At 41.4% G+C, this 233,477-nt stretch overlaps 1 protein-coding gene across 6 annotated transcripts; it reads right to left on the bottom strand.

Annotated features, from left to right (window-relative positions):
* Nucleotides 1-33,035: 33,035 nt before the first annotated feature.
* On the bottom strand, nt 33,036-188,174 carry FER (FER tyrosine kinase). Of its 6 annotated transcripts, XR_014556076.1 has the most exons (21): nt 187,524-187,667; nt 178,592-178,687; nt 177,278-177,544; nt 173,844-174,017; nt 173,317-173,416; nt 164,042-164,225; nt 161,182-161,319; nt 157,973-158,092; nt 155,919-156,041; nt 154,757-154,946; nt 129,156-129,260; nt 124,610-124,813; nt 119,753-119,875; nt 99,406-99,462; nt 92,850-92,965; nt 90,171-90,265; nt 85,768-85,882; nt 70,057-70,180; nt 51,649-51,803; nt 43,916-44,038; nt 33,036-40,671 (listed from the first exon to the last, which is right to left on the bottom strand). XR_014556076.1 is itself a non-coding variant. In XM_083702297.1 (20 exons), the coding sequence occupies exons 3-20, from the start codon at nt 177,482-177,484 to the stop codon at nt 40,526-40,528; spliced, it is 2,484 nt and encodes an 827-aa protein (XP_083558423.1). In that variant the 5' UTR covers nt 177,485-177,544; nt 178,592-178,687; nt 187,524-188,174; the 3' UTR covers nt 33,036-40,525. The 6 variants fall into 6 exon arrangements, 4 of the variants coding, with proteins under 4 accessions (XP_083558423.1, XP_083558424.1, XP_083558425.1 ...); XM_083702297.1 differs by lacking the exon at nt 85,768-85,882 and having other exon boundaries at nt 187,524-188,174; XM_083702298.1 differs by lacking the exon at nt 85,768-85,882 and having other exon boundaries at nt 129,168-129,260; nt 187,524-187,698.
* Nucleotides 188,175-233,477: the final 45,303 nt, after the last annotated feature.

Below are 233,477 nucleotides of genomic sequence, written 5' to 3' on the forward strand. Positions count from 1 at the left end.
ATGGTTGCATACCACCCCAATCCCCAAGTGATGTGAGATTCCAGAGGTTCCAGGCACTGAGACGCAGTAGAGACTGTGGTGTCTTTCGGATATATGGTTTATTTACACGTGTATACAACCTGAGACTGTGATGGAGAGACTGAGACTGTGATGGAGAGGTTCACAGCATCAACACCCCAAAATGGTCTTGTTTCTCCCTTAGCCACAACCTTGGATTCAAACAGAAATCAAACATTGCACTGACTCTCTATCCAGCTTGCTTCTTTGCTTCTAGGTCACACCACAGCACCTCAGCTCTAAACTCTGTCTTCATCCTTCTAACTAACTGCAAGCTGGGGTAAACTGCATTCGCCCCATTTGCCATCTCAGGGAACCAGGCAGAGGGTCTTCTCGGTAGTGGCACCCTCCCTGTGGAATGCCCTCCCACCCTCCCACAACTACCAGACTTTTAGAAGACATCTGAAGGCAGCCCTATTTAGGGAAGCTTTTAATGTTTGATGTATTATGGTATTTTAATAATTGTTTGGAAGCTGCCCAGAGTGGCTGGGGAAGCCCAGCCAGATGGGCGGCGTATAAATAAATAAATAAATTATTATTATTATTATTAATACTTCCTTTGTTTCCCATAATGGCTCATCACCCAGGCAATTACCTCAGCACAGGAAGTTTCCTGGCTTGTATTTTAACACTTGCTGGATCCAGGAGTTAGAAACATCTCGCATATAGCCTGCTTCCTCCCTCCCAACTCATGGTAGTATATTTGTTTGGGGTGTGTGTGAATCCCACTATGTTCAATAGCACTTATTCCATGGTAAGTGTGCATGGGATTGGAGCCAGTCCTATTACACTTTCCTGGGAGTAAGCACCACTAATCACATTGGGGCTTATTATTGAGCATACATGTGGAACTTCCTTATGAGTAAGCATGCACAGGATTGGGCTGCGAGGTAGTCTCTCTACCTGTTTCAGATTAAGTCTTACTGGGTTTACTGAGGCTCATTTCTGACTTACATCTTGCCTCAGGTTATTAAGTCTTTCTAAAGTAGGGCACTAATGAAACAAAATGGCCAATGTTCTGTCTGATAATATTGTCAGGAAAGGAACTCCCTGCAGCAGATGGCATTAAGAAAATATTCATCCTTATATACACGTTATGCAAGGGAATACATTCAGAAGTTTCCAAACTTTGTAACAGAAGGAGAATGAGGAAATATTTTATAGAGAACATTTGCTTTAATGGCATCTAAATTCTGTGGGACATCATGACAAACCACTCTTAACTTGGAACTGGCTTAGAGGCGCTGTTAACATTGTTCCAATTGATTTCCATTATGTCTGCAACTCTTTCTCTGATTGCAGAGCAGCTGCAATAGGTCTTGCCTTTGCCTTAAAAAAGCAAGCATTACCCTTCAAAATGGACATCTCCACTGGCATATAAATTTTGGCAGATGCGGCTGTGCAGCAGCCCCTATCTTTTCCTGTTGTAGAAGGGCATCGGCATTTCGAAAATATAAACCTTTGTTGTTCTGCCTATATTTTTTGCTTGTCCTACTTTTGGGGCTAGATCCAAGTTGTTTGCAATGAATGTTACGATAGAAAGATGGAGTTATTGGGCAAGCTGACTGCACCCTCCCCCCTTTCTTGGTTAATTAGAAATGGTAAGCATGGTTGCAGCCATTTTTCCAAGTGGGGTCAAACAAACACACACCCCTAGCATCAGAGAACAGGCCTACCACTTCTGCTAGATTTGTAGACTGAGCAACAGTGATTTGTGGGTAGACCTAGACCCTGAGAAACTAGTATTCCAGGTCTACCTCTCCATTGCAGGTTCACCCGCTTTTTCTCTATTGTATGGATAGGGAACCTGATGCCTTTCAGATGTTGCTGTACTACAACTCCCATCTTCCATGGCCATTGGTAGGTGAGGCTAATAAGAGTTGAAGTTCAACAGTATTTGGAGAGCCACAGATTCCCCGTCGCTGATCTAGAGATAGACCTGGTATCCAGATGATATATTTACACTGAGTCCCTCAATTGCTTAATTCATTGCACTACTTCTACAACCAGCTTCACGGCAAGCCCCACCTCCTTCACTGCATTTCCCTTTAAAAAAAACACATACACATCCAGCATAAATAACACTGGACTACACTTCTGTGTTGGTCCACACTGCTCTCACTTCCTTCTCTCCCCAGCAAAATGGATATAAGAACAATGGATTACTTTGCAGGGCTGCAAAACCCTGCACATTCTGCTTCATATCTGAAGTTCTACAAGGGCTTCTTTTATTTCTTTTTTCAATGAAAGCAGGAATCCTGGCAATATGTCTCATGGTGAGGTGATAATGCCCCTCTTCCCTCTTTGCATATGCTCATGAAACAGAGCTACAATCAATTAATAATGTAATGACCTATTCCGTCTTACAAGTTCTCCAAGGTTCATGGAACTAACACAGACGAACAGTGGAAGACGAACCAAGGAAGAAATCAGGACCATCCACAAAAGCTAGATAACAACAGGTTGCCATGTGCCTTCATAAGGTGTATCTCTTAATGGTGAAGCATTGAAATCATAGAATCATAGAGTTGGAAGAGACCACAAGGGCCATTGAGTCCAACCCCCTGCCAAGCAAATGAAATGAAAGGTTCCCTCTTGGACATGCCATAGATTTACACACCAAGCCACAACGTACTCTCCTTACTCCATGTTTTGGAGTAAAGGTAAAGGTACCCCTGCCCGTACGGGCCAGTCTTTACAGACTCTAGGGTTGTGCGCCCATCTCACTTAAGAGGCCGAGGGCGAGCGCTGTCCGGAGACACTTCCGGGTCACGTGGCCAGCATGACAAGGCTGCATCTGGCGAGCCAGCGCAGCACACGGAAACTCCGTTTACCTTCCCGCCAGTAAGCGGTCCCTATTTATCTACTTGCACTTTGACATGCTTTCGAACTGCTAGGTTGGCAGGCGCTGGGACCGAGCAATGGGAGTGCACCCCACCGCGGGGATTCGAACCGCCGACCTTTCGATTGGCAAGCCCTAGGCGCTGAGGTTTTACCCACAGCGCCACCCACATCCCGTATTTTGGAGTAGCTGCTGGCAAATATACAACAAACATTGTCCCATTTGTTTGGGCCCAAAGTCCACCCTGATGAGGAGGAGTATCCCATTCTCGACTTCATATCTATATCATACACAAGATACTTTCACACATTAAGGTAACAATCCACCTGTAGAAATTTCTCATTCCTTGCCTCTAATCAAATGCGCAGTAGCTGAGCAAGAGCGCATTAAGACTTGTGTGCAAATCCTATCTTCAGCATTATTAGTGGACTGTGTGACTTTAGCACATTTGAAAAAAAGGAATATAATAATGTTGCATGCCATCCCAACCTCTGAGCAGTATGAGATTCCAGGGGTTCCAGGCGTGTTTGTGTTTCCTTTGGAATGCGGTACAGCAGAGACTGTGGTGTCTTTATGATGTATGGCTTATTTATGCATATATACAACCTGAGCCTACAATGGAAGGGATCACAGCATTAACACCCCAAGAGGGTCATAGCCACAACCTTGGATGCGAGCAGAAATCAGGCATGTCTCTCCCCCACAAGCTCCAGCCTGATTCTTCCTCTCGCTTCTACCTTTACGCATACACAACTCAACTCTGGCCTTTGTCTTTTCTAACTAGCTACCAGTGAGTTGAGAGAGGAGAGGCCACCCATTTCCTGTCTGGCACAGAGCCACTTCCTTTGTTACCTTCCCAACCCATTATTTAGAAGGCTTATGATCAAGAAGCTTGTCTGGCTAGTCCAACAGTTTGAATCCTTCCTTAGATTTTAACACTTGATGGAATTAGAAAGGGTTTCGGCATACAGCCTACTTGCCCCAACTCATAACGATCATTAAACAGCAAGAAAGGTTTTCTTCTGATTTCAGTTCGGTCATTCTCCAAGGCACTCCAAATCAAGATGTTCTGGTAGGAAAGAGTCTGTTCTGAATGGTGACATATATACAGATGGGTATTTGCCTCCCTGATGGCGATTGGTAGGTAAAGCTTAAGAGAGTGTTCAAACAGGAGGTTAATTATCTGGCTAGGATTGATTCACTTATCACCTGCCCATTCCACTGTCTGAACATTAGAAAGGAGTAAAAGAGTGTGAAAGTATTTGATAGCAGGGAAATGTCAAAAGGGGAATATATATATATATATATATATCCCCCATCATATAAGCGACAATACAATTTCTTCCTGATCTGAGGCAATTTGGGAGCACTTGTGTGCCATTTTAGAAAAGATGATTGGATACGACTACAGCCCACTCATTCTCACACAGTGTGAGAGAGAGATAGGCATAAATAATGTACCCATCCTTCTCAAAGTATGAAATCTAATTGTCTCTCTCTCAGCAAGCACACACTTCCACTTTTATTTTCATTATCTCTTATAATGAGTATCGCATCACCTGCCTATACCCAGAACGTTACATTTATCCTGGTAAGGTTTTTGTATCGTATGTCATAAAACTAAATAACGTTGCCAAAAGAACTTGTTCAGGTTTTTTTTTTTATTATAAAAAAAGATATAAATAAATACAAAAAAAAAAAACCATTGCTTTTCACTGCTTGAGTGCACTGTAATTCCTGTTGGGTGTCTGATTTTTTTCCACTGCTTATTATTAAACATGCAGTCAGACTAATACATTGCTTTTACATTTTTAATAAGCATTCATATGGGCTGTTGGATTAAATTCACCAAGTTGAAACAGTGATTATTCAAACCTGCAAAGAGAGGAGAATATGGCATCCCCTCCCCCGGGACTCAACCACTTCAGGCTGCAGGTAGAGCACAGTACTCAAGAGGTACTTCTTCTCCATTTTCGAACCAGCTTTCCAGTTTAGGAGATTGTCATACAGGAAGAACTTGGCTTCTGGCCTAATTTTGCCCTGCATTAGGACTTACTTGGCAGATTTGTCTCTTTCAGGTCAAGACACAGAGAGAGAAAATGCACACTGTCTTTATCTCTACACATTTGGCAGACAACTCCATCAGCAAAGGAGGGAAACCATTAAGATGAATCTTGTTTCATTATGGCTAGAAATGATGGGGGGGGAGGTGACAAAACCCACTGGTATTTTGCTGGCGTTTTCCAGACATAGTGTTGTGTTAAGGTGGATGAGCTTCCAGATTTCCACTGAGTTACATTTGTGCATTTTGGTTATGAAAGGACAGAGCAACAAGCATGTGTCCAGCAAACACAGATGTCTGCTTTTAGGAGAGGAGAATTAAGCATTGTAAAATGAAGCTGGAAAGTACAAATGAGAGGGTCTGGGTAATGTATAAATGATGGCAGTGGTATTTTGCTTTCTGCTTCCTCTCACTTCGAAACTGAACAACAAAAGCAGCAGCAGTTAATACAGGTCTATTTGGATCTAATGCATGAGCCTGGGCATAGATTGGCAGGACCAGAAACTATTTAAATGCACACACAGTTCTGGCACCACATATCAGATGAGCTATACTGAAAACAACAGAAAAACCGTAAGGATGTTTTTAAGAAACCAGATTAATTTGGGTTGCACTGTTTATCTCAAGGGTTGGGGAAGCTGTGGCCTGCCAGATGTTTCTAGAATATAACTCCCATCAACCATGACCACTAGCCACCATGAGACACAGTTTTTATTGTTTTCCCAAACCCTGTTCTATCCAAACAGCATGTTTGAATAACTTGATGCCTTTCTTCTGTGGAGCGTGGAATACGTTCCTATTGGAAGCAATGACTGAAATCTACAATCTCATCCCATGTATGTGGATGTGAAGATTTTTCAACTTTGTGTAGAAGTCAACAGAGCAAGCCAAACTCCAGCTAGCCAGTGGTGGGGCATGATGGAGTGGCAGACCCACCAACACATCTGGAGCCCAAGAGACAGGAGTGGGGCTGGCTTGGGTTCCAGGAGATTCTGGGCCAGCTCAGACCCACCCCCAGAACATCCCAACTGAGAAGTTCTGGGTGGAGAGAGATTCTCCCACTGCAGGACAGGCAGCTGGGGGTTGGGACTGTGCCATTAGTTGCAAGATTCTCCCCCACAAGTCCACTCCAGACACACAACCACACAATTATTTCAAACACAACAAATCTGTCAACCAGAAGAACGTGTGTAGTACGTCGTGTATATCGTGATCTGTTTTCGGATTGGATGTTTTTCTTCTTAACACCATGCAATTATTCCAAGCGCAGGCAAGTTATTTGCTTGTTATTTGCAGCTGAAGTTGTTCTCTCCCTCCCCCACCCCAGTTCTCTGAATGAAAGTGGCAATAGCTACTCTCGAGAGCAATCCGATTAAATGTTCACTTAATGTAGTTGGTTCTTGGTAAAGCACCTCTTGGAAAACAGCCTGCATTTTGTGCTGTAGTACAATGTACATCGTTTAGACAGTTTGCCACTCGGTGTGTACAATACAGACATGTGCCTTGCTGAGTTCTGAAAGATTAAGGTTAGCAACTGCAGGGAAATAGCTTCGCAGGGCAGGAGCAATTTGATACTGAATGCTGGAGCAGAAGAATGGCTATAGTGGAAGAATGCATGGAGTTTGGCAATTTATTGGTGAGAGATATGACTTACTTCGCTGCGAGACCACATTCACCCGGTGCCATACCAGCTGCACTGGCTCCCGGTGGAGTACAGGATCAGGTTTAAGGTGCTGGTTTTAACCTTTAAAGCCCTATACGGCCTAGGACCCTCATACCTATGGGACCGCCTCTCCTGGTATGCCCCACAGAGAAACTTACGGTCTTCAAATAAAAACATCTTGAAGGTCCCAGGCCACAGAGAAGTTAGGCTGGCCTCAACTAGAGCCAGGGCTTTTTCGGCTGTGGCTCCGATCTGGTGGAACACTCTGTCACTAGAGACTAGGGCCCTGCGGGACTTGACATCTTTCCGCAGGACCTGCAAGACAGAGCTGTTCCACCAGGCCTTTGGCCAGGGCACAGCCTGACTCCCTCCCTCGGCAATCTTCGTGGAGCTCTGGCACAATGGTTGCCAGTGGCTTGATTTGAATCAATTTTATAATGAATGATTTTAGAGTGTTGTTTGTGCTGTACTTTTGTACTGTTTTATTGTTGTTAGCCACCCTGAGCCCGACTTCGGCTGGGGAGGGCGGGATATAAATAAAATTTATTATTATTATTATTATTATTATTATTATTATTATTATTATTATACTTCCACCTGGGTTTTAAAGGCACTAGTGATAGCATAACTACCATCATCACTACCCCAAAAACCTCTGGTAAAACATTGTAAGAGTGGGCTAGCATCAGGATGGAACCTCAGTCCCTTATTTACACACACCCCCTTCAGTTTTCACAACTTAGAATTATAGAATCTTAAAAGTTGGAAACCTCCCATGAAGCAGAACCCACAACCTCCTGAGGACATATGTTTCACTGACGAACTGCTCTTACTTGGAAATCCCACACAGGTCTAATAGTTTTGCATTCTTATCAGAGCCATATCACAAACTTTTTTTGTTTGTCTTAAATGGCACCCTCAGTTTCACCAAAGTAGTTTGCTAACGAGAGGGAAACAAGGCTGCCTGAGAATTATGCACCTCAAATTCCTTGAGCAAAAGTACATTGAAGGTGTATCCACAACAGACTTATCACCTCACTGCTGGCCATAGTATTGCTGATATAACAAGTCAGGACTGTATACACATCCAAACAACACCCCTGTCTTCATACAGCTTGTATTGGTGATATTTGTCCATATATCTCAGAACTTTTATTTATAGGTCTGGCTTAGCTGTCGTTGAATACCCTTGAGCAAGGCACTATCAGCAAAAAATTGAATCAACAAGAGACACCTCAGAGTTGACGCGAGGTTGAATGAGGGAAAGAGAATTAACTCAGGCTGCAGAAATTTGAAATAACAATAATCCTACCTTTTTTATGGGCATTTCCCCGTAATCGCTGATAACACAGTATTTTGCATTTGTCATTTCACTTGCCAAGGAAGATTACAGAAATGAAATGCGCCATTCCCTCCCCCCCCCCCAATTGATTATGGGTTCAGGCAGTGGCATTGCTAAGTAATTAGCGGACACAAGCCATGGGCCCACGATACAAATTTGCTTAACATTTCCATATGCAAATATAGATTTATAGATACAAATTCTGAACAAATGTGGGTGGCTCCATGCCCAGCAGTTCGGCGGAGGCAGTAAGCAAAGTTTGCCTTTTTAAAAAAAAAGAAAAGGAAGAAAAAGGAAGGAGCAAGTGATATAGGTACTAGGCTCAGGGATGTAACATTGAAGGCTGGTCTGTTAGGGCAACTGGACCATTAACCTCAGTCTACCTTTCTACTATCGGGATGCAGGTGGCGCTGTGGGTTAAAGCCTCAGCGCCTAGGACTTGCCGATCGAAAGGTCGGCGGTTCGAATCCCTGCGGCGGGGTGCGCTCCCGCTGCTCGGTCCCAGCTCCTGCCCACCTAGCAGTTCGAAAGCACCTCCGGGTGCAAGTAGATGAATAGGGACCGCTTTCTAGCGGGAAGGTAAACGGCGTTTCCGTGTGCGGCTCTGGCTCACCAGAGCAGCGATGTCACGCTGGCCACGTGACCCGGAAGTGTCTCCGGACAGCGCTGGCCCCTGGCCTCTTAAGTGAGATGGGCGCACAACCCCAGAGTCTGTCAAGACTGGCCCGTACGGGCAGGGGTACCTTTACCTTTACTACCTTTCTACTTGCAAACCGTTTAGGGGGTGGCACTGCCTGTTGCATTCCTCCTCTATAAACCCACTGCTGCCCTAAGCAGGAAGAAGGATGAGGACACAGCTAGAATTTTTTGGCTCTGCCTCTCAGTGGCTCTGGTTCACCCCCTACTGGACCCCTGTCTCCTGCCCTCCCAGTCCCAATGGGTACCTGTCACCAGTAGGTCAGACCCCCTGGGCCACTCCTTAACAACTAACTTTAGTAGTTCAGGTTCAAAGCGATCTTTTATCCTTTTTTTCTCTCCCCAGGTTGCCATTAAACAAAAAATAAAATAAAAACCCCCTATCCTTCCTTCCTTCCTCATCTTTCGGTTCATTTTACTAACAGCACGCATGAAGTATGGAATATCTGCAGCTTTGGTTCCTCATAAATGAAGCATTACCATTTCCCCCCTTCCAACCAAAGGCTAAATTCCCTTTAACCTCACTGTGCCATTTCGTGTTATTTCCACAAGAACTGAAAAAGGCAAAACTGATTCCAACGTTCCGTTCAGTTGTCAGATCTTCCATTCTAAGGCTATATTTCACTTTATGCAGGAGGAGGGGGGAGGTTACCACAAAAAAGAGTCATAACGAACATTGATACATTTTGTGTTTCATCTATAAATCACTTCCCTGTCCTCTTTAACTTACCTTGCTCTTCTCCGTTTCTCTTTGCCTGAAATTGGCTTCAGATTCTAAATATATATAATACTGGCAGAGGTTTAAGCAAATTATTTTTGGTATCACCATGTTTTTCTGAACCAATGTGACTTAAAAAAAAAATAAATGTTTGCAGCTCCTCTATGACTTCTCAGACCCAACAAACTTTGCAATCTGTACTCAACTCCACAGTGACACATCTTGCTATAATTTGTTCCTATAGGCACCTAGAAGGAAACAATAAAACTACCTCTTTCAAGCCATTTTGATCAAGTGCAGTGAAATATGATCTAAAACTACTGTAGGCTTTAAAAAACACCATTGTGGTTGATGCAGAATTTGATCAAAGATATGTGTCAACACATTGCAAGGAACCAAGTTTGTGATTAAAGGGCAGCTAATTGGCTCCATATTTGTTAAAGATAGCAAGCCAGCCACTGACTGACTTGACAAAAACAGAGAGTCAATGCTTTGATTAGCCAAGACCTCTCTGCATCAATATTCTAATTGCCACTTTCAAATACTAATTTTCACCTTGGGTGTTTTATAAGGTTTCACATCATGCTTTAGAAAATGATAGGAGGAGGGAATAAATGGATAGCAAGTTCCCCCTTTTGTCAGTGAAATCGAAGAGGTGTGGCATTTTCCCGATGGAGGTCTTGTGTGTCAACATAAGAATTATGAGTAACAAAAGTATTTGGAACATGTTTTAAATGCCAACCTGCAACAATGACGAAAGATGTAGGCTGGTATTTGGATTGAGGGGAGAAATAACTTTTTCAGCAAAGGATGTGTGAAAAACTAGTAAATAATTGGGGGAGAGGAGTTGTCGATTTAAGCACCATTAAGAAGTATTTCACTTGCGCATTCCAATATGGGCAAAAACCTGTTTGTCTGGATCATGGATAGGCAAACTAAGGCCCGGGGGCCAGATCCGGCCCAATCACCTTCTAAAACCGGCCCACGGACGGTCCAGGAATCAGCGTGTTTTTACATGAGTAGAATGTGTCCTTTTATTTAAAATGCATCTCTTTGTTATTTGTGGAGCATAGAAATTCACATTTTTTTCCAAAATATAGTCCGGCCCTCCACAAGGTCTGAGGGACAGTGGACTGGCCGCCTGCTGAAAAAGTTTGCTGACCCCTGGTGGATGCTAATTGGCCCAATCCTGAATTGTAAGCAGCTTGATTCTGCAATGTGACCAGTGGAGGGTGGCAAAGACATTGAGGGAATTAAAGTTCAAGCACTATGAGGAAAGGTTGAAATTAGTGGGTTATCATAAATTATTACAGTTCAGGTATCTTTAGCCTGGGGTTATAGGATCACCCTCTTCAACTATGTGATGGGCCATGAGCAGTTCTGGAGCGCAGATTCCAAAAATCCCTAATGTCCACTTAAATGTCCCTATGAACCTGGAGAGGTAGAACCAATTGCCCTTTTTCTCATGATAGACGTAAGACTTTCACTGAATGCTTTCTATGGAAATTCCAAGGATGAACAAATTTGTTTGATGATTAATCCATATTCGTATATTATCTTTTGTATGTTTAAAGGTAGGGTTGTGATTTCCCCCCCTTGATTTTATTGTTTTATCTTTTGTAAATTGCTTTGAGGGTTGTTGTTTTTAAAAAATAGCCAAGCAGTGTATAAATTTTATGAAAACAAATACATAAATAAATGCATTTAATGCTCCCCCCCCCTTTCAGATCAGATCATATTAATCTCTTCTAGGGTGGCTAAATATTGTGCTGCTGCATGTAAAACTCACCAGGAATTAATTTTAGCAAATTTATTATTTCATGTTCTATGTCTGGCATTTTAGAGTATGGTAAAGTTCTAAGTATTTCTGTTGCTATTGTTTTCTGTTGTTTTGCAATTATGTTATATATATTTGTGCAACATTTTTTTCCTGAATATTGGCCACTGGCCATAATAAAGAGATTGATAGATGGAGCAAATTAGTTTTTGGTTGCTCCAGAGAGCAGAACCCGAACCTATGGATCCAAATGAAAGACAAAGAATTTAGAGCAAATGCTAGGAAGACCTAACAAGCTGTTTGGCAGTGGAGCAGAGGTGGACTCTCCTTTGTTTGACATTTTAAGCAGAGGCTGAACCTATCAGGAATGCTGTAATAATTGGTTTCCTGCATCAGTGGTAGATGACTTTTGATGGTCTTTCCAACTCTGTGATTTGATAGCATCTTTTTCTGTGAGAAGATATACCTGGGATGATGAAACTAGTGCCAAGGGGGAGCTTGACCACTACCGTATTTTTCACTCCATAAGACGCCCCAGACCATAAGATGCACCTAGTTTCTGGAGGAGGAAAACAAGAAAAAAAATATTCTGAATCCCAGAAGCCAGAACAGCAAGAGGGATCGTTGTGCAGCGAAAGCAATGATCCCTCTTGCTGTTCTGGCTTCTGGGATAGCCGCGCAGCCTGCATTCGCTCCATAAGACGCACACACATTTCCCTTTACTTTTTAGGAGGGAAAAAGTGAGTCTTATAGAGCGAAAAATACGGTACTTGGTGACTCCAAGCAGACTGGGACCCCTCTACATTTTATCACCTTTTCCGAAAGTGAATGTGAGAGATCCCAGTGCAGCTGAGCTGGGCACTGCCCAGCTGTTCCTGAAATCTTAGCCTAACTCTCAAGTGGGAAGCTATTTGCTTCTCCAGTGTCCCAATCAGCATCACATCTGCGATCAGTTCATTGATTGAAGATAAAGTGCACCAGAAACTGAGATGCTGTTAGTCATTTCAGATTGCCTTGGGATGATTGAGGGCGTCTTTGCTGCCGAATATCTCCTGTTTTGCAGGCCAGCAGGATGAGTCTTCATTTCAGCAGATCATTGGTTCTGATTAATGGCAAAATTGTCCACATTCTTAGGGTAAAGCTGACAAAGGCAATTTGGAAAGAGCAGCAAGGAAACAAGCAATTGAGCCATTCGATGCGGCAAGTTCCCGAACTGCCGTCACAAAACAGCTGGGCTAAAAGAAGGAGCCCAAGTTCAATTTAACATTTGAGACATATGTCAGCGTGTGTGATGTAAATGCAGGAAGGAAGGCTCTTTTACCATTCTGCAACAGTCAAGGATCAATGTCAAACAGGAGCTGAGAACATTCATCACGAGTCCAAGAAACCAGCAGCTCTTCATTAGGAAGAATAGAGTACAGCAGTAACTCCTATAAATGGTTGCAGCTGTAACACTTGCTAATGGGAAGTAGAGGAAAGGGGGAACACTGAACGCAACCCTGTCCCATTGTGAAAAACACAGAAACGCATTTAGAGGGGACCCACTGGCCATTTACAGCACTGCATGCAAGATTTCAAATTTCTTGAGGATTCCATGGAAAGAAAGAGGAAATTAAAATAGGTTTTATTAAACCTAGACTGGTGGTGGCCTCGCTGAAATCTCAGGCAGACTCAGAGGCCAAACAAGCTTTGCTCAGCTCAGCTGCTTTACACAACAAGAAACTGACCAGATACTGGGGGCGGCAGCAGAAACCTACCTCTCCATTCAGCCTAGTGGCATAGTTACCCATTAAAATACAACCTGGCAATATTATGTGGAGATCCAAAATACTGGGCTTTGTGTTCAGAGCCAATGGTTCTGACATGATAATATCACTGACTACCAATATTTAAGACCAAACAACAACAACAACAACAACAACAAAAACACCCCCCGGGCATTTTTCTCCATTGCACCCCACTTGTGAACTTCCCAAGGCAGCCAGGGAGTGAATGTTGCATGGAAACAATGGGCAAGATCACGTTTGGTTCAATCAAGTGAAGCCTTATCTGAAAGCTACTGAGCCATTTTTTGAAAAAATCTCTGGGTCCGAAATACAGTACCTGAAGCTGCTCTGTGTTTGTTTTTCACAAGCTGCAAAGATCATCTCCTAAGACTATGTCAACCTTACCAATAAGGCCCATAATTTCCCCACAAACAAGGTTGATGCGATGGTACCATTTTGGTAGCACCCTATGTACAACAGGCTACAAAGCATGTTTGAACGAAACCTAATGGGGAAATGCATAGATTTTTTCCATCCTCACCTGTATTTCTTGACCTGGCTCAAAGAGGCTGCTATATGACCTGACCTCCTCATCATTTGGTAAACCACTTCATGTCTGAAGTATTATGTCTGAGCTGACAGAAAATAATAGGAACACCTTGTGATGACTCAGTTAGATTTGAAAAGCAATGAACCTACATGTGTGAACAGGTCCATCAATGGATGGCGTTCTCTTTCACTTAGTAGCAAAGGGACAGCTCAGTGGTAGAGCACAAACATGGCATTAAAAAGGTTCCAGGTTCAATTTCTGGCATTTCCAGGTTAAAGGATGAGGTATCAGGTGATGGGAAAGAACTACAGCTAAGAGTTTCAGTCCAACAACATCTGGATGCCATCGCATTAGCCACTCTTGATATAGCATACGAATATATGTGTCACCTGTGAGATCCACACACACATGAGACAAACATAGCACAAGGATGGCTAGCAGTAAAACTGAGAGGTTTGAGTACAAGAATTCAGAAAAAGCATGATACTCTTAGTGATGAAATAGAAAGAGATTGAAAATGACTGATTAAAAATTGAATAGAAATTTCCAGCACAACTCATTTTGCAGTTTAAGCAACATATGCAAATTTTAATGCCTGAAGCAATTAATTATTAAAAAACACACCCAGACAATTAAATCTGACTTGCTTCTTCATTAAGATTTGAAAAGATGTGAAAGATGGACAGGAATTTTTTAATTTCTTGATGAGTTAAGCTCTTACAGGAATTTACACAGAATTTTTTTTACTGTCAGTTTGTTCCCCATTTCCTAATTGGTCCACTCCAAATATCACTAGAGGTGTCTATCAGATTAGTGTGAAGTCATGGTTTGCTCTCTAGCAAACTGAACTGTACTTGTAATCCTTACCAAGATTGATTACAAGTTAATTTGTCATTTCTGTGCATGTTCAGCATCACTAAACATAAATTTTATGTACTTTGTACTTTATATGGCAGGGACATGTAATGGGTAGCTGTTTGTGTAGAAGCAATTCCAGCGCTACCTTTGCTTCCAAACTACTGCTGAGGATTTCCCACCCCATCTTTTAGGGTTTCTCTTGGTCCTTCCCATCCCTTTACTTCCTTAGTCAACAGGTCACACAGCAAGGTCTGTAGGGAAATGTAGTTTACAGACTCATTACAACAGTCAAAACATAAATTTTTAGAGAGAGCAAAAATAATAAAAGATGAGTGATGAAAGCTTAAAGAAACAACAGTAGCAGCCCTTCAGCATTCACAGTATGGAGGTGTCTGTTGGTCACTTACTATTTGGATGTAAATGGACACCAACTGTTTGAGAACACCCTTCAACTCTCCAACCCCTAAAAACACCCCTGGCACATACAATTTGTCAAGGATCTCTCTCTTAATTATAGCCCTGCGAAAGTTTGGGCTGGCTTATTAATAAGAAAAATTACATTACCTTACTCTTGCCCTTTGACTGAATACTGAGTGCAAGGATTGTGTTGCATTGTGAAATAATCTTCACTAATGCATAATTAATACACAATGATTTAATTTGACAGCTTTGACTCCACTCCCTCTCCACCGATGAGCCAAAATTTACATTTTTATTAGAAAAGCACGGATTCCATTCTGGAAAAAGGCAGTTGGAAATTTTCCATTGATATTTGTTTGCTTATTTGAGAGCCCATTCCACCAGATAGGCTAGCTTCCAATTCTTTCTGAAAGGAAGAGGGATTGCTTGTCTGGAGGGTGAGAATGTGAAGGACTTTTGCAGTCTTTCAGAACTTTTCTGATTCATGAGGGTATTATACGAAAAAAGAGAATCAGGAGCACAGTTGACTAATACCATCCATAGTTTTTTACAAGCAACCAAGATTACTTGTGACAGTCAATGTGGCAACAAGTCAGGGATTTCCTGCATGTGTGTTTTCCCCCCAAAATAGTGTAGAACACCCTTTTTCACAAAAGAAGATAACTCCATGACACAGAAGAAGTTTTGGCTTTGCTTGTACTATACATATTACATAACAGTATGACTGACAAGCAGAAATTACAGTCATATTTGCAGAATTGAAAGAATTCCAAAATTTATTTTAAGAAAACTTAGTATAAATACTAAGAGTTTAATGAAAGCTTAGATATCGGATGAAGAGTTTACAGAGCTCTAAGAGGACAGGGAAGAAAGACACTCCATTCCACTTGCTCCAATTTTCTATATCTTTTTCCCTTTCAGTCAACAATATCACCCTAATAATAATCCCAAAGCTCATATTTTACAAATTAAAACATTGGTTTTTAATTTTATTTGAAACAGTGTGTTCTGAAGCTTTCAATGCAGACACAGTGTCCAGATTCACACGGAACACTAACCCAAAACATAACTTGGTGCACTCATGCAAGCAACTAAGGGGGTTCCCAGACCCAAGGTTGCAGTCACTGCACGCCTCCCCTGGTTCTACTGCTGCCTTGCTAACTGGGGCTAAGGCATAAATCACATGTGCTCCTTTGCACTTTCTCCCAGGTGGGCCCAGGATCACTCAGAGAGCTTTAGACACTGATGCAGCTCCATTTAAAACATCTAAACTTGAGACGGGACTCCATTTGCTATGATATGCTTCCATACTGGTGTTTTACCGGTTTTAGGTTACTACTACTACTACTACTACTACTACTACTTTTTAAATTATTAATACCCCGCCATCTGACTGGGTTTCCCTAGCCACTCAGGGCAGCTCCTAACAGAATATTAACAACATGATAAAACATCAAACATTAAAAACATTCCTAAAGAGGGCTGCCTTGAGATGTCTTCTAAAAGTCGGATGTTTATTTCCTTGACATCTGGTGGGAGGGCGTTCCACAGGGTGGGCACCACTTCCGAGAAGGCCCTCTGCCTGGTTCCCTGTAACCTTACTTCTTGCAGGGAGGAAATCGCCAGAAGGCCCTTGGCACTGGACCTCAGTGTCTGGGCAGAACAATGGGGGTGGAGACACTCCTTCTGGTATACTGGGCTGAGGCCGTTGAGGGCTTTAAAGGTCAGGACCAACACTTTGATTTGTGTTGCATTTTTTTTGTTTTAATTCTACTGTTTTCTATATTGTACACTCCTTAGCTGCTTTTAAAAATATTAAGCGGCTTGTAAAGGCTTTAAAAGGAATAAACTGGTTTGCCAAAGAATTAATGAGGAGCATTGATCGGCTTCATCAGGACAAGGGGATAAGAACCAGTGGTTCACAAGCTTTCCTCTTCTCTACTCTGAAAAGCAGCCATTGTCCCTGAAATAAGCTAAAATGGGCTGGCTTCTACTTCTAGCAGCTTTTAGTCTGTGGAATAATCCACATCCTTTCTGCAAATAATTTAGCTTTCCCCAAGGAAAGCCTGATAGTTTCTGATCCCTTTCCCTCATAGCAATGCTTCACACACACACAAATAACAAATTTATATCCACAACAAAACCATTGCTTCTCGATTTAATTTTAAGAGCAGGTCACAGCAACTCCTGGTTATTTTTCTATTTCCCCTTTTTGCAGTGCATCATCAGTTTTCAAGCACAGCAAAGGAATACGACTTGCAAATGTGCTACTATAAAACACAAATTGGCCTTCCCTGGAAAATAATCTCACAGCCATAAAGGAAAGCTACAATAATTGTCTGATCACCGCGTACCGAATGTCACAGCTATATAAACAACACGATGCTCTTTTCAAACCTAGATTATGTAGCATTCCTTCAGAGGAAAACATGGCAAGATCTGTCTTGTGGCCAGTGAGACTGCAATCATACATCTTGGGCGGCAGCGGGGAGGGGGGATATTAGGGGGCTTAAAGGGGAGAAAAGGAGTACAGAATCCTGGCAAAACAAAAAAGAAGAACAAAGCTGTTGCAATGGAGCCAATGTAATCTATTTTAAGAACAAACCCTGCCTGTCTAAATCAAACTTGTCTGGGAAAATCCAAAGGCACCTTGGGGTTTTCTGATACATTCTAATGGGAAAGCTAGATGTTAATAAATTGTTATGTATTTACAAAACAGAATACAACAGCTGATGGGAATTGTAGTCTACGGACGGCACCAGGGTGGCAAAGGCTGGTGGTCAAGCAAATGAAAATCCAGTCAGACCAGATTCTACCTTTCTTCTTCAAACACTTTCCCCAAAAAGATAAATTTTCCCACAAAAAAACTTTGGGTTAAAGCTTCCCTCCTCATTGCCTACTGAAATTAGAGCTGCACCAAACAGTTGCCTCTTCACTTCTGAGGTAAAATCCTGTACTTCGGGGGAACAGAAATGTGTCCCCCAAACCCCACTGTTGTATGAATACCTGCTTGTTGACATTCCTGCCCACTGCCACGATTTCAGTATTTATTTCAGCAAATTGCAGTATTTCCACTGCAGTGTATCTTACCTGAGTCTTCTGCTGAGAGGGTCAGGGGTAGGAGGAACTGAAGTGAGCGTGAAAGACAGAAATCCCTTCTTTAGCTTGGTCTTACTTCATGCACTGAATTTATTTATCTATTCAATTTTATTTTTAAAGGTATTTAAAGTGCAGCCATGGGCTTCTCCAAGCAGCTGGGAGCTTGCTTTGGCCTCACAGGAGGCCTGAGAGAGCAATTTAAGGAGCACACCTGTGGCCTGTAATACTAATGACCTGGTAGGACTGCTGCAAGCTTCTTTCTCTCAGCACAGCCTTGGTACCTACAATAAAGCAGCAAACTACACAGCTGGGTAATGTTATATATCTCTGAGCCCCACCAACATGTGTGGGGAGGAACAGTGGACAACAACAAAGGGGGTGTTTCAAACTACTGATTCTATGCCCTAACCTTCAACAGAGACCTAATACATCCAGACAACTGTGGGGTTGTTGTTGTAAATCACTGGCATCCAGGTCAGCACTTCCATGAGCTAAACCAAAATGTCAGCTCTGAGACCTCCATCAACTTGCCTCACGGTCCACAAGTACTGCCACCGCCGCCGTTGCTGCTCCCCCCAGAGGAAGTCCAGTCAGGGTCTCTGCCCTCCGCTTCCCTCTGCCCAGTCTCCCTCTGAGGAAGGGCCAAAGGGGGTCTGTCCACAGAGCGAGGCGTCTCGGCCAAGAGCTTGCCTGCACCACCCCCACTTTCCTGCAGCTGCTAAAAATTGTGCTCAAACCAGCTTTTACAAAAGCCATACAGTGGTACCTTGGGTTACATACGCTTCAGGTTACATATGCTTCAGGTTACAGACTCCACTAACCCAGAAATATTACCTCAGGTTAAGAACTTTGCTTCAGGATGAGAACAGAAATCGTGCTCCAGCGGCGCGGCAGCAGCAGGAGGCCCCATTAGCTAAAGTGGTGCTTCAGGTTAAGAACAGTTTCAGGTGAAGAACGGACCTCTGGAAGGAATTAAGTACTTAACCCGAGGTACCACTGTATTTTGGTTGACTGTGATGCGCGAACCAGACCAGTCGCTGGGTTGTGTTGTGTGCGACAAGGCCAAGCAGCGATCTCCCTCATAGGAACCAACTCTTAGAGGCTGAGGGTTTATGCCTCCCCTAAAATATTTGAGGGGGCTCAAATATCAATAAACAGGCATTACCATTCAAATGGTGTGCATGCGCAGCATCATGTGATTGATTATGTGGGTTGGGATTTACCTGTCCCCCCCCCCAATATTTTATTAAAGTTGGCACCCCTGATCTCCCAGGTCTTATTCTGACTCTCTTAACTGCTTCCCCACTCTGGTTCCAGGGCCAATTCTCTTGTTAGGTCTTCAGACACAGAGACTAAAGCGTTTTAGCAGACGTGAAAAATATTTTTGAAGGTAAATGTTGGTTTTGTTAATTGGCCAAGGACATCTTCCTGCAGGAGTCAAACAATATTGGATGATGGTAACTAACACTCTCGATGTCGTCCAATTACCGTTGACACTTCCTCTGTTATTAGGCTTGTTAGAGACATTGAAAAGCACAGTCAACCTGGAAGACTTCACACACAGATGCTCTTTTGCCGTTTCCAGGGCCGCTGTTTTTGCTGAACACAGTGCCTAAGGTTAATAAAAATTAGTGCTTAAATAAGATGTGGATTCTTATATAGTGCCTGAGTAAGATATAGAATTAATTACATTAATTACTTATCAGTGTACCACTAAGCCATCTGCAACATATGGATGCCGCTTATTTGCTGTACGATGCACTGTCCTTATGCGCCAATATGTGCTCCTGCTGACCATTTCCATAAATTACTATTTTGATATCATATGGCTCCTAGTTTGATGATGACAATGGTTCAGTGAGCCAGGCTGTTAACCAGAAGGTTGGTGGTTCAAGCCCACCCAGGGATTGCTGTGGGCAGGATTCCTGCACTGCAGAGGGTTGGACTAGATGACCCTTAGGCACCTTTCCAACTCTGCAATTCGAACAATGTTCAAATGACTTTTATGGAATTGTGCTGCTGCCTGGAATTCTCCATTTTTGCAAGCAATTTTCTCTGACAGAATGCATTTTGTATGTTATTTTCATATTTATGTACACACACAGAGAGACACACACAGATTTGGAGAAGTGTGAATTTTGAAGGATGGCTGTATAGTTTTGGAAAGCGCCAATTAGGTAATTGTTATGTACTGGGCTTGGATCTTAGAACAACAGGCAGGTAGGATCCTGGAAGGCAGCAACCTGATTGGTCTGCAGGAGCCGCCCAATCCTGCTCCAGGAGGAAGTATATCAGCAACCTGATTGGCCTGCAAGAGCAGCCCAATCAGGCTCCAGGAGAGGAGTTGAATCAGCCAATCACGTGGGACCCATTGTGTAAATAATGTATTTACCAGGTTTTTTTTGGTAAAAGACACTCACTCACTGTTTACCATGAGCTGAAATAAAGAGCATGAAATCAGCACTCAACTCTGAGTATATTTCAGTAATAATAATAATAAAAAAATAACAATAATAATAATAATACAGTGGTACCTCGGGTTACAGACGCTTCAGGTTACAGACTCCGCTAACCCAGAAATAGTACCTCAGGTTAAGAACTTTGCTTTAGGATGAGAACAGAAACTGTGTGGCGGTGGCGGCAGCGGGAGGCCCCTTTAGCTAAAGTGGTGCTTCAGGTTAAGAACAGTTTCAGGTTAAGAACGGACCTCCAGAACGAATTAAGTTCTTAACCCGAGGTACCACTGTATTTGTATCCCACCTATCTGACTAGGTTGCCCCAGCCACTCGGGTGGAAAAGAGGTTTACACATGCAAATAAATTAAATGCCAATAATGAGCCCAGGGCACACTCTCCCCTGCAAAAACGAACAAATAGTCCACTTGGTACTGCTAAAATCACTAAATAGCTTTTTTTTTGGGGGGGGGGAGACATGTGAAATGGACCGACAGCTGAAATAGCTTCAAAAGACAAGTCAGCCTGGTATTTGTTTCTCTCAATGTCAGCATCACCCACCTCTCCAGGCAGGGTGTCAAAAAATGCAAAAGCTCTGGTTTCTTGCAGCCCATCTTTGCCTCAGTAGCTTAAAGAAGAGAAATACAGGGCACTGCGTCTGGAGCCCTAGTATGCTCCTCAGCCTGCAAGACCAACCACTGCCTTTATTTGCCTGAGGACAGCAGAGCACTTTCCGCATGCTGCTTGGAAACACAAATACCTTCTGCTATATATGGGGAGGCCTATGCTAACGTCAGTTTCAAGTCCCTCGGCCACAGGAAATCTATTGTGAAGCCATTATATTTTGTGCTGCAAGACTCTGAGTGTTGAATTGCTGCTGTCAGCCCTGTAGCTTGCAAGGATCTGTTGCCTTGAGGCAAACGCTGTCACTGTGCACCCCAACCCCCCGACAGGCACATGCCTACTCATCGACTAGCTCCAGCTACTTCCCGCTGGGGAGCGCGACCCTTTCAGAAGCAGCTCTGTTGATGTTGTTACGACTCTCGTGTGCAAAGCAGCCACACAGAGATGCCTTTGATTGTGTCTGTCATTTTAAGAGATGGGGCCGATTTCCTGCACAGCTTTAAACGGCTCATGTCTTGCTCCTATTACTTTCTTGGGGTATGCAAGGCACAAGAGGTTCCAGCGAAGCAAGCAAGCAGCTGATATTCAAACACCTGGAGTGGGTGAGATGATGGCAACAGGAGGTTGAATGCTGGTGTACCAGGGCGGTCGCAGTTTTGGAATCTGAATGAGTAGTTAACCCAAACCTGTTTTGTTTTTGTTTTTAAAGCCTTACATAAATGGTTTTGCAGGACTTTCCCCCCTCCACCACTGGCTAAAGTTCACAGAGCAATAAAACACCAAGGGTGTGGAATCCAATGAAGACTGCACCGCCCTACCAATATTGTTGTTGTTGTCGTTTAGTCGTGTCCGACTCTTCGTGACCCCATGGACCAGAGCACACCAGGCACTCCTGTCTTCCACTGCCTCCCGCAGTTTGGTCAGACTCATGTTTGTAGCTTCGAGAACACTGTCCAACCATCTTGTCCTCTGTCGTCCCCTTCTCCTTGTGCCCTCCATCTTTCCCAACAACAGGGTCTTTTCTAGGGAGTCTTCTCTTCTCATGAGGTGGCCAAAGTATTGGAGCCTCAGCTTCATGATCTGTCCTTCCAGTGAGCACTCAGGGCTGATTTCCTTCAGAATGAATACGTTTGATCTTCTTGCAGTCCATGGGACTCTCAAGAATCTCCTCCAGCACCATAAATCAAAAGCATCAATTCTTTGGCGATCAGCCTTCTTTATGGTCCAGCTCTCAAATATATATATGGGGGGGGGGGGGAAATACCACAGGACACTGGTCTTTAACTGATAGGTTGGGACCCCCTGGTGGGTCAGGACCTGATTCAAGGTGGGTCACAACAGAAGCACTAAACACCATGCAAATAAATGGCAATATATTAGGAAATGGGTCCCCCAATGCATATTTGGGTTAAAAGTGGGCCCTGAGTCTGAAAAGGTTGAAGTCTACTGTGACAGGACATGTGTTATGCCAATCTGTTAACACTTGGATGGTCAAAAAGCACCCCAATGGCAGAAATCAATAGATTTCTGGGGCTATATTCCCACCCCCAGGCCTTTTTTGATTTTGGACACCTAAATCTGTACTGCTGGATAAGTGCAGGCAGATAGCGATCCAATTCTAACATTTAAACACTCCAGATATATGAAGAACATGATACATTGACGGAGTCCAAATTTTACCAGCCCTTACAGTGTGTTGAGTCCCACTGCCTGGAAGTTAACTCCCCCAGGAGAATGCCAAGGATAGCAGGCTTAGCAAAGAAACAGAGGCTGGATCTACACTGACCTGTTTCACGATATTAGATATATCGTTCTAAAATGTCACAGGGCATGGTGAATTAAAAGCGTTTCATACCTTGTTTTCTTCGTAAAAATGCTGTTTCTTTACTGCCAGTTCCTGGTTGCTCTGCAGCTCCCTCTGGTGTCACAGATTAATAATGCATTATTACCGCTAAAAGCAGAACATAATGTGTCCATCCACAATCCTTAAACCTACCTTAATGTTATAAACCATGAGTGTAGATCTGCCCAGAGACAAGACTAAAACATTTGTATTACTAGTAGGCATTACCCTGCAATGCATGTAGAGTTAGGAGGAGCTAGACGGCACACTGGACCTAAGATCAGTGTGCTATGGGGATGCTATAGTGTTCTGCCTCTTGAAGAGATGACACAACACACTTTGTTTACACACAACGGATTGGCAGTTTGAATGTAGTCAGTAGAATAGAAAAGTCTGGTGCCTGTGGACTGTTGTTGTTTCAGGCTAACTGGTAATAATAATAATAATAATAATACAGTGGTACCTCAGGTTACATATGCTTCAGGTTACATATGCTTCAGGTTACAGACTCCGCTAACCCAGAAATAGTGCTTCAGGTTAAGAACTTTGCTTCAGAATGAGAACAGAAATCGTGCTCCAGCAGTGTGGCAACAGCAGGAGGCCCCATTAGCTAAAGTGGTGCTTCAGGTTAAGAACAGTTTCAGGTTAAGAACAGACCTCTGGAACGAATTAAGTACTTAACCTGAGGTACCACTGTAATAATAATAATAATAATAATAATAATAATAATAATAATAATAATATAATACTGTAATGGTAAATAATTTATTATTGGTACCTCACCCATCTGGCTAGGTTGCTCCAGCCACTCTGGGTGGCTTCCAACGTATACAAAACATAATAAAACAGTATACATTAAAAGGCTTTCCTATATAGGCCCGCCTTCAGATGTCTTCTAAAGGCATGTGGTTACTAATCTCCTTGACATCTGATGGGAAGGTGTTCCACAGGGCGGGCGCCAGAACTGAGAAGGCCCCCTGCCTGGTTCTCTGTAACTTTGCTTCTCGTAGTCAGAGAACCACCAGAAGGCCCTCGGAGCTGGATCTCTGTGTTCGGGCTGAACGATGGGGGTGGAAATGCTCCTTCAGGTATAATGGGCTGAGGCCATTTAGGGCTTTAAAGGTCAGTGCCTGCCAACACTTTGAATTGTGCTTGGAAACATTGGGAGTCAATGTAGGTCTTTCAGGACCGGTGTTATATGGTACCGCTGGCCGCTCCCAAGAAGCAACGAAGTTCAGCTTTCAAAGGGATGCCCTAGCTCTGAAATGGGGAACCTCAGACCTGAGAATTGGATGTGGGTCTCCAGGCCTCCCTACCCAGGCCTAGCTGAAGCTCCTCTCCTGAAGCCACACCTCTCACCGCCCCTGCTTTGTGTCCTCTTTAAGTGTTTAGGTCTGGCTGGAACACGTCCTTGAACTTGGATAATGTCTCTTGCTTGCTTGGATGAATGGAGGATGGAGATGGTTGCCTTAGTCTATGTACAAACTAGCCTATGGCACAACAACAGAACCCGTTGTTGTTGCTTCTTCTTGGTTCTGCCTGTTACCGGGATGTCCCCTCAGGCTGAAATACCCCCCATCTAAGCTGTAGCTTTGGGAGAACATCTGCTATCCTTAACGCTAGTACAGTTGTCCAGAACGTTTTTCACCTCCTCTTTGCTCAGCTTGCATCCAGATTATCACAGTTGCCCTGTAAGTTTCCAGCACATTCCTTTTATGTGAAAAGCAGCCCTGTTGTTGGGGACGGGTGGGGAGGGGAGAGAAGGATGCTCTGGAACGTCCTACTGCTCAAGAAGCGGGGGAGTGTGAAACGCTGTCAAAAAAGAGGATAAAATTGGTTGGTCTTGGCAACCCATAGCGGACGAACTGAGCCGTTTTGCTCGTCTGGAGCTCTGCGCCTTGCATTCATTTGGAAGCTAAACAAAATTCGGCTGTGCTAGACAAGGCATGGCTTGGTTTGTCACCGAGCCTCAGCTTTGGTTGGCTCTGTTAATGCAAAGACATTGCTTTTAATACAGGGAAGGCTGTAGATTTCCCCCTTACAGGCTTCGTACAAGCAGTGGGGTGCGAGGATTAACTGATCTCACAATTAGAGCAGCACCAACGGCAGCCCTTGTAATCTCCGCTTGACTGAATGTCACACATAAATAATGTATGCGCATTTCCCTGCTCGTGTGTCATTTGCAGCCCGAGAGTAAGGGAAAAAAGGCATTCAGGACATTTCTTTCAGCGGTTTTCTTTTTTATCCTTTCAATCAGGACAATGCGGCAGCATTCCAGCAGGCTTAACAATAACCAGGGGCGTCTATATTTGGACCTTTGGCTTAATTCAGGCAGGGAGCGAGAGGGTGAGAACAAATTAGCACTTCAGAGTCTCTGCCAGCTTGGGTTTTATGAGATCGACTTACCTTCAGGGATTTCACGTAATATCCTTATGACTGTCGGAATAATAAGCTGACGGACGTGGCTGACTTCTCTGTATCATTCTGCACAGCGATGCCAGTTCAGGAGACCCAATAATTGGCTCCCTTCTTATATGGGACGCTTGTCAGAATGCATTTGTTGTTCCAGGAATCTAATCTAAATAGCTTTATGAAGAGTGAATCCGCCTGGATCCGAGGGACAGGAGCATAGACACAAGTTCAATGGAACTTATTTTCTCTCCTGGAAAGGCTGCCAAATCTATTTCTTTTAAACCAAAAGTGGAAATGAAACACCTTGACTAGTACAAATTACAATTCAAACTGATTGTTCAAGACTATCAAAAGGAATCTTCTATCTCGAATTCCAGCTTTCGCAGCCCCATGAGAAAATGAAACTATGAGTGACAGCCACTCTAGAGAGGGCCAAGTACTTCTAATGGCATTACTTTCCCATAGAATTTTATGTTCTCAGGCATGATCACTGATAAAAAAACAACCAACCCAACTTCCAGGAACTGTGTACATAGACTTGCCTTAAGCAGAATAAAGTCAGTATAATTCTTCTGCACCCTCCCTTTTTTTAAAGCAGAAAGGCATCATAAGTGACCCAAAGAATGTAAGAAGAGCCCCTTTGGATCAGATCAAAGGCCAACATGCTGTTCCCCACAGTGGCCAATCGGACATCATAGGAAGTCCACAAGCAGGACATGAAGGCAACGGCCCTCTCCTGCTCATGACCCCCAGCAGCTGATATTTGCATGCATGCTGTCTTGGATCCTGGATGGAATACACAGCCAACATCACACTTCAGGTTAAAGGAGACCTCGGACAAAGTTACCTGCCCTAAATAGAGGTTGCTTGGGGACTTCCTAATATTGATGTTGCCTTCTGCCTTCCAGTTCATAAACTGGCTGTATAAGATAAGCATTTTTTACTTGAGAGCAAAGTTGGTTGCTCATCACTTGAACGTTTCTATCATGAAAACCTAAAGATCAGAACTCACAAGAGACAAGAGTGCTGGATATCCTTTTCAAACACACCCTGAAACATTTATTTCCCTTGGAAGGTATGTGATGGCTTTGCTTAAGCTTGCAATTATTTGAAATATGTATTAATCATTGGCATATCTTATTAACCTCAGTTAACACCAGCTTCTCCATCAACCTACGCTTGCTCAGGTGACCTTTATTTAAAAACCAGTTTATTATTCCAGAAGCTCTCTCATTCCTAGAACATGATGGACATGCCTTCCTATCAACATTGTCATATTGGTGAATCTTTTTCTTGTTGATATTTTGATCTGCCACATCTGATCGAGCCTGGCAAAGTTATATCCAAAATGGAATAGCCTTGGCACATATGATGGAGTTAGACTAGCTGACAAGGAAGCAAGCTACAAAATAAGTGGAGAAAAACCCTTTGTCAGAAGCCCAGTGAGATGGACAACCACTTTGGGCAATCGCATAATTCCCACCCATTCCTCCAACATCTCCCACCTTAAAAAGGAGTGCTTAGAGCAGTGAAGGATAAAAAAATTAGGGGTGTCTAATTTCTCTGAAGGGGTGGTCTTAATTTACTTACCTGGTTGCAAGTCAGTAGTCTTTCTTTACTGTGTAGAAACAAGTTTGTGGGGGGTAGGGAAACTATACAGATAAGACCAGATCAGAGAATCTCTATGGCTTATTGCAATGGACAAGGCTTCTTAAGTGCTTACGCTATTAAGGCAAAAAGCCTGCATAACACATGCCCCATCTTTCTAGCCCTGTAACGTCTCACAACTTTTATTGTTTTTGCCATGTCCTTTGGTGATGAAGTTGTGCCACACTAGGAAGCATTAAGTGAGTTCTTCCAAAATTTGCTTGAGGTTATCTCTTGGAGAGAGATTATGGACCCTGCTGATTCTATATGGGATCCTTTCCACGATCTTGGCAGAAATACCATTTTCTTAACTTGACTTTCCAAAGAGCTGTGCCCTAAAGGTAATAAGACAGAACATCGTGTTATGCTCTTTCACTTTAATACACTGCAAGGGAAACATAATTTCAGTTCTGTGGTGCCTGTCATATTTCTGTAGATTTAGTAAATGGCATTGCTCTGATAACTCTACAGACACTCAAGAATATAAACCATACATCTGGTAATCTGTAAAGTCAAGGTTTCTGATCTACTTTTTCCTTGTCAGTTTATCACAAGGATGGGGGAGGTTGTTTAATTTTTTAAAGCTTTCTTGAGCTGATGTAGTAATTTGTCACACACAAAGTGTCGCGATTAACATCAAGGTGACAGACCATTTATTTTAAATACTCTTTGAACCCCAAATTCAATAGAAGGAAAAACAACATTGTTTTTCTCTTCAAAACACAACAAGCCTGACCTTTACTGTGTTTTGACATGCACTTTAATTCCTGACAGTTAAATTTAAGGACAAGGAAACTACTGCTTTCACACAAGTGACTGATCAATAATTCATAAAATTCCGCAAAGGAAGCACACAAAAGGGTTAAATAGCTGTGTTGACTTTTTTCCCCATTTTTTTGCAAGTTTGAAGATGAAAAGGTCACTTTTGTCATTTTACCACCCCCTCTCTCTGTGTGTGAAGGGAAACCAGGTTTGGCTTTTATGTAACTCAGAGAAACAGCTCAAATTATGTTGCCAATGAACACCCAACATAAGCCCCATCCTAAGAAGACAAGGTTGCCCAGATGTCTCCTAGGGCCTAAACTTGCTGTTAAAAAAAAAGAAGTCTTTGTGTGTTTGTCTGAAATGCAAATAGAAGCTTCTGGGGGTATTCGAGAGATCATGGCCACACCATAGCTTTTAAAGGACATGACTCCCTCTGAATAATCCTGGGACCTGTAGTTTACTCCTCACAGCTACAATTGCCAAGACCATTAACAAACAAATAAATCCCCAGGATTTATTGGGGAGACTCAGGCGCTTTAAATACTTGGATTACAGGAGGTAGGGAGGGGCACTTCCTTTCTTGCTGCAGTCTGGAGAGTCAAACCTTTCCTATACCTGTGTTAGTTACATCTGGTATGGTCCTTTCCCCTGGAAAAAAGGACCCCTGACAGTTAAGTCCAGTCGCAGACAACTCTGGGGTTGCGGTGCTCATCTTGCTTTACTGGCCAAGGGAGCTGACGTTTGTCCGCAGACAGTTTTTCCAGGTCATGTAGCCAGCATGACTAAGCTGCTTCTGGCGAAACCAGAGCAGTGCACGGGAACACTGTTTACCTTCCCGCCGGAGCGGTACCTATTTATCTACTTGCACTTTGATGTGCTTCCGAACTGCTAAGTATGCAGGAGCTGGGACTGAACAACGGGAGCTCACCCTGCCATGGAGATTTGAACCGCCAATCTTCCAATTGGCAAGCCCTTCTGAGTGGTTTACACCACAGCGCCACCTGTGTCCAAAGGGTGAACTGCTACAATGCCAGTATGATTTCTTAAGAGAGCATGCTTTGCTTATATTTTTGTTTTAGATTTAACTTCTCAAAAATAAGTGCAGGCATAATTTACTCATTTCTCGTGCACCACCTTACTCCATTTTATAGGGAAATCCCTATAAAGGTTAATAAATTCAGATTCTCATTCAGATTCAGAACTCATTCAGATTCTGGAAGTGGGGACAAGAAGTGTATGACCATAATTATAGGATCTATAGAAACAGCTTGGCCTCCGATGATACAGACTGAGGGGGTTTAAAACACCCCATACCAATTACTTACCCAACCTGGCTTTAATAATGGATTTCTTCAAATAACTCCTAAGCTTCACACAGATTGCTTTTCTAACCAAGGGTCTTTGCAATGACCGGGTTCATAGATAACGTTTTCAGTTAATTAGCCAGAAGACACAAGGCTGTTTCCTATTGGGGTAATTTATCACTATCACTCGACATTTCCTAGGAGGCCAATTCACAAACACTGATGTAGTCCTCTTGGCTTAATAGGACGACCTTACAACAGGGCAGGTGATTTATAACTGGTGTTCCTTGGCTCTTTAAACAGAGCCTGTGGATGAAATATCAACGCAAGGGCTTCCTCTCCAATTTCTATGCAAATATCTGATTTCGTTGCTAGCTGCATGGAGGTTCCATTTTGGCTGCATCGTGGATGTCTCTTCCAATTGCTACTTGTCCATGAAGAATGGTATGGAAGGGTGAGCAGCAGGCGTGTCCATCAAGCATGTAGGCTGCAAAGGGCAGGAAGTAACTCTTCAATTAAATGCTTTTGGGCGTGCTTTATGAGTTTATCCACCTGAGGTATCCCTGTATTTGCTTTTCTTTTCTTGTTCTTACCACTGGAGGAGCAATAGGCTTCTTTGAAGAGATCAGGTGCCCAACTCCCACATTCTCCCTACCAGCATTGATTTCACAGGGCTTATGAACGGCATGCTTAGATGACTTGATCTGGAGTCTAATTGGTTGCAACAGGGTGTCAGTGATGACACAAGCTGAATCTGTGTAGCAGATCACTGCCCTCATCCATGTTTCCCTTTGATAAATCTTCAGCATGGAATGCCAGCTCTCTGACTCTCCAAATATCTGTGTTATCTGAACCGCACTTCTATCTGATTCAGTCCACATGTCGGACACAGTGTTTATTACAATAAGGTTACCAGATTTTTTTCAATGAATCCGGGGACACTTTTCAACTTCAATGGATTTTGTATGGGGGCTGATTTGTAAATCCGGGGACTGTCACCGGGAAACAGGGACATCTGATAACCTCATATTACAAGTTCTCCATATCTTCAAGCTTTGGGTGTCTGCTTAGGACACCATAGAGAAGTTTTAAAATGCTGCCGCTGCACTAAACAATCATAACACATTCCGCATGGGGATTTTAAATTTCTCCAAGTTATGAACTACTGTCATTTCCACTATTTCCATCTTCTTTTTCCTTCTGCTGCCACCACAGCTAATTAGCAGGGACTTCTTGGCAAGCTCTACTTCTCCTGACCTTTAGAGGTTGTAGGGTTTGAAAGAGAGAAGTTGTCCCCAGTTTTTCACAACTTTGCCCATTATTATCCAACAGCAACGTCAAAACGGTCTGCTTAAAAAATCTTCCTATTAGAGATTTTCTCAGCTGGCTGAACCGCTAGTCTGCTCTAGCTCCAACTCAACATCCATTCAAGACTTAACTCCGTCAACTTAAGGGTCAGGGAAGTGGACCAGGAAAGGACAGGGGTGACCCAGTGCCTGGGAAGGCTCATAGGCAGCACTTTGGAGAGAGCCAGCAACTATGAATGAAGGGCATCTAGGAGATAAGGTCAGAAGTGAGGGAAAGGGTCAGCAATGCAAGACAGACTGGAGCTCAGATAAACCTTAGACACTGAAGCTTTGTTAAAACATGGTATTAAAAACAGAGTAAAACGACATTTCAAAAATAAGGTCGGTCCCAAAAATATACATCTCAAGTGTGAAAAGCCAGGGTGAAGAGCTGCACCTTCAGCATTTTCCAAAAGATGTATAATGAAGGTGCCAGATCTAATTCTGTAAGAAGGGAATTCCACAACTTAGGGGATACCACAGATAAATCCCTCTCCTGGGCCGTTACAAGCTTCTGAGGGTGGAAGAACAACCAAGAGGGCGCCTTCTGCTGATCTTAGCACCTGAGAGGGTCTAAAAGGAAGAAGGTGGTCTTTCAGGTGTTTGGGGGTATGCTCAGTGGTGCTCACTTCTCACTTCACTCGAGATCCTCATTTAAATTAAGCAAAAGGAATTCTAAGCACTTTCCTCATTTTATGAGCTTCCCATATTCAGTATGAAATAAAGGAATAGCATTGAGATTGAACTTCAGAGTGCCCCAAGTGCTTCTCTCACCTTTATACCAACCTTGGCAGCCAAGTAAATTACTCTAAATGAAACAGAAGGATGAAGGATGAAGCTAAGAGATAAAAAGTTGGCCACACCTTAGGGGGTTCATTGCTGAGGTTAAAATCTGAATTGGAGCCATCCTTGAAGTCTTTTTCATCTTTAATATAGGGAAAGTCCTTTATTCATCTTTTCCTGATCTCAGCCATATTTGAAAAGCAGCAAAAATCCATTAACAGCCCCCCCCCCCAGGCATAGCTTCTTACTAAGAATTTCCTTTCCATCTTCCAATCAAAACTTCAAAACTTCATGGCTTACATCTCAAACCCTTTAGCCATTTCACTCCACCAACACCATGCAACCAAGTCATTAAGGTTTATTTACACAATGTAAGGGCCAATCAGCAAGAAGTAGGTGAAGGAAGCAAAACATGCAGGGGTTAAAAGCTACAGTCCCCAGATCAAACATTTCACATCTACCACTAGCCTAGACACATAATAAAATCCACCTTAATTTTTGCTTCAAACACCTAAGTTGGATGAAGATCAAAGGATTTTAAAAGCCTCATTAGTCTAATAGAAACATTATGTACTTCATGTTTCAGAGATTGTGATGTGCAACCAAGTACCCGGGAACCAAAAAAGGGATTTCCACCCATCATCTATCACCCACAGAAGAAGCTGGAGTTGAAAAGTTGTCTCCTAATATTGTTCTTCATTGTTTCATCCATCTCTAGCGTTTTACCCTCGAAACTATATATATTTTTTAAATCAACAAACTTCCAGCCCTGAAAATCCCTTGGGATTTTATATAATTGGCTAAACTGACAGCAAGCATTAGAGTCAGAATAAGACTTCAAGCAGAAAGAAAGCAATGTGGGCCAAGACAGTCTCAAATATTTAAAAGACGCTGGGGAGCTATGGAATGTCAAATTTCCGAGACCTCTGTCACAAGAAAACAAAAACCCTTCTTCTGAGCGGGGCTTTTAACCAGGATTCAAGTTTACGAAACAAGAGCTGAGCCAAACCTGAGACCTTATAGAATATAAAACATTTCCCAATGTTGAATAAGTAAATATTTTAGCATAGAAAATGCAAGACTGACCTTCCTTCGTGGACGAACATTTGCAAAGGTACTGCAGCATAGTGTCCTCAATCTGCTTTTGATGAAACACGTGGAAACACTTTTTAAAATAAAAAAGGTAAGAGTTTTCTCCATAACGTTGCTTCTCTTTTTATCCTTACCATGGCATGTTATAACTAAAGTCAGTGTGTGGTTTAAAAATGAAGAGATGAGCTGTCACTGGATATGATGGTATTGTTGTGGCTGGAATTTAATCCCGACTGGCATAGCATCTACCTGCTATGTTGCTATACAGGTCAGTGTGCTGAGGTTCTGTCTGACTCCTGCCCTGACCCTTTTTCCATTGAGATTCCAGAAAGGAGTGACTACGGTACTGACCTGTAAGAAAACCCTATAGTCTCTCAGGTGAGCCCAAGAATTTTAGGGGGAAAGAACAAGGTCTGCAATCTACAGGCTACTCATCCCCAGGTTTATTGTACTGGAGGTTTCAAATTTGGTCACACTATAGATTTATAAAAGCAATATAATACCATTCATTTTATTCTTAGCCTCTTTCCTAATACAGTCGTACCCTGGAAGTCGAATGGAATCCGTTCTGGAAGTCCATTCAACTTCCAAAACATTTGGAAATCAAGGCGTGGCTTGCAATTGGCCACAACCCGCGGAACCCACATCAGATGTTCAGGTTCCAAAAGAACGTTTGCAAACTGGAACACTTGGTTCGGGAGCCAAAATGTTCAACTCGCAAGGCGTTCGACTTCCGAGGTACGACTGTACTCAAACGTAATATTTGTTTTCTCATAATTCCTCCCCCCTCCCCAACAGCAAATTCTGAGAACTGGGTGAGTAGCATTTTGTATATAATGTACAATTTATCTAAATGAGGAAGAGAAAAGTGTAAAATTAACCCCTGAGCATCAAACAAAATTTGAGACACATCCAATACAAATATTGTACATTTATTGAAAGAATACAGTAAAAAAAAAAGGTCTTGCTGACCTGTTAGTGGTAATTGGTCCAAAGAGAAAGAGGCCATTCAAAACTATTTGCAGATATTCTAAGAACACAGAAGATCCCTTTTTTTTATATAAACAAAACAGGCTAGGAAAGTGAAATAAGGTTAACTTCAGTTCAAATAGGAATATAAAAAAGGCAAATAAATAAAAGATAAAATGTAGATCTGTTAAAATTACAAAGAACAGGTAACTAATAAGTATACATAAGCTATCATTTTGACTCTTGTTAAAAGCCAGGAAAGCTTCCCTTTCCTCCCTTTTTTGTAAAGCACCTGTACTTTTTGGGAAGATGCAACCCTTTCCAGTGTTATGTATTATCAATGTGTTTCACAAATATATTATTTTTAGACAACAAAAGAGCATAAAAGGTGCTTTACCTGATATTAAACCTGCTGGTGCATATATTGGCACTAACTAAAAAAAAAAAAAAAAAAAAAGGAGAGAAAAAGACTCAAAGCCACACCAAAATACATATATGTAAAAAGCTGTAAACAATTGCAGCGTCTACTCAATATATCTAAAATTCTTCTATTCTGGTTTGACAATGAGCCCCTATGACCTTACTCAACTTCATGGGAACAGCTAAAAAATTAGTAAACCTAGTTCTGGGCTGTCAAATCAACCATGGGGGGGGGGGGCGGGACGGGGGTGGAATCCTCCTTGCCTAGTCATGTGACCTTGCAATTGCTTTAGCATCAAAGAGAGAAAGGACTCAGATCTAATAAGCACAGGCATGAGTCACCAATCTTTGTGAAAGAAAGTTATGGTGAAAGAAAGTCTGCTGCAGATGGCACAGAGTTAAACCAGTAAAATGTTCCTGGTATTCCCCTAAGACCAGCCGTGGGATAACAAACGGGCAGGATTTGACTGTACATAAAAATCTTTATTATCCTGCTTGTCTATACAGCTGGAAGCCTGTTTCTTTCTTTCTTTCTTTTCTGCCTTGTACTTCTATGAATACTCCCCTCCCCCCAAAAAGAATAATTTCCTGTGCTATTCCTTGATACATTTGAGATCACCTACACTGATATGTTTCTTCTGGCTCTTACATTTCTCACTTTGAAGATGTACCTTCCTTCTGTAAACTAATCACAGCATTGGCCTCCTTTTCTTGCTTTAGAAAGTTGTTTTTCTTACACACAGCTCCCCTTGGTTTGGATTGTTAATGGCATTGCTAGAGGGCTTCTCCGTCTGCCCTTGATGTACTCGGTGCCCTATTTCTGCAGAACGAGGAAGTCTGTATTTTGCAATCAGAGCTAAAATAACACCAAAAGATACAAACCTGCCAGTAATTACAGGAGTTCGGCTGATCCCCACTTCCTAGTGATAAACTTATCACATGGTTTAGCTGTCTTGCACATTTTATCCACCCTTTTTATCAAATTGTATTTTATTGCAGGTTCTGCAGAACACACATAGTTGATTGTATGATGCAAGGCCCCAAAGTTCTATTTAAAGAAACAGTTACCTTAGTTGGACAATTCCTGTGCATAAGGGAATCTATTGAAAACCTAAGATTAACTGTTGAGGGCATAGAAGGGTAGCTGCACATCATATTTTCATCAAGTTATGCAGTTTGCTTCCAATATTATTTTGCGTGCAGATTCTATATTTATTTATGCATTTCCCATAAACAATCCAGAATATTTAGGTTAAGGGTCTTTAATATATGTATCCAGATTATGTATCTGGAAATACAAGCCAGGATTAAAAAACAAACAAACCTACAAGAACAGTTCCATTCGCTTAATGGATCTTGTGCTTATCAAACTGCAGCTTCCCCTGAACAAACAAACTACTTGTCAAAATGAAAGTTTTGACAGCAAATTGCAATACAATCTGGGGCTCTTAACTGAACAACGAAGTAGCCTGACTCAGTGTCCACAAGCCCCTTGGGCTGTGCCTCAAAGCTGATCTTCAAATCCCAAGATTCAGGAAGCTAGTGTCAAACCAAAACATTATATTTCCTGGAGACCATATATAAAAGGCTTAAAAAAACTTTGCTGACTCCTTTGACGTAACCTTTTCTACTTTCACATCATGTGGCCTGACCTACCTCAAGTGACTATCTGCAGAAATCAATCCCAAAATTCCTACAGGAATAAGCTATATTTTGAATGAAGATGCAAGGGGTGATGGGAGAGGATTCCATAGCATTCTGGATTCTGCACCAAGGTTAATGGTTTGGAGTTAATAACAATCAATCACTATTGAAGGAGGTTTCACACATAAGATTTTAATGAAAAAGTTTAGGGCCTCTTCACACATTTTAAAGATGGAATGGGTAGCATCCAAAGGCTTCCTTCCTTCAGAGGAAAATGCCTTCCATTGGAAAAAGGGAAACTTTGGATGCAATCCAGCGTGTGTATGATGGCAGTAGGTTTACAAACCCATGAAAGCTAAAGCTGGGACTGGCTGTACCTTTCTTCCAAGCGCACATATGCAACATATGAAGCAGGCCTGTTATTGTCACACACAAAAATGGGGGAAGAAGGAATGGCTTCAGAAAGACTGCTGCCTGAAGCAAGTACATTTTGCATGCCAGCAAGACGGTAGTTTTCTGCATATAACGCAGCAAATACTTTTGATCCAAGATGAACATTTTGGAACAAGCACCCTAAAAAGTGAACATGTTGTTCATTCTTATTGTATCAATTGCTGCATGATGAGTTTTAAAAATGTAAGGTCTTTTAAAGCCGTCTAGATCTCCTTTACTTTTGCTTGCTTTCTTGTTGATAACTTTCTTCAGAACACAAGAAAAGTTCTTTTGCTTACAAATGCTGCCTAACATGTTGCTGGCTGTAAAGGGAAGGAGGGATGTAACTTTTAGCTATGTACACTCTGACCTTCTGCAGATTTTTCAGTGTTTCAAGATCTAACGTTTTAACATCTGAGGAGAGAAAAGAGCCACGTCTGGGCAAGAGTTCAACCAGTTTCTGCCTTAGGTTTCAAGAAAACAGGCGCTGGTGGACGTGCATGCAGATAGCTGATCTCAGAAGAAAAGTAACACAAGGCCACAAAGAAAAACCCAAACTTATCAGAACAAATATTTTCTAAAACTAAGAAGTGGCAAACTGTAAAAGTATGGTTTTGTGCTTCAGGGTTTGTTGGCCTTCTTGCGCTCAAAAAGGATCTCTGGTCCATTTAAGTATTCAGAGTGAAGTCAGATTTCGGTATCTCTCTTTGTTCATTTGACTGAGAAAAGGAATATAATTATTGTGGTTAGTAGAGAATCTGATTTTGTTATTCAAGGGCCAGATTGCTGTATGACAAAACCCCAAAGTCCTGTTTTCTCATTCAATTTAAGAAAACAAACTAGTAAGAACTAAAGCTATATGCTACATTAATAGTATGCTTAGAAAAGAGTATTTAGGGACTGGCCATAGTTCTCTAAAATATTTTTTTTTTAAAAAAAAACCCTTCCTCGATTTGGATCGGGACCATGGCACAGGGGAAAGGACGAGTTAATCCTGCTTTTGATCACACCATTTTCTTGTTGAAAGTGCACCCTACCCCACTCAGCTTCTGTAGGGATGAGAGAAGAATTAACTCTTCTCCCAGAGTCCCAATCCAGATCAGGGTCCCCATTAAGTGCTTTTTGTAAAGAAAGAGGCATGGGAAGTCAAAACACCTTACATTGCACCTATTCAGATGATTTGGCCATGAGGAAGAGCCATCACAAGCGATATGAAAGAAAGCTATGTCTCTGATGAAAGCCCTTGCATACCTCCATGTTTTCATCCAGCTAAAAGGGGTGGGGTTAAAAGTTCTTCCTGGTAATTTTTTGAAAGCAAAATGAACTACAAAAAATGTTAGCCAGCAGCTTAAATATATAAAAACAGCAATGATAACAGTCTGTGCTTTTTATTACTTTCTTTCTGTAACTTACTGCCAACACAATGCCAACCTAGGTCACCAGCCAATATGGTCAGTTGATAACCCAGAAGATAAAAACAGAAACACAATAAAACAACTGAAGTGTTTTTTCTTCTTCCTTACAGCTGTTTTCTAACCAAACAAGCCAGTGGCTTATTGCATAAACAGTGCTGTTTGGCAACATTGTTCTATTATCTGCTTCAATATTTATAAAAGCAAAGAGTTGGCATTTGCTGCATCTATAAATAACTTCATACATCAAATGAAAGGCTTCAAATATTTGGGGACTATGGTACATTGGAAAATTACTGTAAGAGTGAGGACAGTTAAAGGTTCCCTCACTGTGTTTTTGAATAGAGATCTTTGTAATATTGCACATTTCAGTAAATGTAAGAAGCCTTTGATTCTCCTAATAGCAATTTATTTGTTTGTTCAAGATTCTAGTTCCATTCAGAATTTGCACGATAAACTCCTTTTTAAAAATCATATTTATTGAAAATGAAAAGTGACTGTGGCAAAGAGGCTCAAATTGCCAAGTTCCAAATTGCACTTTGTGCTGTATCTTTTTAAAGGCTTTTATGTTTATTTGTGAAATGCTAACGTGGAAGCAAACTTGCTTCCTAGAAAAACACAATTACAGCACTTACAAAGGCCATTAATGTACACTGCTATGGAACGATATAAATGACAATATCTATTTCATATTGCAAATTCCCAAGAAAGAGGGTTGGTGTGTGTGTGTGTGATTCTAATCTTGTTCTAAGAGACTAGTTATATAAATCCTGTAACAACAATTTTATAAATAATGCAAAGTTTTTTACTTCATTAAGAAAGCAGCTTCAAATGCAGTTTCCCCAGCTTTAATAAACTTCACTGAGCAGGGGTGCATTAGACAGTCTCGTTCTTTTGACCAAATCCTTGCAACTAATAGTTTATGTCTGCATGCATCTGGAATGAATTTAACTTCCTAACATACATAATTCCAACAGGCATTGGCAGGTGTCTTTTTCTAAGAGAGTGATTCACAAGATGGTGTGAAGAAAACTGCCAGTACACTACACTTACTTTCTTTTTTTATCAGTCAACCAACAATATCCCATAAGTTAGTGATCTTCAGTTGACCCCTGATTTTAGGACAGCCAGAACAAATTCTAAATGCTACTGGTATCCCATGTTTGGAAAATGGTTTTCAATTTGAGCAGCAGTCTGACATGAATTGCAAATCTGCTTACATAAATGAAATATAAATAGTGTTTATCCTTTACATCTGTACAAGAACAGGACAGAAAGTCCTGCTAATTGAATTAAGACAAAGAGCTGTCCTTTTCATTGCTGAAAGACAAGAGTACATTCAGAAGACTTTAAAGAAATGGTATAGTCTCTCGTATATAAAAATATTAACACTTAAGACAAAAATTAAGAACACAGTGAATAAAAGAAGGTACATTCTTGCCCTTAAGTGAATGCATAGATGAAGACCTAAAGCTAGGCGATTGGTGGTGTTTTCTCCCATGTGGTGATAGCATTCAGACCTTGTGCATTTTAGATAACAATGCCAATGAATTAAGGCACACTGTTGTGGATCCCTTTAGGGTCACCATAATGAACTAATACAGTATTTCCTATTTGTGTTGAACAAAGATCAGCACATGCCCACTGCTAAATAAAGAAACTGCCAGGCTAAGCTATGCAACACTATATTTTCTTCCCACCCCCTCTCCTTGTCCATTAGATTCTGAACTCATTGACCAGTCCTGGTGTGGTAAGGTGTAATAAGGCAAGAATCACCTGGAAACCCCTGTGTTAGACTGCTAACAATTCCATCTACAATGGACTCCACTGTTTAATCCAACAATTAAAGTTCTCATCATGTTAATGACATCAACTTTTTCTATACTACAAGTATACTTTACCTTGCCCAACATCACCACTCTGTACTATCACAAAAAAACACACACACAGAAAAGCAAATGTGTTCTGGCCAGCAGGGTCAGCCAAACAGGTAACATGTAAAGCAGTCAAAGACTTCACCTACATCTTGGTCCTACTGTACAAAAGAATGCCGTTTTGAGGCTCAAAACGCTTTTAAATTTCCTCATCTCCATTCTCCTGGGCTGGAAAAGATCAATGTGCCGACACACTGTGGCCATCATTTTGCTGCCTCTTCAGCACAAGTTGAAACTCCTGCAACAAGACTCATCAACTGAAGATCCAAGAGGTCAGGATCATATCATCAACTTACACAATAGCCCAGAAAGGGTCTAACTGTAGGAGACCTTGGGAATAATATGTTGATGCTCACTTGTCATTTTGGAGTTTGCAATTTGTCAACTGAACAAACCCAGCAGAATCTGAGCATAATTAGGGAAATGCAGTTCCACAACTTAATGTTTCGACTTTGTAGCTTGTTCAGTGTGCCAGATACTATATACAGAAGATAACATTTCCTTGTTAGTTTCCCCGCCATTAGGACCCCACCCCCTGCTCCATGCTACTGAAAAATACATTCCCCCTTTGGAAAGTGTACATGAAATACATTTCTTCCTTTTTTCTTTGCTTTCAGCTGCATATTGAACAGGAACATCAATTCACAAATCTCCCAAACATCAATTGAGTAAGTCACTTCCCCTTCCCCATTCAAATTCAGTGTTACTGGTTACCTTCATTATATGCCACTCTCCTTCTCAAACATGTTTCTTGCAGACAGCACTTCTGAATGCACACATTCAAGAACAACTATGCACTGCTGCAGCTCATCCTTCTGAAAAACAGATCATCTACAGTGTTTTCCTGATAGATGCATAAGGCTCACATCTGGATTTATTCTGTGCCCCCCATAACAGCCAGACCATATAGACCATATAGATTTGCGCTTTTGTGAATTGTGCCTACTTTTTCTTGGTTTAAAAAATTGGGAGGGGTATAGGGAATATTTACTGTCATGAAATATCTGCTAGAAATATATGCATGCAGTTCCATTCTGTAACCAAACTGTTCAAATAAGATCTTTTAGAGTAAGAATACACATAAATCCAAGGCTGTGTTAGCTGGTATTTTTGTTTGTTTTCAGAGCATTAAATTGTATATTCTTTTAAACGGAGGTAACAAAAATGTGCCTGCCTTCGTGCATAAACCACCTGGCACGCACTGTGTGGACTTGGAATCAAAGCAGAGGTAAAGCCCAGAAAAAAAAGATTAGGGAGTTATCTCGCTAATAGAAAGCAGCCAGAGTTCTTTTTAAAAAACACAAAACCTATACACATACTATATGTTGTCTATTTACATATAACCTAAATGACAGCATCACTGTGATCAGATATAAAGCATTTGGCAGAGCGCTCTCTCTCTCTCTCTCTTTAACATAGATATCTTTGACATTTTCAGCCTGACACACTTGGATACAAACCGTTTTTTTGTTTTTAAAAAAGAATTCTAGAAGAATATTGAAAGAAATGTATAAAAGTGTAGTGTTCATGACATAAAATATTACTTTTCTGGGAAAAGAGAAAAGAGTCCTCTAGTTTTGAGTCCTGTTAACTTCTCATGAGGCCACTTTCTTTTTCAATGCAGAGAGCTCTTTGTGAATTTCGCTGAATTTCGGTCTCATTTCAGGATTGTAATCCCAACACCGTTGCATTATTTTATAGATTTCCTCTGGGCACTTCTGAGGTGCTGACATTCGATAGCCTACCATATTAAGAAAAACATGGAAAAAAGATGACTGTTGAGAAGTGAAAGGGGGGGGGAAAAACCGACAATTAAAAATTCAGTGACCAACCAAACTTCCTCAGAGTTGATTCACGAAGAATATTTGGGTGCTGGATTTGAATACATTTAAATAATTTTCACACCACACCAGTCTGCAAGACTGGAATATGAATGGCACAAAAACCTGATTGAGAAAAATGTTCCATTGTCTGGGCATGTAGATCATTTTGTTGCACCAAATATTGGCTCCATGTTCTTAAATCCATGGGGCAAGACCCACAAAATGGAGGATTAATAAAATCAATAGATGGTTTTGTGGCACCTTAAAGACTAAGGGTTGTATTTAATGTAGTAATTAGTAGTGCTTTGTGTAAGCAAAGTGACTTTCACTTCGCCAGAAGGGTTTCCCCTGCCCCCTGTTCATCCCTCAATCTATTCTAGGTTTCTCTCCAACTTTCTGAAGCAGATTTGGAGATGGTGAAAGTCCTGTTTTGCAAGCGGAAGTCATTCTTCTCACACATTTATTTAGTTGAATACTGCCCTAATGGTGTGCATTGTCATTTCTGAAAACTGGCTCATAAAATATGTATCACCAGGGGTGATGTGGACCCCTCCGACTTGGGGGCAGTTTGCAAATTTATTTAACAAAACAACCTTATGGTTGGCACATTCCCATTAATTATGAGTTTATTTGGCAACATTCATGATTATTTGATGTTTGGTACAAATATGAACCTTGCATTTCACTATGAAATATATTCTATGCCTCTCATTCTTTTTTAAGCTTTCTATTACAGTGGTACCTTGGTTCTCAAACTTAATCCGTTCCGGAAGTCTGTTCCAAAACCAAAGCGTTCCAAAACCAAGGCACGCTTTCCCATAGAAAGTAATGCAAAATGGATTAATCTGTTCCAGACTTTTAAAAACAACCCCTAAAACAGCAATTTAGCATGAATTTTACTACCTAACGCAACCATTGATCCATAAAATGAAAGCAATAAACAGTATACTGCAGTCACACAATCAATCAATCAATCAATCAATCAGTAGTTAAACTAGGTTCCACACAGTCACAAAAAAAAAAAAAGAACCGCAAAAACAAAAATGCAAAATAAATAGCAAAAACAGACAGACCTCAGCTCAACACTCAAAATGGAAATGTGGCACTCGTGTGTATTGACTGCTCTGCTTATTAGTCTTTAAGGTGCCACAAAAATGTTTTCTGCTTTTCCTGGAACAGACTAACCTGGCTACCCCTCTGGATTAAAATTAATGTTTAAGGTAAAGGTAAAGGTACCGCTGCCCGTACGGGCCAGTCTTGACAGACTCTGGGGTTGTGCGCCCGTCTCACTTAAGAGGCCAGGGGCCAGTGCTGTCCGGAGACACTTCCGGGTCACGTGGCCAGCGTGACATCGCTGCTCTGGCGAGCCAGAGCCGCACACGGAAACGCCGTTTACCTTCCCGCTGGTAAGCGGTCCCTATTTATCTACTTGCACCCGGAGGTGCTTTCGAACTGCTAGGTTGGCAGGCGCTGGGACCGAGCAGCGGGAGCGCACCCCGCCACAGGGATTCGAACCGCCGACCTTTCGATCGGCAAGTCCTAGGCGCTGAGGCTTTAACCCACAGCGCCACCTGCGTCCCCTAAAAATTAATGTTTACCTTAGTGTTAACTGCAATTTTGGGTCCTTTTGCTGCTTCTTGATACAGGTTTTAACTTCTGATATCATTATCTTTACATTGTGAGTGCCTGCCTTTCCCTTGGGGATTTATTTTGAAGTTTTACTGATTTCACCTGAACAACTCCCAGGAAAGTATGCATAGGACTACAGCCTTAATCATACCTTCACCTTTCCTGATGTTTCCTTATGCTTCCTGCTCTTTCTTTCTTCTAGCTTCAACCATTTCTAATCAGGTTTCTCTCTCCTACCCAATCTCATTCTGAATTTGACTCTTCTTGCACACAGCAAATTGTTTTCTTTCCTCAATCAGTTTACAGCACCTTTCCCCTGCTGCTCAAACATGAAAAATCTTCCTAGGAGGCAGAGTCACTGGTTACTCTAAACTAACTATGACTGGCAAAGCTGGAAGGAACAGGCTGCATGTTCTATTATCTCGAAGATAGGAAACTGCTTCAAAAATCTATGGGCATATTGTTGATTTTTGCAATGCAGATCTTAAGGAAAGGATTAGTAACGTGTTGGTGAGTTCTACCACAAAAGGACGGTTCTTTTAATGAGGCCCAAGAAGTAGCAACTTGATGGAGATAAGGTGGAACTAGAATTCCCAATGCCTGAGGAACAAGGCCCATGCTGGTGAGTGTCCCTCTGCCAAACTAAGCAAGATACATTTATCCCTTTCATATCAGGTCATATAGACCTTTAATGAAGAAAATGCTAAAGGAGATTTTAATCAGTTATAACTAACTTTATTACAGAGCATTCTGTTCAGGTAGTCTTGTGTGCCTTGGGCCAAATTCATACATGCTATTACCATCACGGAAACCGCTATCATGATGAAATCCTAGGTCACAGGAGAATGCAACTGAATTCTGGATCCAAATGAACAGAGCCAACTAAATGGATCCTTCCCACCCTTTCAGGTGAACAATTTGCATTCCACTAAATGTGTGTGTGAATAAGATGTTAAGTTAAGCCACATATCATTCTACGCTATTCCCACTTTGTATTTTAATTACTCTCCCCTCATTTTTCTGACCTGACCTACACAATATTTGAATGACATTGGCCCAGTTGGAGACATCCCTAAGGATCCTTTGCCTTCGATTTTATTTAAAGGTATTAAGGAAAAGGACCACGGTCTTGAGGCAACTGAAAATCCAATAAATTTATTGCAACATAGCTTTCTTGAGCCAGCAGCCAGCTCCTCATACATTTCCTATATTGAAACCAGCTCCTGGATAGTTCTCATGGCATAAAGTTTTTAATTATCAGACTTTTAATTATTAGTCACTGGCCACCCATTTTTGCAAAACAGAAATCAAAGACCAAAATAATCAGCTAACACAAAACCTTCTGTAATGTTTCAATAATGTTATTTCTCATGATGATCTATCCCTACTTGGAAACTTCGTAGTTAGATTGGAATTTCTTCACATCAGAGACCTTTGCCCTGAGTCTGATACATCCAAGGTGCACAAAGCATTATAAAGAATTCTTAGTCTTCAAAGGAATTAATCATAAATGGTGTGACATGCAGCAATTACCTTTCTCCACTTGTTCCCGTGCTTGCTGATTAGTCATTCCTGGGTATGGACAGACACCTAAACTGAAGGTCTCCCAAAGGAAAATTCCATAACTCCACACATCACTTTCAGAAGTGTATCGCCCTACCAGAAAAATAAAAATAGAGAGCGGATAGGCAATAAGCAGATGGTACAGTAATTCTGCCAATACATGAAATACTTACATTTGAAGCTGTGGTAAGTTTACAGTAGTTCACAGTTGTGCCAAAATAAAAAACAAGGAAATAGATGACACTAGGGAGCCTGGTCAGTTCCTTTGCATCTATTTTGCAATCTCATGACTGGGCACATCCTTGCAAATTATGCTATGTGTATGTGTGTTCTCTACTTGGGGAATCAGATACTAAATACAAGACATTAAAACATCCCTTTGTTGCCAGGCATAGGCAAATTCCAGAGGTTTTGGGACTACAACTCCCATCATCCCTAGCTAACAGGACCAGTAGTCAGGGATGATGGGAGTTGTAGTCCCAAAACATCTGGAGGGCCGAGTTTGCCTATGCCTGCTTTGTTGCTTTTTGTTGATGTGTACAATTAAAAAAAAAAAACTCTCCGGAAACCAGCGATTGTATTTTTTCAAAGTAGGGATGGAATACTGCCCTGCAACATTCTCATGACGAATTATCCAACACTTGGATAGTCTTATTTAGATTTTCCTTCAGAGTAAGTGTATTCTTGTATCTGGGACATGGTCTTTCCTTGAGCGTCAGGCTCAAGGTTTCAGAAATACCACGAAAGCTAGCAGGTGCACATGGCCCTGGCATGTTCCTTTCATGGAGAAAAAACCTTGGGCTTGTCCACCCCTTACACAGAATATTTAGCGGGACACAAGTTCTCCGTATACTACTGTGAATGCAGAGAACCTACTTGTGAGAGTGGGTACCCAATGCTGCTATCAAGGACCTTTTCTGGGGTCAGTTTCACCTTATGCAATAAGTTGATAAGCACAAGATGCTGCCAGCAATGCATTCAACCATGAGTCCCCTTGCCCCCTGTCCCTCTTGGCTTATCAAATCTAGCAAAGGGGGGGGGGTCCCTGATTGGATCCAGAGTGTGGTTAACACTTTGCTGCAAGAGGGGTGGTTGGTCCCTGCTGCACTGAAAGAGGCAGTGGTACAACTAGCTCCTAATGAACCTGGCTCTGGACCCACCCGGATTGCAACAGCTATCAGCCTGTCGCCAATACCCACTTTTGGGGGAAGGTGGTGTCCACAAAATTTAGAAGCTAGAGGACTTAATGTATTGCCATTAATAGCAACTGATCATGCTTACACAAGAAGCACAGCGTTTTTCTCTCTCTTATTCCATTTTTTTTTTTAAAGAGTTATGTGAAATATATTTCCAGAACTGGTTTTGTTGGCATTTTGAATAATCTCCAGAGAGGTATATATCCTCAGCACTGCAGAGCAAAGCAGCCAATGTGGTACACACCAGATATTAATTAATTAATTAATTAATTAATTAACTCCTTAATGCCAATATAGGCTTCCAAGGAATTTACAAGTTTAAAAACTAATTACACAGGCATTAAAATATAAGCACCCATAATTAAAACACACAGTTAAAGTACACACTAAAACAATCCCATTAAAACATTAAAGTTTAAACCGTAAGTAAAATATGCAGTAAAATGATTCCATTAAAACAACACGATAATTAAGAAGGGGGATCTAGGTTCAGAGATCAGTGAACTGCCAGTTTAAACAGATGTATCGTCAAAAGCCAGCACAATGCCAATAAGGATAGGTCTTCTCGTACTTCAGCAAGGGGTACGTTCCGTAGTGAAAAGACAAACATCATTCCTCAAGCTTTTAATTATTAGGCTACGCCAAGACTAACCAGGTTTCATTTGTTGAGCTTACTCCAAGCATCCCTGATCATTGACTGTGCTGACTGGGGCTTATGGAAAGTAGTAGCTATGCTACCCCTGCACCAGAGAATCAGCACTTTAATGTTATGTATTATTTTTTTACATTTCTATGCCATCCTTCACCTGAACATCACAGGGCAGTTTACAATATGAAAACACAGAAATACATACCACAGTAACAAACAAAAACAACGCCCCCCTCCCCTGGCAGTTTAAAAGGCCATAGTTTGCTGAATTAGCCATATGCTTGGGAAAAGAGGAATATTTTTGCCAGGCTCCTAAAGATATGTAACAAAGGCTCCAGGCGAGCCTTTCTGGCGAGAGCATTCTGCAAGCAGGGAGCCACCACAGAAAATGACCATTTTTATGTTGTCTCATGGAGGAGGCACATGAAGAAGGGCCTCCAATGAGGCAGGGGAAGAGGAGGTTATTGGTTTGGTTTTTTCTTGTTTTTATTATGTAATTTGGGTTTTAATCTTATATTTTCATGCTGTGACCTGCCCTTAGATCTTCAGATGAAGGGAGGTATAAAAATTTAATAAATAAATAAGACAAAAAAGATGATTGCAGGTCCAGGTAAGTTTATGTGGGAAGAGGCGGTCCCTGAGGTACTGCGGTCAGTTGTGAAGACCCTCCCAATGACAAGTGAAGGGATCATCATCCATGTGCTCCACAATGAAACCAGCTGATTCATTGAAATCAATCAATTTGCACATCACTACATCAAAATCAAATCAGATACAAGGTACTACCCACAGTTGCCCCCATAAATCCTATACTGCGGTTAAATGATACGCATTTATTTAGGGCCAGCATTCTGAGATGATTTGGGGGTTTCACCATCTCTATAGTGCACCACAGAGCCCTTTATACTTCCATAGCAGACATTATGGCATCACCTGTATCTTTGAGTCATCTGCCTGCATATGCTATGGGTGCTTCAGAGGAATTTATTTGATTGCCACCTTCATATCTCCGCAGAACAGGATGGGACTGTATTGATTAGAGCCCTGGCTTTAAGTTCAAAGTCTAGAGATGAAGCATCCAGCTGCGTTGGAAAACACTATTAGATACCAGCTGTGAAAAGGTCAAAATTCCTGTACACCTATTTTGATTCCCTACAGAACCTTCCATGAGGGAGTTTGCCCATAGCTGTCAACTTTCAGATTTGAAAATAAGGGATCAGCAGCCTCGAAAATAAGGGATCAGGAGCCTCAAAAATAAGGGATCAGCAGCCTCACCTGTCCCAGGGACAGTCTACAGGATATCTAACAATCCAGGATAGCAGCGGGAAGCAGCGGGAAATGGCGCTGGAATAAGGGAATTTCCCACAAAAAAAGGGAAAGTTGACAGCTAGGAGTTTGCCTTCTAAGTCAGCCAGCTTGTCCTCTTCTTCCACAGCAGCGGTACCTTTGAAACCAGTCACATAAGCAATGGAAGAGTGGCAGGTGCAGTGAACAACCAAGAGACTACCTATGTAACCAGTGCCGGATTTACGTGTAAGCTAAACAAGCTATAGTTTAGGGGCCCACTCTCTAGCCCCCCCCCCAATTTCACTATAAATATACTTCTTCTTAATTGTATTTCAGTTCAACAATTACTTTGATAAAATACTTGTTTTGTTATGTGCAAATGGCTTTAGATACCTATTAGGTCCATAAATTACCATATAGCATATATTCAACACACAGAAAAGTGACAATTTGTTGTTGACAACAGACAGCTGGACATATAAAGGGCCCCTTCAGTAGTTTAGTGCCTCATCAAACCTAAATCCGGCCCTGTATGTAACATGAGTAGTAGATGCAAGATTTTTCCACCAGGAGCACTTCAATCTTACCCATGGCTGCTCCAAGGGCAATGTACTTATGCTGTTCATGGAACCAACTACACTTTGTTGTGTGATGTTTTGTTTGGCCTTGGGGAGGGCGTGTCTGAAAAAGCAAGTTCACATGTCCTTAAAGATTCTTGATGATGGGAACCTCATCTTCTCTTTCACAAATTGTAGGTACCTCACAGGTTGACGTATGATCGCAACTAGGAATGTTCATCAGGTTTTGTATTCTTTCCAAATGAGGAGGGGGAGTGGTTTTTTCAGAATTTACAAGGCATAACTGGATCCGATTTCCTGCTGAAAAATGTTGGAGGGTATGCAATCTTTTCCACTTTAGAGTTTTAAAATCTCCCTTGTCACCCCTGCCTCTAAGTACTGAAGTTTTTTTCCAGTGGCACACTATTTCCAGCTGCTAAATATTTAATATTTTAAAGACGAGGTATGTTGCTCATTACCAGCCTAAATGAAATACATATAAATGTTACTGACAGCTGGGGTTATGCTAACTGTTCTGACCTCAGAAAGTTCTGTTTGCATTTAAAACTAAATATCATTTCATGCTGTTTTAAATTAGGCTACCAGGTTGATAAAGAGCAATTATGGACATTCGCTGTGCTGCGGATAGTGTGATTGTTCTTGTAAGTCTGCATATATTCTCCTTTTAAAGCTTGGCATCTACTAATTTAACACCTTCCATTAAAAACATTTGGGGACACTAGTTGTAAGTAATACATTTCTTAGGTAAGTGTTAGTTATCTGGACTCAATTACCTTTCTCAGCGAGGCCCCCAAGGCATGGCAATAATATGCTTGCATGGTATGCATTAGTGATATAGGAAATTGATAAAGCTATGCTAGAACCATGAGAATATACAGTGGTACCTTGGGTTAAGTACTTAATTCGTTCTGGAGGTCTGTTCTTAACCTGAAACTGTTCTTAACCTGAAACACCACTTTAGCTAATGGGGCCTCCTGCTGCCGCCGCGCTGCCGGAGCACAATTTCTGTTCTCATCCTGAAGCAAAGTTCTTAACCCGAGGTACTATTTCTGGGTTAGCGGAGTCTGTAACCTGAAGTGTATGTAACCCAAAGCATATGTAACCCGAGGTACCACTGTAATGAACAAAGTTATACAAATGTTCCGAGAAAACTAAGACTCACAAAAGCACTGTAGTTTGGACCAGGGATATAATATTGTTTAGAACATCTCAAAAACAACTCTAAGTATTTGGGTCCATGGCTTCAGCTTTGAAATCCCTCAAAATGCAACATCATGTAAATGCGGATCCCTACATTTAATACTTTGAACTGCTTCCCATAGTACAGTTTTACTCCAAGTATTGCTCCTGCAAGTCAGTCATGTGAGTAAAAACATAACATTGGAAATGTGTTACACATAGTTATAACTTGCAAAGAAATGTGTATTTAAATCATTCCCTAATTAGATTTTATGAAAGCACACTTGAAAGCGCACACTTGTAAAAACTGTAAAGGCATTTAATGTAGAAAAATGGATCTGAGTCCCCTGAACTCTTAACCATAGTTAAGAAATTAGGATTGTCCCATTGACTTATACACACTTTGAACACTTACGAATTCTCTTCCTTCCTTCCCCATTCAGAATTAACCAGCTTCAAATCCTTGTTTCAAAGTCTGGTTTAAGGTTCACCATGGTTTAACACTAACTTCAGTGCAAATACAACTAGGGATAGCACACAAAACTGAATAGGAGAACTCCTAATATTGCCCCCTGCCCTGCTTCATCATGAAACTACACACTTCCAAAGCACAATCTATTTCAGGTCGAAGTAAAGGATGTGCATGTATCCCTAGACATAACTCAATACCATGGTTAACACTGAAATGCAAATTGCTCACAGTACAGAATATTTTGTCTGTACACAGTAAAATTCAAATATCTCTTTTGGTCTATGAGCGTGGATAAGAAAATGCATATTTCTTGTTGATAGAGACTCTTTGCCCTTGACAGCTGTCTGACAGGTTCAATGGGAACAGCTTTCTATGGCACAGAGAGACACCAACATTTAACTTTGTTGTTTCTTAAAATCTAAACTCTTTCTCTCCAAAAAGAAAATTGAGTTCTCCTACAAGTTTAATGGAAAGCAACTAAATGGTACAAACTTGTTCCTATGCAGAGGAACACCCTAAAATAAACCATTATTTGGTAACTATTAATCAGTTCTTTATTACCCCATTCACAATACTAAACACACATGCTGTTTCTTCTTTTCCTACTTATTAAGAGTGCCCTATTCCTCCATTCTCACTAAGAGCACTTTGGCTTATTCTATTTTTGTGGCCAACTGATCTCGTTATAGGCAATTTTCCTCTTTATAAATAGTGCCTTTATTTATTTTGAAAAACAACAACAGCAGGAAGGTCCATAAGAGTGCTGCATAAGTAACTCTAAAAGGTTTTTGTGGGGGGCGATTTCGGTTTTTTTCATCTCCTATGACAATTCATGAACTGCTAACACAAGGAGTAAGGTAAAGGTAAAGGGACCCTGAACATTAGGTCCAGTTGCGGACGACTCTGGGGTTGCGGCACTCATCTTGCTGAAGGAGCCAAAGTACAGCTTCCGGGTCATGTGGCCAGCATGACTAAGCCGCTTCTGGCGAACCAGAGCAGCACACGGAAACGCCGTTTACCTTCCTGCTGGAGCGGTACCTATTTAACTACTTGCACTTTGATGTGCTTTCGAACTGCTAGGTTGGCAGGAGCAGGGACCGAGCAACGGGAGCTCAGCCCGTTGCGGGGATTCGAACCGCTGACCTTCTGATCGGCAAGTCCAAGGCTCTGTGGTTTAACCCACAGTGCCACCTGTGTAGTAGGTTCCAGAATAAAAGTCTGAAAAATCCATTGCTAATTTCCTACTCATTTCTATTTACTTTTATTCTACGTATGTTCTCATTTAGTTAAAGTTTATCTAATCAGGATAAATTACAAGGAAATCTACTACAAAGCTCTAGCCAAAAAGCCATAGTGTTATGGCTATACCTGCATTTAATCAGTTTATTTAAAAGATAAATATACCCTATTTTTCAGTTGATAATCTCCTAGAGCTGCTAATGTTAAAATGTTGATTTATTTTTTAAAAAATGCAATAGTATCACATAAAAACAGAACAGTAATCAAAGATAAAACTATACATGATATCTACATCAAAGATTTGAACACACCCACCAAACATCTAGGGGTCCAAACAAATATAAAATACATCAGAGTCAGTCTCTGCTGAGAAAGCCTGGGGGTAGCATTTTATAGTCAGGGTATAACAACTGAAAAGGCCCTATTGTGCTCCTAAACTGCCTCACCTCCAAAGATAAACTACAGAAGGCCCTCGGAGGCAGATTATAGTAGCCAAGGAGGCTTGTGTGGAAGCAGCTCGTACGGAAGTTTAAAATATGGTAATTATTAGAGATGTTAAATTATTTTGATGAAGCATTCCTTTAAGGGAAAGAGTTGATATCTAATTGCAGTGGAGTAGTGGTGTGTCTGTGCGTGCGCAAGGGGGCATAGTCCAGGGGCATTTTTTGAGGGGGTGCAACCAGGCAACCCCACGATAGGCTCCCTCACTGAGGGAAGCAGTGCCCTGGCCCAGCCTTTGGGAATGGAGTAGCAGGGGCTCCTTCTCCTTAGGGCCGCCCTTGGGTTGGCCAAGAGGGAGGGGAGGGTACAGTCATCAGCTGGCTGCAGCTCCACTCGTAAACCAGGTCTGACCCGGACACTTCACCGCCCTCTCCTCTGCTGGGCTCCGGTGCTTGAGTGCACCCACAGGTGTGCCCTGCCCCCCAGTGTGGTCCCCGCCCTGGGCAGCGACAGGAGATGCGGTTTAATTGTGGTGTCCTAGTTTTTGAGAGAAAGGGAAATCTTAAAATATCTTCTTACAAATATTTGTACATCTCCTTTATATTTTCAGACATCACACAGCATATTTTGGACCAAAACTATTAGCAACAGTATTCCCTTACCATAGTTTAAAGCCTCTGGAGCAGTCCATTTGATGGGAATCTGTTTTAATCCTGAAGATGAATATACTCCATCATCTTCTTGACGAGACATTCCAAAGTCGCTAATTTTCAGGACATTGTTTTCGCCTACAAGGCAGTTCCTTGCAGCAAGGTCCCTGTGTGGAAAAAGATGCAGCCTTTATAAATACAATGCAAAACGATAGCGTACTTTTATATTCAAAACCTAAATCTGCTTGTGCAAGAATGTTTCCTCCCATCCCTTCTGTTCTGGGGAAAAACTTCATCCACCACTGGGAATGTAAGATCACAAAGCATAATGGCTCCTGAAAAATAAAATATTTTTACTGAAATAGTAAAATAAGTGCATGCAAGGCAACAGAGCACTGTGACCATGCTGCCCTTGAGGGTTATTATTTCCAGCAGAGTGCAGGCCAGTAAATGAGATTTGATGTGGGAAGATAGCATAGCTTGAAGTCAAAGTCTTGTTCTTGGAACTGCCAAGAGTAGAGAAGAGGCAGGGGAATCATATATGATTTAGGCTCACACATGCTCCCCATCATACCAACTGACTGCCAATGAGAAACAAACTCCAAAGCCAACCACCCCCCCTGCAATAGTCCCAATGTAGCTTCTGATTTAAAGATGGTGTCCTTAGCCTCTCCTTAAGTTTTTACGGGTTTTGGTAAAGGCTAGAGCCATGGAAAGAACAAAAATTAACCATTTATTAGCAAATAGCTCACAAAGTATTTTAAATAAATTTGTTTCAACAAATAACACGTGTCAGTTCAAGTCCATTCAAAAATATACCAAGTTGAGTCTATATAAATTGATGGATTTCCTTCTCAGTCGTTTGACCCCCACAACAATTCTTAGGTGGTACCTTAGGCTGAGAGGTAGTGACTGGGTTCAAGGTAATCCAATGAGCTTCACAGCTGCATGGAGAATTGAACCCAGACCTGCTGGTTTAACAGCAGGAGGGAAACACAGGGAGAACATAACCCATATCTCCAAGTGAAACAAACAGACATGACTTGGCTCAATTCAATTCAATGGGCTTGTCTATTTGCAAGAGCAGGAAATCAATGGTTTCAATCACAATCACAATACTGACACCAAACTCAAGGTTACAATTCTGCACCTTGCTATTCACACATGAATTGCATTTCACCTTCTTCCAGGAGCTGAAAGGACTTGTTTCTTCTTCCGTTATAATAACAACCAGTGCTATTTTTCGAGAAAAAGAGGTGGTGGAACTCACCATGAATGCCTCTCGTTCTCTTATAATGGTAAGGGCATCTACCTGAGAGCTGCCAGAACTGAGTCCCAGTGAGTTCTGGCTGGAAAAAAGCCCTGATCACAACCCTGCTCTTTAGTGATAGAACATTGGCACAAGGTTACCCAGCGAGCTTCATGGCTGACTAAGGGTATAAAAAAATTATTATTTTTTTACTTTGATACCTGTTTTTCTAACTTATAGGATCTCTCTATGAGCCAATTAGAGTGACAAATAAGAGGAAACTCTACACTCTGATGTATATTATAGTTGTAATTTTAGTAGCAGCATATAATATATACGTGCGTGAAATTTCTCTGTAAATTTATTACTCTAGTCTGCCATCACCCTTAGGTCATCTCTATAAGCAGCATAGACCTTTACCAAGGTCTGCTTTATTTTAGTTTTTCTTTGTGTGAGCATACTTAACTCTTCACATGTTCATGCAAATAACTGATAGCTGAATGTGTGACAGAGAAGAGAGAGAAAACAAATAGAACGTTGTGGCACTTAGCAGCACCATTATTTAGTTAATTATTTCTAAAATGTGTATTTTGTCTTTTGGTGGCCAATTGGCATTCCCAGGGAGACTTACAAAAGAGTAAGAAGAAACATATTGCAAAATAAATAAAACCTCACAGGATAAAAACCCAATCTAGTGAAAACTCGCAACAGCTTAAAAGAATTAAAAACTTGCTCCTTGGATTTGTGGCCAGGTCTGCAGTAGAAGTATTTTCACATCAGAGCCTCACGTGCTCAAATCCTTTATCATTTCAAGGCTGCTCTCACAGTTTCAAATGCCTTTGAGGACTGTGCTAGTGAAAAGGGAACTAAAATTTAAAAATGAAGGCAAAAAGGCTCAGTATAAAGCCATCCTGCAACAGCGAGACTCTTTTCGGCCCACTCTTAAAGGTATTATAAAAGAGCTTATATTTCCATTTGTTTATGAGCACAGCTGTCCAAAGGAAAAAATAACATTAAACTATTTTGAACACAGGAATTTAATGTAGAGAATTACAGTTGTAGCATTAGTAGTCATTCCTGAGAAAAGGATTTATGAAGAGTTTGTCATTTGCTTTTAGCACAGACAGATAATTTGCTAGCAGGCAGGTTGCTATGCATAAGTAATGAATTGTGTCTTTGAGGATTATTAAGATTTCTTTAAGGATTATTAAGATTATAAATTATACAGGCTTTTAAATGGAATGTTATTTATATGCAAGCTGGGTACAAGCCACAGACCTATTTCTGTTGTGCTTTCTTGGGTGTAAAACTGATGTTGTTCTACTGAAAGGCAATAAGAGTCATACTGGTTTAAGTATTGGCACGAAATTACCATCAGGGCAACGGATATGAACATCTTGAATAAATGAATTATTGAACATTAGAATGCAATATCGTGGTTACTATGGATTTGCAAATCACTCAAAGGAAGACTTCTTGACAAACCCAACAACCAGAAAAAGCAGACACAAGAATGTGAAAATTGCAGTCTCTGTGCAAAGTCACCATGCATGCATGACAATATCCATACTGAGTGACTGCCCCTCTCAAATGACTGTATAATGTGTATACAAGTTCCACTTCAAGCAGGGATGATGGGCATTAGAGAATCTATACCATCCAAGGCAAGTTCTCAAGCACTGTCAGTGGCATTAACCTATTTGGGCAAAAGTAGGACATGCCGGATAGGGACGCGGGTGGCGCTGTGGGTTAAACCATAGAGCCTAGGACTTGCCGATCAGAAGGTCGGCGGTTCGAATCTCCGCGATAGGGTGAGCTCCCGTTGCTTGGTCCCTGCTCCTGCCAACCTCGCTGTTCGAAAGCATGTCAAAGTGCAAGTAGATAAATAGGTACCGCTCCGGCGGGAAAGTAAACGGAGTTTCCGTGCGCTGCTCTGGTTCGCCAGAAGCTGTACACCGGCTCCCTCGGCCAATAAAGCGACATGAGCGCCGCAACCCCAGAGTCGGCCACGACTGGACCTAATGGTCAGGGGTCCTTTTACCTTTTAGGACATGCCGGCAGTAATAGCAACTGGTTGCATCATGGGCTGTGAATCTGCATGGATGCTCACATTGCCTAGACTGGGACATATTGAGGCAGGAAGTATATTTTTCCATGGTCAATTTCCGCAGTTCCCAGGATAGAGGTATTGGTTTTGGGGGGGGGCACACACTCTGAGAACTGTAGCTCTGTGAAGGGGATTGGGCTCTCTCAACTGCTCTCAGCACCTTTAACAAGTTACAATTGCCAAAATTTCTGGGGAGACGCTATAGAGTGTTTAAGTGGCATAAGAGGGTTTAAAATGTCTGGATGTGGCCCCAGTCTGGTGCAGTGGTTAGAGTGTTGGACTAAGACTGGGGAGACATAGGTTCAAATTCCTGCTCAACTATGCAGCTCTCTCAGTCTCAGCTAGCCTCACAGGGTTGTTGTGAGGTTAAAATCATAGAACTGTAGAGCTGGAAGAGTCCTGGGGTGTCACTGAATCCAACATCTTGCAACGTAGGAATCTTTCTGCCCAATGCGGGACTCGAACCCACAATTGTGAGATCAAGCGTCTCATGTTCTATGGACTGAGTTATGTGGCGGACAGAGAACTGTGAATGTCACACTGAACTCCTTAGAGAAGACAGACTAAAATTGTAGCCAAATAAATCAATTTTTTTATGACTAATAGATAATGCAGTTAGACTAATAATGTCAGTAAAGTATTCAAAAATATATTCTTATACATTGGCAGACCTGTTAAGAATGAGGCAGTCACTTGGGAGAATATATCCTAAAGTTATTTTCAAGTTGTTTTGATGGATTTTGTATCATTCCCATTTCAATCTATAATGTGATTTTCTTTGTTTTTACACACAAACACACACGGTGTGATATCACTGCTGACTTTACAATAAATTTCTTCTGCCCTTATGATTGTTTCAATGTGCTGGATCGAAACATGAGACTATGTTATGAATAAAGACCTTTTTCCTATAATTCATTTATGTCTCGAAACAAAGGTCTGCAATTCAATTTCTTTTCTGTCTCAACGTATTTCTTTTCTGCAGTTTAAAAAACATGCCTTAGCTTTGTCCAATTTCAATAATTCAGCACTGTGTTTGATAAGATTTTATTTTTAGCTGTATTATATGAAGATCCAATCTCAGATATGGCATATTTCCTTCCCTGTGGTGATGCAAGCTGAGGACTTTGTTTACCTGGCAAGTTCATAACCAGACAGTCCTTGAATCTAAAGTCTTGAATACTCATTAGCACTTATTTCATGTTTAGGTTCATGATCCATGTCTGCTATTCATGAAATGTTGCTTCATATGCCAAACCGCTGATGATGCATACTGATCTGAGAAGACCACTTGATGAAGTACTCTTAGCAATAAGTTCATTATATAACTTCCTACATGCAAAATGGGGGGTGGGGGTGGGGTTGTTTGTCATTCTTTTTGTGAAAATCTCCGAATGATATTCTGAGCGATCTTTTCTCTGTATAGCATTTCTGGTCAAACCAAGGGGAGCGATTAGACGGGGTAAAGATGCAGGCTTGGCTATTGTTCCACACAAGTCTATTACTTGGAAGTAAGCTGCTATTACTACCTTAATAGAATGTGAGTTAGTAAGGGTTGCTCTCAAATGTAACATTTTGTCAGAGTCCAAAAATTGCCCTTCGAATTGTGGGACCATCTAATCCCTTTCAGAATACTATGAGAAGCCTGATCTGAGTTACCAGGCTTCAAGGTCTTTTTTGCTGGGTCGCATTGTATAGTCAGAAGTAAGGGGGAGTGGTCACTTTCTGTACGGAGTCCAAGAGAAAAGAAGTTAACATCAGTGTAGATTTAGAGAAAAGGATACAATAATCAACTACACTATGACCCCTTGACAAGATAAACGTGAATTTATCGTCACCAGGAAAGTTTTCAGTCCGTTTAAGATAACTGCTTTATGGGCAATACAAAATTCCATAAGTTTTAACCCTGCTCTGTTAGTTAATCTAGCCTTAGAGGAGCAGGGAACAGACAGCAGGGTAGGTATTCTATCTATTCCTTCAAAGCCCAATTGGGATACAGTATTTTGGTTGTTGGCCCCAATTCATGCATTTAAATCACCCAAAATAATAAATTGGGCAGGTGGAATTTTTTGGATACAGTGAACATATCATCTGACAACATGTCCCAATTAGCAGTTAGAATTTCGTGCATTAAGTACTCCAGTGCTAGAAGCTCCATACAATAAGAAATGAGATATTCAAATTATAAACTACCACTTTTTTTGATAGGCAAAAGTGGTGCCAGTTGGTAATACTTTATTATAATCTATTATACAACCCACTTTGTGGTGGTTCTGGTCCTATTTGGATGGACATTTTCAGAGGATGATGCTTGGGGAATGTTCTTCAGCTCCTTGGAGTCTTCAATGTAAGGTTCTTCAAGGTTCTGTTCTGCCACCTATGCTGTTTAACATCTACATGAAACGACTGAGTGGGGTTATCCAGAGGTTTGGAGTACGTTGTCAGCAATATGCTGATGACACACAGCTCTGCTTGTCCTTTACACCTGCAGGTGGACCATTGTCTTGCCTCGGTAATGGACTCGATGAGAGCCAACAAACTGAAACTTAATCCAGATAAAACCTGAGGCACTGTTAGTGGGTGGTCCCCTAGACTGGATGGCTAGGAGATTGTCTGCTCTTGACGGGGTTACACTTCATCTGAAGGGGCAGGTGCACAGCTCAGGGATACTTCTGGATCCATTGAATAGACAGCAGTAGTTAGGCTATCCCTGTTCTGATAGGGGTGGAAGGCAGTCTGCACCACTGAGGTCACTTGAGCCTCCAGAGAAAGCAAAGCATTTGGCAGCAATGTCATTCACCGGGACAAGATGGTTTGAGTTTATTATACAGATTCTGGCCGGACTACACTGGCTGCCAATTAGTTTCCAGGTCCAATTCAAAGTGCTGTTTTTGACATATACAGCCTGGAACAGCTTAGGACTGCAACGCCTCCGTGATCATCCTCTGAGCCCCTTCTTCATGTGCCTCCTCCCTGAGAGGTTCAGAGGGTGGCAACACAAAAATGGGCCTTTTCTGCAGTGGCTCCCCACTTGTAGAATGCTCTCCCCAGGGAGCCTCGTCTACCATCTTCCTTACATAACTATAGGCACCAGGCAAAAATATTCTTCTGCTCCCAAGCCTTTGGCTAATTAAGCAAGTTACGGACTTTTAAACTGTGAGGGAGGTTATTGTTTTTGCTTGTTATTATGGTATGGTTTTGTTTTTTTAAAAAATTGTAAACCACCCTGTGATCTTCAGATGAAGGGCAGTAGAGAAATGTAATAAATCGTCATCGTTATCATCTGAGGGCACGACATTGTGTAATGAGAGAGTAAAAACTCACCCCAAAATGATTCTTTTCTCCCTATTCCTATGTACAAGACAGCCCTTTGTGCCAAGGTTCAAAATTTTGTGCTCAGTCTTTTGTTTTGTTCCCAAGTAAACTGAAAAATCACTGCCATTCATATAGAAAATCCAAACATTAGCTTAACACTGCTTACTGTTTTGGTAAAAACTGAATGGAAAGTCTGTTCCAGTGACAAAACAAACAATCATTTTTCCAACACAATCGCTTTGTTAGAGAAGGTCAGATATTCAGTTTAATATCAAGAGGGAAAAATGGCTATCAGCACCCACATTCTCAAAACGTGAGAACAATGTGTTTTCATTCAAAGGTAATTTCCACCTAAGGTGAAGCATTTTTAGAGTCCCACTCTGAGTCTACTATACTGTGATAATATGAAAGTTTTAACATCTGCCAGAATGCAATTTGGAAAAGTATGAAGGTCAAAGGAGCTTGATGAAAGCACCTAAAAAGAGCTCACAGACTCAAAACAATCCTAACATAAGTTGGTCGTATCCTTTTTCTATCTCAATGATGTGTGATGGCAGGGATAAAATAGCAAAGTTAGATGTAATAGTTGGGCTTGTTGCAGTTGCAAAAGATTACTGCACGTTGGGAGGAATGAGTAATCAGAGTAAGAGAAGCCCCCTAAAGAAAAAAGGCCCTAAACTGTAAGCGTTTCGAATGTCCTTATGATTTTTACCACAATGTTGGCAAAAAAATTATCTTTGAACACTTTTATTGCATCCTGATTAGGCTTGAGTTGGCGTGATGAGAATTTTCTTTTAGAAGGCTACTACAGATTTTAAAGAACAAATTCTATACCCAAGAGCGATAAAGTATTGTGCAGATGGTGGAAAGGTTAATGGAAGTATTACAAAAATTAATCAATACCATGAAAGACTAAGTTCCAAATCACAATCAAAGTCCAGCCTCAGTTCAGAACATGAAAAGATAGGGATCAGGGTTATGTAAGGATAGGTTAATCAAATAGATGCAGTATTGACAACTTGGGTAGAACATCTTATTTCATGGAAACAAATATAATAGCTGGGGTGGTTCTCTACAAGAAAAAAACAACCCTTGCATATGCTTTGTAGAACAGCTGCTAGTCGCTGGCATACCACATAGCTAATGGTACTACCTATCATTTTATCACTTAAACAGCTGCTTGAAGATGCTTCAAGTTCATTATTTCACTTAAACCACTCCTCTTCTAAGAAGCTCAGAGCAGAGGAGATGCAAAAGTAAGCCGTTCTGTGTACCTTAGGTTCAGCAGTGAAATTCCAGAATGCTGTTTGAGACCATTTTCCAGGCCAGCCTTCACCACCTCAGTGCTTTACAGCTGTTTTGAACTACAACTCCCAGCAGCATGGGGCTGTTGGAAGCTGTAGTTGAAAACATGATGAAGGCTGTTCTAGGCTGTAGAAATGAAGGGAAAACTCAACGAAGGAAGAACAAACTATAGGAAGTTCCGCATTAATGAAACTATCTGAAGGTATAGCTTTGCTAAGATTAACCATACATGGAAAACATCTTTGGGTAGGAAAATTATGGAGTGAAAGGGATCTACAGGTACCTCGGATTACATATGCTTCAGGTTACATACGCTTCAGGTTACATACGCTTCAGGTTACAGTCTCCGCTAACCCAGAAATAGTACCTCAGGTTAAGAACTTTGCTTCAGGATGAGAACAGAAATCGTGCTCTGGCGGCGCGGCGGCCGCAGTACGCCCCATTAGCTAAAGTGGTGCTTCAGGTTAAGAACAGTTTCAATTAGAGTATGTACTGCAGCAAAGAAAAACAAAGGAAAATGTATTTTACTAGAATGTGCTATTTCTAAGTATACTTATCACACTGCTAACAACATTATTCCCATTTCATTTCTATTTTTCAGTTAGGACAAAACATGCCTAATATGCCATAGTACTTTGAAACATTAATTCCTTTGGTGTCCTGTTGGCCCATTTTTTAAAATGTTAGCTTTTTAAGAACATTTGTCTGGAAGAGTCAGAGTTATGCCAACATTTTGGCCAGAATTTAGAGTATGCTTTATAGAGACTAAGCAGCCTTTGTTCTTTGAACGCAGAAAACATTGTTCAAGTCAATAGGTTTGGGTTACACCCAGTCTGCAATTCTATGCAAAGCATTCTTTCAATAGCTTGTCTTGCTGTACTAATATAAATTGGTTAACTTTGATATTTATACACAAATGTGTTGGTTGCTGTTTTATAAAATGTATCAAAAGGAACGAGCTAATTAATTCTTACAGGTTAGGCTTAACTTGCCAATATATATCCTACCTACAAGATCAATAATGGCTAAATGTGGTCTTCCACATCTGAACCCACAGATTCTTTTGCATATCAAAAATTACGTTAGTCTCCTTAAGACAGAAGTGGTTGGATCCAGACTTTAAATAAGCAGAGTTCCACTACTGGGGCATTCCCACAGGCACTTGGGGGGTGACTGGGTGGGTGGAAGACACATTTTCCAGATACCTCCTTCTACGTGTACTCCACCAGCTGCTCCCAGAAAGTTAGGGAACAGTCCAGGGCAGCAAGGGAGACTGCACTGCAGTTCCTGCAAATGGAAGGGGCCTTTTGTTTGTGGAAAGGCATGCTTGGGATCTAATAATATTAACCATTTCCAAAATTAAAATTTGAAGCGTATTATTGCTGAAGAAACTAGGTATCATTTCAGCCAATGAAATATTCAGAAGAAGGGGAAACATGCTGATGCTTCGAAAGAATTGAAAAGGATTTTTTAAAATATTGCAGGAAAGCAACTATTCATGATAAGATACCCTAAGGCCAGGGTAAAAGACAAATTACCCTGGTTATAAATTAAATTTTTAAAAAACTCTAACATATGCAACACTGTTCATCAATTGGTCAATCTTCTTAGAAATGTAGCTTAATCTCCTTCATGGGAGACTAGCCCACCTCTGATCTCTTTCCATCCAAGTATAAACCTGCAAGGGAAATATGATCCCTAGCCTCACATACTTTCTAACCAGCGCAATTCCCTGAACAGCAACTGTAAATATTTGGGTATGAGTATGTTACTCTAGAGCAAACAAAATAACCATAGTCTAGACTTCATATCCAATATTTGCTATCCCACAACTTGGCTTACAGGAGAAAGATTACAACATTCTTTTCTTATCTTTCAATCACATTTCCTTGTTATTTTCGCCCCTCTAGCAAGACAGGCTGCTTTATTTCTCTCTTGATAAGTTCATTCTAAAACCATCAGCTTCTTTGAGGTCAATAATAAGTGTTCTCATCCTAGCAGACTAATTGTTCAACAGGGTGAAATGCACATTTTATGCAGCCAATCAATATTATACCTTTTAACATAAGCATTTCTTTCTAATTCCCAATTTGTTCTCTTTTTGTAGATTATTTCTTCATCAGCACCGCATCATGCTGTGTGACACAAGCACAGTGCAAGCTCTCATTCAAACAAAGGAATTTGGGCTAGAGTGTGTATTTAACACACAAGCACACCCCTCTATTCTAAATAAATGTTTTGCATAAGTGTTAATCTGTTTATGCAAAGGGTATGCACAAGGAAAAGCACTGCTCCACATGCAGGTGCTTATCTTTGGATCCCAGCCATGGTGTCAGGCTGAGAAGCACTCGGCATGTAATTTGAAAGCCAGGTAATGCACTGAAACTGAACAGACACCTGCAGGAGCAGACAGGGTGGGAAGACATATGGACAAAGTAGATACAAGGTAAGGAGGCAGGCAGGATCTGCAGTCATAGCTAGAGAGTTGAGAATTGCTCAGACCAAAGAGTCAGATGAAGATTCTGGGGATTTATTGGCTAAGCTCAAACCGCATTGGCCAATTACATCACCAGGAAAACTGCTGAGTCAGCCTGGGCATATAAAAATAAAAAGGCTGCAAAATTCCATTTGATTGCACCTCAAAGCAACAAACAGCAGTTACAGGTATAGAAACTCCCTCACCTGATAAACTGCCACAGCAATGTCAGGAAGGAGTCAGAATATTGCTGCAAGAATTTTAGGCTCCAAATCCCAAAGTTAAGAGTAGATAAAGATAATGTTTTTATTTCAGAGAAATTATTAACATCTCATCTCATTGCCATCTCATTGCCACCATGGAATTGAGGTACTTGTAACCTTTTGGACAAAAAACAACAACTCCAAAGCTAATATTTTGACGTCCTCATTTCCTTCAAACAGGTTAGATAGAAATTCTAGTACAGAATAGTTTTCTGTACGGAAAATTAAGCCACAGGAGGTGGCACCCGAGAGGAAGAGCTGACAATGTCTTCGTCGCAGTTGTAACAAAAAGGACATTAAGTATGAAAATGCAGAAAATAATTAATTCTCCAAAATGGCTAAATGTCAAACAGAGAAATGTAAAGGTTAATTTTCCTAAGGAAATACACTGGCAGATAACACAAACCTTTTCCAGTTCTAACACATTATCTTATGAGGGCGCAACCAAAAGGAAACAAAACCCACAAATTAATTTAATTGATTGAAATTATCATATACAAGCCTTTCCCAAGCTTAGTTAATGTATATTCACCATGTTTTTAGACAATGAAAAATAAAGAAGGAACACGGGAAAGATTTGTTAAAGAGTAGCATTACAGGAATAGGACCATTCATAAACCACTATCAAAGTCTAGGGTCAATAAGGTATTCAATAAGATTTACTTCAATTCCATTTAGCAGATTAGCGAGCTAACACAGAAGTATTCTCAGACAGACCCTCTTGGAAGCTTTTTCAAAGAAGATTATTGAGTGAGGTATGAAAGAGTGTCATCACAAGTGGTATACACAACCAAAATATCAATTCAGGAATTACCTTTGCTGGACTGAATGGCATCAACATGTCTTTGATTACAGAGGATGGAATGTGAAGAACTGAACATGAACTACATCCTCTTCATTTATTAACTAATTCAATAATACACTGTTTTTATCAAGTTGTCTTTTGGGGTAGAAGAAACAAATTTAATTCCTGCTCATTGTTTAAGACAGACTATGATTATTTTATAAAACAGGAAATGTTCAGTTAGTTTGGTTGGTTTCCCAAAATGTTTTCAGTAGAAACCTCAATTATTAACTAACTAACTAACTAACTAACTAACTAACTAACTAACTACATACCATCTGAAGATCACAGGATAAGATTACAGTATAAAAACACAAAAGACACTACATAACAACAACAAATATCCCTGACATATTTAAAACGCCATAGATTGTTCAATTGGGCAAGTGGAATGTTTTCACCTGGCGCCTAGACATACGTAATGACAGTGCCAATGAACCTCACTGGGGAAAACATTTCACAAAAGGGGAAGCCACCACAGCGAAGGTCCGTTCTCATGTTGCCATCCTCCAGACCTCTTGCGGACTAGACACACAAAAAGGTTCTCAGATGAATGCAGGGTCTGGGTTGGTCTATATGGGGAGAGGTGGTCCTTGAGGTACTGCGGTCCTGAGCTGTTTAAGACTTTATAAGTCAAACCAGCACTTTGAATTGGGGCCAGAAACTAATTGGCAAGGCAGTGCAGTAGGGCCAGGATAAGCATTATATGCTCAAACCAGCTTGTCCTGATGAACAACCTGACCACTGAATTCTGCACCAGCTGAAGTTTCCAAACCATCTTCAGAGGCAGCCCCACTGCCTTAAAGTATCCCTGGGTGTGCAAGAGTAACAGCTCTGTTGAAATACCTGAAAAGCCAAATTCCCTTCTGAAATAGTTTAAGAAGATAGTGCTAAGGTATGCCAGGATAAAGCGGGTAAGCAACCCTTGGGGTGATGGGACCACAACTAAAAGGTGGCATCAGTGTGGGAGAAAGTGATGCAACAAAAACAGAAATGTACCACTTTGTCACAAATCCCTTGATGGGGACGGGGAGAATGCCTCAACGCTATGGTTGGAATGAGGTTTTTTTTAAATAAGACCTTACAGTGCTAAGTCAGGCTATTAAAAAAAATCAAATAACAGCTTTATGAAATCGAAGAGTCTAGACAAAATGTCTCATAATAGATTCTCTTCCATGAGCCGCGACATTTATAATAATGCAAAGGAAGTAAATCTTCTATCACACACCTAGAGACTCTATCCATCTCTTGTTCTCTGACCTTTAAAATGTGATTATATATAGAAATATATCTCATTATTCAGACCCACTTTAGTCATTCTGATAAACATTTTGAACAGGAGTGAAAGAAAATAATACGCATAGGCAAGCATTCACCTTTACTTGAACTGTGTGCTTGTCTTTAGTCTAAGAAACTATCATCCCTAAGGCAAAATGCAGTGTAATTATTTTGTATATAAGTAATCATCCTGCATCAGTAACAATTATCTTGAAATATGGTGTCAACCTGCCATCGAGGCCCCTGCCATGAATACAAACCACACACCAAGTCCATTATTTCTATAAGAAACAAATATCAATCTTTTAAAACAAGCTAGTGTAAAAGGAATGTTTATGTCTAATCAATTCCATGTTTGCCCTTATTGCTGGCAGCTTGATCCAATGGATCTGCTTAAGCTGCCACAACTTAAAAACTGTGGTTTGTGCAATATTAGAAGGGCTGGGGGTGGGGGTTTCTCCCTTCCCCTCCCCCAACACAGATTAACTGGTGCTCAAGAAATGACTGCAAGCCCCATGCAATATGTACTTCAAGGTGAAAATCAAGTGCTAAAAGGCGGCTGCATTGCAGAGTTTGTGCCTTAAGTGGGTGGAGTTGAGAGGGGAATGATTGCAGCTGCAAAGAAATAATGATAAATTTATTCTATGAATCTTGCCTAACGTGGAGACAAGTAGCTAACAAAACAAAGAAACAAAAAACAAAAAATAGGATTTCTACATTGGGAAGAAGATTCATAAGACCTCATATTGTATGTAGTCAAGAGGACCTGGGGACCTTATTGCTCTCCCAAGATACTATGGGAAGAGCATGAGGGTCTAAAGCTGTGGTTCCCAACATGGGTCACATGCCCCATGGGGGGGGCAATTTGATTTTTAAGGGGGACAATTCCAATTCAAGAATGAGTTACTAACAGTGAATGGCCTTTTAGGCTTACTCCATGTGAATAGGAGTTCACTTTTTAAATAATAAGAATTATATGTTACGGGGGGTGGGGGCATCAGGATTTTAGATATCCTTAGGTGGGTTGGGAACCACTGGTCTAAAGTATTGTGGGCTCTCACAAGAAGGCCCTGTAGGCAGAATTGATATAAGACTCCAAAAGAACTGAATGAAATATGCAGATTAATGTATTATAGGTAGCCATGCATTTCCCTGGTACAGTGGTACCTCGGGTTAAGTACTTAATTTGTTCCGGAGGTCCGTACTTAACCTGAAACTGTTCTTAACCTGAAGCACCACTTTAGCTAATGGGGCCTCCTGCTGCTGCCACGCCGCCAGAGCACGATTTCTGTTCTCATCCTGAAGCAAAGTTCTTAACCTGAAGCACTATTTCTGGGTTAGCGGAGTCTGTAACCTGAAGCGTATGTAACCCAAGGTTATATAAACATTTTTTTGTATAAACATTTTTTTGCTAGGAGGTTGATGCAGAGGGGATTCCAGCGAAAGAGACCATAAGTACCCTGTCTCTCCCATCATTACACCATGCCTATTGTCCATATGCTCATAGCTGTGCCATGACTTAAGAGCAGGTCACAGTGGACCAACCTAAATCAGGCCTGATCCCTGCAGTACCAGTAGTGTTGGGATTGGGTCCAAGAGCAACCACAAGTTCGCTTCCTATTAACTGAACTTTCTCTGAATTCAGTTTAATAAATCTGAGTTTGACAATATGGGAATAGTTACTACTGCACTTAGTCTGAAAAATAAAATATGATTTAACAATGCACATTGTTACATAATGCACGATGGCAAGTAATTTTTTTTAAAAGTTATATTTATGTACCCAACATGTTTTCATTCAGCCATGGATCTACATTATGGCTCTTCTGCAGCCAAAGGGGTTTTTAATGACTCAAATTGCAAATATGATAATAGCAAATCTGCCTGTTCATGCAATTTATGTACGAAATGATTCCCTATATTCAAAGGAGAAGGAAGGGGAGGGGAGGGGAAATATTACTCTAGAGAATTAAAATTGCTCATTAATGATCAGATGTTATTCTGCTACCTCAATGTCTTAAATGGTGGGGAACTAAGCACTACTGGAACTGAAAACTCTATCACATAAAATTTACATAAATAAAGGGCGGGGGGGAGACAAAGAGAGAGTTGAGGTAGAAGGGAAGGAGAGCAAGAAATTAAGTGGTATGTTTAGTTTATTGAGAGGCAAAACAAATGCTTTGCTTCAAAGTTATGTTAAACTGCATGTTAAAAATGAATCTGCCCAGGCAACTTATTATAACACAACTCTTTCTCCAAGACATAAAAAAGGCCACAATATTGCAATGTCAATGTGATGAATAACTATGGATCCATAACAAATGAAATGAAACAGGATAATGTTCACCTGTCTGTGACCCTTGGTGGATAACACTGCTGTCAAAATAACACTCTATGTGATGTGCTTCAAAGCACAAGAGACAGCTTGAAAACTAATAACTCAAATAAAAAATGCCCAAGAGCACTGTGGAATCTTCCACATACTCTGGTTCAACTCCAGTTATGTCTTGAAGGCCTGTCTGTAGTTTTGAAGGTACATTTAGATGAAACTGTGTGAATGAGACCCCAGAAGCCTTTGGGGAAATATAAGCAATCTAGACATGATCTCCTGTGCTATGTCTGTACTGGGTAAATGTGAATAGAGAAGCCAGGTAATCTGCAGTCTGTAAAGATCAGGGATATATATGTTATATTTCACTCTTTAGGTACACAAAGATACCCAGAATCATCAATGAACTGGTAACTGTACTAAAAAGCTGTAATCGTTTTCAAAACTTGGGAGCAAAATGTGCACTAGGAAGTGACTCTAGATGGAGCTATCCATTGCACCAAAAAACTAACAACATTATCTGAATCCTTTCTAACTTGGAAGACATTCTTCTTGCACTGTGTGCTCAAAACAGAACACACAGTCCTTCAAATAAAACTGACGTATACTGCATCAACTACCCATTCTAGGTACACATAGATTGCATGTATGTAAATAAGGTGGAACCTCAAGTTGTAGATGTAATCCGTCCCGGAGGCATGTCTACAACTTGAAGCGTTCGCATCCAGAAGTGCCACGGCTGCGTATGTGGCTCGATTTAGCACTTCTGTGCATGCAGAGAAACCTGGAAGTAAGTGCCTGGTACTTCCAGGTTGCTGCGGGATGCAACTTGAAAAGACGTAACCTGAAGCGGACGCAACATGAGGTATGACTGTAAAGACTGGGAGCATCTTCACAAATGAGGACAGTTACCTTGCTTATCAGTTATATTAGCAATCTCCCATTAATTATATTAATTCCATTTGGGATTAACTGAAGATATGAGCTCCTCAAATCATTTTCTAAAATATTATTTGCACCTCTGTCTTGATGACTGTATGAATATGCTCCAACTTGACCAGAAATCATGATTTCAGCCTAGTAGCCTTTCTCCCCATTTCTATATATACAAATAAGTGTGTGTCTGGAGGAAAGGCACTTTGAATAAAGAGGGCATCCTTGAAGTGATTGCTTTAGTCTGCTGCAGCAAAAAAAAGGGGGGGAATCTTTTGGCACCTTCAGACTAAAAGGTGATATTTGGCATCACCATTTGGTATCCTGCCCCAAAATACTGCCCCACCAACATATCAGAAGTTCTGCAGCTAGCATGAAAGGAACCCCATCTCCCCCACCCTCCACTCCCCACCCCTTGGCCTCAAACTCCACCCCACATCTCTATTCCAAACCCACCCGCTATCCTCCAACTATCTCCTGTTCCTAAAAGACCTCAAGTCTCGGTAAAAAAGAAAAAAGAAAAGAAAGAAAGTGTTGTGCACAATGTAGCAGGCGGTGAAATAAGAAAACGCTCACCAGTCCATGCAGAGAAGTGGATAGCCAGTGCTGTTAGCTAATGTTGCTGCTCCTCTTCTACGTGGCCATGGGTGCACAAGCATGATGTCGCCTTTGTGCCAGCCTGCATGGCATGACTGAGCATGTGCGGCCAATTTCCTGTGTACACCTGTTGGGCTCTCAGTTCCACCTCCCTATGCTGCACACTGTGAGGAAATGCATGGCAGCTGACAGGCAGCACTGCACTCGACCCAGGTGACTCCTTCAGTGGACCAACTCAGAGACATGGGTATGGGCTAACCAGGCAGCAGAAGTGGCAAGCACCAGGGGGAAAGCACACCCACCCACCCATCTTCTGAGGGTGATGCCAGGGTCCAAACCTGCACCACACGATCTGTGGCTAGAGATACTACTGCCATCAATTAAAGCACCAACTATTTTAAATGTGATTTTTGTGGATGAAAGCTACCTACTTCATTTGACTGGCGTTTTCACACACAAAAAAAGGGACCAGCGTCCTGAACAACAGAACAAGAACAAATCTTCTATTCATTTGAATCTATGGTTGTGGCAGTCTAAGAACTGAATTAGGGTGCTAATGTGAATCTGAAAACTATCATGAATACCTATTATTTGGGGGTGGGTGGGTTAATTTTTAAAACAGTTCCAGAATATTTTGTGGAAGGGCTGTTTATTGTTCATAGTCAGAAGATCAGTAGCTCACAGCATAGAGCACATGCTTTTTTAAAAAAATTATTCCAATCTTTTAATTTTTTAAAATTTATTTTATGTCGTTTCGACTACGGCAGACCAACACGGCTACCTACCTGTAATTAAAATTCCATGTCAAACATCAAATTACAGAAGTCTTTGCAGGGAGGGACAATTATGAACAAAACAACAGTAACCTTCTAGAATGCAGCAAATAGGATAGGATTCTCTTTTTAGGAAAGAAGGTTTAAGTTGCCCTAGGAACTGCAGAACTGAAGGGAGGCACATTCTGCAATATACTTCCCAGAAAAAAATATCATGGAAAGGGTAAGTCGAGACTGACCCCAACTATAGGTTATAAAAGTCACAGTTGTGTGTGTGTGGGGGGGGTGCTTTCTCCCTCTTTACCAGAAAAAGCCACCTCCACCAGTGGTACCAAACAGAGGCACACTTTGGCCGCATTCACTGGCCAGAGGATTGCTGTGTTGTAGGTTTTGTTGTTGTTTTGCAGTCTTGAAGATCAATCATTTGAAAGGGAGGCTACAAACAAATAAAATCCAATTGTCTGCCATATTCAGGTCTGAGCACTGGTGTTTCTCAAGAGAAACAATGAACAACTTTACTTGAGGCAGGGTTTTAATTTATTAAGTCAATGACCCACAGTCTCTTACCATACGTTAAACTATGTTCTTAAGATAGCATTTCACGTGAAGCACAGCTTGTCCTCACTGACAAGGAAATATGCAAATTATATATTCAACTCAGATGCCACACTAAACTAAATTTATGAGCCTGAGTTCTGAAGGATGCATAATAAAAGCAGATAATCAACAATAATAAACAATGGGTTGCTTGATGTATGTACCTATGGTTTATGTTCTAAACTATGGTCAGCACAAAGTATGATTTGGTGTGCTGTCACAACTGTGCTATACATATTTATTATTCCACAACTGAACCCAGCCATCCATTTATGTTACTACTTAAATATTCACACACTTGTTTAGATATTCGACTGATCAAACTGTAAGGCAGAACATCTGAATTGATCTTACCTGTGTATACAGTTTTTGGATTCGAGATACGCCATCCCAGCAGCAACATCTAATGAAAATTTCACAAGCTGCTTGGTTTTTAGCTCATCCTTCTTCTTTCTTAAAAAGGAGAGGAAATCACCTCCTAGAGAAAGAGACAGATGGACAATGAGACATGACAGGGATGATATTCCCATTTATCTCTCATTAGCAATGCCTGGCTGAACAGAAGGTATTACACTTCAGCTGTGTTTTTCAACCAATTTGTCTGAGGCTAGGGTAAAAAACAACCTGAAAATGCAAAGAGCATATTATTGCCAATATACAGCTTCCTTAAACTGCCCTAAATATTACTCTGCCAGAAGGCTAAAATGGCACATTGTAGAGCAACACTTCAGCAGCAGTATATCTGGGTAGAATGTTTGATCTCACATCTCCTGTACATAAATGCAATGTATAACTTGAAAAGGAGAGTGCTATTTGCTGGGGATGATGAAAAAGAGGTGCGGTCAACACCTGGTCACTTAAATGAAAATATGGCAGGGTGGATGGGAAAGGTTGGATCCAGAGTTGCATTTAGTAGAGTTCTACTGGTACCGGGGAAACGGAGTGGGATATTATTTTTGCCAATTCTTCCTTCTCCACTATAGTCCTCCACCATCTTCTCCAGGGTGTTGGGTACAAGGTGTTCTTGAAAAGCATGAGAGCTGGTGCTGGGAGGTTGCGGGAGGAAGGGGACATTGGCAAAATGCTATCTTTTTCCTTCCTCCAAAGAGGAGCCTCTACTGGATCCCTGATCCCTCTTCTCTCAGAGGGGCAAGTCTGGATGCATCCTATGAATGTGACAATAGGCTATTTTGCATAAGGGGTGGTTTCATAATGTGTAATAATTAGGAAGCCTGGGAACACAGGAAGCTGCCTTATACAGAGTCGGCCTTTGGTTCACCTAGGTCAGGGCTGCCCAACAGGTCGATCATGATCTACCAGTTGCTCAACAACTTTGGGTCTTTCTCCCCAGAAAAAACTCAACAACTTTGGTCAATCCAATGGGTAGATCACTTCCAGTTTTTTTTTTTTTTATAGTGGGAGTAGATCACAGTCTCTTGGAAGCTGGACTTCCCTGATCTAGATCAAGGTTTCAAGCAGGAATCTTTCCTAGCAATGTTTGGAGACGGCAGGGATTGACTAGGACCTTTTGCATGCAAACTGTGTGCAGTGTGACATGCACTGGCCCTTTACAGGATAAACCCCACCCCCCAAAGCCCCATACAACTTGCTTTGTTTCCTTAAGTGGTCTTTGTTTCTTAAATAGCAGCCTGCCAAGGCTCCTTGCAAACATGTTTGGATATAGAAGGGATTCTCAAAAGCAGTTTGTGATAGGGTATTGAGGCTGTTCAAAGAAAAATGTCAAAAATCCCACTGGGTGTGCTCAAACCCTACAAGGTCTCTAAAGTAGTTCTTTGGATCCTAGCCAGGGTATCCACTTGCATTTTTATACTGCTCCACCCCAAAGGCTCACTTAGAACTGAGCGAGCAAAGCAGAGACAAGAATAACCCCAAAAGACTGAATGAACATTATCTTGAAGAACCAAGATCACAATGTAACTCGTAACTTAACAGGCAGTTGTAAAAATAACGGCACAGACTTTCACATCTTAAAGCACACGGACTGTTGTTTGTGATACCGGCCCAGCCGTTATTCTATTCGACGCTTGATTAATTTCAGTGAATCTCTGTCGGGTGAGTTTCGTAGTTTTACATAGAAGTATTCCAATTCCAGATCAGATTTCGGGTGTACTTACATTACAAGAAATAAAGTATGAAATTATTAAGAGATGGGTTTATTAACAGCAGACTCAATCTTCTAATGCTATAGCCCTCAGATAAGCTGCTGTATTTGTGAGAGGGATTAGCATCTTAATTGACAATTCCTGAGTTTGTGTGGGTTTTTTGTTTGTTTTTTACCATGTCTTCCAAGGTTCTGGGCTTCTTTAGATAGAAGGACTCAAGAGGTGATGGCTTAATTGCATGTTCTTTAATTAAAGCTTTATAGAAAAACAAGCCAGCCTGCTTAACCCTCTGATTGTTCGCTCACCTATATTGTCTTCTGACAACAGCATGTTATCCATTTTTTCCTCTGGTAATAGTGTTTTCACAATTCTGAATCATACTTTACTCAAATCTTAACACATTATGGCATTTCATAAAAGCCTGAGAGTAGGTGAATAAAATTCAAACTGTCGTGGCATGAGTCAAACCTATCCCCCCCAAAAAAAGACACTTATACAGAACCTTCAGTGCATAATTATGTTGCACTAAAACAGATATGAAAAGAATTGTTTTATAGCTACACAAGCTACATCTACATAAAACATTATGTGCTTCAGCAGCTTTAAACATTGTGAGAGGCAAACCCCCTAAAAATGAGGCATTTGTGGGGTTATGAGATTGTAAAACAGATGACAGCCAAATGGCATTTGTTGTTTTTTGATGGTAGTGTAGAGAAATGGTCTTCTTCAGAAGTATCAACAACACTACCCACAAGAGTTTCCCCACCTAATGATAATGTGGCACAGTACCATGTAAATAGCTTCTGCTAATAAATACAGTTACCACATCCCACTTTTGTGCTGTAAGATGTTCAGAGAAGACCGTTACTAGCTTTAGTGTCTGCTGAATGGGCAAGCACAGCAGGTTTAATGTGCCAGCCTTCATGTCGTATTTGCAAACATCTGTGTAATGCAGAGTGGGTCTGCCAACAGGCCTAGTGCCTGAAGCCAGCTACCCGTAGGGCACATCCTTTGGGACCCTGCCATCTTCCATTCTGTGGACATGACCAAGCCAGTGTAGACGTCATTGAGACAGAAGTACGAACATGCTGGGGCTGTGGGCTTGGAAGAGCACATCTTTGTTTAAGACTCTGCCCTGCCATGAGATGCCCAAAAAATCTTCCAGATGCAACGCATATAGAAGGCATTGAAGCATCGATACTGGTGGGTGCAAGTTGCCCACAACTCACTTCCATAAAGCAATGTGCTCGAAATGCAAGCCTGGTAGGCCTTCAGTTTGATATTGGTTGTTAGCGTCACATAGTCCCATACCCTTTTTATTTTTTAGGATTTTTAGTATTCCGGATACAGTGGAGATAACCATGCAAGGAAAAATATTCTGCATGAAAATTGATTTATTATAAATAGATGGTTTTAATTTGGGGAACATGTAAGACGATACTCATTATTTTCTTAGCTTCTGCAATTAATGTACATATAATTGTACCTCCCCCCCCCCTTTCACATTATTCTATAATGCACGGGGGGAGGAGCATTACTTTTTCTTTTTTTAAAGCACATATTGAAAATAAAAAAGAAATTATCAAGAATGAAGTATAGGAAAGATAGTGTCTAGCTATAATTGCTAAAGTAAACAGAAAAGGACCCTTTTCAAATATTATGTTACTGAAGTAAAATTTAGCAAGGTAAGTATGAGAAATATTTGTGGTTGCTGCTGTTTGTTAATTCTAACAGTTTCAGGGTTTTATTTTGAAATAGTTGTCACTTGGCAGGTAGCTGAGACACCCATATCCCTGATAAGCTCTTGGAGGAGATGGAGTCAGGTCTGTGAAGTTTTAACAGGGCAGGGGATGAGAGGAGGTCTATTGGTCACAAGCTGTTACCTACCTGCTCAGTGGGACAAAGCATAACCAATTAAAGCTTTCCAGAACCTACTCTGCTTTCTCCAGTGGGAGAAGATGAGAGTACCTCCTTAAAGGACATACAAGGATGCTTGGCACTCTGTTCTCTAAGGGAACACAGAGGCTCTGGGAGCTTCTGAAAAGCTCAGTGATATATTTGCCCCACAAAATAAATCTTCTGTAGCTTTGCCAGGTCAGGAGCATCCCTGACCCTGAGACCTAGGGGCAGCACCAGGCATGCATGCACACTCATAACACCTTTTTCCCTATTGAGTCCAGCCCAGCTCTTTTTCTTCCTCTCTGCTCCTTCCAACAACTGAGCCCTGGAGACAGAACTGTGACTGGGAGAGGGGGCGGAGGGCAGAGAATATATGCAATAATATGCAGCCAGCTCCTGCCAGGCTGAAGCTTGCAAGCTGCACACATACTCTTCTTAATGAAAACATTTTTTAAAAGGTGTTCTTGCCCACCTGGAGATTCAAGCCCTCCTGCTGTCACCTACTGTAGGCAGGCAAATCTGGAGACTGCAGATCGGGCCCTGGCAGTCTGGTAACCCTAATTAACAACTTTTCAAAAACAAAGAGTTCTATGGTACCTTAAAGACCTATAAGTTTAATAGTATATAAGATTTGATGCATGCATTTGAAGAAGCAGACTCTGCAATGTGTTGGGCTGTAACAAATTGCTGTGTCTCTTCTTCTTGCAACAGACTAATATGGCTACCACCCTGTAAATCTATTTTTTAGTAACTTCACTAAATCAGGAATGTACACAAGACATGGCTATGAGTAGTGTTTCAGTACTTACAATTATAACACTATAATTATAAGGAGGTAACAAAGCCAGATCCTTAGTCTATTAAAAATTACTATTATAATAAGGGAGAGAAGCAGACAATGCTAGATGCATAGCCATTAAAACCAACTGTGCTTCCTCTATCTTCCCATTTATTTTGAAAGGTATCTGTATCCAGTTGTTTATTCCATTTCAAAACACTTTTCAGCAGAGACTACAATTTATTTGTTCAATACCACAGCTAGAATATTTGAGGGAACAAAAATGAAAGAATAAAATGCAAATCTTGTTACGTTCAACTTTCCCCCAATCCCTTTAGGAAACCATAGGTTAAGATTAGTTTCTAACAAACTATGACTTATCAAGAGAGATGTTTTCCCCAAAACACATAGCTTGCTTTAAAACAAGTGTCTTGTTTCAATAAAATAAAAATAAAATCAGCTGCAAAGTAGAAACAGAGCCAAATCCCCAGAACAGACAACCGTAGAAAATTACATTTCGAGGGAAAGGTGGGCAAAGCACTAGAGGGGTTGAATATTATGGTTTAAAGTGGAGTCAAGTGTTTTAATTAAAACTGAACACTATTCCTGCAAACAGTGTCAAGCTAAAAGAGGATAAATTTCAACGAAGTGTGAACACAAGTCAGGGACGAGAAGTCTTGTTATGAAAGCTCCAGAGTCATCAGGGATCTCAAAACAACTGGTATGTTCTTGCTTTAAAAGAGATGGAAAGAGATTTTACTTTAACGGTGAGGAAGCAAGGCATTTCATTTATTTAAAATATTTATACTCCACTTCCTTACCAATTAAATGAAGTTAAAACCAAAATCTAGCTAAAATATGTCTGTTTGGGAAAATGTTCATATACCGTAACAAACAGGCAGACCCCACTCCTCCTGAACTCCATATTTCCATCTGAAAAGCCTTCACAGCCATAATCTCCTAAGCAAGATGACATGTCATCACTGTGTTGTATTTTCTCTTCTGAGCAGATAAAGTGATGTCTCTTTCCATCCAGCAGAGAATCAAGAGAAGGGTGATGTGATTCACACCCCCCCCCCCATCTTAATAGGCCAACAATTCCCCTGTGTATGTCTCTCAGATGTCCAGGAGTGTGGGGTGGGAAGCATTCTCGCCTGATTGGCTGGTTCCAACTCCTCTCCCCTTCATATCCTCTTGCTGGCACCCAACAGAGATATATCAGTATTTTGGTAATACCTCGTCTTTGGCTTGATAGCCCAGAGTAATTCTGTCTTCTACTAACTGAACACAGGCTTAGCCTGAAAATGATGTTCTAATATGTGCTGAAGTGGCTACTTTAGGATTTCTGTTTAGTAAGTGCTATAGTCAGTCATTTCATTTTATGGCCCCATATTCAATCCCTGGGAATTTCAGGATGGACTGGGAATGTCATGAATGAATTAACCCTGGAGAAACACTGTTGGCCAGTGTAGACAACATTGAGCTACATGGACCAATTGCCTGACTCAGTACGGCAGTTTCCTATGTCGCTGCTGTTATATATTTATTTATACCTCACCTGTTTCCCTGATGGGACTCAAGGCAGATTACATATAAAAATGAGAACCACCAAAAACATAGGAAAAAAGGAGAAAAAAGATGGATGCCCCATCCATCTCTTTCTGTGTGCTTAGTTAACCCTTTAATACATAAGGAACTGCTTAAGATTTCTAAACAATTCCCAGAAGTCAGGGAAACACAAGCACCTCTGAGCATACACCAATTGGGTTTTGTTAAGAGTGGCACGGTGCCTTAAAGACGAGTGATCAGTAAGTAAGGTGTGCCCCTCTTTAGAATATTGAGTACAATGTTGATTGTTGTGCATGTCTCGTAGATTTCTGTTGCCTGAAAAGACTGCAGCAGGAGTGGAAAGCCTAACAAAAAATTGCTCCCCATGGTTGCAACTTGTCCCGGGGTCAATTGCTCTGTACAATTTCTGCATCCTCAGCCAAGGACAATCATGCAAGTGGCCAGCTAAACTATCTGCATAGGTAAAGGAAAAGGACGCAGGTGGAGCTGTGGTCTAAACCACTGAGCCTTTTGGGCTTGCTGATCGGAAGGTCAGTGGTTTGAATCCCCGTGACGGGGTGAGCTCCCGTTGCTCGGTCCCAGCTCTTGCCAACCTAGCAGTTTGAAAGCATGCCAGTGCAAGTAGATAAATAGGTACTGCTGTGACAGGAAGGTAAACGGCGTTTCCGTGTACTCTGGCACTCATCACGGTCCTCCGTGTGCCAGTAGCAGTTTAGTCATGCTGGCCACATGACCCAGAAAACTGTCTGTGGACAAATGCCAGCTCCCTCGGCCTGAAAGTGAGATGAGCGCCGCAACCCCATAGTCACCTTTGACTGGACTTAACTGTCCAGGGGTCCTTTACATTTACTTGCATACTCTTCTTTTAAATTACACTCAAAACAATAAAATTTAACTGAAAAGGGGGGTAGGGAGAATAGCCACTGTAACATTAGCTGAGAATCCTCTTTTTAAACTATTTCACAGGAACACAGGGTTCAACAAGCACATATAAATCAAGTTTTCTTTTACATTTATGAACACAGCTGAAGACAATGATTTGCACCAAAACAGCACAGCAAACTGTTTACACACATTTGGCTCTCCCCCCCCCCCCCTACACTGTCAACATTGCAAACTCTGCTGCTTGTATGGAAAGGACTATCAGCTGGAGACTTCTAAAAAAATGCCAGCGTAAGGGGAAAATTCTTACTGTGTGAACTTTATAACGGCTGATAAAGAATTTAGCATTACAAAAAATATTTTTGTCAGTAATTCATAATAAAGAAACCACATTTCTGCCACATTTTCTGATACAGGAGGGAAGGAAATACTTTCCTTAATGCAGAGTTAACTGCTCCTAGGAATGTACTGATACCAGACTAGGAGGAAATCCACATGTACAGATGGCCAACACCAGCTGGACATGAATGGCTCTCCATGTCAATGTGCCATAAGATCAATTTACTGTTGTTGTGAGAGAGACAGTGAGCTGTGCGTGCCCATGAAATCAGTACTTCTTCCCTTGGGCTCTTATCGCCCTAAAGCAGTGGGGCTCCCAACTGGTGGTTCATGGACCCCAGGAGATCCACATAACCCACCCAGGGGGCCCATGGCACCATTCACATAACAAAAACTACCATAGAGATATCAAAAGTAGGGGGTTCATGGCTTGACTTTAGAAAAACAGAGAGTCTGCAGTACTTAGCTAATTGGGAACCACTGGCCTAAAGGAACAGTGCAAAGAATCAGTTACTATGGTCATTTTATTTGCAGGTGAAAGAACAGATCTACAACTTGCCTGAGCTCCTGGATTCAGGCATGGTAGTATCAGCAAAAAAAGCAGCCATCGAATGTATTCTTATTGTGACATGAACAGCAGCTTCCTGACCAATTGCAGCTGTTTCTGGGTCCAGGTGAAGCAACAGTGGAGAATCACTGATGAGAAAGACTGTATAGAAATCTACCATGGTAACATAGCTACCAGCCCAATAATGCTCTTTGTCTGGCTTTATAACCAAAAGGCAGAGGACCTGTATCAGAAGAGGAGCATGGAGGTGCTGGTGGGGCAGAGAAATCAGGAAAGCAGATGAGATAATTTTCTAGGTTGAATTTATTAAATTAATGGAGCAGAATTTTCTCTCTATCATATGTAGCCTTATTGCATCACATTGTAGATGCTTCACTATTTCATTTCAGGCCATCCTTCACTTTGCAGCATAAATGCCTCAAGAAAATACTGTTTTATAGGATGCACAGAAAATGTTTTATTCTTAAGCGTTGATATAGGGGGCAATCTAAAAAAGTAAAGAAATAGTTTATCAGGGTTCCTTCTATGTTTACTTTATTATCTTAAAACATGATTTCATTTATATTAGGATATGCGAAATGTTATTTGTTCTATTCAGTCATGATGTGGCATTATTTATGGATGTAAACAGGTAATTTACATGACTAAAGTGCCAAGTATAAGACATAGTGCCAATTCCTTTTAGACTCTTATAATGTTCATGTCTAGGATATGAATTAACACTTAATTGCCAACCCTTTAACAAACAAGGGATTATTCCACTGCTAAATTCACACATTTATAGCATTTGTAGAAAAATCCCAGTAATTCATCTTCATAAGGCACAGACCACATAAATACTTCAAAGCTATGCTAAGAGGATTTCACTCCAGCTCTTTCAGTTCATATCTCTAGCTGTTCAAATTTCTTTACCTCCTTTTGAAAAACAAGCCTTCATATTGCCATCATGTTACATTTATTTGGAATACATGTTGTGAAGATACCATTTACAATATAACAGCAAGCAGTAAGGATTTGAAATAGCCCATTTATACAGAATAACAATCTATATTGTTTCTGAAATACGGCTAAGTAACTTGATAACAAGAAACTAATAACATCTATTGCAAACTGGATTCAATGGCTTGCATCCTATCTCCCATGCGCAGAGCTCTATTCACGGAAAGGGCTGTGTTGCCTTCCCCTTCCCACAGCAGGCCCCTGAAAAATCTGTTTCCAATGCTTGGTGGTCTGTTGGCAACAGAATGTGTTTGCATGTGAGGAGGGATGCAGAAGGAAAGGGATTCAACAAAAAGAAAAGGGGGCATCCCTGCATGAGAGGTTTATTTATGTTTGCACAGGGGATCTCTGGATGCAAGGAAAGTATTCTAGACCTCACTTGCTCCATGGAATCTCATTGGATTTTCAGGCAAAGTCTTGCTCAAAATAAGTGTGATCTTACCCAAAATCAGCACTGCCGCTGGTGGTGCTTCTCCACCACTGGCAGAGGTGAAAGGGAAGGGGCACCTGCAGGAGAACTATGGGGGGGGCTCACCCTGACCTACAAGCTGGGCCGGCTCTGCCTTTAACTGTCACCAATGGGTCTTACACATGTAATGATGGTGACTTGTCACAAATCTAAAGCTAGTCCCAAACGGGTGGAGCCTTAGAGGTAGACCGAGAGCAGTAACTTAAACCGGTTCATTCCTCTTCTCAACCTTTGTTGGAGCAAATTGCTCACTTGGAGCTATCTGTGGTCCCACAACTTCTAACCAGCTTTGCCTCTTTCTCTGTGGGATCTGGCATTGGATTGGAACATAACAGTAGATTATATGTGCAAAAGAGTCAAAGAATTAACCCTGACATCCTTCTCCCCACTACAAAAACCTTTAATTAGAACTGAGCGTATGCATATTATATGAACTATGCCTACTGGCCCTTCAAGGGATATGCCTGATTCTCTTTAAAGGAGTAAACATGCTCCATCACTCAGGCAGCAACCTAAAAAATATAGTGTTAAAACTTCTCATTTTAAAAACTAATTCTGGCCTTTAAGGTCTGCTAACGAATACAAATGTTATTGTTTCTCAAAACTCAACATTTACTGAAGGTATCAGTTAAACTAAAGAAAACAGACAGGCTATTGTTTGCTTCCAATGTAAGTGTTGAGTAACCTTTACCAAGTGAGAACTCCTAAGCAGAACAAGATTAAACTGTATTGTTAAGCTGTGCCTAATGAATTTATCGATTACAGTGAATACTGCTTTTTCAGCACTATTGAAATTACTAAGAATTCTCTTACTTTATGAGCAGAACCTTCTATTAAGGAGTTTCACTCATTCAAAGTGTTTCTAGTTTTCTGGGGGGAAAGAGCCTACAAAGTAATTTAGAATGCCCTCCGTGTTGATAATCATTTTTACATTTACCTTCAACAAAGGGGGGTAGAAATCAATTTTTAAAGTTACATAACACTGAAAAGCATGCTGTATTGCAGTGTTATTTAAGTATAATTTCCCAGCTAATTATAAAAAAACTAAGTACATGCCACATCATACCCAAAACAATCAAGTTTAGACGTGATGAAAAAAATAGCTTTCCTCCAAATGGCATGTTTTATTCCTCTAGTATTGATCGAATTTCTGCTCCAAAGTTAGCCTTAATATAAATTTGCCATTTGGCAAAATTCTGTTTGCACAAACATAAGGGAATGCAACAAAAGGTCTTCAAAACTCACAAACTCACTGTTAAAGAACACACACGCAGTAGAGCATTTTGAATTTTACAGATTTTTAGGGAACACAGCTGTCTGTCCAGAGGAAGATAAGCATAAAGTAATTTAAGGCAATGTTAAGTAGAAAATATGAAGGAAATCTGTTTAACGATTTTGCAAAAGAAAACAGGAGTAAAAAAAGTAGGATAATCTTTATATGCCAGTACTTTGAATGCATTTTGGAGTTTTAAAAAAATGACTGGCTTGGTCAAACATGTTGAGTTGCCGGGGGGAAACGACTGGAAATTAGGTTTAAATCTGTTAGGTATGTGTTGTTGTTTGATCTGTGGACTAATGGTGTTGTCTTGCTGAAAGTCACAAGCATAAGAAAAGCCCTGCTAGATCAGGCCAAAGGCCCATCTAGTCCAGTAACCTGTTCTCACAGTGACCATACAGAAGCCTAGCTTTGCACTAACTGCTAATATTACCTTGTTTTGGAATTTACTGTATGTTGTTTTGGTCACATAGCCTATATGCTAAAACAAATATACCAAACTTCCCTGTTTGTGTGTAAAATCTTTAACTTGTACTGAAAAATGTCAACCAGCTCTGGTTTAACCCCAAGGTACAGGTTAATTAAAACTGAAGGTCCCACTGAGCTATCGTCTAAGAAACAGTATGGAGGATGACTCTAGGAAAGAGGACATGTTTTTTCATTGGGAAAAAGGATGTTCTACGATGAAATCTCAGTAAAGGTGTGAAAGCTCACAACCAAAGATCAGGTGTGGGGAAAACATAACAAAAACACTGATTACTTCCAACTCCACGTATTGACGCTTATCATTGTGATTCTTGTACTGCAACATAGACGAATGACAAAATCAGCATTTTCAAATCATTTTTCTAAGGCTCTTGGAAGCTTTTCAGGGGTCTCTCAATGAAAATATCACTAATGGCAGATGAGTTTTACCTAAAAGACAGGATGATCACTACTCATCTTCCAATTCAAGGGAGAGTGTTGGATGTGATCTTAGCAATGTTCCTGGTTGATGTGGGTCAACGGAAGACCTAAAAGACCTAGTGTGTATCCTGCATGAACTGGGTGTGCACAAGACCCAGAAAGTGCATGACATTCAGAGGCTTCTTCAGCAGGCAAGTCAATGGAGAAAGTGATTTCAAAAAGCAGAGAATTTGAAAAGCACTAAGGGATGCGGGTGGCGCTGTGGGTTAAACCACAGAGCCTAGGACTTGCTGATCAGAAGGTCGGCGGTTTGAATCCCCGCGACGGGGTGAGCTCCGGTTGTTCGGTCCCTGCTCCTGCCAACCTAGCGGTTCAAAAGCATGTCAAAGTGCAAGTAGATAAATAGGTACCACTCCAGCGGGAAGGTAAACAGCGTTTTCGTGCGCTGCTCTGGTTCGCCAGAAGCGGCTTAGTCATGCTGGCCACATAACCCGAAAGCTGTACGCTGGGCTCCCTCGGCCAATAAAGCAAGATGAGCGCCGCAACCCCAGAGTCGGTCACGACTAGACCTAATGGTCAGGGGTCCCTTTACCTTTACCTAAGTTATGGAGATAAAATGTAGTTGCCTAAAAATCTGAGTATTTAGAATACATAATTGTGTGCTGTCTTTGGAGCCTAATCTTAATAAAACAGCCCTTATTTTGCCATGTAAACTATGATATAGCAGCATAATAAATTGCAATGAGAGTCACATCTCATTTTATGCAGTTATCACACACAGTAACATTGCATTGACCTATCCAAGAGTCAAGTGTGCTGTATTCCCATTCTTTTGAAATCCCAGGTACATGGCAAGCCCACAGCAAGTGACCATATTAAGGAATAAATCAGATATCATATCACGAGAAAGACAAGATCTAAGCAGCCAATGGGGCAAAGCTACCATCCATAAGATTATAACTGTCTGTCCTTAAAGACAGGATTGCTTCTGAATAAAACTGTAGAAAATCAAATGAACATTGTTCTAAAAGCTATATCCCATTGATTGGAACTGGCCAGGTTTCTATAAAACACATGATAGCTACTCCTAAGTATTCCATAATCAACACTTTCTGAACAGAAGAACATCTTAATATTGTTCCAACTAAGCATTCCATTTTCCTGAGAACACTTCCCACGTTTCATTCTGCTTGATGGGTTAAGTGTGTCTTTTCAACATTCTGACAAATGGTACAATGATTCATGGAATTTTACTCTGCCTAGCTAGAACAGATAACTGTGTATTTGAAACAAATAACGTGCTAAAAATGCTCCAGAGTCCTCTTCTCATGTACTGCCTGACCAGTAGTTTTCTTTGACAAAGCACAAAGAAAATCTCTCTCAGCAGGATCATACATTTCTTTCCAGACAGGAATATGAAATTCTACTGCTCTCTAGTCTCCAAGTGCTGAAATTGTGACTCGGCTACATACCTGAGGGGGTGGGGAAATTATTTGTGTTGCCATTTGTGTCTTTTGTCTTTGTGTGAGGGTATTTTTGTCCTTCACATAATAAGTATTGCTTAGTTAGCTAAAGCAGGCCTGAGAAATGTGGCATTTTAGTGCCTTATTATTGCAGAGCTACAGAACATTGCAAAAACATTTTCAAATGTTATTTTCAGTGCCAACTCATACGGCAACCTCCTTTCTAAGAAAAACGAGTGAGTCGATGCATGCAACAGCCAGTACCATTTGTCTGTCAGAGCAATAACATCTATATTTTAGTGCCCCTGTATTCCCTTAATAGGCTTGTAGGCTCTGGCATCACTTGCAGGGAAATGACACCCAATGGAACATCTCTCTCCATTTTGCTCTGTGAACTATGACTCAAGACAGAAATAGGGAATTGAATCAGCCCCTGGATTACTGTATTTACTCTTAATGAATTATTATTATTATTTTTAAAAAACCAACAACTCTGAGATCTTTCTCTTGGGAGAAAGTCATTTTAAACTCTAAATCTCCGTCAGCAACTCCACTTAGCTGCGATATTAACTTAGCTCATGAGGACAACAGTCCAGCAGCTAGCCTGTGATACCCAAGGTGTTTGGGTTTTTCGCTTTTTGTTATTTTTGCACCTCATAACTGAAATGGTAAACAAAGTTATCCTCTTATTGCTTCACAGAAGAGAGCCTGAATTCAGTGTGCATGTGGGTGAGACAGAGAAATATTAGACCATTAGCTTCGATATCTAGAGGGCTGGATAGGCACTAATCAATTTCCACCACAGGTATCCGAGCAAGAATGCACAGAGAATAAAGGCTGCTGGGGAATTTTCTCTCTCCTCACCAAATACTTAATACTCCCTGCTGCTTCTTTCCTCACTTGTCCAAAATATAAAGAATGCCACTAACATGGAATCCAACAGCGGTGTTATAGAAATCTGGTAAAGCAGTAACTTCTTCTACCCTCATCATTTGTGTATTGAAAACCTCAAAGCCATTGCTATTAACATAATGACATTTTCCAAAGCAGCTGGGTCTGGAGGCAATCTGCTGCAGACAGAAGGGAGGAATGATAGGAGAAAAGGCAGTATCCAAGTTCAACAGTATCATGAGCCTGAAGAGGTTCAAAAATGACTTGAGTAGCTCTAAGCAACCCAAGCGTAGTTTGTCTACACAAGGATATATTTTAACTAATGTGTCTGGATCTTGAGAAGACTGCAGGTACAGACTCTAGCTAAGGCTGCTGAAGCAAGTACCGGTAATTTGCAATGTTTATGTGAACCCAGAAAGGGGAAGCGGGTCTTATCACTATATTCTCTTTCACTTTCATGCACCCAAAGAAGTACAACTGCACAATGGGCAGCCTTACTTGGTGAAAACTATTGCAAAGTGCTATCACTACCATGAGTCAAATAGCAACACTGTTGAGAAGCTGAGTCGTCCGAGTCTAATACTCTGAGAATATAGTTACAGGTAGGTAGCCATTTTGGTCTGCCGTAATCGAAACAAAATAAAAAAAATCCTTCCAGTAGCACCTTAGAGACCAACTAAGTTTGTTATTGGTATGAGCATTCATTTGCATGCACACTTCTTCAGATACACTGAAATAGAAGTCACCAGACCCTTATATATAGTGAGAGGGTGGGGAGGGATATTACTCAGAAGGGTGGTGGGAATGGGTGATTGGCTGATAGGTGTGGTAAACCTGTTGACGACTTTTAATGACTGCAATTTGTCTTACAGGAAAAAGCAAGGGGTAAGATGGCTGCCTTCTACCACCCATTAGTCCATGTGGCTCAGTATTGTAAATAGCTTTATCATGTATAATGAGAAAAGAATCTAATGTCTTTATTCAGACCAGGTTTCTCCATGGTTTTAAGTTTGGTAATAGGTTGCAATTCAGCAACTTCTCTTTCCAGTCTATTTCTGAAATTCTTTTGTAATAAGACAGCTACTTTGAGATCTTGTATAGATTGTCCTGGGAGACTGAAGTGTTCTCTTACTGGTTTCTCTGTCTTGTGAGAAGACAGAGGGTGAGCAAGATGATCAAGGATATGGAAACCAAGCCTTATGAGCAATGGTTGAGGGAGTTGGGTATGCTTAACCTGGACTAATAGGCAAAGAATGGTGTACGTGGGTTGGCCCAATATTGGCACCACCAAGACAGGTAGCAATCTCATCACTGAACTGGTGATGCTGATCTATTTCTAATGAGAGAGAGAGAAAGAGAAAGTGAAAGAGAGAGAGAGAGAGAGAGAGAGAGAGAGAGAGAGAGAGGAAGGAAGGAAGTAAATTTTATGGTAACTCCAGCACGTTTCTGTGTAAAATATTTCCCATCTGTTTCTCTTGGGAAATATTTTACATAAAACCCACAGTGAGAATGCACTCCAGCAGAAACTGTCACTGACCCCTCAATGACTGAAGGCACAAGACAATTACAATCCTCTCTTCTGCAAGATTGCTGGGAAGCCACCTTGTTCTGGGTGTTATGTAACACTAGGCACTTTTTAGGCATAATTGAACAATTCTGTATACCCATTTCATACTACATTAAAACACTTTTATCAGAACACTTGATAGAACACTTGGCTTCCACATTGCTTGCAAGCTCAAAGTTTATAGGGATCTGGCCAAAATCTAGCACCTCTGCCCAATAATACACCCCAAAAAACTATTTCAGCTCAGTTCAACTACCAAGACTCCAAATAGTGTGGAATATATGAGCACAGATATGAGCACACATAAGCTGAAAGGCTTTAGTTTAAGGCACTTGCCTGTGAGTCTGCAAGTTTCCTTCCAGAAGTTGGCTAAACTGCAGTGATGACACGGAAGATATGAGGAGGGTTGAGGAAGCACAGAGATGTGGAAGTTGGAACTGGGAGAAAAAGGCTGGAGTGAAGGTCCAGTGTAATTGATATGAGGACAAAAAGGAGAGAGGTGTGAGAAGCAGAAGGGGGCTAGAAAACAAGTGATGGAAGTATGAGGCAGCAGAAGCGGTGATGGAGAACACGGTACTGAGACAAATGGGGACCTCTGCATGCGTATGTAAAAAGGGGAAGGTTCCCCAACCACTGTTTCAACTGCTATGATGTCAAAATGTTCTAGGGCTTGTAGCAACTCTTGATAGGAAGGCCAGGAGGGCTGCTTGAACATAATGGTGGCTACCATCATTAGGTGACAAACTGGAAGAGGAGCTCAGCAAACATAGAAAAGCTGCCTTCTACCACCCATTAGTCCATGTGGCTCAGTATTGTATACACTGATCAACAGAGTCTCTCCAGGGATTCAGACCGGGGGTATTCCTAGACCTACCTGGGGGCATTCACCTCTTCCTAAACCTGTGGCATGGGTGCCAAGACAGAAGAATTACATTTGGAATAAAGTTTTCTCTCCCTTGTTTGCTGCAGAAACTGCTAGTACTATGATTCCATTAGTTCTGGCTTTGTATATTTTTAGAAAGGAAAAGAAACAAGAAGCAGCTCTCAAATTGGAGAAGGTATTTTTTTCTTTTAGTTCAGCCTTTTTTACTGTATAGCCTCACACGAAAAATAAGTAGTGGTATAATATACAATAGCCTAGCCAGAGGAGAACGATAAAAATGTCAACAGTTTCTTATGGAGTATGCTAACAGGCTTTGAACTTATGCAGTGTGCAAACTGAAATATCTGGCTCCCATTTCAAACAATTAATGATTATTCACCATGATAATAAGTGGTCAGCTGATGCTCTCCCATCCTCATTTGTTTTGGAATATTAGGCACCAAATGAAACATTAGAGCAACCAAACAAAGCATTATGGAATACTATTTTAAAGTATCCACAAATGGCTAATGCTCTATCAGCAATATTTTGATGGATGAAATCAAAAGGAATAAGCTTTGAAATATTAAAGCTATAAAAAGCACACTGGCATCAATTTTGCAGCTATATGCTGACACTAAAAAACAAACCAGTGATTCAGTAGGGGCTGCATCTATATTAAACCATATGAAAACCATACACATTTAAAAGCTACAAATTAAAAACAGTATTATGTGATTGGTTCCCAGCTAACGGGCACAGAAGGCAGAAAAATGGTTTCAAAATACATACCCTAAAATATTTCATTAAGGGGATCCCCACTTCTTCATCCTTTCAAGAATACTTTTTTTCTGCCCAGTTCACCTTAAATTTAGTACTTCTTTGAGCACATTACAATAAAGAAAAAACATTGAAATTGTGTCATGAGTCCCCCAACTCAGACAGATACCTCAGCTGTATTTATGACCTTATAGGACTCCTCTGCTTGTGGCAGTTCCTTGCCACTGCAACTCCTGACAGATCATCTGAATCACTCGCTATGAGCAGAACTTTGCTTGGCATCTTTCAAACCACATTTATGATTGCTGCCATGGGCCAAATGGCAGCTTCTACTTACAGAAAAAAAGGCTGAGAATATCTATTTGCCACCAATAAGAGAAGGGAGTGGGCAAGGAGAAGCATGTGCCACAAACAAAGCAGCCATGTGCTCATAATCCTAAACAGAGTTGAGGGCAGAAACAATTGAAGTCACACTGGCTGAGAAGTGTCGTGTTTAGAGAAACATGGCTGCTGAGTTATCATTTCAGCTACATAGGACTGAAACCTGAGCAACTGCTTCCTGACCCCCATCCCTCGCCATGCTCGTGTCCTCTGTATGTGGAAGCAATTACAGTCCTGGGAGTTGCTGCTTTCTGGTTAACTCTCCAGTTCCAGGTTCTATCTGATTTCCTGGATGCAAGTGCATGTTTTCCTTCTGTGCCCTGTTGTCACCTTGATTCCTGAGACTCTTCCTCAGGCCTCCCTGCTCCCAACCTCGGCTTGTTCTATTTTAACTCTGATCCTGCTGCCTGCCTCTTGGTTTTAACACTTTTTACCAGTCTCCATCCCACCCTTCTGCAACATTTTTTTGACCTTCAGATATTTTGGACTAGAACTCCCATCACCCCAGACGATTGCCAAAGCCAGCTGGAACTCTTGGGGATTGTAGTCCAAAACATCTTAAGGTTGGGGAATGTTGGGTTTCAGTACGCGAAATCCAGCCCTGCCTCCTGCTTTTTGGGTCCAACTGTTGCACCCTTAAGAAAGTCAAGTCACAATGCTGCAGTGACAGCAGAAGCCATGCCTGGCACAATTCCCTTCTCAAGGCTCTAGACCAAGCAACCACTTCCCTTGCCCTCCATGTTTCTTAAGCAAATTACCTAGCACTCACTCTCACATCATTCAGTTCCTTCACACCATGCTGCCCATGCGGCCCAAAGACTAGGATGCGGTTTCTTTTTCCTATTCTCATTACTGTAGCTCCCTTTTGCCTCAGTTGCTTTATTCCTCTGCCCTTCCCAGCCCAAATCCAACTATGCATCCTTCCTCTAGCCTCCTTTTCTCTGAGCTTCTCCTTGGCTTCTCTGCACACTGGGGCGTTTTCCATTCCACAGCCAGCCCCTGCCAAAGCATTTAATCCAGCCTAATTGAAAACTTTTCTTAACAGGAGCTGGACTGCAAGATGAACATTCCATGTCACCATACCACCTTAGCCAATCAAAGGCAGATGCTTCATTGCCATAGGAATAATATCATATAAATTGGAAGTGACAAGGTGGCTAGCTCTCATGCTGCCCTCCAGGCTTCTGCGCGTTCTTCAGATCTTTTTACCAGACTATTTACACTAGTGGGATGAGATAAAAATACAAATAGTTGTCATTAAGGTCTAACATCTTGCTGCTCTTGGTGGAGGGCAGCCTTTTCTCTTTTAATGCTGCATTCTTAGAGGAGAAATGAAGGAGCCAGCTGCAAGCCATGCAGCCTGGTGAGAAGTCCAGCCCCAGACATGCCAGACTGTTATATAAACTGGGCTGTTGAGGCAAGACTTGCAACTACTGTAGTAGCAAACACTGGGTTAACTTTTTCTCTTTTTTCACAAACCATTCATTCTTATTGTGCCTTTGTATTTAAAAGTATCATTCATAATAGTACAGAATCTGAGTACTTGACTTTGTCCTATTTGAATTTGCTTGATATGTTTTGTTATGAACTCCTTGTTTATGATGCTGTATTTTGGTATTGATCATGAGCTGTTTGGTCATGGTACACCATGGAGAACAAAACATAAAAACTAATTAACCCTTTAAAAAAAGTCAACTCAAGATTGATACATCCAAATTGTATAAACCAGGAACCCAGGGCCTCTGGATGATGTTGGACAAAATTTCCCATCATCCCTGACCATTGGCCATGCTGGCTGGGCCTGATAGGAGTTGAGAGTCCAGCAACATCTGAAGGCCCATGAGTTCCTCACCTTTGGTATAAACACTTAGCCCGTGTTATAATTCCACCCTTGTTTTGCACTCAGGAACCATATGGAATATTAATCTTGTGAGTGATATGGCAACAGCATATTCTCCACAGTTCTCTCTCCAAAAATATATTTTTGTTAGCAAAAGGGGCACGAGGTTCAGCAAAGATTATGAGACAGAAAGCAACTGACCTTGCTTCCAATGACAACACCTCCTCACCTGTAACTCAAAGTGAGGGGGGAAACTTTGAAGAAAAAAATAGACTAGTTAAACTAGTGAACACTATTCGTGCACCAAAAGCATTGAAAATACATGCAAACCCAGGGATGGGGATGTAGCCCAGGTGCTGCTCGACTACAACTCCCAATATCCTTGACCATTAACCTTCTTGCTTGGGACTGATGGGAGCTGGAGTCCAGGAACAGCTCAGGGAACACAGGTTCAGTATGTAGCCTAACCCTAATTGAGAACTTCCCTGTTCCTTTTAAGTGAAAGTGAGGTACTGAATTACTGATTAATTTAATATTATAGAATAAGACTTTTACTTTTTGCTCTTCACATATGTATTCAGTATGTGGAATGAACATGGAATAGCAGATTGCACATGTTCCCATGATTCATACTGATTTACAATGGGATGTGCCTACGAGTTATGACTTTGATACTGTCTCCACCTGCTGGTAAAAACAAAATTATTCTTTGATTCTGAAATAGTGTGCGGATATCAGAGACCTTTCTGTCTCTAAAGAGCAGATTATTTAAACTGAGAAGATGCAGAGGAAGGACAATGAGTATATCCAAACAAATGGGGAACATTAGAAACCTGGGTACTACAAGAATGCTATAAGAATAAATGAACACATTACCTGGAACAAGCTCCATAACGATATATATAGGTTGCCTTTGAGTGCAAACTCCTATAAGCTTTACCACATTCGGATGGTCATACTGTTTGAGTATTCTGAAAAAGGGGTACAAAGGTTTTATCATGTCATTGTATCAACTTGATTTCAGTTATGTAGGAAAAAAGTTACTGAGCACCTACATGACTAAAATAAACTCAGATGAGTTTCAGTAAACACGAAAAGAATCACATTGTACAACTGAAACCACCTCTCACTAAGAAAGATGATAAAACTAAAGCTCTTATCAGTGACAACACACATGAACGGGGATCATGAGCATGTATTCATTTACTTTATCCAATACGTTTCACATAAAGAATCCCAGGGTAACTTAAAAAAAAATTAAACACAACCATAGCACAATTTAAGCAAACAGGAAAATACACATCATAAATATTTATACAGGTTCACTCATATCATCTAGAACCAAACACAACCAGCTTTCTAGAACGTGCAGGGAAGTCTACTTGAGTGCCAAACTCTCTCCACTGCACACATCTGCCCTGAACATATGGGAAGCTGTAAGGGGCAGTGTGACAAAGGGGTGGGGCTAAAGTTGAGACTCTATAGTCCCCGTTAGACTTAAGTTACCCCACCATGCAAGTGATAGGTCTAGAATGCCATTTATTTTGATCAACATCTACCAGACGTAAGTATGTACAATTAAAAATAGACAGAAAGCAAATATTCAATACTTCAGAATAGGCAGAAAATCCTGGAAGACATTCGAACATTTCCATGAAGACAAATGGCATGTGATCACTTTCCAGCTGCAATCAACACCTGTGCCTTCTACCATCTTAATCATTTTAAAGATGTGAACAGAGAAGTTACACTGATTCATTTTCAACTTAAGCTCCAAAGAGATGTTCTCATTAACAAATTAACAAGCCGTGTCATGATCTAGCTCCTCATATTCTAGTTCTGGAAAGCCCAGGTGTACAGTTATGCCCCCCCCCTCCCCAATGCTAGGAGAGCTCATGATTGCAAGAGCCAGGAGAACAGGGCTTCAAGCTGGTATTAGAAAGCAGCAATTTACTACCTGAAGATTGCTCGAAACCTTTTGAGTCAATCGTCATCAGGATATAGCACGACAGTTTGTACAAGTTACCAAATGGCTACTCTTTTTTTGCACTACCTTAATGCTTGCCTTCTCCCTTGCTCTTTGAAGTTCTGGTATTGTTCCTCCGCCTTTTCCGTAAGACCCAAGGCTACACACACTACTCAAGCACCTCTTGATACTTCCCATACCTCATGGACAAGTAAATCCACTAGTAGTACAGAGATTTATTTCCCAATCGATCCCACCCCTCCTCTGCTTGGGAGTGCTGCCACTAGCATAGCACATCTACATAGCAACTCTACAATTCTACGATTCTGTCCTCTACAGAGCTCTCCTCCTCTAATAGACCCCCCACCCAGTCACACACTTGTTCTTACCATGAAGTCTAAGTGCATGCAATCTACACAGAAAGAGCTGGGCTGCTGGATTCCTGGGTGGAGGGCTGAGGACTTTTGCCTTGCCAAGATACAAAAACATTGGGGCTCTATGCATACAGCGGCCAAGAGGGGCACTGAGTTAGATGTCCATGGCTGTTCCTCCTTGACTCCCAATGTACTTGAGATCACATGGAACCTTTATACCAGGGATGGGGAACCTGTGGCTCTCCAAGCATTGTCGAATTCTCATCCTCCCTACTGATGTGCTGGGCGGAGCTGTAGTCCAACAACATCTGGAGGGCTGCAGGTTCACCATCCCGTCCTTTATACCATGCCTTCCACATTTGATTTGGCAGGGAGGGAATGTAACTGAAATCACTAAAGATCTGAAGAAAAAGATCAAGACTGTGAGGAATAGGCAGACCTCAACCAACTGCTTCTCCCACAGGCAAGGCTCAGCTCAAATTCACATTTTATCCTGTCAGTAGCCTTGGGAGGTTTGTTCTGCAAAACTGTGCAAGGATATGAAACCCAAGTCTCCCAAACAGCTGCCTAAGTATTATACCGCAACTGTGGAAACTGTGGCTGAGTTTAAACCTAGAGAAACATTAAAGGCTGTATAATATTTCAGCCAAGTACTGTTTTGAGATAGTTTTCTAGGTGGTTTATCCTTAAAGAAGAGGAAAAAAAACCACAAAAACACAAAAAACTTTAAGATGCCAATTGAGCCTCAGTAAATAATTCATAATGAATAATTACTATAGTTCCAGGTTTCTTAGCAAAAAAGAAAAGAGAAAGAGAAAGAGAAAAGAAAAAGAAAAACCTATTCCATGTAGTCCAAGTTGTTTGTAAGGGTAAAAGAGTTTATTGATGTCACTTACTACAATATTGCCCCAGTAAAATAATCTAACCTGGAATGTTTTCCATTGTATGCATATTACACAATATGGAATTTCTATCAACAGTTGATGGTTATTTTCACCTTTGATATATCAGATTGCATATGACATTTTACTTCTTCCAGGGAGAATTAATTCAGGGAGGGCCTCCACCACCACTGCTAATTTGAAATATATTTTGAAGTGGAAAGTATTGATTAGTCTCAGACAATCTAGGAACTGTTCCCTGTTTTAGAACTGCATTAAATTTAGGTATGCAATGGATCCCAAGTGCACATTTATTCACATTTATACCACTCACCTGGCCTCTGATAAAAACTTTATTTTCAGCTCCTGGGGAAGGTCTTCTTTACATGTCTTTACAGCAACTGGAGTTTTATCTTTCAATATTCCCTTATATACTTCACCAAAATTACCCTGAAATTGCAGATATTACAAACTGTCAGTAAACAAACTTAATGGCATTCCTCAGCAAAATAAAGTTCCACTGTGCAGGAAATATCACAGCTGTGTCAGTTAACAATATGCTTATATAAGCTCACACATGGGTTAAGTAAATAGATACTTCCCTTTTTAACTTATGGGAAGAAATGTTACTTTAACGTTTTTGAAAAGCCTATGAAATCAAGCTCAAGGCTTTAGTCAAACACTGCCTTTATATAATGAATGTTTAATGCCTTATAGACTGAACACCCCATTAATTTTGTACTTCGCTCCATCCAGTCATCTACCATGGAAAAAGCAACTTAGCAATGTTTCACAAAAGATTTTGACACAAGAGTGGGAGAAGTACTCTTCATTAAGGCAGTCTCTTCCCCCACTGCACCTGCTTATCTGCCTTGCAATGCCCTCTCTTCCCTTCCCATCATCACTTTTCCTTCTCTGTAGGAAGCTAAGCATAGCAGCCAGCCCAAACTCCTTTTCATGACTTCAGAGGGGGAAGTATATGACTAGCCCCAGTCATCTAGCTTCTGTTTATTGGAAGAAAAAACATTTTCTCTTAATGGTGGGAGAAAATAGAGGAACCCAGCCTGTTAGGGGATCCTAGTGCTCCTCTTTGCTTTCCCTCTTCCCATCAGGGTCTCCTCTGTTTAGACTTCAGCTGCTTTCAGATCATCAGTTTTGTAGGTGGGATTCAAGCACATGCCGGCATGTTCATGTGTGCACACTTGTGGAACAAACCCACTTCCATCTACCCCCCCCCCAACCCACTCAGAATTTCTCCTAAACATAATGAGAAAAGGCAATGTAATGTGTGAATAACTGCGTGATGCAACATCAAATAACCTCCCTACAAACTTGCTGCAAGGAGTTCAAGATGAACTCTCAATAAATAGGATGCCTAGAAGGAGGTTTTGCGCAAGGGTTGTGATTTACTGGGACAGAGTGTGTTTGGAGCCATCAGGGGTGAGCTTTCCCATATGCTCTTGTGTACAAACCCTCATAAGGAGCTGCTGCTTAGAAGGCGGCTGCCTAAGGAGTAGGGACCCTCTCAAGGAAAGTTGCTTTGCTTTCTTTGACATTTTGGGGAAACTCCATTTTGCTTTAAGGCAGATGAAAGGATGTGTTTGGATTGGGGGGGGGGGATGTAAATATGCCACTAAGATATTGTCTTAAACTTTTGTAAATTGTGTTTTATTGTGTGGGTTTTGCATTTTCTTTTTCTCCTTGGGGGTCTTTTTCACTGAAAAGTGCCACAGAGAATTAAAACATAACACATAAAGGGTTGTAAGTGGCATACTGCTACCACTAAAATGAATGGCAAGGCAGGGGCTGAGAAGTCTAAAATGCCCCTCTCTTTGTTGGTGGCAAGTGGGATGGGGAATCTGCTACCAAGTAAAAATTAAGGCAGAAGGTGTGCCCAGATTTCTTATAATTTAGCAAAATGCTGAAATTAAGGTTACTTAATAGTTTGTACCAAATGGAACATAATTATTGTCCATCTGTCATTTCCCTTGGCTGATGCTTCTTGGACAGTTATATCTTTTTGCAAAATAGCCAGGGGGTAGAGGGGATGACATCTTAAGAGCTATCAGCTTAGCTGTCAGTTGCTCTTCATCCAATACCTACACATTTCACTTTATACTTGGGTGTAGCTGATGGTCCTACAGGAAGGAAGGAATAGGACTTACAAAAATAACTGGATTTCTAAGTTGTTCAGGAAGTTTGGTAGACCTGCTTCTATTGACATTTGCCACAGGATATGGAATAATTAGGTAGAGGAGCTGAAATAACACAACTTGAAGTAATTTAATCACACTGTGAAATCACTTTAATCTAAGCCGTTCTAGCCTTGAGGTACATGATCTAGTTTCATCCAAGACTGAGGAGGCAGTATTTTGAGGGAAAAAACATGGTGGTATGGATTATTTTAAGTTTCCTCTTTTTAACAACTTAGGCCCAGTACTCAAGGGACCTGAGTGACCTGGGAGCTACAGAAATGCCTCTCCTTCCAGCACTGTGAGAATGTAAGAAGCCCTGGATCCCAGCAGGAGCTTACAGGTCAGGTCCTGCTATGGTGGCCATGTGTCCTACTTCATACAGGACGATCATCTATTTGAATGGATGTCAGGGGACAGTCCTCTGTTTGGGAAGGACCTTTTTCTGCCTCCCCACTTTCAGCTACTCTCTGAAGACTGGAGAAGAGACTCTCTTAAGAATATTAAGGAGGAGGGTGAGGGTGAGGGGAATGACTAGACCATGTAAAAACGAACATAATATTTTAGCTGCAGTTCATTCATTTTCAGCTTTGTACTCCTGTTATTTAAAAAGCATGCCTAGACATTCCATTGTTGTGCCCCCAACTAAGGTGCCATTTAGCTCCTAGCTTTCATATCTCAGTTTCTAACACTGTTCACAACAAGTGGAGAGGAAATGACTGTTTCAGCTGGCATTTCTAGCAGGCCGATATAGTATGAGGTTGTTTCTTGTTTTCTATATTGTGCTGTTTTATTTTAGGGTTGTTGTTTTTTAGAAAAAGTTTTCATTCTATTTTAGCTATGGCATTTGGGTGTTCCTTGTAACAGAGATGCTCAACTATAAAAATGGAAAAAAATGTAAGTCATCCCTTAACTCAGATGAAATAAGCTTCCTAAGGCCACATCCAGAGAAGTATAATGAGGTGGTCTTGGGCTCACATGTTCTGTTGTCTGATCATCCCAAGTGGAGAAACCAAGAGATCCCATATTTATGTAGCTGTAAGGTAAAGGTAAAGAGACCCCTGACCATTAGGCACAGTCATGGCCGACTCTGGGGTTGCGGCGCTCATCTCACTTTATTGGCCGAGGGAGCCGGCATACAGCCAGCATGACTAAGCTGCTTCTGGCGAACCAGAGCAGCGCACGGAAATGCCGTTTACCTTCCCGCCGGAGCGGTACCTATTTATCTACTTGCACTATGACATGCTTTCGAGCTGCTAGGTTGGCAAGAGCCAGGGACCGAACAACAGGAGCTCACCCCGTCGCGGGGATTTGGACCGCCGACCTTCTGATTGGCAAGTCCTAGGCTCTGTGGTTTAACCCACAGCGCCACCCGCGTCCCTTAGTGCTTTTCAAATTCTCTGCTTTTTGAAATTACTTTCTCCATTGACTTTCCTGCTGAAGAAGCCTCTGAATGTCATGCACTTTCTGGGTCTTGTGCACACCCAGTTCATGCAGGATGCACACCAGGTCTTTTAGGTCTTCTGTTGACCCACATCAACCAGGAACATTGCTAAGATCACATCCAACACTCCCCCTTGAATTGGAAGATGAGTAGTGTTCATCCTGTCTTTTAGGGGAAACTCATCTGCCATTAGTGATATTTTCGTTGAGAGACACCTGAAAAGCTTCCAAGGAGCCTTAGAAAAATGATTTGAAAATGCTGATTTTGTCATTCGTATACATTGCAGTACAAGAATCACAATGATAAGCATCAATATGTGGAGTTGGAAGTAATCCGTGTTTTTGTCATGTTCTCCCCACACCTGATCTTTGGTTGTGAGCTTTCACACCTTTACTGAGATTGCATCGTAGAACATCCTTTTTCCCAATTAAAAAATGTGTCCTCGCAGGGATTCAAACCGCCGACCTTCTGATTGACAAGTCCTAGGCTCTTTGGTTTAACCCACAGTGCCACCCGTGTCCCTATGTAACTGTGGGATCACACAATTGAGTTTCCCCTGCATTATGGGAAGGCTGGCCCTACCATGCAGTAAGGGCAAAGTGATTTCAGCTGACACTGTGCCAAGGTTGTGGTGGTGAGGAACAGATGAAAGCTGTAAATGGAATCTAACAAGGTTGGTGGTGGTGGTGGTGGTGGAGGGAAACATCATTTGGCCTTAAGTCCACAAAAAGTCTTAGGTTGGCACTGATTGAGAGCAAAGGGAGATATGCAAAAGAGGAGGCATACTCCCACTATTTCTCCAAATACAATCCATGGGCATAAATGAGAGGATCCTTACTTTACCTTACCTAGTCAACACAGACATTAATAACTCGGATGAGTAAGTAGAAATTATGCTCAACAGATCTCCATATGATGTCCAAACAAACCTGAAAACATCCTACACATGGAAAAGCCTCCCACTGTCTTGTGTGAGAGAAAAGTACAATGGGAAGCTGCTGTGCATGCAGTGTGCTCCCAGCATTTGGCTCACACACAAAAGAGTGCAGGGAGTTCACAGGCAAGGCTCTGTGTTGTAGCTGTACAGCACAACCCAAAGAAAATTAGGCATCTCTAATTACCATTCACATTCATGGGATATAAGCTTACAGTTATGCACTTAAGTCCCATTTATTTTAATAGGATTTATGTGCATCTAACATTCTCTGAATTTCACCCACAATATTTACAGTGTGTTTCAAAACTGAAGACAAAGGAATGGGCTGGTTCATTTCATTACCCGCAATGCTCAATACGGAGGTTCCACATTCCCCATATCACACACCTGGGTTGAATGCACATGCAAAGCCCTACTCTGTATATGCAATATGCCCAGAGAGGCATTGTCCAAGCACTTGGAGCTTACACTAATACAGAGTATACAAGAGATTCTGATAGCTACTGCCCAGCATCCAAACACTGTGACTGGGGGCTGGAGAGACACATCCTCCTCGGACCATGTCAAACTGGCGACTGCAAGAAGGGTTGTAGCTGCTTCCTTAACTTAGACAAGTCTGCAGGTAATTGAGCAAAGATAGGTTGGCAAATCTGCACAGTAGCAAAACATATTTTTAGTAATGTTTTCTTTTGAAATGTTTTTTTGAAAATGTTTTAACTTTGCTGTGTTAAATGTACATTCTCTAGTTGACTGCATTTGTAATGTTTTATTTTGAAATCTTTAAATGTATTAAAGATAAAGGGACCTCTGACCATTAGGTCCAGTCGTGCCGACTCTGGGGTTGCGGTACTCATCTCACTCTATTGGCCTACTTGCACTTTGACATGCTTTCGAACTGCTAGGTTGGCAGGAGCAGGGACTGAGCAACGGGAGCTCATTGGGTCGCAGGGATTCGAACCGCCGACCTTCTGATCGGCAAGCCCTAGGCTCTGTAGTTTAACCAACAGCGCCACCCGCGTCCCTTAAATGTATTAGTTTCCTGTTAATTATGTTGCTTTGAATGTATAGTTTATATTTGACTTTCTTCCATAATGTTTTATTCAGGATTGTTTTAGCTGATGTTTTAATGTGTTGTAAACAGCTTGGGGACTTTGTTCTTAAAAATAAAGTGGTATAGAAATGAATTATTATTATTATTATTATTATTATTATTATTATTATTATTCTGTGCTAATTACTGGACACTACGTGAGTTCCTCCCCCTAAATTCTCCTTTGTCCTGCAGCTTCCAGCAAGTAGGTTTGCCCCTTCATTGTTTTGATACTGGCAAGAGCATGCTCTGCCTGGTGGGCTTGAAGGTTTATAAGCAGAAGTTAAATGGCCATCTGTCATGTATGATTTAGTTGCGATTCACGTATTGCAGGAGGCTGGACTAGATTATCCAACTCTACGATTCTATGATGGTATGAATTTCAGAAAACAAAAACCACAGAAGGGGGTGAGTGAGGGGAAAACATGTGCTAAAAGCTAAAAAGCAAATAGCAATGGTGAAAAAGGAAATTATGTAAAGATATGAAACTAACAATGCACAGCAGGTTGGGAAGCTGTTTACTTAAAAATGATTTCACCAAAATTAACTGCTCTAGTTTACTGATCTGATTAATATACCATATTTTTCCATCTATAAGATGCCCCCTATTTGGGGGGGGGGGCTCCAAATTAAGAAAATGGGGAGGATTGCCCGGAGTTGTTGAGTTTTTTTGGGGGTGGGGGGAATTGCCAGAAATTGCTGACAATCGTACGCATCGCCGAGGACACGCAGCCACCAAATCACCAGCAGCCCTTCCAGCAGCCACCAATCACCCACACTATCACCACTTACAATCTCCTCCTCGTGGCTGCGACCAATCGCCCAGCTCCCTTCTGCACTGCCCAAGTATAAGACAAGGGCTAATTTTAAAGCTAAGCTAATTTTTAAAATTAAAAACCCTCATCTTATAGACAGAAAGTACGGTAATATTTGCATTACAAAACAAAGCTATTTTAAAATTATTGATAACTTAGGACATATTTTTTACTCAAGTTAAGTACTTTTCTATCCTGCTCATGCTTAAACCTCTCTCACTGAAGTAGGTCTTAAAATCTGCTTAAATTTGGCTGGGTCTATTATATGACAATTTTTAAAAAAATTGCAATTCTGCTACAAAGCAATGTTATTATATACTGGGTGGTGGAAGAAGCCCACCATCCTCAATATCACAAGTATACTCCAAGGCTAAGGTGTACTTTTCCTCATTAAGAACAGATGTTTACTTACTTTCCCCAGTAATTCTCCCAGTGTGACATCTTCATGATTGAGAATCCATTTTTTATCCTGCAGCAAGAAATACAAACCAGTGTTTAGTCTACAAAATACTGCATTCCTATAAAACCTCTGTGAGCTAGCAGGAATAGACCTAAAGGGATGATTCAGTGAGACTATTCAATCAGCAGCATGCTAAGAACATAATCTCAAGAGTAAGCTGCTACTACACAATAGGATGTTAAAAGCATGCCACAGCAAATTTCTATCCAAAAATTAAGGCTTAGGTGTGATATCATAACATACAAAATTGCATGCTCTCCTTTATTAAATTCAGGGTAACTCTACCACTGTTTTTAAAAAAGAAAAAGTTATGTAAAGGAACTTTATGGCAAAGAATATATTTTAAAAAATCAAACGCTGGTCAACCTAAAAATGACCTTTCTCTGGCACATTCAGAAAACTGGTTCTTTTTTCTACAGATGAAGAAACTGAGGGTTAGCATCTGCTAAACATACATGAAGCAAGTTCCAGTAATATCCATTAAAAAAAAAAAACCATCAATGGCAAGAGTTCACACTAATGATCACATGCAAACATTCTATTATGGAATATGCATTACATGACAGTAGTGGCTGTTAGCCATTCAAGCACATAAATTTCATCTGGCACAAATCTCTTTACTTCCAACGTTTTCCTATTGGTCATTATTACCTTTCCATGTAAATATCTATTTAACAGCTGGACACACATGAACAAAAATTCAAGATACAGTATGACACACAAACACATTTTGGAAGCATCTCTTCACTAGGCTCATAGGGGGAAATGAGGTTTGGAGAGAGAGAGAGAGAGAGAGAGAGAGAGAGAGAGAGAGAAACGTGAAGAACACTGAATGAGTTTTGCTGGTTATGTTTGAAACCTCATTTATAAAACTAATCATATCAATTAATTTGAGCAATTCTCTATTAAAGAGGATACGGTAATATTTATTTTGACAAATATAATTTTAGATATCTATTGTTGAGACATATATTTGCTATTAATAAATGATATTTGTATTTTGAATCACTAAGCATCTTTTGACAAGTTTGCTTATTCCTTAGGAAATTATTCGTTTCTCATTTATTTGAACCTAACAGTTTCATTTCCAAGATGGCTCATTCTTCTGATGCCCAGAAGCGGATGTTAGAAGCCAAAGACCTTTATACAATCAAATTAAGTTGGGAAATGCAATTCATACTAATTCACAATTTGCTGTTGATAGTCAGTAGAAGATATGGGGAGCATTACACTGTTAATTCTGCTGTCTCTCTCATAACATTAAGTACTCCTAGGCCACTAGTTCCTGATTAGGGGCACTACTTAAAGTTGTCCCAAGCCTATTTAGCAGAAAGGTTTCAGAAGATGGTACTAGGAGACCATGTAGCCTCGTGGGAATTATTCCAGGATGTTACAGGATTATGTCTTGTCCCCCATGATGTTTAGCATGTACATGAACCTGTTGAGTGAAACTGTGGAGGAATTTGAGGTGCAATCAGTGATCCCCGGGAATGTGAACAAAATCCCCTTGTCAAATTGAGAAATGAAATTCATGGACTCTTAAAAATCCTTTTCCAGCAGAAGATAAGTGTTTAAAGCCCTGAAGACCTTTGGAAGCTGTAAGTGATTCAAAATGTAATCGTAACAGCCCAGATTCTGGTACAGCCTAGCTTCTGGGTCACATTACTCCTGCTTCAAAATAAGTTCACTGGTTTCCAGTTTGCTTTCAGACTCAATTCATAAGAAGGTTATAGGCCCCTTTCATTTAAAGCTTCAGATATCAACCTGAACAAAAAGTGTTAGAATGAACTTTAGATGCAATCCCAACTCATCCCATTCAACCTTCAGAAGCATGTCAGTAGACAACTTTTCCCAAGGGAATGATTCTTAAAGAGCTGCCATTCTGCATCAAGTGTCTCAACAGAAATGTTACACCAAGGAGAGGCTAACTGCTTTTAATTAAATACTTCAGAGAGAATGAGTTACCATAAGAATTAGAGCATTCACCCTCCCTACATAGCAATTTTGTTTCAAAGTCACTCAGAACCAGGAAGGAAGAGAAATAAGACAGCATTGAGCAGGACAGAAAAGCTAAGAGAGTTGAGAACTTGTAAGTAGAAAGACTGCTGTCGACTTTGGTCAAACTGATTCTGCAGGTTTAAGTAGTATTTCAAGCAGTACCTGCAAAAAAGTAGGAACTACAGTGGTACCTTGCGTTAAGTACTTAATTTGTTCCGGAGATCCGTTCTTAACCTGAAACTGTTCTTAACCTGAAGCACCACTTTAGCTAATGGGGCCTCCTGTTGCCGCCACGCCGCCAGAGCACAATTTCTGTTCTCATCCTGAAGCAAAGTTCTTAACCCGAGGTAATATTTCTGGGTTAGCGGAGTATGTAACCTGAAGTGTATGTAACCCGAGGTACCACTGTAATTTCCAAGAGCATGACCAGCCCTGATGCAACAGATACGTGCATAACTGTTGCTGGCATCAACTAACATTAATATTGTTGAGAACTACATTTCCTGACTCCACAAGTTCACAAGATTTTTTTTAAAAAAATTAAAAAATGAATTGTGGGCTTATTTGTTTGTTTGTTTGTTGCATTATTATAATGCAGCCCCTTTAAAATGAAGAACAGTGCTTCCTAGGTCAAAGGTAAAAAGCTTCTCTCTCAAACGCAGCAGTTTTTAATGGTATCTTTAGTAGGTATGGGATATGTAAGGTAAAGGTAAAGGGACCCCTGACTGTTAGGTCCAGTTGCGGACGACTCTGGGGTTGCAGCGCTCATCTCACTTTATTGGCCGAGGGAGCCAGCGTACAGCTTCCGGGTCATGTAGCCAGCATGACTAAGCTGCTCCGGCGAACCAGAGCAGCGCATGTACAAATGGGATTAAAGAAAAAGTACAATGAAAAAGAAAATACAATGGGATATGTACTTTCCCATTAATTGCTATGTAGCATTTTCAAAAGTGGTGCATGGGAGCCCCCTCCCCCAAATGAATAGCACCTATTTCTGTCGTAATGTACTCCTATTTCAAGGACACCAATGGTAGAGCATCTTCAATGTTCCATGTTCAATCCCTGGTGTCTCCAGGTGGGGACAGGAGAAAGATTCCTTACTGAGCTAGATGTATCAACAGTCTGACTCAGAATAAGGCAGCTTCCTCTGCTTGCCGGTGCGGTAATGAGGCCAGACCCCATCACGTATACTTTTCCTTACAGCAGTCACTCTGTATTCTTTTTTGCTCCATCAAACTGACTAGAACTCTATAAAGTCAAGAAAGAATCAAAGTAACCTCCTTGAAAAAGTAACAGGAACATTTTCTTTGAAGTATTAACCTGATGATCTCTTAGATTGGCAATAAAAATTGCAAAGAAGCGAGGATGTACTGAAATGAAAATAAATGGATTTTCATATATTTCCATGTTTTAAGCCACTGGTGAATGACTTTTTTAAAAATACTGACAACATGGCATTTCAAAGACTTGTTTATGAAGAATGTATCTGATATATAATCCTTCAGAGGAATAATTAAACAAAATGGCACTATAAACTGCAATCAAATCAGCTGTCAGAAAGTGTTACCACTATTTATATTAGCACATTAATCATTACCTGTGTTTTTCTTCCCTTTTGTAAGCCTTTCAGTCAAGACTGCTTTATTATACAAGCTTTGCACATTTGTTTCAGTCAAAATTTTCAACCCCAGCAAATATCTCCATGCTAAAGGATTATTCAGAATTTCATCTGCTTCCACAGTAATGTTCTCATGTGTGCTTAAAAAAACTCACTCTATTGACTTGTATATGCAAATTTTGCTGCCTTGTTAAAGTCGGTTTCACAAGTCCTCAGTAAGTGAATGCTATTTAAATGGTCTATAAATTAATTCCATTATCCATGAGTTGTCTTGAATAGGAAGCCCACGTAGGCATTCTATTTTATATGCATGGGTTGATTTTAGGCCCACAAAATTACAGGGTAGACTTGTTTTTTTTTCCCTTTAAAAGTACATCTGCTTTTCTAAGACCGCATAATAATATCCCTTCTTTCACTATAACGACTAGAAATTAATCAGAATAACTTCAAAGTCTAAATACAAGGCTCTTCTTTCGGTCTGTCTCTCCACTTTGATCCCATAAACCAACTTGGCCAAGTTTGTATTAAGATGTTTAGTGCGGCCACAAGGCATTATTTAAATCCCAGAACTGAGTACAATCTTGAGCATGTATTGGTGCCACTGCTCTCATTCAGCAGCTTCAAGCTGACAGAGAAGCACAAATAATTGTCCATCATTAGTCAGACAACCTCTATTTGGTTGGTGACAACTTCTTATTGTGGGGAAATGTACAGGCAGTTATGAGAAAGTGGTCATTAGGAGGCCAAAAGGAGAATAGCCAATTGACAAGGTGGGCTGGGTTGACAAATAAAAAAAGTTAGTGATGGGTCAGAATTATGCCACTGGAGAATTAAAGAAAAGGGGGAAAGGTGAGGGTGGCAAGCTGAGAATGAAATGCTGGAAACAGATATGGGCTTTGAAATGGGCAATTCATCCATTTTTCATTATAAGAGGAATATAGACTATCTTTCCCAGCTGTCTCCACCTGCTCCCTGGCTTTTGGAATATGGGCACTGCCCTTTTTAATAATTCCCTGCTGATTTATCAGGCAGAACCCCACCAACTCTCAGCATAAAGAAAGAGGAGAAGGGCTAGCATAGGTGTTGCCTGAAAGTGCTTTAGGAGAAAGATTTGTGACCAAAGGTGGAGGAGAGAGGACTGACGTACAGGAAGGAAAAATGAAAGGCAGAAGCGGTAGGACAGCTGTAACAGTCAAGACAGGAAGTGACAAGGAGTTTTTAGTGGTAAGGCAGAAATGGATGGGCTGCTGCAACACTTTTAGGGAAAGGTAACATGAGGTTTGTGTGTTTGTTTAACTGGTCAACAAGGTGGATATGGAGAGTAATCAAGAATGAGGTAGCCTACATTCACTGATGAAAATTTCAATTGTGGACATTTAGAATTGGCAATGCTGACAAGCAGGACAACACACACCAGACAATTGGGACAAAGAGTTCAGGAAGAGATAAACAACCTTTTGCTCTGTTCAGCCACATGAGCTCTGCACTACTCTGGAAGATTCTCCCTCCCCATAGTGGTCGCTGCCAAGCCACGTAGTTCGGGAAGATCCTCTTGTGCTCACAGGAGAAGCTTTTGTGGGTTGCAGAGGGAAGCAATGAAGGGGAAGGAATTGGGAAAGTCTCCTTCTGCAAGCTTTCTTCCATTGCTTTTAAGATCGTGCATTGACATAATTAGCTAAGAATCCCTCTCTCCAACCCAGGCCAGTGACTCTCAATAGGAGTAATACTTGTGGTAACAACTAGTAGAGATCAAACCTCAAAATACAGCTTGTTATTCTGAAAGTTCCCGCCCAGTTCCCTTCTAGCATTCAGCCATCTCAGTCATTCTCTCAGCTCTCCCTACAACCTAGACATTTGCAGCTGTTCTTCCCCAGATCAGTCACCAACTTCCTATATTTCTCTAAATATAAGGACTCTAATCAATAAAGAACATTCAGTCTCATTCATTCAAACCTACAGCGGGAATGTCAACACCAGTACTGTGATCCAATAAGTTGCTAATGGGTCAACTTGACTTTCTGATCTTCAGTTTTGAGATTCTGCTTTAACAGAGTATTGTACTTTTTTAAAAATGTTAATTCACTATGGTTTCAAAACTGATAGGTTTGTTTGTTTGTTTACAGCCAAATTGAGAGGGGAGGGGGAAGAGACCACAGAAGCCTTTCTTCCAATAAATGAACACTTTCCTCTAAATAATGACTTCATACTGCATTACAGAATCTGCACAACTGAAAAGAAAGGAGAAAGAATAAGGATATCAGAAGGCAACATGTATAGCTTCTTCTTTTTCTAGTTATCTCTTCCCCTTCACAAAAGGTAATTTAAAAATGGCTGCAGAGAAATATATTGAAAATAGGTTTTTGCTTCCACCTTCCACTGAAAATAATTTACTGTAAGGCCAGCAAAAAAAATCACATAATGAAAGAAAAAAGAAAAGTCAATCTTCCATTTTCAATATTGGAAACAATTACACCTAATGCTTTTTTATGGACATCAAAACCATCACAGCACATCATTATTCATCGAAAGTAGGTATTCAAATATCATTTGTCAAAAGTTGCTGAAGCAGAGGAAGAAATGAGGGTAAATAACAGATGCGTACCTGTTGATACAATCTGTGACGATGGAAATGAGAAATGATCTTGTTAGGAAAACTATATTTGATGCCACCTACAGTAGTATCTCTAAGAGGGCACATGAATTTCATGAATCAAAAGCTCAATGTCTGAGGTTTCTCCGATGAAGTGCAAAAATAAAGGTAGATAGCAGGAAATGTATTTCATAAAAATGTATGTGTTATGAAGAGAGATTCAGAAAAGAAAATCTTTCAAGGACTCTCAACAATTCATGGCACTGAAAAAACTGCTTCAGGGACAGCTCTGCATCATCATCATCATCATCATCAAGCATCTACTGCCATTATCTTTGTCTATTGCAGAAGGAATATGAAAATTAAGGTGCACGCGATACCTTTACAGTGGCATGCATTAATTATTTCCATCTAAGCATTATTTTGTAAAGAGCATTGTGAACCCCAACTTCTAATAGACCAAAGTACAAGTCAGGTTTTAGGGTTCTGCCCACAATGCCCCAACTATACAAGTAACTGGCACCAAAATATGAAGTCTAGGGTGCTTGGCATTGTTGCACCCTCATTTCAGTTGCTGAGGCTGGTATAGATATGTCCTAGTAGACAAGAGTTTTTGTTGCTATCAAAGGGTTAAAGGGTAGCAGAAACGCTCTAATCACTGAGCAGCTGGAGGTCATTAGGCTTCCAGGAACATGAGTTTGTATAAATAGTCTCCTGTGTGTTTGTTCTTCCCTCCTTCTCCCCTTTTTGGGTGTGTTTGCTGAGATGTGTGGTTCTTCGCCAGGGTTGTTTTTGTAAATAAACCTTATCTTTGAGTTACAAACCGCATGCTCCAAGACTCCTCTTTGAAAAGATACTGCCTCTCCTGCCCTTCTTCAACTGCTGTGCGAAATACTCTGCTGTAGTGGGACTTGTGACGATGGAAGCGCACTGGGCATTTACATTAAACTAATTAAAGTTTAATGGGACAGGTTATGGCTGTTTGTACGTCAAGAAGGAGCTAAGGAGTGCAGTTCAGAGTGATTTATGAAAGGACTGGAGCGAAGTCAGAAGCGGTTGCCGACAACGAAAGCCTTCAAAGCAGCTTGAGTCCTGCAACGTGCCTAGAAAAAGTTTTAAACAGGCACTGCGCAGTTTGTACTCGCTGGAAGACGTCTTATTCCTCAAGGAGCCACCTCAGCAGCTGGGAGACGGTCTACAGGTGTGTGAGTATCGTTCCTAAGCCCCAGGGAGGATGGCAGAGTCCCAGGAAAGTTTTACTGTCCCGTTTACGCGACTCAATGGGAAAAATTGGCAAGATTGGAAGGCTAGAGTGAGGGTTTGGTTGCAAGCAAAAGAGTTGTGGAGTTGTACTGAAGCACCGCCTTTACAGGCAGCTGCAGACGCGTCTGCAGAAGACAAAGCAACAGCAGCAGCTTCACAGAAACGTGACAGGAAAGCCCAAGGTCTACTAGTTTTGGCAGTGGGACCAGAGCAAATGCCTTATGTTTCTGAGTTAAAGAACACGCATGAGGTCTGGACGGTTCTGCAGCGGCTAAATTCCAGAAACACTGCGGGGGCCAAGATCCATGCTACAAGATGTTTGTTTGATTTACGTCTCCAACCGGGAGCGTGTGTGAAAGAACATATTGCCAAAATGGTGTCTGCCTTTAATCAACTAAGACAGCTGGGCATTCCTTTCTCTATGGAGCAGCAGTCATACATATTGTTGTCTTCTCTTGATAAAAGCTATGAGACTCTAGCTCTAACTTTGGAAGCTATGCCTTCAACTGAATTAACCCTTGAATACATTTCATCTCGGCTTGCAGATGAACAGGATAAAAGGCAAAGAGAAAGAGGTTTGTCTTCAAAGGGGAGTTATGCTGTGCCTAAGAGTGTTGATGCTGAGTTTGAGCACACAGTAAATGCTTTTGCAGCTAGACACTGTTTTCGCTGTGGTTCCCCTTCCCATCTAATTAGGAATTGCACACGTGAACCTGGTCAAGACAGCACCAAGGCCGTTACCCCTAGTTACCAGACAAGGAGTTCCAGGGGACGTCGAAGAAGAGGAGGAGGTCGTGGCTACTCCCACAGCACACAGCACATGGCTTCAGTAATGGCGTTGATGCAAGGGCGTGGCCAAGGCAGCAATCTACGCTGGTTGATCGACAGTGGTGCATCTCACCACCTGGTGGCGCCATCTAGTGTCCGTTTGCAGAATTGCAGACATTTGCAAACCCTTAAAGTTGTGACAATGGCAGATTCAACTAAACGTTCCTTAGAGACCGTAGGCACAGTGTTCTTGAAATGTTTGCAAACAGAAATTGATGCCTACGTGCTAAAGGGATTGAAGGGGTGTATTTTGTCTGTGTCAGAACTTGATAGAAATGGGTTTAAAACTGTGTTTGAAAATGGGGTTTGCACTATTTCAAAGAATAACGTATCTCTTTTGCAGGTGGAATGCAGAGATGGGTTATATTATTTTGAGACAAGTCCAGATGAAGTTGAACAGGTTCATGCTGGTTGTGTGAACACGCCTACCCATAATTCTTGTGTCCATTTATGGCACCGCCGTCTGGGACATATTAATTTTCAGTATGTTAAAAGGCAACCTGAATTATCAGAAGGGTGCAAAATGAACAAATGTACTAAGTATTTGGATTGTACTGCATGCAAAAGGGCGAAGGTTCATAGATGCAGCTATCCCAGTTCAGATAGGAAATCTGACAAAGTATTCCAACTTGTGCATATGGACCTATGTGGCCCAATGCCTGTTGCTAGCATGGGAGGTTCGAGGTATGCACTGTGTCTCTCGGATGACAAAACAAAGGTTACATGGTTTTTTCCTCTCAAAACAAAAGCAGATACTGCAGAAACAGTTATAAATTGGGTTCATGCAGTGGAACTTGAATTCGGTACTAGAGTACTTGCTTTTCAGACAGACAGAGGGTCAGAATTTACCGGGTCAGTGTTGCAGAATTTCTTTAAGAAAAAGGGAATTAAGCATCGTCTGTCTACACCTTATTCCCCCCAAGAAGGAGGCGTGGCTGAACGTAAAAACAGGGTTCTGCAAGAGTTGGCAAACTCTATGTTGTTTGATGCTAAACTCCCTCAAAGTTACTGGGCGGAAGCTTGGCAGGCGGCTACTCATATTCTGAACCGAGTATATAATTCAGTAATTGCCACTACCCCATATTTTGCTTTATATGGGAAGAAGCCCAAAATTAATTACTTTTGGGTGTTTGGATGTCCAGCCTATGTACTTATCCCAAAAGCGTTAAGGAAAAAGGGAGGTCCAAGGGCTAGGAAACTCATCTTTTGTGGGTACGAACCACACGCCAAATCTTGGAGGTTCGTGAACCCAAATGGGGATACTACAAGAGTGGTCCTCAGTAGGAGCGCTGAATTTTGTGAGCAATCCGGATGGACTCACTTACATGCTAACCCTGACATTTTGAGAGATGATTTAGGCATTTATGCTGAGAATGAAAGTCCAGAGAGTAGTGAGCCAGAAGGGGATGGTGCACATGGTTCAGATGCAGATTCTGACCAGGCACAAGGTTCTTCTCCTAAAGTAGAAAAGCCAAAATCTAGGGGTGTTCCAACATCGCCAGTCGGTAGGCCTAGCAGACAGCAAAAGCGAAGCAGGTCGCCTGCAACACCAAGCCAAGGGAGGTATCTAAACGGAGGTCTTTATCCCTAGGGGCGCGTCCAGATATAAAGTCTGAGACAGATTCTGACAGCCAACGGTCAGAGGGGGCACAAGAGGAACAATTGCGCAGGTCAAATCGTGCCACAAAGGGCAAGCCGCCAGAGCGGTTTAAGGTGACAAGTGTATACGTAAATATGGCACAGTGTGAGCCAGATAGCTATATGGAAGTACAACAGCTTCCAAGCTCAGAAGCCGTAAAGTGGCAGGAAGCAATGGAAAAGGAGATGGCTTCAATGAAGTCTCTCAGTGTGTTTACAAGTACAGAGCTTCCGAAAGGGCAACAAGCTGTAGGTTGTCGATGGGTATATCGTTTAAAGCCCACAACTACTGAAGAGTTGCAATATAAAGCCCGACTAGTTGCAAAAGGGTTTTCGCAGCGCAAAGGTTTCACTATTCTCAAATCTATGCCCCTACTTCAAGATCAGAGTCATTAAGAATGCTTTTAGCCTCTTCAGCTAAGAAGGGAAATAAGCTGTTTCATTTTGATGTCAATGTGGCTTATTTAAATGCAGACTTACAGGAGGAAGTCTAAATGACACAACCACCAGGTTTTGAAGGAGACAAGCCAAACCAGGTCTGGCGCCTACACAAATCCATTTATGGGTTGAAACAGTCCGCCCGTAATTGGAATTCCTGTTTAAACGATGCTCTAGAGAGCATGGGGTTCAGAAAGAGCGCAGCAGATGCGTGTCTTTATCTAAAAGGCTCGGGATGTGAACAAGAAGCAGTCTTGATATTTGTTGACGATTTATTATACAGTGGAAAGGATGATAAACTTGCACAACAATTTGCCACAAAGCTTGGAGAAAGGTTTCAGATAAAATCACTAGGCAATGTATCTGTTTATCTAGGAGTTAAAATTCAGCAAGATGAAAATGGGAACTATTGGCTCAGCCAAGAAGCTAAGATCCAGCAGTTGCTGGAAAGGTTTAAAATGGACAACTGTGCTGGCGTTAAAACCCCAATGGAGTTAAGTTACACAAAGGATGCTCAAACTGAGCAACAGGCAGAGTTCAGTAATCCCGGGGTTTACCAGTCAGCGATAGGCAGTCTACTCCACATTGCACAGTGGACTCGGCCCGATATAACATATGCTGTCAACATGCTGTGTAGACAAGCTGAAAAACCATCAATGCATGCTTGGCAAGGAGTAAAAAGAGTTTTAAGGTATCTCCAAACTACCAAAAGGTTTCGCTTAAAACTATCAGCAGAGGGCAGCACACAACTTGAATGTTGGGCCGACAGCAGTTGGGCAGATGCTGGACCAGATCGAAAATCAGTGTCAGGAATGGCGATAAAATTTGGAAATGCACTAATTGGTTGGAGATCAAGAAAGCAGTCACTTATAGCTTTAAGTTCAACTGAATCTGAGTTCAATGCATTATCAGATGTATGTAGAGAACTGGAATTTTATAAGCAACTGGTACAAGAATTGTTTGGAGAATGTTCCCTACCTATCAGAGTGTGGGAAGACAATCAACCTTGTATTAAACTAGCTAAATCAGGTCAATTCAAGGCCCACACAAAACACTTGGATATCCGTTATCAAAATGTATGCCAAAGTGTAAAACAAGGTTTAATTGAACTAAAGTATTGTCCAAGCCAAGAAAACCTTGCAGACGGTTTTACGAAAGCTTTGGGTCCGCAATCTCATAAATGTTTCTGTTCAGGTTTAAATTTGAATTAAGGTCGGTACAACTCAGTGTTATGAGCGAGAGGGGGTGTTGCTATCAAAGGGTTAAAGGGTAGCAGAAACGCTCTAATCACTGAGCAGCTGGAGGTCATTAGGCTTCCAGGAACATGAGTTTGTATAAATAGTCTCCTGTGTGTTTGTTCTTCCCTCCTTCTCCCCTTTTTGGGCGTGTTTGCTGAGATGTGTGGTTCTTCGCCAGGGTTGTTTTTGTTTTTGTAAATAAACCTTATCTTTGAGTTACAAACCGCATGCTCCAAGACTCCTCTTTGAAAAGATACTGCCTCTCCTGCCCTTCTTCAACTGCTGTGCGAAATACTCTGCTGTAGTGGGACTTGTGACGATGGAAGCGCACTGGGCATTTACATTAAACTAATTAAAGTTTAATGGGACAGTTTTTATGGTGCGATGATATCTTGGCCACATTGTGCCATGTCCAAGTTCAGATATCAAGTAGCTTTTAATCAGGTACAGCATGAAACTGCCTTCTGTCAGCAATCAGGACCCACTAGTTTCCAAGGAAGAGGACAGGCAGACTGTTGTCTCCATTAAGCAAGGTAAGAGCATGCCAGTTTTAATGTTTCCTCCCAGAAAAGAAGAACAGCTGGCTAGGTGTGCGGAAAAAGGTTTGTCAAGCTTTCAGAAAATATGGGCAGGTAAGCAACCCATGCCTAAGAACTCTTGAGTAAAAGACCACAAACTAGATACTTCAAACTGAGCTGGGGAAACCTATGAGTACCATACAACAGGGAAGCATACAAAAATACAATATTCCTTTTCTTAGCCTTGGTGTTTTCAAGCTGAAATCAAGGGCTGGATAAATAATTGCTTAGTAAATGCGACATTAAGGTCTCCCACTTCACTTGTTACCTTCTACCAACTGTGAGGGACTACAAGTACCTGATGTCCAACAGTTCACTAAGGATAGAATCCCAGGACCAAAATAGCACCCGCATAAACCCTTTCTTTCGTTTCCTTCCTAATAACACATATACAGATTCGAAATAGATGAACGCAATGCTTTCTATTTCATAGGAAAGACATTTCATTTGATTCTTTTCTCAGACCCTGGAAACTCCTCTTGAAACAAACGTAATCATTTATTTCACTATATTTCATTTTAAGTTTCCAAGTAAAAGTGCCCAACTGTTCAGCTCCATTGTATAATCAATGGGAACATAGCAGCAGGCTAATAACAAAGGCTATTGCAGAACAGTATCTTTGACAGGTTAAAAAGAAGGCAGTTTTAAGTGAAAAGTTCAAAAGCAAACACTTCACCTTGCTGGCTCTATTGTTTCCATTACATTATGCTACATTCTATATTGAAACGGCACAGGATAGAACACAGTCAAGTTCTTTTTTTAAAAAAGCACACTTGCCAATCTATTGTCAAGCCCTTATTAGGGGGCTCAAGGCACTGAAGCTGGTTCCTGATGCAGGACTACCAATATCAAACGTTCCACATTGTACTAGGTAGGCCTACAAATATTTCATAGGCTCTCTTATTCTTTTTGTTACATTTGTATATAAAAATAAAAGAGTGTTCCCTCTCTCTATCCCCTTCCTACAATCATCACAATTTCTTACCTATAACTACAGTTCTCCATCTTCTGCACATACAGACATTTGGGTGTGCACAGCACAGACCTGAATGTGGAACAGTTCTGTAGAAAAGCAGACACTATATATTTGCCCTCTTGGCTGACAAGCTTTCTATAAGCGCCAGATAGAAAGCACTCCCACAAGGAGAATTTTCTAGTCTATCTGTTCACAAAATATTTCTGTGAATGAAGTGTGTCCCTTCTTTCTTCTGGCTATTTGGGGGGGGGGGGGCATTTCTAAGAAAACTCTGGCACTTGGAAGATTTAGGGAAGAGAACAGGGAAAAAAGATTTTATTTTACAACAGTTAACTATATCTATGTTGAAATTGGTGGATGCCACAGGCTTCTAAACAAGATGGCAAATGTACAGCTTATATTTACTTTGGTTCCTTAAACTAATTGCAGAGATGTTATGGCTTAGGTCTTAATACTTGGGTTCTGAAACAAGTTGGTACTTTCTGTCAATTTCCCAACCTCCTATAAATCTCACTCCTGTAATGTAAACAAGATATTCCACAGACATTTTGATGTCGTCAACAAATTTCAAAATAAAAATGTTTGGTACTGCCACCAAAAATTATGTGTATATTAATCTAATTGAAAAACTATTCCATGAATCTGATTTCTTTTCCTAGATCTTAGTTTTGTGAACATTAAAGATGAAGATATCTAAATTTATTTTGAAATGTATAAAGGTATTATCTTTAAAAAGTATCCAGGATAATTTAATATCACCAGCACTTTAAGGTCAAATTAGAAAGCCCAAACACCAGTTGTGCTGAAACAGACTTTTTATTATTTAAAACTATTAGCATATACACTCTGGGGCTAAACGGTTGCACCAGTAACAAATTGAGCAAGCAATGTTGCCTCCGAAGACTACAAATAAAAAAATACTTGTGCATCTTGTTAAATGTCCTTGTCCCTGCAGATTTAGACTAGGCAGAGCATATTGTAAGACTGTTATTTGGGGCATAATTATAAAAGTTAGCTGCAAAGGGTAAAAAGTAAGAGAAGGTCAAACTAATTAAGCAATAGGTTTTTGGTTTGCTTGCTAAATAGTATTATTTCTGATGCTCCTGTTTGACTTTCACTTACCAAATGGTTTATTATATGCATAAAAAGAAGAATCATAGAACTGTAGAATTGTAATGTACCCAAGGGTCATCTAGTCCAACCCCCCTGCAATGCAGAAACCACAACTAAAGAATCCCTGACATATGGCAATCCACCCTCTGTTTAAAAACCTCCACTGAGGTTTAAATCCCAGTTACTGCTTTATAGCTCTATAGATAAAAATGAAGAAGGTCGCTGGCAAATTCACATGAATTTCAAACGGTATGTTAACACAGAAATAATCTTTCCTGTTCTATATGTCATATGCAGCAACCTTCTCCCCAAAGCAAATACGTCTGGAAATTCTTTAATGTCCCATAACAGCATGGCCACAATATAGTAGCTTGATTATTCCTGTTGGGAATGTAAGGCAGGATACAATTAAAACAAATAATTATTATAACTGGAAGAAGTTACAGAAGAACAAATTCTCTTGAAACTTGCACATTCAACCATCTCAATCACATTTTATTAGCAATTTATTAGCACTTTGGGGTGTGCTGTAAAGTATATTTTTCCTTAATGATCGGTATATACTGATCATATTGGTCCTATGGTTATTATTACTATATCTTTATCTAACTCACAGGTTACTGTTTTCTCAAAACCAAACAAGGCATTCTGGCTGAGTAACCTTTGTAATGATTAAATACATGAACTTATACTTCTCAAATGGTTGCAAGGCTGCACTGCCTTTAGCTAAACAATCTGTGATCTTTCTCCAGCTGTGTCTATGGGGATTTTACTTTACTCAAGGAACAGTGATTTTCAAAAAGGCAGGGTGCATAAGAGAAAAAGAAAGAAGTATTGAATACTTGAGCACAGAAAGCAAACAAGTGACATACTGTACAGAGTTATTTTTGACACACACACACACACCTATCTATCAAATGATTTTCAGTTTTATACACTTCAATAATTTCAAAACTTGACTTCCTTCCCCCTCTTTCTGTGGTTCCTTAAATTTATTTTTAATATTTTCTGCATATCCAAATTAACTTAATTTGTTCATTTATTCATCTACTTTAAATATATACTCTTATAAAACTGCAGGTTATTACAATAATCCTGCCAATGTTCTTATCTGATTACAGTTTGTTTGTAAATGTTCAATAAACAATTTCCATTCTTTTATAAAAGTTTGTTATCTTGATTTCTTATTTTTCTGGTAAGTTTCACCATTTCTGCATATTCCATAAGTTTTTGTATCCATTCTTCTTTTGCTGGGACGACTTCTTTCCATTTTTGGGCAAGTAACATTCTTGCCACTGTAGTCACATACATGAATAAATTTCTATACAGTTTGGGTAGTCCTGTCCCTATAATTCCCAAAATTATAATTATAATACACCAAAATACTTCCTTTTATATGGAAAGCAACAGTTTGGACAAATCTCTTCGCAGGGTGCTAGTTACACATAAGTATACACCCAACCTGTAAACTGAAGCTTTAGGTTGGTACTTTGATAGTAATAAAAATACTAAAAGGAAAATGAGGGAAAGTGTCAAGAATGGAGAGGCTGGCTCATATGGGAAGAATGCAGTTTTTCAGATAACCTGATCCCAAGTCCAGAGGGCTTTGTAAATAATAACCAGCGTTTCGATTTGTGCTCAGAAGGCGATCAGCAGCCAGCGAAGCTGTTAAAACATGGTGGTCACTGGCCCCTTGCAACATCCTAAACCAGCTAAAGCGACCCTACAAAAAGTGTGTCTCAAAAGTCCAAATGGAATGTTAACTAAGGCATGCGTCACCACAGTCAATCCGACATCTCTAGGACTGAGGACAGTTGGTAGAATAGCCTTAAGTTGTACAAAAGTACTCCAGTGCAGCACCAACACAAGGTTAAGGTCAAATCCTGGACTGTACCGAGACCGCAAACCAAAGCCTTCAAGGAGCATGCAACCCCATTCAAGCCAAGCCATATCCCTTTTTCCTGGACAGACTTTCTCCTGACACCTCTATCTTGTACAGATTAAACTTCAGTTAGTATGGACATCTAACCAGAGAGGGCAATGGAAAAAATCTGAAAAAAAACTTATTAGAGTTGCTTCCCTGCTCCCCCCCCCCCCCGATATGCGCGCTGGTTCATTTCACTTTATCAGCTGTTCTGCAGAGGACCACCGGAGAGTGCAAGCTTCAGTCTGTAGGAATCAGCATAAACAGTGCCTTTACTCCATTCAGCTTTCAGGAATAATGTGATACGTGTGGTATGGAAGCAGACAAGCTAAATTTGATATACTGTACTGGAAAATTAGGTGAGAGAGAGCCTGCAACGAAGGTGCATATGAATGCAGACATGAGTTAAAAGTTTCTCTGTGCAGCATCTGGAATGGAATCCCATGAAGTTTCATGTGCAAGCTTTGGAATATCTTCTCCTAGAGAGAAACCCGTTGCCCCTCTTTATGATTTCCCACCATCTCACTTTTTTATCAGCAGTCTTCTAGCGTACCAAGCTAAACATTATTTTATTGCAATGGTGTTGCAAAATCTGGGAGGCAGCTTTTGAAATTTGGCTTACTTTTTATGCAGGACAAGAGTGAGCATTGTGGAATAGTGGAACCCTTTTATAAATATTTAGATTATTCAATATAATCGCCAACCTTACACTCTATTTTCACTTTTCATAATTTTAGAGGATGTAAATTTTTGCTTATATAATTTCCTGCTATATAAGAAATAAATAAAACAATCCCTTTAAGGACACTAAGTTTCATTATATGTATTATTTTCCTTACACTCTCTTACTGGTATCTTGATAATATATGGTTATTTTTCACATTTTCTATTTTGGGGGTTTAATTATCTGCATCATCATCAAGAACATTGACAATATCTCTATGAATATTTATGTGGTAGCTTTTGTATAAGGATTGAAAATTAGACTGGCTTTGTACGTCTTCATATTATACCACATTTTGTTTTTCGAACAAATAAACAAAAGTAAATACTTTTATTTATTTGCTGGGTAATACATCTGGTTGACCACTGTGACAATAGGATGCAAGACTATATGGGCCACTGGCCTGATCCAACCCGCTCTTATGTTCTTACAACTTTATGCTGGTTTCTAGGGTGCTGTATTCGTGTCTTTTAATTTTTAAATTGTTTTGGGGGTGTTTTTGTTTTTAGAATTGGTTATAATACCCAAGCATCACTGCTGTTTTGAAATGTACATTTGGGTATATATATAGAGAGAGAGAGAAGTAAAATAAACATGCACTGCAGTGCTGCCAGCAAACTGTGCTGAGCTTGTATATCAGATTAAAAATATGGGTTTCATAAAACAATTCTTCATGAAATAACCCCAGTATTTCCCAAGATTCAAGCCATTTGCTCATAAACTGTTGAAGAGTCCAAAGGTCTGTCTGTCCTTTTAAAGCCTTCTCTACTAAAGTCAATTAAAATAGTTATACAGTGGTGCCTCGCAAGACGAAATTAATCCGTTCCGCGAGTCTCTTCGTCTTGCGGTTTTTTCGTCTTGCGAAGCACGGCTATTAGCGGCTTAGCGGCTATTAGCGGCTATTAGCGGCTATTAACGGCTTAGCGGCTTTAAGAAAAAGGAAACAAACTCGCAAGAACTCGCAAGACGTTTCGTCTTGCGAAGCAAGCCCATAGGGAAATTCGTCTTGCGGAACGACTCAAAAAACGGAAAACTCTTTCGTCTTGTGCGTTTTTCGTCTTGCGAGGCATTCGTCTTGCGAGGTACCACTGTAATGATGTGAACAGAAGGAATATATGACTGTTGGAGAGATGCTTTTCTAAAATGAAATGAAATAAAATTAGGCACCTATATACATTAGGTATGGCAAAGGGTGGGAACCTTCACAGTCTGTATCCAGCTACAACTGATGTGACACTGGCTGAACTGATACTACCCTTGCTGGTACCTTTCCCGGGAAAATCAGAGGCTCACTATGTCAGGTTCCTATTGGAAGACCGGACAAATGCTAGAACATTAGCAGTGGCAAAGTTTTTATTGGTGGTTGCAAGAACCAATGATCCCTATATTCCGAACAAAATGCTTGTTTAACCTGGAGGTAGGCTGTATGAATTGTGTATTGCTTTGTAACGATTTGTTGGGTCTCTGGACTGTAATAAAGATTGATGATGATGATGATGTGACAGCTACAACGGTTCTTGTACCAGGAAGGCCTGACCACAGCAGTTCAGGTACTAATGACTGAAACCTGGATTGTTGTGATGCACTGTGTGTGCAGCTTCTCGAGCTTGATCAAAAATGGTGGTTAGTGCAGAATGCTACAGAACATTTGCCGACAGGAGTGAGGCTCTGTCTGCATGTAACACCTCAGCTTAGAGTGGCACTAGCTACCCATTTGCCAGCAGGCCAAACTCAAGGTGTTACAATCAATATATAAAATCCTTATCAGCTTGGGACCAGTTTAGCCTTCAAGTACTTTATTACGGTCATAGACCAGCATAAACAAAACATATACATAAGTAGCATAACAGTATGAATCCAGGCGAATAATTATTAAATAAATAGGAGCTAGAACCAAACGTAGGTTTAAACATATACATAGAATACTTAATTAAGGATAGATAATGGGTGAATAAAAATTTGTAAGAAAGATTAAAAGATCAGTTAACACAGCTATATGGGGTGGGCTTCAGATATGGGCCTTCAGTTTAGGATTGAATTGTAGCATAGATCATTCTTCGTCAAATATCTATCATGGCAGCGCAATATCTGGTGACTGAATATGTGACCTCTGGGCTCTCTTCCTGTGAACCAGACCAAGTTTTATTGCGGCAAAAGCCAGTGACACTTGCGGGATCCCCTTACCCCACTTGACTGCTTCAATCTGTGCAACTGATACTGATACAGCTGACTTATAATATTCGCTCTGCACCTGTAAGAAACTGCTATTTTAGTGTGGCAACACTGACACATTGAAACTCCCTACCTACTGACCAGTGTCAGAAACTAAGATATGAAAGCTAGAAGCTAAATGGCACTTTAAATGGTTATGGGTGCAACAACGGAATGTCTAGGAGCGCTTTCTTATAACAAGAATACAAAGCTGAAAATGAATGAACTGCAGCTAAAATGTTATGTTCATTTTTTGCATGGTCCCTTCTTCACCCCCCTTAATATTCCTCAGAGGATCTCTCCTCCAGTCTTCAGAGTAGCTGGAAGTGGGGAGGCAGAAAAAGGTCCTCCTTTCCTTCCACTCTGCAGTTTTAATCTGAAATCTTAGGTGCAGTACTGCACCCAGAACTCAGAAACTACTCACGCTAATGAAATGCGCCTAGAACAATGGGAGTTTCAAACACGGCTACTGACATCAGGCAGGTGCCTGTACTCTTTTCAGTGGCTGTTTAAAACATCTTTCTTTATGCAAGCTCATCCTGATATGTTGAAGTTTGATGTGCTTTATCTCATTTTAGTGACCATTGGTTTTAATAATCCTTTGGAATATTTTGAATAACTGTTTTACCAATCATTTTAAAGTTTTGTTTCTTATTTTTGTAAACAGCTTAGAAGTTTTCTTACAATCAAGTGGAATTTAAATTAAGAAACTCAGATTGGAAAGTAGGCATGTGGATTAGATCACACTTCTATGGACTTTTCCTACCATGGTCCACTCCTACTTATGAGGCCATAATTGTTTTGTTTGTGTACTACATTTTAAAAGTGTGGATTTTTTAAAGGATTTTGCCTAAAAATATGTAGTCACATTTGATGGAGAAAACTTCACCATCTACTCATGTTTTCAGAATGCTGACACTGAAGTTCTAATTCAAATCGGAACTGCAAGGTGATTTATTCAGATGAACACAAGTTTTAAGATACTGCAGTATTACAGAAAGTAATGAATTAGTTATCTATTAAACCAATTGGGAGTGAAATTCACCTACCATAAAACACTGAGATGTCATATTGAGAATTGCATGAAATTTGGGAGGAAAGTGCAAAAAACCCCATACAAAATTGAGTATTATTTATTATTAAAATAATTTTATACACATACCTTAACAACAGGATTCAGCAGAACGACACCTGATTTCTTTGTAATCACCTGTTTCGTTGTGTAATGATGTTCTATAAGCTGAGGAATAGTTGAAAACCCAGTCCCTTCAAATCGATACTGATTCTATAACAAAAAGAAATGAAGAGGAAATACAAAATTTTAACAGAACTAACTTTTACAAGGGATAAGGAAATGTCTGCCTTTTCCATTGTTGTTGGGTGGATGGTATTTCAAGGTGCTCTGAAACAGAGTAAAGGGTTCAGACCCATGAAGTTGAACATGTGTAATTTCTGAATTACAAAAGCACAGTGTAACAGGAGTTAAACTAAATTTCAGTTCTACTGGCATCAAAATAAGAATATGAATAAAGGAGAATTATTTTCACTAAATAAACTTAGTTATATTTACATACTTCTGCTCTATTTTAAGACAAATACCTACAGTGGCTGATAATTGAGGCCAAATTGTAAATCGAGTACAGTTTAAAAGATGAGACAATGTTTACATTTACCCAGTTTGAATACACATATCCTAGCTTGCTAAACCATAGTTTAGCAGCTGAGAGTGAGCATCAAGACAATATACATCTCTGCTCATTCCTTCCCTGTACATTCTCCAAAACAAGGAACTATGGTTTAATGTCAATTTACTAAGCAGGATCTTAAAGCGCCATATTCATATAAGAAAGCTGATTTCCAACTTACTAAACTATGGTTCAGCAAACCAAGAAATGTTTAAAACTGGGCCCATGTAAATATATTTTCTGTAACAAAGATTAGTGGAAACTATATACTGGTAACTTATTTAGATCCATCGTATTTGAATAACTTGAAATATAATCCCTTATGAATGGAAAGCAACGTCATTGTTAAATCATGTTCAATAGTCAAAAACTACCAAACGGAGCAAGAAATAATGGTCCCAAATTATTAGTTCTTTAAAACCAACTTTCTCGTTTCCAAATAAAATGCATCTCTTCTAGTATTGTGCTATCCAACAGGATGTCAATGAATAATGTCTACATGTGGAGTTTAGTGAACTGCGTATATAATCAAAGAGGACATTTTTGGCTTTAATCTTTTTCACCAACCCGAGCAAAAAGGACTAGCAAGGTATTTAATAGTTTGCTATCCCTGGAAACACACTGGCGATTTCACAGGGAACTAGAAGATCAAAACACATAGGAAGGCTTCTCTTGTCACCAAAAATGAAAATCAAAATTTGGAGGATGTCTCTCACAGTTGTTTTCAGAAGTCTCTGCATACAATATAAATTATGAAAGAAAACTGTATAAAAGGCCTCAAACAAGGAAAGTACATCATTATACATAATATGCTTTCAGTAGTGTTTCCCACCAAGAAGTATTGCTTTTAACTGTTGTTGAAACAGTATGGTCTACTAACAGTTTTGAACTGGCTCAGCCAAATTCTTTCATTAATGCAAGTCTTTGAGACTAATGCTGAACACTGGTAAAAGCAGCTTCACTCCTTTGCTCTGCACACAGACATCCCTAATACAAACTGATTGCACAAAAAACCATCACGGTGACACACTCTACTATCACAGTACTTTCCATGAGTTTTTCGAGGCACAGGAAGATGAAAATTAGCCCTTTCTGTTAGTGATAAATTAACTCTTTCTTTTAGTGACATATCCCCAGATGTACACAGTTATAATCCTACTATGGAAAAGACCAAATTCTTGAGATATCAAAATATTATCCTTCCCTGGTTGTGCTGCAGCCTGCGGAAGTCTATCTACCAAAAACTGGGGAGGGCATTTTCTGTTGTAGCATCATCTCACCACTAGAAATAAGGAAAGGACCAATTCTGCTGAGTTTCCAGCTCCAGAATTGGTCACCCAAGCTGGTTATTGATACCAATGTCATAGAATATTGTGTGGCTACTATGGTTGTTGCTATTTCAACTGTTTTTATTGGATTTTAATGGGCTGCTTTTTAATGTATTGATAATGTATGTGTTGCAATCCCCCTGGGATTTTAATGAAGAGCTGTGTCAAAATGTTTTAAATAAATAGAATACTCCATACCATTTTCAACTATTCATTCAAACAGGGACAGGTTTTGCATATTGCTTTATACAAAGGTACCATGAGTAGCGACAGCAAGAGACTTGTGATGTGGTCTTCCACAACTTTTATGAAAGTTAAATAGCATTTGATTCAGATTGTGACTGTGGTGTTGCAGGAGGGAAAGGTTTAATCCAGCATGGATAACAGTCAGGGTGATGGGAGTTAGTCTAAATCATCTGGAGGGCAGCAGGTTGCACAAAATTAGTTGGGCCCTTCCCCTATTCCATTTTCCCCAATGAAAATTGTGCTCTGAATGGGGCTAAATAACCACACAGCATTTCCATGAAGGAGCGTCTCCACCCCCATCGTTCTACCCGGACACTGAGGTCCAGCTCCGAGGGCCTTCTGATGGTTCCCTCACTGCGAGAAGCCAAGTTACAGGGAACCAGGCAGAGGGCCTTCTTGGTAGTGGCGCCCTCCCTGTGGAATGCCCTCCCATCAGATGTCAAAGAGAACAACAACTACCAGACTTTTAAAAGACATCTGAAGGCAGCCCTGTTTAGGGAAGCTTTTAATGTTTGATGTATTACAGTATTTTAATATTTTTCTGGAAGCCGCCCAGAGCAGCTGGGGAAGCCCAGCCAGATGGGCGGGGTATAAATAAATAAATTGTTGTTGTTGTTATTCCATGTCCCTTCCCTCAAAAGCAAACAAGAACTTGGGAAAGTGATTTTTAACAGGAAAACAGCACAGGGGGTTGGGAGTGGTTTAATCCCTCCCATCCGTGCAAGAACCACATGCTGTTCTGAAAAACCGATTTCACTTTTACTTAAATAGTGAGATATCCAGTCATAGACCTTCCACCATCTTTGGCTTGGCCCCCTTTTTTGGAGTAAATACCACCCCATGGTTCTGTGCTCACAATTAGTGGTGGCGATTAAAATTCCAACTTTGCCCATAACCCAGCATGATAATAGCAGAAAGTTGCATCCTTTCATTTTCCATCTTCTGAGGGGAGCATACTATGTGATTTTGAGTGTGTGTCCTTAGACTACGGAAAACAGTTGCCATATCCCACACCGATATTCTCAAAATGAAAACATACTTAGCCCCCTCATGCTTTTTCATATGATACAGATTTTCAAGCTGTTATCAGCTCCTCCAGTTTGACTTGATCAGTTTTAAAATACCTACTGAGCCCCCCCCCCCCAAAAAAAATTGCACGCAACACTTCTGAAGCCTAACTATGAACCATTAGAGCGGCACTATTCATTTCCACATCTTGCAGAAAAAGGTTTTGTTTTGTTGTTAATACAACCCAAAAGGGCATTTGCAAGTCTTTCTCCAACTCTAACACACCTGTTTACAATTACAGCCCACGTTAGCTCTAAAAATAATCTCTGTAATCAGCACGACAGTATGCAGCACAGTTATCTGCAGCAACTTAACACACTCTCTTGGCTTCTAGCAGCTCCTGAGGAGTTGAGTCATATAATTACTTTATAGGGCTGAAAACATTCCAGCAATACTTTACGGAAGTGTGATGAAAATATGGGTCCACGTAAGGGCAACTATGATCTTTATCTGAAGTCCTGTAAGCCTACACATAAATGGAAAAGGGGCAAGTCAAAGGATATGGAACAATCACTGCAATACTCATACTCTAAGGGCAGCCAAACCATGGCTCACCCTTGCCTTTAAAAATACTTGGATCACCTGCTTGATAACGTAGAATGTGCAGAAAACACCGCATCAATTCTTGGTGTTCTCTTGTTTTCCTCAAGACAAGAAAACAAACTTAATTATATCATTTCCCCTTCCTTTAAGGAGGAGGAGTGGGAATGAAAGAGAACATGTATAATATATCATTGTCACAAAGATGGAGCAAAACTGTTTTCTATTGCTCCAGAGGGCAGGAACTAAACCACAAAAAGACTTTGGGCTAAACATTAGGAAGAGTGCGAGCTATTCAGTGGTAGAACAATGGTGTACTCTTCTTCCTGGACATCCTGTAATAGTGAGCTAGCAGGAAGTTTCACTAAATGACACATGATGATCCCCTCAGCTCTATGAGACAGTTCGGAACTTCTTTCGAAGTTTCTCTGAAAGTGACAATAATGTGCAAATTGCAGCAAACCTTGCCCATGCCCCTTCCTAGTCTCAGGTTCCCTCTTATCTGAATGAGGATTGTCAGATCTAGTAATTACCCACTTATTTTGTTCAGAGACAGTGTACTTCCAAATGTAAGATGCTGGGGGGGGGGGGGGACCAAGAACACAAGGATGTTATCTGCTCACAAGGTTTTACAAAGGCTGACTACAGTTGGAAACTGAATGTTGGACTAGGCAGAGGTCTTAGGTCTGATCCAACAAGTCAGCTCTAATGGTTTGCGTGGTGGTGTTTTTAAAAAGCAGATTTCAGCCGACACTGCTTTCATATCCTCAAGGGGCACCGATAAACATCTCTCCAGGAGCCTTGAAAATAACAGTGCTCTATACAGGACTTTTTAAAAAATCTAAAACAAAATGCACTGTTTCTGATACCTACTAAAAACTTCTTTTGCTTAGAAATATCTACTCAGAGACATAATTTTATCACACATTTGTTTTTAAAAGTTTATTTTTTCTATATGTTGTTTATTTTTTATTATATCTGCTTGTTTTTAATGTATGTTGATTTTATTCCTATTTTTGATGAATATTTTATGTTATTAAGAAGCATTATCAATCTTCTAAAATATAAATAAATAAATTTCACACCAAAGAACCATTAAAAAAAAAAACAGGCTGTGCCACTGAAAAGAAAAAAAAATCACCACAAACCTACATCAGCATATTGTATGATGAAGTGTCTCCGTTGCGCATCTGAAAACACAGAAAGGACGTATTCACCAGGCTTGCCATGACTCTCTCGCACCAAGAAGTCTCCTTGCTGCTTTAATAACTCTTGAGCTTCTATTCTTGGGATTGCACCATGATACCAATCTTGGTCTGCCAGAGGTTTCTCGCTGGTTGATATTACATCAAAGAACTTGTGGGAAAATATGAAAAAAGAATGAAGGTTAGTAAATATAGGTTGTGTACATTATTGCTTTCATTTAAATTGCAGTAGATAATAAATAATTCAGAACTGCTCTGAAAACTGTACATTTATTAGTGAGTGAACTAAAGTGGGCATAGCTAACCAGCTATAGAACCAAGCAAGTTGTTGTTGTTGTTGTTGTTGTTGTTGTTGTTGTTGTTGTTGCCAAGTACTTACTTTCAATGTAACAAGCAGAGCCATGCATCAGAGAAAAGTTGAGAAAAACAAATGAAAAAAACATCAAGTAGTGCAAATCATATAAATGCTATTTAAAATTAAAAAACAGTGTTTTACTGAGGGCTGTTGAAACGTTCTTACAGTGAAACATTTCCTCCCTTTCTGATGCATTTGATTTCTTTCTTTCTTTTAGGATAGGGTCAATTGTCTAATAATTAGTGCTTCCTGTTTCCTAGCCACAGCAAAACACTTAGCTCTCCACATCCAAAAGCTCCAAGCAAATAAGCCATTGACATTCTAAAAAATTCAAAAGCAATTACCACAAACCCATCATATTTCCTAATGCCTTAAACAGGTTATCTATCTATTCCCATAAAAACTTGCCCAGTTATTAAAATCTTAAGACATCATCTCTGAGACAGTCCAACTGAGGGTAAGGACTTTTTGTTGATGGCACCTCATCAACAGAAATTCTTCCCTATATCCATTTAGCTGGTATCTGCCTTAATGGTTTTAGGTAACAGATTAAAACATTTCCATTTACCCAGGCATTGACAGCTTCAAATTTTAATTGTGCTTCCGTGTTCCCCCCCCCCCCCCGTTTGCTCATATGTATTGTTACTATTCTCTTCTATCCTGCCAGCTTTATTTATAAGATTCTTTTAATTACGTTGCAGATCATCCTGAGAAACACTTTGAAAAGAATTAATCACAGCATAAACACATAGCTACCCCTCTGAAATTTTTTAAGTCTGTTTAAACAAAAACTACAAAGAGTCTTTTGGCACTCTTAACTACCAACATATTTATTATTACATATGCCTTCATGGACTGGACTATAGACCACTTCATCAAATGAAAGAAGCATTAGCCTTGTGTTTTTGTGTCAAGCCACTAAGATGTGTCTTACTCTTCAAGGCAAGGCAAACATTTATCACCATCACCATGTGAGAAGCCGATTCTTATTTGATCAGATCAAACAAAATCTTTCTGGCTATGACAGTCAGCGAAACCCTATTGAGACATTATTCCCTCCTTGAAATTAAGACTACATGGAAAGTGTTGGGGCATATTTGTTGGTCATGCTCTGGCTGTTGTACATGCTACTCGTCCCACTTCCATGCTGTCCATGTGTTGGGGGCTCATCTGTAAAGAGGAAGCCTCTTGGCCACATGTAGGCTTCCCCTCTGCTTAGGTACCCTTTTGAGCAGTATCCCTTACTGGGACCCTCCTCTACTGCATGGACAGGAGGGGTGGAGACAGCAGGGAACAAGTCTAAAGGTGCAGGGCTAGCTCATGCAGCCCTGTTCTTATCCAATGGTACCTAACTTGCATGGGGAACGATGCCCAAATAGGGCTTGAATCTTAGAAGGAAACCAATCCATAAAACCCAACATATTTTGAATCATTCCCCCCGAAGTTTAAGTAGGATACATCTGATTCAGATTAGTGAACAGGAAGTACCAAGATCCCAGTGTTCACAAAAACCAGCATCTCTGATGTGAATTGTATGAATGCTTCAGGTTACTTATTTTCCCTTTCCAAGCCCGGCATGTAAACAGGAACTAAACCTGCATGTAAACAGGAACTAAAGCTCTACCACGCACGCAGCTATAGTCTTTTCCCCTAAACGGAGTACAGAGCATTGGCATGAAAACTTCCTTGTATCAGGTGAGACTATTTGTCCATCTGGCTCAGTACTGTCCGGCAGTACCTTTGCATGGTCCCAGCTGGAGTCCTTTCCGATTAGCGGCTTAGTCATGCTGGCCACATGATCCAGAAGCTGTACGCTGGCTCCCTTGGCCAATAAAGCGAGATGAGCACCGCAACCCCAGAGTCGGACCACGACTAATGGTTAGGGGTCCCTTTACTTTTTGCAGCTCTTAGCTGGAAATGTCAGAGATTGATGCAAAGCATGCACTCTACCAATGTGCTATGGTCCCTCCTATTAGAAATGTCACAACTGAACATGAAAAATGCTGAGCAGTTTCATAGTGAGATATATAGCCTGTCTATGAGGGGCTAAAACATATTAAGAAAGAGAGAAAAGTATTAAAATGCTTCTTTCCCTCTTCATATAAGATGAGGGGCAAGAATACAATATCGAGTTTTCTCAAAGGAATTACCACCTTGTAGCCTTGTAACCAGTTGATAAAACAAAGTGAAATGCAGTGAACTGGCTTCCCCCTGCTGCTGATTACTCAGTTGTCTCAACATATTTGTCTTGCTCATATCCAAAAGCAGTTTTGTTTTGAGTCATTTTTTGGGGAGGGGGTTCTTTTCAAATTAGCCATTCTAACACAAAACACTTTACTATGAAAGGAAAGCCCTGCTCTCCATTGTCCGTTTTTGTACAAAGATACTCAAATGCTTCCTTAGATATCTCAAATGACTTACCGTATTTTTCGCTCCATAGGACGCACTTTTTTCCTCCTATAAAGTAAGGGGAAATGTGAGTGTGTCTTATGGAGTGAATGGCACTGCGCAGAGAGGTAGAGCTGACCAGCGCCCCTTCAGCCATGCGCCTGCCTGGATGCCAGAGGAGGGACAGAAGGGACTCCTTTTGCCCCTCCTCCAGCTTCGCTTGAAGGGGCGCTGCGTAGTTCTCCCTCTCTGCGCAGCGCCCCTTCAGCGACGTACCTGCCCTGGCTTCTGCCCTGAAGAGGCTTGATGCGGTTATCCCAGAAGCCAGAACAGCCACACGGTATCCCAGAAGCCAGATCCCTCTTGCTGTTCTGGCTTCTGGGATTCAAAATATTTTTTTCTTGTTTTCCTCCCCCCCCAAACTAGGTGTGTCTTATCATCTGGTGTGTCCTATAGAGCGAAAAATACGGTAAATCCAGGAAAAAAAATTATGTCATTTGGTGAACAAACTACAAAAACCACAGCATAAAATGACTTGTCTTTTCAGTAATTGGACTGAGCAAGAGGGATCAGCCAGGTAAATTCTGTTGTTATCAGTTATGCATATTCAAGTAGATGAGTTTTCACTGTTTTGGAAGATGCATATTTTTAAAAGCTCAATCCCAACAGGGATTTTGCCCTACTGCATCAGAAGCTTTCTTCTTATTCCACCTTGGCCTTTTGTTGTACTCCAAACCATATTCCTCTCTTCCAATAATTACAAATAAACCTCTGCCTGAGCAATGGGCCACATTAATGCCTCCTGTACTTTCAAATGCTTGATCCAAATATCAAGGATAAGAGCAGCAAAGAGTACCAGCTCAGCAGCGAAATTCCCCATGAAGGTTATTCCAGTACAGTACAGAAGTACTCAACAAATGCTCTACCCACATCGCTGCATGACAGGCTCTCTGCTGAATAGCCACCATCACATAAATGTTCTACCTGCCATACCTAATAGCAGAACTGACAGGTAGTGGCAACCTGTATCTGCAGAATAAGTTCCTCAACTGAAAGCCGCAATAAAGCGACATATCTAATTAATTAGGAGCTGCCAAAGAACTCAAAACAGGAAGATTGCACATAACTTATTTTTAAAATCCAGTAACTTTAAAACACTTCCACATTTCTAGAACAGTACATGACAGCCAGTACAGTGCAGTTGGAGTATCAGGAAGCCCAAGTACAAATCCTCTCTTTACCTACTTTTTTGACGACCTTGAGCAAGTCACTAACTCTCTTTCAGTCTAACCTGCCTCATAGATTTGTTGAGAGGATAAATGGGGTGGAGAAACATGAATACTATTTCTGAGGAAGGATGATGACCACAATAAATCAGAAAATGCTTTGGCTACTTCACCATGCTAACTGTCTCATATTAAGACAGGGATGGGGAACCTGTGGTCCTCCAGATATTGCAGGACTCCAACTCCCATCATTTCTGACAATTTGCCACACTGGCTGGGGCAACAACATCTAGAAGGCCACAGGTTTGCAGCTGGTGTGTTATGGAATGGCCAGGCCTTTTCCTAGAGTTGCTGGAATTCACATTGTTTTGGCTTATACGGCTGTACCTTTTTCTTCAATGCTACTACCAGCTAGACAACCAACCACTTTACATGTTCATATTCTTGCAGCAACTACCAGAATGTTATGCACATAGTATAAATAAGTTATTTTCCTAAGGAAAAAGAATGTGAGAATACAGTACCTGTGGACTTACCGATGAAGAGCCCAACATAGACTTTGGAGATCTTATCATTCCAGCAATGGAGTGCCGAATGGTATCAAACCGGGAAACTTTATCTTTCTTATCCTAAAAAGCAAGGAGGAGAAAAGCAGACCATTAGAAATTAAATCAGCTATCCTTTGTAGATTAAGTATTCAGTGCTAGGTGGGGTTCCTGCTTTATCAATAGCACTGGGTAAAATAAATTAGGAAACTTTGGCAACTTCAATAAAAACTCCCTGCCTGTTTAAGCCATAAACTTTAATACTTTTTCACAGTTTAAAAAGCAGCATGAATAGTCAGCAAGTATAAAATCTAACACAATTAAATCGTGTTTCCCCTATTTCTATTAAGAGTCACAAGATGCACTCAGTTCCTTGAGTGTATGGCACTGGATGGCACAGCAAATAATTTACTGTCATTCTCATAGGAATGTCTGCACCCCATTAAATTTTCACAGAAGGTTTTGCTTTCTTCTTGTCCGCCATAAATAGATGAAGAGCAAGGTATCTTCTGTGCCAGCATCACATCTGTGGAACTTCCTCGGAGCAGAGGGAGCTATAATTTAGTGAACTTGTAGAGCAGTGTGAATCTGGAATTGTTAAATGATGTGCTGTTTTACAATAATTTTACTGTCATTATTGGCTTTGCAGAAGTGTAACTATGCACCTTGGGCCCTTAATTTGGACAAAGGCAGTTCTACAGTCTTCTGTTTAAACAGCCACTAACATTGGTAGAATTTAAAAGGAGATCAGACACATTCATGGAGAAAGGGATTACTGAAGACAACTAGTCTTGAGAACTGGGTACTATCTCCAGAAACAGGGAGCGCTGTTGTGCTTATTCTGCATTATGGCCTTGCAGGGGCATCTGGTCGGTTACTGTGAGAACATAATGCTGGACTGGGTAAATCTGACACAGTAGGGTTTTCTTACGTGATTATCATATTTGCCATCCTGTATTAAGGGCTCCAATTCATCTTGCTTGTTTTCCCACACACTGTGCATTGGTTTAGAAGCAACTGAAACCATGAGTATTCCCTCCAGCTGCTCCCTTCATGTAGTTTCCAGCCCTTTAGCAGGTTTCTGGAACACCACCTCACTTTCCTATGCATCAGTGAAGCTATTATTCCCCAACACGAGGTGTTCTTCTGTCATCTGTAATAGTCTCCTTCCCCCATAGCATTTAGTTTAAAGCTCTCCTGATCAAGTTCATGAGACTCTTAGCAAACACATTCTTGCTAACTGCTATGAGGTGCAGCCCATCTCTTGCCCAAAGGGCTTCCTCAAGGAAGCAGAGACAGTAGTTCGAAAAGCCAAACCCTTTCTTTCTCTTCCTGGGCTCTGACCTTCAACAGGAAGGAGTGATGAAAAAACTACCTGTACCCTGAGGCTTGTCAGCTTCCTGCCCAGAGTATCATAGTCCCTAGTGATGTTAAATTCTCGTGAATAATCTTTTGGAGAATATTCTCGATTAATGAGAATATTAGAGAATTTTCATTTAAAATAAGACAATATTAATTTTAATGCAATGAAAATGATATAATTAGTTAAAATACATCTTTATTCATGGGTAAACTTGTTCAGATGGCAATTAAAAACTGTACAGAAAACTCTTTCTTATTGGTCAGCAGATCAGCACTGTTGACATATAGGGAAATTTGTTGTTTAGTAAAGGAACCACAGTGAAAATATATAAGCACAAGCCTACTTGTCACTTGCAAGTATCAAATTAAAAAGTAAAACATGTTTTATAGTTAAAGTTAAACCATTCTAAGGTGATGGCACCAGTAATTGTCATGTTAAGGTTTGGTATAAGGAAACTCAGTAGTTAAATCATATTTTATTCTTCCATTAGAATATGTACATGTTATAGGACAAGTCAAAAAATACAATTGCCATGTTAAGGTTTGATACAAGTAAATTCAGTAATAGGCTATCTTGTGCTTCTAATAGCTCTAACACTTAATAACTGTTTTGGTGACTAAAGTACAGCTTAATAAACAAAACTATATGCATACATATAAAAAAGAAGCCACTAACATTAAATATATTATCATTATATGATAATATATTTCAGGATGTCAGTTTCTGGTAAATGGCACCTTGTACTATTGAATGGCACTGCAAAAACCAGTTACTGGCACTAAATAAAAATATAGAAACATCAACTTTTTAAATCAAGGCCACCCCACATGCTGTTACACATAATTGTATAGGCCTAGGTACTTTAAGTGTATAAAGCACTAAAGCTACTTTCTGTAAAAAAAATAAATAAATCACACTGTATGGCCAAGGTTATAGAACTACTAAGAATAAGGACACATCAAAATAGAAAGAAGGCTATTACATATGGTTGAAATACATATGAATTCAAATGTTCATCAAATTAAATGAATAGCATAAAAAAACAGTTTTCTGTAGCTCACATTTCAGAACTGCCAATGTGAGTGACACATTACTTACACTGGCAATATCACAGCTTGACTTATTATTTACAGTCATACCTCAGGTTGAGAATGTGATCCATGCGGGAGGCAAGTTCGCAACCCGCAGCGCCGCGTCTGCGCACACGCATGACACAATTTGGCACTTCTGCGTATGCGTGTGATGTCATTTTGCGCTGCTGCGCATGCACGAGCGCCGAAACCCGGAAGTAACCCGTTCTGGTACTTCCGGGTTTGGCATGGTCCACAACCCGAAAATGCACAACCCACAGTGTTTGTAACCTGAGGTATGACTGTACTAGTTTTTTTAATGTGGGTTATAAAACTGGTTCTTACATTAGAATTTACACTTTGTGGAGAATTTTCAAGCAGAGAATATTCTCCAGAGAATATTCTCACCTTAAATCACTATATATGCCTAAGGCAGTGTCTGGCAGTACCATTTGCACCCACATAAATCAGAAGGAAGGGGTTGTGGTCAGTGAATCTTTGCACCTGGAAGACAGCACACTTCCTGGAACATCCTGTTTTGTCCACCGACTGCTGCCACACACTATGCATGGAGTCACCTACCACAACCACAAGTTTCTTCCTCCTCTGAGGAGTGGCAGGAATCATTCTGTACACTGTACCTTGTACAGCCACCTTGGTGTGTTCTGAGGTCTGCAACTGCTTTACTTGCTCCTCTGGCCCAGAATCAGAAAATAGTTTCCAAGCAGGGTAGGCCTTTGGGACCTCTAATCTGGGCCTATTTCTTCCAATCCCTGCATTCATGCCAATATAAAACGATTCTTCCCTTATTGTCTGTTGGAGAGTATGTTACAAAGGTAGGAGTCCTACAGCTTGTTTTGTCAAGAGACACTGGTCGCCTAAAAGTTCCCACAATGAAGCACAGGATATTATCAGAGATGACAACAGCAGATGCAGAAATTAAATTCTGCATCCAAGTAATGTTGAGGCATCATCCAACTCATACCTGTTACTTCTGCAACCAAAATTCTCACAAAATAAAATGTCTTCCTCCTTTTAAGCAGTATCATGTCTACACAACATGTCATATCAATTTTAAATTACAATCTGTCCAATAATAAAAACAGGCTGCTCTGAGTCCACTGGTGGGTCGATTTTATATCAATGGATTAAATGGCTACTTTAAAAACCGCTCACTGCATTACCATGGATACGGTGCCTAATTTTGCCTCTAGGTCTGCCAGGACTTGGGATGATCAGCTCATTTCACGCACCTCAGGTAATGACAAGATAAAGGGTCTTCTTCAGATAAACGAGTCATGGGGATTAGCAGCAGCTAAATGACTGCTACTCATATCACTGAGGGGGAAAGGGACAAAAAACGATGTGTGCATGCTGATGAGTTTTCCTACAAATTCATCCCAGTAATGCCTTAATTTTACATTCACTAACATCCCCCCCCCCACCGGAAATGGGTATCTACAATGATGGTCCTAGCTCTTCTGTTTTGCCTGGAGTCATTAAACACATACATTTATTTCATTTACAGATATTAAATCCACTCACTTCATTATTTTCCACACACGGTAAGCAGAGAAGTTGCCAAGGGGGAAAAAATGCTACTAGATCTTTGTTCAATACAGGGAGGTCAGTAACAGCTGCTGCCAAGACAGATACAAATCGGTAACTCTGCATGAAACAGATTGCATCATGTGCATCCAAGCTTATCAGCTAGGACAGGTATTCTAATGTGGCTATTTAGCAAATGGGTCAAAAGAATGTTAAGAGTTCATTGAGGGGGGGAATGCTAGCATTCTTATAGCACCCCCATGTACTTCACAGCCATTGAGAAGCCTGATATTTCAAAGTATGTGGCCAAATTCCATGTGTTAATACAGATGCAAGTCCCACAAAGTCAGTCCAGAAGGATGCCATGCTCAACAGTATAAAAGCCACTGAGAAATCAAGTGGAAGGAGCAAGGTTGCACTCCCCCATCCTTCTCTGTATAAAGACCACCCATCGGGGTGAAGATATGGATTTGGTCCAAACCCACACTGGCATGGATCCAAATCATCATCCAGGATTGCCTGCTGCTGTTCCAGCAACAACCCTCTTCAACACCTTCCCCCAAAAGGAAGAATTTGAGACTGTGAAAATGCATTGGGTGCTTGGCTAGCCAGTTTCAGTAGTGGCCACACCACCACCTCCTTTAAAGCAGCAGGCATCACCCCCTTAACACAAATAAGTAGTCACCACTCCCTGGACCCAACCCCAATCATCACCACCACCACCAGCAGCAGCAACAGCAGCAGCAATACAAGACCTGTCTTTCACCACGTCCCTTGGAAACCACAAATTAAATCAAGGAAGAAAATCACAGAAGGAAACGTACAAAACAAAGAGATAGACATAAAACAGAGCAGCCTTCAATAACCTGCCAAACTTTATTACGTCCTCAAGCTGTCATTTAAGTTTCTGCCAAGTCTCCCTAAACACAACTCAGCTTCAGCAGTAACTAGTTGCTTGAGAGATGCTGCCTTCAAGTCCAGATCCTGCAAAAATGACATGGTATGTCCAGGGAAAAACATAGTCTTGACACTTCCAAAGAGACTGCATGCAATCAGTAAAATATACAGTACTCATGGAAAATGTAGCTGGAAAAGTGCTAACACAGCTTAAATTAATATCAACATTAAAATACAGCTAGGAACTAATTTTTACAAGCTTTGAAGATTAAAATGAGTAATGACTGGTAAACCCCCCCTCCCCACATGTTGTTCAGAGTTGGCTTACTCTTTCCACTTCTTCCAAAAAAAAAAAAAAAAAGTCTCAAGTGTTAGCTTGGGTGGAGAAACTGAGATTTCTCTTTCAGCATGTAATGTTGGAACATTATGAGCCACAGGGATCTCTCCATCAGCCTTCCCCACCAGTCTTCCTGTTCTCTAAGACTTATCTTTGCCCAAAAAACGGAGGAGGAAGGGGGGGGATCACTAACATGCTGGAGCAGAAGCAGAGGTTTCATCTTTGCAACACAGAGAAACCATTGTCACAGAGAAGAATGGGGAATGTATGTTCCCGTGCCTTCTGGATCAATTATGTGGAATAGTGGAAACTTTTCCTTGCTCATTGGTACTGACACACCATACAAGCATCCAGGTCTTAAGAGCTGAGGCCCCCACCACCAGCCCTCTCTGCAACCTGTCCCCCACCTTAGCAAGAATTCCTTTGGTAAGGATAGGACTGGCTGGCAATAGGGAGGGCTGACAATAAAAGAACTCACAAACTGGAAGGAGAATTGGGCTTGGCTCACAATGAGTTCAGAGTTTCACAGCTGCAGGAATTAACTTCCACCCCATCCCAAAGTCACTATAATTAGGCATTGATTATGGTGCACCCTTCCATAGTTTACATTATGCTTCTGGTTGGCTACTGTGGGAAAAGAGTTTTAGACCCTTGGTCCAATCCAAAAGAACTCTACTTATGACTTCAATAGCATGTAGCCTAATTTATACCAATATTATGAAAAAGCTGGACAGCTTTTCAAGAAGCTTCCAGATGGCACTCATGCTAACATTCAAAAGGCTGAGTCACCAAACATTCGGGATGCTGAGAAGACAGTGTTCCTGAAGGCCAACTGTTGGCTTTTTAAAACCAGCAGCTTCAAAATGAAAGAATATGCTTGCCAACGCATACAACTTCTTTGACTAGAAATAAATAGTTGAGATGAAGCCACACCCAATCTGATGATGCAGTGCACTATCTATAAAATAAGCCTTGTAAAGGACAGATTTCTAATATTTTTATCACCTTTTAACAACAACAAGAAGTCGTCTCAATGCACTAATGGACCCAGGAAAGGAGAGTGACACACCTGGCACATTCCTTGGTATTATATCAGTAAAGAATGTACACAAGCTCATTACAGAATACAACATCCATGGTCTCCCACATAAGACAGTGTGCACACATCAAATGGTATGATCAATCCCCCACTCTTTTCTTCAAGCTAGAAATTATGTACAACAACAAACAGCGACAACCAGGCCAGGGTAAGCTTGAATATGCAAAATCTGGTTAAAAGTACTGAACTCCAACAACACATGGAGTTAACTGGATGTAAATATGGCACTATCCCTTGGCGGAACTCCATTTACCAAGCAACACAGTACGCAAATCCTATTTATAACACATATCTAAAATTGAAATGTAGATAAGCACTTCAAAGTGACACTAATATCATTTCAATTCATCCACCTAATGTACTTAAATGTTCTTTCCAAAGCAATTAGCAATTAGAGCTCCTTCTAATACTTTCTCAAGGTACAGAACATACAAGAGGCAGTGTGTTATAGCAAACAGTGTTGCATCTGGACTAGGGAGAGCTGAGTTCAGATTGCTGGTCAGCCATGAAACTCGCTTAGGTGACCTTGGCAAGTCAATGTCTCTCAGTCCAATTTAATTTACAAGATTTTTAGGAGAAAAATATTGAGAAAAATATACCCCTGATAGGGAAGTTGTTCTAGCCCTTTAATTATGGTTACCTCAATACTGCACACCTGCGATTATCCCAATATTTTTCTCCTAAAAAATATTTAATGTTTAATGTTTAGAGCTTTTAGGGGAATTTTTTTTTGGGGGGGGGGATAAGAAACCTGCTAAGAGGCATATAAAATTATGCATGTGTGGAAAAAGATATTGTCCCCTTCTCTTATAATACTAGAACCCAGAGTCATCAAGTAAAAAACAACAGTGACAGATTCAGGACAGAGAGAAATAAGTTGTTCTTCACACAGCGTATAGTTAACAGAATTTGCTACCACAAGATATAGTGACAGGCACAAACTTGGACAGCTTTAAAAGAGAAATAGATATCAAAGGCTATCAAAGGCTACTGATCATGATGGTTGTCTTTTCACCATGGCTGTAGACCTCTGAATATTGGAAAAGAGCCAATGCAACACCAGTTTTTAAGAAGGGATCTGGTAGTGGGGAATCCTGGAAATGACAGGCCTGTTACGGTAGTTTAACATCCATGAAAACTGGTGGAAAGTATTGTTAATGAAAAGAATTAGCAAGCATATAGAAGAACAATCCTTTTGTGCCACTGTTGTCATGTCCTGAGCAAAGGAACAGTGGGACCGAAGTCTTCATATTCATAATAATGCAGAAAGAGCAACTAAAATGATCAAAAGGATGGAAAGGGTGCAACATTTGGTACTCTTCGGTTTACAGAAAAGGTAGCATGATAGATGCTAACAGAATTATGCATGACATGGAAGAAGTGGATAGAGCAAAAATTCTTCTTTCTTTCTCATAACACCGGAACTATTGAACATCCAGAGAACCTGAATGTTGGAAGATTCAGACAAAAGAAAGTGCTTCTTCATGCAGCGCAGTTAAACTATGGAGCTCGCTCCCTCAGGAGGCAGTGACGGCCACCAACATGGATGGCTTTAAAAGAGGATGAGACAAATTCATGGATTAGAAAGCTAATGAACGGCTACTAGCTGTGATGGTCATGTTCTGCCTATACAGTTGCTGAATACCAACTGCTCAGAATCACAAATGGGCAGCATGCTGTTGCACTCAGGTCCTGTTTGCGGGATTCCCACAGGCATCTAGTTTGTCACTGTGACAATAGACTGTCCGGACCAGATGGTGCGTTGGCCTGATCCAGCAGCTCGTCTTACGATCATAAACATGAGTTGGAGACCAATATTGCACTCCTGTCCAACTTGTGGTCTTCACAAGGACACTTGGGTTGGCCATTGTTAGAATAGAATGCTGAACTTTATAGGCATCTTGTCTGATCTAGCAGGAAACTTCCTTGCATTCTTATAACAATGTTATCTCCAAGTCAATTATATGCAAATTATAAAATGCTTAAGTAATATGTAGGAAAACACATAGGATTTTAGATGCTAAACTTGCCCAGGACAGCCTTTGATATTGTAAAGACAGTTGAGGACAGATTAGATATTTGAATAATCACTCCAGAGTAGCCATTCATGTGTGCTCTTGCATCTTCCCAGTTGGAAAACTTCTCCAATATAATCAGAACAAAAGAAATACATCTGATGTTATTTCAAGGATTATGATCGTTCCAACTTGGGGGACTGCTTTTTTGTATGTGTGATTCATGTGAAAGAGACTGAAAATCAATTCCTCAGTTGTTTGTTTTTTTCAATTTATTTGGGTTTTATTTTTTGTCCTCACAACCATTACCTCACTCACAATGAATTTAAATTGTATTATTATACATTAGTGCCTCTGGAAAAAAATATCCTATGTTGCACAAATGGGGGCAGCCTGTTCAGCTACTGAAGGAAATGAAGTTCCTCTACAATATCAGTTTTGCACAAGCATCATGGGAGAAACAGATAACCTAATCTTAAAAGAAGCCTATCCACTACAAAGGCAGTACCTCATTTCAATTCAGGACAAGCCATGTATGTTGCAGCAGTTATTTGCACTAACTCACATTTGGTACCAAATTCAAGTAACACAATATAGCTGTTAAAATACCAAGAGTATTTATTATGTTTCTTAGCCCGACGGCATATATTTTAGGTGAGATACATTACACAGTTTAAAAAGAATTGAATGCAGACACCAAAATAATTAAATCAAGAAAACTGAACCAAACAAAGACATTGCCAGACCAAAAATTATAGCTACGGTAATCACAAACTTGGAGGAGCAGGTCAAATCCCAACTCCCATTAAAAAAAAACAGTTAAATGGTATCAGTATCGGAAGCTCATTTAAAAGATATAAAATAGTGTTAAAAGCATTCAAAATATTACAATGCTTGGGATTTTTTTTATGGTCTTTTCCTGGCACTGAAAAGACATTAATGTTGATGGAGGTGAGTCTCTCTGGGGGGAACATTGCACAACTGGGGGACAGAGAGGATTCCAGTTTTGCACAGAGCTCACATAACACTACCATTTAATTCATATCTTTATATCTTGATGCATGATCCATTTTTTTCTATTGTACATTCTTTACATTTTTACTACTTAGTATTTCTGTACCCCTCATTCTTTTAGCTTATTACATCTGCTGGTGGGGGTGGGGGGAAGAGAAAGTGAGCTGTCTTGAGTCCAGGGAGAGATACAGAGGAGAGAAGGTCACTGTATCTGGCTGCTAAACAAAAGGTTGATGGTATGAGTCCACCCAGGGATGGCTGTGGAAACGATTCCTCCATTGAGAGGGGTTGGATTAGATGACCCTTGGGGTACCTTCCAACTCTACTATTCTATGATCCCTGGTTGTCCTGTCTGGACTATCTTGACACTGCCTAACAAAGACACCCCAGTCATTTCTCCAACAACTCCAATGTAAAAATATGATGGGCTACTGAAGAGGGAGACAAGGCAGAAAGAAAAAGGAAGATGCAGAGGGAGTTCAGAATTTCACCCACATACAGATTCATTTTCTTCCGAGTATTTTTATTTATCCTTCATAGGGTATAGCATAGTCATTCACAATCTTGACTGATTCTCAAAATCTACTTATTGGCCATAACCTAAAAGGCTGTTTCAGCATACCTATGGGCTTTATCCTGCCACGTCAGGCTTCTAACTACTTATTTAAATACAACATGGATCTCACATCAGGCTGCTTTTAAAATCCTGTCCCTACAAGTCTTCAAAGGAGGTTTGTAATGCGACAAAGAGGAATGCTGGACAGGAAACATGAATACACAGACATGATGTGACATTAAGCTTAGTTGCAGGATTCTCTGGGCTATGGCCATTTCGTTTCATTTTCTCTGTCATCAGAGCATTGCCACGCTTCAGCCAAAGACATATTAACTACCTCTTCAACGTCTTTTAAATCCAACAGAAACCAGAAATGCCTCCGTAATGTTTTAATGCTAGTGTCAATGAGCATAAACATTCACTACCTCCACATTACAGTATTATTTATGTATGGGTGTGGGTGGCTATATCATACATACATAGTGGTTAACACAAGGAAACAGGTAACTACCATAGAAATGGGAGCATTTCCATTTACTGAAATATTCTCCTCAGCCCATGGAATAGCCGCCTTCTATAACATTTAAGAATTCATTTTTTAAAAAACTTGCTGCATATAAGAAAAGGACTGAAAATAGTGTGGAAAGAAAACCCACTACCTGCTTTATTATAAAGGATAGTATTCAACATAGCACTAATGTGAACATACCATCAGCGTAATAATTTCTCCTTGCACAATGGAACATTCTCCTCTCCCTGTGTGTCCCCAACCCTCCAGAACAGATCTGAGGATGGCAAAGCGAACACGAATTGCGGGGGCGGGGAGGGGGGAGATTCCACTGCATCAGTGCTAATTTTTGTGTTGAATACCAAATATACCAAATATTTTGTTGAATATCACCTAACAAGACTCTAGGTAATAACATAACCGTTATCTTACAGTTTAAATATATGCATATTTAAGCAAGAAGAATAAAACCTAAAAAGATGCAGTCAGCTTCTTAGCACTACTGAAATATTTAATAAGTATCCAAATACTGCAGAATATCAGTTACAGGCGGGGTAGCAGAGCTTTGTTCCATGAGCTCTTTACTTGCGTTCTAAAACTACATTTTCAATATGAAAAACCTACAGCCAATTAAGGTGCCTTTGCAAACATCATGCCTCCAAGCTACCTGAAATTACCACCTTCCCTGTGAATATTTCCGCACCTCGGTGTTCACAAGCAAGAAGTTTATTAAAAATCTAGTTAGATATGACTATCTTGCAGGTCTACCCTCTGCTTAGAAACTCATGTGGAGAGATACTGAAAATTCTTTATCTCAGTAAAACAGAAGCCTGACGGAATTAACCCTGATCAGCTTTTGGAGAGATAGGGAAGGAAATGCACTCTTAACCAGTTTAGCTTTTTACATTAACTGTATTAAAGGATAAATCTTACCCTTTCATACGCTGAAACAGAAAGAGATATGCAGACTGAACAGATTAAAAACCAAGGTGGCTGTTTCTGTCAGGCAGTCAGCTCAGCAAGACTACGAATACATCCTTCATCGAGCGGTCTATTTGTAATAGCCTAGATGTACAATGTTTTGTTACACTCTGATTTTGTATCACCTGCAACACGCAAGTCCCAAGATTTTGAACTGTGAACTGAAAAGGAGAAACCTGGATGTGCAGCCCATCTATAATTGTTTACTCCTGAGTACTAGGGACCGATCCTTTAGGATGGCAAGCCCTTCTTTGTGGAATCATCCCTGTCGACTTTCAGGTGTCTCCTGAAAGCTCTGTTATTCAAGCAGTCCTTTGGAACATGAATCCCCCCCCCAAAAAAACCAACTAGTTATTTATTGATCCTATAGTAAGTTTGCATGCTGTATACCCCCTTGCTGTATTTTTATGAAAGTACAGTCTGTTAATGTTGGAATAAATACATAGTTTGTTGATTTAAGTATAGGAATTTTAAAAGTAACTTTTTTAAAAAGTGTGATATTGTTATAATTTCATATCCTCATACAATCTGGTGTTTTAAGTTATCAGTCACATGACCTCTCAGCCATGGACACCCTTGGATTTTCTGCTTCGACTCTACCTTGCCAGAACATAAAATGCCTTCGTTCCTATCCCTACCATCGATTTGTTTCTATGCAGCAGAAACCCATTCTATTCCCAGAAAAGCTATTGCTCTAGGCATTGAGATCACCTAAAATATTCACAGAGGACGTTATATGTATTCTGTGTATTTGAATGTTTGTTGCTTACGCCCACATTTCCTTAGGGAGAAACAATGGTATTCAAAATTTCACCATCATCACTCCAGAAAGAATAAATAAAAAGCTGAGATATATTTATTTAAACATACAGTATCTGTTGATGGGTTTTGGTGTGATCTTGCTACCTTAGGAACATAAGTTGCTCCCAGCAATCCAACTGTGCTATCATATGTTTACAGCAGAAGCTTACTGCCCTGCAAAAGTAAAAAACTACACACACAGACACACACACACACACAGAGAGAGAGAGAGAGCAGGGAGCGGGGGGGGGAAGCAAATGAAACAAACCCAGCAAAGAATATGAACCTCTTCAAAAATTCTGCATTATCTCCACATTCTTTTCAACACGGTAACTTCTTTCCCTGCATCATTTGAACCAATAAGCTAATGGCCTGAAGCAAAATGGTCAACTGCCCTGGGATCCTTTTTGGGAGAAAGTGCAGGATTGAAATTAATTAAAAAAAACAAGGGCCAGAGCTCAGTCCATCTCTTTCCTTCAGCATTTAAGGCTGCAAGCCTAGGCACACGTACTTCAGTGTGAAATCCAATTAACTCGGAGGTTCTTACTTCTGAGTAAGCATGCCTAGGATTGCCATCTATGTGACCTATAGCTAGGGATGGGGGAGAGATTTTATTTTGTTTGCATTTTAATGAGAAATTACCCAATATGCACCAATATGCAAAGTGAAAATCAGCCACCCTTTGATATTCACGCTTCTCCAAATTTTACAATGCAGTTCTCCAACCAAACTAGTAGGGTTGTATTCAATGTTCTCTGTCCATCACCACAAGGGTTCTTGAGTGTATTTTAATATTGTGTAACAGAAGGGTCCAAAACCATAGTTGTGCTAGAAGAAACTCACTATGCAGCTGATGGTGCACAAAGTAACTAGAAAACTGCTTATACATTCAACAACATTTCACTGGCACAAAATATTTCAGTAGCAGAACAAATGTACTGTTAAGTGACTTTACCTTACCACTACATTGGGTACAATCAGCGACTACAAGAATGCATTATATGAGGAGAAGTTGTGCATTAAAATGCAAGTATTGGTGAAAATAACAAAATGTGTATTATGGAAAATTGTTTTCAGGTCTGTGTACTAGACAAATTGCATACAAAAATGTGTTTATTAAGAGAAATCCACATTCAAATGTCCAAAAAAAAAAATTTTAAAAGCAAATTGCTGCAGAAATGTGGAGAACTAAAGTTAAGAATGAAAAAAATGAGAAATGAGGGTACCAAGTCTATTGTCCTCCATGTTTCTCACATGAGCTCATATGCTAATTCAGAGAGCAAGCAGTTTTATATTGAGCATTAAAATTATATATGAGTTTTCAGGAAACCATTTAACTAATGTACCAAACATGCTGTAACCAAGTTCAATGCCTAAAAGGTTTAGCCTAATTCAAAATATTAATTCATTCATTTGTTTGCCATTTCTCCACAAGATTATATTCTTACAGAAGGCTCTTTTAATAGAGTTCAAGAAACAGGATAAACTAATCAAAATCATGTTATTGAGAGGAGTAACCTGAATAGCGTTTTATGCGTCTTTACATTTTTTTCTAAGTAAGTTGTGGTGAATCCTCAGCGCTCACTGGTTTCTTTATAACCATGAATACTGCAAGAAGAGCTAGAATGATATCTCCTTATCAGTAAGTACTCTTAGCTGGGAAACTGGAACCCAAAACTGAATACACGCCCCATGATCAGCTATGAACTATCGCAAACTGTGTTGCTTACCACTTGCCTTTCACGCACCAACACTTTCCCTTCATCTTTCAGGCCCAAATTCAGATGGGGAGGTTGAGGTGCCTGGAATGAAAAAATATTTCCCATATTGTCCTGGTCCTGTACTGCTTTCATCAAGCACCTGAGGCTTATTATATGGCTGTAGGAATCCTCCTATGAGTTAAGCCATGGGTAGGCAAACTAAGGCCTGGGAGCCGGAGCCGGCCCAATCAATCTAAATCCGGCCCAAAGACAGTCCGGGAATCAGCATGTTTTTAAAAATGCATCTCTGGGTTATTTGTGGGGCATAGGAATTCGTTCTTTTTTTTCAAAATATAGTCCGACCCCCCACAAGGTCTGAGGGACAGTGGACCGGCCCTGGCTAAAAAGGTTTGCTGACCCCTGAGCTAAGCCGTGCCTAATGCCTATGTGTGTCTCGCGGTTTGTTTCAGTGTGGTGCAGGGTTTCTGTCTGATGCAGCAGACATTGGGTTTGAGTGCTAGAAAGGGGTGTTCATATGGAGTAAAGTGTAAGGGTTCATGTGTCTGTGTCGCAGTGTGAGGTGGTGTCCCTCATGACAGTTCCTCAGGTTTCCAAATGGGCCCGTGGGTCCAAAAATGTTGGCAAGCCCACATCTAACCATTGTACAATGAATAGGCATTGCACACAGCTTCCACTAGGTAGCTCCCTCTGCAAACACTGTAGGCCTGGCCAAAAGTTTGCTTTAAAAACCAGTTTTGTGCATGGCCAGCCTTGCTTTGCTAAGAAAACGTTTAACTTTTGAACCTTTGATCATAACTTCACCAAACCAATGAGGAACTACTATCACCAAAAAGCCTGGATAAAAGTACAGCAGCAGTTTCAAGAAAATTGGATATATGTGGCGGTTTTTTAATTGTTTTTACTCCAACGATTTCAGCAAAAAGGGTCAGTGTCAATTTCCAGCATTGTATCTGTGGCAAATTTTATTGGATCAGTTTGAGATTCAGCAAATTTGTACACCCCCATCAGGTCAATTATGCTTACCACCTTTCAAGTTAATGGGTAGATAGGTGCTGTTTTTATAAATGTGAAATCTTTTTTTTCTTTTTTGCTACTTCTGTGATTCTACTGGCCTTAATTAATGGGGTACTCCTGTGCTGCTTTAACAGGTTAACCTAAGAATACGCCTTCAATAACAGAAGTTTGGATCCAGACATCAGTTCATGGAACACTCACATGAATAAAATTAGCAAAAAAACAACAACCCCAACCTCTTTGTACTCAAGACAGCCAGGTCAGATCATAGCCATTGAAATTATAAATAATATGAACAAAAGGCAAACAAATACAAATCAAGGTTAACATTCCTTCAACAGCTTGACTCAGCACAAATGGGGATGGGGAGCAAATTTCAACATTGCACCATAAAATTATGGTGCAAATCATTCTCTTGAGGTAAACACTTTTAGAATCTTACCGAAACTTTGGTGCTTCCTGTATTGGTAGAAGGTGTGAGGGACTTAGATGGGACAGCAGGAACCAGAGCTTTAGAGGAAACTGGAGGAATCCCAGACTCAACCGTCTCATGTGCAGTATGGTGTTCATGGTCTGGTTTCTCCTCAAACCCCGGACATTTGCTACATTTTCGGTCCATAGTGGATTCTAGTTTGCTAAATATGATTGTCCCAAACAAAAACAAAAAAATCTAGCTGTGTGTCAGCAATCAGGAATCTCAAATAATTCTCTTGCGATTCTGCTAATTCCTAAACTTCAGACACACAATCTTCAACTCAACTGTACCCAACTTCAAATCAAGTCTCCAAATCTTAGCAAAACAGTCAGTCTATATCTCACGCCATATACTGCCAGACAAGGTTATTTTTCACCCAATAACAAAAATGTTGCAAGTGATCAGTCATTTGCTCCGCTTATTTATAGGCTCGTCGTAATACAAGTCAACAGGTTTTTTTAAAACTCCATTCTGGAGTTTTAAAAAAAGCACTTTCATAGCACTTAAGGCATTACTGAAACGCTTCCATTGGTGAGCAGGTGTTCCAGGCTATACTCTTGAGCTTCCAGTTACTGCGGTGATAGAATGCCCCAGAATCTGACAGAGTTCCTGTGTCACTTTAGATATGAAAATTCTACTCCTGGAAATGCTTAGAACACTTGCATGCATTTGGCTGTGCTGCAGCACAGTGTAACACTATAGTACATGGATATGGATATATATATATATATATATATATATATGCAGGTTTTGGTGTCCTCGGGTGTCTTCCCGTGTAAAAGTTGGGGTGTCTAGGCGACGTTTCGACGAGGTCTCACTCGTCATCTTCAGGCTGGTGCTTTCGGCTTCTTGTTACTGGAACAGAGCGGGATCTCAATGTTTGAGTTCCTATAAATACTGTAGAGGGGGTGTGGTGTCTAGCCTCCAATGTTCTGGGCAGAGAGGAAGTTCCCAGGCTAGTGTGCCTTTTCTTCTTTTGTTCCTTAATTACTTGAGAGATACCTTGAGTGATTTCTTGAGTGATATCCTGAGTACCACTTAGGTGGGTCATTAGGTGTGGATTAGTTGCTAAAGTCTTTGTGTCTTGACCTCTTGAACTTGAACCTCAAAACAGCCTTTTGCACCAACCAAAAAATAGCCAATATCCTCAGAAACCCCAAGGATAAAATCCAGTTGGAAAACCAAGGGATCTATGAAATACCCTGCAAAGTCTGCCCAGCCACGTACATTGGACAAACAAACAGACGAATAAATGCACGTATCGCAGAACACAAGAATGCCGTCAAAAAAGAAGAAAAAACTTCCTCTCTTTTCCAACACATGAAAGAAACAGGACACGAAATTAATTTTGCAGATTCCAAATTGCTCTTTAACACGGAACATCACCACAAGAGAATAATCATGGAAGCCATCGAGATAGAGAAACACCCTCACAACATGAACAAGCGTGACGACACATCCCGCTTGCCAGACATCTGGAAATTAGCCCTCCCCACAAAAACTGACACCAGATCCAGAGGCACACAGAACGCCAACACCAATCAACCACACCAGACCCAAACCCAGACCCTCTCCACAGATGAATTACTGACACCATCCAGTAGCCAATCCATGGTGGCACCTCCGGATGCTGCACCCCCCTGCAATCCCTACACAGATCTGGCTGACACAAGCCACAAAACCACAGCTCGCCCCTATACACGAAGCCAAGCCAAAGCACAACTAAGTGCAATACAGCCATCTTCTCAGGAAAACTCTTCACAAAGTTCAAGAGGTCAAGACACAAAGACTTTAGCAACTAATCCACACCTAATGACCCACCTAAGTGGTACTCAGGATATCACTCAAGAAATCACTCAAGGTATCTCTCAAGTAATTAAGGAACAAAAGAAGAAAAGGCACACTAGCCTGGGAACTTCCTCTCTGCCCAGAACATTGGAGGCTAGACACCACACCCCCTCTACAGTATTTATAGGAACTCAAACATTGAGATCCCGCTCTGTTCCAGTAACAAGAAGCCGAAAGCACCAGCCTGAAGATGACGAGTGAGACCTCGTCGAAACGTCGCCTAGACACCCCAACTTTTACACGGGAAGACACCCGAGGACACCAAAACCTGCATTCCTGTACCCGTGAAAATCTACGAAAGCATATATATATATATATATATGGAGATAGATGATAGATAGATAGATAGATAGATGGCTAGCTTAAGGAAATGTTTAAACAGCAGTCTCCAGGGGCGAGTGTGTTTTAATTAAAAGCAACAGCAGCAGCAAACTAAAATATAGCACTTAAGCAAATGCACTGATTTTATTCGGAAATACTAAAAGAGAGAAAGCTTTGGCAGAGCATGGGGATAACACAAAGCAGTGCCAATTCCAGGTTCTGATGAGCTTTTGGGCAAGTTGCTATCAGTGCCCTCCTCTTGTTGGTGCCCATCCACTTGCCTCTTCCACCAGGTCCAACCCAAACCACCTCCCTGAGGGAGAGGACAAATCATGCAAAGGTGACTGGCTCCTTCTCCTCACCCATCCCAGTGGCAGCTCTTCCAAAGAGCAGCTGAGAGCAAAAAAAAAAAAAACAAAACTCCAAGGAAGAAGAACAGCAGCAGCAGCAGCAGGTGCTTAAAGTATTGACAGTAGGCTCTCTACTGGGATGTGGGATGTGGCTGGCAATGCTAATCTTGTCACAAGGAGTACTGAGCCTCAAAGAATTATCGCCCCAAACTGAAACCACAACCTTGTGACCAGCTGATCTCTGGAGCAGAGTAGATGGATTGGCTTAATTCAAGGTGATTTAAATCAGCAAGGAAACTGGTTGCTTTAACTGCTAAAACATACTTGGCTGCCACTCTTATTTATCTAGTTATTCATTTAATTTATATCCCACATTTCTCCTAGTGAAACACCAAAGGCAACATATATAACAACAGAAAGCAGATACAACTAAAACATACACAATAAATATAAATATCTAAAAATGCCCAAGTAAATAAGTAGCCCAAGTATAAAAGCATCACTGAAAACACTTAAAACTATTTGAAAGCACACACACACAAAAGCATAAGATGCACCTTAGAAAACCCTGCCCCAACAGCATTGAAACAAAAACGTATTTGCCTACCAGTGAAAAGAAAGCAGAGAAGGACCCAGCCAACCAAGTTCCACAATCCGGGAGCAGCCACTGAGAAGGCCCTCTCTTATGTCCTCAACAAACTGATTGAAGTATTTGCACAACCAAGCGGTGCAATCCGAAACTATGGACCTAAATGCTTTGCTCATGCAGCCTACCTACTTCAGAATTATATCTGCTTTGAGACAAGGGACATATTTCACTCACTTGGAGGTTGAGGCTGTAATCCCGTATCTGGAAGAAGCTTCTACTGAACAAAGTGAGACGTGCTTCTGAATCAACATGCATAGGTTCAGGTTATAACTTGGGTTTCTAAGAAGTAGGGTCTGGGAGCTGGGGGTGGGGGTTGTGTTTTTCAGCGTAGCAGAAAGCAGATGTCCGTGTTCTTTTTAAGAGTCATAACATATCGAAAATTTGTAAACTGAATTCATTACAGAGAAGTTGGAGAATGGAATTTAAAAATAAAAATAAATCAGCCATAAGAGCTCAGTGCATGATCCTAGTAAGATTTAGGACAGCAGATCCTAAGTCTGTGGGCCAAACAATATGGGATGTTGATCTTTGCATCTATCTTGAGGGATTTTAAAAATACAAGTAGTATTGGGTGGGCAGGTGGGGAAGAATGTAATTAAATAATATACACAGTTAAAATGACCCTAAAAAGCAAGCACCAACTCTAAAGATGCTGCCTGAGCTAAAAATGTTGCTTAAGTTATCCACTAACACTGATGTGCTGTAGTCCAAAACATCTGGAAGGCATCAGGTTGGCAGAAGCTGCCCTACCAACTATTTTCTCTCTATTAACTGAAAAGGATGGTGATGTGACATTAAGCAAATAGTAGAGTCCATGATTTTCTCCCAGCTTGACCTTATCTGACTATTCTCCCTACTGAAGTGTAGCAAAAGTATGCCTCGTTATAATTTGGACATACATTTTTGATTTAAGGCAGTCTCCTTTAGTACAGAGAGAAACTTTTTTTGTTGTTGTTCTCTTACCTTATGGGTAATTTTTTTGTTCTAAAAAACAAACTTGTGAATTAAATAAAGGTTTTTCTTCAAAATCATACCTTTAAGCTGGCAGTGAGCTCCACCTACTGGCAAACTGACCCAGATATGATGGCTTTTTATACCAAACATTCCATCTTTGACTGAATTATTATTTTTTGTCGATGATATGAACAATTCGAGATGGACACTGACAGTGCTTTTTTTCTGGGGGGACGCAAGAGTACGCATACCCCTAAACATTTTGTGAATCTAAGTTTGGCCTCACTGAGGGGCAGTATTTCAATACGAGTAGGAAAATGAGATTTAAGCACTGGACATTGATACAGAATCACAGATTGTCTAAGTATGGTAGGTTTTTAGTCTGGTATCTTCATAGCAGAGTTTCTGATCCTGGCTTGCTCCTCTAAACCTGCTTTTCTCAAACCGGTATCCTCCACATGTTTTAGCTACAGCTCCCATCAGTCCCAGCCAGTATGCTATGTTGGACATGATTGATAAGGGATGCAGCCATAAACATCTGGAAGGTACTAGGTTGGGAAAGCTGCCCTAAATCGCAGTTAAGTCTTCCCACATAAGGAGCAGCAGTTGGTTGAACAAGAAAGTGAAACTTTCCAGTTCCCTCCCCCATCACTGTAGGAGTCAAAGGCTTGTACATGAAACATTAAATCACAGATTATTAGCACTACATCAAAACCTGGCCATTATATAATTAAATCCATGTCACACTTTTATAATACACACTTCTCTTGCAAATCTTATAGAACGATGGATCAGAGTCTCTTCCTATGAGACAGAAGAATTGACATTTAGCTCCTTTGGAGCAGGTTTTCAGACCAGTTGCACAGGGAGCAAAGCAGGCTACAGAGAGAAGGCCGAATCCGCAATGGGTGTCAGAGCTGGCCACCTGAGTTTGCTATTAGCGGTAGTGCCTCCCCACTTCGTCCCCAATTCTTCAAGCCCTCTGTTCCCTGTTGTAAATCTGTCCATTCTCCACCATCTGTGTTCTTAAGAATTGGGAAAGGAAGAGATCAGACATTGGATATAGTAGTTCTGAGACCCACTTATGGCAGGCTTTATCACTTCATCATGTAAGAGACCTTTCATGGTAAAAGCACCAAAACAATTTATAATGCCTAGACCTCTTTGTGCTGGTTTCCTTCCCTGGTCATCTAGGAACAGCAGAGTTATCCTAACTTCCTCCAGAATGCTGTCATAAAGTCATGTTAACATTGTTTTCATTCCATACATTTACATGCCCTCATTTCTACACAGAGTTCTAATGTTATTCTGCTTTTATTCACTTTCTTGAAAAAAGATAAAACATTTGATGTTCCCACAGTTTATTTGCTGCAGTAATGAAATATAGCTTTCAAAAACAAGATGAAAACTTTTATTAGACAGTCACTGATTTAATGCCAAGATGAATATTTCTAACTTCAGCTTCAATCACAACCATTCTTAAGATCTCACTTTGGAATTCTTGATATAAAAATGCTGACAAAAATGTTTTTAAGCAACTTTGAGTTTCTTTTTTCTCTTTTCTTTCCCCCCAATGTTGATCATTTATGCCCTACCCTCCTCTTAAGTATTCAGGGAGTTCAGAGATACATGGAATTAATATATTTTATCTTCCCAATAGGCCTGTCAAGGTGGTCATCCATCAAGCTACACACGCTGAAGCAACAGCAGCTTACCCTTGGTTTGCCCAAATTCAACACTACTACACCTGCAGTTCTCAACTTTCCACACCTAGGAAGCACCTTTCAATGCAAATATGCATTATGGGAGCCACTTATTTATTTATTTTACCATATGCAGAAATAGTGTTATGGGGCAGCCCACTAAATGCCAAGCTATGACCAACTTGTGGGAACCAGCCTACCAGATGAAGGTCAGTGCTATCAGTGACATAAAGCAAGGTGACAGAGCTCTCTCAATTCCATAAAGGAAATCAGTAAGTGGAAGCATGGGAAACAGATTACAGTGGTACCTCGGGTTACATATGCTTCAGGTTACAGACTCCGCTAACTCAGAAATAGTACCTCGGGTTAAGAACTTTGCTTCAGGATGAGAACGGAAATCGTGCTCCAGCAGGAGGCCCCATTAGCTAAAGTGGTGCTTCAGGTTAAGAACAGTTTCAGGTTAAGAACGGACCTCCGGAACGAATTAAGTACTTAACCCGAGGTACCACTGTAATGTAAAATACAGTCCAATTAACCCCCTAGGAAGTGATAAGGTTGGGTTCTGAGCATTCTCTCTCTCTCTCTTACCCTTTCCTTCACTGTGAGGAGATGGAAATGAAATACAAGGAGATCCTGTGTTTATCTGAAAGAATGACTAACACTCTGATGAGGGGAGTGGGGAAGGGAGCAATACAAAACCAAGCTCTACCCCATTCACTCCTTAGCTTCCATGCTGTATGGAAGGGCAAGTAAAAACTGAGAAACGAACCCTCACTAAAAACATTTAAAATATTTAAATGAATGTCAAACTGAAACCCATGCAAACAGTAACATTCTAATTTATAATAATATTTTTTTTAAAAAACTGATCAAGAATCTATTTTACAGATACCTTATACGTTAAACCTTATGCTGCATCTGCATACAGAAGCTTTGCATAATTTACTTAAGGATAGGTGAATAGCAAGGTTTTTTTATGCTGCTGAATGTATATTTTTGTGCTCGACAGCACTGTAAATTCATAAAAGAATGCTGCTGATCATAAATCAGAAATGTGTAAGGCATTCATAGTTGTTTAAGTCAAGAAGAATTAAATAACAAAATTGAAAAGGTCAAAAGGATGACCTGCTCTGAAATGAAAACAACAATTTAAGGTAAAGGTAAAGGTAAAGGTACCCCTGCCCGTACGGGCCAGTCTTAACAGACTCTGGGGTTGTGCGCCCATCTCACTCAAGAGGCCAGGGGCCAGCGCTGTCCGGAGACACTTCCGGGTCACGTGGCCAGCGTGACATCGCTGCTCTGGCGAGCCAGAGCCGCACGCGGAAACGCCGTTTACCTTCCCACTGGTATCGGTCCCTATTTATCTACTTGCACCCGGAGGTGCTTTCGAACTGCTAGGTTGGCAGGTGCTGGGACCGAGCAGCGGGAGCGCACCCCGCCGCAGGGATTCGAACCGCCGACCTTTCGATCGGCAAGTCCTAGGCGCTGAGGCTTTAACCCACAGCGCCATCTGCGTCCCGATAAAACAACAATTTAACTTCTAATTAAATAAATAATTTTCATTCAGGAGGATCATTATACATGGTAAATCTGAAAAGCCATTCAAAAATGACTAAGAATCACAGCATGGTGAGATAAGAGAAAAGGTTATATATAATTCACCAACAAAATACTTTTGTTTTATCGAAGAAATACTGAAAATGGATGATCAATCACGATCATTACAGAAAAGATGTGTTTAGCATTCTTCTTTGAATTAAGGGTAGGGGAACCCCATCTTACAAAGCAAAGATAGAGAGCACTAATGGGGGGGGTAGTAGTCATTTGTACACAAGTATCATGAGGTAGGAATGGATTCTTAGCCCCTCCAGCGCCCTCCAGTCACAACACTCCCTGTTAACACTGTCCCTGCTCCCTTTTCCCTCTGAAAGCTAGTCTCCAAGACTAGGGTGTGCAAAGTCCAGGAAATGTAAGGAAATGCTTAGAGGTATGCGTGTGAAATGCTCCCACATCAAAACAGGCACATATTTGGCGAAGTGTGTTTCCATGAGGATCAAAAGACTTTCATTTATCTTTCCTGGAAGGGAGGGAATATCACCCAGTTTAAGAGCTACTAAGCTGTCTCTTGTGTCACCTTCAAAAGTCCACACAGTGGTGCTCTCTGTTTACATAGGTGAGGCTAGCACCCCAGGTATTTTGGCACCCAGAATAGTTGCAAGCTGCCTCTATGGTTAGTATGGCCATGGCAATATTACCAGAAAACTAATTTACTTTTTCTTAAGTACTGATACAGCAACCGTTTCTTCCTTCTCTCAGTTAATTTTCTTTATACAGTGGTACCTTGGTTTACAAACTTAATCTGTTCCGGAAGTCCATTCTTAAACCGAAACCGTTCTTAAACCGAGGTGCGCTTTCCCTAATGAGGTCTCCCGCCGCTGGTGCTCTTCCACCATTTGGATTCCGTTCTTAGACTGTGATAAAGTTCTCAAACCGGGACACTATTTCCAGTTTTGTGGAGTTCGTAAACCAAATCATTCTTAAACAGGACTGTTCTTAAACCAAGGTACCACTGTATATATTTTTTCCTGCTACGCTATACCTAATTTATATTGCAAACTTTCTAGCAGAGGCCCTTATCAAATTAGTTTGTCCAGAGCAGCATGTACATCTCATGTTTTGCATACCAATAATAGTGACAGGGGAATGAATGCAACTTTGGCATTTGAAAAACAACTAGATAGGAAAAGAGAGGGAGGGTGAAACAATAGCCAGTATTGAGACAGTATATTTGGACATGTTTATGGGAAAACAAGCATGCCCTAATGGAGACAGAAATAAATTAAATCAAATGCACATTTTCATATGCATGAGATATAGATGTCAGGAAGTTGTCTCTCCTGCAAACCAAGATGTCATGTTGACGTGATGCAGACAGGCAGAACAAAAAAATGAGAGAAAATTTTCTTCACCAAACACAAGTTCCAAACCTCTGCATGTTGAGAAAAGCCACTCAGAAATTTCTAGTGAATCGCTCCCACATATCAATGGAAGGTTACCAACTATAATAAAATGAATTATCTCTTTTTTTGTTTTATCTGCCTGCCATGAAACAGAAGCAATGCTAAGCCACACAATTTCATAGATATTATGAATTAGAATTCCTGTGGGGATCCGGAAATTTATATCCTACTCCAAAAGGTAAGAACATAACTGAGTCCCCAAAATCCATATAGTCCATTCTGCCAGGATAGTCAGAAACCAATAAACCAGCTGATTGGGAACTGCTCTCTTCCAAAATAATTTCTTTTCCTACCTCGTCTTCAGAGCAGAGCTACAGCTTCCAACCCAGTGACCTTATGATGTCAGCAGGAAATCCAGGACCCATACCGTGCAGAAATAATGCCTCCTCCACACAACAGCTGAAGGCATCTATCCTTCAGGGTGCTGCTTTGCAAATGACTTCTCTGTAGGGAAGCCACTTGCAAGGATCACCCCGCACCGCACAGGATCAATGCCTCTGCTCAACAGCTGTTTTGCAGAGGCACTGATCAAGTGGGGTATCAGGCAGGAAGGAGAGTCACAGGGCATTAGGCTCCTACCTTCTCTCAAAATAGGCAGCTGTCAGTCACAAGGAACTCAATGCACGCCTCTTCTTCCTGCCTGATGCCTTATCCTTGACAGCCCCAGATCCCTCTGGGTCATTCAACACAACTACAGGCATCTGTGGCTATCTTGACTTGTGCAAGGCCTGAATCCTTCCAAATAGGCACAACGTGGCTCAGGATTCAGGGCTTAGTCAAATCTGGTGCATAGCCCTAGTAATTGGAAATGTAATGTTCTGGACAAAGAGGATATAGTCATGGCTATCATAGTCCATGAAGCCTTGAAGCTGCCCTTCTGCAATTAGAACTTAGGCAGTAGATTCACCAGACACACAAGTCTTCTGGCCCCAGACTTCCTCACTATGTTAATAAGTGCTGGCCTTTCATTTAAATTACAGCAATCGTTTCTGAATTTCAATCTACACATATCAATTCGCTTATGCAAGTTTTATGCAAACCTGTTTTCTCTTCGGTCTTGATGCGCTACTAGCCACCTTAATTTTAATCCAGCTTTAAAGCAATCTATTGAGTAAGATCCTCATTCTTAAATTCTCTTTGTATTTACAGTTGCACCAAAATTCAATTTTAAAAAATAAGATCCTAATTCATCAACGTATCATTAAAGTAACTCTAAAGTGAAACAGGATGCCTTGTAGTTGTGTTATATCCTCCAGTTAACAGTCACTGCTAGTTGCAGCCCCATACAAGTATACCATTAATGTCACTGTTATACCATAATAATCACAGGAATTACCATTGAAGAAACTGATCTGGCATCCTCCTCATAGTTTACAACAGGTGGCGGTTCTTTCCCATCATTTTCTTGCACTTTTTGTTCTAGAAGTTCCTTCTGGGCAGCAAACTTGACTTCAGTGCATCTCAATTGCTGAACCGTTTGCTTCAATTCTTCCAGTGTCTGTTTCTGGCTTAATAGAAGCACAACACTGAAAATGAACGAGATAAAATTAATTTAGGGGGGGGGGACCTGAAGTTAATTTCTCCTCTCAAAAAACATGGATTTCTGGGTGAGGATGGTGACAGGTCCTTTGAGCTACACCGTCTGTTTTAATTTGTCTTAGTTTTAAAGTCAATTGGCTCAGCTGTTCATGTTAATTGCAACATGCAGGCAAGGAGCTTATCTGTTTTACTTTTACGTGGACTTAAAAGTCATATATGTTAATTATAGGAAAGGCGCTGAGAGGGCAACTTTTGATTCGGCTTTCAGCATTCTGCTGATAAGGAATTTTAAAGCTCATCTTGACTGAGGGATATTCTGCAATTTTAATGGTTTTAATATGGTTACCACATAAGCACAGACCCACAGCGCTTAAAATAAATCATCTGGGACTCCATTGTCCAGAAATTTTGTCCAGAAATCCTCAACAGGAGCAGCTAGGGCAAGGGAGATGGAGGTAACTACAAAGCAATTGCAGCACGGTGTAATTTATTTGCCTTATATGGACAGCCCTGGTTCTTTACACGGCAAATGTGCAAGAAATGGGCTGGGTATGCCTTATCCCAAGTAAGAGGTTTTGCTATATATTCCTCTAATGAAAGCTTACCTAACTGGTCAATAGATCCAGACTTGTTAGGAGCTAATACAATTAGGAACCTTGCTTTTAAACATCTACATTCCTCCGCTTAATAGTCGGTCACTGACCACCAGGATATGGTCAGATTTAACTTTCTTACTGGAGCAGGTCAGTGGTAAATTTCCCACAGCATTTATACATATTTATGGGGATTTTAATGCCCAAATTTGAGCAATTGCGGAGGGTCTTCTGCTACCTTGGAATATATGTTCCTAACAAGTTATAAACAAGTCATTTGAATACAGACATGCTTGCTTAAGTATTTTCAGATATGAGATCCAATCATGGCACACTAAAACTTCATGAATTTATTTTAATACTCACTCAGATTTCCTCTCACAGATCTTAGAAGATTCTTCTATCTTTTTTTCTAATTCCAATACTAGCTCTTCCTTGTTTAGAAGTGTCTGCTGTGTCTGAATCAGCTCTTCTACTACTGTTTTCAACCTAAGGATTCAATGAAAAAAATTATATATTCATCTCACAAATATATATTGCATACACTTAGCAACTCCCTAGTGTTTTCATCAGAATACAGCTGAAAATGTAAGAGAGAGCAATATACACTTATATGAACACATATCCATCTATTGTTATTATTTGCTTATATCACATCGATTGGGGGGAAATACATTCTATACCAACTATAGCCCTCCAGTTGTTTTGAACTATAAATCCCATCATCCCTGTGCACTGGCCATGTTGGCTCAGGCTGGTGGGATACTTGCAAGTTCAACAGCCCATTCACCAGCATCATCTGCACCTTGGTTTCCAAATGCATAAAGCCTTTCCTGCAAAAGTAAATTGTTGCTTCTTTGCCTTAACAAAAGCAGGAGCCAAGCCACATTGATTTTATCACGAAGAAGAAACTTTGTTTGCTGATCGGAATCAATTCCAATAAGCAAACAAAGTTTATTTTTCTGGCAATAAGATCCACCAGGCTTTAAGGCACAAACAATGTCTCGTGCTAGGCAGAGTAGAGACCTTGATATCATGCTTAGCCTGATATCGTGCTGGGTCTCTATTCTGCCTAGTGAATCTCCCTGCCTTGGCAGGGGAAGCTTATTGTTATGCTGGATCTGTCTCTAGCCAGAGGCATGGGGCTTGCGCCTTGCAGACCCTGCAGGAAGCAGCTTTTAAAGGTAAAGGTAAAGGTACCCCTCCCCGTACGGGCCAGTCTTCAGACTCTGGGGTTGTGCGCCCATCTCACTCAAGAGGCCAGGGGCCAGCGCTGTCCGGAGACACTTCCGGGTCACGTGGCCAGCGTGACAAAGCTGCATCTGGCGAGCCAGAGCCGCACACGGAAACGCCGTTTACCTTCCTGCTGGTAAGCGGTCCCTATTTATCTACTTGCACCCGGAGGTGCTTTCAAACTGCTAGGTTGGCAGGCGCTGGGACCGAGCAGCGGGAGCGCACCCCGCCGCAGGGATTCGATCGGCAAGTCCTAGGCGCTGAGGCTTTAACCCACAGCGCCACCTGCGTCCCTGGAAGCCCTTTACTTTGCAACACCAGCTGAGAGGCAGCAGGGGCTTATGCTTTGAAGATCTGAAGGCAGGAAATGGTAATCTAGTTTGCAGTAAAGGTTTGCTTTGCAGTAAAGTGCTGCTTCCTGCCTGCTGGGTCTGCAAGGCCAGCTGGGTAGTGCATTCTCGATATATTACAGGGTGGAAAAAAATATGAAACCTTTATCGCGGTCTGGACAAAATATTGAAATATCACTCACCCCCAGTAAGAATTCCCCACTCTCCTAAACTTACTGGTCATTATACGGCCTCGGTCCAGTATATCTGAAGGAGCGTCTCCTCCCCCACCATTCTGCCCGGACACTGAGGTCCAGCTCCGAGGGCCTTCTGGCGGTTCCCTCACTGCGAGAGGCCAAGTTACAGGGAACCAGGCAGAGGGCCTTCTTGGTAGTGGCGCCCGCCCTGTGGAACGCCTCCCATCAGATGTCAAAGCGATAAACATTTACCTGACATTCAGAAGACATCTGAAGGCAGCCCTGTTCAGGGAAGTTTTTAATATGTGACATTTTAGTGTATCTTTCATCTTTGTTGGAAGCCGCCCAGAGTGGCTGGGGAAACCCAGCCAGATGGGCGGGGTACAAATAATAAATTATTATTATTATTATTATTATTATTATTATTATTATTATTATTATTATTCTGCAATCACTTTGCTCATCAACCTGGTCAACAAATAGGAACATAGGAAGCTGTATTGCAGTGAAGCAAACTCTTGTCTATCTAGCTCAGTATTATCTACACTGACGGGCACAGCTCTCCAGCTTTCATGTAGGGGTCTGGTCTACCTGGAGATGTCAGTAACTGAACCATATAAGGCAAGATGAAAAAAATGAGAAAGGAGGCTAAGTTACTTACATCGTTTGCAAACTTTCAGCTGTTAAATTATTCCACATAATCTCATTAGCTTGAAGATTTTCATTTTCTTCCAATAAAGATGTATCAAACTCTATTTCTTGTTGCGCAACATCTGGTGTCCTTTACAGATGCAAAACACTGATTGATTTGATATAATACTCAAAGACACTTCACACAAGTACAATATGCTATTCGTAGTCTACAAAAATACAACTGCATTTAATTAAAGGAATCAGGATATTAACATATCACAGTTTTCCATAGGCGCTGTTGTGACTCTATATGAATACAGGTCACAAAATTGGGATTACATTTGAGCTACTAGGACTACTTGTTCTGGATGCTGCCAAAGGTGGGACACAGACTAACACCAAGCACCTGAAGTGGGAATGACACTGTATTCTACTTCCATACCAGGCTGGCCAGCTACAGTCTGTTAGTTCTGACAATTATACTAAGATTTAGTGGAAGGCCCATGGGAGATAATACATTTTATATTTAAAACAAGCGTAGAGAAAGTAAGCACTTTTATGAACTATGTATCCATAGCTGATAATGACCTTTGCCAAAGTAGTCGTATGCGGATTTTCTTTGCCCATGCCCCATCCCACTAACCTCTTGCCTGAGGAACGGTTCTTTTGCTCATAAGAATTTCTAGTCATATGCTTGAAAGCTCCTTCTCTGCAGATGAAATGGCTGCAATCTACACCAATCACACGATCAAAGGAGGACCAGTTCATACAACTGACAGCTCACACATGTGACTCACATAGTGCTGGTGCAACTATTCACTTGTATGAAGCAGTCCCTCAAAAAGGTTGGGTGATTTAAACCACACTATCTCAGATGCTGCTGCACTAGGAGCATGCATGTGTGGTCACCACCCAATTATCTGCTGTTCCACAGTGTTGAAGACACGTTTTCCCATTCCCAGCAATTTTCCCATTCCCAGGGGTTAGTAGTATGGGTTAATGGCTTTGCCCACTGAACAAAGGCAGGCAGCAACCTTTTGGGAGGTGGGGCATCCATCATGCAGTTCTGCTCCTGCTTTCGATCAAAATGAAGTCAGTTGCCATTACCTCCCACTGATTTCTCAGGTTCTTACATTTTTATTCACCTTCTCTTGTCTTTCCAAATAGCTTACTGAATACTTTTACTCAGTACTTCTTGGATTTAACTTTAAGTCCTCAGATTTAACTTTAGCTTCTTTGTGTCTTCAGTTTTCACAGACCTCCCCCACCCCACCACTGCCCCAGAATAGATGGAATTTAACAAAAGCTTCTATATATCCCCCCATACATTAAGCTAAGAGAGAAAAGGAAATCCTTTCCACTACAGCAACAGCCGTTTAATATGCAAGACAAAGGGAAAGGGATCTGAGAAACCTAGAGAAAGTGCAAGCCCATCTTGCTTGCGTTTGACAAGAAAGCCATTTTCCCTCTTCCAGCAAGCAGGAAAAATCTCTTTATCAAGAATTCCTTTCCAAAAGAGAGTCTCAATTCATTTACAAAAAAACTGAAAGTAGAAGGAAGTAGAACTACCCCTTTCATATAGTGATCAGCCAGCCACCCCTACCAATTTACATCAATGGCTCAAACCTCTCCTGCAGCACCCACCGCACCAGAGATACAGTTTCTCCTGTTCCAGGGAAGCTAGTGGGGTTAGATACTTGGGGAGGGGAAAAGCGTCCCTCCCTCCTCTGAGGCTGATACCAACTGAGAAAAGGAAAAGATGCAAGCAAGGGCTTTAAAAACTGCTTCCTTGCAATGCTCTGTATCCCATTAGTCCTTCTCAATCATCAGATGAAGAGGAATTCATGGGGCTCCAACCCTCCTTCCCCCCAAAACTACCACTGACCAGGGTTTTTCAGGGGTCCATTCCCCCCTCAGAGCCAGCTCCTGCTCATACTCTACAGCTGTCTGAGGACACGCTCAATCAAATCAAGCAGGGTCTCCTCTCAGCTCTTGCGTGCTCTTCACCTGCTCACGCCAGACATGCTGGCAAGGGATTTATGACCTCAAAGACAGCGCCCAAAAGGTTCTCTCTCAGCTCAAGGCAGCCTAATGTACCTACCACTGAGCTTGCTTCCACCAGACCTCAGTCTCTCCATTCCTTTGGTCTGGGAGAGTATTAGAATCCAATGACTACTTTTACTAACATGGATTAATATGAGGATGTATGGAGTGACACACCACACACACAAACACCAACAATTCTCACATTGGCTATTTCAGGAATCTCATTACATTCCTTTATTATGCAAAACTTTAGCTACCTTGGAGTTTAATTCCCCCACCGCCACCCCCCAGCCGAGTCATCTCCTGCTTCCACTAAAACAGTGGCAGTACTAAAGGAACTACAACCTCCTATGTCTGGAGTTCCGGTTCCAGCTCCCTTCTTGACGGTTACAAAGGCTGAATTGGATTCAACCCTCCAGCATCAGAAAGTGGTAGTGCTCGCTAAAAACTTATACTAGTTACTGGTAGATTCTGATTTCATGGACTCCTTAAAACTGCCCAGCGTAGCTCTACCTATTTCCATTTCAGTTTCTAAAGCTCTGCTTCTGCAGGAAGGGGACTCTCAGCTGAGGAATGCCACCTAGACTGCACCATCCACAGGGCCTTAGCCAGAAAAGTAGTTTGCACAGACTTGGTGTCTGCACATGCATCCTTAATGCAGGTGGATGATCTTCTAGACAACCCTGCTCAAGATATGAGTCGTACCCACCAAACCTTACTCAAGCTACACTGTTCAGCTGCATTCATTGCAGATGCTACAATGGATACCATGTCCTTGGGACTGGTTTGGTGGACAAATGCACTCTGTGGCATCTACACACTGGGAGGCAGATATTCGGTCCTGCTTTAAGCTCTCCACCACCTGCTATGTGGGTGGCAAACTTCTTGGAAAAGAAACCCTCAATGACTCTCTAGTTGAATCCAGAGACAAACACAAGATGCTGCTCACTAGCAAGACAGACAAGAAAGCCAACAGGAGATATTCTCCAGATTCCTACAACCAGTTCTTTTGGAACATCAGGCAACCAAGTGGAAAAAGAGACGCTATCTCGCATGTTGCTGCATGAGGAGCATGCATGTGATGCCACCACATATTATCTGATGTTCTACAGTGTTGAGGATAAATTTATTTAGAACAAATTATAGTTTGCAATGGTGAAACAACAACAGCAGTTATAAATATACATTTACCTGTGAGCCTCTATGAAACTACTGTACTCAGAACCAGGGTCTAACTGTTCAACAGATGTTTGGATCTCTTTATGAACATTCACTATTTCTTCTGTTACAAGACTGGTGATCTGACTGTATTCTTCAAGGATACCTTTTCTGGAGAAAAGAAAAATACTGCATAAGCATGGCTAGAAAACCTTTTAGTAATTTATAAACTAAAAACATGAAGGAATGGATGAATTCTTGTTTTTTAACTCTTCATTAACTCCTTGGATAATGAAGTCTTTTTTATATATGACACATGCTGCTTCATAATTTTATGTCTTGGTATTGCAACCTTCCCAAGGCCTCCAAATGCTTTTTATGAGTAGGCTGTGAAGAGCAAAAGTTCTTAGGGTACAGACATATGAACAAGAGGTGCAATCTGCTTCCCTGCCCTTCTGTGAAGATCACAGTCTGTGGATCAGATTCTGGCACACTCTCTCTCCCTCCCTCAGTGCTTCAGATGGGCTGTCTGCTTCCTGGCATGCTTATCCTATCACACACTTGTTCAGCTCTTAAAATGTTTTATTTTTTTTACACTGTTTTTAAAAGTTTTATAAACAGTTCTGAAAGGGGAGGAAGTTATTTTACAGTGGACACAACAGCCAGACAATTAGGCTTTGCACAGTTTGCTTCTGCAAAGGGACAGGGGGAATTCCATAATTGACACAGGAGCCATCCATTCAGCAATGTGACAAATCTAGTTTCTGCCAGGAACCAGATGAACAAGTTCCCTCAGAGCCCAGTCTGGGAAAGACAATCATGTGTCTACACTGTGCAACAGTGATCACGCTTCAACCACAAACTCATCATTCAAGATACGTACATTGGTATGCAGCCTATCCTCACCTGCGTGATACTTCAAAAGCTGGAAAGGGAGGTGAGAGAAACCCTGAAGCATAAGCCATTTCCCTTCTGCTCCTCCCTTTCCTTCGTTAGAACAACACATGGGGAACAAGCAGATTGCAAGAAACATGCCATAGCAGCTGCTCCATGTTCCTCTTCTCATTTTCAAACCACCAACGAAGGGAAAGAGAGAAGTGAAGGAAACCACTATACCGCCCTTCTTATCTCTTCTCCTCTGTCTGCTATTTCTGTTGAACTGAAGAAGGAAATGAAGATTCCCTTGAACCACACATCCTGATGGTAGCCATTTATCTAGCATAATCTACCCTGTTCAATAGAATATGAGAAACTTGCTGTAGGTTCAGCTGAGCAGGATGACTTAATAAAAATAAACACTGAAGAACTGAATTGCACTCCGCATGCTACAATATATTCACTGCTGCATGATGCTTTTTCAAAGGTTTTGTTTTGAGTGAGATCAATCAATCAAAACATAAAACCTTTTTCTACTGGGTTGTCAAATATTCAGTACCATACCCATAAAATTGAGCATGCTAAGGACAGGTCCCAATCAAGAGTGATCTGGAAGTCCCAGCAACTGCAAGAAGGTTTCTGAAGAGCCAAATGAATATCAGACTGATTTGAGGTTTCAGAACTAAACTATAAGGAGGTTATGTCCTTTTAAATAGGCCCATCTGCACAAGTCAAATAAGCAAAGATTTGCATCAGTGGGTAAATCCCCTAGTATGCATCCACAAATAGAATAGACTTCCTCTCACACAACAGGACTTTCCCTTCCTTTCTTCTCACCCAGCAGCCTCCTGTGCTCCCTGCAAACTTCTGCTGAAGAATCCCCAAAAGAGGAAGCCCTATCGTGAGAGAGGAAATGTAGTCTACCTATGGGATAGACACCATTGGATTTAATCCACTGGTACAAATTGTTCCCCATGAAATCCTAAGCACTGAACAGGTAAGAGCACGAAGACACAATTTCTATGCTTAGAGAAACAATGCTACTCATGACTGCCAAAACAAGAAAAAGAGCAAAAGTCACAAAATGAAGAACAGGGTCATTTGCTTTGGGAATGGCAAATACGGGCTCCAATTTAACAATTTACTTCAAAGTAAATTAAAAAAATGCAACCCTGTTTGTTTCAAAAGGCCCATTAATATTTTAGCAACTGTTTGAAGAGGGAGTAACCTGGTTTTAGAATATCTCCAGAAGCTGCTGAGCTAAGGGGGGGGGGGAGCTACCTATAAACAAAATGCAACTCCATTTACCTTAGGAGTCTTTTTGTAAGATTATGCTGTCAAAAAAGGAAGACCAAGAGCAATTATGGCTATCCAACCCAATTAATAAAAACTGAACAGCCAACAATGACATGGAATGGAAAATATTGTTTACATACTTTTATAACGCCACTTTTCAGATCAAGCTTCCAATGTAGCACTGTTTAAAGTCCCAACAACCAGCTTTCAGATTGCACCAGCTATTTTATTTCTACTACTTCTTGCGGGCATTTGCTGGTTGCACCTCATCAGCAATTCAGACAAGTAACAGCAGAAAACAGAATCATCCATTAAAAGCCCATGAGAATAAAATTATCTTCTTCACTTGATACATGCACACAAAAAGTTGATGCTGACTAATGTCCCTGGTGAGAATGTTCCACAATGAGGACTCCACCATTATAAAAGGCCATTTCTGCATTGACTACTCAACACTGAGGGCAGTGACACCGAGTGCAGGGTCTTTGATACAGGCCCAGGTTGGCAAAAAGTGTTCCCTCGGATACTCCCAACCATACAATGCTTTATAAAACCAGCACCTTAAATTCACGTTTCTATCCTCAGCTGCCACTGTAGAATTTTGGGAGTATCTAACAGCAATGGATGCTATTTTAGGCTACCGCTACTTACAAATAACAATGCAATGTGCCCAGGCAGCTGAAATATGCATGGTTTTACAGTAAAAGAAAATGTGTCTTACAGTGCTTTAACCATTTCTTCTTGCATCTTCTGCAAGGAGTCAAGGAACAGAGGAAGCGTAGCGTCATAATACTGGTGCTGGTGTAACTGTGCTCCTTTCAGTGCCAACACATACTGATTGTGCAACATGTGGAGTTTCATAGTAGCTTTATCGTAACGTTCTTTGGCTTTTTCAGTCTCCTTTCCTGAAGGAAGAGCAATGGGAAGGAAAATCCATAATTATATAAGGATGCAATAAAAAAGACTTAAGCAAGAGCCAAAGTTAACCACTTTTAACTACCATTGATTTCAATGGTGCAGGTATGCATATGACATAATCCTGTTCCACTGAATTCAACAGGGCTTTAACATGATTAATTGTGAAGGGCTGCACCCTAAACTTTGCACATGATTTAATTTCTAGCTAAATACACACATGGGCAGGGATCCAAAGAGATACTTAAGTACACCCTAGGTCACCTCCCTTTAAAAGCAGTTTGCCATGCAATACACAGTGCCTGCAATTGAGAAACACAAGCCTAGAGAGATAGTTGCTTGGTTTTTTTTGGATTCAAGCCACCACTTCTGTTTTCATATCTGCTATCTAATGCAAGCTATTAACCTAATGAGACCCTTAAGTTCGTCTGTCAATTTCTAAAGGCTTTAAATTCAATTTCTTTACTTCAGCTCTCTGCCTTACCAGGGTGCAATGAGTTCCAATTAGTGCTAGAAACAGATTCAAATAACTGCTAGCCTTTCAATTTTCAAAATGAAAGCAGGCTCTGCCTCTTTGCTTCAGAATGCCAAAGTACAATATATAATTTGTTGAACTGGGCGCAAGCTACCCTAATTAGAGCTTTCTGAATCACCATTTTTAAAGGTTTAATATATTGCAAAAAAGTTTACACTATGCACTCTTTATCTTTTTTTTCTTCCCTTTTTTAACACCGAGTTTGAGGAACAACTGTATTGGATATTATGTTCCTATTTTGATTTTTTTCTCTCATACAGCAGCAGAACTGCCTGCATAATTTGTTCTCAGCTCTATAGTCGACAATATGAATTACACATTCATGAAGGGTAAGGTATTATTCCATTTAGTTTGCAGTGGGCTAGAAAAATCTCATAATGCAATTACCTGAACATTTATTCTCATAATATACATTCATATCTCAAAGTGCTTTTATTCTGAGGCATCATTCAATTAATTGTTTTTGTCAAAAGTTAACCATGACATAAATCATGATTCTCTACCCTATACAAAACAGCAATTGCAAGTAGTTAAATAATGCAACCCTTTACAGGTTTACTCATAGGTATAACACACTGAAATAAATGTTAGTGTACGAAGGATTACAGCATAAACAATTGTAATTGCTTTATACAATAATATATTCTAAATACTTCTTAACTAAGTACGGTAAGTTGTTTTATTACAGTCAGTGACTAGTATCAGGATAAAATCACCAATTACCAAGTTTAAAATCTCAGAACAAACTAAAATAAATAAAATTACAGCAATTAAAGTGCAACATACTCAGGACAGATGGTCATCCTTAGATCAGAAGGGTTCGCTTCTGACAGATAAATGACCAACTAGAACTGCTTTTGGATGTATATTTCTTAAATATGGATTACTGGGACACAGCAGGGATTCTCAGTTATAGGATATAATGTAGAGTCAAACTGGAGGAATCCCATCACAGAGCATTTTACGACAGGAATTCTACAGCCATGTTTCTCACATGCTTCACCATGTGATCCCAACAATATAAAATTCCACTCCCCAAGGGCCTATTCAAAATGTGTTTCATGACCCGTTGTCAAAACATATCCAGTGAGAAGACCAGATACATCTCAGAGGGGAGAGCATTCCACAATCTGCCACCAACACAACAGAAGTCTTCTTGTGCCCTGCTGCCCCACAAACCTCACACCGCACAAAACTGAGAGCAGGGCCTCCTCCCCTGTAGATCATGGCACCAAGCTGGTCTATATGGAATGAATAGCTCCTTTAGAAGAGCTTCAAACTCCAGACCCCTGTTCAAAAATTACTGGAAACCCCAAACTGCTGGCAGCCATATCTAGGGGCAGGTGAGTGTGCAGAATCTGCGCAAAATCCTCACATGCAGCTGCATTTACACAGCACACTATTTTGTGGTCAAGTCTCTGCACACTGGGCTACTAATCTAATACCATTGTTAAAAGAGAACAACAATAGGCATCTCGGAACACTTCCTAAAACCAGAGAACTGAAAAGGTGACAGGAGCTGAGAGAAGCTGCTGTGGTTAGAAACTCCCATATGCTTCCTGCCTCTGCGGCTTCTACAATGACCACAGCAATTTTGATACTGAAGAAAGTACATCTGAGTATAATGGTACATGATCCATTCCCTACTTGGATTTTGCAACATGTACCCATAAGTGTTATCTTTTGTCCTGTCCCCTGGACACACACAGCGCTTACCCCATAGTTTGAAAACTACAGCCTGGAAGATACACCGTAACATTTGAACATGCCTTCTCACATTGCTCAGCAATGATATGGCTCCACTAAATGTATTGTCATTAGTGAGGCAACTGTTATGACACCATCGCAAATAATGTTATTTGTACAATCTCAGAAGTATTAAAAAAAAACCAGAAAAGTTTACATTTGTCTCTATTTTGCCCTCAAAGTAATTTTGCCTTCTGCTTTTTAAATGGCTTAAAAGGCATTTAAATGCCATATAAATGAGGATCCCTCAAAATATATTTTCAGAATTGGATGTGTATAGACTATTATCAGCATAAACCCACGTTTCTAGCATAGTTTATTTAATTATGCTGAGAACAAGTTTTCAACAATACAAGATAATCAATCATCTGACCATATTGTTGAACCTGGAGAGATAACATCTCATTTGTGGATGCAGGGAAAGGTCTAAACCTAATTATATACCCAAGTACACCTACACTACATAATGAGATCGAAAAGTGGTTTGATAGTCCTGGCTTTCTGAGAGTGTAGGGGTCAAGGAGCACCAGCCTCTACAAAGAATTACAGTAATTTCCTGAGTCCTTCAGATAGAAGTCATTACTTAAGAACAAGATAGAAACTGGTTTAGATTTGTAGCACAGATATGCTCAGGTATGCGTAATTCAAACAGCTGGCACGTTTGGAAAAGAGGCAATACTCCCACAAAAATGCAGGAGCAATACTGAGAAAGTAATGAAGGGCAAATGCCACAAAATAAACCAAGACTAGCTACAGGGGCAACCACGTATGAAGACTAGTCACAAGCAAAAGTGATTTTACAAAGGGGATAGTTTTGTAAAGTTCAGAAATAATGGACTAAATTCTGGCACTGCAACTCACTTCTGGGAACTGCATATGCTGATTTTTCCACTATGCAAACAGAAGCAGCCATGTTCATATAAGTTGCAGCACTGGTATAAATCCTCCAACATAAAAGGAACAAGAATACGTGTGCACACACAAAAAATTATCTATGCAGCATAAATATTTATCTAAATTGGACAAAATTATTTCCACTTCATAAAATAGAAAGGGGGGTAATCAAATATATGTATCTCAGAAGAAATACTTTTCTTTAAAGTATTGAACTAAGCAAGCAATTTTATATGAATATCCTAGAAGATACTACTTAGTATTCCTTTGAATGTCTTGTACAGTTGCACTTCCAATGCCCACATTTATTTTTAAGTAACATTTCAACTGGATCAAAGAGAGGAACAAATTCTGCTTGCAAAATATTTTTGGTCAGCTTGCAAATTAGTCTTGACTGTGCCATATTAAGAAGAATCTCATTAATTGGACATTAAAATTAATCTTTATCTTACATGAGAACATCTCTGTCACTTTTCTCGACACCTAAACTTCAGCATTTTAAAAAATTACAAGAATGCCTTGGCCTCAATTAAAACCAGGGAGGAAATAACTAAAATCTTCCTTAAGTCAATAAATTGGATTAAATTTCCAGTCTGTTACGGTTTAAGTTCAGACATATCCACTTTATATGCATATTGATAATTTAAAACTAAATCCAGCAGTTATTCTGCTCTCCTTCCTGCAGTTATTTCACTGATCTTCTTGAACCACCTTCCGAATTCCAGACTGTGTATATACCATTTCTATTACTGCTTTCCTGGATGAATGGTGAAAAGAGGACTAATGTAGGGTGGAGGGGAGGACACAAACCATATGAGGACTGGATCAAGCCCAAATAACTTAATTCCTTCCCGCCTTGTGCCACTCAGATCTCACTCACACTCCGGATGCTAAGGTAAGCGAAAGCAAACAATCCAGTGCTTAATGTCACATCTAAATTTGGACAGGATATTAGCAGCACTGTAGGCAGGCCAAGCAAGAAATAGATAATGCTCAAAACTGAGTGTCAGACAGCCAGGCTGACATAAACCTCAAGAATCATAAAGCAACCTTCCTAGCTCCACCTTAACCTGAGAAGCCTGGCAAAGGCTCAAGCCACACTCAATGCCACTCATACCATAAGAGCATCACTGTGCTCTGCCAATACCATGCACTCTGCTTTCTTTTCCAAAATTCCACGCACTCTGTGCTGTGCAAGGTCCACATGGTGGCATGCAACAATATCACACACTGTGGACAAAACCTGCAAGAAAAACTAAGACCATTATTTGTCCAACCTGCTGCACTTTTTATTGAAAACCAGCTGAAGGGCCAAAATATGCAGGATATAAAATGTTTTAAAACAGGGATGGCTTTGTATTCCCTTTGTATGTCAGAACTGGACTGAAGTACAAAGAGTACAGCGAAGAGCATGTTTATTGTCAGCTTCAGTGTTCTAAGCGCTGCAGTTTTACTTCTTTTTTATTTTTGTAACAAAGCTAAAGACAGGTGCACACAGGTTCTATATTTCAATAAAAGATGAAGGAAGAGATTCCTCTTTTGCTGTAAAATGGTTTCACAAAATGTTCCAATTATAACTATTGCTATCACCTGTTGCTAATGTTTAATATAGTACAAGGTTGTGTGCAGTATGTCAGGCCACAAAGACCATTATAGAATTCCATTACACAAGTTCAATTTGTACAAGAAAGAATGCTTGTAAAACTGTTCTAGCTATCAAGCTTGTGAACAACCACACAAAGAGTGTGCAATGCACCTACTGAAAGCCAATTTCACTTCCCATCTGAGGGGCTTTGCGTTTGTGTATTTCCCCCCCACTGCCAAAAGGGAGACCAAGTCTCAGGATGCTGATAGGTATTTACGGATAACCCATCACAGTTCAGCCGAAAGGGTCTTTTTCAGGGGCTTTATATACCTGCAGAGATATCTGGAGATTATCATTTTAGTTACTGCTTTGAGTTATTGAAAATATTTTCAATAGTACATAACGCTCTTAGTCAAGGCCTTTTGAATGAAATGCGCTGGGCTACCAATAAATATTTATCAGCATCCTGACACGTGCTCTCTTTTTTGGCAGTTTGTTTTGATGGATAATTTCTGGGGTTTGTTCTGATTTTGCCCATTAAAACACTAACCCATGTGTGCAAGTTGCAGATTCATACCACAATAGTATGAGGGCAAGTTAATTTGTTGAAGAAGCCTGCACATTGAACCAATACCAAGTAAAGGCTGTCATAGACAGAAAAACAGAAAGAACACGATGTTAAACTTTCCAAGTTACAAACACAATGGGTGTGTTCACAAGCCACAGTAAACCAGATGACTCCTGTTTTGCTCCTCCTCACTAGTGAACTGGAGCACTGGAGCAGCAAACCACAATCCTGGCTTAGCATTGCACCCAAACTGGATTATCGTGGTTCGTTTCACTCAAGCAAACTAGGATTGGTAAGCCAAGAACAAACTTTCTGATCATGGTTTGTTTGGAGTAAAACAAACCACAATCTCGGTTCAGATGCAACTATAAGCCAAGAGTTGAGGTTTGGAGTGAAGTGGGAGCAATCTGCACATTCATGCCCAACCATTCATTGTGGCTTGCTGTGACATTAGAATGTAATCAGTGGAACTGCAAGTCTGGAGTACTGTTTATTCTAGTTCCTATTTCTGCCTCCCTAACAAGGGCAATCCTATACATGTCTACTCAGAAATACACCATACTGAATTCAATGGGATTTGTTCCCATATAAGTGGGTGTAGGGTTGCAGCCTAATGCTTCTAAATTTTGCACTTGTCCCCAAAAGATGTTAGGTTCTAATGGAAACCAGATACAGACAGAATCTATTTTTACTGTTGATAAATGTTCAAATGCCATTTAGCTAGCATTCAACATCCAAGCCTATTTATTTGTATCCTGATTTTCTAGTTCAAAACCTGAACTCAAGGGGGCAACATTAAACTTGAAGTATATTAAACACACACACAGAGAGAGAGAGAGAGGGGGGGGGGCCCGCATCCCTACACAAAAGGAAAGCAGCCTGCAAAATAAATCCATATCTATGGGGAGGGAAACATGCCAAAACAAAAATATTTTCATGTAATGGCAGAATGCCATCAGATAAGAACAAGGACCAAGAGGACCTCCCAAGGTAAAGAACTCTATGATTCCTGCCATCCATGCCTAAGATGGGACAGAACACAGAAGAGAGTACATATTTATTACAAAAACTATTTCTGAAATAACTAGACAGCAGTTCATTCAACTTCCGGTTAAAGGGTTAATTCAGTTTGCTGCCCATTACAAGAATCCAATCTGTTATATTTTGTCATCATGAAGATCCTGAAGACATAAGAATTGATGGGGTCATAGGAGCTGAAGGCTCATGCTGGCAGCCCCCCAGGTGTGCACACACCTGCAGGTGTGCCCTCACTGGCACCTCCTCATCTCATCCCTGTTGTGACAAGGATCCCAAGGAGGATGCCAATGCCTCTGCCACCCCACCCCTCACAAGCTACTACCATCATGGGGAAACTCTTGAAACGTGCTGTCAGATCATGTCAAACCACTCCTACTGCCAGAGGTTGCTGCATCACATGAAATTAGCAAAGTCTGCTCCTGAAAGTGAGCAGATCAACATATTAGCTTTGGCTCAATGCAGACAACAGACAACAACTGAAGAATGTGTGTACATATTTGGCAAAACAGGCTGCAACTTCAAAAATGTGTCCACAAAAATGTTGCCTATAACTTAGTAGCTTTCTGTAACTCCTTTGAAGAGTATGTTTATGAATTTCTGAATAATCAAGACGTTTCCCTTTCAAAAATATCCTGTTAGAAGTGATTGGTCTAGAGACGTTTAAAGTATTGCTGTCATAACTGCTACATTATTCCAAACTAATCATTTAAATACTTCACTTGTTTGTACTTCTGAGGCCTTTATTAAAAATGCCGGTTATAGCACCACACTGGGAAGTTAATACAATTACTTGAGACCATTACTTCAAAACCCTTTTTTCAAAGTCACTCCTTCTGTCCAACATCCCTAGTAAGATAAGCACATTAGTTGAACATTAAAATGCACTGATTTGTGTCCTTATCAAAAGATTCAGATAACTCTGCAAAAGACACTCATACTTGTGATTATTTGTTGACATGCTGTATTTCTGTTTTTGAATAAAGTAGTAATGGGTGATTCCTAGGTGACCAATGTAACATTTGCCAGCTTCCTTAAATAATATTAGCTAAAACACAAAATATTATGTTTGTTACTTGGATGAGTGTATTCTCTAAAAGCATAAATTAAATAAAATCCATCTGAAGCAATATATACAAAGTATCATGAGCAAGTGTCAAACATGGTAATTTTTATTGGAAACTGTGGGAATGGGGTTTTCTGACAAATGACATGTGATCAATGTAGTATTTCATTGATAGGCACCCACAAATATATGACTCCAGAGTAAGACTTTCTATGTTACTATGCATTCACAAGTTGGAGGTCAGCATCAAGTCAATGTGTGAAGTTGAAATACCCACAGGATTTGTTTATGTCTTCTTTTTAATTTTCAAATTTTATTTTTCAACATAAAAACATAGAAAGTTACCAGAAAGATACTTATACAATAATAGCAAGTGCAATTCTACATAGATATATTAAGCTAAACACATAATTTAGAAGGACCATATTTCTTTTTTAGGTGCAGCTAAGGAGTTGTGCAGATCAACATTTGAAATATAAGAGACTGTAGAAAAAGCTCAAACAGTTGCTAGGGACAAGAGAGGCTGTCTAGGATTGCCTGTGGGATGGGATACAGCTGTATTCCACGATGATTCCAACTACGTATCTAGCCAATTACCGTATTTTTCGCCCCATAAGACGCACTTTTTCCCCTCCAAAAATGAAGGGGAAATCTGGGTGCGTCCTATGGGGCGAATGCAGGCGTTCACTGAAGCTTGGAGAGCGAGAGGGGTGGGTGCGCACCGACCCCTCTTGCTCTCCAGGCTTCAGGAAGACATCCGCAGCCTGGGCAGCCCTGCAGGAGGTCAGGCAGGGATGTCTAGGCTGCGGATAGCAGCCTGCTTCCTGGAGCGTCGGGCGCCCTGAAAGCAGAGCGCCCGGCGCTTCGGGAGCACATCCGCAGCCTGGGCAGCCCTGCAGGAGGTCCAGCAGGGCTGTCTAGGCTGCGGATAGCAGCCTGCTTCCTGGAGCGTCGGGCGCCCTGAAAGCAGAGCGCCCGGCGCTTCGGGAGCGCATCCGCAGCCCGGGCAGCCCTGCAGGAGGTCCGGCAGGGATGTCTAGGCTGCGGATAGCAGTCTGCTTCCTGGAGCGTCGGGCGCCCTGAAAGCAGAGCACCCAGCGCTTCGGGAGCGCATCCGCGGCCCGGGCAGCCCTGCAGGAGGTCCAGCAGGGCTGTCTAGGCTGCGGATAGCAGCCTGCTTCCCGGAGCGTCGGGCGCCCTGAAGCAGAGCGCCCCGCGCGCCGGACAGACATCCGCAGCCTGGGGAGCCCTGCAGGGGTTCCCCGCAGGGTTCCCCACGCTGCGGATAGCAGCCTGCCTCCCGGCGGGTGGGGCGCCCTGAAGCAGAGCGCCCTGCGCGCCGGACAGACATCCGCAGCGTGGGGAGTCCTGCAGGGGTTCCCCGCAGGGTTCCCCACGCTGCGGATAGCTGCCTGCCACCCGGCGGGCGGGGCGCCCTGAAGCAGAGCTTTTTTTTTTTTTTCCTTTATTTCCCCCCCAAAAAACTAGGTGCGTCCTATGGGACGGAGCGTCCTATGGGACGAAAAATACGGTACTTAGCCACTAATTTTTCCTGTTTCTATTAAGGTCTTATTACACATGTTGTTTTGAGTCTTTCATGAAAGGGTCACAGCAGATACAAATGGTAGTACTATTTATCATTAAGAACCTACCTTTAGAGAGAGCTTCCTTATACTTCTCTTTTGCAGAATTTACTTCCTTAATTAATTGTCTATAAGTAGATTTTAATTTTTCTAATTCTGTTTTTGTAACCTAGCAAGAAAAAACAAACAAACCAACAAGAGATGTGTGAGGACGCTCTTTGGAGAGAAAAAAGGTGTTTCAGCCACATGCTAAAAGGATGCACAGTCTGTCCTACACAATCAGACACAGCAATTCACACTCAAACATTACTATTCCTTAAGTGGAGCACTACCAAGCAGAAGTATTGGGGCAGCTTCAACAGACTAGCATTTGAGCTGAACCTTAGATTATATTTTTCAGAGAATAAGCCGCAGGGATACTATTTAAATATTGATTAGTTCAAATTATTATTCTATTCCAGAAAATTGTTCAATATAAGGTAACATTCTTTCAGAAATCCACCAATGCCTTTAATCACATAGCAGCGATGGGTGATTTGGATTGCTAAATTTCCGCTACAAACTAAATAAATCAGAATAATGATTGAATGAGATACCTTGAACATCTCTGCCTCAATTTGCTGGTAAACACCTATGTAACTCTTCTTGATTTGCTGCTTATCTTTGATCATCATGGTAAGTCTATGTAATGGCCCAGCATTCAAGTCTTCTGCATGTGTTTTCATGATCTTGCTAAGCTGTTCTGTTTGCTGCACAATCAGCAGCCAGGACTTGAGAAAACAAGAGATGAGAGCTTATTTGTTATTGTCTTAAAAAAAAAATTAATTGTCTGAGTTTAGATTTATTTATTTTTTACAGTAGTATGTACTACTAGAAACATAGCAATAAAGATCACTGTACAGTAGGAATATAAACATCTGACTGCATTTGTGGATTCTACACACAGAATTGTCACCTGACAATACAATTATACACAAAATTGGTGTCATATTGCAAACACTTACCAGTTTCAGGAAATAAACACATTGAAAGGAAATCATTCTACTACTGAGTAAATGAATTACTGGAAGGTTTGAAGTACAGTTTAGATTTAGAAAAAGACAGTGGGCACAATAGGCTACATTCACAGCATAATTCTATGCATGTTTACTCAGATGTATATCCTACTGAGTCCAACAGGACTTACTCTAAGGTAAATGGGTACAGGACTGCAGCCTCAAACTACAGAATAAAACTATTATGAAACAGAATTGAAATTGGCCTGATACATGTTTTGAATAGAAAATAAGAACTTTTTTTCCCTCCCAAGAATCTTTGGATCATAAAATGATTTATCTATTAATTTAATAAAACTGTAATTGAAGAACAGAGATTGCAAAAGGGATAATAAATAAAACCTGCAGCAAGTGCCATTAATGTTCCAAATAGACCCCCAAAGGTAGCTGAACAGAAAAGGCGAAGGAGATATTATAATGAAACTATCATTCTTACAGGGAAAAGAAGCCACACTACTAATGCTCAACTTTGAGTGTAACTAAAAGTACTTCTATTTATCCACTGAACTGATTTATATTGCTAATAAACCCAACTAAAGCAATGTGCAGTTCTTATTCCAATGCATATTATTAACATGTTATTTCATTTTACGTTTTTGTGAGCTGCATTTCATTAATGCCTTGAGAAGATGAATCTGAATTAGAAAAAAAACCACAAGCAGATGTCAAGATAAACCAGCCTACTCTGTTAGTAGCTCAAGTACACAGGTACCAACATAATTCAATCAATGCCACAATACGTACAGCATACCTGCAAACCGTGTTATATCTACTGTTTTTAGAACATTTATCCAGTAACGTAAAAGGTAACGGTGAATTTATCCTGTAAGTCGGGATGGGGGGGGGAGTTTATTAATCTCCACCCTTGCAGAATGGCAAATGTGATACAGGATGGGGAAAGCTACAGGACACAGCAAATGGAAGAGACCAGAGTGGTCCGACTACGCCATAAAAACATAAAGTAAGAATAGTCTGCTTTATCAGGCCAATGGCCTATCCTATCTAATTCATCATCCTGTTCTCACAATGGCCAACTAGCTGACGGTAGAAGTCCCGTAAGCAGGACATGAATGTAGCAACACACTGCCCACCTGTGATTTCTAACAACTGATATTCAGAGATATACTGACAGTGGAGGCATAGCATAGCCCTCGTGGCTAGTAGTCACTGTAATGATTTTCCAAAGGTATGGAAAGCAGAGACTGAGAGACAACTGACAGCAAGAGAATGCAAACCCATTGCTCTGGGCTACAGTGAGGATGTCTGTTAGGAGAGGCAGTATGAACGTCTTTCAATCCATAGAGTCTGAAATATATATATATGACTTCAGTTCAGAGATTGCCAACCTGATTAGTCTCACCTCAAAAACACCCCCCCCCCAAAAAAAACCCCTTTAGTTTAACAACACCCAAACATACATTGAAATCCTAAGGGTGGTTATATAAGTCCAGCCAGTCAATAGTACTTATCTAAGTATGATTAGGACTGCAGCCTTAAACCAGTGTTTCCCAACCTTTTTTGGGCAAAGGCACACTTGTTTCATGAAAAAAATCTCGAGGCACACCACCATTAGAAAATGTTTAAAAAATTAACTCTGTGCCTATATTGACTATATATAAAGTAACTCTCTTTAATAGGAATCAAATAAACACAAATAAAGTATTTTATAATTACTTTATTATGAAATAGTAAGTAAACAGAAATATGAAAAATTATAAAATACTTTATTCAGTGAACCTGTGAGGGCCCGCCCTTTGCGGCAGCCGATTGGCTGCCGCCGTGGGCAGTGAATATTAATGATGTATCATTTTTGTGCTTCATGCTGTGGCCACAGACATGTGATCTGATGGTGAATTTGGAGTGACCCAATGCAAAAATCCTGAGAATCCCTGTGGATCCATGTTTTGTAACCACGTTTTTGCACCATTGCAGCCCCAGGCAACAGTGGGTGTGTGATTTTGGGGGGGCAGGCTGTAGCCATGGACATGCTATGTGATCTGATGGTGAATTTGGGGTGACCCAATGCAAAGATCCTGAGGATCCATGTGGATCCATGTTTTGTAACCACATTTTTGCACCACTGCAGCCCCAGGCAACAGTGGGTGCGTGATTTTTGGAGGGCAGGCTGTAGCCATGGACATGCTATGTGATCTGTTGGTGAATTTGGGGTGACCCAATGCAAAGATCCTGAGGATCCATGTGGATCCATGCTTTTAAACCACATTTTAAGTGGGGAGGGAAGGAAAAACACAGAACGGACAAGGAGCACGAGAGGGGTGTGCAGAGAAGCAGCTGGCTAAGAATGCAGGAGAGGGGTATAACGGGGAGGGAGGAAAGGAAGGCAAAAGTTTTCCCTCACCTACTCACCCAAGCCAGCCAGCTCGCACGCTCTCTCTCTCTCCCCCCCTCCTGCCTGCTTGCCTGGAGGGGAGGGGCTTTCCCTGCTCTTTGTTCCGTTTGAGCAAGCACAGCAAGGAAACAGAGGCGGGTGGGCAGTAAGACCCTGAGGCAAGTGCGGCTTGTGCTTGCTCAGCAGCTTCTTCACGGTGCTCCGCGGAACGGTGTTCTTCATCCCGCCGGCGGCGGCTCCCTCTCTTTCCTCTCAAGCAGAGCGGCCTTCCTGCTCCAGCCGCGCCTGAGGAGTTTCGAATCTGCCGCCGCGCGCAGGGTGACGTCACGGCCGCCGCCGGGCCAATCCGCCTGCTCGGCCCCGCCTCCCTTCTTCTCGCCTCCCTCACGAGAGGAAGCGCCTCCCTCGCGCACGGCGGATGCAGCCTGAGCAGAGTCCCCTCTCGCTTAGAGCAGTGTTTCCCAAGCGGCACACGAGGCAACGTCTCGCGGCACACTAGTGTGCCGCGGAACACCGGTTGGGAAACACTGCCTTAAACATTATTACACCTCTTGGCTATAAAATTTACTATTTGCAAATCTAATACACAAAAGTGTGACCAATTCGAATTCCTCATTTTTCTTACCTTAGATACATTACTAACATAATCCAGTTGTGAAGTACTCTCTTTGTCAACCTGATTGCAAAGATTCTGTAAAGTGGATGCATATTCCTTGTCACTTTTTATTCTCATGGCCATAAATTTCTTCACCGTTTCTAGCAGCCGTAATTCCCAATCTTGCAGTTTTACCAATGCTTCATGAGAATACTTCAGGTCACTTCCAAACCCCATCTTTTATAAGGCACTAGATTTTCAAGGGCCACTAGTGAGAGATTCTTCTGGTCAACACATCTGTAGACAGAACAAGACTAATGAGAAAGATGTCAAAAAGCAGAACCTATTTATTCTATATTTCCATGGCAATGATTCTGTGTCTCACTAAGACACTTAAAACAAGAAGTAAGCTCAACTACACTCTAGAAGAGGGGCAGTTTGTGGCTTTGAAAATGTTTAAATTATCAAATTAGGTCTTCTCCAGTCCACAACCATCACCCACCCCTGCCAGCTCCTTCTACAAACATACATGGACTGACTGGAAAATGTCACCAAATGCCCCAAAACTGCTTTGTGTAAGCAGCTTGTCATCAGCAATATACTCTGAGTCCAGTTGGCTTTGAGGACAACACAAGTACACTATTCCAGAGCCATTTAGAAGTCTTTGGGCTGTTAAGACAGCCAGAACCAATAATGTTCTTAGACTACAGACTTAAAAGTATGGACCATTCACAAAGAATGGGGAAGCCAAACAGTTTGTAGCATTCAAAAATGCCAGCTGGTCAAGCTTTCTCACAACTTAGCAAAAATCAAATGTTGAGAGATGTTTCTTTAAAACATATCACAACAGACAACAAAATTTTGCAACTTCTATTGCTGGGATACTTTCAATCTTAATGAGAAACTGCTTCTCAAATTAGAGTATTTAATAAATAACATTTTTTCAAAATAATTTCATAGTTGCATAGTAATATATTCCTCACAATGTGCTACCTGCCAATATTTAGGATTTGCATGCTGTGGTTTTTAAAACAACAAACTTGTGCACAATTACATCAGCCCCAATTTATTACATATAGTTTATAAGAAGTTTAAAGCTCACTGAAAGGAGGAAGCATACAGTTAAAAGGAAGCACAAATATCTCTATCAGCAGCATGAGTGAAAAAGCTGAAGTGAAATGAGACAGGAGTTCTACTTAGGACATAACCGCTAGGACATAACCGCAAAGCATTTGCTGGGAAATTCTAATTTTTAACAACTGCTGGTAAGTGCCCTAGATAGGACATACCAGAAAAGAATGAAAATGACACAGACAGGAAGAGAACAAAATTTAAGATACGTACCTTTAAAAAAAGTTTTCTTCCCACAAATTTATTCTTCAGCACTTGTGCCGTGGTCCTTCGTCCAGCACTTTCAATTCCCTGTTCCGGTTATCCCGTCTATAGAAAACAAAAATATTGCATGATCCAGTTTGCCTACAACACTAAAGGAAACTTCATGAATCCTGAAGAAGCAGACACTGCACTATCAGGCTTCATGTCAGCAGAAAGAAATACAAGTAGTTATGCCTGATCATTCACACCAACTCCAATAAGTTTCTTCGCCAACTTTCGTCAGATTGGGAATCTTGTTGCTGAGGCCACCAACCCCCCCCCCCCCTCTGTTCTACCAGACTTGCTGCTGCTCACTGACATACCTCTGGCTCCTCCAGGAAACCTTGCTTTTTGCTCAACACACCTGCATATTCTTTGGCCTGATCACTTGCAGGGACCAAACTGTAAAATAGTAACACTCCCACCAGCTTGCAAAACCTCATAATCACAAAGATCTGCACACTGTTAACAAAGGCCCATGAAATTCACTTGCTTCCGTTTCTGTCAATATAACTATATAAGTACATAAAAACCACAGTTGCTCTGTCTCCCTGACCATAATAGTTCATATCCTTTACAACTGACTGTCAAATATTGAAGTCAATAGCATTGAGCATTGTGCCAGAATTCTATACGTAGTAGACAAAAAGAGCAAACAATATAAATCCAAAATGTACATTCCTGAAACTGGCAGGAAAAAACCCCACATTTCTCAGCAGACTCAGTGTTGACCAGGGATGAAACACAAACAGTATAAAGCAGGTTCTTCAGTGTTTGGAAGTGCCCCATCTGTATAACCCATGACAAAAGTACGGTACCTTTGCTAAAGACTCCTACGTAAATTTAGCAGGCATGGAGCAAGAGAAGAGGTCTTCTTATGAATCAGTAACTGGTTTAGAAACAGAACGGAGAAAGTAGGAATAAACGACTGGTTCTTTCAATGCAGGGACATAGAAAGCACAATCCTGCAAGGATCAGTATTGTGATCTGTGCCTTTTTGGCTTCTTCCCTGAATGATTTAGAGCTTGGGTTGAGGAGTGAGATAGCCAAGTTTGCTAATGATGCCCAATTGTCCAATATGATTAAAACAAAAAGTTGCAGTTGGCAAAGGGCACTTCTAGCCACTGAGGCTACCTGAGCCTCCAGTGGCAGATCTGGACTTCATTGACCCCATTTATCTGTACTGGCAATAGAATTGCATGTTTTAACGTCTCATGATATTGCATTGTTTTTATGGTTACCAGTATTTGAACTTCTTTGTGATCACCAGATTCCTCTTATGGTTAGAATACTTTGTATAACACAGTATTGTGATTATTAACCCAGAACAAATAAAACATTTCATTCTTCCTGATGTCAACAAAGATGGATTTAGTTGCCACTTACAACTGCACAAAACAGAAATGGCAGCAACAAATGAAAATGTTTGCTTCAATAAATAATAAAACAAAATAGTGTCTGAACAATTAGACTTCAAGTATTATTGGAGAAATTAACCCCTATAACATATGATCAAAACAGTGGATTGCTACAATTCTACAAAATGATGAATTAATTTTTTTAAGTACTATAGTGACAGATAAGGGCAAAGGCCCATTTTTTGTCAATACTCAAGAACACACTCTTCTATTCTCAGTTTTATGCAACCTGGCTTCTAATAATTCAGATTTGACTATGCATATAAACTGCCCTATATTTAAAGTTCTAACGTAAAGGTTCTTGTCATAATCTCTTCTAGTCACTCATATTTTTCCTAGATGAAGTGGCATGAATAAACTGCTAACTAACAAAGCATCATCTTATACATTAAAAATGCTATAGGTGTAACTGTTCTCTTGTTCACAATTTGGGTGTAGCAGTCAATCAACATAAGCACCCATAAATATACATAATGTACTCTAGAATACCGTTATTACATCCTCAACAACTAAGTCAGAAGTTTGAAATGTCAAACTATGATAGTCTATAAAAACTGCCTGCTATTGCTTTTATAGACTACTTGGCATGGATCCTGACTTTGCTCCTTTCAGTAGGAGCATTCCCTGAGTAGAAGACCCCATTTCAATTCAAGCCTCTATGCTGCTGTTGTGGAGTCACTGTGCCTTTTATGATCCAGATGCATAATGGAGCACTATCCCAGCACTGTACAGTATGTTGTAAGGTTGTGTGATCAAATAAAAGTCCCATTATCAGAGTTATTTGAAAGTGTCAACAAGTACGGTATATGGATAGAGATGAATACTTGAGACTTGCAACAAGTTTTTGACAAGGTACCTAATTAGATTCCTGTCTAAACCTAAGCCATGAAATAAGAGGCAATGTGGAATAATACATTTGTTTGATTTATTCTCGTTTTATGGCATCAATTTAGCTGTTGATTCCAAAGTGTTATTCTTTAAATGCTATCTCTACTTTGGGGAGTGGGGTTGGGTTGGTAATGATGTTATTGTTTATTTAGTTCTGCTATATCTGAAAATCAATAAAATATGGTTTAAAATAGAGAAGAGGTCCTCTGTGGATCAAGAATTGGTTAAGCAGCAGGAAACAGAATAGGAATAAATAGGTAGATCTCCCAATGGAAGGATGTAGAATGTGGAGCCCCACAAGCATCAGTATTGGGACCTGTGCTTTTTAACTTGCTCATAAACAATAGGACAAGTTAGGTGTCCTAGTCTGCTGATGATACTAATCAGCACCCTTAACAAACTATAGTTCCCTGGAGTCTTTGGCAGACACCACGACTATTTGAAATGGTATGATACTGCTTTAAACGTATAGTGCAGATACAGCCTTAGCTTAGAAGCAGAGATATGAAATAACCTTTTGTCTGTCCATGCAGTTCCTTTGCTCCTCCCTTCTCACAAGCCACAATTAAACCAGGAAGTCTCTAATTAAACCAAAACTTCCCCATTTCATTCAAACCAGGAAACTATAGTTACCTGCTTCAGCTAAAGCTGGGAACATACACCAGCTTCAAACTATGATGTGAGAAGCAAAGGGCACCTTGAACTGTCCTAACAAGCTCATAGGCTTAATATTACATATTTTGAAGGAAATAATGGAACTGATGTTGAGGAATAGTGGATAAAGCAACCATGAATGGTATCTACACAAAAGTACAAGAGAAATTTCACTCAGTAAGCTTTGTCATCTTCCGATCTATCATGTGCCTGATATCTTTACAGACACAGGGACTAAAGAGACATTAAAACCAGGGGTGAAACTAGGCTTTATTTCACCTGGGTCAAAGACCCAGTTTCACATCCTGTATGCACATTTATGTACACACACACAGGCTGGGAGCCTTCACACAGGGCAAAAAAACCCAGCTAATTGAAGTCAACTGAAGGCCCTCATTATTGCCATAGTTTGCAGGGTCAGTGCTCCCCACACAAGCACAGAGATATGATATAAGCCACTGGTGAGCTATAATGTGAAGGGCCTTGATCTATTGGAGACAGAGCACCACTGCTTAATCCACACAAAGGGAAGAGGAGATGCAGACTGCAGTTTGCAACAATTTTAATAATATGAAATTACAATTCCTTTGGTTGTACAGTCAAACCTTGGTTCTCAAACGGCTGTTTTCAAACGTTTTGGCTCCTAAACACCAAAAACCCAGAAGTAAATGGTCCGGTTTCCGAACGTTTTTCAGAACCCGGACATTCGACACTGCTTCTGCTTGAGTACAAGAAGCTCTTGCAACCAATCGGAAGCCGCGCCTCGGTTGTCAAAAGTTTCAGAAGTTGAACTTTCTTCTGAAATGGATTACATTCGACAAACGAGGTTTGACTGTAACCAGTGATATTTTTCTAGAAAAAGAGGTGCTAGAGCTCACCATGAACACCTCCCTTGTTATCTTATAATGGCAATAGCGCCCGCCTGAGAGATGCTACCCACTCCTGTGAGTTTTGGCTGAAAAGAAACCCTGGTTGTCACCTAATCAAAGGAGATATAAATAAGAGTTGGGGCGATAACACAACACTATTTAACACCTGATCCCACTGTGAATGGTTCACTTTGAGATCCATTGTTATCTGCAATATGTTGCAGATATTATCATGGAGAAGCCAAACAATGTTTACAGATTTATCTGGGCAGCCAATTTTCAGAAGGATAGTCCACAGGGCATTATGATTTACAGTGTCAAATTGTAAATCTGGTCAATTAATGCTATATACAGGGGTTGGTTTTGCTCTCTGCATTTTTCTTGAAGCTGTCAAGGAGTATAAATCATGTCCACTGTCCCCCTAGAACATCAAAAACCATTCAGAAAGGGTAGCCTCAGATATTGTTAGGAGACAGTTTGCTAAGATCCTTGCAAGAATTTTGCAGGTCACAGCTAATAAAGAATTGCCTTGATAGTTTCCGCAATCCGTTATATCACCTTTTTAAAAGAGATTGATAATTTTGGTATCCCTAAAGTCTGCTGGGATCGCCCCTCTCTCCCAGATTTTTTTCAATGAGTTTGTGAAGCTGTTGGTTAAGTTCAATTCCACCCACTTTGAAGACTTCGGCAGGTATCCCATCAGGTCTGCTGGCTCTGTTGTTTTTCATTTGGTTAATAGCTGTACACTATCCCAGATTTGGAGATACCGCAAGCTCATCTCTAATTTGTTTTTGCAGAATTTGTGAGGACCTCAGCAGCTACGAGGGAGTTGCAGTAAGGAAATGCTAGTAATGTTATTTCCAGCACAATGCAATAGCTTCTTTATCTTTTAGAAGTGTGGTACTGTCTGTTGAAGGTAGGGGGGTATGCCATGATTTATTGGCCCAGAGATGGTCTTTGTGGCTTTAAAGAAACTCTGTGCACACTGAATATCAGCTAAGTGCTGGATCTCTTGAGGGTTTTTTTTTATCCAGCAGGTGTTCTTTAGCTCTAGGGTTCTTCTTTAAACCTTACCCTTAGTGTTGGCATAGGGTTTTTTTCTTAGTGGCACAGTTTCTATTTCTTTGCCAGATCTGAAAGGCCTTCATTTTCTTGTCAATAATCTGTTCAATCTCACTGTCATTCTGATCAAACAAGTCCTGGTGTTTCTTGGTTTGGTATCCAATAGTGCCCCCATTCTCATATCCCACATACCCCCACAGCCTCGGAAAGAGCTGTGGCTGAAATGTACCTAAACTTACAACTAACACACCTCATGGCAAATGGGGACAGGAAATTATGTTAAGGACCAGGGTTAATGCTTTGGACTCAGTAATCAGAAACTCTGATTTTTACTCCATCTTAACATTATCGTTCTGGTTTTAAATTGATTATAAAGAATAGACTATGGTGGCAAATATATTACAGAATATTGACATCAACTGGTGATATTGGCTTCTGCATCTCAACACCATCTGTCAGATTGACTTAGAGCAGGGGAAAGAACCTGTGGCCCTCCAGGTGATGCTGGATTCAAACTCCCATCAGGCCCAGCAAGCATGGCCAATGGTCTGGAACGACAGCAGTGGCAGTCAAACATCTGAAAGACCACGAATTTTCCACCACTGTTTTAAAAGGTATTTTCACTTCAGTTTTCAAAGGCCCATGTTTGCATTTCTAGGGAGTCACCCAAGTATTCAGAAATGACTACTTTGTTTTTTGGGTGGCTCCATTTCTTTTACAAACTGATAAGCAGTCAACCAACCAAAATTGCTGTTTCAAGCAATGACAGACCAACCCAAGTTTGCAGCAGAAGCTAAGCTTTCTGTGTTTTACTTTTATGTATCAAGGCGTTTTCTTTTACATATCCAGGTGCAGAAAGAATTCCATCTGGGGGGAGTATTGGTAACATAGGAAGCTTTATGAGTCGGACCATCAGTCCATATAAGTTAGTTTTGTTTGACTGGTAGCAGCTCTTAGGGGTTTCAGACAGCAGTGACCCAACATTGATTTTAACCCACTCTGCATAAAAACACATTTAACAAGTTAAAACATTTTATTGCTTTGACAGCAACGTGTTCTTCGCAGAAGTTAACCACTTGATATTTTAAGTAATCATTTATGATTCAAATTGTTTCTATACGACACTCTGAAGACAGCAACAGAAAGGCACTGAAGCACAAATAGAATTGCAACTAGATAAAAAACCTACTCTACCTGTTTAACTAGATTTCTTTGTGTCACTAGTCTTCTGTGACACTACCAAAAAAGAAAACTACATTATAAACCAATAGAGCCAACTGGTAAGTCCTACCAGAGATGGGTCCCATTCCTCCAAATTATAAAACTCAAGCACAAAACAAGGAACTTGTTTCTGCCAGGACCACTGCTAAAATTGAATAAGTAATAAAAATAAAATATATATAAAGTGTTCTACTACCTCCTTGTGTAAAAATACATTACCTTCAACAGCCTCTTTCTATAGCTCTAAGAAGCCTGAGTAAGAGTTCCACTCTTCTACTACCGTGTACAAGCAAAAATTGGCTCAGGACTCCAATACCTTACAGAACACCTCTCCCTATATGAACCCTGAGATCATCTTCTGAGGCCCTTCTTCATGTGCTCCTCCACAAGAGGCCTGGAGGGTGGCAACACAAGAATGGGATTTCTCTTCAGTGGTTCCCCATTTGTGGAAAGCTCTCCACAGATAGGTTCGGCTGATGCCTTCACTATATGCCTTTAGAGTTCAGATGAAAACGTTTCCCTTCAAGCAAGCCTTTGGCTGATTAACACCCAACACCCTTTAAAACATGTTGTGGAAGGGAGGAATTATTGGTTTGTTTTTGTTCTTTTTTATTATGGATTTTGTGTATTTAATATTTTTATGTTGTGAACCACCCTGAGATCTATGGATGAAGGGTGGTATACAAAGTTAATAAATAAGTAAAATAAAAGTAATTATATTCACAGTATTGAATCACAGAACCAGGAAAATGTTTTATCATCTCTCCCCGCCCGCCTCCCTGAGTTCCTCTGATCAGCACACCAAATTTTGACTAGTGAAGTGAAGCCTTATCTTTCACATTGATGAAACCCTGTCACCATCTCTGGAAGGAGGTAAGCACACTTAGGAATCCCATAGTCCATATGATAAACAGGGGTAAGTGTTCATTGCTGGGTGGAAGGCCAAGTAACCCCAAAAGTGCCTTAGAGTCCTACCTGCCAGTCCCAACTTAGGGAATTACTCTTAACCCCTTCTCAGGTTCCATCCCAAGTTCTGGGCAGCCCTTAAGCAACACACATTTTGGGGACCCCCCCTCCCACCTGCTCACCCACTAGCCAGCACAATCCTCAAAGCTATGCCATCAAGAGAGAGAAAGCAAACTAGTAGGCACAGGTTACATGCACTCTCTAAGGCAGGCATGGACAAACTTGGCCCTCCAGCTGTTGGACCAAGTGTGGCCATGCCTGCTCTAAGGGAAACATTGGGGGGGGGGGGGGACAAGGCCTATACAGAACTGCCCAGAAGACAGTAGGGCATTTGTGTTGATCTATACCATCACAGTCCCTAGCAGAAAAGCACAAGTAGGCAGAGACTAAACAAGAATCAACTGCCTCACCATTTTAGTTACCTGTGTCCTCATTCTTGGTGGTTCAACAACAGAGATTGTGCAGAGGGCCTAGAGTAATGCTAAAAGGCAACTGAGTAGGGACAGTAGCAGGTTCTGCTCACTCAGATGTCTCTCAGACAGGCTGAATGATCCCTAGGGAAAAAGCAGGTAGAAGCATGTAGCAGAAGCTCCTCTCACATTTCTGTGCATTCCTTTCAGGTAGTGCAGAAAGGACTAAGCGCAGGGGAAGCACGGAAAGCAAAAGAAGGGAAGAAATAACTACTCTTGCCCGATTGCTTCCATCCCCAACTAGTAGCACAGCAAGTAAGATGGAATGCTGCTCCAGATCACTCACTGGTTCTTACTGTTTGGGTGACAGAGCAGTGGCAAACGGGCACAGGAAGGGCCACCCAGAGCTAGTAAATGGAAATGACCATCACCTCTACTCAGATGCCTACCAGCACTGCCTTTAATGGGCTAAACACCACTCACTTTCACATCTCCGCTTTGCTTTCTAAGGTCAGCTATTAAGAGAAAGCAAGAGGGGAAACGAATCTTTCAGGCCTCCACATTACAGAGCATAAGCAAATGAGCAGAAGAAGCTGCTGCTCTTGCAATGCCCAGCTCTACCTTCTTGCAATTCAAGCCCACCACTTCTTCCCACTATGGCAAGAGAGAGAAAAGACCCACTCAAATGCCAAGCGGGCACTTCCCGGTGCTCTTTCCTGCAGCCGCCGCAGGAGGAGAGGGTGCTGCCCTTTGCATGACCCATAGCAGAGAGAACTGGTCAGGCCCGGCGGGTGGGGGGAGTGGGGCACGCCTCCTCCACCCCCGAGTCTGAGGTGCCAGTCTGCCCCACAGGGCTGCTGCCCCCCTGTCGCCGGCTCCGCCCCTGCGGCCGCTGACAGGCTGGAAACCCAACCCCGGAGCTTCATTGTTCCCGGCACTTCCTTCGCCCAGGGGTCAGGCGCCCCACCAGAAGGCGAGGCAAAGGAAGGACGAAACCCACCCGCGGCAGGAACGTGGGGTGCCAGAGAGAAACCCGCCCCGCGCGCCCCCGGAACTGTCTGCAGCTGCGCGGAGGCGGGTGAGGCACCTACGAGGGACCCGCCCCCCAACCTCCCAAAACAAACGAGCCCAAGGAAAAGGAGGAGGAGGAGCAACACCCCCACGTCCTCCTTGCTTCCTCCCTCTCGCCCTTTTGAAAGCGCCCCCCCCCACCTCAGGCCTAGGCACCCCCTCACGACCCCGGCTCCAGTCCCCTCGCCTCAGGCCCCTGCCACCCGCTGGCCGGAGCACCAGCCCCACCCGAAGAACAGGCGGCCCGGCCCCGCGCGCGCACCCGCCGCCGCCACTGCTGCTATTCTTATCCCCCCTATTCTTATTCTCCTTCTTCTCCTCATCCCCATCATCTTCCACCTACCTGACAAGCGGAGCCCCTCCACCACAATACGCCCGTCGCCGGCCCCGCCTGGCTCACGTGACGGCGCGCCCGGGCCAATCCCGCGCCCGCTTTGCCCACCCCGCGGGCAGCCAATCGGAGACCGGTGACCCAGCTGCCGCCGGCCAGCCAACCCCGACGCTCTCGCACGCGATCCGAAATGGGCCTAGAGCCGCGCCAGCCAATCGGAGAGAGGCGAGGAAAGAGCCGCCACTCAAACCCCGCCCTCGCGCCGAGACGGCTGAAGACGTGAGGCGTCGGGGAGGGGAAAGCGTCGACTTCCTCTCAGGGAGGGAGCAGAGCTGGGATCGAGTCCCCTGCCGGGAAGAGGCCGGCGGCGAGTCCTGGGATGCCCGTCGCTTTTCCTGCGGACGAGCTCGGTCTCGATACGCGCCGCCGGCAGCTGGGTCCGCCCTTAGTTTCGCTTGGGCCGCTTGCTTGCTTGGGAAGAATCCCAGCTGGAGACTGATATTATTATTATTATTATTATTATTATTATTATTATTATTATCATCATCATCATCCACTACAAGGCTGCCGAAGTGCAGAGTAAGCCCGATCGGTTCTCGTGTACACGAGCGTAGGCACCATCGCGCTGCTCTTCCCGTGTTCACGTGCAGCCCGTTCCGACGAGCGTGTTTGCACTCAGTTCAGTGCGGGCACTCCCGGGTCAGCGCGCACAGGCTGGCCTCCTGGGGTTGCCCTTGAGGAAGAGTTGTGTCACCTAACCGGTATCATTCAAGCATTGGATTCTCTGTTTGAACAGTGATCAGCAATAAAAACAACACCTTTACCTTGTGGGTTGTGTTGTGTCATAGGCGTTTTCTGTGGACTAGAAATCCTTGCGCTTCCTGTAAAAGGTGTTCACTCATCCTGCTTAAGGGTATACTTGATTCTGCATATGCACACACATACAGGATTAAGCTCCATTGAACTCAGTGGGACTTGCTTCTGAACTCACATCCGAGGGGCTTCAAAGCTAGCGTTCAAGTTACAGATATGAGTGAACTATAATAAAAAGTTTCATGGCAAAGCCGGAACAACCAAATTGCTATTATATCCCTGGAGCATTTTAACATATCCTTCTGAGTAAGGTAAAATGCCCCAATGATTAGCATAGAATAAAGTTTTTGAAAGGGCTTAATTTAAAAAATAACTACTGTATTAAGAGGGCCTTCTAAAGATGAGACTGTTAGAGGATCTCTCATTACAAAGTGGCTAAGAGAACTGTGCCTGATCCTGGGAGAGATGAAAAAAACACAGGAGACAGCCCTTTTCACTCAAACTGGAATGGGTAGAACATGTCTCTGTTTTTTAAAGGGTATGTGTATCACTTCCCACATTATACTTTCAAGCATTTTAATACACTGGTCACTGTAAATGTCCTTCCACTTGTGGATCTGTATATTGTTTATTTTACTTCCCTTCATACCTGGCAACATAAAATAGAATAAACTCATTAAGTTGAAATATGGTGCACATGTAGCCTTAAGGCACACTTATTATCCATATCCCATGATGTGCCTAATGGTTTGTGCATAGCATAGGACTTGAGCCATAGCAGATGAATCAGTATGGGCAACTATATGGTTAAAGATGCCTTTTAAATCTTTTATCAATGCAGTTCAGGGAAGCAAAGTTGGCCATCAATGAGGCAGACTGAGACAGCTGACTCGGAAGCAGAAGCCAAGGGGCACCTCTATAGGAATAGTCCCTACCCTTGGTAAAAGCTAGATTGGTAAAGAAAAAGTGTTGTATATTCATTGTGTATGCAATATAACACTGTGACACCAGATGGCGTGGTGGAGTCCTGTCTTTCCGTACCGGATTTCCCTGTATGAGTTTACAAGGCATTTAACTGAATCACTTCTTTGGCATGTCTAGATCCAGCCAGGATCTCACAGGGCAACACCTTCCTGTTTCTCTCCAGGAGCTCTCACCAACGGAGCTGGGGTGTATAAATGATAACTTGTCCACATGGTGTTAGAGGGGTTGTGGACAAATTAGTACATTCTTTCCTATGTGGTGCTTTGTCCCGTAGTGCAAACTTTTTGGCTCAGGATTTTTCAGACAAAAATTGTTGATCAAATTGCCTACCCAGATCTGGGCTTTGCTTTCATTTGCATCTTTCCCGACTCCATGCATAGACTCAATACAACTTCTTTCCTTGAAGCTGCAAGATTGGAGATAGCTCAATGTTGGCAATATGCCTTTCCATTTACAAAGCAAAGCTGACTGCTAAGAATAGGGTGTATTGCCTTGGCTGAAAAACTAACTCAGCATCATGGTGTCTTACGGGGTAAAACTAAGATAGATAAATTTTATATCGTATGGCAAATGTTCTTATGAAATGTTAAAGGTAAAGGTAAAGGTACCCCTGCCCGTACGGGCCAGTCGTGTCCGACTCTAGGGTTGTGCGCCCATCTCACTTAAGAGGCTGGGGGCCAGCGCTGTCCGGAGACACTTCCGGGTCACGTGGCCAGCGTGACGAAGCTGCTCTGGCGAGCCAGCACCAGCGCAGCACACGGAAACGCAGTTTACCTTCCCGCTATAAAGCGGTACCTATTTATCTACTTGCACTTAGGAGTGCTTTCGAACTGCTAGGTGGGCAGGAGCTGGGACCGAAAGACGGGAGCTCACCCCGCCGCGGGGATTCGAACCGCCGACCATACAATTGGCAAGTCCTAGGCACTGAGGTTTTACCCACAGCCCCACCTGCGTCCCTCTATGAAATGTTACTGGTCAAAAAAGTTTGTCCTCCAGATCCTTTCAAATCTTTCTGGCCAGACCTACCTAAGCATTTGTCTGTTCCTAGAATAGCAGCCAGGAGAAGTGAAAAGCCTTTACCAGAATGTGCATCTAATGCCCTTTGATTATATATGTAGTAGCTTTTGTATATGTGGGACAGTTTCATTGTAGTTGGTTACATGTTGCTCTTATGCATGCAACTGCTTGTAATTGTTAAGCAGAAAATTTGTGAAATAGAGAGTAATTCTAAAAAATGAGCTATTTTTACAATGGTCAGGGTAGGGCAGGCATGTCCAAAGCTGGTCAATTTAATCCGGCCCCTGTGGCTGTATATGTCTTGGGGTAAAATCCTAAAAAAAGCTCAGCAACTTCAATCCTACAAAAAACTCAACAACTTTGGTCAACCCTCACACATGTTCACTTCATCAAATTTGGCCCTCTTTGGAAAAAGTTTGGGCACCCCTGGGCTAGGGCAACATTCTAGCAAAGAGCAAGCAAAATGATTTTACTACTACTACTACTACTAATTGCAATTATACAGTGCCTTTCTGCCAAGGCACTCAAAGCATATGTGTGTTGGAAATACTGGGCTGTGGAAGTTCCCATTGTCCCTTTATATATCTATTTCAAATTTCCAGTAGCAGGCCAGGATATTCATCTTGGTTCCATAAATTCTTAATACAGTTGTTATATAGTACTAAATCCTGTGGAGCTTGGCAATGGGTTTTAATAGTGCTGCCAAAAATGGTTCACTATGTAAAAAGCGTGTTGTGCAAGTTAAAATAACTGTACATGTCTTTACAGGACCAGCCTTATAATTGCTTTAGCTATCCTGTTTCAAGCTGTGAACATTTTATTAACACTAGCAGTTGGTGCTCCCCAAATCTTATCCACCCACTCAAAACCATTCTCTCCCAGGTTGCTTCCATCCGCGTGTCTTTTAGGGAGGCATTAATTTTTCATAATGTGTAGTTAAAACCGTGGTTCTAAGCAGCACATTATAATACTATATATTCTCTGACAGTGCTTATCCCCATGATAAGGATTATTCTATAATGTTTACTCAGGACCTTTATCTTCAGCAAAGGTCCTCTACAATCAGAAGCTTCCTCCTGATTTCTCCTCAATATGGCATTTGTGATGAAGTGCTCCTGATCACCATGGAAAGGTTTAATTACTGGCTTCCCCACCTTTTATTTTATTTTTGTTTTATTGCAAAATAGTCTTGAAGAGAAACTCTGCATTTGGCACATAATGGTAGTCTACCATCTGCAGAACTTCACCTCATCTCTCATAATGGCCGTATAAGAGTTATCTTAATAATGACTTTAAGGGGGGGGGGCATTTTCAGGATTAGGACCAAGTGTAGCAGAATGGTGTAGAGTTTTAGGTGAACTTGCATACCTAGACCAGAGGATATCATGGTTGTGGTGATTATATGACAAAATTCCAGAGATTAGTAGCATACCCAAGGAAGAATATCTTCCAAGATAACTAAACTGATCTGATGTCTCCAATCTTTTGTGTGTCACTTTCATAATAAGTATAAATGTTTCTAATATCCCTTGAGCTACTGCGAATAAATATATGTGACAATAGGAGCGTGGAAACCTGTCACAAATGAGAAATCATTATAATCAGGGGCCTCAGGCAGAGAGAAACATTACATAGAAAGTTGTTGATTACACAGATTCACTGCATCTGTTATTGCTTTTGAATCTTGGGAAGTCTAGTGCTATATTCTGGGCTAGTGTAATGAGTTTAAAAATGAATGTTACAGCACCGCCACTTGCATATAAGATTTTGATATTGTCTAACGCGCAGCAGGCAAAAGGTAAAATTGGGATCTCCTGATTGCAGACGATTTGCAGTAGAAGATGATTTGCAGTAGAACTGCTAAATGTTTAACTAACAAAAACAAAAAGTGAGACTCACAACTAAGCAAAAAAAATTTAAATGTGTCAGGACTGACAATGTGCTCATACACAGGCTGAATTAGGAATAGTACATCAAACAGTAATGTATTTGGCTGTACACACACACTACCTTTAAAGCACATTTGAAGCACATTCTTTTCTCAAAGAATTCTGGGCACCATAGTTATTCCTCACAGCGACATAATTCCCAGCAGCCCTTAACATAATACAGGGCCCATTGTTGAATATAACAAGTTTAATAAATGTGTTTTTCTTTATTGATGTTTGTAGCTTATTTTGCCATAAGGTTTCCATCGCAACAAAAATCTGTTTTGATTTCGTCTTCCTTCTTCCCACCGCCTTTTCTTCTGGAAACTTTTTTTACTTATCAACAATCTTTCCCTCTTGTGACAAACAGCTTGCTCTCCCTTACTCCCAGTCGCAGTCAGCCATGATCCAGAGATGTTCATTTGTTCCCTTCCCACTATCAGCATTCGAGTCAGAAAGCTGCAAAGGCTTGTGTAGTGATCCACAAACCTGCAAATGCTGTTTATCCAGATAGCAAAACGCAGGCAATGAATGAGCACACCGTGGACAAAAATGGCGGTACTATTCCATCATCACCTCTTCATTTATTCATTAAAAGGGTTATATGCTGTTTTCCATATAATTATCAAGGTGACATCCAACTATAAATTCAACCATATAAACAATTACGCATTTGACTAGGACTTGAAGCCATTGGTTAAATGTCTATCACTGAGGTGTTTTTTCATTAAGAACAGTAAACAACAACAACAACAGCAGACTCTTGCAATCTGGAAGTGTCATCAACTACTCAAATTGCCCAAATAAAATGAGCATTTTTTGAGATGGATGATACTGCAATCAGTCTTGAAGCATCACTTCGACATTTTAAGTTAGAATAACAGGGCTGCTGCACAAGAATATAATATAAAATAATTACATTTATAATATAAATATGCCTTTTTCGTCTCGGCACAATCAATGAATCAAGGTTGGTTTTCTTTTTACTCATCTCCATATTACTTCAAAATTGTTTTGTAATTGTGAATCCTTTCTGCCCTTGACGACTTTTCTCCCTTTTCTCTCCCTCTTTCCACTTCATTGTCTTCAATTCCCAAACTCAAGTTGCCATAGCTGCTGCATGGAATTAATCCTCTTGCTAAAAAAACTTAAGTTCTCGTGGGGGGGGGCAGTTCGCTGCTTTACATTGCATTATTGGAAAGAGCAGCTTGCTATGAGAACAGTATCAACTTTTGAAGAAAATTACATGCCTGGAAGGGGAGTATAAATCTAAGAGGCAGAGAGTACCTCATTATCACTCCTCCAAGATGGTGAAAAGCAAACCTCAAGTCATTGCAAATCCCAGCATAAAATAATCTCTGGGATATACTAAAGAATGCTATTTTAAATGTGGCAGCAATGTGCAGAAGTTATTAGGAAGCAGGGGAGCATTGCAGGCACAGATTCTTGTGAGAAGTAGGACAATATATTAAGACACCCCCCCCCCCCAAATCCCAGAGTTTCAAGCAGAAATTACAATCATTGGAGTGTTCAGTCAAGGGATAGCAACTTCTCCCTGCTACCTCCCCCACCATCGCAGTGCTTTTCCTAATCCATGTATGAAAATGTTCATTTCTGATGTGATATATCACAGACATTAGCAATTGGCAATTCTGGCTCAAATCCACTGGCAGCAAGCCACACGAAATGCATCCAGCCATGATAAATAGCAGGCTGCAAAGGGGTGAGCGGCAAGTACCTGAGAGACAAACAAATCGTTAGTGGTCGATCCTCCAGACAGATGCCACCAGAATTGGATGAGAGCTCCTTCTTGCAGGGAAAGTGTTATGTACTGAAGTTCTCACCCTGGGCCAGCAGGGGGATACTGTAGATAGTTCAGGTCCACATATGCAAATAAGGGATTGAAAGTGACGTTCAGTGATTGGATAGTTACAGAAAATGGTTACTGTTGCGTTCTACTGGAGCTCTATATAAGCAGGCTGGCTGAACCCTTCAGTTCAGTTCTGTTCTGGCCTGTGAATAAACAAGAGCTGTTTGAAGAATCGCTGTGTCGTCTGATATGTTCACCCACAACTTAACAGAAAGTGTGTGCAAGACTGTGTGTTTGAATGTGGTAGGCAGCAAGGAAAGGCTATCAGGCTATGGAAAAGGCTACCAGGCAGCTATGGAGAAGAGGGGGAAATGATCAATTTTCTGTCACATCCAAGGGCACTTCCAGGTTACCGCTGTTTCAAACTGAAATTCGATCACATATTGGCAAATTGTGGTTGTGCAGTTACAGTTGATTGAGAGTTTCCCCTGAGAGATCAGACTTTGAAATAAGGAAAAGGACAGAAAAATCACCGAAAGTGTTGTTAATGCTTGCTTGATGCAATGCCGTCTAACAGCCCCGCAAACAAATCGGGATGAATGCTCACTAAATAGCCAACATCACCTAACCTTCCTGCAAACAAGTGAGGATGGATGTTCAATGAACAGGTTGTCTGGAGGTGCCCCAAGTCTAAAACATTTCAGTTCCACTGTTTGCTCTACATGCAGCAAGGACGCCAGAGATAGTATACAGTGGTACCTCGGGTTACATACGCTTCAGGTTACATACGCTTCAGGTTACAGACTCCGTTAACCCAGAAATAGTGCATCAGGTTAAGAATTTTGCTTCAGGATGAGAACAGAAATCGTGCTCCGGCGGTGCGGCAGCAGCAGGAGGCCCCATTAGCTAAAGTGGTACCTCAGGTTAAGAACAGTTTCAGGTTAAGTACGGACCTCCGGAACGAATTAAGTACTTAACCCAAGGTATCACTGTATTTGCATCAACACAAAAACACAGGCAGTTCATTTTTTAAAATGCACCAAGCATCCCGCCACCCCATGATAGTATCAGAAAGTTTTGGCTGCATGCTAACAGCAAATCAATACAGTACCATCAGAGGCTAATAAGAGCCTGGGGGGAAATGTAAGCTTGTCACTTTTAGTTGGTGCCTAAAAGGTGTCAGTGAAGGCACCAGGGAGACCACACCAGGGAAAGCATTCTGCAGATGGTGGGCCACAACTGAAAAGGCCCTTTTTGTGACATCATCTGCCAAGCCTCCAGGGGCCTGGTAAAGGATGTCAGATGAAGATCTAGTGGTCCAGGGAGCTTCACATTAGGAGAAATGTACCAGAAAATATTGCGGTCTTGAGATGTAAAGAGCTTTATGGGTCTTTTCATTGAGCTCAGAAGAATGCCGATTTATTATGTTTTAATGCATTATACTATTTATTTCATTCAATGTCTTCACTGTTTTTAATGAATATTTATAGTTTTTTCACCTTTTCTAAACTGACTCCTTTATAGTGAGATTTTGACTCTTTAGCCATGTGCTCCCTAGAGAAAATTAATACAGAGGTAATAAAGAACTCGGGACGTGGGTGGCGCTGTGGTCTTAGCCCAGGACTTGCCAATAGGAAGGTTGGCAGTTCATATCCGTGCGGCGGGGTGAACTCCCGTTGTTTGGTCCCAGCTCTTGCCAACCTAGCAGTTCAAAAGCATTTCAAAGTGCAAGTAGATAAATAGGTACTGCTTTGGTGGGAAGGTAAATGGCATTTCCATGCGCTGCTCTGGTTTCACCAGAAGCGGCTTAGTCATGCTGGCCACATGACCCGGAAAAACTGTCTGCGAGCAAACGCCGGCTCCCTTGGCCAGTAAAGCGAGATGAGCACCGCAACCCCAGAGTCATTCGCGACTGGACTTAACTGTCAGGGGTCCTTTACCTTTACCTTTAATAAAGAACTCATTGTTCAGCTGGCATGCCCAACACCTGGCAGACCACAATATGCTAACATGACAAAATGTTAATTGCTTATAGCTGTAGGGCTGGGGACCTGTGACCTTCTTACAAAGTGAGGCTACAACATTTCCAGGAGGAGCTTCAAAGAAATTAATGGAAACATCCACGATTTCCTCTTAAACAGAGAGATCTGTAGCTCTGCCCCAAGCATCTGCATAATTCAGCACCTGTGACTCAATTGTGTCATAATAAATGCATAATTTGAATTAATATTTTTTTTTAAGTTGATAAACTTTTTCACTTTTACACTGGCTAGTGGATAGAAGAGGGGACATTCCAGAAGGAGACCGAATTGACACGGAACACCGCTGGGTGGTGCCAAATTTATGATGTTTATTCTTGCCATCTCTGTGGCACTGTCTTTCCTTATGCAACAGGGTGCACTGAACATTTTTCTTCCACATTCATTTTGAATTTCTTATGTATCTAGTTTATTACCCAGCCTCATACTTCCACAGAGCCAGCTGTCTGAAAATGGCACTACAGGGAATCCAACATAATTTTGGTGGAGGCTGCAAAGTCACATTCATCTACAAATTCACTTGATGGCTTATGAGGGAAATAGGCGTCGTCATATGCAGAAAGAAAGCCTTCATTTCTTTCATCTTGAAACTTGTCGTGGGCTTGGTTCTTCATTTAGTTTATTGGTGTTGGGCCTTACAGTGTGCAAATGGCAAAGTACTGTCATGGGCACAAACTAGTTCTCTATAATTCCTACCAGACAACTTAGATTTTACGACATTTCTTTGAGACTGGTATTTTTAATTACTTTGAAGCTGCTGAGAGGCACTAGTGGCCATAGAGAGCTCCAAATGAAATCTTGCATTGAGAAGTAATTAGCACAACAGATGCATTGTACAACTGTAGCCTCAGAAATACTACAGGTTTCATTGGCAGTGAGTCTGTAAAAAGTTTACAGTGCTCAGCAGTCCACATTACTGAAAAATTGAAATAATCACCTCTTGAGCATTTCCTCTTCTGCTTTAATAGGTAAGAATTGCTTTATTTTTAAACATAAATAGTGTACATAATAGGATTTTGCTGGGGTGAAAAAGGTAGAAGATAAAACGTAATTAAATCTGTCCTTTATGCTTGTAGAACGAATATACTATATCCCTGTTTGGCATTAAAACTTTACTTATCTTCAGACTCATAGCAAATAAAGGACTTGCTGACAAATCAAAGTTAGGCAGCACTAGTTATGTATTCTACATTGTTTTAATAACAGAAAAGTTCATAATATTTAAAATTTTGTCCAAAAGGTTTAGAAGTACATTGTAAAAGGCAAATTTGCTCTTTTAGTCTAATCTGCAGGAGTACCTAAATTAAGAGTGAGAATTAGACTACAGTTGCCTTGGCAATGATGACTTAATAATAACAATAAAAGGTCAATGCATTCCTATGGATGATTTCTTAGGGAGAAAGACCTAGTGTATCTGATAGGCTTACCCCCTGGAAATGCTGCAATCCTAGGCACACGCACTTCCTATTGAACATAGTGAAATGTACTTCTGAGTAAATATGCCTAGAACTATGCATGGACATCCATGGGGGAAGGAAAGGAAGGGAAAGTTCTGGTGCCTGGGCAGAAGTCTGTTCTATTTGTGCAAGGACTCACAACTAGGGAAGCCAGCAGCACATATAACCAGCAGCAGAAACCTCCAGTAGCTCACCAAACAAAGCAGGAGATTGGGAAATATAAATGGGAAAACCAGCCTCACTCAACTTTTGCATGGCTGTCAAACAATAACGGTGGCAGAGGGAAAAGAGAGGGGCATCCCAAAACTGAAACCCTAATAATAATAATAATAATAATAATAATAATAATAATAATAATAATTTATTTATACCCCACACATCTGGCTGCATTTCCGTAGCCACTCTGGAACTCTCCCAACAGAATATTAAAAACACGGTAAAAAATCAAACATAAACTTACCTAAACAGGGCTGCCTTTGGATGTTGTTTATTTCCTTGACATCTGATGGGAAGGCGTTCCACAGGGCGGGCGCCACCACCGAGAAGGCCCTCTGCCTGGTTCCCTGCAACCTCACTTCTCGCACTGAGGGTACCACTAGAAGGCCCTTGGAGCTGGACCTCAGTGTCTGGGCAGAATGATGGGGGTGGAGACACTCCTTCAGGTATACTGGGCCATGGTTGCTTAGGGCTTTAAAGGACAGCACCAACACTTTGAATTGAGCTTGGAAACATACTGGGAGCCAATGTAGGTCTTTCAGGACTGGTGTTATATGGTCTTGGCGGCCATACTCCAAACATCAAACAGTATGTCCACTTGGGCACAGGGACAGAAAGCAGTCAGGTTGGAATTGTGGGTCAGGTGTTTTCTTCCGGTCCCCCAGCCACATCTCAGAACCTGGGGTCATCACCAAAACATCAAAGCCCATCTTGTTTATGGTGTTATCCTGTGGGTAGAGGTGAAGGCCCTAACATCTCCAGATACGGATGGGTGAGATCCCTGCCAGAAAGACTGGAGAGCCACTGACAGCCAGTGTAGGCGGTACTGAGATAGATGTGGCAATGGTCTGACTAATTATATGGCAGCTTCCTATTTTCCTATGTGTTTCTCTCCTATTTCTTTCTCATCCCTCTGCTGCCTCAGTCCTCTAGATCTGTCATAAAAGGTAGTCAAGTTTCCCTCGTCTTTGTTTGCTGTGACTGGGGGAACGGGATATTGCTCTGTACAGTTCTACATTTTCCTGTGCAATTGCTTTCAGAGTTCTGTGCAGTTGCACAGTTCTCCATGGGTGGTTTGGGTTTTTTTTAAGTAATAACATGCAAAATGACAACTCTCAAGAGTGTCAAAACTGCTGCCACAGAATGGGATTTAAAAACATTATCGAAGGCTGCTGGGAGGCTTGCTTGCTTGAAATAATCTACTCCTGGGTAAATACAGGTTTTGCTTACATTTTCGCAGTTGTTTTAAAATCGCTTATAGTGTATATAAAAGCAATTGAAGCCCTGCGAACTGCCACAGTGATTTGCAGAAAACACTTCCAGGCAAGTCCAGATTCTCTCTTCTCCCCACTCACACAGGAGTTCTTTCTCCTAACTTCTCTGATTGCTTTTCCTTTATCTTCTCATATTTTATTTTGCAATGGTTGCACTTGAGGAAAAGCAAAATTCTGACCTGCTGCTGCATAAGCCTGTTAAAGCAGACACTAAAAATATGATACCGCAGCTGAAATGCGGGAGGAATTGAAAGGGAGTAGGGAGAGGTGGGAAGCATTGATGAGACTCATCAACAGGCCATTATCATTTATTTCCTCACCCCCAAACCCCTTGTTCACACACTTGGCTTGGCATTGGCTTTTGTGTGCTTTTGACAGGAGGAAAGCTGCTGATTACACCATCCCACGCAGCCTGAGAGAACTAGGCAGGAGTCCCAAAGGGGGAATGTGGATGCTAGGCAGGAGTCATGTGACTGGGGCATCTTTGGCTGTGTGGGTCTGGCTCAGCTCCCTCCCAAAGCCATTTAACTCAACAAGCCCATTACAGCCAAACAGCGAAGTGTCAAGATGACCCTGAGCTAACCTTAAGGGACTGCCAAGGATATTAACATAATCATAATGATTAAAATGGGTACTGTTCTTCCTTATAAATTTCAACAACAGCATCCTTTTCAGAATAAGGAACCAGCCCACATATTTGTTTTGGTTGCTGCTCCTGAAACACTGATTGGGTTTGCTTATTTTATCCCTTCTTTTCCTCTAAGGAGCTCAGAGAAGCAAACGTGTTTCTTCCTATTGTAATGACTCACACTTGTGTGCATGAAAGGTTGATCTGAGCTCAAGTTACTACTACAGCAGTACCTCAGTTTTCGAACATCTCAGAAGTTGAACGTTTTGGTTTTTGAACTCTGAAAACCTGGAAGTAACTGCTTCTGCTTTTGAACGCTTTTCAGAAGTCGAACGTGCCACTCAGCTTCCGTATTGAGTTTTCCAGAAGTAAATGCTTCGGTTTTCGAACGTTTTGGAAGTCGAACGGTCTTCTGGAAAGGATTATGTTCGAAAACTGAGGTACCACTGTGCTTGGAGAAAATCTTTGGATAGTTGCTCACGGACACATTGGAAGTTCACCACTTTCGCCACCACACAGGAGGCCCAATTATGCACCCATGAATGTACATCTTACCCACACAGTGAACCTTGCACTATTTGCTTTCTCCTGCCATGTTTCACTGTTCAGAGGTCTCCAGGAAACTAGTAGTCTGCTTGAGCTCCACAGTATCACAGAGTGCAAAATTGGGACAATTTCCTGCCATGCCTCATCATTCCAAGGTGAGACAAGGCCTCAGTAGAATGTCCAGTACTGACTAATGGGAAAAAATCCCCCCTTCCTGGATTCAGGAATCCATTGGCTTCTGTAAGCCTCTGGGGGTGAGCCATCTTAAGAAGTCCTGCACCTCTGCAATCCCCCACATGACCTGACCTGCACCTCCATAAAATAGCTTGCTGCCCTCAGGTGTGGTGCCATCCTGTGACCTGTGTTGAAATATGATTCCACCGCCTGCCCGGTTGGCTTTTGTGCATGGAAATGAGAGAAGACACCATATTGTGCTTTGCCTCAGGCAACAAAAGGTCATAGCTTAGCCTGGCTCCTAGAACTAATGCAAGTTCAGGTTGAAGGTGACACCTCAGGAAGAGAAATCTGCATGTAAAGTTACCATGTGAGGTAAAGGTAAATGTAAAGGGACCCCTGACCATTAGGTCCAGTCATGACCGACTTTGGGGTTGCGGCGGTCTTCTTGCTTTATTGGCCGAGGGAGCTGGCATACAGCTTCAGGGTCATGTGGCCAGCATGACTAAGCAGCTTCTGGTGAACCAGAGCAACGCACGGAAACGCTGTTTACCTTCCCGCCAGAGCGGTACCTATTTATCTACTTGCACTTTGACGTGCTTTTGAACTGCTAGGTTGGCAGGAGCAGGGACCGAGCAACGGGAGCTCACCCCGTCACGGGGATTCGAACCACTGACCTTCTGATCGGCAAGTCCTAGGCTCTGTGGTTTAACCCACAGTGCAACCTGCATCCCACCATGTGAGGTACCTTTGCGATAAAAGAAAGTCACTTGTGGCTGTTTTGTCTTCTAGAGCTCTCTCCCCCGCCCCTCACTTTTTCCTTTCAACAAGGAGGGAATTGTTTACTTCATTACATAGTCTTAACAGAGATGGATATTTGCTATTTTGTGAATTAAAAGTAATGCTAATTAAATTGATCTTCCTGCCATGCTGTTCTTTGACCATCTTGTCAGCCCTCCACTCTTTTGTGTTGTATGCGAGAGAGGCAAAAATAAAGAATATTGGAAAAAAAACATTTCCAGAAAACCAGCAGGTCAGAAGCATTCTCATACTAAGTCATTGATTTTTTAAAAAAACAAAGGTTTAGTTGACACACAAGCCTGGCTTGCGAGTTCTAGAGATTCAGAGAGGGATGAAACCTATGGCCTTCCAGATATTGTCGTACTCCAGTTCCCATCCTCCCCAGCCAGGGAAGGTGGGACTTGGAGTACAACAACATATGGAGGGCCACACATTCCCCAACACTGTTCTAGGTGCAGGAGGCCCTGGAGCAAGTCGTGAGCTTGCAATAATCCCCACCCTCAGGTCACACAAATTGACCACACTGAAAAACAGGTGGCATGTGTTCTATGCTCTTGTCACATGCAGAACTGAATTTCTCTCCCCTCTGCATGCTTCTTTGGCAATTGTTGAATAATAGGATCATGTGGTAGAGAGCACACTAACAACACTAATGTGAAAATAGTTGATTGTTGTTAAGCCAACCAGGCTTAACGCACCCCCCCTTAAATATATGCTTAGTGACATACAGATAGATCACAAAATGTACTTTTGATACAGTTTCATTTCATTCATTCCATAGTTAGAAGGTTTCAAACCACACATTGCATAATCATCTTTGCCAATTAATTACTTCAAATGTCAACTAAAGATCAAGGCATTAAAATGCATCTAGCACAGGTTTTTTAGTGTGATTAGTGAGAATGACTCTTCTCGGCGCTTTTTTTCTGGGGTACTCAAGGATACACAGTACTGGTAGAAACTTTCCCCCAAAAAAGTTAGGCACTGACCATAACAACTTCATGGTGAGTACTGGCACCATTTTTCCTTAAAAAACAAGAAAGAAAGCACTGACTCTTCTGGAAATAACCAATGGAGGATTATGTTTCATTTATCAGAAGAGGTTTTAGGGCAGCGCAACCAGTTCAGCCACACTGGGTGCTGTGCTGCAGAGGGTGCCAGAACCATGCTGTAGAACAGAGTGCAAAAGGCTGGGGGAACCACCAAATTTTAGTGCCACACTGAAATTTGAGAGCCCAAAGTCCACCACAGCGTGCATCGTGTACAGATTTCCCACGAATTTCTTTTGTAATTTTACTTTTTTTTTTATGAAGGTGTCTGAAGTTTGGTCATTTGGTTACAATATGAACCTCTTTGCTATATTGCCGCAGTATGATGCTGTTCAGCCTTCAATGAATGAGGCATACAGACATAGACAATTACAAGATTTGTAAACATTTCATTCAGTTAAGTTTCCGCTTTTCACAGCATCTCCATCCTGTGAGTCTCCCTGCTGATGTGTGAGGACATTTAACTTATAAATGAACTATAATCCTATGTCACCTGGGAATACACCCCACTGAACTCAATGAGACTCACTTCTGAGCTGTGGCATATAGGATTGCACTGTTAGAAACACACACACAAACATTTCCCAGAAATAATGACCTCGGGGTCAGCCATTTCCTGGCAGATTTTGACCATCTGAAATGGCTGCATTTGTCTTGGATGTTGATCCCAGTGTTAGCTGCCAGGAAATTCTTTTCCAATTGGTCATTATGTCTTAGTAAACTAGAAAACAGTACGAAGAAATGAGACTCAATCTGGAACTACTAAACTATCATGTATTTCTGCTGCAAAGTTGTTCTGTTTATACACTCCTGGGAAAGGATTCTCTTGTGCACTAATGCGAGCACTTGGGCAGCCAGCCTGTTATAAACACCAGATCCATTAGCTGTTTTTTGGTCACATCATTAGGATTGGCACAAATTCGGAGTCTAACTTACACCAGCTGGCCTGCCTGTGGTCTCTAAGGAACCATATGCCAGCTGAGAATTAGTGGAGCAAGGCTAGCATATCAGCTACAGTAGGAAAGTATAAATAATGGCAGGTCATTTGAATGACAGTATTCTAGATTTATATATCCTACATATACAAAGCCATTAACCAAAGTGGCCATCGTCTTTCATATTTGTTAAATGATCCAAACACGTGCGTGCATCATCTCAGGCATTCTGCACTCACCTGGCCAAACAAAGACAAAGTGATCTTCACCTGTGTGCAGAATCTTCTCATCTTCTCAATGACGAATTTACTTTTCTTGTAGAGAGTGAATGTGTCTGGTCATTGCTGATAAAATCATTACCATCCTCATTACACCCGCCTCAGCAATTTCAGTCTTGTATCAATCATTTGCTATGTTAGTATTTTTAATGTTTGTCATTTTATTATGTTTTTATATGTGCTGGAAGCCACCCAGAGTGGCTGGGGAAACCCCACTAGATGGGTATAAATAACATCATCATCATCATCATCATCATCATCATTATTAGTGAAATAGAAGTCAATAGAACAAGGGAGGGATGGAAGTTGCATCTACAGATACCTTAGCTAATATGAATAGTCATTGTAGCAGAAAATAACTATTCCTACTCTTTCAGGAGTAGTGAGACTTTTGACATCGTGAAAAAGAAAATCTCCAAAATGATGGCCTAGGGTATTTGCAAGCTGTTGGTTGATTTAAAGGGCAATCCTATGTATGTCTACTCAAAAACGAGTCCTACTAGGTTCAATGGGGTTTACTCTCAGGTATGTAGCTGACTGATAACATGCTAATGTTGGTCTTCTTGCTTCTCAATATGCTGCTCTTTGGAATCCATGGGACATAAGCTCCTTCAAATCTCTTTAAAATCAATGAGACTTACTAGATCATGACAGTTTTTTCCCACTGATCTAACTGTAATTGCCATGCAACCCGTTATATCCAACCCCTAAAACTGCAAGCGAGCCCCACCTGGCCAGCTAGAGAGTTGAGTTGTGGGTCCTTGCTTGCCTCAGCCTCCTAGAGTGTCCTTTCTGCTGCTTTCCTATGCTTCAGAGCCCGCCGTGTTCATGGAGACAGGGGCCCCTCTGGCTCTGGTGATGGGTCTGGCTGCTCTGGTTCCTGTGCACTAACCACACCCCCTGTCACCCTGTGAATACTTCCTTCCCTATCCCCTGCTGGCCCTGGTGTGTTCCAGTCCCAGCCCTCCTCCCCATTATCCTGTCAGTTTGTGACAACAAAGTTCATTTTGATCTGTTATGTCTCTTCCTCGTTCCCTCTGCACCTCTGTGTTCTCTCACTCTCTGCTCAGCAGAAGGCAGAAATCGACACTTTGCACTGGAAATAAATAGTACAGAGATAATCAAGATGGTAATATTAGCATAAATCTGCTTCATTTTGAGTTTCCCTGGGTCTGCTCATTAACTAGCTGATGTGTTTGGGGTGCCTCTGTATGAACATGCAGGCAGGCAATGGGTACTGTGAATTTAGCATGCCACACAGTCTAGAACACCTTTGTTTTGGGCTTCAGCAATGGCACTGGATGTTGTAGAGGCATTGAATATCTGAAACTAGAGTATTCCACATGCCAGGCTAGGGTGTCCAATTCCTTGGGCAGCGTTATATATGCATCAATGCCACCTTGTGGCCAATGGTAACATCACTTCTTAAAAATCAGTGTTGAAAAAGGCTTCAAGATTTACAGTAATAGCTTTTTTTGCTTTTCGATTTCCATGTTGTTGCTGTCATCTGTCCATCTCAACAGACGATGTTATGCCTGTCTTCTGCATGCACCAGTGTACATGTGGGGACTCTCTGAGATTTTTGTTAGTTAGTTTGTTTAGTCATTTAGTTGTGTCCGACTCTTCGTGACCCCATGGACCAGAGCACATTAGGCACTCCTGTCTTCCACTGCCTCCTGCAGTTTGGTCAAACTCATGTTAGTAGGTTTGAGAACACTGTCCAACCATCTCGTCCTCTGTCATCCCCTTCTCCTTGTGCCCTCCATCTTTCCCAACATCAGGGTCTTTTCCAGGGAGTCTTCTCTTCTCATGAGGTGGCCAAAGTATTGGAGCCTCAGCTTCAGGATCTGTCCTTCCAGTGAGCACTCAGGGCTGATTTCCTTAAGAATGGATAGGTTTGATGTTCTTGCAGTCCATGGGACTCTCAAGAGTCTCCTCCAGCACCAGAATTCAAAAGCATCAATTCTTGGGCTTCTTTATGGTCCAGCTCTCACTCCCATACATCACTACTGGGAAAACCATAGCTTTAACTATATGCAACTTTGTTGGCAAGGTGATGTCTCTGCTTTTTAAGATGCTGTCTAGGTTTGTCATTGCTTTTCTCCCAAGAAGCAGGCGTCTTTTAATTTCGTGACTGCTGTCACCATCTGCAGTGATCATGGAACCTAAGAAAGTAAAATCTCTCACTGCCTCCATTTGTTCCCCTTGGGAATGCATAATTGGGCACAAGTGAAGCCATTCGCTCTCTCCATGTATTCTTATAACATTGAAACTGGGTTTCTCTCTATGGACGAAAGGGTAACAGACAAACAAACACACTAGTTTCACCCAGGCTGCACATTTTATTTACAAGCCAACAACAAAATAAATCAGTTGTCACCTTTCTCCTTACCTTTCTCCTTTTTTGCAGGGTGAAACATCATAGGAATAATGTGAAATACTGCCTATGATGTGTCCATGCATACAATTTGACAAGGTGGGGGGGGCCTCTTTCGGACTTGATAAATGTTTGTGGAGGTTTGGCATCTGCAAGCCAGCTGCCCCCTCTCCAGATGTTCATATCATATCCAAACAGAGCTATGATCCCTATAGATTTAGTTCAGCCAACTGTCATCCTGATTCCATCAAGGCAGAACTAAAAATAAACATCATCGGTTGTCTTTGTTTTTGTTTTTTGTTAAAAAAGACCCCTTTCTGGGAAATGGCTTGACATGGCTGAGGCACGTACAGAAATAAAATGAAGCATTTCAACACATTAGGAGTACATAGTCTATATTCCACCATATGGTACTCTGCTTATGTGACTCATTGCTCACCCATACCTCTCTTGATACATGCACATATAGCAATGCTCCTGACTCTAGCAGAAAAGTTCAAGGAAAAAATGGCTGCAACCAGCACTTTTTTGAAACCCTCAACCCCTCTGCCACCAACATGTTCAGACCACCTTATCTCAGCATAGTAAGCTGCAATGTATGTTGGCTCTTTGCCCATGGGGCAATTCCTCTCTCCTCCTTTTGCATCTTAATCAAATGTGAAAGCAAGCCATAGTTTCCCATTGTGTTTAAACCAGGAAACTATGAGCAGAATTAAATGTTGCATTCTTTTTAATCGGTTTGTCAATGCAAGTATTTCCGCTTGCTGGACAGAATGACCCCTCTTCTCCTTCCTCGCACACCGTTCTGGATGTTCTGCCATCCCCCCTCAACCAATTTCATGTTGTGCATGCAGAGGAGAGCAGAGAAGCCCCACTGTGCAAGCAAAAGTCCTTGCGTGGGCCTCCACTAGCAGTTCTTGTCAGCTGAATCCCACCCTATAATTACCAGCATCAGAAGAAACCAGAGTCTTAAGCCAAATTAAAACCATGATTTAAGATCCTGGTTTGTTTTGAATCTGGTCAGTGTAGGTTCCTGGTTCAGATGACACAGTGAACTATGGCTAATTCTGGGTTTACTTACAGAGTGCCCTGAAAGGGGGAGAGAAACAGCTGCATGCACTGTTATAAGTCCTGTGCATATACCAGCTTATTAGACCAATATATGATCATCTCATGAGGGCCACTAATTTTGTTAGAGAAGGCTATGTGCTGGTCCCATGGGTTAAGCAAGAGGCGAGTTCTGAGTCCAGTCAGAGGTCAAAGATGCAATATGAAGGCAGTCCGTAAAAGCTGAAGCTGGGTGCAGGGCAGGGAGTCAGGAGAGTTCAGGAGCGCAGGAAAGCAGGACAGGGTTCAGGCAGGAACTTGCAACCTACAAAGTTGTTCCTGCAACTTGGGACTGGGGCTGGCTGGCTTTTATCTGCCCCAAGGCATAGGGTGGCCCCGATCCTCAGGTGACTCGCCTCTCCTGGCCTGGAGGCAAGCACTCCTCCTGCGGTAACTTAGTTCCCTCCGCCTCTCTGCCCAGAGCCTCTGCAGCTCAGGAGAGGCTGGAGGATTACCAGACCCAGAGGCAACCTCAGCTCCCTCTGATTGGACTGAGAGTGGAGCACCTGCAGGCAATGGGTCCTCCATCACCTCAGGAGCCAGAGCAGACTCAGCTGATGCCTGCACCTGAGGATCCAGCACAGGTGAGGACCCTTCAGGCTGATGCCCCAGCCCTGGTTCAGCTGGTTCTGGAGGCAGGGAATCCTGTGCAGGCTGGGATTCCTCAGGTTCAGTATCCGAGTCCGAATCCCAGGCCATCACAGGCTAGCAGTCATTTTTGAAGCAGAAGACAATTCTGGCTACAGCACTTGAGTTTCCATGTCTCTTTAGGAATACGATTAAGAAGTTACTGACAATAAACAGAGAGTGCCTAATTAATGTCACTGCAATGAACCTCCCTCCCATGATTCAGCTTCATGAACAGCCCCCTTAACTGAGTGAACCAAAAGGCAGCATTGCTCATCCAGAGAGAACATCTTCCAAAAGTTTGGGAGCAAAGACAGCACACACACACCTGCTTTTGGAATCAACTTGAAGTTACATAATCATAGCCTGAAATTCGGTTGCATTTTGATGCTTCATGTTTAATTTTTTTGTGGTTTTTATTTATATTATTTATACTCATATGATTTGTTTTTATATATTTATTGTTGCTTCATTGTGTTACTTAAAATGGGGAATTATTACTATCACCAGCAGCCATGCTTATTTCATTTAGTGTTGAATGTGGAATTTGTACTGCATTTTAAAACTATATATTCATTTTTGTTGGCATATGTAAACTGCATAGAGATTTCTGTTGAAATATAGGCTGTTATACAAGGGAAAGGAAGGAAGGAAGGAAGGAAGGAAGGAAGGAAGGAAGGAAGGAAGGCCTGGAAATGGTAATCTAACAATCCTATACATATGTACCTAGAAGCAAGTCCCATTGAATTCAGTAGAACTTGCTTCTAAGAAGACATGCCTAGGATTGTGCTGTCTGATACATACAAAAACTACCATATCTCACACACTAATATAAGAAGAGTGTGTGGGATGAAATTTAAGGAGGAGCCACAAATTCCAACAGATATCCAGGAATAATGTTCTAAATTAAATATTTTAATGGGCTGCCATTGGAACAGATCCCCTCCTTCCTGCCCAGTAAGTGTAGATCACTCTGTCAAACACAAATAAGGAAATAAACAGCAGCTTCCTAATCTTTGGCCCAGATAGTGAAGTTCACACTCATTCTCAAAGACGCAAAAATCATATTGCACAGAGAACTTTTTTTTTAAAAAAAAAAAGCCCACATAGAGATTGGCAAACAATGTAGCCTTGACAGACAGACAATTCATAAGAATCTAGTGAGCTTGCATTTTCTATTATTCCTCAGCAGCTGAAGACTGATGGATGAAAAATACCCTCAGGAAGAATATTTCAGTTGTATGATGTTCAATTAATTTATGGATTCTGATATACAAAATCTTCTAGAAACATAGGACATAATCCAGCTATTTAGCATATGAATTTAGCTTTAGAGGAACCTTGTGGAAATCAGTTTTAGAAGACTTGTTTAGTCGTGTCCGACTCTTCGTGACCCCATGGACCAGAGCACATTAGGCACTCCTGTCTTCCACTGCCTCCCGCAGTTTGGTCAAACTCATGTTAGTAGGTTTGAGAACACTGTCCAACCATCTCGTCCTCTGTCATCCCCTTCTCCTTGTGCCCTCCATCTTTCCCAACATCAGGGTCTTTTCCAGGGAGTCTTCTCTTCTCATGAGGTGGCCAAAGTATTGGAGCCTCAGCTTCAGGATCTGTCCTTCCAGTGAGCACTCAGGGCTGATTTCCTTAAGAATGGATAGGTTTGATGTTCTTGCAGTCCATGGGACTCTCAAGAGTCTCCTCCAGCACCAGAATTCAAAAGCATCAATTCTTGGGCTTCTTTATGGTCCAGCTCTCACTCCCATACATCACTACTGGGAAAACCATAGCTTTAACTATATGCAACTTTGTTGGCAAGGTGATGTCTCTGCTTTTTAAGATGCTGTCTAGGTTTGTCATTGCTTTTCTCCCAAGAAGCAGGCGTCTTTTAATTTCGCGACTGCTGTCACCATCTGCAGTGATCATGGAACCTAAGAAAGTAAAATTTCTCACTGCCTCCATTTGTTCCCCTTGGGAATGCATAATTGGGCACAAGTGAAGCCATTCGCTCTCTCCATGTATTCTTATAACATTGAAACTGGGTTTCTCTCTATGGACGAAAGGGTAACAGACAAACAAACACACTAGTTTCACCCAGGCTGCACATTTTATTTACAAGCCAACAACAAAATAAATCAGTTGTCACCTTTCTCCTTACTGGATCTGTCCTTCCAGTGAGCACTCAGGGCTGATTTCCTTCAGAATGGATTGGTTTGATCTTCTTGCAGTCCATGGGACTCCCAAGAATCTCCTCCAGCACCATAATTCAAAAGCATCAATTCTTTGGCAATCAGCTGCCTTTATGGTCCAGCTCTCACTTCCATACATCACTACTGGGAAAACCCAGTATATATAATTTGATATAATTTTTTTTATATATAAACTACAATATATTTTGGGGTGCAAAAAGCAGAACTCCCTCTCCCAGTTAAGCTTAACACGCAAGTTGCCTTTTTTCCACAGCATCTTCATGTTGGATCAAGGCTGTTTTCCTTGAGTTACCGTATTTTTTGCTCTATAACACACACCCGACCATAACACGCACGTAGTTTTTAGAGGAGGAAAACAAGAAAAAAAGATATTCTAAACAAAACAGTGGATGTATGAGTTTTGTGGTTTCATGCTGTGGCCACAGACATGTGATCTGACAGTGAGTTTGGAGTAGCCTAATGCAAAAATCCTGAGGATCCATGTGGATCCATGCTTTGTAACCACATTTTTGCACCACTGCGGCCCCAGGCAACAGTGCGTGCGTGATTTTTTTTGGTGCAAGATGTAGCCATGGACATGCTATGTGATCTGATGGTGAATTTGGGGTGACCCAGTGCAAAAATCCTGAGGATCCATGTGGATCCATGCTTTGTAACCACGTTTTAAGTGGGGAGGGAAGGAAAAGCACTCAAGGGACAAGGAGCACGCGTGGGGTGGGTGGAGAAGGATGCTGCTAATAATGCAGGCAAGGGGTTTAAGGGGAGAAAGAGCACGCGTGAGGTGGGTGGAGAAGGATGCTGCTAATAATGCAGAAGAGGGGTATAAGGGGAGAAGGCTCCTCTCCTCTCCCACTTTGCTCCTTTAAAGCAAGCAGGCTCTGCTTTTCTCCCTCCTCCCCGCTCATCCCTGGCTTAGTGAGCTGAAAAACTTTGCTGCTATGTAGCGAGCTGAGTGGGGAGGAGAGAGGGACAGAGAGCCTGCTTGCTTTAAAGGAACCAACCAGACAGGAGCTGCTTACACTTGTGTAAGTGGCTCCTCTCCTTTCCCACTTTGCTCCTTTAAAGAAGCAGGCTCTCTTTCCCTCTCTCCTCCCCACTCAGCGGCTCTTCTCCCGCTTTGCTGTTTCAAACTGAGCCACGGAGGAGGGAAGGAAGGGGAACCATGGATCCTCTGCTCACGACTGCAGCAGATTTCCCCCCCCCCCCGCCACCCGTAGGTATTCCCTCCATAACACGCACAGACATTTCCCCTTACTTTCTAGGAGGAAAAAAGTGAGTGTTATGGTGCAAAAAATACGGTAATTTCTCACATCCCCCAAATCTCTTTCCTGATCAGTCACTGCTAGCTCAGACCTCATCAGCATATATGTGAAACCCTTTTGCCTTTAATGGCCCATTCCCTGCTTTTTTTCCCCACACAAAGAAACACACCTGCTGAGCATTTGTCTTAGACCCCCTCCCCCATCCATCCAGGTGAATCACCATTCAGGGAGCTACCCAGAGTCATAAAGAAACATTAACTTTCTTTTGCCAAGTCCCCAAGCACCCATACCCAGTGACTGAGCCAGCCACACTGGCAGCAATATTTACATGATGAGTTTTCTTCATATCAAGCAGAAGATCTTGAATGTTGCTTCCCTGCCTGACCTCTGGTCACCTGGGAGCTCTGCAGAGGCTGCTTTGAAACTGCTAATGTTTGCGGGGCTGTGTGTATGTAGATAGAACTATGAGAGAAACATTTGTTCCAGGTTCTGGGCGACTCTACACAGAAAATCCAGTGTGTCTTAATTCTCTTGTGTTTATTCCACACAGACATACCTCTGCTTTGCAGCTAACAATGCAACATTCACAACCCAACCATTCAAAACTGGCTTATTTCTCCATCACTTTCCCATCAAAATACTACAGTACTTTAAAGGTGATGAGCTTGAATTAAGTGATACTTGGTGCTGAGTAGAGTTTAAAGACATTGCCATCTGTGGTTGGACTGGATACAGGTGTCAGACGCCAGAACTCAAAAGTTGCCCTGCTCTCTCTGGTAACTGCACAGATTTGAACATTATATATAATACTTTTGTCTTATCTTATTTAAAGATATATTTTTTCCAGGAAAAGTAACGGCCACAAGCAGTCATTCCTCACTTCTTATATATGATTCTTACCTTGCAAATTCAGGAGTTGGACTTATTCAGGCATACTTGAGGGGGTACAAATTTACTTTTAAAAAAACCAAAACATATATACTTTTTGCAGTTAGGAAAGTCGTGGGATATGCACTGAAAAGTATGTGATTAGTGGATGGATGTAAAAAAACCCCACAAGCAAATCAGGATAGATGCTCATTGTCTTCTAGTCACCTTGCAAACAGATCAGAATGAATGCTCAGTTAAGACCAAGCACAGCCTTGTTTTTGTGTAGGTTTTGTGCTGGCAAATCAGGACGAATGCTCAATAAACAGGTCACCTGGAGGAACCAGTTAGTTCCTAACATGCCCATTAACCCATTGGCTTGTAACCTGAGGGGATAGCATTGATCTCTATGGTTTTGACATGCAGTTGAGAACTACAAACGCTTTGGATAAGAGCTAAGGCCCTGAGATCGCTTGGACCTCATTTACTTGGAAGAATATCACCTCAATTTCAGTGGTGTTCATTTCAAAATAAGCATGCTTTCCGTCGATGCCTAAGAGCGCAATCGAAGCCCAGATCTGCCAGGCTGAGTTTGGGATAGGCAGATCTTGGCCAGGGCTATGCAACATTCCAGCTGAACTAGGGCTATGCTCACTCAGCCAGCCAGCAGTAGCCCAGTGGGGTGAGCAGAGCTGGCCCACCAATGAGACAAGCTGAGGCAACTACCTCAGGCAGCAGGATCCACAAGGGCAGCAGATCTGGCCTCCAAGAAATGTATTGCCTGCTGCTTCTGCTGCTCATTGGAAGCCAGCTCTGCCACCATCTTGGCAGCCCTGTCCCCATCCAATGACACTGCTACAGTATCCTCTCAACGAATAGGAGGTGCTGCTGGTCTCCTCCCACTCACAGGGAGAAATTGGTGGGGCTGCCCTATGGTGTCTTCTGGGCTCTGCAGCTGTCCAGAGTGACTCAGTGGCCCCTTCCTCTCTACCCCACAGCTTCCTTTGATTCCCACTTCAACTGTCGAGCGAGGTCGATTTGGCCCCCCACCTTGTTCTCAGTCTAGATCTTTATTCCTGCCTTTTTTCTGATGCAGAGCTTCGCTCAGCCCTTCTTCCCCGACAGGGGACAGAGGCAGCACCATTTTGTGGTTTGCCTCAGGTACCAAAATATCTTAGGCTGGCCTTGGGAGTATCTCCCAAAAACTTAAATATTTGCGAAAATTCACGCATAAAGCTTTCGAGACCTTTCTTCACGAGCTGCTCCACCACCTTTGCCCCAAAATGTCTGTATGCAGAGAATTCCCTCAATACCCACTTCAAGGGGGAACATTCTGCTCTTGCTAGTATGCGACAAAAATATCCAGGGAAAATGATTTTATTTTAAACAAACATGTTGTTAATTATTTAGTTTCTGGCTTCATTTATTATTTAAAAACTAACACAATGCTGAGAGGCATTATTGTTGCGACAAGCTGAGATCTCTCTGTAAAAATATGTCAGTGGTTTTTCCTAAGTAGCTATACTTAAAGATACACAGCCCCTCACAGTGAGTAACACCTCACATTTTGGTATATAATCAACTCCTAAAATGAATGTTTCTTTGAAGTTTGATCTGCGTGAGGTTTTCAGAACACTAGAAATTCATTTTTCCTGGAAGCTTACCTTGCAATCCTAACCATGTTTTCTCAGAAGGAAGTCTGGCTGAATTCAGTGGGGCTTATTACAAGACAAGTGGGGTTTGGACTACAGTCTTGGGCTGGCGTGTATTTAGGCTAAGCAACCCTGAATAGGGAGGTTTTGAATGTTCTATGTCTTACTGTGTTTTAATTTATTGGAAGTCACCTCAGCTAGGGTAACCCAGTCAGATGAGCGGCATAAGTCGTGTTGTGTAGTTAGATTACTATCAAGGTTAGATTACTGCAATGCGTTATACGTAGGGCTGCCTCTGAAGACAGTTCGGAAACTTCAGCTAGTGCAGATTTCGGCAGCCAGGTTGCTCACCAGAGCAAGACGTTTGAGCATATTACACTGATCCTGGTCCAACTGCGCTGGCTACCAATTAGTTTCCGAGCCCAGTTCAAAGTGCTGGTTTTGACCTATAAAGCCTTAAACTGCTCAAGACTGCAATACCTCAAGGACTGCCTCTTTCGCTATGAACCTACCCAGACCCCGATATCATCTTCTAAGGCCCCCTCTTCTAGAGGTTTGGAGGGCAGCAACACGAAAACGGGCCTTCTCCGCAGTGGCTCCCCGTCTGTGAAATGCTCTCCCCAGGGAAATTTGCCTGGCACCTTCATTATACAGTCATACCTCAGGTTACAGACACTTCAGGTTACATTTTTTTGGGGTTATGGATGTACCGTAACCTGGAAGTACCGGAACGGGTTACTTCCGGGTTTTGACAGTCACGCATGCACAGAAGCGCTAAATCATGCTTTGCGCATGCGCAGAAGTGCCAAATTGCAACCCATGCATGCGCAGATGCGCCGCTGCGGGTTGCGAAAGCTGCAGGTTGTGAGCGTGCATCCTGCACGGATCACGTTCGCAACCCGAGCATCCACTGTACGTACACCTTTCGGGGCCAGGCAAAAATGTTCCTTTTTAACCAGGCCTTTGGTTCATTTGACTGACATCCTATGCCCTTTTAAAATGTGGTATTTTTTTGGGGGGGTGTTATTGGGTTGTTTTTATTTTGATTATATATATTGTGGTTGTATATTTTGATTTTGTTTTGTGAATCGCCCTGAGACCTCCGGGTATAGGGCGGCATATATATTCAATAAATAATAAAATAATAATAGTGTAGTGTTGATGTCCGTCCTTCCCTTTAGTCCTTACAACAAACTTATGAGGTAAATGAGGGCGAGACAGTGAGTAGTAGGTTAAAGTCACCGAGTAAGTCACTCAGCTTAAAGTCACTGAGTAGTAGCTTAAAGTCACCGAGTAAGTCACTCAGCTTAATGTCACCGAGTAGTAGCTTAAAGTCACCGAGTAAGTCACTCAGCTTCATAGCTGAGTGGGGATTCGAACCTGAATCCTCTGTGTCCTAGTCCAACACCTAAGTACAATATGAAACTGGCCCTTAGTATCTTTCAGTATAACCCTATGCATGTCTACTCAGTGCTAAGCACCAATGAATTCTATGTGCCTTAATTCCAGATAATTGTGTGCAGCAGGGGTGAGGAAACTGGCTCTACAAATATTGTTGGCTTACAGCTCCCATCATCCCTAACCATTGGTCCTGCTGGCCGAGGCTGGTAGGAGTTGAAGTCCAACACTATCCTCAGGGCCACAGGCTCTCCACCTCTAGTGTATAGGACAGGGTCTTAGAAACATTCCAGCCACTCTATGAAGGGACTGAACGAGAAATTGATGTTTAAGGTGTTTTTGGATTCCTGTCCTCTCTCAAGAGTCACATTCCCCACTTAGTAATCAAATGAGGCTTCTGTTCATTTGAATGCTAGCATGCAACCAGCCTTATTCAGCCAAGGTCAGTTATAAATCAAATGGATGTCATTTCACAAACCAGCCCAAAACAACTGTACTCCATTATCTAAATGGGAAGCAGAGTTGTTAATGGGTGTCTGAGGGCTAAAATCAATTTAGCTTACAGGCACTCAGCTGTTAGAACAGTTGTGAACATGTCGGAATCTTAATAAACAATGATTAGTATTAATATTATACAAGTTTTGAAATGGAGCAAGGGTATTGAGTTTCTCCACTCCAATGACTGAATCAGAGGTGCTTCCTGCCTGAAAGTCCCATCACAGAAATCACAATGGCATTGTGGAAGCTTTATTCATTGTTTTTATGGCAGAACAGCCACAAAAGGGAGAGTCTGAAGTGTGCCCACATCCAAACAATATAGAAGAAGAGTTTGGATTTGATATCCCACCTTTCAAGCCCCTTCAGGAGTCTCAAAGCGGCTAACATTCTCCTTTCCCTTCCTCCCCCACAACAAACACTCTGTGAGGTGAGTGGGGCTGAGAGACTTCAAAGAAGTGTGACTGGCCCAAGGTCACCCAGCAGCTGCATGTGGAGGAGCAGAGACGCAAACCCGGTTCCCCAGATTACAAGTCTATCGCTCTTAACCACTACACCACACTGGCTCCTGCCAGTCCAATGGTTCATCACAGGAGCAATGGACAGATGGACAATCCAGTGTGTTTGTCTAATAACCGTCTTCCTCTCTGCTTCAAAGGAGCACTTAACTTCAGGGAAGACATACAAATGGTTGGTGGAAATTTTAGTGACAATCTGCCTTTTCCGCCCCCCCCATCCCTCAAAATAGCAGACACCGCACCAGCTTTCCTCAATCTGGTGCCCTCCAGATGTTGTTGGATTACAACTCTCAGTATCCCTTGTAAATTTGCTGCTCTTATCAGTAACCCGATGTTTATTTTTGTAATTGTTTCTAGCTAACTTTGCAATAAGTACGTTTTCCATTTGTGTATATTTGAGGGTTTTCTTTTTCTTAAACAAACAAGGAGTATATACATTTCATGAAATAAATAACACAAATGCTGTAGCCTGCTCTCCTGTGATGAAAGGTGGGTTTTTAATATGCCTAATAAATAAAACAAACTGGAAAGGGGCTTCACAGCTGCCCCTGCCCCTTATCTCTGTGAGATACCACAAGGTGAATTCAGCTGAATGTTCATATACACTCTACACACTTGGGGCACCGACTGCAGGGGGTGCCTCCATGTTCTCAGCTAACCCTTCCAGACTGGGCCAGTGGTATGCATGGTGTCAGGTACTGTGACCAGTGGCACAGCCCCTCTCCCCATTTAGTTACAGCATATCTTATTCATGTGGCTAATAGGTGGAATCAGCTACAACTGACCTCCAAACCGGAACTGGAAAGCCCGTAGTTGGCTATGCTCTCTAGAGTCAATGGGAGTTGTAGTTCAGCAACATCTGAGGGGCCAAAGGTTCCCCACATCTGGCTTGCACAAAAACATTTGGAAGTATATGTAATAACTGCATGAATCAGGTGTTTTCTACAAATGACCTCCTAACTTCCCATGGTCTACGTGCTGACCTGTCAAGGCTCCATCAGACTCCACCTCTTAAGACACCAGCTTCTGCCTCTTGGCTTATCAACTTCATCTCTCAAATGAAACCTTACACACCCTTTGCTGAATGGTTTGACAAGATTGGTAAACTAGTAGGCCCCCCACTGTTGAGAGGCACCAACATCAGTCCTTTGCATACTAAAATGTTGATAGTATGCCTTGATTTTAGACATAAATATAGAGCCTACAGCTATGGTGCATTATTTATTAGCCACTGCAGATGATATGGCCCTTGCAATTTTCTCTCTCTCCTGGTTTTATGTGTGTTACTTCACTGCATCATTTGAAAGGATATGCAATTTAAATATACATGAAATAACAGCAGTTTCATAGCAGCCTTTTCATTTAAAGTTAACTTTGAATTAGCTGGCCTTCAGCTGTTCTTTTGCAGAGAAAGCAGAATGATGCTTTCTGCTCCAAAGTTGCCTCTGTCTGTATGCTTACCTTTTTACAGATGTGTGGTACCCACGGAGCACATTATCTTGAATTAGTTCTGCGGCTCCCGTTTCTTATAAAGAATAATCAACAGCTATTATATCTCGACAGGGGTCTCCTGTCTGTGAGGCTTGCGAATTAGGTAGGTATTTTATCTGAAAATTCTATTAACGCTATTTATCACTGACTTGCTTGGCAATGATGTTTTCAGATTCAGTTCACAGAACTATATATTTCAAGTGTCACGGAGATCTATCAGTATTCAAATATTCTGAACCGAATATAAATTAACCAAGCTATTTGATTTGGTATCAGCGTGAGAAACCCCAGTAATCAATCAGCAAAGATATTAGACAAAATCTCAGCATCAGAGGGAAATGTACACATAATGAAAGTAGGGCTCATTTACGAGGATTGTGTAATACCTCCAGAACCAGAGGCAACATACTTCTGTATACCAGTTCTGGTGGAACTGCAGTGAGAGATTTGTCTGATGTGTTGGTTTCCCATAAGGCAGGGGTTGGAAACAAGTGGCCTCCAAATGCTGTAGAACTCCAACTTCTATCAGTGCCAGATAGCATGGCTAATCCTGGTTCATAGTAACAGGGCAGTTTAATCTTGAAACTATATTCCCCGTGTTGGGACCTGTGACACCAACCTTGGAAAAGCACACCGACTGTGATGGCCTGGGATTCAGACTCAGATGCTGAACCTGAGGGATCCTAGCCTGCACAGGATTCCCCGCCTCCAGAACCAGCTGAGCCAGGGCTAGGGCTTGAGCCTGAAGGGTCCTCACCTGTGCTGGATCCTCAGGTGCAGGCATCAGCTGAGTCTGCTCTGGCTCCTGAGGTGATGGAGGACCCATTGCCTGCAGGTGCTCCACTCTCAGTCCAATCAGAGGGAGCTGAGGTTGCCTCTGGGTCTGGTAATCCTCCAGCCTCTCCTGAGCTGCAGAGGCTCTGGGCAGAGAGGCGGAGGGAACTAAGTTCCCGCAGGAGGAGTGCTCGCCTCCTCCAGGCCAGGAGAGGCGAGTCACCAGAGGATCGGGGCCGCCCTATGCCTCGGGGCAGATAAAAGCCAGCCAGCCCCAGTCCCAAGTTGTGGGAGCAACATTGTTGGTTGCTGGTTCCTGCCTGAACCCTATCCTGCTTTTCTGCCAGAGCGCCTGACCCGCCCTGGCTCCCTGCTTGCATGTCTGTTCCTGACTTCACCTAACTCCCTGCCCTGCACCCAGCTTCAGCTACTATGGACTGCCTCCATGTTGCACCTTTGACCATGGACCGGACTTGGACCTCGCCTCTCAGATAACCCATGGGACCAGCACACCAACCTTCCTTAGAAAGGAGAGAGGCCAAAAAAGAAAGACAGAGGAAGGTACACTGGGACCAGGTGTGGGCAAGCCAGTGAAACTGCAGTAGGGACTTTGAGAGCTCACACAGAAGATGACTTATACAGACTTCACCACAAATGAGGGTCCATGGGGCACAAGAGATACCTGGTAGTAGATGAATACATCAGTCAGATAGTTTCAGGCTGGAGCTTCAGGACCTTGGATAGTTCCAAGTAGAACACTTGTTTCAAGGATATTGGGGGACCAGGAATCAGACTCTACTTCAGGTGATGAAGCAGAGGGTTTTGAAACAGAAGGGGAAGGGCATTCAGGGCACACCCCGGAGTGTTGCTACCAGAGGACTCTGCAGGGCCATTGTGGCCCTGGTCAGAGGATGTGGCTCTAATGTTTCAGTCAGTATGATTAGCACACAAGGCTTAAAAGGGAAAGAAGATGACCTGCATGGCTAAGCATAAGCAAAGATGTTGATGCAACAAGCAACACCCCCTCTTCCTTTTCAAGCGTGGGGCAGGCACAGTGCTTAGCACAGCACGATCTAGGAATGGGCATGCAAACAAGTACTTCTTTGGGTGGAACCTGAGCTTTTTGTGCCTGCACTGGCATCTCTGTGACCCAGGAGACAGAGGGGCAGTCAGTGCTGGCTTGACATCTGAGTTGTCAGCAGGACTCTCTCCCGTGGGGACAGGGAGAGGCACTGAAGGCGAGAGTTGCTGGAGGTGTGAGCCAAGGGTGTCCAGTAACACAAGGGTTAATGCCCAATTCTGCAAAAGCCCACTTCATATGATTCTTTGTCTCTATAGGGGGAGAAGAACCACACCAACCAGGTCTGCATGGATCATGCTTGATTTATTTTCATGGGGCAAGCCAAGCTCCATACGAGAGCTAGCAAGTACATGAATCAGGGCTTCTCTGCAGCTATTCAAGGCACAAGTACACTGTCATTTTGCATCCAGGCACCCTAGCTCAAATATCTTCATTTGATTTACTTTCTAGATATGGTGGGTTGTTATTGATTCACCTTTTCGCAGGCACTACACCTATAAATATGGAACCAGTTCATCAATATCTTCAATACTGTCTGCAAGAGAAAAGAGCAATCTAGTGCACCGTCCTTCATTACTCTTTAGCAGTAGAGATGGTTGTTATTCCAAGATAGTGGTTTGATTTATGATCTTTCTGCCTTTGAGGTAAAATACTAAGAAACATTCATGCGATAACCAGAAATTAGCATGTCAAAGCAACACTACTCTTTGATCTTTACTCGATATTTTTTAAGTGTCCAAATGTAAGCATACAAACTAAGTTGTAAGAACCAGGATGGCCAACATTCTGTATTCAGCATGAAAATCTTTGATCCCTGCTGGATATGAACATCTGGATATTAACATTTGCATCGTGCCTGAAAGCTATAACATTTAAAAAGAAAGCCACACATACAAAGTCAGATATTTCATTATGCCCTTCAGGAGCACATCATTAACACAACTTTGTCCAATTAGAGTTTATACTTGGGAACTAAATTCTATTCTACTCAATATATTTGTGCAGAAGAAGCTGTAGTTTCAATGTGCTACAGGTTTCGTGCCGGTATCTCCTGGGGTTTCTAAAATACAGACATTTAAAAACTGGTCTGTTGTGCTGTGCCCTAAAGCATCTCAGTACTGCTGAAACTGAGTCTAATTAACCTCCTGCTAAACCTAAAATGTCAGGAAGGAATACCACCAAACCCAAATGCTTGCGGGGGAAATACATTAGACATGGGTGGAATTAGTTATTCTAGATTGTGGGCCAATTATCATGAAAGCTAACACAATCATAGCAAGTTTTAGTCATTTACTCATTAATTTTTTTCTTTTTTTTTTTTAAAGGCCCAGATATCATCAAGTATGAATTATACCTTATTATAACACCACAATGCAACATGTTTACATCAAAGGGAAGTCTCACTGAGTTTCACAGGATTCTCACCCAGGTAAATATGCATTGTATTGCAGTCCTGATTATTTTGTAAGCATTCCCATGCCTAGGGGTACTTTCATCACTTTCCAAAAATATTTACATGGTAACTTAGTTCCTGTAATTATGACAAGCGGGTTTAAGAAGTCTGGCTTCACTTGTCTCGGACCACTTACTCTGGAGTATTCATACTGACCACTAAAGGACTACCACAAAGAAATCATGTATCTAGTTAGGTGCAACATGCTGATGATCTAGCACATGACCAACACATAAACCTGAAAATTATGATTTAATTATTGGCTGCGCTCAAATTTGTGCTGTTGCAACAAGATATTTCATTAAGGTTTTGGTCATGCTCCAAATGATCTCTTTGTAAACACGAGCGAGCCAACTTTATTATAATCTTTAAATAGTTTCTTCCCAGAAACTGAAATAAATCCATTTTAAACAACCCAGCCAGTTATCCTGGTTTGGTCTCTCTAAAATTGTAGCCCTGTGTATTTTTTTATCAGGAAGTAAGTCCCACCAAACACAGAGGGACATATTTTCAAGTAAACATACATAGTGTTGGATTGTAATGTACACTTACTGGGGACTAAACCTCAGTGAATTCATATGGAATGACTTCTAGTAATCATGAATTGCACTGCACACAACAAAGCTGAGTCGGGTTAAACTGAGGAGGAGGAACTGGTCCAATATCGCCCCATGAGTTCCTTGGCTGAGTCAGGACTTGAACCCAGAACTCCTCAGTCTAGGCCTCTTAATGCCCCATCTCTCTCCTCACACTGGCTCTCCAATGGGGTGCCTCTAATCACAGTGTGATGGTGGTGCATATGAATTTCAATATTATGCAGCCAGGTTTATTTTTATAAAAAAGGAATAAATAAATATTATAAAATCAACACTGACTGTATTCTGTGCACCATACAGTTTTAGTATCCCACTTGTTTATTTATGTGACAGGAGCAGGCAGTTTCTGTCAGCTGCATTAATATTTTACGTGTGAGCAAAGGCTTCATCCACAGGGATTCCCCCCCCCCCCAATAAATAAATAAATAAATAAATAAATAAATAAGCTGTTGATTAAAGAAGTGAGTTGTGGGGATCATTTCCACAAACAACTCTCTGATTTAACATGGAGGAATCATTAACTTGTGATATGCAGCCTGTAGTCCTCAGGGAATTAAATTCAAGTTTTTCGCTAGCCTTCTCAGGTCTTGGGAACAGACTGGAAATGGTTTGAGAAGAAAAAGAGAGGGCATTACTGCTGGGCCCTTTTCACTCTGTCACCGGAGTCACAAGAAAAAACAGCTTCTTGTTTTCCAGGCTGAATTCACCCGCAGTCTCCGCCATCAAGATGAAATGCAATGCAAGGAATCATAAAAGTTTACTAATGTCATATTTCTCAAGAATTTCCCTTCAGCAAATCTCTGACGGAGCTTGATTCATCCTTCCTGGGACTGAAGGCACTCCAGGGTGTGTAATTATTCACTACAGCTTACTTTGATTGAATAAATTAGAAGCTACCCCAACAGTTCCAGAATGATATATGGCAATAACATTCTTTTTTAAAAAACGTTTAAAAAGCACAAATAGTTGAGTGAAACATTCTTTATAGTATATTCATGCCAAACCTAAGAATTGCCTTTATCTTTTTCCAACTGCCACCTCATAACTTTCCATTTGTGGTGCAACAATCTGGAAACACGGGTGGCAAGCAACTTAAAATGCAGCTTCTAAACTATCCTGTGCCCATGTCCAGACACATTATAGCTGTATGAGTGCAACAGCTTGCCAGATTAAATTCACGTGTTGGTGATTCACGTCAAAGCCCCTTGCAGTCTGGGCCCTGGATTCTTGGCCAGAGAACCTTCTCCCATCCTGCTTCCTTTTGTGTGATGAGTCAAGCAAAGAGACAGGAGAGACTCGGAGTTGGAGGACAAAGCCAAAACAAAAAGGCAAATTACAGGATGTGTAAGACTTCGTTTTTCTGGAAAGTCCTAGCTAGAAGAGGAAGCTATCTTATACTCTTTCCTGTTTAGGAGGAGAAAATGGTTAGCCTGGGTGGGCAGAATCAATTCAGGACCTGATGGTACCTCACTGTTGCAACCTCCAATCTGCTGGCTTGCCACATGGGGCAGCCACACTTTGATCTAAACGCTATCAGGGCTTCATGGATAAATAGGCTGAGCTTTACTTGTGCATTTATGCAGCACCACCTTGCCAACCTTCTCCCACCCAGGTGAGCTGCAGTGACCCCAGTGGCAGGATGGCAGCTACAGTGGTACCTCGGGTTACATACGCTTCAGGTTACATACGCTTCAGGTTACAGATTCCGCTAACCCAGAAATAGTGCTTCAGGTTAAGAACTTTGCTTCAGGATGAGAACAGAAATTGTGCTCCGGCGGCGTGGCGGCAGCAGGAGGCCCCATTAGCTAAAGTGGTGCTTCAGGTTAAGAACAGTTTCAGGTTAAGTACGGACCTCCAGAACGAATTAAGTACTTAACCCAAGCTACCACTGTACTGGGAATTCCCTGCCCCGGCAGATTCATCTAGTCCTCTCTTCATTTGGGAGGTAGGGGAGTCACCTGTTGGATGTCTCCCCCAAACAGCTGTCATTTGTCATTTGTCTTCTGTTTGATTTGGCTTTTCTCCCTCTGGAATGTTTCCTGGATTTCATTTGTCATTTGATTTTTAATGTGCTTTGAATGGGTTACTAAATAAATAGCATTTATTGAGTTTCTCAGTGCTATGTGCATTGAACACACCATTCTGAAGTGGAAAGGCAGCATAGATATTTTGTAATAAATAAGACAAAATGTAAGAGTTCAAATTGACTAAGTACTTTATCGGAGCAAGTGGTCTCCTCTCTTGGAGCTGTCCAGGGTGCTGCAGGGTCTTTCTCTGACTGTTCCGAGTTTCTGGTCTATGGGCCTTTTTTGGCTCCTGACTGAAGGCCAAACTACACATTACATTAAATACACTTCGTAAATGCTGTAATACTGCAAACTTTGTTTTGCAGGGAAAGCAACTATGGGGCTCCAATCTGGCAATGTGCTGCTATTCTGGATTGGGGGCCTGCATCGCTTTCCTGCTTAAAATCCTCCCAGTGCTCCTTCCCCCCAAAGGATATTAAAAATGTGACCAAAGTATCCTGAAGTTTAGCCATAATTTTCTGAGTACACCACTTCTGCTGGTATCCTCAGATGACCTGGTAAATTAGCCCAACCCAACTCCCTTGTGAATCTAACACTACTTTTGTTGTTGTTGTTTAGTCGTTTAGTCATGTCTGACTCTTCGTGACCCCATGGACCAGAGCACGCCAGGCACTTCTGACTTCCACTGCCTCCCGCAGTTTGGTCAGACTCATGCTGGTAGCTTCGAGAACACTGTCCAACCATCTTGTCCTCTGTGGTCCCCTTCTCCTTATGCCCTCCATCTTTCCCAACATCAGGGTCTTTTCCAGGGAGTCTTCTCTTCTCATGAGGTGGCCAAGTTATTGGAGCCTCAGCTTCACAATCTGCTAACACTACTAGGACTGGACAATTCTCTGAATTGCACAATTGTCTCAACACATAAATGCACTTCTAAATTCAGATTTTTTTAAAAAAAAACCAACTGCCATTATATTCCTGTTATAAGTGTTGTTTCTGTTAAATTATGCTCAGAAATGCTGAGCTTTTAATCCCTTAATGTCTGGGTTTTCCAAATATCTCTTGAAAATTAGATACAAATAAGGCATTTATTGCTGGGATGCATTTTAAATGCACCCCAGAATCTCAAGCCTAGCACATGGAAAACAAACAACCCAACTTGCAGTTTTATCTATATCCCAGAGCCCTCAGTACTTACTCTGACCATACCCTACAATAGTGGAAAAACAAGGAAGTAGTGCTGGGGGGGGGGGAGAGAGGGAGAGGGAGAGAGGAGAGTTGAGCTGGTTATGTTTGTGTAGTTCTCATGTTTTCACTCAAGACTGCAAAAGTTTGGTGCAAGCAGAAGAATGTGGACATCTAAAGACACACAAGAAGAAGCCTGCTTCCAAGTGTGAATAGCCTTTGCACTTCCGGCTTTGAAGATGAGTAGCACACTCCCTGCGCACTCTTAAGTTCAGAGTTCCTCATAAATCTTATCATCAGCCTGTTTCGACTTCAAAGGCAATTAACAAGCTCCTAGAAGTTCCTTATCTCCTACTTGTCACCGGCAAGGTGATCAATGTCAGCCAAGACAAGTAAAAAACACGGTAAGTCAAGCCCAGACCAGCCCATCCCCCTACTCTGCTCCCACGACATCCAGAAAAATAGCAAAATGGAAGAGGCTGGGAACGAGAGATGGTGTCGGAGAGCTTCATTGCTGACACACTTAATGAAATTGTGTCACAGACTAAACGCCTGAAACCAATGCAAGATAAATTAACTCAGGTTGATGTCAAGGTTTCAGCCTTAGATGCAAAAATTACTGATCGTAAGGAGGAAATATCCAGCCTGAAAGTCTAAATGGCTCAGATTAAACGAGATGTAACAGAAATAAACACACAAGTGAATTGAGAAAAACGTTTAGCTCTCCAGGAAGCCTTGGCAGAGCCCTATTGTAATATCTTGAACAACAGAATAACAGTCCTGGAGAAATAGGTGTGCAGGCGCAACCTTTGCAGAGTAGGCATTGGGAAAATTCAAACTCAAGGCAATCTGCCAGTGCTCTTGGAGGACCTCCTCAGAAAACTGCTAGAAATTAATCAGGCCATTAGAATCCCAAATCGACAATGAATTGCAGTTTTCACACAAGACTGCAAAAGTTTTGTGCAAGCAGAAGAATATGGACATCTAGAGACACACAAGAAGAAGCCTGCTTCCAAGTGTGAATAGCCTTTAGCTCAGTGGTTCTCAACCTGTGGGTCCCCAGATGTTGTTGGACTACAACTCCTACCATCCCTGAGCTCTGGCCTTGCTAGCTAGGGATGATTGGAGTTGTATTTCAACAACATCTGGGGACCCAAGGTTGCGAAACTGGATTGGGAAACTGGACATTTAAGACCCTCTAGATAAGGAAACCTAGCAGTCATGAAGTAAGAGAATAGGCATTCTCATGGAACTGAGCATACTCCACCCTCATCATCCTAAACATCTGTATAGGATTAATGCTACTTACTAACCGGGCTTACTAACTGGGCTGGGCAGCGAGGTAGGCAATTGTGTAGATGCCATCATTTAAAACTGCACACATAGAAACAAGAGGATATAGTTAAACTGCATGATAAGAAAACAGGTGATGTGATTCAGTGTGAATTAATTTGCACTAGGTTCAAATAAACAAAAAGAAATAGAATTTAATGTTATAATTTAATTCAACACATAATTAACTTATTGCCACAGGATTTGGTGAAGAGACCAACAAAATCATGGAGGATGAATTTTCAATGGCAAATATCAATGACAGTGGAAAATATATATAATCTCATTGGAAGCTGCCCTACACCAAAGTAGACCAGTGTTTCAGGTGGCAGTCTTCCTATCTCTACCTGGAGATGTCAGAGATTGAATATGGGACTTATTGAATGCTGTACCATTGAGCTATGCGCCGTCCAAACTCCATGATCTGCAAGCTTTTAAATCAGTCTCTCTCTAAATATCAGAAGCTGGGAATAAGTAAGACAGGATGGCCACTACCATTATATTCTGCTTGTTAGCTTCTCTCAACAGCATCTGGTTTGCTTATGCTGGAATGTTGGGCTTTATAAATATCAGTAAAGGTAAAGGTAAAGGGACCCCTGACCATTAGCTCCAGTCATGGCCGACTCTGGTGTTGTGGCGCTCATCTCGCTTTATTGGCCGAGGGAGCCGGCGTACAGCTTCCGGGTCATGTGGCCAGCATGACTAAGCCGCTTCTGGCGAACCTGAGCAGCGCATGGAAATGCCGTTTACCTTCCCGCCGGAGTGGTACCTATTTATCTACTTGCACTTTGACGTGCTTTTGAACTGCTAGGTAGGCAGGAACAGGGACTGAGCAATGGGAGCTCACCCTGTTGCGGGGATTTGAACCGCCGACCTTCTGATCAGCAAGCCCTAGGCTCTGTGGTTTAATCCACAGCGCCACCCGCATCCCAAGAAATATCAGTACTTAGGTAAATTAAAATGTTTTAAAGCCATTTCGTAAAGTTCCAAGCCTAACAACATTATTTATCTTGTTTCTTCCCCAAAACAGTAGGGGAATAAATTCCAAGTATAAGATTACATCAATGAGACAGAACTCTCCCTCCCTTTTCTTTAAGTAAAAATGCTTGGGGGGGGGGGGAGAAGCAAGTGCAGGCTGTAAACAGTATATTACTTGATCTTTCTGCCTAATGGCTAGGAACACTGAAATTGACAAGGTAACAACTAGCCATTCAGCCAAAGGTGCCACATAATTTGCTGTAGCCCAGCAGCTTTTTTACTTGGAGACAAAATCCATTAGTAATGTTGACACGAGGGAATAGAGGTCAGCACACAACCATCTCCTTTCCCAGTTCACGATGCTTACTTAATGGGACAAGACAACCTCATTAGTCCTTTTAATCTTTAGAAAAACCAAATCATAGCAGCAAGAAAATCTGAATCTAAATGAAAGGGAAAACACTCGTTTCCAAAGTATAATATTTTTAAAGGTCCAAATAAAAACATTGCTCTTTAAAAAGACAAATATATAACAAACTCTAATCTACCCTGGCTAGGTTTTCATAGCATTCCAATTTTAAATCTTTTGGAGAATCACAGTTTATGCTTCAATGTCTAAAATTCATGCTTTCGTCACCAAGAATTAAAGAGTATTAACAATGGTATGCAATTTTCACTTGTGCCACTGTCAAATATTTAATTCCAAACATCTCTACAAGTTATGGGATGATAATTTCATTTGAACTATAACTATCTTCACGGACTTTTAATTTAATTCACAACTTTATCAGCCAAGTAACATATGTCACAAGAAAATAATGTTGTTTATGATGGATTATAGTTTTGCAATATTCACATTCTTATACTGCAATCCTATACATACCTACTTTGAAGTGAGGCCCACTGAGTTCAATGGGACTCACTCTAAGGTAAGTGTGCGTACAGGCCTAAAGCTTTATTCTTGCTGATATGAGAGTCTGCTGGCCAGCTGGCTTTGGAAGGATGAAGTTCTTTGGATTTGGATTTGATATCCCGCCTTTCACTCCCTTTCAGGAGTCTCAAAGCAGCTAACAATCTCCTTTCCCTTCCTCCCCCACAACAAATACTCTGTGAGGTGAGTGGGGCTGAGAGACTTCAAAGAAGTGTGATTGGCCCAAGGACACCCAGCAGCTGCATGTGGAGGAGCGGAGACGCGAACCCGGTTCCCCAGATTACGAGACTACCACTCTTAACCACTACACCACACTGGAATGAATGAATGAATGAATGAAAATTCTGAATGGACACTATTAAATGTGTATTCTGACAGTATCTAGTATATAGCTTATCTAACTGTGTGATCATTGAGTGACATGCACTCGGTCATTCCTAAATAGGATAGGATCACTCCACTCCACTAGCCTCATGAATTTATCTTGATGTTACACTACTGTTTCTCAGCGATAATGGTGGTGGTGGCAGGTTTGGGATCAACGAAAAGCGTTGGATGACTGTAACCCACTTCCTCTTTCTGTGCTTCCCCTTTTTGATCCCCTGATTCCAGCCATACCAAGGCTCTCTTTATTAGTTTTGGTTTAAATACCACCAACAACATCCAGAGAGTTCCAGAATAACATCTTCTGCTTCACTGACTATGCAAAAGCCTTTGACTGTGTGGATCACAGCAAACTATGGGGGGTTCTTAAAGAAATGGGAGTGCTTGACCACCTTATCTGTCTCCTGAGAAATCTCTATGTGGGATAAGAAGCAACAGTTAGAACTAGATATGGAACAACTGATTGGTTCAAAATAGGGAATGGAGTACGACAAGGCTGTATATGGTCTCCCTGCTTATTTAAATTATATGCAGAATACATTATACGAAAGGCTGCACTGGATGAATCCCAAGCCAGAATTAAGATTGCCGGAAGAAATATCAACAACCTCAGATATGCAGATGACACAACTTTGATGGCAGAAAGTGAGGAGGAATTAAAGAACCTCTTAATGAGGGTGGAAAGAGGAGAGTGCAAAATATGGTCTGAAGCTCAACATTAAAAAAAAACCAAGATCATGGCCACTGGTCCCATCACATCTTGGCAAATAGAAGGGGAAGAAATGGAGACAGTGAGAGATTTTACCTTCTTTGGCTCCATGATCACTGCAGATGGTGACAGCAGTCACGAAATTAAAAGACACCTGCTTCTTGGGAGAAAAGCAATGACAAACCTAGACAGCATCTTAAAAAGCAGAGACATCACCTTGCCGACAAAAATCTGTATAGTTAAAGCTATGGTTTTCCCAGTAGTGATGTATGGGAGTGAGAGCTGGACCATAAAGAAGGCTGATTGCCAAAGAATTGATGCTTTTGGTGGAGCTGGAAGAGACTACTGAGAGTCCCATGGACTACAAAAAGATCAAACCAATCCATCCTGAAGGAAATCAGCCCTGAGTGCTCACTGGAAGGACAGATCCTGAAGCTGAGACTCCAATACTTTGGACACCTCATGAGAAGAGAAGACTCCCTGGAAAAGACCCTGATGTTGGGAAAGATTGAGGACACAAGAAGAAGGGGACGACAGAGGACAAGATGGTTGTACAGTGTTCTGGAAGCTACCAACATGAGTTTGACCAAACTGCGGGAGGCAGTGGAAGACAGGAGTGCCTGGCGTGCTCTGGTCCATGGGGTCATGAAGAGTCAGACATGACTAAATGACTAAACAACAACAACATCCCAGGAGAGTGATTTCATTTTCTTCTAGTTGGCAGTGCAATTCTCAGATCTAAGTCCCATTGACTTCAATGGGACTTACTAAAGAGAAGTGTCTGTAAGGATTGCAGCCTTCAGGTTGTTAGCCTTCTCTGTGACTAGACAGCCTATCCCCCAAATGTATATATTCGCTGGACTTAAAGCATGCATAACAGAGCTATAGTTTATATCTATATGTTGAACTTCACATCTGCTCAGTGTAATCTTTCGTTGGCAATGTTTAGAAGGTGGAAATTTGTTGTTTATAAAAATTAGCTGCGTCAGTTTTAGACACTTCTGTGCTAAGAACCCTGAGACACTTTCTCTTTTCAATAAAAGAGCATGAATTGAGAGCACGAAAAGCACCTTGGATTGGGTGGAGACAGGTCCCTGCAATTCACAGGAAATATTTCTTCTATCATTTGTGCACCAATTGAAGCAGTGGTGAAGTTTTCTTAAGGTTAGACACCCTTCAAAGCTTGGAAGAATGATCTCCTTTGCAATGATCACTGAAATAATGCCAAATCCAATACAGAAGAGATAAGAAATTATGGATTTTAGTCTTTCCCTTCTGTATCTTAATTAGAACTCTACTTCCTTATAGGTCAGGAACTTTTCTAGGTGATGATTCATAAATCATATGGCAGGACATAAAAGACAATTGCCTAAGGACTCAAAGCAAAGCTCTATCATTTGGTAAGTGCTTCTTTCCATCTTCAAAGATGAAAACATACTTGGCACAACAAAGCCCTGAGAACATTTTATTAATCTCAATAACAGTGTATGTGGCTTAAATGGTGTGGGTTTTTTTAAGTTAGCATTTTGAAACCCAGTTTAAAGAGTACTCTAATTATCAATTCTGGACACAGTCCTAAAGAGGCTTCTACATTTGTAACCATGCATAGAAAGGGAAAAGAGGACAGAAGACTTTCTGTGTAGAGATGAAGCACGTACTGGAAGAAGCTGGGAACAGGAACAAAAGAGTGTGTACATGTGGGTTTATAGGGGCTGTTGCTACCAAGACTGCATATACTCCTGTTTACATGTTACATGGTGTTTGCTGGTGCCTGTGTTCAGCTGTGTTTATGTTAACTGTTTTCCCCCTTAGATATATATTGCTGCCCTATTGAGGCCACCTTCAAAGGATGAAAATAAATTGAATGGTGGGAAGGGATTCTCTCTTTTGCTGGAGCAAGTTCTGTTAGGTCATGTTAGTGCACCAACTGCTCAAACTCTTGGCTAAGCAGACAGGCACTATCTCTCCTGCAACAATGGTTTGCTGCTTCATAAAGCTTTCATTTTTAGTTTATGAGCACAACCCATAGCTAACAGGTGCCAGGCATGCCACTGAGATTTGAAAGCTGAGAAGCAAATTCCATGCACCAGTTAATGTCCCGTTTCTCCAATATTTCCCCAAACTATTGTTTCAATTTTCTTTTTTGCTACATTTCCCCAGTTTAGATTATTACCTCCCTGAGTCTAGTGTAAAGGTTTTTAACTAGCAGTCTCACAGCCATGCCAGCAATGGCTCCAGAATCATACTTGAAAAAAGAATCTGCCATACCATAGTTTCATTCCCTTACACTTACATTTCCTACCAAGTGAAGAATTCACTCCTAGCAGGTGCAGGGATAGGTACATTTCCTCTGTCCCCATTTTAAAGTGAACTGAGCTCATTTGCACCTCTCAGACTGCTACCTGGATTGCAGTATAATTATTCTGCAGATTACTCTCCAAATTTTGCAATACAGCTATCAACTTAAAAAATAAAAAGGACCAAAATGAATACAAAATGCATATTTCAGGACAAAGAAATACTTAGAAATGCATACACCTGAGATAAAATATGTGTTTAAATATGTATTTTGTGGTAAACCTATTTAAATATGAGTTTTGGGTATAGATTTTAAAAGTTCAGATTAATGTGCAAATGGATGGAACAGACATATGCATGAACACATGCAAAATTCATTGCCAAAATCCAGGCACTCCTTTGACATAAATGTGAAGGGCTTCAGAACATTTTGCATTACACCATAATCAGTAGATAATTTCCTTCATGAATATAGGCAGAGCAAACCAAATTGTTTTAAATGCCATCATCAAAATGTATGTTGCTAACTCAGATAGTTATTCAGCATTTGAATTTAGAGAATGGCCTTCAGTTCCATCCTACATGTTCAGTAATTATATAGAAATGGATAGTTCGTAATAATTTGCTGCTGACATTAAAATAACAAGAACTCCTCACTAGGGAGGCCAATCACTCCTGCCCCACCCGCAAGCCTTTATTTCGCCTTAAACTATGCTGCCATCTAGTGACAAAGTAGATAAGTTACAAGCCATAGTCTTTAATTTTCCTGTTATTTTTGTGTAAAGTACAGTGGTACCTCGGTTTACGAACTTAATCCATTCCGCGTTCTGGAAGTCCGTTCTTAAACCAAAGCTGTTCTTAAACCTAGGCATGCTTTCCCTAATGAGGCCTCCCGCTGCCAGTGCCCTTCCACCATTTGGCTTCCCTTCATAGACCAAGGTAAAGTTCGCAAACCGGGACACTACTTCTGGTTTTGCAGAGTTCGTATACTGAATAGTTTGTAAACAGGGCTATTCTTAAACAGTACTCATTTTGGCCTTTTAGAAAATATAGATAGGTTCAAAAATAGCAGTTGGGTAATACCTTTATTAGAATCAACTAGAATAATAATAAAAGAGGAGCGTGGGAAGAAAAGGACAAGTTTCCCTAAGAAATTGGGAGGTGATTGGGCTGAAAACAGAAGAAGGGGGAGAGAGTAAGGTTTTTGCCAGCTGATGGGCTTGCCAAGGAAGAAAGAGAAGAAAGATTTAATACCTGTTCCTCATCTCTGCAAGGAGGCTGACTGATGTGTTGGAGTTGAGGGCACCTGTTGGAGTTGAACAGCAAATGGATACAGAGAAAAGCAAGGAGGAGGGTGATGGGGTTCTCAGGAAAGTTCCTGGGCAGAGAGAGATGAGGTCTCAGAGGTATCCAAAGATTCCTATTTGGCAAGGTGAAAAGCATTGCTTCGTATGCTCAAGATGGGTTTGAAAATCAACAAAAAAACAAATACTGCAAAACTTGTCTTCCTGGAGTTGACTGGGGTTTAAAGGTTTTCAAATGGCGTTGGCCAGTTTGTCTAAAATGCATTTTCTTCTACTGTGTAAGTGAGATGGGGGAAGGAGTTTAAGGTTTCCTTTGGGCTCCTCTGGAAGGAGCTTCAGGTCACTGAAATTATTAGTGATTGCAGAAGAGCAGGGAAGGAAAGAGTGACATTTAGATGATCTTATGTTGAGGTAACACTTCTAGAAGAAAACTGATGTTCTTTTGCTGACTTTAAATTTACAAATGATAAGGGAAGAATGGCAGAGAATTACAATGAAAGGAGATGGCTATCAATGGCTTCCTGTCATGGACCCTCTCTAGGCCAAAATTGAATCTCCCTTCTCAGAGGCAGGCTGATGGTGGTTGTTTTAAAGGGGGTATTTACCCTGATTAGCATAGGCTCTCCAGGGTTTCAGACAGACAACATTCCTACCCCTGGAATGCTGGGAAGAGAACCTGCTGGGGATGCCAGGGTTGAACCGGAGACCTTTACATGCAAAGATGATGCTGTGCCACTAAGCTACAATCTTTCCACATAGGCAGCAAGCCTAAGCATGCTCATATTTGAAAGTAAGTGTCCATGAAATCAATGGCACTTACTTCTTAGCATGTATGGGTAAGGCTCAGGTCACAAATAATCTCTTCTGTAAATACACTCAGTCTACACAGTACTCAAAACACTTTGTGTCTCCTAGGTTTTTGAAGAACTGCTCTCTAAGACGGTTCTGACTCTGCTGAAGAGGCATT

This window comes from Podarcis gaigeae, assembly GCF_964106915.1.
Source record: "Podarcis gaigeae genome assembly, chromosome: 11".
In the NCBI taxonomy this organism is placed as follows: domain Eukaryota; kingdom Metazoa; phylum Chordata; class Lepidosauria; order Squamata; family Lacertidae; genus Podarcis; species Podarcis gaigeae.

What these genes read in the sequence shown, in the direction of transcription:
- FER (XM_083702297.1), bottom strand. Translation starts at nt 177,484, where the DNA reads ATGGGGTTTGGAAGTGACCTGAAGTATTCTCATGAAGCATTGGTAAAA. An exon ending in TCATCATACAATATGCTGAT is followed by an intron (nt 119,876 to 124,609) that starts GTAGGTTTGTGG and finishes TTTTTGTTATAG; the next exon opens with AATCAGTATCGATTTGAAGG. An exon ending in CGTTATGGAGCTTGTTCCAG is followed by an intron (nt 70,181 to 90,170) that starts GTAATGTGTTCA and finishes CTCTTTCTCTAG; the next exon opens with GAGGTGATTTCCTCTCCTTT.